The following is a 283,437-nucleotide window of genomic DNA, read 5'->3' as shown; positions in this document are numbered from 1 at the left end:
ACAAAAATAGTATCAGCAGCGACACCTCTTTTACGGGGGCGGAAACTTATTCACATACCCAATATTTTCTTTCGCCGAACGCGACTTCTGCTCCTTTGCGGGTTTAAGCCCAGTGCCATTCTCGTGGTGCTATTTGGTGATTTTCTAAGCGTGCGACCCATCCATCGCCACTTTCTGCGTTTGATTTGCCATGGGCTTTTTATTCGATGATCTCCACAGCGCGCGGTTGTTGATGATGTTCGGCCAGAATATTCTACAGATGATGCGGAGGCATTTGTTGATGAAGGATTGTAGCCTCTGTGTGATGGTGTTGGAGACCAGCGATGTTTCCCTTCCAAATACAGTCTTCACAAATGAGCTGAATATTTTCAGTGTAGTGCGCCGGGAGATTTGCGAACTTTCCCATACCATATGCGTTCGCTCGAACACCGCCCTTGTTTTGCTTAGCCTACAGTTGACATCTTCATCTGCTCCGCCATCTGTTGTGATGATGCAGTCGTTTTGCGTTATTGAGGTTAACTCGCATAGCCTTGGCCTTGGCGATGTTGACCTACTGTCCGACTGTGCGTGCCAGCGCGACTAGTCCGATGGCCTTCGCGTGCATATCAGTGAGTTTGTGAGAGAGGAGGTAGATGCCATCGGCGAGGTACAGATCCTCAAGATGTCTGGTGAAACTCCATACGATGCTTCCTTTGTGCAGGGTAAATTCGCTCTTAACGCTGCCTAGGACAATGGCGAAAAGAAGGGGCGACAGGGGACAAACTTGCCTTACGTTGCCCTTGTGGAGCACTGCCAGTTCGTAGTTCTCGTAAAGGGCTATGATGAGGCAGATTATCTTAGCGAGAACGTCCTTTCTACTTAACGCCAGCCACATTGGGAATCGATTGATTGTATCGGATGCTTTCTTGAAGTCGACAAATTGCATGTAAAGTGAGGAGCGCCACTCAACTTCTACTATGATGCGAAGAGTTTTGGCCTTCTTCGCCCGGGGCTTCGTTGGCTTCACCTTCTTGATTGCATCCTTCTTCTCCACTAGACTAGGGCAGGGTGTTGTTATTTTGCTGCTGGTTGTTGTGCTGCCCTTTTCGAAGCTAGATGCGCTGCTAGGAGCGATGTTACTAATTGCTTCAAAGTGTTTTTTTTTTCATCTACGGATTTGGTCAACATTGAAGGTCAGTAAAGCACCATTCAACGCTCTGCTTGGTTGGTTACTCCTACTCTGCTGGCTGGTTAGGCAGCCAACTATGCTGTACAGCTGTCTCATATTGTTTGCTCCTGTTGCCGCTTCGGCATCGCTAGCAAGATCTTCAATGAACTTTCACTTATTGTTTCTGGCCGATTTTTTTACTTGCTTCGCCGCCTATCTGCACATATATCCATTTAGTATATTTATATACATGCCTCCATTTCCAATAGGAACTGTCAATCGGTATATATATTTTCGTTCTGGCACCGAAAACCTCGACTCAGGACTATCTTCTGACATCTTCGAGTCGTCTTTGAAAATTTTATATATTTAGGCCTCTTTTGTACGCCTTTCATGCGCTTTAAGATATTTAATAGAGTTGAGAGTCAGTGATTTTTCGTGTTGCACCAACCTTAGTTCTCTGCATAAACACATATGCACTCCTCCTCTGATCATCACTATTTCATATTTAGCTAAGTTGAAGAAGCAGGTACTTAAGTCCTTGTGAGCGTATTCTGAGTACATCCGAATGGAACCTTTTTCTCTTTTTCCTCCAATACAAGGCTCTACACTAATTCTTCATCACATCTCACACATGGGTTGGTGTATAACATAACAGCGAGTACAACTTTAGTGAGTATAAAAATACAATTCTGACGAAAATGTAGGATGTGTGTACATTTATTTCCCCCGTTTCCCCCTCGTTTGCTTTCTCATGAGTATTTGTGTACTTGACATTCACCTCAATTTGAAACATGCACTTTGCTTTGTAACCCCATAAGTAAACTTGCTTTCGTTGTGAGTTTCAAAAAATTGTGACTAAAAATAAGTAGTTGTGTGTGTGTTCAGGTATACCTTTAGGAGGAACATCTTCGCGCAAATGTACATCTACCAGCTATTCTCACACAAACATAAAAGCACTTAAGAGAGGGCCAATGTGAGTGAATTTTTGTGACGACGACAATTATTTCACTTAAGCGAACAGCTAAAGGAAATGACAGAACACAAACAACTATTTAGAATGACTAACTAAAAATGTGCACAAAATGGTAGTATGTAGAGTTGTATATACATATATATGTACTTATGAATACGTGTACTATGATATTTGGAAAACTTCCCAAAAGGAAAAATCTCAACTAGTGAGACACTACCACTTACAAAGTACTATTTTAGCGGATTTGGACTAATTTGATTGTTCTTTGAATTGCTTTGATTTCTAAATGTGAAAAAGTTTTAAAGAGGTTGTCCATGCTTACTAAGAGCTCTCTAAGTTAAAGATTTTATCTACATTAGACAAAAGTTTTTTAAGTCTACTCCTGCATCGAACTGCATGTGGAAAGGATTTCGACACCATAAAAAAAAAGTTGTTTGATCCTTTTGAAACCAGTCGCGCTGGTTTTTTTAATATAAACCAAACGGCGACAGATCAAAAGAAAAATCTTTATAATCCTGGGAGTCCGATAAAAGTCAGCTTAGTGAGCTCATTTTAGCCACCAGATTATAGATATACTTATTCGTCCATTCTAGATTGGTTTTAAAAGTTTCAAAAGGAACACCGATCATTCGATAGATATTTTAAAGAAAGACTATGTAAAATCGAGCTACGACGACTCATTGATCAAAATAATAATTCAAAAACATTTAGCATAGTAAAAAACAAGAAAAAGTAAAAAAGAGTCAAAGTCAAAGCAATTGTCCAAGAACAATGATTTATTTTATATTTAATTTTTCCAAAGCCACCTTGATTGGAATATTCTTTCAGAAATATAGATTGTGCTGTTTTTTAGCGAATTAAAGTATAACCTGAAAGATGCTGATCGAATAAAGCCTAAGTATACCCAGACTAATAAATAGTAACTGTAAAATATGAGGAGGAGACAGTCAAGCTGCATTGAAAGCCTGAATAGTAGGCCGGGTCAATTTGTGGGTCGAACTTTTTAGTTTCTTTTCTCATGTAAAGGCCAAAAATGGTGATATTTTGAAATGATTGTATGGGGAATCCCCCCAGGGGAGTTCCTGGGGGTGTGCCACCGGCATGGGTGGATCGGCCGTCCGAAGTTAGTGGGGGTCGGTCATACATTTGGACTCGATTGGAGCACTCCAAATGGATCAAAGTGGGATTTTTCGTTCGACCCAAATTGGGGGACATCAGAATTCGTTTTAGAGGTATGGTTCCTTCGGCAAAGTTTCTTATTTTGATCTCTAGAATACGATTTTCACAGAGCAATGAGCGATTTTTAAATCGACCCGCCCTACTGAACAGTGTTGCAAAACACAACAAAGTTAGTCTTATTTGGGTGCCTGGACATTGTGGTATTACAGGGAACGAGTTAGCTGATAAATTGGCAAATGAAGGCTCTGCAAATATGCCACTAGGCATGCTTTCGAGGAGTCAATTCCGCATCGATTCAACTATTGATTGTCGACTTCATGAGGTCTACCCACAGAGGTCGTTGGTCTGAGTTAAACTCATGCAGAGTAGTCAAGTGCTTTGTGAAAGAACCAAATAGGAAAACAGCGACCTTTCTCCTAAAACTCAGCAGGAAGGACCTGAGAGTACTGGTGGATATAATCACAGGGCACAACGTCTGTGGTCAGCATAAGGCTACCATGGGGGTCGTAGGCAGCCCGATATGCCTATCCTGTCTTGAGAATGATGACACTGCCGAAGATTTTCTCTGTAACTGTCCTGGATTTTCGAGAATTATACTTAGGATATTAGGTTGCGATATACTGACTATAGATAAAGTTCATACTCTTCCTCTTCCGGATCTCTTACAATTCATCAATGAATCCTAAGCATTTTAATCTGGTTCTAGCTAATGCAGAGCAGGAAATTAGAAGGTGTTCTAGCGGACGTATTTATCTGCACTCTGTGTACACATGATTTTCGCTGTTTCGCAAGTGGCTAAATTATTCCTATCTATCCATATTTTCATGTCCGCAGCGATGTCTTTGTACTATATACCGTATTTAAAGGTTTATTTTGGAGTTGCTTGATGTCTGCTCTGGAAAAGCTCCTCATAAAAAACCATCTACCTTTCGGGGGCGACATAAAACTGTAAAAAAAATAACCGATTATCGACGACCTTTACCTTTCGTCCTATAGTGAAGTGCGCTTATAGTTGAATTCGACAAACCAGTAAAAAAGGTTGGCTTCCGGTAGTACTTCGTCATGATCATCAAACTTTTTTTGCATGTTAAAAAGAACCGCTGATACTTCAATTTAGAAAAACGGTATAATAAAACTTTCAAAATTGAACAAATCTCCAAATTATTAATTTTTTCTCATAATATTTTCAATTTACTTCTTCTTATACTCAAGCCTACAAATAAATCGAATTTCAAGAAAATGTACGTCAATGTCCAAAGTACTGGGATCACTCGGCTGGAGACTCTCGTTTTAATAATTGTCAAGTATTAATTATAAATTAATTTACTTAAGTATGTTTGCATGTGCATATGCATAATAATCTCTTTATAAATGTAGTACATAAATATATCTGCAAGTTTTATTGAACACATATTTATAAATATGTATGTGTACGGTAGAAAAATGTATGAAAAGCTGCCTGCACATTTTGTTGTTGCGCTGTGATTTTTCAAAGCCTCATCCAAACATCCTTGGCTACTAAAGCTTTTACTAAACCAAAGTGAAAATGTTTTGGCAGCGATTCATTGAAAATTGTTTAATTCAATTATCTCCGCAAAAAGAATAATTTGGAACAGGATATTATTGGGCGTAACAACTTTGCAGCATTGGACTGCGACTATTACGAAATAAGAGGTAAAAATGAAGTAGACTTTGGAGTTTGCAATGGAGTAGATAAGTTATTTCTGCAAAAAGAAATTGGGAATAATAAATAAATTGGTTTGGAAGTGTAGAGAAAACATTGTAAACAAATTTTAAATGCATCCATTTTTAAAAGACTCGACGAATAGGTAGGAGTAACAAATGTGGCCCTGAAAGAAAGAAAAAACAGCAGAAAAATTGCTAAACTATTAAAGTGTCCATTATTTTAATAATATTTATAAAATGCCATACATACTCGTATGTGCTTGCAACTCCCAGACGAGAAGGCTTATGCGTTCATTCGGGTTCTCAATGACTGTGGATTCTCAGTGGGACTTCAATAGATTTTTAGCATTCTCGAAATAATAAGCATTTTTTTATTAAAAAAAATGTGTTTCACAACTTGAGAAAATGCTCGTTCTCACCTTTATCTCAAATGTGTTGCTCCAGTTGGTTGCAGCTGCCGAATAAGAAACGTCATATTATAATTGGTAGAATAGTGTATTAGTATAGAACCTACAACATAAAATGCATCAAATAAATCATTGGCAAACAGCTTCTACTATATATTCTAATTCTGAAGCACTGTTCGCAAAATTGGAAATTTTATCCCTACGAATATCATTGGGACTCCTAGCCTCGCTCTGAAGTTTTACGTTGATCATATTAAGGTTTTGCCTGAGAAGACTCCTAGTGCAATTTTTCGAAGAATAATTTTCTAGAACCTTTTAATCCTCTTTATGTGGAAGCTAATGGATTTAAATGTTCTGTTTTCGTAGAGGAAAAAGAAATTATTTTCTCGGTAGATGTCTGTAGTGATCAACGTTTCGTAAAGTATCGATCAAACAATTTAAAGTTTATGCTCGTTGTCAAGGGGACATTCCACACTAAAAAAATCGATTGCTGTTTTTTGTTTGTTCCATTCCGTTGCGAGTTAAAGGGTGTTAACAGTGAAAGTCAACAATGAGAAAATTCGGTACATTTTACAGATTTTTTTTGATAAAGGCGAAAATGCAAGCCAAGCCGCTGAAATTGTGAATGGTGTTTATGGTACCGGTAATATATAACTAATAACGAACAATTTTGGTTTTGTCGATTCCGTTCAACTATTTTTGATGCTAAAAACATGTCGATAATGCCGAAAATGTCGATAAAATCACAGAAATAGTCGCAGTTGACCGCCATGTTAGTAGTCATAGCATCGCCCAGGAGTTAGAGATCGATCGTAAAAGAGGTTTAAGCCATTCGCACTAAAATTTTACTCAAAAATGATCATTTTGCCTAACCAAATGTTTCCTGTAAATGTTTCCTGTAAACTTTAAACTACGGTCACCGTAGCTGACTAAGTTAGTGCGTGACTACCATTTGGTAGTGCCCTAGTTCCACATCATGGACATGAAATAACAAATGATGGAAAGAGTTTTTTTTTCATAATGGTGGCCACCCCTCAGCAGCCAATGGCACAACTCTTTTTACATTTCTGCCAAAAAAATCTTCTTATAAAAAACTCTTTGCCGTTCGGTGGTGGCTTAAAGTTTTAGTTCACACTATTATTATGCAGTCGACCACACATTTATGTTCTCCCAACAACCCAAATAAAAAAAGGAAAATAAAACGTAAGCATTTTTTTATAAAGAAGTTATGTTTAATATTTTTCCGACTAACATTTGAGAAAACCAGAGAAATAGAAATATCAGTGTTTGATATCAGAAATATATCGTCATCATTTGCTTCATAGTCTTTGGCAGACCATAGCTTCCGCAGCTACATTCGCCCATTTAATTCGATCCTTAGTTAGTTCCTTCCAATTGGCAACGCTCATTGTTTTTGAATCATTTGCGACAGAATCCAGTCACCTTTTCCACCATCTTCATCTGTTTCTTTTTTCCACCGGTGTTCTGTGATACGGTATGCTAGTAGCTCTATTTTTTGGCATTCTGCTTATATGCCCCAGCCATCTTATTCGTTGCTTCTTTATGTATCTTACTACATTTTCACTTTCTATAAGTACATATCTTGAGCTCTTCGTTATATCTTACTCGATACGCGCCATCTTCCATGCAGAATGGACCATATATAATATTTTTCTGAGTATTTTTCTTTCTTAAGTTAATATTGGGGCTATGTCTGTTACTTTAAAGATCCATATCTCGTAATATATTAGTACATAAGGGTTGGCCTGCTTAGCGACTTATACATGCAAAGTTTCTTAACTCTTGTTAACAGTCGCAATTTAAAGAGTTTCATATGTAGGTAGAATGCTGTGTTCGCATAATATATTCAAATGGCCACAGATGTATTGGCATTGCTGCTAATGATTATGCCTAGGTATTTGAATTGGAATTGGAATTACTCTGCGTCGGATTCTTTGTAAGGTGCTTATACGTACAAAATACAAGCCGTCAAAATTTAATTTCTTTTATTTGAAGGAAAAGTTTTTAAATTTAAAATTGACTTATTAAATCGGGCTTACATATTTTAAAAATTTGTTTTAATTTATCCATTTCTTTTGAATTTCTAAGGCTCCACCCATTACGCTAAGATAATTTTCGTACCGAAATTTTTTTTTTAATTTTCAGGTTTCCTGAACTTAGAATTTTGAATATTTAATCAAATCAGCACTAATTTCAACCCGCCGTAGCTTAATGGGTTAGTGCGTGACTACCATTCGGAATTCAGAGAGAACGTAAGTGCGAATCTCGGTGAAACACCAAAACGAAGAAAAAGTTTTTTCCAATAGCCCCGCGGCAGACAATGGCAAGCCTCCGAGTGTATTTCTGCCATCAAAAAAAACTTTTATATTGAAATTCGTTGTAGTTTAGACGTTACAGTCCTTTAAAACGAGACCGGTTTGGAGTACGACGCCCAGGTATAACCGCGTTAACCGTGTTTTTCTCGAAACTACTTTTTTCCGAGTTGGCGTTGGTAATTTCTCAAAAAGTACTGAACTGATTTATTTGAATTTTTAAAATGTTAATGAGTAGACTTGTGGCTCTCGCGGGTAGCAGAATTATAATTTTATAATAAATTTTTTTTTTTTTTTTAAGAGCGATAACGTGAAAAAAATTCTTTTTTTTTTTGTTTTTCCAATAAACAGATAAAATATCTAGAAAAAGATGTTTTTTTTTATTTTTGTAAATCTGCTACCCACCATAGCGACATATCTCCTGATGAATAATCGACTGAATTTTTGTTTCTGTGTTGTGTCAGGGGAAGCGATTTTTTTTTATTGTCATTGAATTTTGTTGTTTTTGTTTTTGTAAATAAAGAATTGATCTAATGAATAAAAATTATTTTCAATTGATACCGATAGTTTTTCTTCAATTTTCAACGCCTTCAATTTACATGTCTCTAGACCAAAAAGGTGCCTTAAATTTTTTAATGTTAAAAATTTTTGAGTCCTTAAAAAATCACAACTTGAAGTTTTTCTATGCCCTATTTCTGTAGCAAATTGTGGCTTCAGTATATGCATTCAAACATTGGCATGCATTGCGCTCAATATATTTTTCCTTACTATATATAGGGTCTTTCAAGTCTGATTTTATTTTTAATTCAAATTAAATACATATCGTGTCTGCAAATGGTTTATCTATTTATTAGCAGTAGAGAGTCTACGAATGATAAATGATACTTTTGCTGAAATTTTGGCTGACGTTTAGGTATAATTCGGGCTCTATCTTGGCATCAGGCAGCAGTAACAAGACGGGAATGTAAATGCTTGAAAATAACATACTTTTGTTTGCTTTCGTACTTTCTCAAATGGAAATGGGCTATGTATGAGTAGATGATGCTTTCACCAGAATCTCCCGATTTTACTCATAGTGACTTTCAATTATTTTTATGTGATTCTCGACAAAAATCAGTTCGATTCTTCATAAATTTTAAATTTACCACTTAACATTTAGCATCTTGACAGCTGTCAGAACAGAACATTGCTAAAAAAGAAACGCGCTCTTGAAAGACCTTGTACAATAACATTTCTTTTGATGGATTTGTGCGATACACAGTCACATATGACATACTTTTATTGCAAATCGTTAGCGCATTGAGAACATTACTTAAAACACAGCTATACATTCTGTGTAAAAAGTCTTAGGAAATTTAACTGATTTACGTGTGCGGTAGGTAATGGTTTCGATTTTTATATACCATCAATTGGTATATTTTATTTTAGTTATTTATTTATGTAAAGTATAAGTAATTATAAATAATTATACTAGCATCTGGGGCTATCGGTTAGTAGTTGTTATACTCTCAGAGAGATATGAGATGAGTAAAAAAAATATATATGGGAGTTTCAATAAAAATATAGCATAATTTCTGTAGAGTGCTATTGCACTACCAGAAATTTCATCTTATAAGAGTGTACGCTAACATCTTTTGTAAACTGCGAGACTCTCATTCAATCAGTTTGAAGTCAATATTAAATACTGGTTTGTGGGTTAAAATTTATTCTCTAAAGCACGTGCCACCTGTTTTGTGGTACAACTACCATTTTTTTGTCCTTGTTCACACCACTCGGGAGCATAGGGCCTCGACAAGACTCAGTCTTGCGTTGGCTTCGTTAATCTATCATATTTGATTTCTATGTGTCACATTTTTCACGCAGAAGGATCTCTCAGATGGTTGAGGACTTCGCTAAATTTGGTGTGCCTGCGCTATTTCCGCGATTGCCCGCCTCCCCTTGCTGGCGTCACTGTTGCAATGTGGAACTGTGTCTTTTGCTTGTTTTAGCAGCCGCAATGCAAGTAATGCGCTGACTTTTGTGCGGGAGTAAGGATTGGGACACCCTATTGTCCCATTAGCCTTCATTTTAATAATAATTTAAAGCAGACGATTTTCTGTAAGAACGTAAAATCGCCTATATTTCACCTATCTACAAATAGGGATTCAGTAATCCGGTAGAAGATTACAGACCCATTGTCAAGCTTGCAATAATTCCGAAACATTTGGATACACATTAGTAAATAATTCCACTATGCAAGTTTAAAATGTAGGCAAAGATTTCGATTGGTAAACTTGCTTAATGAGGCTCTTCTAAATTCAATGGCGTTGCCCGTTTCATTATATTGGCTTCAGGTTGCGATATAATAGTAATTTCTCTTTGAACCTGAGAGCTCATTTAGAAACAACCTTAAATTATAAATTTCGAAATGGAAAACCATTAAATCTTAATGTATGTACAAATATATAATATACATAAGGGCGGGTTGATTTAAAAATCGCTCATTGCTCTGTGAAAATCGTATTCTAGGGATCAAAATAAGAAACTTTGCCGAAGGAACCATACCTCTAAAACGAATTCTGATGTCCCCCAATTTGGGTCGAACGAAAAATCCCACTTTGACCCATTTGGAGTGCTCCAATCGAGTCCAAATGTATGACCGACACCAACTAACTTTGGACGGCCGATCCACCCATGCCAGTGGCACGTCCCCTGGAGCTCCCCTGGGGGGTTTCCCATACAATCATTTCAAAATATCACCATTTTTGGCCTTTACATAAGAAAAGAAACTAAAAAGTTCGACCCAAATTGGGGGACATCAGAATTCGTTTAAGAGATATGGTTCCTTCGGCAAAGTTTCTTATTTTGATCCCTAGAATATGATTTCCATAGAGCAATGGGCGATTTTTTTTTTGCCTCCCCACAAAAGACACTAAAAGTTCGACCCAAATTGGGGGACATCAGAATTCGTTTTAGAGGTATGGTTCCTTCGGCAAAGTTTCTTATTTTGATCCCTAGAATATGATTTTCACAGAGCAATGGGCGATTTTTTGCCTCCCCACAAATCGACCCGGCCTAATATACATATATAGAAATATATAAATGGTGCTTAGAAGTATTAGACGCATACCACAAATAGAGGATTCTACAGTTTTAACCCGGATACGAACGGCAGATGAGTTTTTATGGGCTGCTTTTTCGTGGCAGAAATACACTCGGAGGTTTTCCTTTTTCTGCCGCTATTACAAGAAACCGGGGGTTCGAACTTGTGCACTTCCTAATGGTAGTCACGTACCAATCCATTCGGCTACGGTGGCCTTCGATGCGATACAAAATCAATTTCAAATGCATTTGAAGTGTTTCTAATTCTTTTTTCTAATATGTTTTCCATTTTTTATGTTAATTTTTTGTTTAGCAAAATAACTAACGTTTTAACTCTTTGGTAGATAACTCATTCAGTTTTGAATCCATTAAAACCAAAATCGGACCACTTTAACATGTGATGTGACATTGTTTCTTAATGAGCTATCAGCGGTCCGAAAGGAAATACCGTTGTTTTACAAACCAGGGCCAATGTGGCAAAACGGAACGCGCTACTGAATTTAGAAGACTTAATGGAGTGAGATCAACTACCACAACTTTTACCCAAGGTTGAAAATCTGGGCACAGTGTTATTAGTATCTGCATTTAACAGCTATTTAGTTATGTAGCAACATGGCTTTCAACCAGGAAAATCTACAGGTACCAAGCTCTGTCAGTATTTACTATACGCCGACTATCTAAAACTATATCCTATAAGATGCTTCGAATATTACGCAAACTTGCAAAGTTCACCAATAGGTACAATTTAATTATGTAACAGGACGGACATTGGCTTCAACCGCATTGAGTTAGTCTGAGGCTTGACCGTTTATTTCGGCACTAGGTTAAGCTTTGAATGCCATTAAAGTCTTGGACAATAAGTGAAAAAGACAAAAACAAGTTCCAAGTATTCGAGATAAAAATTTTGAGACAAATCTTCGGTACAGTCAAAGACAATGGCGACTGGCGTACGAGTATAAGATGGAACCATGAACTGAACCAACTTATAAGAGGACGACATGTTGTACGGTTCATCAAAGCTCAAAGACTAAGATGGCTAGGCCATACCATGAGAATGGTCGCACGAGAGCTCAATGGAAGGTATTTGACGCTAAAACATTTACAACGAAAGCAAGAGGCAGACCAAGATAAAGATGGACTGCCGAACTAGAAGACGACATGGGGAAACTCAAAGTCACCAATTAGAGGGAAACAATCAAGGATTGGGTCAAATGGAGACATTTTGTGCAGAGGGCCAAAGCTCAAACAGAGCTGTAGCGCCAAATGATGATGACGATGACCATTGGGGTGATACGTAATTTGTGCTACCAACTATGAAATCTAGAATGCCGATAAACAGCACTCGAGAAAATTCATAGAACAAGAATACCCCTTCTTGAACATATTAGTACTAGTACATTGCGATCGATTAGAGAAGGATCAGAGAAAACTTCGTACCATCGTACATTCTTCGTTGTAGGATTCTGAGCCTAGAATAAAGAGCAGACGTAAAATCCAAGGCTTTTCTTGCATTAAAGATATTATGAGCAGTTGATTTGATTCTCTAGTTATCCCTTTCACCTTTAGTGTGCCCACCAGGCCTTTAATAGGCAGTTCGGTTTTTCGTATAAAGTGTCGGCCGCGGTAGCTGAATGTGTTGGTGCGTGACTACCACTCGGAATTCGGAGTACATTGGTTTGACCTAATACCTTCGTAAAAAATAGTTGCCTTTCAAAGTCGGCTTTAAACTGTAGATCCCTCCATTTGTGAAACAACATCTAGACGCACGCCATAAATAGGAGGAGAGCTCGGCCAAAGAACCAAAAAGGAGTTTTCATCATTATTTCATATTGTATCAGCTCAACTATGTATATGTCGATTTATACAAAATGACAATTCTTCTTCTTGATTGGCGCGAAAATAGCTTAAGCGATTTTGACCGAGTTTTCGTGCTAACTAGCGTCTGTTGGACACATCAAGTCCTTCTCCATCTGGTATTTACAAGAAGGGCTGGTACTGCTTGGATACTTTCAGAGCCGGAGCGTTTTTATCTTTTTTTGCTTTACATAGGGATATTTTAATAGCTAGATTTAAGTTGATTGTTTATTTGTAGGCACTTTATTAATATTATACTACTAGGGATTATGAGGGTAAAGCCCGTTAGATCGAGCTAAAAAAATATATTTACTGTGACCAAAAACTATAATCGTCGCAAACTACTTAGAATTTCCGGCTCATAACTTCAATAATGATTTTTCTGAAAATGGTCCGTTCATAAATTTCATATCCCATGATAAAATGTAAACTTTAAGTAACATTTGGCATTGCGAGATTATAAAAATAATTCAAGGTACAATATTGAATTACAAAATTTGTATATTACTTTTTATAAACCATTTATTTATAGTTTTACTCAACTGACATTACATGGCTGTATTTTCCCCAACTGCCACGGCTTAAGGTATCACTTCCAGGTGATATTTTGTGTGGAAATGCGCCCAAAGAACCAAAATAGGAAGAGAAAATTAAGTTAAGCGCTTTCGTTTTTATATTGCACCCACTTTTGAAGGTGGCAAGTCAAACTTTGACGAATTTTTTCGTCTTTTATATGCCAATTCCGGTTACTTGTAGCACAGCATGTATATGTACATACGTGTGTATTGTATGTAAGTTGGTAAAAACAAAAAAAATCCATAAATTTATATGTCAGCATGCATGTGGGAATATATACTTACATACATGCAAGCATCCTTGTATACAATAATTACGTTTATTAATCAGAGAAATCAGCAATTCAACCTTTTCAACTATATCCATTCATATCCTCTACCGACGTCCTCTAAACACCCATCCTGCTAGGGCATGATTTTCATTTAACATATTGTATTAAAGTTTTGCTCTTATTGCTTCTATGCTTTTGTAGTAGCGATTCTAATAGCCTACTGGTGTACAAATCCTGCTGGAAAACCCAAACTAGTAAACCTCATTTCTGATGAAGTAGTATAACTATTGCGCCAAATTGGAACTAGCTCGTTAGAAACTAGATCGTCATTAGTACAAAGATGACTTCACTATATTTTATTTAATATTTGTAACAAACTTTTAAGTGTATTACAAACCAGTTACGTACAGTGAGGCACGATATTGATATCTTTTCAGCTCGAAATTTAACGAATACTGAATAATTATTAAAAAATTAAAGGGCACGAAGTGGTTAAAAAAACATAAAATGCCACCTTCAACGTCAGATGACTTCTTTTTGGAGTTTTTTCATGGCAATTTATTTTTGATAGAAACAAAATTTGGTCGTATTTTGGTGTACTTGGCGAATTTCTTGAAACGAAAATAATTCATACAAAAATTTTAATTTGTTGGTCAAAAATAATACCGTAATGTTGTTTCAACTATCGTATGCACCAGACTTGCCCCCTTGCAATGTTTTCTTGTTCCCAAATTATAGAATATCTGTGAAAACAAGTAGATTTGCCACAATTGGGGAGATATAGTCCGCATCGTTGAAAGGAGTCATTCTACATATAACCAAGCGGGATTTAGTCAGAGGTGGTTGAAGGATTAGACAAAGCGTTGACACACATATATTATGTCTGAGGGGATCTACTTTGAAGGAAACAAAACAGATATTGATGAATAAATGAACACTTCTCGGGAAAAATAAAAAGTCACTATAGTTTTTTGAGTATAAGATTTGGGAATTTTAATATTAATAATTTGTGCTCTAACTACGCATCCAAAAAATCCTTCCTCCATTGAGGCATATTTGGTTAAAAATATTCACATAATTCTGCGAACACCGAGTTCCAGGCACTTTTATCCCACGATAGATGCGCAGGTCTAAAGGCCGAATTTTAAAATATTAATACTAATAGACGGTTATCCCGTAGCCTTTTAAACGGAGAACCATAGAATATAAATTTGTGGCAGAGAATATTCTTAAAGAGGAGTGTCCTTCGAAGGACATCTGCATTTCATCAGGCAGCTAGACAATCTTATGTGCACTGCAGTCTCAAAATATAATATTTAAACTCGTTGATGAATGCTGCAATGAAGCATTGAATGCATGCAGGCTGATGCACCTGCATGCACGAACCGAGGAATTGGCTGCCCATTGCGATAATCACTTCCATGATGGTAGTCTTCCGAGCCTTTCATCAGGCTTTACCTTCAACTGTGCGCACGCATTTATTCAAAGGAATTGCAATTTGACCTGGATCATGTCTACAAATCTGGTGGTTAAAATTAGGGAAGGTTGTTATCGACCCCCCGTGTCTACCTTACGAGTAGTTGCTGAAAAGCGAGTTCTTAGTAGTTTTCACGGTGAGAAGTGATACTAATCCCGCAGCTCATCTATTCTTCTCTCCTCTACTCATCGTTTCATTAGCATCTAACGCATCTCAAATATCACTCAAGTAGCAGTACTTAAAAAAACGAATATGTATCAACAGTTTCCGGCTTTGTCGGACTAATCGAAATTTCCCGGAATATTTTCCATATTTACCTCAATGGTTTCGGTGCACTCGAAATGTCCTCAATAAACACTGCATCGAAATCATGGAACAGAACTTTCTGGTGCGGGCTCGCCAAAGGCAAATAGAGGCAGTTATCACGATCTGTAAAGACACTAGATGGAGAGTTCAGGACAAGGTCAAGTCAAGGGCGCTCTTAAGCTCCGGTAGAGAGGCTTTAGGAGCTCCCACTGTATACATACATATCATTCAATGCAAGCTCCGTTATCATTTCCAGAAACTCGATATGAAACAAAAAGCTCGTGGAAGTACTTAAATTCATTAGATACCTTAAAGTATAGGCTCGTGGTTAGGCACAATACTACGCAATACGAACTTCAGAGGTCGCAGTACACTATGTACCAATAAAAACTAACTAACTACCGTTTTATAGCACCATCTTTACTTCATCTTTAATCGCTGTGTTTACGAAATGACCCTTGCGATAGAAAGTATAATAATTTAAATGGTTTGCCTGTACATCGCAAAAAAAGTTAGAAAAATAGTCACAATCGAACCGGCGATCTGTCTCAATACTTCGTGCAAGTAAAAATGCAGTTCCTTGTAACTGGTTGGGCAGTCAGTGAATAACCTAACGTCAACCATATCAACAAGAAGATGTTTGCGGATACTCCTATTGATAATCAGCATAGTATTAGTATGTTTTTGGCAGCCAGAAGCTGAAGGATAAGCTGAAGGAGCTCTATATGTTGACTGTAAATAAGCAGTGAACTTGAAAGTAGGGAGAATAATGGGAAACACGTGTACTAACTATCTACACCAATATCACGAAAATGGAGCAAAGCAGTAAACTGAGCCCAACTCTACCAAAAGGGTCCACCTATTCGGCAGTTTCCGACTGCTGATACAAAGAAACATCGAAGGAAGAAGAGGAATTGGAAGGAACAAATGTCTTGACTTGAAAAAATCATACAGTGGACAGGTCGCAAGATAATTATCAAACTAACATAGGCATCGAGAAACATTCACATATTTTATGACATATATGTCCTGACCATATGGCTAAGATCTCAATAATGTTTGTATGCAATCGGGAACATTCAACATAGACACGCAGTCCAAAAATAAGAAGAAGTATAGCTTCTCTCAAACGGAGATTTTTTTTTTGTGGAAGAGACAATCTGATGTCTACTACAGCTGGCATGTAAAGGAGCGCAAATTCATTGTCAAATGTGTGACATAGTTTGTCGCCAAGAGCTTTCGTTCACATCGCGCCATAATGCGCACTAAAGCAAGATCCTTTAACATTTCGTTCAATTACGCCCATGTTACAATGGAAGATAATGCCGTTGCAATCAAAGATTCCTTCTATGAGTTTATGGACAAAGAAGAAATTTTTTTTTTCCACAGTCGGAAAATTCAGCCTGCACTATGAAATATCTGCTAATGGACTGAGGCTGATTGAGTTCGACAAAGTTTGAAATATGAGAGTGTGCAGCACCAGATTCCAACAGGAAAGAATTAATCAAGCTACTTGCTTCTCTATCGATCGAAAAAAGTGAAACCAAATTGATCATGTCGCGTTGGATGAGAGTTGCGGCTCCAGTGTTTTAGATGCACAAGCCATCCGAAGACCCAGCATCCACTTGGATCAGTATCTTGTTGCAACTAAGATAAACATACGCCTCTGTGCAGGAAAAAACGTACGGCAGCCAGAAGATTCGCCACTCGACTCTCAAACTTGCTCTCAGAGAGTATTGTTTCGCAAGACGTCGGAGCCGCTGGTTGTTTATTTGCAATACTATGCCTGAGTCACCAAAAAGCTTATAAAGCTCATTGTTCAGAGAGCTTCTGCAGCATACAATAAAAATAACACGCTAGAATTTTCTGTTACCTTACTCTTAGGGGACAAGAATTAACTAAATATAATTTGTCGAATTTCAGACATTTTCAGAAAAGGTGTACAGAACGAACTAGACGAATTCAGCACTAGTTTCGGTTTACTATTTATATAAAAAAGTAATCCACTCTCTCTATAATCGTGGCGTAAATTTCGCCATTTGCTCGCATGGAAAAAAGTTGAACCGTAAATTAACTCAGAACTATAGAATTTTCTCCACCGGGTCAGCATGCGTTATGGATTTGCTTTTCATACTTTGAACGGACTCTTTTTGTTCGCTGCTATTTTTGAATTTATTTATAAATGTTTTGTTGTGTTTTACATACAATGCATTCTGCATGCACGCATACATACATAACTAATAAACGAGCATATTTGTTTCTACGTAAGTGTGTATGTGCAACTTTCGTTTTTAACTTAAGCCTTCTAGTGTTGGCAGCAAAAGTTAGATGCTGTTGAGTTGTGCCTCACCGATTGTGACTGACTGACTATACAACAGCCAAGCCAACAGTAATGCACAAAAGGGCAAAGAGGCTTTTTTCTGCCTTCACACAAGGAGCAAGCAACATCAATAAGGTTGAAAGCCCATAGACAGGCAGTCAGGCAGTTAGGCAGGCAGTCAGACAGCGCTTTTTGTTGCAATGCCACAAAAAGCGATTCCACAAACAAACACATTAAACGAGACAATGTGCGATTTTTTTCCTTCTATGCGCCTAGCAAACGCAGTTGAACGAGAAGAGTCGTTGCCGTGCATTTGCCGGGCCAACATGGCGTATACGTGTTAATCAAATTTGAATTGTGCGATAATTAAAGTGAATTATTAGTAATAACCGTTTACGACTTTCTATGTGTGTGTGTGTTTGCTTTGGGTTACTTTGAAATCCGTTTTGTTGTTTGTTTTTTCTATTACTCTGAGTGCGAAAATTTCTTAAAGCTAATTTTGTGAATTTTTCGAATACGATATTTGTGATGAATTGAATATTCACGATGGATGGCAGTGTATTTTAGCTGATACTTTCGCTTTCACTACACCAATAATTAGCGACATCTTAGCGAACAATAAAGTGCAAAAGTAAGAGTTGTAAGCTGTGGAAGGAAAAATATCCATATATGTAAATATAACTAACAAACTATGCCTAATATTTCTGGCCAAAATAAAAGCATCGTTCTCTCTTTATTGTCAATTGTGGCAGAACAAATGTGTACAAATAAATTGAATATAAAAATTATTAACTAGCAAATTATTTCTAAAACATTTTCTGTATTAAATTGCTGACTATTTCTCTAAATGCAGACCACAATATGTGCACGGAGGCGTAAACGCTTCTGGAAAAAAAATTGACAAGTTGTCGCATATTTCTTTCTATGCTTTATTTAATTTCTCATGACATTATTGTTGCTAATGTATATTAAACGACAATCGTTGAAACGACTTTAAGTGCGTTCAATCGCATTGAACCATAAGCAAAATGTCAGCGTGACACAGTGTCTTTGTCATGAAAATGTGCCTGTTGGCCTGACAGATATCGTATCTTGGTTTGTATGAGTGCATATGCGAGTTTGTGCCAGTATGCATGCCTATGCATAGGCTTATTAAGTACTTAAGCGCCTTGATGTGCAACGAGCCGCATACGTGACCTTTTTGCCGTGAGCCATTATGCTACATAATGGGCTTGAATCAACTTAAGTGTGTTATATGCCAACGAATTTGATTGATTTTAATTGTTTTTGCTCTTTTAAATTTTTTAAAAAGGGTACTTTATATGAGTATATTGATCATGCGGACAGTGTAGTCGAGAGTAAGTGGCGGTGTAAGAATAGGAATTATTGATTCAAAAAAGAAAAGAAAAGTTTTTAATACCAGTCAATACAGATTTTTTCTAGCATTTGGGGAGAGATCAAAAATTACAAAAAAAAAGCTCAGCATATGTAAGCTTTTTGGAATTACCGGCGCTGAATTATTTTCACCTGCAGAAAATCATCTGCAATGGAATTGGCGCGTTTCTAGGTAGTGAGTTCTCCGTCTATTTTCTATATAAGCAACCATTTTTCAATAGTTAAAAACTAGCCTATTACCCAACAGTGATAAGTACGATAAATTACATGTATGTGTATTCCGGTGACCGCCGTAGCCGAATGTGTCGGTGCGTGACTACCATTCGGAAATCAGAGAGAACGTAGGTTCGAATCTCGGTCAAGCACCAAAATTAAGAAAAAACGTTTTTTCTAATACCGGTCGCCCCTCGGAAGGCACTGGCAAACTTCCGAGTGTATTTCTGCCATGAAAAAAGCTCCTCATAAAAATATCTGCCGTTCGGAGTCGGCTTGAAACTGTAGGCCTCTCCATTTGTGTAACAACATCAAGACGCACACCACAAATAGGAGGAGGAGCTCGGCCAAACACACAAAAAAGGGTGTACGCGCCAATTATAAAAAGCGTTTTCCTATAACTGGTGTTAGCCGAAAGTGTTGAAGAAAACCCAGGTTTGTCCATTCCTCGTTATTCTTTGGAATTAGGCATACCACAAACGTCATTACACCGTATTTTGCATAAGGATTTGGGTCTTAAGGCTTATAAAGTCCAGTTAATACAAAAACTCAAGCCGGCCGATCATCAACAACGACGTGTCTTTGCTGATTGGGTCGTTGAAATGCATGAAAATGATCCGGAATTCCATCGAAAATTCATCTTGAGTAATGAGGCCCATTTCCAACTCGGTAGCTTCGTCAACAAGCAAAATTGTTGGATCTTGGGCTCAGAAAATCCTAGAGTTATTGTTGAAAAGCCTCTCAATCCTCAATGGGTGACTGTTTGGAGCGGTTTATGGTCCGGCGGAGTCATTGGACCTTACTTTTTCGAAAATGAGGCTGGAGCAACAGTTATGGTAAATGGATTGCGCTATCGGGAGATGATTAACGATGGCCGGAATTGGATGGTATTGATCTGGACAACGATTATTTTCAACAAGACGGCGCTACATGCCACATAAGCAACGAAACCATTGATCTTTTTCGGGAATAACACCTCTTATTGGAAAACCCTTTATATATATATATATCTGTATTCAAAAGAAGAAAAATTGTGTTCTACGTCGCATTGCTTTAATTTTTTTACCGTTTTTTTTTTTGTTAAAATAAACTTTTTTTGTTGTAAATACATTTAACATTTTTTAATTTTTTTTAATTGTTTTATTAATTTTTTTTTTACTATTTTTTATTTATTTAGTGATTTCTCGTATTTGAAGTTAAGCTATATTATTTATTTATATTCTCCGTCTAAATCTGAAAGCTAGTTTCACTTATGCAAAGTCGATTTGCTGAGTTATTATGAGAATGCCGGGAAGGCTTATGCGCTTTATTGAGCCCACTAGATGACGCTAAAGTTGAGGTAACTTTAAAGTCGTATTGATGGTCTAACATAACAGTCATTTTCACACAATATGGTGTGCTATATATATCATATATATATAATATATAAAGAGTGATCAATTTAGAGGCATCGGATTATAGATTGAAATAAAAATATGAAAATTCGAATTGAACTAAGGATGACGTTAATTTTAGCGTCGTCTTGTTGGAACAAAATGTTGTCGAGATCACGGGCTTCAATTTCAGGCTTTAAAAAGTCGTTTATCATGGCACAATTGGCATTCACTGTTACTTTGGTGCCATCCTCGTCTTTGAAGAAATATGAGCCGATGATTCCCCTAGCCCATAAGTTGCACCAAACAAGTGTTTTCAACGGATGTAATAGCTGGTCTTGAATGGCTTCGAGTTACTTTTCAGCCCAAATACGGCAATTTAGCTTATTGGCGTAGTCATTCCCGGTGATCTAGAATTTTCCAAAATTCTATTCTTTTTGATATTTCGAAAGTATGGTAGGTAGGTAAGTGAAATGGTTGAAGTGTCAGTCTGGTACTCCTCAAGTAGCACTAAAGTGCCGTTTTGATACCATTATGAGACCTCAAACAGGCAGATGTCTACATCCAGCCAGAGCTGTTGATGTAATGGAGAAGATTGATGGGATTTAGGTTGACGCACAGCCCCAGGCTGTCAAAGAAAGGAGCACCCAGCGACCTTAATCGTCTAGCTGTCAAACGCGGACCTTTACAGAAAAATCGTTCAACAGTCTCCTTCTCTGAAAGGTCCACACAGCTTCTGCAATGAGAGTTAAATGGTAACCCTAGCTTTTCCGCGTGTGTGCCCCTCGTCCAGTGACCGGTAAACACAGCTACAATTCCTTTCTGAGTCCTTCGTATATCGTATTGGGGCCAAAGGGTTTTCGAGATAGCACATGAAGATAATATATAATAATAATTTGTGCAGTTCCTCTTTAACAACTGTCAGGGGGATGCTTCAAAAGTATGGGCTGGAAGGATATTCCCAGTATTTTATTATATAGTATTTCTATTCTACAGCCGTTTTTATCCAATCTCAAAACTTTAAACTCAATTATCTCAAAACTAATTTTTTCGGCCTGGGGTTTTCAAAAACAAAAAAAAACTATTCAACCGAATCGTCTGAAATTTTAATATGTTATTGACAACATCAATGACTATCGCCCGTACTAGAATCATATTATTATTTCAATTACTCCGTATTGTTTTGATTCGAAAACTGAAAAAATCGATTTTTAGCGTTGTAAATTTTTTTTTTATTCTAGTACGGGACTTAGCTACAGTCATTCTAAAGGGTGGTTAAATTTCAAGTGCCGATGTTGAATATGAACCACACCTAAACGTCAATGACACCGTTGGACTTCTTTCTTTGGGGTTATTGGAAAGAAAAGGTGTACGTCGATAAGCCAGCAACAATTCAAGAGCTAAAGGATGAGATAATTCGGCACATTAACGGCATAGAACCTCAATTATGCCTCAGCGTCATCGAAAATTTGGACCATCGGATGGAGGTGTGCCGCCGAGGCCGCGGCGGCCATTTGGCCAATACTTTGTTCCATGCATAATTGAGCTATATCAAAATTATCACAATAAAGAGAAATGACAATAATTTTCTAAACAAACTCTATTTTATTCAAAATCAATACCGGCCCTTGAAACTGAACCACCATTTTCTTATACTCGTACATATGCACCTTCATATTTTTGATTTCGTTTTTTATTGCTTACCATTTTCTTAATGCATATTAACACTTAATTCAAGTTTGTGTTCAAAATTAGCGACCACATAAATTACGTGAATATTTTATTGCAAACTTCGAGGATTATCTTATTTACCTTTTTAAACTTTTTGACTCTCGCCATGCAACTTTCAAACCAAAGTCAAATTGATCTGCATATGAAAAACAACGGTGGTTTCCCGACAAGCCGACTTAATTCAATAAACAAGCCGCTTAGCCACCTAAGACTTGTTAAAGCTATACCTTTATATACTCATGCACATACATACATATGCAAGTTGAATGTAAGCAAATCCACTTACAATCACGTTCACGGAGCGCGAGCGCATTGGCATGCAAATGCAATTTCTCGGTTACAACTGCTGGTCACATTATCGCTTTGAAATGTTAGGAAGTGTCATTGGAAATTTGATAATATTGAAAAGCAAAAATAAAGGTGAAGTTAAAAAATTTGAGCTAAAATGATACCAATTACCGGTAAAATATACGTATATGAAAACATACGTGCATGCATACATATGGATGTAATGCAAGCGCCGGCAAATGCGGTAAAATATGATTGTATGCTTTTTTGTAAATTTGGTTTTTATACATTTTTTTACTAATAATAAGTTGAGTGAATGTGCAGCTTTGGACATTTACACTTAATACTTATATATGTCTATCTATGAATATATATATGAGTGTGTGTATGTACGGATATATGTACATATGTATATACTTTTGTTATGCGTTCAACATCCAAGCAAGCCATTCCATTTGCTGTTGCGCTAAAAAGTCACTAGACACCAGGCTTTGGTCACCGCACAACAGCAGCAAAAACGGCACGCAACTTACCAAAAACCATCAGACAGGTTGCCGTCATCAACAGCTCAGTAGACTGAAACGTCCAGCGGCGTATGCAAACATGCGTAAATATGTATTGCAATATATTTACTGCAGGAAAATCCACTCGTAACGAATACTGGTACGCTTTTAGTGGATTTATTATCCAATTTTGTTTTGGAATATATTTGTTTTACTAAATACAAAGAAAAAAACATTTTTAGTAATGAAATTTTCATTTTGACCTTTACGCGCTTGTCTGTTCGTATACTGTAGCTGTCTGGTTCACAAGTGTCAAATATGATTGACGTACGACGCCATTTCTTCGAGATAGAGTGACTAATTCTACGCCATCTTGTATACATTCAAGTGATCGAAATATTTTGGATATTAACGAAATATTTTTTTTTGAAAATTCGTTTAATAGCTGACTAGTAAGACCTAAACCGAAAAAATTTTGAAGAAGTTTAATACTTTTGGGATTTATTTAATGTTGAAAATTATGTTATAGTAGTTTTTTAAGTGAAATATCTTCATTTTTAAAAAAATTGATTGTATATTTTTTTAATTTAAATTAAATTAATTGCATAATTTTTTCTTCGATTTTCACTTTAAAACAGCTGCTAAATATTTATTTTTTATATTTTTATTTTCTGAGCTTACAGTCGGTTTGACAATAAAACAAAGTAAAGTATTTATCGATATTTCGATCCCGATTAGAAATCATCTTCAGAAACTTTTGGCTGTACCTGGTTTTTAAATTTTTTAGGATAAAATATACTTAAAAAAATATTTCAGAAAAAAATTGTAAATTTATTCCAAACTTGTTTGTAAAAATTTGTTTTTGGTCTGATGAGTTTTATATCGCGACGTTCTAGCAAGAGTCAATAGTACTCCCAGACATACCTTTTCCAATAAGATCGGAGAAAATGTTCGAGCTGGTACTAAGCTTGAAAGATCAGAACCAATTTTTTCATAGCTGAATATATCCTCTTTGATTTGATATCCATATTAATATCAAAAACATCAGACCTAGTTTGTGGTTCTACCGGAACCGATTACAAGGTTAACTTTTACATAGATAGTCAGGCAGCCTTAAAGCAATTACATCGTTTAGTATACCCTCCAAAATCTTTCGACAGAGCAGGTAGGCAGTAGAAAGGTTGGCAGCGAATTGTAAGCTACATTTCTATTGGTTTCCAGTCCATAAGAGCATTGAAGGCAACGACATTGTAGACAAAATAGCGAAAAACTTGGTATCTCTATATTCAGATTTTATCAACGAAATACCAAAGTTAATACGAATATTCTACAAGAAGCTAGACGAAAACATTATCCGAAAATTCAGGAAAATAAGGGACAGCTTGTCCACTCGCAGGAATGAGGGATCAGGTGCAAACATGACGATCACACTCGAACTCGACTTATACTATAACTAACACGAAGAGATTGTAGAACTATGATAGACGTGCTAACGGGACATAGCCCAGTAGCAGCGTATGCTTATATGTATAAAATATCTGGGGGTACCACATTTTGAAGGATTGAAAGATATCTCAGCAGTAGGTTGGAAATGGCCCTTTAAATTACCAATAGGAACAAGCAACATGCGGGTGGACTATTTCAAAACTCATAACTAATGCACTCCATCTGGTATCGCTATGGACCGAACCGGTCTGTGCGTGACAGCAAGTCAATCAGTATTAAGCAAAAAAATATGTATCAAAACTATTTTTGGAGTGAAACTTCTTAGGCGTCGATGGACGAGCGAGAATGGAGAGTAAAATTTCAAGGCCATGCAACGTTTTGGGCATTTTCGTTCCGCGAGAGAGAAAAAAGTTATAACGTAAAGGGAGGCTATTTTTCCTGAGTTTTTTCTTGTGGTTGCTAATTTCTAATGAGAAATAACACTGCCTACTTTTTGGCGCTTGTTTGTTGGTGCAAACTTGTAGGAAATATATTTTTGGTGCCTACTTTTTGGCGTTATATTTCCTTTGTGCCTACTGTTTGTGGCGTTTTTTGGTTCTAATTTTGTTGGCGTTTTTTGTAGGTGGCTACTTTTTGGCGCTTATTTCCGTTTCCTGGCTAGTGCTTGTGCCTACTATAAAGTGATATCCATTCCGGCGTCAGAATTAGTGGTAATTGTGCCTTGCGGCAATTTGTGCCGTTGCAGCGGTCCTGAAATCGCTGTGTTTGCGCACTCGGGGTAGTGCGCGTTGCTGCCACGCTTTGTGGCCGGCGTTTACCTACACCGGTCGACCCTTCTCCGTTTTTTGTAAATTTTGTCTATTTGTATTCTCTGCAAATGTTGTGAATTTATTATTATCTCTCTCTCTCATTCTCTCTCGGGTCTCTCCCTCTTTCTTTGTCTGCCTTGAAAGTTTCACTTCTGTTATGTGTACTACGCTACACGCACCTTTTTTTTAAGTCACTCCTTGGTAGTTTTAAAGCCCTTAAAAAAATTAAATTGGTGAGCAAATGAAAAGCTTAGTACATAGCATTACTATATAAAATCTATGGTTCCAATGTAAATGAAATTTTTCCTGAATTGACAAAAAAATATTTTTATCGCGTTTTATTATACTTCAGTTTATAAGTTTAATATATATATATTTTTTTCTTTTTCACTCCTCTCGGTAGCATAGGGTCTCGACAAGACGCTTCCATTGTATACGGTTCTGTGCTGTTGTTTTTGCACCGTCCCGTGAGATATCAGCATCTGCTAGTTCGCGCACCATCGACCTTCTCCAAATATTTTTTGGTGTGTTCCCTTGCGAGTTCCAGTGAAGTGCCATTCTCGTGATGGTATCTGGCGGTTTTCTCAATGTGTGACCTATTTATCGCCACTTTCTGCGTTTTGATTTGCAAGTTTGATAGGAAGTTTAATATGTCAAGGGGGATTTTTTCATGCGATGAATGAGCTGCGCTTTAATATTCCAGCCGATTAACTATTCCCAATTTCAAATTAACTTTTCGTTTTCTAAACTACCTGACAAAGACAAAATTGCTGGCGCCAAAATTACTAATTTCAAGGCCGGTAGTGATGGTGGCAAAACACAGCTGCTCTTTATTTAGCACGACTTACTTTACGCTAAAAAAACTTCAAAATTGAAATAACTTTTAAGTATATCGGCTTGAGGCTTTAGCAAGTTTTTTAGAAGCTCGCGATAAAAAGAGCTTTTATTTTTGAGGTTATTTAAAAAATGGGACATATAAATTAAATGTAATGAATTTAAAACCTTACAAAGAGTAAGTTAAGTTTACTAAGCTTGAAAAAACACATAACCTGCCAGATGAATACCAACCAGCTATTTACAACATCAAAAATTATAGTAATCACAGAGCGCCACAATCGAGAGAATTCTTTGCTTATTGGGTTTAACAGTACTATACTTTGACAGACAGCGCTACTATCGATTTGATTGCCAAAGTGGCTAGAAGTTAGAGAAATCGTATCACTTTTCAACCAGACATTTATTTCACAAGTTCAGGTATTTCCTACAGGGATTATAGTTATGTTTGTATGTACATATTTTTCATATATAACTGGGTGGTATATACAAAACCGGCAATAGAAAAATATTAAAGCAACGATAACACAATTAACACAACAACAGTACCATTAATAAAAACAATAAGCCGGCAAATAACAGAATGGGCATTGCGTTGCATGCAACGAAGTGTGGCATTCAAGTTTGGCAGCTTTGAATGCAGTTTTTTAGGGGTTGTTGACTATAAAAAATGGCACTGTGTCCACGGAGAAAAATTTCATAGTGGTCTCGAAATTTAAAAAATTATCTAAAAAAAATTGTGTAACGGTAATACGAATAGGCATGCGGATATTATCGCCAAAATATAAATTTTCCATTCGCTTTTATAAAAAATGTTAAGTTAACCGCTGCCCTATCCTAAAATCTAAAATCAAAATCTACTCTGCAAAGAAACAAGTTTTTCGAATGCGGGACTGCGTTATAGGGAGGCCTAATAAATTTATTTTTTACGATGCCTGGAATGTTTGTTTTTTTATTTTAATAAAAACAAATCAACGGAATGGCTAGAATCATAATTACTTACAACTAAAATAGTAAATTATATGTTTGTATATATGCATTTATATCCAGAAGTGCTTTGTTTTACTAAAACGACATGAGGTGCTCTATCTTTTTTGGCTTGACTTGGCTACCTGTCATTATAGCAAATCGGCAGTTGAGTGATATGAGAAGAACAGCAGAGTATTGGTGCCCACATTCGTAAATACTCATAACTGCCCGTAGCTCAGATACATGGAATTATATAGGGCTCTGGTAAAAAGCATCAGGAAGGGCAAAAGATAATTTGCCGATATCATTAATAATTTTTATAGAATAGATTTTATGTTATTTCATTTATTTCAAAATAGTAGTAGGAATGTTCCATATTTCCGTGAGCTTTTTTATTTCCGACTTTGTTGCCATTTGGTAATTTTATTGCATTTGGTGTGTATTTTAAGTGTGACAAAAGGTTTTGAAAAAATTTAATTATTTTGCCAGTTATAGCTAATTATATTCTTGAATATATTTTTTCCATGATATTTTTTTATCCTAAAAAAATTTTGTTAACAATAGAATGAAGGCAGTGAATTCGAGTTTAATGAGGTATTTTTTTCAAAATTGGCTAAACTTAATTACAAAAAATAGTACCATTATTTTTGTTGTTGATGTTTTACCACAAGTGAATATTCAAAATATTCCTAAACTGAAAAAAAATTCTACATAAATGTGTTTTTTATTGTCTCGAGAAATAAATTTTTGATTTTCTGGCTGCATGGCTGCCATAGACGATATTATTAACAAGTGGACGAGAGAGGGCTAATCTTCTTATTTCCAAACACTTTAGATTGATCAAAAACAAACCAAAGGAATTGGTTCAACAAAGTTCGATGAACGTAGAGCGTATTTAAGAAAAATTGTTTGGGCCTGTTCAATTCTGGTTAAGTAGATTTTATGACTTGGTACTCAAATGACAGTAGCGCATTTCAAATTCGATTGAACGAGAGACGTATATAATAATTTATGAGTGTAAGTGAATTTGAAACTATTTAGTCTCACAAACCCTAATACCAAGGTATATGACTGTTAAATGAAAAGTTACTCGAAAAAGTAACGCCAAGATCTTTAATTTAAGGGGACAGATACCTGTAATCGGCCATATATGTGGAAACAAGAGTGATGTATGCAATTACAGGTCTATATCGAAACTCTCTAAATAAACTTAATCTACTCTACAAACATCGTTTTGTTACGGAGCGTTCCATCAGTTTTAGTGTGAATACTGTATCTCAGCGTTTTCTTCTTTAAGTCGACTGTATCTACACAGATTTCTTCAAAGCATTCGATAAAGTCTCTCATAAGTTCTTCTTCTTCTTAATTGGCGCGATAATCGCTTACGCGATTTTGGCCGAGTTTAACAAAGTGCGCCAGTCGTTTCTTTCTCGTGCTAACCGGCGCCAATTGGGCACACCAAGTGAAGCCAAGTCCTTCTCCACCTGATCTCTAAATGCAGCTACTACCACCAGCTGGTACCGCATCGAATACTTTCAGAACCGGAGCGTTTGTATCCATTCGGACAACATGAACCAGCCAACGTACCCGCTGGATCTTTATTCGCTGCGCTATGTCTATGTCGTCGTAAAGCTCATACAGCTCATCGTTCTATCGCTTGCGATATTCGCCGTTACCAACGTGCAAACAGGCCCGACGAGAGGGGGGGGGGGGGGGGGGATCGGGTACTTTTTCCCCCGGGCCCGGCTAAAGTAGTATCCTGTCAGTAGTGTCATCTGAATCCTTCCGTGCAATGTTCGGCGGCCCTTAGGGCGGTATTCTAGGTCCGCTCCTGTTCGTTAATGGCATTAACTTTTGTTTTTCATATGCTCAGTTTCTGTTGTACGCTAATGATTTGAAAATTTACTCGTTAATTACGGAGTAAGTCCGCAGATGAATCTTCAAGCTGAAACTGAAAATCTTTATTCGTGGTTCGCTAGATCTCTTCTCTGCTTAAATATTAAAAAATGCTTTCATGCCACTTACACAAAATAGCGTTTTATTTATGAAACTTCCCATAGTATTGCTAGCCAGTTCTGGAGACCGTTGATCAAATATAACTCCTCGGTGTTATTTTTGATACAAAATGAACACTCATTAATCACATTAACTTTATCATTGTAAATTGTACGCGATGCTTGCTTTAATTCGACGGAATCGCTCGGAGTTCTCGGACCAATACATATTAAAATTGCATGCATTTTACATACATTTCCATTTTTTACCGCAGAATAAAATTTAAAATTTGTATAATAATATTTCAAAATTTTCTACCATGTACATACCACGCTCCATGTTTTTGGCATGTTTGCTGCCCGCTAAGTGAATGTAATGAAATAATAAAATAATGAAAACAAAAAACGTTTTGAATGGCATTGCGCTGCAGAAAATGAAAGCACTTTGCGATGGCGCGTTTCTCATTTTGGTCAAACTGTTCGAGCAGATAATTGTGTCTATACTGCATCTACATAAATAAATGCATTTATAAAAGCATGCATAGTCTACGAGTATACATATACGTGTACATGCATATGGATATGCGCCATGCATTCCGTTTGCCATTCAATTTCAATTAATTTCCCTGAAGCTTTCAAACAGCTATTAAACAAAAATTAATAGGATACTTCCTTCCTACTGCAATTAACAATGCGAAAGCCATCAGCGCCAATGGTGGCAGTCAAAAAACGAAAAGTCATCAAAGCCACCAAAGCCATCATAACGCCGTCATAGCTCAAAATGCTGCCACAATGATTATCAAACACAGTCAACATCCAAACGGTTTGACGTCGTTGGTCGATGTCAATGCTTCAGCGCGAATGTTTTGGGCTTTTGAAATTGCACTGTTTGTATTTCTTCACTTTTTTATTTGATTTTTTTTCTTGTTTTTTTTTTTGGTTTTGTAGAGTGCTTTGCATTTTAACGTGTCCGAGTGAAGTGTGATGGCCAAGAGGTCAGTCGTCTGTTAAAAAAAAATTTTAAAGCAACTGTGTTTGGGGGTATTTATGCATAATTGTTATGGGCATATTTTTAACTACGCCGTTTAGCTACCAAATAATTACTGTCTTTTGTTGAAAATATTTGCTTTTTGATTTGTTTTGTTCGGTACTGTTAATACTTGGCTTTGAAAGTATATAGCAGTTATGCTTACTTTTGTTTTGCTGTATTTCTATTGCCAAGGAAGGAAATGAGCATTTATGATGCGCGATTTCCGTACATTCTTTTCATAAACGAGCTGTATGATTTTCATAAACGAGTTGTATGCAATATAGCAGAGTGGTTGTAAGTTTGTTTGAATTCGTTTCATGCAGGTTTAGATGTGAGATGAATGATGAAATAGTATCATATTATCTGAGATGCTGATACTTCCTCGCTAACTAATAGGATCTAAAATTGCTCTTTTATGAGCTATACACTTTTTTATATCGCAGATTTCTCTCATAAAAGAGGCGCTCTTTTGTACTCCTAAATGGGCGATTTTTATTATAAGTGAGCAAGCTGGAAGATATCTAAAAAATGACTGCAGAAATACTATATATCCCAAACTATGAATTTGGTGCGTTTTCTGTCTCATTTCCAGTGAATTTCTGATCGCTTTTGGAGTCATGTTGGATCCTTGTAGAAGCTTTTTTTGACTCATATTAGAGCATGTTTTAAATCTTTTTGATGGTTATTGGAGTCCTTTTGGAATCATATTGGAGCATTTTTTGGTACTTTTTTCATGTTTTTTTAAACACTTTTTTATTTCAATATCTCAAATTTATTTTACTATATTCAGCCCTATCATAGAATCCGTTGTAGAAACCTTCGAATACGAATGTCTACTACAAATACGAAAAAACTGTAATCGTGGGTTCCATGTGAACACGAAAAAAGTGGCGCCAAACTCAAATGTCAAATTTATATATTTCGACAACAGCTCACTTCATTGTTAACAAGACAATTTAGCAAATAATGTTTAAGTTTTTTGTCAACTTAGCTAAATTTTTAAATTAAAATGTATTCGTTGACACGTGTGGTTGTGTTAATGGAGAAGGAAAGTGAGAGAAGCTAGCGGAGTCTGAGTGAAAAATATTGAAAGATGCAAGCAACCTTCTCGCTATAGACGAACCAGTGTAAGTGGTTGCCTTTTTGTTAAAGAAACAGTTTACTTAAATACGGTTTAAAACAGTTTTATCAAAATTTACCGGTTAAATAAAGTTGCATTTACATACGTTTTGAGTTTTATTGAAGGCAGCGCAAGCTCAGCGAGGTCGTGGTCCGAAATTCCAGTTCTCCGACTATCCTCTGTTTTACGGTTTCTTGCGGAAGGAGGCTATCAGCACGGAGTTGGCAAAGATTTCTACGTGGGAATGGGCAGTCGCCATTTAGCTACGCACTAAAAGACATATTGGCGTCACTACAAACACGATTATGTCCTCGGTGGATAAATCTCGACATTAGTGCGAATGAAAAACGGCAAAGCAAGATGGAATTCTATCAAAAATATCGATTTCCTGGCATCATTTTATGTGTGGCGCACAGGGCTGATTATCTTTCCTATCGGAAGATTTGTAACTTTTGCACTTGGCGTCGTACGTCAATCGTATTTGACACTTGTGAATTAGGCAGCTGCAATAGACAAACAGGCAAGCAATGGAGCGCGTAAAAGCCAAAATAAAGATTTACATAACTCAAAGTAATATTATTTTGGTGTTTAGTAAAAAAGTTATTCAAAAACAAAATTGGATGATTAATTAATATTATAATACAAACACATAATATACTATTTGCATATTTATGAAAAAGTGCATAAAATCGAAATTAATATACATTTAGTTCTATAGAAAACTAGAACAAATTTGTTTAAGGGGTAAGGGGTAGGGCGAGGCCCGAAAAAATTATGATTTTTAATAATTTTTTTTGTTAATCAATTACTTTATTTTACAAAATTAAAAACATAGCATTATTACATCATGTTTCCACTTGACTTGAGCAAAATTTCAAAAAAAAAATTTTATAATTGTAAAAGTTAATCGTAATTATTGAAAAAAAATTCTTCGATCAGGCACGAGTTTTTTATGTTTTTCAAAAGCAGTATATATTTTCTTGAAAACTACTAAACGGTTTTGAAGTTACAGTGATCACCAGTTCAAAAAATATAGTTTTGAGAAAAACGCATTTAAAGTTTTGCTACCGATTTATATAGAGTTATACGAATTTTTTAATTACACTGCGCCATCTATTCCTCGGCCATATAATAGTTCTTCAGCCGCCATAGCAGCTTCCAGAATATCGATTTGCTGTTGCCTACGTAACATTCTACCTTCTCGAGTGTTATCGTTAGCGCGCTTATCTGCCACTTTCATACGTGAAGCATCCTGCTACTTGCTCTTAAACGCTTCGGAGCGCCCGAGAGCCTTTTGTTAATTGTTGAATAACTCGAAAAATATTTTTCGGATTCACTTCAAATTTTCACACAATATTTTCAAGATAATGAGAAAAACAACCAATTTTTTGAAAATGCTGACTAGCCCTAACCCCTTAAAAAAACTTCATGTTAGGAAAATAAGACTATTTAGCACACAATTGTGTGAACGGCTTACGGATTGACTTTGAACTATTATTATAAACTTCGCTGAGCCAAATGGTGCTGCAACATCTTTTTAAGTGCAGTTAGAGGAATACTCAATACTCTCGACGTTCTCAATAATTAGGTATTCATGAATAGACTGTTAGACGTGCTCATGGTGGGTGATTTTTCACAAATAATTGTTAATTGTATTTTGAAAATAAGTGAAACCTGAAAGAATCTAAATTTGTACATGACTTTCACGTCAACTAGACAACTTCCAGGCGCATCTTTTGAAAACCCTTTAGTTTCGGTTAGTGTATGGTCTCATCTATGATTGTTTTGAAATGGATTTGAATTGGAATTGAACAGCTCAAAATTTTGAATTTTTTACATAATTTGGATGAATACTAAATATACTAAACAAAATGGAAAATCTACATTTCTGACAGGCTTTAACCTTTGAAAATGTTTATATAAATATAATCATTTAAAAAGTCTGGCTGGACCCTTATGCATTTACACGCATTTTTATGGAAATATGTGACAAATGCGCCACATTTATAATTAATTTTTAAGTATCGCGGGTAAATATTTTTAATTTCTTATCTTTTCCATTGGTTTTGTCACGCATTGTTTTGTATGTTTTGTTCTTTATTTTGACTCATTTCGAAGAAGGTTGAAGAGAAAAAAGTTGATTACAATGAAATATTTGGTATAATATGAAATGGTATTTATATATATGGATTCGGTGGAAGGCAAGAAAAACATTTATAAGAGATTTTTGAGTGCTGCTGATATACTGGATTCTTGCACAGAAACGAGTCTTTCGACGAAGCTTTTTGCCTCCTCGTAGACAAAGACGACAATCTCTCTTCGCTGTGAGTGCATCGGCTCCGGTTGGCTGGTTGACGACAATATTCCCAGGGTTAGTAATTGGTTTGTTGAAAAATGATTCCATAGCCAAACGAGTAGTGAATTGAGAAACAGCTGGATTATTCATACGGTTTTCGATGTTTGCAAGGAAATTGCACAATTTTATATTTTAACAGCTATACATTTTAAAATTGATTAGTGAAACCGGACAAAGGTATATATGGTAGAAAGTAAACTGAAAAAAAATTATAATTTTGGGAATATTTTAATGTTGAAAGGGAAAGTTGTTTTTCAATGTTACAGAAGTGAAATATTTTCGGTGTTTTTTACATTTAAAACATTATTTTTTTTTTAATTTTTAAGGAAAGAATATATTTTTTATTTCTAAGGAAATATATATTTAATTTTTAAGGAAACATATATTTTTAATTTTTAATGATACAAAAAATATGTATTTTTAATTTTTAAAGAAAAATATATTGGAAAATATATAATATGAAAACTGTATTTTATATATAAGGAAAAATATATTTTAATACAAAAATTTTAAATAAAAAATATATTTTATTAATAATAACATATTTTAACCCATTCGATCCCATTGTACTCGCTTGAGTACAGAAAAAGCATCTTTTTCGAAACGACGTCAAAAGCCAACGCTTACAAATTTTTAAATGTACTCGCCACTTTATAATACAGAGAAATGTCGAAAAGGAATACACATGTTTCTCCTTCTTTTTTTTGAGTCCCGTTATCCGTTATTCACTTGTCTTTGCGTGCACCTTTGCTATTTTTCTTCTTTTCATGGTTTAGTTTGCAATAAGCTCTCTGTTTGACAAAATCTAAGTTATCACGGAAAAAGTTCAGTGTTGTAATTTGTATACTTTATACCAAAAAAATGAAAAAAGTTGTGGAAAAGTGCATTTCGGTAGGTTTAAATTCTAGTGTACTCGCATGGGTACAGTGGGAACATTCATATATATTTTGTGTGCATATTTCATGTAGATTTGGTAATGGATGTAAAAAAATTTTACGGAAAGAGGTTTCATAACCTTTCTGCGGTCACCGACTATATTGAATCAAGCGACCGTAGTCACTTCGACTTCGCTATTATACCGCCAAATACCCACTGTGACACAGATGAGGAGGACATTGAAGAGGATAATATATTGCGTGATGATATTCCAACCTTGGAATCGTATTTTTCGATTCTTCTTTACGTCATATGACCTTCTTAGAATTTTGAAAGAACAAGGATTTAAGGCTACTGGGACTGTTCGTGAACGGCGGACCAAAAAATGTCCTCTGAAAACGAACAAAGAACTACAAAAGAAGCAACGGGGAGAGTTTGATTTTAGGTAAGTTTATCATAATGATTTATTTGAATAGTTGTTTTGTATCAAATTTTGTAGGTTTTCTGACTCAGGAATACTTTTTGTGACGTGGAGTGACAATAGCGTTGTGACAGTGGGAACAAACTTTGATAGAATTGAACCTTTACATACCGTCAAACGATGGTCAAGACAAGAGAGGCGCAAGGTGAATGCCCATCAGCCGAAGTTGATAGCGGAATTCAACTCAGGAATGGGAGGAGTTGACCTCCACGACCAACCTTTGAATACTTACAATATAAAGTTTAGAGGAAAGAAATGGTGGTGGCCTCTTTTCACTACAATGATAAGCTCGTGCGTAGTAAACGCATGGAAGCTTTATAAAATGGCAAGTAAGAGTCAATGCGACTTGTTGCAATACCAACGTGAAATTGTGCGATTTTATTTACGCAATTATAATATCCGGGACATATCTTCAAAACGATCGACAACGGCATCAATAGCTGGTTCCTCATATAACCATTTTCCCAAAAGGATATCGAATCAGCTGAGGTGCAGGGTGTGTCACCAAAGAATTCGATGGATTTGCGAGTTATGCAATGTAGCCCTTTGCGTAGAGAGAGAATGTTTCAAAAGCTTCCATACTGTTAACCGAACTAATAACCAAGGAAGTCTTTGAAAGTGTCTTTTTATTTAATACTCCATATTTTCATATACAGGCAATGTATATACATATTATCCCATTGTACTCGATTGGGTACAGCCCAAAAAATGCATTTCTTTGATTTTTTTTCGTGTTTTTTTTTTTTAAGGCGCTTAATTACACTATTTCAATGAACGTTTTATAAACGCATTTAAAAAAACATTGTTTTATATAAGCTTGGGATTTAATGGGTTAATAAGAAAATATATTTTTAAGAAAAATAAATTTTTATGAAAAATAAATTTTTATGAAAAATATATTTTTATGAAAAATACATTTTTATGAAAAATACATTTTTACGAAAAAATATTTTAATTTAAAATTTTTGTATTACAAATATTTTGAATATATAAATTGCTTTTGATTTTAGGACAAATTTTTTTTTTATTTATTTTTTTTTTTTTAATAAAATTTTTCCAAACATTTTTTGCTGTAATTTTTGAAAAATGCTCCCTTTCAGACAAGGTTTATAAGTTTTCATAACTTTTCGAGTTATATGCAAATAAGTGCAGCAAAACAATGAAAACTACTCTGCATCTGTATATATTGTACATAGCGACGTTTCAATCGACTTGCACACGGGCATAATGTACAAGTGCGCTAGTGATAGTGCTTCGCTGGAGCTATATTTAGCATCATAAATCTTGAAAGCTGCATGTAAATGTTTCAAAGGATTAACTAAACTAGAGAATGTTGTTAGATATACACTTGACTATTACAGAAATGTTTAATTGATGTTTATTGGCGCTATTTATATTAGCTTTTTCCCCATTACGCGATATTTGGTAACAGCTCCTGTTACTTCAAAGATTTATGATGTGAATGCAAGTAATACCATAGATAAGTTTACTTCCTCAAGTACTTAAGTCAATAAGAAACAACATTTATGATTTAAAGCCATTTCGTATTTGTGGTCCGTTTTCAGTTGTCAAATTTGTATACACATTTATGAGTTTACCTCTGTGCACTTGTATATGAATCAGTGCTTGCAGTGTGGCATGAAATACATACATGTGTCGTACTACATATCCGTTACATTTCTTCTTTGCCAATTTATTAACACGTCTTTCACTTTTCGCGGTTGCACACAACTACTTTCCCTTTCTTTATTTACAAAACAATTACTTATCAACAGTAAGATGACTGAGTACATTCATTCACTCATATGTAAAGGCATATGTACTCTAAATTGTTTTTTTTACAATACTGCTCTTCTATTTAAGAAAATGAACTTTTGTTGTGCTCTTTTAATCATATCACTTTACAATTTGTATAAATGAAAAAAGCAATAACAGAAAGAGGTATCGTAAATAATACTTAAAATGGGTGTGCCGAAGTGGCCCAACAAGTTTTTGCACGGTGAATGTACATAGAGAACTGATCAGTGAGCGGAAGCAGTGGTACACCCAAGGTTGTCATGCTAAGAAAGAAGAAGAAGTAGAGAACTAATTACGGTAGTATTATTGAGGTTATACATAGAGACTTTAATGATCGCATAATCCGTAGGAAATGGAAAAATGCGGAATGGGAAAAAATTTAGAAAATTTTTAGCGGTAGTTTGCATCTTTTTTTTGCTCCTCCTTGATACAGAAGCCTACAAGAACATATCTTGAAGTTAGGTGCTCACAATGAATGGAGCCCGTGTTCGGCTGTCCCACCGAAAAACTAAAGCACTTGATACTAATTTTGAGGAAAATTCTTCTCCCTTCTACATGATTTTTCAAAAGAAACACCTAACATTTCGTGGAACATTTCCTTCACAATTGCTATGAATTTGACTACGTAATAAAATAACCAACTATTTTTGGCGTGCGCTTTGATGTTGTTTCACAAATGGAGAGCCCTACAGTTTTGAGCCGACTCGGAGTGGCAGATATTTTTTATGAGGAGTTTTTTCATGGCAGAAATACACTCGGAGGTTTGCCATTGCCTGCCGTGGGGCGACCGCTATTAGAAAAAACGTGTTCTGTTATTTGATGTTCATGCACGGTGTTTCGTACCTAAGCACTCCCGAATGGTAATCATTCACCAATCCATTCGGTTACGGCGGCCGCGTAATAGATATAAATAAAAGAATGGGCAAACTGGGATTAATTAATTGATAAAAAGAATGTAAAAGAAGGCATATAATTAAAATAAAAATTTGTAACAGACTTTTTAGTGCCTTTTTTAGCCCACATAATTGTTTAAGTTGACTGGAAAAGGCATACAACCCGCTGCAAAACGATAGCATCACAACATTTCGACCAGTTTTGACTACTTTTCTTTTCTGTTTTTTGAATTTTCATCTTCATATTATACTAACTCCTACAAATTAACCAATTATTAGAAAAATTTACTATAACGCCCAAAGTATTTGTACTTTTTAGCATGGAATCGCATATAACAAACCGTTGAAAGCATATTTTGCGAAACTGTTCTGCAGTTATACCAAAATACTAATAGACATTTCAAGAGGCGTGCGGATCATTAAAAAAATTGTTATGTAATTAATAAAAAGTTTTTTTGCGTGAAAATATATATTACTTATCTTAATAATTACACTGTCAGGTCATATGGAGACACCCTTTATGCATTCCCAGTATTTTAATATTTCCTTTTTATAATATTATATACGAATGAGATGCCATAAAGTGTTATTCACCTCTGATATTATATTGCATATTAACATAATAGTACATACACGTATACATGCACACATACATACATATATACTCGTACGTAGTGTCAATATTAATTGCTATGTACGAGCATATTAATAGTAGGAAGGAACAATAAAAAATAAAAATCTAAATATCACCACGTGACTGAGTTGATATCGGATGTAAGAATTTGGAATAACAGAAAAAGCCTTATTATTATTATTATTATTGACATGTTCAGGTATTACAATACATATAGGTATATGTACTAAGAACTTAGTCTATCTACAAAAGATTTCCACATATTCCGATTGATGGCTAGGAATTTTAATTCATTGAATGACTTTTTGGATTCCTGGTTAACGCATCTACGCCAAGTCATTTTGGGACGCCCTCTGTTTCTAGTGCCTTGCGGGTTCCATTGTAAGGCTGAGTAGACTATTTCCTCGGGTTGTTTTCGGAGGGTGTGCCCGATCCATTTGTACTTTCTGTGCATTATTTCCTTTTCAATAGGTTTTTGGTTCGTCAGTTGCCACAGGCGAGAGTTAGATATAGTACGTGGCCACCAGGTACCGATAATGCGTCGCAAGCATCTGTTTACGAATGCCTGTAGTTTTCTCGTTGAGTCTTGTTTCATGTGCCACGTTTCGCTACCATACAGTAACACAGATTTTACGCAAGCATTAAATATACCGATTTTAGTGTCTCTTTTAAGCGCTTTGTTAGACCACACTCGTGACATCCCCGCAAACGTGTTCGTCGCTATGGATACGCTGAATGTCAGCCGTTGTACCACCATCGGGGGTTAGGATGCTACCTAGATACTCAAATTTGTTTACATCGTCAACTTGTCCTCCGTCTATTTTAAACTCTGTGTTGTTGATTACGTTAATTCTCATAGACTTGGTCTTCTTTATATTAACTTGTAAGCCAAGTTTTAAGCAGTCGTTTGTTGTGTTGGAGAGTCTTGTTTGTAATTCGTTATAAGAGTTACTAATTAGAACGACGTCGTCCGCATATGATAGGTCGCCAAGCTTTTGAGTCATCTTCCAGTTTATACCACAGAAAAAGCCTTGCTGCTCTTAAAATTGGTTGCGTCTCGCTAGATAAAGGTTTTTTCCCAGTTTTCATCAACCGAATTTCGAGTAGTATGCATTAATTCATTGAGATACAATATACCAAAATAAAAATATATTGTAAAAATCATAGTTAGATAAAATTAGTTCAAGTCGAATAAAATAACATTATCCGCGAGTGGATAAACACGTGATAGTTAATTTCTAAATTGACTTGCATAATTCATGAATATACGCAATTATGGGCATGGTGTTGCTTCTAACTTTAAGAGCTTCGAGGCATGATTGGCTGTAACTGATGATTTGGAGTGAGCGAGTCGATAGATAAGATAGATTAGAATGTGGTGATTTTAGTGCGTCATTGATGGTTGTTGCTTGAGCCTGGAAAACTGTGCCAACATTATGCAATTTCAACAAATGCTGTTCTCAGCCACCGTCAAACTTGTTAATAACGAACGCGGCCTCGGCGTTCCGGTGGATAAAAGATAAAAAATAATTACTGTATCACCATCAATGTGTAAGAAAGTGGGAAGATATTTTTTTTGAAGGGAATATGCTATTAAAACAATCGTTGCCTACTTAGCTGAATACACAAACTTATATATACAATGGCGGTGAAAATAATAGCAGCCTATTGCAAAGTTTTGACTATTTTGTTTTTATATTTTTTTTCTTTTTTTATAACAATATAAATCGTACTTCACCGCTTAATTATTCAATTTTCTTTTGGAATAACTTTTTTACTAAATGAAACATTTATGATTTTGAGTGATCGAAATCTTTATTTTGACCCTTTTGCCTGTTTGTAGACTGCAGCTGTCCAGTTCAAAAGCGTTAATTATACATCTCTCGATAGGGTGAATCATTCTACGCCAGCGAAAACCATATAACTCAAAGTTTTAATCTTTGTAAAAAAATGTTACATATATGAACAAATACCTACATACAGGCCTATATAAGTAATAACATAAACAGAAACTTCACATAATTCCCCTGAAATAAAATTCTCAATACACCGTACCTTCATATAGTACCTGATGCCTGATGCAAGAAGCTCAATTCGATATTTTGAAATTTTACCTTGACCATATTTTCCCTTTTTGGTATATTTCTGGTGTTTAACTTGAATATGGATGGAACATAAGGAATTTTGTGGCAAATATTTTTGTCGTACATTTTAACCCACTAAGCCTTTTTATCCTTTCTATGTTTTACACTTTCTCCCAAAAGAAACAAGAAAGTGCGATCTACTGAGTAGTAAGAGAGTTAATGTGTTCCACAAAAATATTCCCCATTGTTTTTTCTATAGACCTGCTGAACATACTAAATGCCTTAAATGTAAGTATCTCACAGTTTTCTATGTCTATTTATTATAAGAATGTTTAAAAGGGTGAAAACATTGTCCACCCCTTAAATAAAATTCCTACCTAAAATTTCAAATCGCCAATAGATGTATACTTTTTTCTGCCTTATGAACTTCTCTGCCTTCTCTGCTTCCTCTAATGAAATCCATTACCGCAACCTTGTTATCTATACTAATATTATAAAGAGGAAAACTTTGTTTGTTTGTTTGTTTGTTTGTTTGTTTGTTTGTAACGAATAGGCTCAAAAACTACTGGACCGATTTTAAAAATTCTTTCACCATTCGAAAACTACATTATCCACGAGTAACATGGATTACATTTTATTTTGGAAAAAAATAGGGTTCTGTAAGATATTTGGATTTTTCGGACACAAACTGAAAAAAATCTTATATATAAAATAAAGTCAACTTTTTGTGTGTGTTCGCTAACCGGCCGTGTCTGCACCGAATTAAACCAAACTTACACACATTGTTAAGAAGGTATTGAAGATGGTTTCCGTATAGTTTGGATACCTATTGGTAGATAGGGTCTCGAGATATAGGTCAAAACGTGGACCCGGGTAACCTTCGGATGTGTATGTACAATATGGGTATCAAATTGAAGCTGTTGGTGAATGCTTTAGCACAGAGTATTTTTCATGCCGCTCCGTGACTAGGGTCTCGAGATAGAGACCAAAACGTGGAGCCTAGAATGTGTTTGTACAATATGGATATCAAATTGAAGCTGTTGGTGAATGCCTTAGTACAGAGTATTTTTCATGCCACTACGTGACTGGGGTCTCGAGATATAGGTCAAAACGTGGACCCGGGTAACCTTTGGTTGTGTATGTACAATATGGGTATCAAATGAAAGCTGTTGATAAGTGCTTTAATACGGGGTAATTTTCATACCTATTGATGACTAGGGTCTGGAAATATATGCCAAAACGTGGACCCGCCGTGTCTTTGCACCGAATTAAACCAAACTTACACACATTGTTAAGGAGGTATTGAAGATGGTTTCCGTATAATTTGGATACCTATTGGTAGATAGGGTCTCGAGATATAGGTCAAAACGTGGACCCGGGTAACCTTCGGATGTGTATGTACAATATGGGTATCAAATGGAAGCTGTTGGTGAATGCTTTAGTTCAGAGTATTTCCATCCGTTCCGTGACTAGGGTCTCGAGATAGAGACCAAAACGTGGACCCTAGAATGTGTTTGTACAATATGGATATCAAATAAGTGTTTGATACGGGGTAATTTTCATACCTATTGATGACTAGGGTCTTGAAATATATGCCAAAACGTGGACCCGCCGTGTCTTTGAACCGAATTAAACCAAACTTATGCACATTGTTAAGTAAGTATTGAAAATGGGTTTCGCAAAGTTTGGGTGTAATGCGGAGCAGTGGCAACGGGTACATCGTTCTTTTGAGCCAGCCATAATGTCGCTTACTTTTTTAACGCTTGGGGCGGAACTGAACTGTCAAATTGACAGTGTGAGTTACAATGTGTCAATATTTCTTTCTGATTTGGATGCCATAAGGAAAAAACGTAAGTGCAACATGTAAAAATTGTTTGTGAATTTTTTTTGTAGTGGATTTTGGAACAGTGAATAATTTCTTACGAAATTTGAGAATTTAATGTGAAATCCGAATGAAATTATGTGTTCGTGGAAAAAACAATTTTTTTCGTTTTTTTTTTTTTTGAAAAATATAAATGGATAATGGTTAAAAAAGCTCCAATGCTTAATAAAACATATAAATTGAAACGAAAAATTCATGGATGATCAGGAAAAAAGACGATTGTTTATTCATATGCGTTGATTTGAAATTTAAAAACAATCTTCTTTTTTCCTGATTTTCAATTTATATTTTATATTTACTCAAAAACAAATAGAAAAACAAAAAATATTGTTTATGCCAAAGCGCTTGTATAAAGAATAAAGAAATAAATAATATGAAAACCATATATTTTCTGTTCTAAACCATATCTATTCTATTTTAGTGTGCCCAGCGAAGGGGGCCGGGTTTGCTAGTTATTATTATTTTTAATCGATATTCAGTGTGACTATTAGCGCCCTCAAAATTTTTCTCGCAATAATTCGAGAGTGAAAACACGTAAAAGAAAAATTAAGTTAACCTTCATTTTAAATTATTACCACAGAAAAAGTATAGGGATATATTGAAGATTCCATTGGTAAGTAAACTATTTACTATCCCCTTAAAACTAATTTGAATTACTACGACATCAACGTAAGTCTGTATGCATAAAATGTCAACAGTGGCGAAAGCGTTGCGAAACTGCTCTTTTGCACAAAAACGCGATGTAGGTGCATGCAATAGGCAGGAAGTGCAAGGTGAACCGTTAGTCGGCACAGCATGCAACATACAGCGCTGCTGTATTTGCAACCTTGTCATGCGGCAAGTTAAGCCAGTTATACGACAATTGAACGGAAGCTAGCGACCAGAGATTAACTTACGCACATAACTTGAATTCGTTGGGGGGAAAAAATATCACCCAAGTCGGCAGAGTTTGTATTTTTTTATACGCAACTACGCAAATGTGAATGAGTAAATCAACATTTGTTATGCTCTACTATGGCAAGGAGTTCAGTAGCGTATTTCCTGTAATTTACGTAAAAGTTTCAGTATGCACAGATTTCAAGGTATGTCGAAAGAGAGCTTACGTTGGTCACTTTGCACTATTAGTAACATTTTTATTGATTATTGGAAATAGTTAACCGTAGTTAATAATCAATGACTAATCACTAAATTAAGAAAATTATGTAGAAAAGTGCGATATTTTTTATTTTTGTACTTTCAAACGTGTATTAACAAGGTGGCAAATTTAATCACCCTATTGGAAGATTTATAATTTTTGCAAATGGCGTCGTGCGTCATTTGACCCTTGCAAGCTAGACAGCTGCAGTATACAAACAGATAAGCAATGGAACGCAAAAAAGTCAATATAAAACTTTTCATCACTCAAAATATTTCATTAGTAAAAAAGTTATTAAAAGAAAAAATTAAACTATTAATTTTGCGCACATGTATGTACAGTGAAACCTCGATACAACGGAAATTTTGGAAAAAAATCTTTATATGTATATTTTCGTTTTTTATATACATACTTTCGTCCTTTTGCCAAAGGGTATTATACTTTTTTTCTAGTTTTAATTTCTCGATCAAACAATAAAAATACGTTGTTTTGGTTTTTCATTGATGAATTTTTGTTTTTTTTTTTTTCAATTGGCCCAGTTGTCATTTTGAATCAAGCAGTCGGTCGATGCTTCTATGATACATACTTATGGCAAATCTTCAAATATACGAGGGCTACTATTTATATTTCTGGCTTAACGAAAAATGAATATTAGTGTTTGAAAATGACATTATTGATTTTCGAAATATTTTCCATAATAATCAAATCATTTTTGCATTCATTTGAGTAAATTTTTGATACACTTTGACCAGTCACGTTTCCAGGATTTTTTTTTAATTATGTGAGAACCACCACAAATTTTTTACCACAAGTTGATCATGCAAAATCTTACTGATCTCATCTTACAGATACCTAAGAATGCCTAATCAGTTCGAGTACTGCACCCACATTTTCTGGTAGACCAATTGATTTTCGACAACGATCACTCCCAGTTGTTGTACCAGTTTTTTACAGTGGTAAAGGATGCCTGGTCTGCTTATAATGCTTTTAGTTCATCGATGCATTCTTGTTTTATTAATCCATTTCGCGAATTGTGAAAAATAATCGTACGAAAATATTCAAGCTTTTATTCTATTTTGTTTTTCTTTGGCGAAAATCAAGTAAATACTTGTAGACACAATAAACAATTTGAATATGGCTCACACATCAAAACGTTCCGAGTGCGTTTATGGTAGAATATGTCAAACTTTCTAATGGAAATATCAAATAGCGCCTGACAAAATTGAATAACTAGCAACCCTTGTATAAGTGGTGCAGAATGCTTGACCTCAAAAAACTCTTGTGGCTTTGATTGCTCTTTTGTCGGACAATGTGCACGTAACGAACTACACTTCGTTATGGAAAAGCTTTCGGTAACGGAACTTTTACCATCAGTATATTTCGAAGGTTTTCATGTTCAAAATATCTTCATACACCTATGGAGATTTTTCGTATGGCAAATTTTGCAACAAGGAGATTTACCCAGTGGACTTAGTAAGAATTGTTTTACATTGAGTTTTTCGTTCTACCAAAACTTTATGAAATCCAGTTTTCTATAAAATTTAATCTATTAAAAGTTTTTGAGGACTTCGCTTATATAGTCTATAGTCAGTTGGGGAAATTCAAGATGGTGAATACAAATTGGAGAACCAAAAAAATATCAAAATGAAAGTAAGGAAAAATTTAGACAAATCAACGTGGCCCAATAGACCCTGTGTTTACCACAAGAGTAGCCCAATGTATTGCAGAGTTCTGACTAGTTATTTTTGTTAGTTTTTCTTTTAGAAAAATAAAGCTCATACTACAACAAAAATCATATAATTCAAAGTTAAAATTTGGTACAAAGTCTTAAAAAAATCAACGAAATTGCATCAAAATTTAAAACTTTTTAGTCAAATCTTTAGAAAACTCCTGGGTATGCAGTTTTTTAGCGCACTTAATTTTAATATAGAAAGTGAAAGTTTGATGTCGCTCAAAAAACGCCTTGATTTTTATTTTTATTATTTTTGCGTTTTTGTTTCGCATACCACGTTGAGAATTTTCAACATCGTAAGTAGAAGAAAAAAAATGTTTTTAAATTAAAAATCAACACAATTTTTCGCGACCTAAACATTGCACTTTATTATACTTTTTATAATTGAATGAGCGATAAAACCACATACTCAACATTTTTTTTTAATTCTGACTAAATGTTAACAAGTTTCAAGACAATATTTTGAAATTAGTTAAATTTCTGTAAATTTAGTACTTAGAACTTTAATTTAAAAAGTCTTTGTTATGAAGTGAACAATGAATTTTTTTACAAATTTATAAATAATTAACCAACAAAATTTCGCATAAACCTTTTTTCGAATATTTTGAAAAAAACTAAGTGGCTTAACTAACCTTTGGGCACTCGGGTCTGGCCAGGCGAATTTGAGCGTGAATTTAATATATTTTTATTATAGTTATATTTTTATTAATTTTCTACCGATTTATGGATATAACAGTTTTGCAAGTAAGAAGGTGGGCTCAAAAACGTGATGTAAGACGAAATTATTTAACAATTTTATCGAACATATTGGTTCTTGCACACATCGAAAATCGTATTAATAATCCAGCTTTTTATTTCTCAATTCACTACTCGTTTGGCTACGGAATCATTTATCAACAAACCAATTACTAGCCAACAGGAGAAGAGAGATTGTCGGCTTTGTCTACAAGGAAGCAAAAAGCTTCGCCGAAAGACTGTATGCAAGACTGCAGTATGCAGTATGTCAGCATCCCTCAAAAATCTCGTATACTTGTTTTACTTGCCTTCCACCGAATCCATAAATAAGTGCCATTTCATATTTTACCATAAATTTTATTGTAATCAACTGTTTTTTCTTCAACCTTCTTCAAAATGAGTCCAAATAAAGAACAAAACAAAAAAATCCTTTTTTCCACAAATCAAAATATTTTCAGCTATTATTTTTGCTTCCATAGGTGGCTCAATGCTTGCTAAAATCAATGAAAAAGGTAACAAACTAAAAATATATTCCTGCAATACTTCAAATAAATTATAAATGTGACACATTTGCCACATATTCCCATTCAAATACATGCAAATACTTAGGTGTCTGGCCAGACCAGAGTACCCAGCCGAAGGTTTCAAAAAAGATGTACAACGGAGGGTTAATTATGTAAGCTCAAGTATAAATCTAATAAGTGACGTCTAGAGGTCTGTAGTGACTAATTTCCAGACGGTAGCTTTTTGATGTAATTTTTGGTGTTTGTCATCTGTTATTTGACATTTGTCTAGATGTCAATGGTGGATATTTAAGACCAACACATCGCAAAATTCGTGATTGTTTTTAGTGGAAATAATTGTCCGAATGAGTTGACAATTCAAAGATTGGTAAAAAAACTTCAAAAAAGTGGTTCTGCTGAAAATAGAAAAAGCAGTAGCAGAACAAAAACTGGGCGTTTTGTTGAGAATATTGCTGCTGTAGCGCAAAGTATTGATGGGCAACCTTCTCGACGTTGACATTTAAATATCATTTTTCACGTATAATTGTTAAGAGTCGTATATCTATAATATAAAAATAAGTCGGGTTTTCCTTCCTGACGCTATAACTCCATAACGCACTGACCGATTTCCATGGTTTTGCATTCGTTAGAAAGGTCTCGGCCCCCGGGAGGTTTACAACATGTACTCTGCGCAGTTAATTTCATGTGACATTTATTATGCGCACGTTCTTTCAAACGCTAACTGTTCACTGTGAAATTGTGAAATTAAGGTTAAAGTTAATCGTTTCTTAACAGTTCAATTGGAAACCATCAAATCAATCACGCGTATTGTGCAAATTTTTGATCAACTTCAACAGCAGGCATTTGTCCTTAGGGTGGTAAGTTGAACTGTGTAAATTATGTGGATCGTGCATTTGAGGTTAAATTCACCAGTCTGTTCGTAGTCCAAAATGTTGATGCAATGCAAGCTTATTGTTTGGGATGAGTGCACAGTGGCACATAAGAAATCACTTGAAGCACTTAACTTCACACTGAAGAATCTTCGGCGATATAACAACATCTTTAGTGGCTTGATGATATTTTTGGCAGGCGATTTCAGGCAGATGTTGCCAGTAATTCCCCGTGGAACGCCTGCAAATGAATTGAATGCTTGTCTGAAGGCACAACCTTTGTGGAATAACGTAAAAACATTATCGCTAACCACTAATATGAGAGTTCAACATCAAAATTCTCAAAGTGCTGCACAATTTTCCAAACAATTGTTAGCTGTTGGAAATGGAAAAGTCCCAGTTGCTGGATTAATTACTCTTACCAACGACTTTTGCCGATTTGTAGACTCTCAGCTGTTATTGAAAATGTTTTCCCAAACATTAGTGAGAATTATCAGAATTATGATTGGTTAAGTCAACGAGCAATTCTCGCCGCAAAGAATAATGATGTACAGGGATTGAATTTCACTATGCAATCAAAAATCGATGGCGATTTGGTAACATACAAATCCTTTGATACCATAACAAATCCCGATGATGTAGTAAATTATCCAACGGAGTTTTTGAACTCTCTGGAGTTACCTGGATTTCCCCCACATAATTTGCAATCAAAGTTGGTTCATTATGATATTTCGTAATTTGAATCCACTGCGACTTTGCAACGGTAATCGAGTTGCGATGAAACGACTTATGCCGAACTCTATTGAGGCAACCATTATTAACGGAAAGTACGCAGGTGAAAATGTATGTATTCGTCGAATACCAATGATTCCGACTGATCTTCCGTTTGACTTCAAACGATTGCAATTTCCGGTTCGCCTTGTGTTTGCAATGACAATTAACAAGTCGCAAGGCCAATCGCTTAGTGTTTGCGGGATAAATTTAGAAAATCATGCGCTTTCACATGAGCAGCTAAACGTTGCGTGTTCACGAATTGGGAAATCATCCGCTTTGTTTGTGTTAACGTCAGACCAAAGAACAAAAAATGTGGTTTACCACTTCAATGAAACGGATAATTTGCGGACACGTATAACGCTTCGATTCAGTATTTACTTTGGATTCACTTTCATTTTTTACTTAGAGAAGTTTACTAAATTACACTTCATTTTTGTAATCGAAATGAATTCATTACTGTTGTGAAATGAAATACAATTTTTCCTTTTCATATATAAAACAATAAAAAAAAAATAATTTTTCTTCATCTTTTCATCCCCAAACGGCCTCCGTTTCGCCGGGTTTGCTAGTTGAATAATAATAGTGAATCCTGAACGAATCTCAATTTGTACATGTTTCAGTTTAAAACAACATCCAGGCGCATCTTTTGAAATGCCCTTTATTCATAATGAATTAAAAGCTTCAAATCTATTCTCGCTGAATAAATGTATTTGTTATTGAAAAGAGTTGTCATTTCAATGGTTGGCAGGAAGGCTAGACAACAAATTTAAAAAATTTTAAAATGAATATCAACGTCTCAAACAATGTGATTTAATTTTTTTTTAATTTTTAGTAGCCGGCAAAATGTGTGTTTAGAAGCAATGAACCAATGATTTTAGAAATCCCCACATCTATCAGCACTGCTCATGAAACATCAAGCCAACGGTGAGCAATGGCAAAACCCCATGTATCATTATTGTTGCTAACACTGTTCTGTATTGCATTAATTTTTGTTATTTTATTTATTTATTATTCGCCCTTACGCGTTTGTATCATAACCACCGCACTGTAGTAAAGTAAATAGCGCAGCTTATAAAAAATTTCATTCACTTCCTTATCCGATTAATGTGCGAGTAGGTGGGTGTGTCCGATAAGTAGCTATGCCATTAATGAGCTTCACTTTCATACGATTAACGCAAAGCCGCAAAGGCATAAGTAGCAATAGACTCTGAATCAGTTTATATTAATTAATAAACTATATCATTTAGTACAATAAATTAAATCATTTTCGATGGAAAAGGAAAAAGTGCAATTTGCTAAAAATAAAGGTAAAGTAAATAATTTGATAATTGCCGTACTGCTTCCCACAAGATTTTTTTTTACACTTAAAATGCATTTGCAATGTAAAATGAAAACAAAAGACTTAAGGCATAAGTGGCTGGAGCAATGCCTTAGTAATGATCGTTGGCTGAATAAACTTGGAATTAAAACAATTTACTATGAGCTCCATTTAGCGAATATTTGACGCCAACACGCATGCGTGCACTCAAGACAGTTTTTAATGCGTACAAAAAATCTATAAGTGTCTTATGATTTGTGTTCAGGTACCACCAGCTGGTTTGTTATTCCTATGCATGCAAGTATGTGAGTACATGCATGATTCATTTTCGAGATTTTGTTGAACTCTTTCAGTTTACGGTTGTCAAAAAAATTACTTTGAATATTAAATTGGAGCCGGTTTTACCGTTCGCAATCTTCAATCGCATATTAATGAACATTTCTAAATAAAGTATTCAGATATTCACATGAATATCATAATGAATTGAATGCATATTCCCTTCAATTAATCACATACGATTAATCAAAAATTTATGAAAAAAGTGCAGAAATACGAGGGAGACATTCGCACTGCACTGAACTCGATAAAGTTACAATTCGGAATTTAAGAATAATTGTATTTCCCAAATATCGAATTAACCAGGGAGTTAACCGTTTACGGCTTTTATAATACAAATTTTGAAAGAAAGTAATGTTTTATCTTTTACTTTATATGAAAAAAAATGTATGTTAATATTGGACTTTTATTTTTTTGAGTCGTTTAAAATGTCATTTAAATGAAATTAATTCCGTGTTTTTAATTCAACTCAGGTCCAAAGACTCGCATTTGTTCTTCTAACGGGTGAAATATCAACGAAGCTATCAAAGACTAAACCTTCTTCAAACTACGCCACCAGCAGTGCGAAAATACAATTGGACACTTAAAAGAAGTGACCGAAGAGTGGCTACACTTGCTTTTGGGGTGGTGGATTAAACACTACCGCCTCCAATTGCTACCTCAAACTTTACAATCCTCCAACGTTCCTACCCTCAAGAGAAGAGTGATGTCTGGAAAAAAGCCGGGCGGCGATGCATATTCAGAGCATTTTCTCTAGTTTTCGGCTCCCCAATTATTGTAGTATTTTTAAGCTGATGGCAATAATTAAGACCATGGCATTGGTACAGTGCGATGCGATATCTCCAGATGTTATCTACATTTTAACTGATAGCCCTGCGGCGATAAAATTCCTCATAAAGCAGGTAGGTAGTCATCAATTTCGCGCATTTCTAAACGAGGTGACTCACTTCGTCTAAATTTAACATGGATTCTGGATATTGTAACATCAAGGGGAATTGTAATGGTCGATGAACTAGTAAGACCCGGCATCAAAAATCCTAACGAGCATATAGACAATGGTATATCCATATCCATATCAGCCGCCGTAGCCGAATAGGTTGGTGCGTGACTACCATTTGGAGTTCACAGAGAGAACGTAGGTTCGAATCTCGGTGAAAGACCAAAATTAAGAAACAAGTTTTTTCTAATAGCGGTCGCCCCTCGGCAGTCAATGGCAAACCTCCGAGTGTACTGCCATGAAAAAGCTCCTCATAAAAAATATCTGCTGTTCGGAGTCGGTTTGAAACTGTAGGTCCCTCCATTTGTGGAACAACATCAAGACGCACACCACAAATAGCAGGACGAGTTCGGCCAAACACCCAAAAAGGGTGTATGCGTTAGTTATATCCTTGCAACACACTTCCTTTTGAGAAATTTGTAATAATAACGAACGAAAAATGGAAGCAACCACCAAAATCGTACGACAATTGTGACCGACTCTCAATGCTAAACGCACTGAATCCTAGCATGCAGACACTTGGCCTCTGTAAAAATATGCCGTGCTACTATTCTGCTATATCCAGATGAGGACTATAAACTTTTGGTAGGCCATTCTTTTGTGAGTTGGAAGATCTCGCATTGGATATCCGGGAGTTTTTGAGCAATTTACATTACTTTTAGAGAGGCCAGCACAAGTTCCTCAATGAGCTATGGGCCAGAGTGGGTACCATGTGATGGACAACCGCTACAAACTAAGCTAACCTAATTCAGCTTTCGTCACTTAAAAAAACTTTACATTAGAACAGGTTAACAAAAAATGAAATGGTCTGGATGTTATTTATTTTCTTTTGTGTTGAAAAAGCAGCTCGCATTTTATCTAGAAGTATTTACATTGACAGTAAAGATTTTGGATGGTTGGTTGATTTATGCGGTGATTCGTCCAGAATCCAACCAGCGCTTCCGTACCATTTTGTTGCCACATCCTCGTTACCAACTTGTTTAACTCTTTTTTACAGCATGCATATATATCCAGTCTGTGCGGTTCAGGAACCTTATTAGGTTGTAGACCTTTAAGCCAGACAGTTGTTCGAGGCTCTGGAAAATGTTGTCCTTCCAGAGGGCAGCGCATTCACAGAGGAAATGGAACATTACTTCCTTTTTCTATGGTTGTTTACAACTGTGACGTTTAAGCTTCTTGTTCTCCAGTTGTGACTGCCGTTAGTCTCCAGGCGTCCCGTCGGTTCATGTTTATCATGAACTCCGTTCCCCGGAGTGGTCTCTTGAGTTTTGGGAATAGCCAGAAGTGACACGGAGCCAAATCAGGCGAATACGGTGGTTGCGGAGCGATATGCGTGGAATTTTTGGCGAAAAGGTCACGAAGAACGAGTGCAGTGTGAGACGGTGCATTATCGTGATGCAAAAACCAAGAGTTGTTGGCCCATAATTCTGGTCTTTTTAGACGAATTGCTTCACGTAAACGACGCATAACGCTCAAATAATACTCCTTATTAACAGTTTGGCCAGGTGGAAGGAATTCATAGTGCACCACACAACGAAAATCGAAAAAAACTGTCATCATGGCCTTTATTTTTGAACGACTTTGACGTGCTCTTTTCGGTCTGGCCTCGCCTTTAGCACGATATTCGCTTGATTGGTCGGTTGTTTCAGGGTCGTAAGCATAAATCCAAGTCTCATCTCCCGTAATGATGCATTTGAGCTTGTCCTTATAGTCTGAAAGCATTGTTTCACACACATTAACGTGACGACTTTTTTCCAAGAAATTGAGAGTTTTCGGTACCAAACGAGATTTGACTTTTCGAAGGCCCAAATGGTCTTTCAAAATGGTTTTCACAGATCCTTCTGATATTCCGATCATATTAGTAAGGTCTTTAACAGCCAACCGACGATTTTTGAGCACTCACTCCTTCACTTGATTGACGTGTTGGTCATCTGTTGACGTCGATGGTCGTCCGGAGCGCTCCAAGTCATCAACACGTTCTCGACCCTCTTTGAAGTGTCTTTGTACCATATAAATATTTTTCTGCGACATGGTCGAATCACCAAATGCCTTCTGCAACATGCTAAACGCTCCCGCAGCCGAAATTTCATTCCGCAAACAAAATTTGATGTCACTTCTCTGCTCAATCAAATCAGACATTGTAAAAATCGAAAAATGCACTCTTGGTCGTTTGGTAAACACAAGCGTAAATACATATATTACTGACATTCAATGATATTCGCATGAAAGTTGGCCCAGATGTTATTAACAGTGAAAAAAATACTTAGAGCGAAATTTTAATCCCGCGAAGTTTGACAAATAAATTTACCTTACTTTTTGCCCACAGTATTATATCTAGTCATGAATAATCGCGGTTCCTTTTTTCTAACATAAACTGTAGATAGATTTTTTTAAAAAATCGTATATATTTAGTATTAAAACAGTAGTTAAACGATTGTTTGCTTGCGGTCCACAACGTGGCACTACAGGTGACCCTCGATTCTTTATTCCTTTCGTTTGTTGTAACCGCCTCGGTAATCGGTGAACTTGTTCCACCAATACAAATTTCAGTCACCAGCAACTCCTGTCTTAATTCCTAAGTAATCATACCTTTAACGCAACGCAGCAGTTAATGTATGCATGAATGTAGGAAATGTACAGTATAAATAAAAAGTATACCAAAATGTTTTGATGCTCTTATTTAATTAGCCATGTCAATAATTAAATGGTAATAAAAAATGTAAATTACGACAATCTCGCATGCGACATCTCCACAATGAAAAATAGTAGGCCAAGTTCAAAATGAGCGCGTGCAAAATGCAATGAAAAAGGTTCGATTGCGTCGATAAACTTAAAGTATCAAAAAATTGAATTATTTATTTATTTTTCATACAAAATGCAACGAAAACTATTCGACAGCGGTGATGGACTTAAAAATCGAATAAATAATAAAATTTATTTTTCATAAAAATTACAGCGAAAAATATTCGATAGCGGTGATAGACTTAAAAAATCAGGAAAAAATAAAAATTTTATTTTGAGCTCAACAGTATCAATAAAGAAATATATCAATAAAAGGGATTTAAAATCACCTTGAATTCTGCCAACTTTATCGGCTCTTATTTTTGTATATACTTTAGAGTCGTATTAGTGGGTCTACAAGGATTATTTTTTAACGGAACCGCTCAGCAGATTTAAATTTTGATGCTTAAAAAGCTTACTTCGATGGAACTAGAAGAACGGCAATTTTGTATTTTATTGCTACTGAGAGGCAAAAAATGTAATTTACGAACACATGCATACACGAGGTCTGTTCAAAAAGTATCGCGAATTTTGAATTTTCGTCGGTTACGTATATTCGAATTTCGATTTTTTTGTGGCGATATGTTGGTACTCATATCTCTCACTCATGCCGACGAGTTCGGCCATTTGAATGTTCAGTTAATTGTTGACAGCTGGTTTGCTTGCACGTGTTTCGGCTCGTCTTCGATTTTTACCTATTCAAAAAGATGGATCAAAGAACCTGTATCAAATTTTGTGTCAAAAACGAAATTAAGTGCGCGGATGCATTCTGAATGTTGACTGTGTCATACGGAGAAGCAACTTTAGACCAAAGCAACGTTTATCGGTGGTACAAAATGTTCTCAGAAGGCCGAGAAGATGTGAATGACGACAAGCGTGCCGGCGTGCCGGACGCCCGAGCACTTCAACAACAGAGGAAAAAATTGATGAAGTGAAGAAAATGTTATTGGCCAATCGTCGAATCACCGTTAGAGAAGTTGCTGAGAACATATCGATTGGCTCGTGCCGTTCGATTTTTTCAATGATTTGGGCATGAGACGGGTCGCCGCAAAATTCGTACCAAAACTGCTCAATTTTGACCAAAAGCAGCATCGCATGAACTTTGCTAATGAGATGTTGGACTCTGTCCGCGACGACCCAAATTTGCTCCAGAGGGTCATAACTGGTGACGAATCGTAGGTTTATGGTTATGACGTAAAGGCCAAAGCTCAATCGTCTCAATGGAAGCTGCCGCACGAACCAAGATCGAAAAAAGCGCGCCAAGCTCGGTCGAATGTAAAAGTTATGCTTACCGTTTTCTTCGATTTCAGGGCGTTGTGCATCATGAGTTCTTACCACAAGGTAAAACGGTCAATAAGGAATATTACCTGCAAGTTATGCGCAATTTCCGCCAAGCAGTCCGCCACAAACGCCCGGTTTTGTGGAAGAACAAAAATTGGCTCTTGCATCACGATAACGCCCCTGCTCACACATCGGTGCTTGTGCGCGACTTGTTGGCCAAAAACAACACACTAATGATGCCACAGCCACCGTATTCCCAAATCTGGCCCCCTGTGACTTTTTCTTGTTCCCGAAACTGAAGAGGCCCACGAAAGGACAACGATACGCTACGATTGACGAGATAAAGACGGCATCATAGGAGGAGCTGAACAAGATAAAAAAAATGATTTTTTAATGAGTGCATAATATCTCATGGGGACTACTTTGAAGGGGACGAAATAGATATTAATGAATAAATAAATAATTAAAAAAAAAAACACAAAATACGCGATTCTTTTCGAGCACACCTCGTATGTATGATTATAAAATACGTGATTATTTATTTTGTTTATTGAATCTATTGAGTGAAAAAACAATATTTTCTTCATAAAAAGATGAGAATTCATGTCGCATTCTCCATACATTCCACACATATTTCTGTTCGCTGTGCATCACCAAGGTGAGCTTATTTAGATACGGAGTAATATGTGTATGGTTGTTAGTCCTTGTTGTGATTACGATCAAATTAAACTCGCTTGCACTCGCTTGTGTAGGTAGGTAGGTAGGTAAGATGGCAAGAGTACCCCAGGTACACTACAAGTAGCACTTACGTACCGTTTTGATACCATAATGTGGACCACTACCTGTGATAGGATTTAGGGAGGAGATAAAACAGTCTACAGCCATCCAGTGCTGTTGATGTAGCGGAGGAGAGAAAAGGGATCTAGGCTGGAGAATTTCATCAAGTCATCCCCAAAGGGGACGCTGAGGAATCTCAAGCGCCTAGCCGCCAGAGCCGGACATTTGCAGAGAAAGTGTTCCACAGTCTCTTTCTCTGCAGGATCCCCACAGCTTCTGCAATGGGGGTTGTACGGAATTCCAAGCTTCTCCGCATGAGTGCCGATCACCCAGTGACCCGTGATCACCGCAATGAGTTTGGAAATTGAATGGCGGGGGGTTCCCATCACCTTAATCGATCTGTTTATATCGTATTGAGGCCGCAGTGCTTTTGAAATGGCACACGATGAGACAGACCTCCATCCTAGAAAGAAGTTGTGTAGTTTCCCTTTAACGACGGCCAAGGGGATACCGATGTCTGAGAAGGGGGCAGCTGGATCCGGTTCTGCCGCCCCCTTCCTGGCAAGCTCATCGGCAATTTCATTTCACTCGCTTGTGTAACGAAGGTATAAAAAAAAAACTGCAGAGCCCACGCAGATTATTTTTATGCAGCGTATACGTAAAATGTACGTACTTTATGATTCCATGTTTTTTTTTTTTTTTGGGACAGACTAGCAAGTACAGCACTCAGCCAACATAAGTCCATTGTACTGCACTCGGGTTTTTTTTTAATTTTCTTTAAATCTGCCCGACCTCCGAAGATCTCTGAGTAGATCTTGTGGTACCAAGAAGGTTCGTCGCTTTTTAACACATCAGTGCCAAAGACCTTAAGCCTGATTCGAGCGAAGACCGGGCAGACGCACAGAAAGTGGTCCGGTCTCATCCTCCCCTTCACATGCTTGGTAGAGTGCACGATCTGAGATGTCTACCTTTTCCATGTCCTTTGCCCATAGAAAGTGGCCCGTCACCAGTCCAACCAGCTGCTTACAGTGCCTTCTGCTTAACGACAGGAGGAGCTGCAACAGCCGGTTGGACATGACAGATAACATCAGTTGCAGTCCATTTGCAGCCTCTCTCAGCCTGCCCATATTAGCATCAGTATATTATGCCTACCGTTCAGCCAGTCTATAGTTCAGCCTGGATTTACAGGACTTAACTACCCTTGAAGTGGTTGGAGGGCTTTCTAAGGTCACGAGCGCACCTTTGCTGTCGTTGCAGACACATACATATATATCTGCCTCTACACCTGTTTTCCATAACAAAGTTCATTGCTTGAACAGCATATACCTCCGTTTGAAACACAGATGCGTACATTCCAAGAGCAAAGCGTAGTTTTGCAAGAAGGCTGTCAGTGCCTTGGATGTTTTTATTTCAATGCGTGACTTCCAAAGCAGTTTACTATCGAGGATTACTCCAAGATATTTGATTTCTTTCGATAGCTGCATTATGATTCCTCTTGGCTTAGGCAGAATGAGTCCTTCAAGCATTATTCTTCGGGTAAAGAGGACGATACCAGCTTTGGTAGGGTTTGCCACTAGCCCATTAGCACAGCACAAAGTGTCAATCATTTCCAGAGTTTTCTTTGCTTTTCTACAGATGTTCATAAGCGGAGGGCCTGTTAACAAACAGACAACGTCATCCGGATATGCTTGCGCGTAGACTCCAGCATCATTTAAGATGATGAGTAGAGGATCTATCACCATCGTCATGATTGTAGGTTGGGTTAAATGGCTGCACATGAAAGAGGCCAATTGGACAAGGAATAAAATTCTCAATTGTGGTACCACACAGAGGAAAACAGAGTGGGAAGATTAGAACAGAGGGCAAAAAGGAAGAGGGAGCTCCAGATTTGACCTGACTGACGACTAATAACAATTGCGTTCACCTCTTCAAGTTACTGATGAAATTCACCTGGTGCGTGATATTTAAACCTGCTATATCCGCGTGTGTAGCAAAAACGTGAAAACCAAGATGTCTTAGACCTAGCACGGCGAGAGCAGAGTAGTACTGTCCATTCCAAAACCGAATAACTGTGATGATTTGATAGTATGTGAGTATGTCGAGTATTTTTGGAATAAAATAAAGAATATATTTTAGAGATAAAAATAGATAAAATTATAATGGGGGACTTTAGCGATACCATTATATGTTTTTGAACCCAGCTTTAGTATACTAGGTTAAGATAAAGGGTGAAATATCCCACGTGACACCTTAAGCGTTTCCACAGAAGTTCGTGTTAAAGAGCTAAACACTAAATTCTAAGATTTTACTTACAAACCTCGTTAACAAATAACAGTGGCTCAAAGGAGGGATGACGACCGAGCGATTACTGAATTTTGAATTAGTTGCTTCTTGCTACTCCTTGAATTCATCTGGCGAAGCACATGCTCTCAGAAGGTTCTTGCGACATTACCAGTTCGTATAACTTAACTTTACCCCAATGTAAGTTATAAAAAAAGTATTTTTTAGTCTATGAGCACATCTTCTCTTTATTGGTTCAACAGTTGAACCAACTAAAGTTGCAATTCTTAACCTCAGCTAGCAGCGGAATATTGCCACTTGCACTCATTATGTGGGGATCCCAATCTTCTCATATTGCGGGGAAACCACCGCACATGTACCTTGTATAGTAGCAAACTCATCCGCTTAGCATGTTCTTGTGACCAGATGCCCAGATGATCCTAATGACAAAAAATTTGGATGCGATCGAACAGAAGTCAAGCATTCCCAGACTAGTTTAGAGCTGTAATTGTTGCTTGACTCTCGAAATAAATACCATATTTACTTTTTAGTAACTAAAATTATAAGCAACGCAAAGAGATCCATATTTATTAAAATCCATTAATTGGGCAAACTTTTTTAGCGAGAAAGGCATTTGCACAGTGTTGTATCCGTTCTCTAGCTCCAATACTGTCTCTGTGACCTCATCCTATACAGCACGAAGGAGTCACACTACAAAGAATCTCATCATGGCTGTGCAGGATATTAAGAGAGCTTTACGCAGTGAACAAAAACTCAACACAGTGATCGATAATAAAATAATTTTCTGAAGAAAGGAATTATGCGACCTAAAATAGCTTTCGTGTCAGTATTTTTTGTATCCTGGTATCTCAGATACGATAAGCCTCCTTGATAGCTCCTAGGAATTGTAATATACAAACCCATTTTGCTCGATACATCGTTGCTATTTTGTTCCACTCTCTCTCTCTCTCTCTCTCCATCTCTTCCCCTTTCTCTCTAATAGGAACACTGTCCCTTATGGGCAAAAAACTTAGCCAGTCGATTTTCACAAGTCTCTTTTTAGGCAAATTTTTCACGAACAAGATCATTTCACATACACAGAAAGAGGCAGGAATTATTTAGTGCTTAGTTTGTTTAGTAACCAAGCCTTATTCAAATAGTTTTGAAGGGTGTTGTATGCATTGCTTATGACGATTTCTACTATTTTATGTACATTTTTGACAACTGGCCTCCACGTGCTGTGCATTTTTCACATTAGAATTACTATAAATGAATACACAAAGCCGATATTGTGCATGATTGGCCGTTTCAGTGCCCGAACGATTTGTACGATTCGCATCTCCTGGTTTCCTTTACAGCTACCTGGTTTAGATTTCCGTCTTGCTGGTGTCCAAACAGTCCCAAACAAGCCCAGAAGGCACATGTGAGTTTTGCCCGAGTGGTGAATAAAAAATATTAATTTTGTTAGGTTTTTTCAATAAATAACCCCAAAAAAGGTTAAACGTCCATCTTTTTCCGGCTTCGTTTTTCTTTTGAATTGTTTTAATTAAAAAAGACAATTACCTAGCCATGAAACTTGTGAACTTTTGCAAATTTTACAATTCGCACTATTTTAATATTTTACGGAAATATTCTGCTAGATGTTTGTTACCAAAAAACAAAAAAAAAAAAACGCGAAAAATGCTGACTCCACTCAATTTTGAAATACTAAACCTAGGTGGGTATGAATATGACCGCCTTTGTTCACAAACTATCACGATTTGTTTCTATTTCTAATATTTTTCTGTATTTATTTTATACCTTTGAAACTTCTTTCGCAAACCTCAAGGTCAAACCGCAATGAATGATAAAGCAAAATAAACAAATTGAATACATCAACCCACATCCATGGCGACGGCAATTGAGTATAAGTTTAGGTTGTTTTGGAATTTCAAACGCTTTGTATAATTTTCGCACGCTTTTAGCGTTAAAGTAGGTAAATTTGAGGTACATCCACACACACTTGCAAAGCTATACATCCTATAGAAACACTCATTCATATGCATAAAGCTAAAGTTGTTTAAGATTTTATTATTCATAACATAAACGAATTAAGCTTGCTGAAATTAATAAGAAGCTATAAAACATTTTTGTAATGATTTTTTGTCTGGCCGGCATTTTGCTTTATTTTCCTTTTTTGTTTTGTTACAATAAAATTTTAGTGTCGCTGCTAACTGGCACGCAAACATGAATACGCGTACATTGAAGCGGTTAAAAATACCTGCATCCAGAATGCGTTATAAAAAGATGACATACTAATATTTTTATTTAAAAACCTGAACTGTGACCGTGACCACCATTCACGTGGCGCCATGTGACAGTGAAGATACGTGGCAAAACTTATTTTGTTCTGTTAAATTATCGGTTAAAATATTAAAAGCGGAGCACAACTGCATTGCATTCATTTAAAATATTCACTACTCAAATATAGTGTCAGCGAAAAGGTAATACTATGAGGTGAGTTTGACTGTCAAGGAAGAGCGAGATACCACCAACTGTTTGTTGTTGTTGTTGTTGTTGAGGTGGTTGAACACTTTCTTAGCTGAAATGCTCCTAATTAGTGACCAGCACCGTTTTAATACCACTATCTCGTGAAATGATGATGAAGTGTTTTTTTTTTTTTTTTTTTTTTTTTTTTTTTTTTTTTTTTTTTTTTTTTTTTGTTTCCAAGTCAGATCCATTTAGTGAGGTCCAAGAATAGGAGCAAATCCTTTATCTCGATGACTGAGATCTCCTTAATTTGCTGTAGGAAAGGCTTACCGAAGGATCGGAGTCGTGCCCTGGCTAGTCTCGGACATTCACATAAATAGTGACAGCTTCTACAGATAGGATTGAAGGGTAGATTGAGTCTAGCTGCATGATCCCCTACTTTCCAATGTCCTGTAAGGGTTGCAGTAATCCGTGAAATGTTTGGCCGAGAGCATCCTAATAGGTCATTTGTCCTTTGGATTTTATACGACGGCCATGTGTTTTTTGTTGTGATACATGTAGGTATTTGCTTCCATCTTCTTTCGGCTAAAGCTTGATAGTGTGAAGCAATAGATGCTTTTAGTGTGTTCAGTGGGGTGGAAACTGCCACCGCCTCTGCTATTTCTAGTGTTGAGCCCTTTCTTGCTAGCTCATCCGCTATCTCATTGCCTCGTATGTTCCTATGACCAGGAACCCATATCAGGGTAATTTCAAGCCAATGGCTGAGCAGTTTCAGCTCCTCTCTACACTGTAGGACCAGTTTGGATGAAATGTAGTTGGAGTCTAAGGCCTTAATAGCTGCTTGACTGTCTGAGAAGATAGCTACTTTTGCACCAACTACCTTGTAGAGTTCTATGGATTTGCATGCTTCTCTGATCGCTAAAAGTTCTGCCTGGAACACGGTGGCATAATCAGGAAGACGAATTGATTGAGATAGGTTGAGTGGCTCCGAATAGAAGCCAGCTCCCACACCACAGTTCATCTTAGAACCATCGGTATAGATTTCGATTTCGTGTCTTCCAATCACCTCTCCTTTGCTCCACTCGGCTCTCGGTGGGAAGCGTACCGTAAAGCCTTTCTTGAAGTTTAGGTCGGGGACTGTGTAGTCTGATCTGTTTTTGAGCAGCGGGGGTCCCTGTAGGAGGATCTTGCTGTGACCGTACGGCCTTGTTGTCCAGCTTCCTATGTCTCTGAGTCTCACCGCGCTGTAAGTAGCTATTGTTTTAATGTGTAAATCTAATGGCAATAGATGTGTTAGTACATTGAGCGCTTCAGTAGGACTGGTGCTAAGCGCCCCTGTAGTTAGAATACACGCTGTTCTTTGTATCTTGTTCAGCTTAGTTTTGTTGTATTTCCTTTCTGTTGCAGGCCACCAAACTAGTGCCGCATATGTTAGTATTGGCCTTACAATGGCTGTGTAGGACCAGTTGGATAATTTTGGTTGGAGACCCCATTTTTTCCCCAACATTCTCTTACATGTGTAAAGTGCTATGTTCGCTTTCTTTACCCTGTACTCTACGTTGGACTTCCAGCTGAGTTTGGGGTCCAGGATAACCCCTAGGTATTTGGCCTGTTTGGTTAGCGTGAGGCTGACGCCGTTTAGTTTTGGGAGATTAAAGTTTGGCACCTTGGTTTTCTTGGTGAATAGCATCAGTTCAGTTTTTCTCGGGTTTACGCTTAAACCACAGTCCGTGGCCCAATTGCTGAGTAATACCAGAGCTCCTTCCATAATCTCACTGATTGTGGTTGGAAACATTCCTGAAACCATAAGCACTATGTCGTCCGCGTACGCCACCACTTTAATTCCCTTTTGGTTAAATTTGGTGAGGATGTTGTTGGCGACTAGTAACCACAGTAGAGGGGATAAGACTCCTCCCTGAGGGGTTCCCCTGTTGACAGAGCGTTTTATCGTGCTGCTGCCTACCTCACCGATGATTATTCTAGTTTTGAGCATGTTCTCTATCCATTCGTTGAGACCTTTGTCTATGCCTAACATGTTAAGAGCCTCAATTATGGATCTTGTGGTGACATTGTTGAAGGCCCCCTCTATGTCGAGAAAAGCGACTAGTGAGTATTGCTTGTATTCTATGCTCCTCTCAATCGCACTTACAACCTCGTGAAGAGCTGTCTCTGTGGATTTTCCTTTGAGATAGGCATGTTGAGATGGTGAGATCGTTGAGTTTGTAATCTTTTCCCTGAGATATACATCCAACAGTCGCTCGAGAGTTTCGAGGATGAAGGAGGATAGGCTGATGGGTCTGAAATCTTTCGCTGTATCATGACCGCGTCTACCAGCTTTAGGGATAAATATCACTTTTACCCTCCTCCAGCTCTTTGGTATGTGCCCTAGCATAAGGCTTTTCCTGAAAAAGACCTCCAGCCAAGGAATCGTCGTTTCTCGAGTGTTCCACAGCATGGTTGGGAATATCCCATCTGGACCGGCTGCCTTATATGGTTCAAAGTTTTTTATCGCCCATAGTATTCTATCTTGGGATACGATGTGGTTGATTATAATGGGTGATAGTTTGGATGTTTGAACACTGTCAGTATTGTTCTCAATATATTCTGTGTTGCCTGGGAAATGTGTGTTTACCAGATGTTCTAGTGTGTCAGCTGATGATTTTGTCCACTCTCCGTTGTCTTTCTTCAAGAAGGAAGGGCAGGAGTGTTCCTTGGATAGAAGCTTGCCTAGTCTGGCCGTATCTTTGGTCGATTCTATGGAACTACAAAAATCTCTCCAAGCCTCTGTCCGAGCCTCTTTGATTGCTTTCTTGTATTCCCTAAGGCAGTCTTTGTAGGGTTTGAAGTATTTGTGTTTGTAGCAGATATTGAAGATTTCTCTTGTCATTTTCCTGAGTTTACTTAGATCTTCATTCCACCAGGTAGGATAGGTTGTTTTGCCATATCTGGCGGGACATGAGGCTTCAAGTCCTTTCGTCAGGGAAGTTTCGAAAGCTCTTACTTTCTCATCTAGGTCTTCCCTTGTCGTTATGGTTCTATTTAAGTTTTGAAGTTTAGACTGGGTCACTCTACGGAATGTATGCCAGTTTGTTCTTCTGGGATTTCTATATGGGAGGGGTTTCTCAAGCTTAAGATTAATATCGAAGAGGATCCAGCTGTGGTCCACCAACTGTTTAGTGTGAAACCTTTTCTTTCGAACGCAGTAGCTCTCGTTTCTGTAAATAAATTAGCATAGCGATAGCCTTTGTTCACATAGAAGTTATCTATTTTGTTCTTTGACTAGAAAGATGTTAAGTGTAGTAGTGCAGCAACGAATTGATGTTAAATTGCATATAAAATTTGCAAAAACGATTACTGGAAATTATAATTTACTATTAATTACTCGGCATGAGCTGCTCTGCCGTTAAGATAAAGTAATGCCCTCTTCAACAGATGAAAACGTTGACAGAGGTAGGTTGATATTTGAAATGGGTGAAGTCAATCAGGCGTCCACCTTCCATATAACAGTGATTTTTAAAAAGCAAAACAGAAAAATTAAAAAAATAAGAAATATTGTAAATAAATAAAAGGAAACAATAAAAATTTTGTTTCCCCTTATTCACTCCACTCGGGGGCATAGGGCCTCGACAAGACTCAGTCTTGCATTGCGGTTTCGTTAATCTAATTTCTCGGTAGGTGATTAGCCTGCCGCTACCAGTCCTAAGTAGTGGGAATGCCCACCTGTCGTTGCTTAGGAACAACGCCTTCTTACTGCTTGAAGCGCCATCGGTGTGTAAAATTCTTATGGCAGTAGGATCACACAGATGGTTGAGGACTTCGCTAAATTTTGGTGTGTCTGCGCTATTACCGCGATTACCCGCTTCCTCTTGCTGGCGCCACTGATGCAATGTGTAAATGTGTCTTTTTCTTTATTTTTTTGCTTGTTTTAGCAGCCAAAATGCAAGAAATGTTCTGACGATGCGGGAGTAAGGATTGGAAGGATAAGGTTGTTGGGGTTGAGGAATTAACTTTTTTTTTTTAGAAACTAGGAAAGTAGGTAAGTTTGGAAAAGTGCGAGAACCGTGCTTTACGTGGGATTCCAACCCCCAACCTCTGGGATGGCAGGCTAGTGCACTTACGCTAGACTACCGAGGCCGCTAAACAATAAAAAATTATGAAGCATAAGCAAAAGCTTACGAAAGAAAAATGAAGCAGAATTCCTTGGTGCAAAAGAAATAAGTTCAATTTAAATATGAACAAGTATTTATCTGCCTCTCATTCTAAGTCTTCTTGTTCTCTTTTCTACCACATTGGTGATTCTCAATTATCCAATTCAAGTGGAATTATTAATCTCTGTGTGGTATTGGACTCTAGACCCTCTTTTCAAAGAGAGAAAGAAAATAATTACACCAGTTCAAAGTCATATTCCATTCTTACTTTCATTCAGCGTTTTTGTTCAGACTTTTTTGATCCATGCACTCTCAAGCTGTTAAGATAACGCAATATGCACAGAAATTGTGCTACATAATTTCTCGCAACCAACTAACACCTAAATGATTACGTAAGCTTGCGACTAAGTCAGTTGCCGGTGTCCCATCGACAAACAATACCACACGCGCATCCGTCTTCAACACTGATATTGCATTACCGCTGCCATGAGAAGGTCCAACAACAACTCCAACAAAGTAAAGTAACTTCGTAGGTTAAATAGTGTAAGATTATTAATTATGAGTCAGTTCTAAGTTAATAATGTGAATAAACGCACGGCAACGAGGCGTCAAAATTTTTTTGTAAGATTTTTCATTTAGCATGAAATATTATTATACCTCTTTTGTGAGTTTGAAGCTCATTATTTGGAACCATAATATACATCGCACACTTGAACGTGTCCAGAAAGTTTTTGCCCTGTTATGCTTTGCGTTCTTAGCATTTTGCTGATCCAATTTCATCCTATGAAAGTCGGTGCTTGCTCATTAACCTAAAATCACTAGATAGTAAAAGGGATATTCTCGATTTGATAATAGTACGGGTTGACTCCCATTATTACTTGAGAAAATTAATTTCAATATTCCTCAGCAAAGCTAGCAAAATAATGATATTTTCTGGTTAGGGATGGTTATAACTAATTATGCTTCCATTGCTCTGATTTTTAGAATCTTGAGGGAATTTAATTCACTTTCAAATCATATTGCCCTAATTTTTTCTTGTATGAAGTATTGCTTCAAAAAGTTACTAAATCAATTGTTTCCAGTAACATAGATTCGATTATCGTGGACATCATGTTAACTTTCGCCTGGGTTTGTTTTTGCTTCATTTCCTTTAAATTTTCGTGAAATGTAAGATTGTTATATGAGAAAAAAATGTCTTCTATTTACATAGTTAACCATTTTCTTTCCACCCATTTTCTTTCCACCACTTTCTTGAAAAAATTATCATTTGCGCTTAGTGAGCACAGACAGCACTTATGAAAACAATAATTTTAGGGCTTATATAGGTATTAAGTAATACTTCAGAGAAACATTCAATATTAAAGTTTCAGTTACATATGTAGATATGCAAATGTTAATGGATTGTGTAAATATAGTTGCCCATACAATAAAAAATCTGCACATTACAAACCTATTAATGCAAGGTTAATGAATGTTCGCAAAAAAAGTGGAGCAAAATTAATAACGCTAATAATAGTAAATAGCATAAAAATGGCTGAGTGTCTTACTCACAAATGTATAAGATCAGACGGCCCCCGTAGCCGAATGGGATGGTGCGTGACTACTAGGGCGGGTCGATATAAAAATCGCTCATTGCTCTGTGGAAATAGTATTCTAGGGATCAAAATAAGAAACTTTGCCGAAGGAACCATACCTCTAAAACGAATTCTGATGTCCCCCAATTTGGGTCGAACTTTTTAGTTTCTTTTCTATAACTCACTTAAATTAATTTTTTCATTTACATATGTTCTGACTAAATAAATTTCTTAAGAGAAAAAATAGATATTATTATAAATAAATAATAAATATTATTATAAATAAATAAAAATAAAGAAAAAACATAGCCATTTGGCTGATTTTTTCATGTAAACGCCAAAAATGGTGATATTTTGAAATTGCGGGACATCAGAATTCATTTTAGAGGTATGGTTCCTTCGGCAAAGTTTCTTATTTTGATCCCTAGAATATGAGTTTCACAGAGCAATGGGCGATTTTTTTGCCTCCCCACAAATCGACCCGGCCTAGTGACTACCATTCCGAAGTGCGTAGGCTCGAATATCCGTGCATGAAATAGCAAAGAGATATAAAAAGTTTTTTTGTAATAGCGACAGGCAATGACAAACATTCGAGTGTGTTTCTGCCTGGAAAAAGCTGGAAAAAGCTATATTTTCATATTAGATAGCCACATTTGGTATAACACGAAAAACAGTTACTATTTTTTCCAGCAAATATACTTGCCCTAACTTTTATTAATTCATAGCCCTAGGATTTCTTCTCTAATAAACCCCGTTGTACTATAAACACATCACTATTCGTTTTATACGAATACACTTCATACTTTAACAAAAACCATATAAGGCAGTGTTTTATACCTTGTACAAAATTAAAAAAAAAATTGTCAACATTTCATTAAAACTCACAACTCTTAAATACAAATTCTTAGAATTTTTTCCAATGATGCAGTTTTTTAGCCCATTGAAATTTAGAATTTGACAAAATACCATTGATTTTGACAATTTTCTCCTGACATGACTTATCTTTTCTTCTTTAATGCTCTTTAATCCACAACGTTTATATGACCATATCTCGAAAACCACATGACAGAAAAAACTATGTGGATTTTCTGACTCAGGGGCAAATTTTACTTAGGAAACTATCTATATAATATGTATATTGATAGGCGTAAACTCCTCGCATTGTAGAGTTTGCAAGATACAAGAGCATATTTTTCAATTTTATTCGTATATAATCTTTTAAATACTAATTGTAACTGGTCAAAAATCTTTGATGTAGTTAGGTTTCAAGCCCCATACCCCGAATTAAGAATAAAATGTTTGTTCGGAGAAAAGGTATACAACGAATAAAAAAATATATTACTTTACGGTGCAGAAACTAATCGCAAGCTGCCCGAATGTGACTTGCAGGTACTTTGGCTCTCTCGCGGACAATGGCTTTTTTCAGCACCTCGATAATGGTGAATCCTTTAGTTCAGACCTTGCTCTTCAAAATGGCCCAAAGAGAATAATCCATGGGATTGGCGTCTGGGGAATTTTAGAGTTATTGTGTGAACGTTATAAAGTTCGGCACGTCGTTTTTTAGCCATTATTGGTTCACTCGAGCTTTTTGAGATGGGGCCGAGTCCTGTTCAAACGTCCATGGTCTACCACCGAACTGCTTGTCTGTCCACGGCTTCAAAGCAACCTCCAGAATACTTTCTCAACAATATTTTGCATTTACCTTAACGCCAGGCTCCATGAAAACGATTGGAGAGCACCCATCTGCGGTTACAGCGGTCCAAACCATTACCTGTGGCGGGGATGACCCAAATTCTCGTATGAACGGTCGGCCAAATAAACCCTATCGTTTTGTGAGTTTAAGAATTGCTCAATTTGAAAATTTTTCTCTTCAGAAAACACAATTTTCGGAAATTTACCGGTGTGAAATCATGCGCCTTTTGAATCTTGTAAGGCTTGGCTTTGAAATTATTTTTCAGTATGCGGCAGTGGCACTTCGTCGGGGATTTCAAGTCGCTTCTTCACTTTTTGAAGCATTCCATTATTTATTTTAAGGTGCTCGAGCTTGCGATTTTCCAGCCAAATATAATGCAATCTCACTATAACGTTCGAAATCCATTACTCATTTTCTGTTTTCGCGTTCACTCTCTGCAAAATGCTTCCTCGGCAAATGCTTCCAATACTTCGGACTATCATTTAGCCAACTAACAGATAGCTGATGCCCAGGTAATACGAATTGGAAATATAGGGTGTTTTTTAGCTGCATGAGAACTATCGATATCGATAACTATGGTTTGACAGCTGAGAATTGGCTAACTGTGATGAAATTTCTATTTAGCGTTTGCCAGCTCATCATGTATCGTTTAACGCCCGAAAAACGCTTCCAAATTGTGGAAATTTACTTAAAAAAAAAAGAAAAAAAAAATCTGTTCGTGAAGTTAATAGAGCACTGGCGAATCATCGGTTCTTATTTCATTCGAAATAAGAAAGGAACATACTAACTGAATTTTGGCTTCCAAAAATGAATCAGCTAAACATCGACCACATTTTGTTCCAACAAGACAACTTGCATACAGCGCGCTTAGCAATCGATTTATGGCAATAGGAGTAGTACGAGCAGTAGTATTTATTGAAAATAAAAGTAAAATATACAAAATTTTGATAATTATTTATTCTAGTATTAAGAAAAAAAATATATACTTATTTATAATAATTTAACGACAATAGCATGAGTCGATTTATTTTTCGTGCAAAACAATTATCCTGTTTTCAGTCTTTAAAACCAGTTAAACTCTTTTATTAAGGGCTTAAAGACTAAAGACGTCCAGCAGTCCCAAAAATATGCTTAAAGAAAAACTGTTTTTTGAAGGGATAACAATACAAATAAATATAAAAAAAGTTCATACTTCTTGTTAGTACTTGCTAGTACTTAAACTTTATAAACAAATATTTTCATTTTTCTTTACAAAAATTTGTATATAAAAAATCATGTGACTCAAAGTACAATGAGAAAAAATTGCTCCACGGTCTGCATCAAAAAATATAAAAAATTGTATGAGTTATCATGCAGATCGTGCCGGAAAAAGTAGTTTCGAGAAAAACGAGTTTAAAGTTTGAGGTACAAGAGCGCGCGGACCGCTCTCTACCTAGTTAAGGGGCTGTAGAAGTTATAATATTGGGAGTTTTCGCATGAAGATTTCTATACTATACTTTCGAAATATTGAAAAAAATTGATTTTTTTGAAAATTCTGTACGTAGTACAGGGTTACACCCCTTAAGTAATCTCTATATATATGGGCATATTTAATGAAACGCAGATATTTATTCCAATAGTAATTTTTTGCATTGGACATCCCAATCAGTTGTAAATCCTTTAAGATAAATTTTCCGAAAAAGACTTTTCTCTATTCTCTTAATATTGAGCAGCGCGCCAGGAAATGTGCTATGTATGCTAGATCGCCTAAATTACACATTGGGCAAGTTTTATTGCCTGTGTCAAATCTGTTGTTATTTAAAATTGCCATGTCACCCCTAGCCCATATTATCCACATGTCAAAGTTTTATATATACCTATGAAATGAGACTTTTTTTTCAATTTCAAACGTTTATTAACAAAAAAAAAAAATCTAATCTTCAAAATAATAGCCATCGCCAGCGACACATTTTTCCTATCTCTCAGGCAATTTGTGGATACCGCGCCAAAAAAATTGGCCGTTTTTGGCCGCAAACCAATCATCGAGCCATTTTTTAGCTTCCTCGTGAGAATTGAAGCGCTGCTCGGAAAGTGCGTGGCCCATCGATGCAAACAAATGATAATCGGAAGGCGCCAAGTCTGGTGAGTAAGTCGCATGCATCAGCGGTTCCCAATCGTACATCTCCACCAATTCCCGGGTCGCTCTTGTTCGATGTGGCGGTGCGTTGTCACATTGTCAGTTCATGCGGCACCTATCTTCCGAATTTTAAAATCATGTCATTGTCTTTCAAAATTTTTGGAAATGGTTTTTTGGGTCACTCCCAACTGCTCTGCCATCATTTCTTGCGTTTGACCATCATCTTCATCCAACAATGCTTGCAATTCGGCGTCCTCAAACTTTTTCGGTGGCCGGCCATGGTCATCGTTCTCCACGCTAAAATCACCACTTCGGAATTTTTCAAACCAGCTGAAGCACTGTGCTCTACTTAGAGCATGACCATCAAAAGGTTCTATAAGCATTTGATGAGCTTGAGAAGCGTTTTTCTTCAATTGATAACAGAAAATCAACGATGTCCGCAAATCGTAGTTTGAAGACACGAAATTCGACATTTTTAAGAGCGACAAAAATACATTGTTGCATGAAACGTAACAAACAATAAACCATAGATAACTAGATGTGAAACTTATTCATTTTGAGAGAGAGCGCGCCCATGAGAACGTTTCAAAACTTGGCAGCACTCACACATTATGGGATTTTGAACAGCTGATAGGCGAAATGGCAGACTGCCAGAAGAAACGCGCCAAAAATAACAGACGAAAACAGTTCATTTTTGCTTAATGGAGAAATGACGTGTTGAAATGTTTATAATTATTTGTCTTAAAATTAATTCAATTGAAATGTAATAATTTGAATTTAAGTGAGTTTGTAGAATCCAAAGCTCGTTATATCCTTTTCGACTTCTACTTTTAATTAGTTTTATGTACATAATATAATTTTATTGAAAACTGTGTGTTGGTTTATGTAAATTTGTATATACGTAAATATTATATTTTACAAAAAATTAAAGGTAATCTGCTTTAACTTATTCTGTTCGTTGTTTGAGAATTTTTTTTTTTTGTTACCCAATTTCTGTGTTAATTAAAAAATCGCAATAAGTCATGTTTTTAATTATAACTTATGTTTTTCGCGTTCATTACTTTATTATTATTAAATTACTTTTGTATTTCAGTTTTGAATAATTTCATTTACATATAAATTTTTTGCTTATTTATGTACATATTTCATACGGATTGTGCTTATTTTTAGTATTGTATATGTAGGTGTTTACGAGTGATATAAGGCTATTGGGCAACCACACACTAAATACTAACCTCAATGGTGGTGTGGAAACTAAAAATTCCAGACCTTTGGTTCAAAAATACCCAATTTATGTTTCTACCGGTGTGGCAATATTGGAAAATGTTATAAAAAATGCACATTTTTCAGCGCTCTCACGAGAAAAAGAGTTTCACATCTAGTCATCTATGCAATAAACTGAATATTGTTGACAGATGACAGGCGAAAAAAACAAGGCATATCTGAAGGTTTAAAAATACTCTTAGCGACATCTATGGACTAATAGCTGAAAGTTTCATTTCATAGGTATATACCGGTAAACCAAACCTTTTGACGAGTCTAATTCCTTATATATCCTACTTATAAATAAGGCCTCTTGTATGTACACATCCGCCCTTGCCTGGTTGTGGTTTGTTTAAAGCAATTTAGCTTCTTCCATCCAGTTTTCTGATTGTACGGTATCCATTTACCAGATGATATCGTTTTTACTAAATAAGTTTTTTAAATCTCTAATCCAGAAGACTTCTTTCTTTATAACAATTTTGGACACTTAATGTGGCAGTCGATTTTCTGAGTGCATAAACAAAATTTTGTGCATATACTTAAGGAAAAGTTCTAAAGTGAACAAATGATTTTCTTGCATGACGCTTTCCGAAAACAAAAATTTATTGCAATATTCAAGCCAGCATTGATACAATACGGCCAAATTTATTGAAAAATGTAGTCAAAAATTGAACTGATCGGATCGAACATATAACTCTTAGCCACGGCTAAAAAAACACCCGATATATGAATACACCTTCATGCAAATGCCAGCGAAAAGTTTTACCCCACGAAGCGCAGAAAACTCAAATCTAATATTAAGCATACCGATTAAACACCCTTTTAAATTCCAATTACTTTATAAATATCGATCAAATAGTTTACAACCTCATCAGTGTAAAAAAGCTAAATACGTATCCACTAATACATACATACATATACGTACAATTAGACTTACCACGCATACAAAGTGTACATACATATGTTTGACTATAATTAGGCGTCACGCTGTTCATTAGTCACAATTACCGCGGTAAATTTTTTAATTTTTCAAGTGCAAGTTCGCATATGACTCTCAATTACATCATTCAAACCTTTATTTTTAGCAATGTAGCTATGGTATATTTCGGAAAGTGGACGTCAAGCTGGCCATTTTTGATTTAATTCTCAGTTTTTATATGCGAATCATTTTGTCTTTTTGCATCGCAATAATAATATTTTAACGAGATCTAGCTTTGATGCTTAGATAAATCGCCTTTTATGAAAATTATTCACTTTGTATTTGTCCTTCAATCCCACCGCCCTCTTATTTCCACCTACTTAATAAAATTTAAGATTTCTGGGGTAGGACGATGAAGAGTCGGTGAGGTGGTGTTGTTGCAATGCAAGCTTTGCTATACAATTTGCCGCAAAACGTTAAAGCCACAGTTTCACAATATTCTATACTTGAAGTGCATAGTGCCATAATGACAGCCTTAACCTTTGAATTCCATCCAATAAATACTCAGAAAAACTTAAATAGAATTTCGAGCACTTAAAGTTATTATTTAGTAATACTTAGGGTTACCCCGCGACCAAAGTGCTGTTGGACAATATGTATGTATTTTTTATATTGTATATATTGGTGATATATGTATGTATACATATGTAATTATTTACAGTACCGCGTAAAATATAAGAATTTCTCTCTGCTGAGCCGAAGATGGTAATCGGTTCTCAGATATACAATACTAAAACAAGCTTCTAACATACACCTATACATTAGACCGGAGTGAAATACGTAAATTTTTTCAAATCATATCGTAATAGCAGGGAAAAGTTGCTACATATCAATACAAATTCAGGAAAAAAAAGAAATTTCAAATCGGTTAATATCTTCCGTTCGCGCATTGCATTTAAAATTTACAAATTTTATAATAAATTGAACAAATATTCGAAAAATTGTAAGAGGTGGAAATGATGTTAGATAAAGTTCATTTTTTGTAGACTATTACAACATCAGGTATAGTTTGAAAAGAAAAACGTCTACCGCTCTATCAAAGCCCCTACAGCCCCTGAAAAGAAGTGGAAAATGTCATTTTTTGTATAAATTTACGTAATAGCGGGTGGTTAGTTTCTCTATTTTAATTTTTGTATAAGACTTCTTGAGTATATAAGTAGAATAAACTATTCCCCTCTTAGCGCGCCCACTGACCACACTATCTTAAAGAAGTTTTGTACAGCTCTTGGCCCGCCCTTTTTGGACGACTCAGAACTCACCGCGTGAAGGTGAATGTACGACGAGTTCCACCCACTCCCTTCCCAACCAACCAATCAAAGATGAAAAATTATTTATTCGGGAGTGGCAAAGTCTGCTTTAGTGTCAAATTGAGGCATAACTGTACGAAAAGTGAGTGCTGCTCTTATAAACCCATCACGTCTCTCGTTCCCATACACTTTTGAGGACGCTTGAGTTACTAGTTTTACGCAACGCTCCACAGCTTGCGTATGGCATGGAATATTTGTTAAATCTATGGTTAATTTAGGTTTTTCTTTATCAGAAATTAATTGCAAGATATCTTCAGAAGAAAGGCTGTCTAAAATTGGAGGACAGGTAAGTTTCATTTCAGACCAATTAATTAACTCAAAATATTCATTTGCTCCAAAGTTCAGTTTAGGAACCAAAAAGTTTCTAATATTTTTGTCTTTTGAAGGGATTTCTTTTGCAAAGAAATGTATAATCGTAGGAACCTGTTTGCAATTGTCAACCACCGAGAGTGTGATATTGGTCCCGGATCTCGATTTGCTAGATCTGGGGAGCAAAAACCAGCATCAATAGCAATGGCAATGTCATGTAAGTATTTCTGATCTTTACTTAAGCTTATTGCGTCAAGCGTTCGTGGAAGAGAGCATTCGATCCTCTGAAAAGCAACGATGGACAAAGATTCACATTTAGCCAGCTGTTTGCCAAGAAGCCCACTGAAAGACTGAGGACCTGTTGTTTTACCATCAAGTATTTCAACTAGATGCCTCAGTGGTAATTCATTAAAATGGAGGAGACAGATAGCCCATTGTACTGGTATTTTTAAACGCGTTTCAATGAATTTTATTGCACCATTCTTCCACCCAGTATTTGTTGACGTACCATCACATCCAATCACTACAACATTAGATTTATTTATACCATTTTCTTCAAAATAATTTACAATGCTGTATGCTGTGTCCTTTCCACTTTTTGAAGTAGGTACTAAATGACAAAGGTACTTTGAGCCTGGTTCTGCTATTACTGAAATGCGCTCTTCTTTTTTTATAGATTGATAACGTTTGTTTCCTTTTTCAACTAAAACTAAAGTGTCATCCATCCTGCCATCAAAATACACACACATCGGATCGTTTAATTGCTCTATTTCATTCCCCGATTCGATAAGTTTTAGTCTACATTTTTCTTTTTCTCTTCTCATTTTGCTTCGATCAACAACAAAAGAAGTATCTTTGTCCGTTATAAGACCAACGTCTTTAAATGCACTAGACACAATAGCTGCTGCTGCTCTATCAGATACTCCAAAACGATCACTTGTTAAGGCCGTTGCTGGAAGTGATAAGCGCATCCGTGCATTTTTTGAACTTGCTGACTGAGAGGAAATAGAGCGTGGGGTCTGAAAATCGGGATCATTCTTATCATTGTCAACTTCAGGAGTTATCTCTGTTTCAGAATCAATACTACTACAAGAAGGTCCAGGTAAGTTGGTCTGACTTAAGTGACGAGCTTTTCTCTGCAATTTTAATGTAAGCTTTTGAGTTTCTTTGGTATCTACTGTCCCAATCTTTCCTTGTCCGAGATATCTTTGAGCATATAGAAATTTGATTTCTAATGGCGGTATCTTTTTATCTTTAGGGCATGTGCAGTTGATAGTTACCGGCCTGGGACAAATACACTTGTCAAAGCTTCTTTGATAAAAGCAATTGAGTGTCATCTCGCACATGCAGGACGAAATGTCAAATAATGTACTTGAAGATTGTTCAATAAAATCATTGTACTTCTTTTGTTTCTCAGGTGTGTCTTTGTCCCTTGAATAAGATTTACGAAGAGTGTAGTATCGATCATGTAGATGTTTAATCTTTTGTACAACTCTTGTGTGGGAAACTATTGGAATCGAAGCCTTGGAATAAAGGGACTCAGCCTGATGAGCTACAGTATCTGCTACAACTGTGAAGCTTAACTTCTGACCAGAACTGGCAGCAGAAGATTCTACTGACATTTTGTACCTCACTTCTTGCCAACATTGTATAATGTCGGTATTAGTGGGAAGGACCGATGACAGCAGTGGTTTAGGTGCACCAAAAAATGGGCAGTGTATGTCCTTACGAGTAAGAGACATGAATAAAATGTTTCAAGAGATTTAATGTTAAGTAATTGTGTAAACTATGTAATTCAAAAGAACATCGAATAGAATTTTTTTTTACCAAACAGCGCTGTTCGACAAGAGTGAAAGCAGAACTGGTAATGACCAGAGAGTACTAGCTCTTCCGTGCACTTCGTTTATCGGTATGCCAGAATCAAAAGCAAAATGAAAAGAAAGACGATGGAATACAAGTAACCAAGTGGAAGACGATCTAAAGCACAGACGTGTTGTAGTAGCCGTAAGCCGCTTTCACGCAAGCCTCATTTGGCATAGGCTTCCTTAGTAGATTTCGTGTAAAATTGGTAAAAGTTAATCGCTCAGAACCACAGAAATGGATAGATTAGTAAATTAAAAATCTACTACTCAATGCTGAAAGTGCTATGTATAAAAAGGGAGCTCGATCTTTAATCATTTACAACTTCTACAAGTTTTCGTAAATCAGCTAGATTTGGGATAAAATTTGTAAATTTTAAATGCAATGCGCGAACGGAAGATATTAACCGATTTGAAATTTCTTTTTTTTCCTAAATTTGTATTGATATGTAGCAACTTTTCCCTGCTATTACGATATGATTTGAAAAAAATTACGTATTTCACTCCGGTCTACTATACATACATGTCATGGTCATTTTCGCCTTCAAACTTAAGGATGGGTCTTGCTGTTTTTCCACAAATAGAGGACCATACAGTCATCTGCCTTTTTGGGATTAGCTTTTTCATGGCAGACATTTACGCGGAGATCTTCCCAATAGTCTAGTCATTCAATATACACTAAAAAAGTAAATTTCAGGTAGTATAATAAATATTTTTAATTATTCTTAGCTTATTCTTAGTTATATACAATAATATAAAATGATATATATTTAATAAAATATTTATCATCGTTAGATTCTTAAAATTGAAAGGCAAATAATTTCTATATTAATTATTTTTAAATCATTAGTTGAGACGAGTTGTAGGCCGTGGCAGCTAGTACTGGTTCTGGTATTAGTTTTAGTTTTATATATTAGTTCTAATAAATTAATAAATAAAACTGGTTGATTTTTTTTATTTTCATATTTTATTTTATAAGGCAATTCCAAGACCTTTTTGTTAAAAAATAGGTGGCAATGCCATTCAAAAGATAAATTCCAATTGAAACGTGCTCAATCAAAATTTGCGTGATTCCCTCAACATAAGACTTAATTCATCTATTCTGTTTTTTACCATTTGTGTCATAAGAGTTAGGTGGCAACGCCATAAAAAATTTAAATTAATGTATTTCAAGTTTTATTCAATATTTTTAAATTCAGAACAAAAATATAAATTTACAATATTTAATATTTAAAAAGATAGTAAAATTAGATTATCAACATAAGAAACAATTAAATTGCTAAAAATATTTATATACAAGTTACAATTGAATTTTAACGAAATTAATAATTGTGAAAATAAAATAATAAGTATTTGCAGGGTTTATTTTGATTTCTAACATAGAAAGTATTTTCTAATTGCATTTGAAATACTCGTTTGGGCCTAGAAGAGTCCAAATACGAGAAAGTTGCGAGATAATTATGGTCAGCCTACGTTCCAATGAGTGGCGCATTGGCTCTATTTTTATAATGTCCTACTAAAGCCAACGCGAAAAATCTTGCAACGGCAAAAATTTCTGCAAGGAAAATTAAACTGTATTCTTTCTAGAAGGACCGGGCAGTCAATTTTGCCATTAAAGAGATCAAAGATAAAAATAATGCTGCCTGAAAAGTACCTCTGAGAAATTGAGTGAATGTAATGCGAAACGCGCAAAAAATTTTTGAACCCTCTCCACTCCATTTATATGGACTGCATGATAAGGTCTCTAAATAAAAGGTACCAGGAAAATAAATTATTCAACTGTAGGACCGCTGAAGCACTAGAATTTCGAATTTCAGCATACTCTTTTAGATCATCAGCATGGAGAAGAAAATTAGCAAAAGCAAAACACGAACAAATATCATTAATAAACAAAACAAATAACAAAGGTCTTAAATTAGTACCCTGAAGTACACCAGAGGTGGTGATGAATTGTTTCGAAAAAACTCCATCGATAACTACAGTACTGCACCTCTTTATTAAATAGGATCGAAAACAATCAAGGAAAGTTGAATGAAAACCGAGACATGCCAATTTAGTTACTAAAATCGTACGGGAGATTTTATCAAAGGCTTTAGAAAAATCCGTGTACATATACCGCGTCAGTTTGGAAACCATTCTGGAAGCCTGCGTGGCAATCTTCAGAAACAACGGATATGTTAGATAACGTAGATCTTGATGGTTTTGTAGCCATGCAGTCTAGGACTAATTAGATGTTTAACGCTAAAATATAACTTGTCTTTGACAACACATTCAAAAAGTTTAGATACAGCAGATAATTTGGAAATTGACCTGTAATTTGCAATATCGCTTTTATTATCTTTTGAAAATTGGAGTGTCTGATGGCAGCAGCTTCCAATCATCGATAAATATTCCTTCCGTCAAGGATTTGTTAAAAATTATTTTAGAAGTTGCACCAAAGAGCGACATTTTTTAAATAAAGTTACTTCGGCTCACTTCTTCTATCAGATGATGATGACATTGAGGGATTGTTAAAGATTAAAAATTCTTTTCATTCGGATGTAGACGGTATCCGAATGAGATGAATTTTTAATCTTTAACAATCCCTCAATGTCATCATCATCTGATAGAAGAAGTGAGCCGAAGTCAACTGAAGAAGACAATTTCTTCAAGAAATTATGGTGAATGGCTGCCAAATGTTCATCAGACACGAAATTAGATGAAAAAAAATCGGCAAATAAATCCGCAGCATCACTGACAGAGCAGGCAGTTACGACCTTATAAAAACAGTATTAGAAATACAAGAGGCCTTATTAAACGATTTAATATATCGCCAAAAATTCTTCGAATTACTTTTTATATTAAGCTCAAATTTGTGAATGTATTATTTATACAAAGACTTATTTAAAGGACGAAACTAAAAAAATAATAAAAGAGGGTTTCTTTAGTTATCTTGAACTTCTTGAAAAACTTATTTCTCAAATTTTATGATGTTTGAGTTCTGTCGTGCACCAAGCAATCTTATAATATATATATATTATATATATATATGTGTATGTATATTTTCTTCAACCAAAGTATTTTTGTATAAAATTTATGAATTGCCAAAAAACAAATAAAAAATAGATGGCAGCACCTGAATTTGTGTATTCAGATTCAAGTTAAATTTGTCACAAGTTTGTACTTTTGCAATAAAATTCAGGTGGCAACGTCATAGAAAATTAAATATATACTTTTTTATACATATCTTCTCATCAACACTCTACCACTAATACTTCCAGAGGCATACAATATACCTAGTTTTTTATTTTCATCCGAATTAATCCCTTTATTTGTTCGACTGTAATTTGGGTTTAAATTGATTTCATTGAAAATGGTTTTAGTGGGTGCATATATGTATTATTATTAGTTTTTTTAAACAATGAGATAATTTTGTACACAGCCAAGAAAAAAAATTAAATTTTCTTGTATATGAAACTAGAGCGCGGGGAATAGTTTTGGTAAGTTACGGTAAAGGTCTTCGATAAGACACTAGAATGGCGAAGAAGGGAGAAAGAACCAATAGGAGAGACTATCATTGACCAAATCTCAACTAAATTATTTCCGGGCAAAAATTCTAACAAGAGATGGAAAACTATTAAGTAAACGTTGTACAGTTTCTATGCTACAGAGGAAGCTGAAGAGCTTTACAAGGTCAAACAATGTCTATTCATCCCAAGAGTTCATTGCAGGCTGAGCAGTCATCTGCACAGTATTGGAATTTGGTACACTGACTCCTGTCGTTTCTGCCACTAATCCCCGATGATCCCAGCATAGTTCTTCTTGAATGTGGCGCTATGGCACGGAGAAGGTTGAGACATCTCGGCCAGAAGCGGCCAGAAGAAAGGGATATAAGCTCAGACCAACCCAGCTCTATCTTATGTTTAATAAAGGAATTGGGCTTGGATGAGGTAGTATCATAAGTAGAGAGCTCAAACGACCATAAGATCGAAGTGCAAACCTCAAATTTTATTCATTCATTCACAGGATGTCTGGCATGCAGAAAATCCTACTGCCTGAGTTGTTTCAACCCTGCTCTCTCAAAGTAAGCCGAGAGTACACCTCTGCTATTTTTTTTGATTGTACCAATGAAGCATAATACAATTAAAAAACATGCATCTAACTTTTGGTCGGTCATCATAAGCTTTTTGAATATGTGGGGAAATTCAAATCAAAAAGATTTATTTAGTTATAAATATCAACTATTATAAGAATAAAAAATTACGTTGTTATTATTTATTTTTTCACAAATATCGTAAGATTTTGTTCACTTCAATTTTATTTTTGATTAACTTTTTTACTTATTAAAAAAAATGATTTTGATTTATGGAAATCTTTATTTTGACCTTTACACGCTCCACTACTTATCTGCGTGTATACTGCAGCCGTCTAGTTCACAAGTGTCGTATAAGAGTGAAGTACGTCGTTTGCAAAAATTATAAATCTTCCTGTATTTATTTTTAGTTTTAAAGTTTTATCAAAATCTTAACTATAGGTATCCATAATCACCATTATTAGTATTAATCGACGCGGTGATAAGTTCGTGCCATATGGCACAAATGTACTTCATGGCAATGTCCTGGCCTTGTGAACCCAATATGAAAAATTTCTTAGTTGTATGATGGCAGTCAACCTGCCAAAGTTCGATTTCGAGTTTTCGAAGGAAGTGGAACTTATCCTCAAAGAAGCTTGAACTTCTTTATTTTTTAAATATATGCAAATTAAATGCACGCTTTGAATTGTTGTAAAGTATTAGAAAAAGTGGCCACGCTAGTTGCTAATATCCTCCCCAAAAAGTAAAGAAATATATAGGTATTCAACTTGACTGCAGGCTGTCTTTCTGCGTGCAGATACGGCATGTGGCTACCAAAGCAGCAAAGATCACGGGAATGCTAAGTATTTTTCGAATAATGGAAAACATCGGTGGGCCAACACAGAGCAGAAAAGGCAAATTATGGCGGCCATAAACTCAATTCTCCCGCATGGCAGCGAAGTATGGGGAATTGCGCGGGGAAAACTGCACAACGAACAACGGCAATCAGAGTTGCTTCAGCTTTCTGCACTGTTTCTGGCGCTGCAGTTTTTGTGAACAGCGGGAAGATACCCATCGACCTCATGGCTCGAAAAAACATGTCATCAGAGATGCCAAACGATGCTGTGGTGGCAAAATCGATGGGACACAGAGAAAAAATACTCAGTTCCTCTCGAGCCACGGATACTTCCAGAGATACCAATACCACATGGGCAAGGTAAGCGATCCCAAATGCATATACTGCGAAGAGCCAAGCCATGACGCTGAACACGCATTTTTTAGTTGTGACAGATGGCTCACGGAAAGTGATGCTCTGAAGAAACAGAAGCGAACAACAGAATCAGCAAAACGCTCAAACGCGAGGACAATAAGAACGTGGTAAAGAAATACATCGAGAACATACTACGAAAAAAAAGATTGACATCGACACAGTGCAACAAAGCGAAGCATGAAAGCTGGCTACAAATATGGTGGACTCAGATGTGGGTGAATAGAATAGGTCCTTTATCGATGCCGTTCTTGGCACTCCCGAAGCAATATATGATAGAAAGCAGTCCCGGGAAGGGTGTCTCTCCCAAAGGGGTTGTTTTAGCTGTAAGTTCGAAGGTGTTTTGAACCGTACTCTACACACCAAAAAAAAAAACATCCTCTATTAAAGATGAAAGATATTTGTTTTCATTAGATATCCATATTTTGATATTTGATCTAAATTTAAATTAAAAAATATAAAAAGCATGACAACCTTAAACGGATTATGGCAGCGATAAAGTCTATCTACGCAAACTTAAAGTGAAACTTTACCTACAAATGAAATTTCATCTGAAAACTTTATTTATTCGGAAAAAAAATTCCTCGCTTTAAGTAAAAAAGTTACTTTTAATTTAAATAGTGTTTAAATTGTAGTAAATTCCAAATATGTACTAGCTGAATTTCATAAGCGCATGATTAATTCAAATATATGAATCGATTAAAGCAAAGATCGAAGCTTATCTTTAGTTCCAGAAAAATAAGTTGCTCAGGTTATTCTCAATACTGTGACTCACATATGAGTATTTAATCATGTAATATATTATTCTAAACACACACACAAGCTTACACATTTACATAGAAGCACATATTTGTTACTATGTATATAAACATATTTGCTTTATTAATTCGCTCTTAATTTGACTTTGTCTTCGGGGGCAAGTACTAGAATGTCAAGAACCTGCTCACACCTGAAGGCAGTCCACTTCGCTACCAACTTACATAAGTATGCACGTACGTATGTGTGTATTTTATGTAGAAGCTTGTGTGGACTGGTACACTTGAATAGCGATTTGACAGCAGAGTTGGCTGCTTGACACTTTTCTAAGCCAGTTTCTTTCGTTTGCAATTAATTTGTTTGTCGCTTGGAAATTGCTTTAACTCGTTCTTGCGCCGCTGACACAAATAGCTGAGATTTCTTGAAATATCTTTTGTGGTTGCATTTGTGGTGTCTAATGTTTTTGTTGTAATTATATTTGCGCCATTGTTTGCCGTTGTTAGCGATTTCTGATCGGCAAGAATTTAATATTAAATTTTCATTAACTGGCAGTAACAAAAAAAAATTTGGCTAGCCAAGAGAATGGATGACACATATAAAAATTGTGCAAACAAAAAATTGGCTACAATTTCCAGCAAATTAAACACTAATTATATGTTTTTTGGGATTTGTGAATATTTTATATATAATAGAATAGATGGGCTAATTTTGTTTATAATTGAAATAAGAGAGAAATATTTATTACTTATGATTGAAGTTAATGAAGAGTATGAGCCATTTTTTTTGTTAAAGTAGCATCTATTATTTTCCGCAATTACATAAATAAGTTTAAAATGTAATCATAAGTAATATTTCTAATTTATTAGCTGTTATTTATAATGTACAAGTCGAATAGAAGTTTGACCGACAAGATTCAAACTTAGAGTTCGGTTACAAAAATAAAAAAATTAAATATTGCTAAATAGGCGCATCCTTTTTGCAATGTAGTTTGTGCAATTTCTTAGTTTTATGAGAAATTGAGAAATCGCACGTCATTTTTTTGTGGTTGCTGAATCAGAACTCATTGTCCGTTTACAACGAAATCCTTATTACCTACTTATTGATATTTTTATTTACGAGTATTTATTTAATTTTGATTATTTTTGCGTTCTCACATGAATATCTGAGGACTATGAATAAGTTCGTGCGGTTTTTTTCGAAATTTGAAACTTTATTGACGTAAAATGGTTACAAATTTAATATTCAAAGTATTGTCCATCGCTTACTACTACTTTTTCCCATCTTTCTGGCAATTCACGGATTCCCTTTGTGAAAAATTCGGTCGGTTTTGCCGCAATCCACGAATCGATCCATTTTTTGACTTCATCGTAATTACGGAAGTGCTGGTCAGCCAGGCCATGTTGCATCGATCGGAAGAGATAGTAATCGGATGGCGCAAGGTCTGGACTATACGGCGGGTGGGGTAGGACATCCCATTTGAGCGTTTCTAAGTATGTTTTGACCACTTGTGCAACATGTGGCCGAGCATTGTCATGTTGCAAAATAACTTTGTCGTGTCTATCGGCGTATTGCGGCCGTTTTTCTCGCAGTGCTCGGCTCAAACGCATCAATTGTCGTCGGTAGACATCCCCCGTAATCGTTTCATTCGGTTTCAGTAGCTCATAATTCACAACACCCAGCTGGTCCCACCAGATACACAGCATAACCTTCAGGCCATGAATATTCTGCGCCGACGTCGATGTTGAAGCATGGCCAGGGTATCCATACATTGCCCGACGTTTTGGATTGTCGTAATGGACCCACTTTTCATCGCCAGTCACAATTCGATGCAAAAAACCCTTTCTTTTGTGCCGTTGAAGCAGTTGTTCGCATGCCATAAAACGGCGTTCAACGTCTCTTGGCTTCAATTCATACGGCACCCAATGGCCTACCTTTCGGATCATTCCCATGGCTTTTAAACGTTTGGAAATGGTTGATTGATCAACTCCCAAAGTTTTTGCAACCTCTTCTTGCGTTTGAGCCGGATCTTGATCGAGCAATTCCTCCAATTCGGTATCCATGAACTTTGGCGGCGCACCCTCGCGTTCTTCGTCTTCCAAGCCAAAATCACCACTTTTAAAGCGTGCAAACCACTTCTGGCACGTTCGCTCAGCTAGAGCATGCTCACCATAAACTTCCACCAAGATACGATGACTTTCGGCTGCTTTTTTCTTCATATTAAAATAATGAAGAAGAATTCCCCGCAAAAACACATTATTTGGCACGAAATTCGACATTTTCAAGTGTGGTAAAAATATTGTTGTTTACGCTTCAAATAAAAAACTTATACTGACGTTTGTGCCTTACGACAGTAGCTCTCCAATGAATGTTTGGAAATGTGGATCGATGGAATAATAATCAAGTTACGCCATCTGTTGTAAACCCGCACGAACTTATTCATAGTCCTAGTAATTGGCGCGTACACCCTTTCTGGGTGTTTGGCCTATATGTGGTGTGCGTATTGGCAGATGATTTTTTATCAGATCTTTTTTCATGTTGGAGTTATTCTCGGAGGTTTTTCTTAGTCCACCGAGTGGAAACCTCTAATAAAAAAAAAATATTTTCTAAAGGGTGGTTAAGTTGCAAGGGCCGGTATTGATTTTAAATAAAATACAATGTTTTAAAGAAACTATGTCAGTTTTCTTTATTATGATAATATTGGTATGGCTCAATTACGTATAGAACAAAATATCGGCCAAAGAACCGCCGCGGCCTCGGGCGGAACACATCCATCCTTTTGTTCCAAATTTTCGATGACGCGGAGGCATAATTGAGGTTCAATGCCGTTAATGTGCCGAATTATCTCATCCTTTAGCTCTTGAATTGTTGCTGGCTTATCGACGTACACCTTTTCTTTCAAATAACCTCAAAGAAAGAAGTCCAACGGTATCGAATGACATGATTTTGGCGGCCAATTGACATCGCCGTGGCATGACATTATTCGGCCATCAAATTTTTCGCGCACAAGAGCCGTTGTTTCGTTAGCTGTGTAACAAGTGGCACCGTCCTCTTGAAACCACATATCGTCCACATCCATATATTCCAATTCGGGTCATTAAAAGTTCGTTATCATCTCACGATAGTAACTGTATCTGCCTGACCGGCCTAATTTTGGAAAATGATGCCGCCGGCCCATAAGCCGCACCAAACAGTCACTCTTTGTGGGTGCATTGGTTTTTTGGCAATCACTCTTGGATTATCATTCACCCAAATGCAGCAATTCTGCTTATTGACGAATCCACTGAGGTGAAAATGTGCCTCATCACTGAAGATGAAGTGCGCGATATGCATTTTGATTTGAACGCCCGTTTTCATAATAAGCTTGAATAACTTTAACGCGCTGCTGTATTATATATCTTTCTATAGTTCAAATTGAGTTTGTCTAGAATTGAAAAATGTCAAATGAAATGCAGAAAAGAACTTAAAGTTTAGGTGTGGTTTACATTCAACATCGGCCCTTAAAATTTAACCACCCTTTATAATTTACCATTCGGAATTCACAAAGAGGTCGGTGAAAGCAAACTTAATAAAAACATTTTGCTAATAGCGGTCGCCCCTCGGCAGGCAATGGTAAACCTCCGAGTGTATTTCTGCCATGAAAAAGCTCCTCATAAAAATATCTGCCGTTCGGAGTCGGCTTGAAACTGTAGGTCCCTCGATTTTTGGAACATCATCAAGACGCACACCACAAAGAGGAGGAGGAGCTCGGCCAAACACCTAACAGAAGTGTACGTAGAAGTGCCAATTATTTATTTATTTTTTTTTTATAAGTTTTGGTATTTGTGCCCACCAACTGGATGGTAGACACGCATTAACCCATTCGGCTACTGCGGCCCCTAGTAAATTAACCATAGAAAAAAATGAGTTAAAAACGAAAAATCTAGTCCCGAGATCCTGAAATCCTAACCCCGGTGGCATGTGTAAATACCACAGATGTCTTGAGATTTGGAATGCTGAACCGTGGTATTAAATTTTCTACATCTAGCATGCTTCAATATCGGGTCGAGAATTATTTTGAAAAACTTTAAAATTTCATCTCGTCTAAAAAATTGGATTTCACGTAAATATTTTGGGCTGATAGTTCTCAACATTTGTTCAACCTCTACACAGGCAGTGAATGTCGTATCAGCATAAAGCAAGTCAAACTCAGAAAAAGTTGTAGCACAGCAAACAAAATGTAACTAGATTTTTCGAAAAAACTACGTGTCATGCAACCCCTTGCGAAGAGTGGGTAGGCCACATACCACCTAGAGACACTCAACAGAAGCTGAAATGAACTCTCTTGGTCGTAAATCGAATGAACTGCTATATATTGGTCAAAATCGTGCCCCTTGGCGAAGAGGAGTAGTTGACGGGCTAAGCTCCAATAGGAGTTAAAGAAAAAAATAATGAATAAATAATAATAAAAACATATGATACATTAAAATCTTGGGGGCAGTGGCTTCCTAGGATAAATATTTTTTCACTAATGCGATCATTTGTCATCAGTGCTATCCCATTGCACGAAAAAAAATAAATAACAGTCAGATCAAATATCTGTGGTTGAAAGGTGGCGACTTTTAAGTGAATGCCAGCCTGCCAGAATTTAAAACAGTGCCTCAAAATTTAAACACAAATTTTGCTTCAAACAAGTCTGAACAACAAAGAGAAACAAAATAGCAAAGTATTAAAATTCTGTTTACGAAATTATGACCTAATGTTGCTCAAAAGCGTTCACTGGGATATTTCTGGTAACCTCTTTTACTGTACTGTTGCCCAATCCGAAATATAAGCAATTTGACATGGTGGTGAAAGTGATGAACCTCGCTTCCTATAAACTGGTTTTCTTTATTGATAGTCAGTCACACCTAAATCAGTATCGACTAATTAGTACTGGGTTCAAGAGTGTCAAAGATATTTACTATCTCTACGAAAACACAGTACAACACACTAATCTGTACTGGGTGCCAAAGCATAGTGTGTTCCGAGAAATGAGGTAGCAGAAGAGTGTGCAATGAAAAGAGTATGATAGAGGTTTTAGGGGATCGAACGCAAGCGTATAACCCATCTAGATTTTCTGTATTCACAAGTAGAGGAGATGGCTGGAATAGTTACACTAAGAGCAGGGGACTAATCTATCGATGATTGAAGTACACATACTTTATTCGAAATGCACAGATTCAGTATTATTTGAATCGCTCAGTGCACACATCGATTAACTCCATAAAACGAAAAGTTGAGAAACGCGATAGTGTAATGTATATTATTTTTTAAAATTACTCTGGTAATATGAATTTTAATGTATAATGTGGAATGCATAATTGCAGATATAACTTTCGTTTAACGGTATATAAAATTAATAAGACAGAATAGCCAACAAACAATCGTCAGTAATGTTACAGTTTTTATGTGACTGATGAAGTTAATCGATTTGGCAACTGAAAAAAGTAATAAAGTTAAATTTAGTCTTTTCATTTTTAAGTTTTTATTACAGAAAAAGTTAGTTATTATAAATATTTATTTTCCATAAAAATGAATGTTGGAAGTTCAGTTATAAAATAATTTTAGTAATTAATTTATAGCTTCTTTATGTTAGCGGCATTATTCTTTGGGATGATTCAGCAATATTATAGATAATGTATCCTTCATCAACTGTATGCGAGGATTCGTCATTTCGATTTGTTCACAAGTTCTTATAGCAATCGTGTTTAATAGGAGGAATGAATTTTAGCAGGTCCAGAATGTAGTAAAGGCTGATTTATATTTTTCAAACTTTGCAGTCTACCCACTAGAGATTTTCTTATATTAATGGCTTGAAATTCTGTATCTTCGTTATAGTCACATTTGAATTGTATGAAATAGGGTTTGGACCTTTCTAACTTTATCCAGCGTATTTTAAGCCAATTTACTGGAAGCCCTGTGACGGTTACTGTTCTGTTAATGATAGACTATTCTAAATGTTCTGTTGACAAAAAATCTTGGTGAGTCATTTGGATTACATGAAACGGCGCTTTTCTTTTCCATGTTTTGACTATATGGTATCAATCATCTGGTGAAAAAATGTTTTGATTTTTTTCGCACATGGTTCAATAATGGCAAAATCTGAGTGTCAATTGATTCAGCTTTGATTTCCGTAGTTTGAACAAGTTTCAATGAACTTAAGACGGTTTTAATATTTCTGTTTTGACCGGTACACGAATCAGAATATGTTACTATTTTTCCGAGGTTTGCAGCGTAAGTCTTAAGTACTGAAACGATTTATATTAGATGCTTTCCATTTCAATTCAACCGGGCTATTCGGGACATGTTCTTCGATTTCGCCCGAAAAATTTTTCTTCAAGATTTTTCGGCAATTTTGTTTTTCACCTCAAAATCATTTTTTTTTTTAATTATGGGTAAGACTCCGTCAGAAAATATGAGATTTGCAAGTGGTCTTTCGATTTCTTTGAAACTTTGGGAAATATTAGTTCTAGGTAAGATACATTCGATCCTAAAAGGATTTTGAAAAATTTTCAAACTTGAGTCATCTACGCCATGTTGAAAATCGGGACCGTGTTTTTTTCAAAAATCAATATTTCTTGAACCGTTGGATGGATTTCAATGCAATTTACAGACAATATAGAAACAAATAAGTAGTTTAAATTAGTATTATGTTAAAAAAAAAAATTTCGAAATTTTGACCAAAAAAAAGTCAAAAAAATTTTTTGAATCAATTTTTAGTTGATTTGGCCAGTTTTTTAGATTTTCTGTTATACACGTAACGATTCCTTATGATTTAACCTTTATTTTGAAAAAAAAAAATTGTATGGTGTCTATAATAGTTCTCGAGATATTGCGATTTTAGTGGAAGCGCGCACGCACGGTTCGCGTACGCACGCACGGTTCGCGCTGCGTTATGTGTTCCTGTATGAAGTGACTGGAGCAGACTGCTGCAGGTCTGTGCGCGTTTTTCTACTCCCGCGCTGCGTAACCGCGAACTTCACGGTAAAAAAATTTCAACTACTTTTTTGCAATTGTTTCTACATGAAGTCGCTCGTGCAAGTAATGACGATCATTTTGAACCCAGAATCATTAAAATCGGTTCATTTTTGAAAAAGTTATGAGCATTTAAAAAAAAAATTCTTATATAATTAAAAAAAATTGATTTTTAGGCGAAAAACAAAATTGCCGATAAATCTTAAAAAAAAAATTTTCGGGCAAACAAAAAAAATACGTGTCTTATTATTTTGACCAGAGAGCAACATATTTGAGTTACATCGAAATCGAAGAACATGTCCCGAATAACCCGGTTGAATTGAAATGGAAAGCATCATTAGAGCATGGAGTTAATCGAAATGGCTTCTGAAATGAATTACCTATTATTCAGTTGCCAAAAAAATTTGGCATTTAACAGTGCTAATATTTATTATTCAGGAAAGTTATTACAAATATTAAAAGTTATCACTATACCAAGGGCTTTGACACTTAAATTTAAAATTTTTCAAAAAGTGGAGTTAATCGATGTGTGCATTGAGCGGCTCATATATGCTTCAAGTTTCTGGTGAAACACTTCTTTGAACAGAATGGAGCTGAGAAAATCTTTAATGGACATCATAATGCCTCTCTTCTGTCGTCGAGGCCACTGTTTTTACAACCAACCCGTTTAACCTAACCCAACCTAAGCTATGCATTGAACGCGAATTTGCGCTAATTATAATTTCTTTCTAACTAATTTAATAATTTCGTATTTATTTCTATTAGCCATAAAAATGTAATTATGCTATTCTTTTGCATTTTATTATTATGTTTTTGCCAGCAAAGCCATTAATTTCACTATCAACAACAGCAACCTTGACTTTCTTTTTACAATTGCAACTGAAATTACAAGCGTAAATATGTTTATGGCTCGTATAAATATATTTGCACTGCAAACAGAAGCCAAATTTAAAGCTCCGGAAGAAATCAGTGGCGCATAAGAGATATTTCTTTATTTTCTTTATTGTTGTTACAATTGAAGTTAAGACAACTTTTCATTAAATTTCCTCTTCAACATTTTTGTGAGTTTTTTTAACTTTTCATGTACGTAGTAGAGTGTGCTTCACAGTTCGTGGTTTTTGTGTATACGTACAGACAAGTACGTACTCGTATGTGAGCATATACAAAATTGTTGACAGCACTTTTCTGGCCAAACTTCAATTTGAAAGTTTTTTGTTTCTGCATAGTTCGTTCGGTTAAAAGGTTTGTAGAAAGTCGTTTTGCAAATCGGCCAACGTTTTTGTTGGTTGCGTTTTTTGCAATGAAATTTTCCAAATCAACGTAAAATTTTCTTTATATATTCGAACGAATGCTGTGTGTGTGTGTTTACTAAGCAAATATTAACTGGCTAACAATCAAATAGCAGCAATCAACATTCAAACCCCAAAAATAAAATTATAATTGTCATGAAAAATTCAGTTATTTCATTATTGACTGCCATTGATTGGCTTTTGTTAGCGCCGTTTTATGTCAACAAGCATTGAAAATTTAAAATATAAAAAAAATACTTTACAAATATTCGTTATTGTTGCGGATGTAATCGAATTCCAAATAAATTATTCAAGTAAATTTGTTTCTAAGATGTTTTTAATGACTTACTAGTGATTGAGCTGAAATTTTAATAAGACTGCATAAAATTAATTAGTTGTAAGGACTTGCATATTTGACTACTATAAAGAGTTACTGATTTCCCTAATTTACTGTTTTTTGTCAACGATAGTTTTTGAGTTTTGGGGTCAAGAAAGAGGAATTGTAATTTACAGTTAAATCTTTGGTGATTATACAGCCTGCGAGAAAATTATAATACCACAACATTTTAATCAGTTTTGAGTACTTACTTTGTTTCTAAATCATTCATTATTAATTTTTCACGCATTATTTTTTTTCATTCATTATTGATTTTTCACGAACTCTAATTTTTTAGTTACTACAATTTTTTAATCATTAATTTAATTTTTTAATCATTAATTAATTTTTCACTCATTACATATTTCTCACTCAATTGAGACTTTCGATTCATTACTAATTTTTCACTCATTTCTACCTTTTCACTCAATGTTCATTTCTCACTGATTACAATTTTTCAACTAATTTCTAATTGTTCACTTATTGCAGATTTTTTGTTTATTGCCAATTTTTCCTTTATGATTCTTTCATTCCTTGCTAATTTTGCAACCCTTAATAATTAATTTTCCACTCACTACTAAATTTTTACTCACTACCAACTATTTTTTCATTCATTACTAATTTCGCACTATTTATTAAATTGTTACTACTCTCCACTCTTTACAAATTTTCCACTCACTACTAATTTTTTTATTTATTATTAATTTTCCCTCGTTACTTTTGGTTCATTCGTTATTAATTTGCCACATATTATTACATTTTTATTCAATAATTATTTTTCACTCACCATTATTATTTCACTCAAAAAAATGCTCCACTCATTACTAAGTTTTTACTCATTCAACATTTTTCACTAGTTGGTAATGGTAATGGTTGTAGGGGTTAGGCTAAGGCCTTTACGCACTGCGCCCAGATTGATCTTTTGTGCGCCCCTAATTACTTTATTACAGGGTGAACGATATGAACTTTTTTGTGTGAAATTAGTTTTTATTGATTTCAAAGACAAAATTGTTCTAAAATGATTACAATTTTAACATATATTCACTTTAGCTCGATATGACCACCTTTTTGCTTGACTATAGCCTTCAAACGGTAAAAAAATGAGTTGCATGCTGCACAAATGTGTTCTTGAAGTATAATATTTTGTCCCATTCTCGTAAAATCGCTTTTTTCAGCGCATCCATACTGGCATATTTTTTAGTCCTCACCTTGCTCTCCAAATTGGACCAGATGGAATAGTCCATCGGATTTGCGTCTGGCGAATTCGAAAGCCATTGTGGACGAAATGAAGTGTGGAACATGATTTTTTAACCATTATTGGTTCACACGAGCTCTATGAGACGGTGCCGAGTCCTGTTGGAACGACCATGGTATACGACCGAAATGTTTGCATGACTACGGCTCTAAAGCAGCTTCTAAAACATTTTCCCGATAATAAGTCGCATTCACTTTGACACCAGGCTCGATAAAAACGATTGGAGAGCGTTCATCAGTGGTCACTGCGGCCCAAACCATTACTTGCGATGGGGAATTGCTTCGAGTGGCCATACAGGTACGTAGGCTCAAATTCTCGTATGAGCGTTCGGTCAAGTAAACATGATCGTTTTGAGTGTTTATGAACTGCTCAATTGGGAAATTTTTTTGATCAGAAAACACAATGTTAGGAAATTCTCCACGTTCGAGCAAGCGCAACAACTCCTTTACTCTTTCGCAATGAACTTGTTTTTGCTGGGGTGAAAGATCGTGTGCTTTTTGGAACTTGTAAGCCTTGACCTTGAGCTCATTTTTCAATATGCGTCGAATACTGTGTTGCGATATTTTCAGTTCTTTGGCCATTTTTCTTCCACTTCGACGTGAATTTCGTTCAAGTCGAGCCTTCACTTTCCGAACCATTTCTGACGTTGTTGCAGATTTTTTTGGTCCACCTCCATAGCGTTTTGCAATGCCAGTATCATTGTAACGTTTTATAGTGCGATACACAAACATTTTATTCACTTTGAGGTGACTGAGCTCACGAACAATGGCTGGTTGTGATTTTCCAGGCAAATATAACGCAATCACACTATTACGATTGAATTCCATCACAGAAAAAAAATGCAACAAAACTGAGACGCAAATGCTTTTGATGGCTTATAAACAATATATTGAACTGTCATTAGAACAATTTTGACGTGGATGTCATAAGCTGTTTTACAGATACAAGCAGTGTGAAGTTGGTAACACGTCATATCGTTCACCCTGTAAATATTTAGTATACCGAGGAATCGAATCAGCTCCTTAGGAGGGAGAAATTGTAGGTCTGCCTCCTCCAGTAGGTACGAGGAAGACCCACAGACTCCTCTTCCCCACAGCAGAACCTGCATAATCTTGCACAAGATAATCCTATTGCGCTAAAGTGTTTATTATTTTACTTATACTTTTTATCTAAAGTTAGAGCAGATTTTGCTCTGTTGGTATTGAAGTTCAAAAACTTTTTAGTGTGATTAAGGCCGCTTGAGCCGTTTTAGTATTCCTTGATTTTAGTTTGGATCCATTTTTTATTATTTTTTTTAAGCCGAAAAGTGAGGTTGGTCCTCATGTCCCGGTACCCAAATCAGTGAGACCTGATTATGAGTGGCCAGTTTGTTGAGTGCAATGTATTCTATTAGGAATTTTGACTTGACTGTGAAGCTATTCAAGGCTTTGAGAACCGAAAGTATTTTAATTTTTACTTTCTCGAACCCTCTTTTGGATATGATTTCCATTGTTTCCATTATGGCAAAGAGCTCCGCATGGAAAATCGTGATATCTGTACTCAGTGTTAGAGATTTGTGTGCTCTAGGCTGCACTATTCCTGCTCCTACTCCTTGGAGCGTTTTGGCACCATCTCTGTATCATTTTTGTGAGTCATGTTTGGTTAGTCTTTCACTCTTCCCTAAAAGGGTTGATAACCTTGTATCTCTTAATAAAATTGAGTACGGGTTCCGTGTATGTAGTCATTCGCCTGGGTTATGCATGCTACATGTTGAACCCTGTTCAAGATATTGAGGGGTTCAGTAAGATCTCTTGGTTTAAGTTTTTCTTTCATATGAAAAGGGAGTGCTTGCATAGTAGCTTCCTCTTGTATTGCTAAATTTAGCGGTGGTAAATTTAAAAGCAGCAGGTAGATTATACCAGCAATTGGGGTAGTTCTCACGGCCCCTGTTATGCTTAGGCCTGCCAGCCTTTGTAGTTTACACAGTTTTGATATTGCAGCAATTTGATTTGTTTTAACCCACCATACCAAAGCCCCATATAGTACGATAGGTCTTACCATTTGGGTGCAGATCCAGAAGGTCATTTTAGGGTTCAGATCGCAGGATTTATCCAAGAGTTGTTTTGTTCTCTAAAGGTTTTTCCATGCCTTTTTTTATTACTGAGTTGAGGTGGGCCACCTAAGGGAGTTTTTTATCCAAGATAGTTCCTAGTAGTTTAACCTCTTAAAGGCACCGCTATTCTAATTACTCCAAGGATGGGTATATTTAGAACCCTATTCCTGGTAAATGGAATAATAGTAGTTTTGGAAGGTTTGATGGATAGTCACTCCCTTCTGCACCACTCCCAGGTTATATATAAGGCATCCTGCATTAAGTCCTTTATGATCCTTTCGTGGTTGTCTTTAATTATCACAGAAATGTCATCTGCATACCCTATTATTTTATACCCTCTATTGTTAAGGGCTTGTACTAAATCGTTTGCCAGGATAAACCAGAGCAACGGCGATAGTACCCACCTTGAGGACATCCTTTCGCGTCTGTAACTCTTAGGGTAACTTGCCCCATATTGCTTACCCATTTAACAATTGCTGGATCGACTCCCCTATTGGAGAGAGCCAGTTCTATTGCTTGAAAGTTCACGTTATCAAATGCACCCTCAATATCCACAAAAGCACAGAGGGCTATTTCCTTCAAGTCGAGGGCCTTTTCTATATCGCTAACAATTGTGTGTAGTGCTGTAACTGTGGATTTCCCTTGCAAATTGTAGTTTATGGATTAGGGTTATCGAAATAACCTCCTCTCTTAGGTAACAGTCCAGTCCAGTAGCTTTTCGATGGTTTCGAACATGAAATACGTAAGACTGATTGGCCTATAGGATTTGGGAGATTCAGGAAGCTTATTACCCCCCTTTGGTAGAAATTATACCTTGACCTCCCGCCAAATCTTAGGGGCATAACCCACACTAAGACTTGATTTGAATATTTGTACCAGAAGTTGAATTAATTTCACAGTGCCCCAGGGAGAGCAGGGCTGGAAAAATTCCATCTAGTCCGGGTGATTTGTAGGGTTTGAACGATTTGATTGTCCACTCCTTTCGTAGTTTACTATTCTGTAGATAGTAGAATTTTTTGCCGAGAACAGAGTGTGCGCTGGCACTCCTTCATCAGTGGCACAGGTTGCGTTTATCCTACAGTCAGGAAAGTGAATTCTGAGAAGAAGCTCTAGTGTTCCATCGAAACTGCTTGTAGAAGTCCCATCCGGTGTCTTTAGTGTACCAATTGGATTTGTCACTTCTTTGGCAGTGATTTTTCTATTTTTGCCGCGGCTGGTTTAGTTCCCCACTGAACTTTCTCCATGAGTTCCTTTTTGATTTCCTCAGTTCCTTGTTGTACAATGTTAGGGCTTTCCTATATTCATCCCATGCTTGATATTTTTTTTGCATCGTTGAATTTTAGTCTTGCTAGTTGACGCGAACTGGCAAGTTCTTTGTTCTACCAAGCAACTCTATTGAGGTTTTTATCTTGAGTGGACTGCTTTCATGATATGAGGATATGATGGAGTCAGTCAGGTTTACAACTGATGAATGTTGATTTTATAGGTGCTTTTGGTTAGTTTGGATTTTTTTCACTAGTTTCTAATTTTCCACTCATTACTAACTTTTTACTCATTATTAATTTTCCAAACATTAGTATTTTTTCACATCATTACTAATTTTTAGTTCATTACTGTTTTTATTCGTTGCTTCTAATTTCATTACGATTAAAAGGATTAATTAATTAAACACATTTTTTTGACGAGTAACTTTTTCTGAGCAAATGAGTGATAATTTTTTTCAAGTCGCAATCATTAAATAATTATAAAATATTATTATTATTAAAACTTGCAGACGATTGAAATAATAAGCATAGCTCTAAAACACATATTTTTCTTGCTCATTAAGGGGGGCCTCTTTTCAGTCGGCTTCAAAAAATCGATTTTTTTTTACTGCAATCGATAGATATATTATAGGAGAATATTCCCTCAAAATTGTATAGCGGAATTCAAAGTGATTTCGGAGTTACAGGCCTGTGTACCGTTCCTCGTGTGAGTATACTCTCTACCTTCTGAGAACTTTGAAACACGTTTTCTCAAAACCATGTTTTTGAAAATGGCGCGTAAGATTTAAAAAAAAAAACGACGAAAGATATCGTTTCAAACCGATAATCTACATAAAGATAATTAAAATACGCAACTAATTTACTAACAAAATACAAAAAAATTAATTTTTCAATGTTATTTAACACCTCTTTTTGAAAAAATAGCAGAGAATATAGCGAAAAAAAGCACTTTTTTTCAATAATTAATTGTGTGTTCATTTTTTCATATTTTATACAAGAGTAGTCTATTATATGCTGGAAAGCCTTCTGAATAAAACAATATTTTTCTTTTGTATTTCAGGTGAAAACTACGACCGCAATCTTACACGCCGTTTTACTAGCGCGCAACGAGAAGCTATGCGAGATCCCTCATATGTGCGCCATTTTGTTTTTTATTTATGTTAAAAAATTGTTTATTACTCTTCAATCATGCTTTCAAATAGAGGCAAAAGATTATTCCTGTGTGTAGCTTTTTTCGCCTCGAAAAAAAATTGAGAAAAAGCACCTTTTTTTGAAGAAACTGATAAGAGGCCCCCCTTAACTGGCATGATTTGCATAGAATTAAAATGGGGCAATGCATAACTCAAAATCGTATTTTTGGTTCTATATGATTAAAATAGGGGATATTATACTTTTGATTCAACTTTAATAAATTTTACCTATTGCATATTATAATTCTTCAGCATGACCTTCATTTTCTTCTTCAACAACGCGTGGAAATAAAATTCAGAATTCCATATTTTTTGTAGAATTGGTCGTCCGTAGATTTAATGAGAAGCTTTTTATGGCAGAAAAACACATTTTTAATGCCCACTAATCCTGTACGAAATGAATTAGTAGTCCCTCAAAAATGCTTAATGTCATCAACTGCCTCATAAATACGTTTTTGTCATAAATGAACTGTCAAATGAAATCATTCAAAGGAAACTAATGTGGCGTATTTGACCGCATTGGAAGAAAATAGTAAACTATGAGCGGCTACCGTCGACCCAAACGTTTGATGCTGATGTTTATCAGTCAATCGATCGACGGAATCGGCAGCTTTAATAAAGCTACCTAATTATGACAATGAACATTTTTGAATGTTGTTTAAGTTTACAGCGGTTTACTCTTTTCTGGCTTGAAATACTATTAGCTACTCATTAAAAAACAAATGGCCTTCCATTAAAGCTGTCATGCATTTTAGGCATTTGATGAGGCATTTTAAGTAAAGGCATTTATTTATGCCTTACAGTCAAACCTACTAGACACTCTGAGATATCTTACTATCAATTTGCATTGCAGCTAAACTAGTTTGTATACCATATTTTTCCAATGCAACCAACTGGTATTTCTACCTTATGATGCCTTACGATAAGACTACTGACAATCTAACAGCAACATCGTTTATTTTAAATAACTAATAAGCATCAGTTTTATACCAGTTATGCGCATGAATCAGAATTTTATCTCTTCATGAACCAGTTCATAGTTGAGTAAAAAAAAAGCATATCAATCACTTCATCAATTACGCCCATGTACCAGAATCGTACTATTTAGAGAATTAGTAAGTTCCTACATCAGCAATTTAACAGCTCACGCACTATTTCATAATAGAGAAAAAAGTCAGTTAATTCATTCCACAATGTTAACATTAGTCCAATCCTTCTTTTGTGCATCCTGATTGCTTGAAACATTCTTATTTATAGTAACAGGAGAATTTTGTTTTGAATATATCTCCAGTTGGTGATTTCGCAGCTGGTACATTTCGAACTACTCTCGAGCTCGTATATCATATACCAGTTCATGAACTAAAATGCATGCTAAGTGGTTGGCTTTTGACGGCAGGGTGTATGAAATGCTGTCAGTTCAGTCAAGGTGTATCATATACCCTCTATTCCAAGAAAAAAGGGTATATATAAATAAAAGTAACTGATGGCACAATATTTTGAAAATGTTTGGTATACCGTGAAACAGGTAGTCTTTGATGTGCTCGGGAAATTAGTTTCTAACAAAGAGCTGCGATTGCCCTTTACCTCATCTATAAAATGCTTCAGAAGGTAAATCATATGGCTTATGATTATAGTTTAATCCGTATGCAAATTTATGATTGATATATCGCACAGAGAAATGCTTACAGACGATTGACATCAAGGTCGCTCACAGAGTGAAACCATCAAAAAAGTTTATGAGCTCATTAGTTATAATATAAAAACTAGGTAGGTAGGTGGGGTGGTTGTCATAAAGACACACTTAGACCTTTCGCAGGTCCATTGTGATACCACTGGAGCTTATCCTTACTCTACGTGTTCCTTTTCAAACCATCCGGTTGCTTTAATAAACGAGCAGAGCTTCGTTAGTTTTAGATGGGCTATGTCCGCTACATCGGTTAGAAATGCTGTATCAAGAGTGCGCAGCCTTCTCATAGCTAGGCCTTCACACTCACATAAAAGGTGTCTGACTGTTTCCTCTTCTTCTGTATTAAGACAGCTCCTACAGAAATCGAAGTACGGGAGTCCTAACCTTATAGCGTGGCTGCCTATTAAAAAATGACCAGTTATGTCTATAAGTAATTTACAAGTGGCTATGGGCATGGGTATCAGCGCCTTATCCGGTTCGAGATCGAGCGTGGTACCGGTTCGTGCAAGTTCATCCGCCTTACAGTTTTCTGCAATATTCCTGTGGCCTGGCACCCAGATAAGGTGCACCTTGTAGCACTTAGATACGTCATTTAGTGGTTTAAAACATTCTAGAACTGTTTTTGACGAGTGTGTTTTTGATTCAAGCGCTTTTATTGGCGCTTGACTGTCCGAGTAAATGAAGACTTCATTTGTGGATAATACTCTCGTTTTTATTTCTGTAAGTCCCTCTTTTATGGCAGTGACTTCCGCCTGAAATACACTGCAATGGTCAGGTAAACGAAATGATTGGCATACTCCGAGTTTATCGGAGTAGACCCCTCCACCTAGTTTGTTGACCAGTTTTGAGCCATCTGTGTAGATGTTTAAATCATTTTTCTTAAGAATAAGCCCGTTATCTCATTCATTTTTCGAAGGAAATACTGTGACAAAGGATTTATTAAAATTGATGTCCTTGGTCTTACAGAAATCCGTTGTGCTGGGAAATGCAGGGGAATTGTTCTAAAATTGAAGAGTGTCCTCTTTGGTTCGTTCTGAGTAGGCCGATTTCTCTTAGTCTGAGAGTTGCTTTGGCAGCTGTTTGCTTACCGAATTGCTCTATTGGTAAAATATTAAGCATAATATTTAGTGCGTGTGGGTGTGGTTCTAAGGGCCCCGCAGATGCAAAGACTGGCCATTCTTTGTACGTGTACCATGGTTCTTTTAATGTACAATTTATCTAAAGACTAATCGTTTGTGAAAATATTTGAAACAATCATTCATTCATTTATTTGTGCATTTTGAAGACACATTGTTTTAGGTATGAATATCGGGTCACTTTTACAGGACAATGCACCGTCTCTCAATTGAGAGTGGTGAGTTAATTTCCGACAAAAATGCAATTTATTTCGTTGCACCCTTCACTATATTGTCCTTGCTGGAACTTCTTCAACTATTATCTGTTCCCGAAACTGTATTTTGCTTTGAAAATGTCACGAATTGAGCCAATCAAACCGCTATGACCATCATAAAAAACCCTTTTAAGTACAGCATGGGTAGTCCTTTGATAATTTGGAAAAGCAGGCTCAATTGTATATCGAAGCAGAACAAATATGTATATCCTTACATCATATAAAAGTAAGTTCCAATACATAAGTTTGCGGGAAAATAAAGTAATTATTTCCTCGTTAGATGGGTGTAGTGATCGATATCTGCTAAAAGTATCGATCAAACAATTTCAAGTTTATGCGTTGACAAAATGGCATTTCACACTAAAAAAACAAGTTTGCGGTTTTTCGTTTGCTCTATTCAGTTCTGAGTTACAGGGTGTTAACAATGAAAGTCAACAAAGCAAAAATTCGGTATATTTCAGAGTTTCTCTTTGATATAGGCGAAAATGCAACCCAGGCCACTGAAATTGAGAATGGTGTTTGTGGTGCTGATACTGGAACAGCTAATTACTTTGCAAATTTCGTTCAAACATTTTTGATGTTAAAGAAAATGCCTAAAATGCCGAGAATGTCGGTAAAGTCATAGAAATAATCGAAGTTGACCGGTATGTAGCATCGCTTAGAAGCTAAAGATCGGCCATAAAACAATTTAATGCATTTGTGCAAAAATTTTACGCAAAAGTAATGAATTTCTTTTTTCCCCCAAACTAATATGGATGTATGTTTGCCAAGAACTGTGCGAAGAATACTCCGATTTGCAGAAATTTTTTTTATTTCTCACTTAATCTCTTCTGAAAGGTTTTTTCTACCATAAATTAGATAAAAACTTATAAAAAGGGCTTGTCTGTAAAACAAAAAGTGTTAAAAATTCACAAAAATAACTTTCCAAGTGCAACAAATTTAAAATGGCTCACCCAATTGGAGTATTGGTTTTTTCTATGAAGCTCTGAAGTGCTTACTATCTGTCTGTATAAATCAAATTTAAAAATAATTTCTTACTGTTATTAAAATTTTGAAAATATACCAAAGAATTTTATAAAAAATGTTTGAAGCCCAGTTATTTGTAAAATTCATATTTACATAGAATACTTATAGAATGAATAGAAAGTAAAAAACAAATATTTAATTCTAGAAATTGTGTTCCGATTTAATTCAGAACCTGAATCGGGTACTTAAAAAATGTTTCCTCGAAAATAATATTTACAGTAAGAAATTGAGTCACTATCACTACTTAGTCCGTTTTAGATAAGTGGGAAGACACCTACCAATATAGTGTGATTTTCAACAAATGTCTCTCAATAAAATATAATTTTGCAATAATTGGCGAGGAATAGAGTAAATCCGAAAAAATGGATCTGATGATTTTTAGTAGGAGACATAAGCCACTACAATGCCTTTGAAGCTGAACTGAAATTAATAAAAAATAATAAAAGCATGTCACAGTGTGATGAGATTCTTCGAGATGATATCTACCTTTTCAATGACAGCCAGATGGCGATAAAATCCCCCACAAAGTAGCCGACAACTTCTAAAGTAGCTATAAAATGCCACACAGGACTTAAAGAGGTGGCTGAGTCATTTTACTTGAACTAGCCAGACTTGGCGCGAAGTTGACTGATGAGTATACAGATAATGGCATAGGCTTACCCTTACAGACTTGTAAGTTACTTATATTTCCGGAAATTGTAGAGTAGCGGATGAAAGAATGCTTAATGAACTCACCTGCAGTCGCCTGACAATTATGGTCAACTCTCAATGCTAAACGCACAGAATCTCTGCTAAGCCAAAATAAGCATAGTTTAACTCACTGATTTCCGCTATAATGGGGCTCTGCCTAGTAAGCAGACACGCTCAGAGGATTGAAGTGCAGACACATAACTTCAGCAAAAGCTGTCTAAATGAGGAAGAGATGATCACACCTTCTGTGCTGCTGTGTGTCCTGCTCTATCCAGACGATTTACCATTTTAGGTACACAATTTTTTAATGAATTGGATGTTCTCAATACTGTGGGAATCCGAGATCTTGGAAAATTTTCTTGAAAATTACACGCTGATTTTAGGAGCGATAAGGACAAGTTCACGGAGAACATTTCCTTAAGAAAGACTACTGTCTGGTCAAATACTCATTTTTTATAAATATTTTTTAGAATTTGTTTTTTTAAGTGAAACTTCTAAGGCGTCGATGGGCGAGCGAGAATGGAGAGTAAAATTTCAAGGCCATGCAACGTTTTGGGCATTTTCGTTCCGCGACAGAAAAAAAAGTTATAACGTAGAGGAAAAGAGGGAGAGAGCTATACCTTATATATATCTTAGATACATTTTAGGCTATTTTTCCTGAGTTTTTTCTTGTGGTTGCTAATATCTAATGAGAAATAACACTGCCTTCTTTATGACGCTTGTTTGTTGGTGCGAACTTGTAGGAAATATATTTTTGGTGCCTACTTTTTGGCGTTATATTTCCTGGATGCCTACTGTTTGGGGCGTTTTTTGGTCCCAATTTTTTTGGCGTTTTTTTTTTTGGTGCGCGTTGTTGCCACGGTTTGTGTCCGACGTTCACCTACACCGGTCTCCGTTTTTTGTAAATTTTGTCTATTTGTATTCTCTGCAATTGTTGTGAATTTATTTAGATGTATATTCTTTCTCTCTCTCTCTCTCATTCTGTCTCGGGTCTCTCTTTCTGTTATGTGTACTACGCTACACGCACCCTTTTCTTTTAAGAAAATAAAATGCGATCGTTTTGATTTTATAGTATTTTATTATTGACATCAAATAGAATTCAAAAACAATTTTTTTTTTACTTATTTTTTTTTATAGTAGTGTGGCACCAAAGTAAGCTTCTTCAAAACAGATAGGTGTCTTGTCAACAGGATTTTTGGCTATTCAGGGCATCTGAAACGAAAAAGTTAAACTGACTATTATTCTGTAGGCTTGTCATTCTGACAGGTGCTACAATGGAGGAGGAGCTCGCCCAAACACCCAAAAAGAATGTACGCGCCAATTAAATATATAATATTAAAAACAAGGTTGTTTTTCGGGTGAAAATCAGACTGTAGTATGGAAAGTTAGGGGGGTGAAAATAAACGACTCTCTGCTCTGTGCATAGCAGGGTCAACTTCAGATCCGCTTTATAGAAAATTTTACTTACATTATCAGTCATACGGCGCCTGTTCACGAGTGGGAAGTTGATACAACAAGGCGTTAGAAAAAATGCTTTGCCCTAACGACGGAGTAGTGCAAAGCGTATTTGCTAGTTGATTAATAAAAAATATTTGTCACAAAATACGCCAGAAAAGTCGGGCGAGACTCTACTGCCCAACAGAGGGTTAATAAAGTGTGCTAGACTTGCATGAAAAACCAAATGGGTTAAATTATAAGAGAAAAGTAAACAAATTTATATGTTATTTGCACAAATAAGATTACCAAATGCCAGTATGAGGCGCAGGAGGTTGGCCTCTGGAGGTAATCTCTCAATGGATATGGTAGTATTTTCGTGCATTTAACACCGTATTTCTCCGAACTTCGACAGATCTCTCTATTCGCCTATTCCAAATAGGCAAGATTGGATCGAGGGGAAAATCTGCATCGAAGCTTGCACCTCTGTCTTCACTGATGGTTCCAAGATGGAATCGGAAGTCAGAGCAGGGGTTTTCTCTAAATCAGCCAATTTATCTATCTCCTTTAAACTGCCGAACCTTGCTAGTGTTTTTCAAGCAGAAGTCTCTGCGATCATGCAGGTATGCAAAATGCTTAGGGAACGCGGGCTGGCTGTAGATATCTGCCTGTAGGAGATCTTATAATGGTACCAAAACGGCGCTTTAGTGCTACTTGAGGAGTGCCAGACTGGCACTTTAACCATTTCCCCCACCTACCTACCAATCTGGCACACTTTTCTAATATATTTTGGTTATTTATATTTATAAAAGTTAGGTTTTCTTTGAATAGCGGCTGTTAAAATAAAATAAAACTGAAAATGTAAATTGGAAAAAAAAACACTTGCATGCAAAACTGACATAAAACTGACATTTGCCGTTGAAATTTTTCCGCATCAGCGCCATTTTAGGAGTAATGGAATTGCTGCAGCTGCGCATATTTGAATTTTTAGCAAATTGTACTTTTTTGAATTTGAAAAAAAATCCAATGTGCACACATTTCCATTATTTACTTCATTCATTCGAAGAGTTACGCACTTGCTTATGAAAAAAGCAATTATTTATTATTTAATAAAGCAATAATATGTGCCTATATGTGCAATAGTAGAAAATAAAACCAACAAAATAGAAAAAAACAAAAATCAGTCAACAAAACATGCAGTTAATTACCTGCCGCTGGTGACGATAATGGCGCTACTACCATTTGTTGCTGTAAAATAATGTAATTGCATGCTGTGATGCCAGAAACTGATTGACAATCACTTTGCGCCATGCAACGTTACTCCTTTCCTCCATTACTAAATGTATGTATGTATGTATGTATGTATGTATGTATGTATGCATATTGCATGTGTTGAATGCTCTGGTGCTCTTGTTTGGAAATTTCGCTGTACATTGACGCGTGTTGGGAAAGCTCACTCAAAACAACGAAATATTTACGCTTAATACAGATTTATGCACAAACAATATTAAAAGCACTAAAAAACAATGAAATAAATGACAAATAAATAAAGCAGGAGCAAAGAAGAAGAGGAAGTAAATGGGACAAATACGAATGAGCTAAAACAGCAGAGGGGCCGCGACAGCGACAGCGGCAGCGGCAGCAAAAATGCGCTCAAACCAGTTGTGCACGAAAGTAAAAGTAAAACAGAATGAGCATATTGTTGTATTTGTCTGCAGTAAAGATTACAAATAGGTGCAGCTTTTGCATTCTCGCATACCTACTTTGATGTAGTAGATGTATGAGGAGGATACCCAACGAGCGCTGAAAATTGGCTTCACCAAACTTTGAGATATTTTTGAATTCTCAAGTTGATAGCTAATGACGTTTTCTAGCTGATGCGTAAAATTTTTATTTATTTATATATTTATTCGGTGTATGATATTACAGTGCACAAATATAGGTAGTACAGAAGGCAAAATATATTTTTTTACAGTCAACCGAAAAGTCCTTACTGCCAACAATAGCTACCCATTAATTAAAAAAATTCTATATTAACCCGGCGTTCGTCGCTACTGTGTAAAAAGTACCCCAGAGGCCATAAAATCACTTCTAAATTTTTTCTACAAAATATCATGACCTGCCGCTTCAAGTAACTTTCTGCATGGAAACAAAGGACGAATATTTAATTAATTATAAACCTATATATTATGTGGTAATTTTTACCCGGTTGCCTAGGTTTTTGATTTGAGCTGAGTATTCCCATATAAAACATTGAGTCTAAGGTGTGTCTAAGGTGTCAAAAAGTGTCTAAGGTTTCGAGTTGGAATATCGAATTTCTTGTCAAACAAAACTATTTAACCGAATCGTCTGAAGTTTTAATATATTGTTCGCAACAATATATAGCCCGTATTAGAATCATATTATAATTTCAATTATTTCGTATTTTTTTCATTAAAAATCTGAAAAAACACGATTTTTAGAGTATCAAATTTTGTCAAATTTATTTAGTTTCTTATTCTAGTCCGGGGCATAGCTACAGTCATACTGATTAATAATTTTTCTCGTTTTTGTATTTAAGATAAATAGAGGAGCCAAAATGAACAACACCGTCCAGGTCCAATTTTTCGGGAGGGTCAACTTCAGCAACATTTTTAAAATTATTAAAATTAAAAAAAAACAAAATTTTTAATTTTTGTATTTAAAAGAAGATAAATAAAAAGCCTAAAAAATTTTAAATATCGTTTTTCATTTTATTTATTGTGCATTTTTAATTACTTTATACTCTATTTTTGTAGGTATCTGGTAAATCATGCTCGTTAGTTATTATACTTTTTGTTGTAATAAGTTTGTGAGAAGCTTGCGTTAATAGACTAAATAATAAATAAAGAAATATACAAAATTTCTTTGTTGTTTTCAACATTTTCTTCTTCGAAATCAGCATACTTTTGCATTCACTTGAACCAATTTTCAGAGCACTTTAACCACTCAGAATTGGATACCTTCAAACCTTTAAATGCTTCAACAGCTTCTTCAGGCGATGAAAACGTTGACCTAGCATTTTATTTTTGATCTGCGGAACAAAAAGAAATCATTCGGTATCAAAGCAAAGCTGTAGGCTGAATAACCCATTAATTCGATTTTTTGAGTGCTCAAAAAACTCTCTGAAGTGAGGTGAAATGTGAAAGCTCGCATTGCCTTGGTGAATTATGATTCGTTAGCGTCATAATTTTCCGAAAACTTCTAACAAATAATACTTATTTACCACTCAGAATTGACTGTTTTCTCTAGTGGCACAATTGCGACATAGCCGGTCAGATTTTCTGAAAAAATAGGCGACGATTTGTATTTAGGTGCTTCTTCGATGATTTGCGTATAACTCTCGATTACTGTTTCCGGCTTATATGAATAGATCCAAGATTACCTCTTACGAAGTCATAGACGTATTTTGAGCCACCGTTTTTAAATTTCTTCAAAATTGCTTTACACCAATCGGCACAAGTACTTTTATGGGCAATTGCTGAACTATGCGGTCTCCAACATACAACGAGAACAAATCTTCTTGACGACCAAAATTGCATGCATTTATGCTCAAAGATGTCTACATCTCGCAGTATGCCACACGACGATCTTATGTGAAGTAGCACGGATATATATTGGTTCGAAAATGTTAATTTCTGAATTTGAAAAAAGAGAATTTATGTATCACCTCCTTAAGTGGCAATAAAATTGAAACTATGATAGAATAGTTGATGTTCATTTATTTTTAGATTTGGACGAAATTGTTGAAAAACATTCATTACGAAAACATAAATTTACTAACCGAAAAACATTGATCCGCGTGAGAAAATTTTTCCAGTACACTTCTTCACCGTGGGTGTCATAAGCAACTTAATTTTTATCTGAAAGAAGTGGACTACTTATTTTAAATTTCAATAAATTATCTGCAGAGCGACGAAGACGTTTTTGAAAAAAGCATACATTTTTACTTAAAATTTATTTATTTTGACAAAAAAGTTACTCAAATAAATTAAAAGAAAAATGTTCGATTAATCAATGGAAAAATCCTACGTCAATCTATGCATTCTGTTTCGAACCCAGGCACTATCGAATGGTAGTCACGTATCAACCCATTTGGTTACGGTCGCCGCCGCGAGACATATAGAGTAAAATTTCACAGGAAATATTATATAATTGTGCTTATTTAAACCCATTATATGTACTTAATATGGTGAAAGGCAGAAGTGCATTTATACAAGTGCATTTATACAACTAAAAAAATTAATACGAATAGTGGCTAAGCTAAGAATTAGCACAGAGCACAAAACGAAGTTTATGGTCCGATCCAGGTCCGGTTTAAGATATGATGACCTGCTGATCGCAGACTATGCATCCGAGAGTGTACAAGAATTTACCTAGTACCTTGGTACCAAAATATCAGCAAACAAGGATACACCATTCACAATAAATGATAGAATTTTAGCAGCAAACCAGTTTTACTTTTCTAATTTGAAGCTGCTTAAGTCTAAATTATTATCTCGCGACCAAGAGTTAAGAATAGAAAACCGTGAACCGCGCCGTGTTTGCCTATGAACTGTGGACGCTAAAAACTACTGACATTAATCCGCTAATGGTATTTTAACCCTCGAGAACACGCGCTATGAGCATTTTGCTCAAGCAATTTTTCATTTCGCGAAATTTTTATGTTCTATGTATTTCTGGCACTAATTGTGGTGAGTACCTTCGCTAGTAGTTGTGCTTCGTACATTGAGGAGCATTTCTTTCGATTAGTGCACGATCGGACGTGTAGGTAGACGGTTGATTTTTGAGAGCGGCATTTTGCTCATTGCGCGAGAAACAATGTAAGTATTTCTTGATTTATCTTTTTTGTTGAAAATCTCGGGTTGTGAAAAGGGTTGCTGCCCCAATTTTGAATAGTGACAGAGACATTACCATGGATAATTATTTTACTTCAATACCTTTAGCAGATGAACTATACAAACAATATAGAAACGACCATTGTGGGTACAATAAGAAAAAATAAAAAGGAAATTCCACCTCAATGTATTTCAGCAAAAGGAAGGTCGCAACCACATACAATGACTGCATTTGCCGAAAACAAGGTTCTTGTCTCTTACGTTCCAGTGTAAAAAACGAATAAAATTGTACTTATGCTATCATCACTTCATGCCGATGGCCAAGCTAATGATGAAACATCTGAGAACAAACCCGAAGTAATAACCTTTTACAACCAGACGAAAGGGGTGTAGACACTGTTGATCAAACGAAAGGCACATATTCAGTTTCCAGGATAACCTGCAGGTGGCCAATGCGCCTCTTTTTCACGCTTATTGACATTACTGGCATAATTACACATTACAAATCAAATACAGGCAATTTAACCCAGAGGAGGGCGTTTCTAAAGGAAATTGCCATGGAGCTAATAAAGCCACATATTTCTAATCGGCAGGCCATAAAAACTTTACCTGTGATTTAAGAAATACTATGGATCGCATTGTACCAGCAAAAGAACCTGAAAGCCAACACCTACGACCTGACTTTTGCGAGCTTTGCCCCAGGAGTAAAAACAGACGTTCGAAAAAAGGCTGCACTTTATGTAGAAAATTACTTTGCACGGAATACGTTATGTATATGTGCCCATCTTGCTTCGAAAGCAACGATTTTTGTCTTTTATTTATTTATTTTGTTACAAGGAGGTTTTTTTCTTAATATACTAAAGTATGAATGTAAAATTGTTGGTTATGTCTTGATTGAATGAATTTATATAATTTTACAGTATGAATTTCTTAAAGAAACACATAATTGCAAAAAAATGACTTGGTATTATAACTATGTTAAAAATGAAATGTTTAAAAATCGTAATCCATTAAAAAGTTACATTCTTACATGAAGTGAGCAAAATGCTCATGCGCGAGAATCCGTGCTATCTTACGAGGCGCGTGTTCTCGAGGGATTAGGAAAAATATTGCGAAAGACACATGGATCAGTAAGACCGCAAGACGATACCTATCGAATTAGATATAATCATGAGTTGGAACTATTAGCAAAAGACGCAAGTGTGTTAAAATTTATAAAATCTTAGAGGATAAGCTGGCTCGGATACATGTTTAGAATGTCCAAGAAGAGAAAAACCCAAAAGGCAGTTAAATTATGCTCTGTTGGAGGCCGAAGAAGCGGACGCCCCATAGAGAGATGGCTCGAAGACGTTGATTTTTAAAAGCTAAACGAGCGTCGGTGGAAGGAGATAGCCTTACATAGACTGTGAATGAAACAATGGTTCACGAAGGACCATGATGCTAAGAAGAAGAGGATTAAAACGTTACAGGAAATTATTCTTCGAAAAATTTTACTAAGGGTCTTCTCAGGCAACATCTGCATATCACCAACGTAAAATTCGCTTAAGATGCTAGCGATCTTAATGGTATTCGAATTGGAAACAATTTTCAATATGAACGACAGTTCTTCAGAATAATAATATGCAAGTGACTTGTCAATGGTTTATCTGATATATTTTTTCTATTGTAGATACTTTACCTTTACACTATTCTATCGACTTAAATATGGCGTTCTTATCCTGATGCTGCAACCAACCAACTGGAGAAGTACATTTGAGATAAAGTTGATAGCGAATTTTTTCTCAAATTAGAAATGCTACAAATCTCTGTTCGAGGTATTACTCAGAATGCACACTACCGATCTTTATGTCAATGTTTCGGCCTTTGAGCATACTAAGGATACAAAATTAACCACCGAGAATTAAAGTTAGAGTTCCGAATGAAAGAGCGAAAATATCCTTACCTGCTCAACTTAACCTCAATTTGATCTCAAGCCCCAAAGTTTATTGGGCATATTACGTACACATATGAACGCACAAATTCAGACACCCACACATGAGCAGGCACAAGATACAACTAAAATGCAAAAACATAAAAAAAACACATAAAGCAGGCATCACTCCAAAATCCCTCTGCCTGCCGGATCAGAAATATTTTTCATCGCATATCCACACATCTACGCAGGCGCGTAACTAAGCCGTACGCACATCTGTATGCGTGTATGCAATATTTCGTAAATTTTAAAAATGAAAATGAAATTTGTAAGAAATGCAAGCGAAAAGTAAAAAAAAAAAAACTGATTTATGCCGCGACTGTCAAATGATCGGAGCGTGAGTGTAAGTGTGTGCATGCGCGCGTGGTTGTCGTACGTAAAATCAAAAAAACCAAAGTAAAACAAAGAAACAGCCAAATACTGCGAAAAAGAAAACATAAAATACAACCTAGATTTTTAAGTCACTTTTGTGCGCCGCGTTTTTAACTGCTTGCTTGCTTGGCATATCCGGCAATCTTTGTTTTATGGAAAACAATTCAACCTTAACCGGTTAATAAAATTTTTATCTTAATTTAAAATTTTCGGTTATTCATAAAATTTCTTGTTCTTTTTTGGCAACAAAATTTATGTTTGCTAAATTTTGCTTTGCTTATTTTATTTCTGCGTTTTTTGCCTCAATTCATAGCGTGCCATTTTTGAAGTGCACTGGCTTCTTGTGCTCAATTCAATTCAAATAAAATACAATACTTTTAAATGATTTCGCACTTTTTACCTGCTAATACCATAAAATGTAGCTATGACATCATTATTCTATAAAAAAATTTATTTGCGAATTAATTGCAATTTTAACGCCTTCTTCCGATTCAAAATTGTTGGGCGCTTACAAATCACTCAATAAAAATCGAAAGAGTTGAAATAATTTTTTATTTTTTTATTTAGAAACTTCTACTTTTGCATTGCTTCCATCTACTTTTTGTTCTATTGCTTAGCTTTGACTTTTTATTTTTTTCTACTCCTTTTGAATATGAAGTCAGTTCTCTTGTCCTAAGCGTTCAATGCTGCACGGAATAATAATAAAATTATGGGCTATTCTGCAATGCGCGTTTGTGCTTTGCATATTAAAATATGTTTTGCAAAAGGTGGTTATGCGAATAAATTAAAAGTAACAATAGCTGCAGACTCGTAAATGATTAAAATAAAATCATCCAACAAATGTGGGAAAAACTTGTTGAGGCATCTGGATTTAAAAATAGTGGAAAAGACAGAGCTGCATTTTAGCGGGTTGCCCGAAACGTGGCCGAACATTGGTCACAATGGAAAAATAATTAATAACTCGTCTATTCCGGACCATATTCCCTTCAGTTTTATGTGTATTTATTGATAGCCTATTCCTGCAGGTTTGAGTTTTACAATAAAAATTTCTTTTGTAAGTGAAGAAAAATGAAAAATCGGCAGGTTATTATTTTTATCTACAAACAATGAATTTCGTACACAAAAAATTGTAGTACCAAATGAATCGCCGAAAGAATTATACCTCTCTGGAAAATTCGTATTTCGGTTTCTTTAATGAGCAGATTTTTTATGGCAGAAATAAAAACGGAGGTTTGTTATTCTCTTATTTATTCGAGCGATGGCCGACATTGGAAAAACAAGATGCCTGGGCCACAGACTTGATATAAGGGGAGCAGTAAACGGCCATATTTTCCCTGATTTTTATTAAAATTATTTAAAATGAAAAAGTCAATATATTTTTTTTCAAAATTCGCATACAGTTTATTTATACGTTAATATAAATTTTTTTTATTTTAATCATTTAGAATGGCGGATGTACACTCAATTCTTCCAGGAAGGTCGCAACGGGGCTTCTCAATCGGCGGGCATTGTAGCATCGGTGTAAGTGACCTGAAGACAAAAGACCAAAAATTTCTTTTGTTTATTAATGCCATAATTTCTATATGAATTTAAAAAAAATTGGAAAAAAAATTCGCGGAATAAAATACTTCGGAAAAAAAATTTGTTTGGGGCGAATTTTCCTACTATAATACTTTTGCTTCGAAAAAATTATTTCTTCGAAAACTTGAAACACATAGAAAGTAACATCATAAAAAATATGTGTGCAAAATTTCAGGGAGATCAGCCAATAACTTTTTGAGTTATCGTGTACGTCAATTCCTATTTGTGGTGTGCGTCTTGATGTTGTTCCACAAATGGAGGGACCTACAGTTTCAAGCCGACTCCGAACGGCAGATATTTTTATAAGGAACTTTTTCATGGCAGAAATACACTCGGAGGTTTGCCATTGCCTGCCGAGGGGCGACCGCTATTAGAAAAATGTTTTTCTTAATTTTGGTGTTTCACCGAGATTCGAACCTACGTTCTCCCTGCGAATTCTGAATGGTAATCATGCACCAACCCATTCGGCTACGGCGGCCGCGAAAAATATTGTTTTGAGAAAAACGCGTCTAAAGTCGACAACGTAACTATACCTTTCCCAGCGCTCGAACGGAAAGAATAGAGTCGTCACGGTTGACGATCTATAATATAAGAAATACTTAAATTTACGTTCTAAAATTTTTTTGGCATATTCTTAAAGGATTACATTAATATTTTATGAACAAGAAAACATTTTTTTTTCGAAATTTTACAGGTCCCTGTACCCTTGAAGTGCGAGTACTTCGGAATTCTCAGGCTGTTCGACTTTATAATCGCCCCAAACTAATCCATGTACGTCTACTCTAAGTTCAAATTATGTCCCCGCAAAAGAAGGAACAACAGCCTACAAAATCTGGAAATAAGGTTTACGGAACTTGCTAAGAAATAGCTCGAAGTTGCACGAAAAAATTGGTGAAGGAGTCTTTTATTTCATTTCAGTTTCATTTCATTTTCATTTCTATTCATTACTTGGGCAGTTATTGTGCTTAGCGTGACGCTATTTTTGTTATTTTCAAACCAATGGTTCAAAAAGAATTTTGTGTATTAATGTTACACGGCTTCCTGATAGGAAAAAATACCTTTCAAGCGAAACAATGGCTTGACAAGTGTTATGAGACTTCACTCCATCAGAAATAGCAATAAAACTATGGTTTGCTGACTTCGAACGTGGTCGTAGAGACACCGATAATGCACAACACAGGGGTTGTCCAAATGAGGCGGTAACACCAGAAAAGATAAAAAAAAATCACAAAATCGTTTTGAATGATGGAAAAGTCGAGTTGCGTGAGTTATCTAACATCGTAAAGATACCAAAAGAACGTCTGGGCTTTATATTGCATGAGCAAAGAAAGAAAGTTCTGTTCAAAGTGGGGTTCGCGTTTGTTCACTGCGTTTGCTCAATCAAAACAATGGCAAAACTACATGGATTGAGCTTCGAATTGCTCATTTGATTACTGACTTGGCTCACAGGGACTACTAGCTGTTCGCAGACCTAAAAAAATGTTCGTCGGTAGCAAATTTCGCTCGAATTAAGAGGTTATCACTGAAACTGAGGCCTATTTTGAGGCAAAAAATAAGTCGTTCTACAAAAGTGGTATTGAAATGTCAGAGCGGCGCTGGATTGATTACGTTGTTCTTGATGGAAATGACATTGATGATTAAAGCTAATTTTGAACATAAAAAACGTGTTTTCTTTGATCTGGGATTTTTCAGTTCAGTTAAGTTAAAGCTTACAGATCACTGCAGATCTTCAAAGTGAAGATAATTGCTTTCAAATATTTAGTCAAGGTGTCACTAATGTAACAACCTTTTAAGAGATAAATATTTATTGTGATAGTCAAGCGGTAATAAAGGATCTATGCTCGGTGATGATGCACTCGAAATTGTTCGGGAAACGCCCGAACATTTTATTTAATAAATTTTGAATAAAATTTGCCGACAAATGCATGATCTTAATCAGTTCCTGCGAAAATGGGCTTTAAGAAAATAATATAGCAACTTAAGCGATTTAAGACCTACCGATTAGGTTTTAAGACCTAATGACCAGATCGATACAAAAAAACTGAAAAAGTATCAAAACACAAGGAGACGCAAAATTAATCACCCTATCATAAAATTTATAACTTTTCCAAATGGCAATTTTTATTTTATTTTATGAAATAAACAGCTGCAAGTATACAAACAGAGCAGAAATGGAGCATAAATAAAAAATAAAATAAAAATTTTCATGACTTAAAGAAAATGTTTTTTTTTTCATTTAATAAAAAAGTTATTTAAAAACTAATTTGGATGTGCCTTTTGTCGCACATTTTATATTTTGAGGTTCAAAGAAGTTCATATATTTTTTAATCTCGTACAAATAAGTGAAAGAAGCGGAAAGTAGTAGACTTTAATACATTTTTATTTCAAAATGGAAAATCAAGTAAATTAGTACGACTTTTTGCTGCAGAGACTATAAAAAAAAACGTGCAAAGATATCCATATCTACTAAAAGGCTAAAGTCAATGCTGACTTTTTGCTACAAAAAGAGATTTCTCTGGCTACATTTCATACGCTTCGTAATAAATTATTCATCCTCAAAATGCTGGCCTTATTTGGCCCCTAGGTTAGGGGAGGTTAAATGGCTGGCCTAGCTTAGGGCACACTTGGACAGATATTGAAAATTCGTCCATTGTGATACCATACATGGGAGAGGAGAAAGGAGAAGGGAAGGATGAAAGAAGAAGGAGCCTTGGGATTAGAGACGATGATGACCATGCATTTTACGACGACGCCGACGGTGGCTGATTGCGTTCGTAGTTAGCCGCAACAAGCTACTGATGAACTTCATCAAATTTATGATATTTAGACCCGCTATATCCGCAGGCGTAGCGAAAAAATGAGAACCCAGATGTCTAAATGTTTGCCAGAAGAGAGTAGGGCAGCTGAGAAGAAGGTGTCGAGATGATTCCACCTCGTCCTCCAGACAGGTTCTGCAGATCGGACTTGAGGCAATCCCAAGTCTCACAGCTTGAAAACCTAACGGACAATGTCCGGTAAGGATACCCACCAAATTCGAGAGTTGGGATTTTGGTAGCCTTAGGAGTTCCCTCGAGCGTCCCCGATCTACCCGTGGCCAGAAGGTTCCCGCGACCTTGCACGTTTGCACACTAGCCGAGCGCTCGCTGAGTTGACTCGAGGCCCATCTTTCCAGGAGCAGACCATAGGTTCTCTAAGGCAACCCCAATTCTCTCATTTCGCGACGATCCCGTCTCCAAAGTTCCCTGTCTAGCCAGCTCATCAGCCCAGCAGTTCCCTCAATGCCGCTGTGACCGGTTACCCAAATGAGCCTGATGTCGAAGTATTCGGATGCAATCGAGAGAGAAGCCAGACATTCCCCGACCAATCTCGAACGCACAAACAACGAGCCCAAGGCCCTAATTGCCGCTTGGCTATCGGAGTAAATATGTACTTCCTTAACGTAATTACTGAGGTAAGCAACCAGTCCACCGCTTCCTTAATTGCGGATACTTCCGCTTGGAAAACACTACAGTGGTCCGGAAGCCCAAATTTAAGTTTGATGGGAGGTTCCTTACAGAATACTCCCCCACCAACCCATCCGTCCAATTTCGAGCCATCCGTATTTGGTCCCGAATGGACTTAAAAAAGACATTCCATCCTTAAAAGGTATCTACTACCGACTAAGCTTGCTAAACTAGGTCGCCGTAAAAATTGACTTGCAGTACTGAATGGAGATTGGATAGAAAATATGCTTCGATTTGGCTCAAAAAATCACGTTGAATTGCTTGAGAAATAGAAATTACTTTCATTAATAGCCTTTTCTAAAACCGTTTAAGTAAGGCAATCATTACGGAAATCATTAAAGTAACTAAATTCACAAGTAAAATAGCGCAAAATTCAAATTGGAGACCCACAAGTTCCATCAACCACAACATAGAAAACTTAAATTATGCCAGGAAGTGGAGAACTATCAGTAAAAGAAAGAAAGAAAAAAACGAATCACTTATTCTTTGCAAATTCCATGTAAATTATGCATTATTACCAGGTATTTTACGGAAACATATACACTCACCTATAGCTGACATGTCTATGTATGTATGTATGAACATCTAAGCGTATATATTGAAAATAGTGTAGAATACTTAGAGCGATTTCTGGTCATTGGGGCGCAAATACGTGGTGTAGCCTTTAGATACCAAGATCTGCCATAGAAGAAGTGTATCTCACTGCTAAATTTTTTTTGTACGAAACAGTGTTGGCAGACTTGTTTTATTAGTTCATTCAGATCGCGTGAAGTTTGTGAAGTTTTCTCGGAATGTGCTGGAATTGAGTGCAACCTTCTTCCTTTTAATGCATATTCCACTTTAGGTAGATCCGGCGTATAAAGCGGATGATCTTTTATAACACTGAATTGCTGTAGTGTTCTGGCTAAAAACCTTGGTAGACAATGCGGCGTGAACAGCGCATTATCTGGGTTCAGAAATCATACGTTGTCCTTCCGCAATTCGATACATTTTTTTTTTATTCACTCATTGAGTTTGGGAGGAATGTGAAGGTAACAGCTTTCCATAGTATTTGCACCTCGATTTTCTATAGATTTACCCTTGAATTTCGAAAAAATAGCCATCTTTGCTTTGAATTTTGATTTGCTCTTTCAAGGCTTTTTTGATTTTTGGAGAATTTGGGCACTTGCAGTGCATGCATGGCTTGGCGCTTCGTTAAGGGATCATAAGTAAACCAAACAAAAAAACTCATACGTCACTAAAGGAATATGCTGCTCAATAACTTGTGGAAATTTTCAACGGCAATATGATTTCGGAGTAAGAGGTTGGTTGCCTAGACTCCCTATTCTCCTGGTGTGGCTGTCACCTTTGGTAAAGCTTGTGAGAGCATTTGCAAGAGACAACCGTTCCCTACGAATAAGTGCTTTTTGAGTCATCGGCGAAATAGCAATTCAACATCATCAATTTCAATGGCATTTAAAGTGTCAATACAAACATTTTTACAAGCTTCTGATAATTCCAAGTATTTTAAAATTTTTCTATTGACACAAAAAAACACACACGCCTATATCAATATTGATTTATTCACAGAGGAGCGATTCCATGTCAAGCGACCCAAGTATTTTAGATGATATCGTAAATTTTTCTGAGAACTGGTACTTTTGTAGGCTTGAGTATAATAAAAACTAAACTGGAAAATTTTGAAATAAATTCTATAAGTTTGAGATTTATTAAATATTGAAAATTTTGGCATAGAGTTCTTCAATGTTGCCTTTTATCAAATTTATAAATTATTATTTTTTAGCTGTTAAGATAAAAAAATATTTAAAACAAGTTTTTTAAAACTTATTTAAAAGAAAGTCGTTTTATAAAAAACAAAAATATTAATTTTGTTCACAATTTTTGGAAAATATTTGTTTTTTAGTTATTTATGAAACAAAATCTCCTATTTTTATTTTATTTTCCATTTCGGTATAGATATTTTTTTGTTTATGAAATTTTTGTAAATAATTACATTTTACCTATTAAGGATAAAAAATAGTTAAACAAATTTTTTTTAATTAATTCAAAGAATAATAATTTTATCCTTCACATTTGTTGAAAATATGTTTTGTTTTGTTTTTTATGAAAAAAACTCCAACACATGGTATAAGGATTTTTAAAAAGAAATATCTTCGGTTCTTTAAGGGGGTATTCTAGTGTAGAGGCATGAATTTGATGTGGGTTTTTGGGTGATATAAATAAAAATATATATATTTTTACCACCCATTTTTTAATAAGATATTTATTAATGTTTTAAATATACATAAAAAAATTAAAAATCTCAAAAAATTAAAAACTGAAAAAGTTATAAGTTGTTGAAGTGGGGGGTTAACAAAAAATGGTGCGACACCTATCACGATTGCAACCGTTCTAATAATCTGAAACAAAAAAATAAAAAATTGTATTAATCTTGATGAATGCTTCTATCGTACTTACTACAAAAAAGTCGAAAAAAATTGTTTTTGCCAAATTACGGCTGCCCGAAAAAATGATAAATATTACTTTTTGTTACTTTTCACATTTTTTTTAAATATTAAAAATTGTATTTTGTTTATAATAATAGTAAGTACGACAGATATATATATTGAGAAGGCTCACACACTGAAGGTAAGCAATTACGCCCTGTGGCGTTCGAGCCGAGCCACTTTAGAAGTCGTGACACTAAAATAGCTATATCTCTGGAAATAATTAAAATTTTAACATATTCTTTTAAGGAGATTCTCTTGAAAGGTTAAGATTTGAGAATATCAAAAACAAAACTATTTTTTCGAATTTCTACACTAGAATACCCCCTTAAGATATTTTTATAAATTATTATTTTTTAGTTTTTTGGGGAAAAAGCTGCTTAAAGAAATCCCAAAGAAGTGGATATTCCACAATGAATCTTTCTAGAATTGCTAAGCAATGTCTCAGTTAATGATTTAAAAAAATGATAAAAAAGCTGATTTACATGAAGAACACAAAAAAATGTTTTTCTAAACATATTTATCTGAAAGTACTTAAAATTTTCGGATTTTTTTAAGTATAATTTGTTCTAAATAATAAGAGAATATATAAAAATGTTAAATAGAACAGAAAAAATTTCAGTTAAAAAAATTCAATAACAAAATTTTCAACATTGAATAAATACCAAATTATTATTTTTTTTCAAATTTTTTAATTTTAGAAAAAAAAATATTTTTAAAGTATTTTTTGTCCTAAAAAGAAGAATTTCTAAATTTTATTAAAGAAAACGTAGGAGAACTCAATATAAAAAATTTCAACATTAAATTAATCTAAAATTATTAACTTTTATGAAACTTTTGAGCTTACTTATAATGAGATTTTTTGATTTATAGTTTCAAAATTCTCAACAAATTCTTATTATAAGAAAGAGTCAAAAATTTCATAACAAACTAATAATTTTGAGATTAATTTAATGTTGAAAATTTTGAGCCTACAAATGCTAATTTTCAGAAAAATCTACTACAATTACGGAAGTACTGGGATTCCTTCACATGGAAACGCTTTAAAGCAACATCGATTTAAATCCCGAAACGAGAGGCACTTAGCTCGAAAGAGACGGCTTCACGATAAACAGCTATTCGACCTTTATCGTTTGGCACATGCGTACTTCTTCCAACTATAATAGCAAAAGCATTATTTCCTTAAAAGCCTACCTCGTACTTCGCATATGGCACGATAAGTACTTTGAAGACAAGCGCAAAAAAGGCAGCATGCAACGTTACAGTCATTTGCCATAGTTAGTGCCAGCGTCACCATCTCCACAACCGTCACCATCAAAGGCATCGCGTCAGCCGCATACAAATCACCAGTTCCATGGCCGACACAATACAACAGTTGAGTGGGTTGTAGTTATTGTTCTTCGCCTTGGTATTACTTGGCAGCGATGGTTTTTGAGCGATGGCGGTGGCGGCAAAGGCGCGTATTCTTGTGCATATTTTAATATTCTTTTCCAGCGCTTCAGTGACTATTACTGCCTCTACCTACAATGGAACCTCACATATTCGAATATGCAGGTATGTGTGTGTGTATGTAATAGAAAAATAAGTTATGCCCCCTTCTGTTTTTGAACTATGCGTGCATTACTGCTATCAGTTTTGGATTTTTCAGTTTTCAATAGTAGCGATTTTTTTTTATTTCTTACGTCTGAGTGCAACTTTGTTAGTTTTTTACTTTTGTTTTAATCACAAGCATCACTCACTCAGCAGAGTTTCTGTATTGTGACACGTATTGTACACGAAGATATTGGTAAGGTGAATACAGGGTGTTTCGATAAGTAGTTTTGAACGCAATTAAAAATGCTTTCACATGAAAAAAATATCTGGGTGATGATAGTTACAAATATTTTATGTAAATTGTACCAAACAGTTTACGGACTAATTTTCCATTCTAAGCGTGTCCATTTGATCCGATAATAGAACAAATGATTTCATGATAATTTGGGGTACGAGCTTACGGTCACTAAGAGAGGTTTTTATAACAAAGAATTATGGTAGTATAGCGATAGTTCCCATCCACATTTTTTTTCTCTGCGGCATTAGCTATTTTCTTTGCTACTCTATTCTACGAATGCCAGAAAAGAACGACGTTAGTCACACTAGAAATATTCAATGAATACCCTGTAAACATGCTTAGGTGCATGACGCATGTGGATAAATATGCATTTCCATAGTTAGTGTTTCTGTTGCATGGTGAAGCAACTGGTATGTGCGTGGGTGCATGTGCAGATGAATGCTTAGAAATTCAAAATTTCTTACAATTGTGTAAAGTTTCTGCTTCCTCAGGTTATAATTAATTAATATTCACAAATTAACACTTATGAATTATAAAGGGTTTTTCAAAATTGACGCCTAGATGTCAGTGGTGAATAATTCCTAGACGGTACCTTTTTCATGTCACTGACATCTGCCAAGTGGAAATAATTGGACTATTAGACCATTGAGTCGACAATTACAAAGGTTGGTGAAAAAATTTCAAGAAACTGGTTCTGTCGAGGATAGAAAAAAAACTGGCAGACCAAAGACTAGATGTTCTGTCTTTCAACGCCGATATCGCAACGTTCTTAACAATTCGGCATTCGTGAATTGAGTGCTTGGTGGATTTTAACCGTAGACGTGTTAATGCTGGCCATTTAAATGAAATCATTTTTCACATATATTTGTTAAGAGCCATACTTTGAATAAGAATAATGAAACCTGAAATAGTATTACTTTTGAAATGTTTTATTTTAAAACAACATCTAGACGCGTCTTTTGAAAGCTTATTTTAGCATGACACAAGCGGAGCTAATACAATAATCGAAAGGAGTTGGAGCGGGAAACAGATTGGAGTTTTCAGTGACAGTCAGGGTGCACTGAAAGCCCTGGAGAACGCGAAGCAAACCTCAAAGATTGTTCAAGAATATAAAAAGAAGCTTAATTCTGTCGCAAGACAAAACAAGCTTGTACTTATATGAGGTTCAGGACACTCCGGTGTTCAACGGAACGAAATTGCCGATAAATTGGCCAACCGTGGATCAGCGGTTCCCCCACAAGGGCCGAAGCCAATAGTCGGAATCAGCGATTGAATTGGATCAGCGATGAATTGGATTAGTGATTATGTAGGCAATCTACATAAAGAGCGATGGTTCAGTCTGCAGAACTGCCAAGGGTGTTTGTGACAAGTCCGAACAGAAAACTGTCAAACTTTATACTAAAACTTGGAAAGTTCGGTTGATGGTCGATATTATTACAGAACACAACGCATGGGATCAGCGTATGACCACAATTGGAATCATTGAGGACCCAATGTGCCTGTCGTGCTTGGAGGAGGTGTATAGCTCTGAGCACTTTCTCTGGGAGTGTCCCGCCTTTGCTAGAGTACGGCTACGAATGTTGGGTTCCGATGCCGTGTGTTAATGAGTAATAGTAAGTAAGTTCTCTAAAACTGGAGGATATTTACAGATTTGCCAACGAGTCTGGAAAATTCTCACAAGACTAACTATCTCTATCTCTGTCTGTATTTTTTCTTATCTCGCTCTCTACCTACCTCTTTCCAGAGCTCTAAATACAATGAGCTTTTTAGCCTGAGTGTTTTAGGAGCCACCAAATCTCCTGATGCTCCTTGGCTCGAACTTTTCGAATTTCAATTTCAATTTTAATACATTTTTTGTGAACTATTACGTGAATTCAGTTCCTCTTCTCTGGATCTAAGGAACCTGTTTTCTTATTAAATCTCTGGAGTAAAACATTTTAAATTTGGGGAAAGTTGTTATATAAGCTGACGCAAAATTAATCACCCATTTAGAAATTTTTTAATCTCTGCAAATGGTGTTGCAAGTCAATCATATTTGACACTTTTGAATCAGACAGCTGAAGTATATAAACAGATAAACAATTGAGCGCATAAATGTCAAAATAAATATTTCCATCAGCCAAAACAATTTATTTATTTAATGGAACACTTATTCCACCTTGTAATAGCTCTTAAGCCGAATCGGGTTTTTCTTCAACTTTTAAATAAGAAAAATACGAAATGATTGAAATAATAATATGATTCTAATACGGGCGATAGCCATTGCTGTTGAGAACAACGTAATAAAATTTCAGACGATTCGGCTGAAAAGTCTTCTTTTTTTTTTGACAACACCAGGCCGAAAAAAGTAGTTTTGAGATAATTCAGTTTAAAGTTTTGAGCGGAGATAATGCGAACATTGGTGCCGCCGTGTGACAAATCTGACTCTACCTGCTAAAACGGCTATAGAATCGAAAATACTGAGAATATCCTTCGAAAAATTTGACAATATATTCTTAAAAGCCTATACTTTCGAAATATTAAAAACAAAAAAATCGATTTTTTGAAAATTCTAGACCACCCTTAATAAGTATTTATTTATTTTTTATTTATTTATTTGGGTTAGTACACCGACATACCTATACCCTCACAGTATCAAATAGAGCAACTAAAATTAAACCGGCATGTATACTTAATGCTTATTCATACAAGCATAAAGCAATTCTGTAAATATCGTCTGATTCATTCAACATATGAGCCGTTTTTTTTTTAAAGTGGTGTAAGTGTATTTTATTTTACATGGAGATATTTAAGGTTTTACATTTGAATATTTTGAAAAATATGGATATTTGTTATTACATTGGTTTTGAATATTTTCATTTTTAAATTGATTTAAATTTTTAATTTAATAAATTTTAATGTAATTAACAAGCATTTATACTTTTAATGACTTCCAAAGAATTTACCCCACTTTCAAAGTCAACAGAAAATAAAAAACTTACATTTACGAAATATTAACTATGGGGTTTCAATGGAAATAAACCAGTTTTTTATGAAGTTCTTTTTTTTAATATTTCGACAATAAAAATGATTAAAATAATAAAATTTATTAAAAAATTTACTATCTAACCAAAATTGTTAATTCTCTCTCTGTTAATATCTCTAAATTTTCCGAATATGATGGGTGTGGAATGATGATAGAAACGTACTGTATTATATCTCCACAGTTTTGTGGCCGCAACCATGATAGATATAAATTTATTGATTTAAAATCCTCATTCTCACTAAACGAAGTTTTATAGAACATTTTATATGGTTTGCTTCTTAAAAACATGAATTTTTCTGCTGTTTTAAAATTCGACCACGGAGATTATGTGTTGGCATAGAATTATGAAAAAACCAACTTTTTAGTGCCAGCGAGTTAATGAATTCTTGGGAGTTCCGTATGATAAATCCGAGTTTAGAGGTAGCTAAATTTGCATTATGTAAATAATGTAACTTTAATTTATTACCCTTTTTTCGTATTTAAATAAAAGTATTTTTGAGGTATCTAAAATGTAATACTAATAATAGTTTATTCTTTTTTTTCATGCCGTATTTTTGACCAATATTTTTTTTTTGTTTTTATAGTTTCGCAAATATTTAAGGGTCAAATAAAATTTTTAGTTTATTTCCTCCGTGCCATTTATGCAAGCATTTGAAATATCTCGCATCTCGTACGATCAATCATTTGTAGAAAAACAATTAAAATATTTTTTCCATAAATACTATAAATACCTATATTGCCATACTAACTAATTATTGCAATTGCCATTACATTTTGTACCAATAATGAGGTAGGTTAATTAAATGAGCCGCACCGTTAATTTGCTAAGAAAAGGAAAAAAAAAAACAATAAAAAATATATATCTGCATGTTACATATTATTGGCAAACAAAAGACTTAAGCGCAAAACTTGACGCATGTTTAGCGCATTCATTAATCGAAACTGTAAAATAAGTGAATTTCGCAATATTTTCATGCACACATTGGCTGTCATTGAAACGGAATCGGTTGCGGGTATTTCACACACATGTGAGACATTGCATAGCCCATAGTCACGCAGCCAATCAGCCAGTCAGTCAGTCATTCAATCTGTCTGCATAGATGAACGCTTCATTTGGCAGCGACACCAACAGCGAATGGCTTTACTTATGTATATTTGTTACGGCTACTATTCCCCACTCTAATCACGAGCAATGCGTGAACGTTCACTGAATATGTATGTATTTTATTACGAATATTTCTTTTTATTATTATTCAGTATGTAGGCGAATGCAAGTGATTGTACGTACGCTCACTTATCGGGCATGCTGCACCAATAGTTCGCTTGCTATGAGTAATATACGTAATATTTTATTTGGCTCAGCAACTCTCGCTCTCAAGTTAATTTTGCGTTTGCCGTGGTTAGTTGATGCTAAAAGTCGAACGAAATGCTTACTCAGCTGCTCTGCAGGGTTGCGCGGAGTTCCAACATACTAGAGAAAATTCACCACATTGAATGTTGAATGAGAGCACAACGTACTTAGTTTAATATTGAATGAATATACAAGAGCGTAGAGCATAGACTTAATAAGCCACTCACTTTATTGTTGGTTAGTAACTACGTTGAGCGCATTGTGCTTGTTATAGTTTTTACTGCTGCTTTTTTGTATTGTATTATTTCGCGTTAATGCTCTAACGAGTAAGGAGTGATAGGCACAAAATTCAGTGACAATCGCTGCCAAGTCCACAATCGATGGCCAACGAAGTTAGTACCATTGGTAAAGCATGCTGTAACTGGTATGCGACTGCATAGTGAGAGGAATACTACGTGTCTAAAATGTAGTGCAAAAGTAAAATTAAAACACGAAACTAATAATATTTTTTTACCTGTTAATTTTTTGTTTTTGTTTGCATTTGAGAGCGCAAAAGCAGAGATGATCACTTGTTTGCACAAGGGCAACAATTGATATTCACCACAGCAGCAACTCCACAATATTCAATAAGCAAATCAACGATTTCATTTCAGCAGCAGCAAAAGCAACAACAAAACAATTGAAACAACTTGGAATGGGATTTATTGGAAACGATTGTGGAGCCGCATACGGCAAATACAAACACACACATACACATATGTGAGAATCTCAACTCATCTGTTGATGACTGCGCGGTCAACTCTTTAAGCTGCTCGAATTTATTATTTTTGCCATTGTTGTTTTTGCCTTTACATGAACTGACTAACTGGTTTTACCAACCAACATTGGGGACTATCGTCTTGGCCCGTCTAGCAGCGGTTTCAGTACGAGTTCGTGTTTTGGTTGGAATGGGTGAAAACGCCCAGCGCAACGGATAGAGTGACGGGTAAATAATTAAATGGTATTTGAACTGAATGCCGGTAGGCAGAGTGCTTTGAAAACTGTAGTGCTTAGATTGTGGAAATATATAAATGTATATACATATGTGAAAAATTAGTGAAAAGACACAAATAATAAAAGTAAAATTAAAAACAGCAACCAAAAAACAAATAAAGCAAATCAAAAATCAAATGAATAAAAAAAATTGAGACCATCAAAATAGGGTGCAGTGATTTATAAATCATATAATTGAATATCTGCGCTTAAATTTTTTGGCTTACATATCCATTTTGCAAAGGCAACGACTTGAAGTGCTGATAACAATAAATTTTTCATAAATAATAATTTTTTTTGTTATTTTTATAAGAAGTGTTTCCATAAATAATAAAATAGCTCAAGTTTTAACTCCAAAACTTAACATATAAAAAATAAAAATAAAAATAAAATCTGCTCATATATGAAAGTATTTCCACCACTGCAGCGGTGAAAAAAAGTTTATCTTATAATCGTTTTTCCATTCGCTAATCTATTGAAAAGATTTGAATTGGAAATATATAAAAAATGCCATTACTTCATATTGTGTCTACCAAAGTGCCAGTAAAAAACAAAATACAAATTAAAAAAAACCAAACCAACCAGCAAACTAATCAACCACAGCTCGCGCTGCCGAACTTTCATAGCCTTAAACGAGTTGTGGCGGAACAAGTTCTTATACGCGCCTGTTTGCTTGTCTGCTTTGTGTTGCTCTGCACGGGCCAGGCTACAGGTTACCACCACTGCCAACTCATTTACATGGCGGCTATATGAAATGTAGCAAAAACAACAACAGCAACCATAGACAAAAGAGCCACATCAAGTTTTAGGTTGAAATCAAATAAGAAATAAGAATCTTAACATTCAAAGAAACAAGTTAAAAGGCCAAAAAAGTGAAAAGTTACCAACAAATGCAAACTGGAAATAATAAAGAAAAAAATAAAAATTAAAAATAAAAAAATTGTGCAGCAAAAAGTATGGCTAGAAATTACAAAACTATATGGTTATAAGAAAAATGACATCAGTTTGCGGAAGGTGTCAATTGAATTGGCAGGGTTTATTGACAACGAAATCAAACGAAAAATCTGTATAAAAAATATCAATTTTTTAAAATAAATTTACAAAATGCCAATGCTTGCAGAAGTGCTAGTTTACTAATGAGAAGAATTAAATTTTCCACAAAAATTCTATTATTGCCTTCGGTACTAGTTATGCCTCGATTGATGACTGCATAAGTTTTATTTATATTGAAAATATTTTTTAATGAGCAAATTAAACTGAAATGAAATTTGGGCGTCTACTTTATGACTAAACTTTTTCTAGTTATTTACGAGGGTGGTGCAATAAATAAAATTGGAACACGGACTTCCCGATTTGGTAAACAAATAATTCTTTGAAGTAGTCTCCTTTTAGTACGCTGCACTTAGTTCAATATTTTTATGATTTCTTACTTGAAAAAAGTAGTCAAGTCAATGAAAACCAAAAATTGTCATATGGGGCTAAATTTGGATAATATGCTGGATGAAGAAAGCTCTTGATGTCCTAATTCATGCTATTTTCCGATTTCGACTGCTAATTTATGTTCTTCTGGTAGAAGGCAGCTTTTATTATTGTCAAGCGTAGTCATTTTTACTTCAATGCAATCTAATTTGTAATCTAATTTAAGTAATTCCGTGATTTTTGCAACAAATTTTTGTTATCCTGGTAAAAAAAACTTTATCTTTGCCAGATATGGAAAGTTTTGCCCTAAATTGGTCTCGTATTGCTCTAAAATCTATCTATGCAAATAAACTCTTTATTATCTTCCAAAGCAAACGAGGTAAAATACATCCTTCGGTTCTCAAAAAACTGTCGTCATGTCCTGGCAGATCCTTCTTGATCTTCATTGACTTTGATTACTCAGGAAAAGTCTATTGTTTCAAGAGATCTTGGTAGTCACATGAAGAATCCATCTTTTTCCCCGGTACAAAACCGGCGCTATATTTCTTTACTGTTTGCAGTTGCCAATAATTTTTCTTCTTTTACAGCATTACAACGCGGGGGGCGTCAAAGCTTCTTGCACCATGTTTCTCCAAAGCGGTTGGTCTTGAGGTTTTGCTTTGTAGTTGCGTATTCCTTGAGATCGTATTCCACTGCGTCTATCCATCGGTTTCCGTGGTCTATTCGTCTATATTTTGGTTTTTAAGCCCATTAGCTTTCGCGGCAGTAGGCATTACGTGTAAAATCACCTAGCCATCGTATGCGCTGCGCCTTAATAAAACGCACAGTTGTCTCATTTGAGTGAGGTCGTTTAGTTCGTAGTTGTACCGGATTCTATAGGTACCATTTCAAGCATAACTATAGAGTTCTCTAATAAAGGAAGCTAAAACACAAAAAATAGAATAATAAAATAAAGCAAATTGTGTGTGAGTTATTAAACAAATTTTCCAGTCCTTGCAATGAGAGTCAATGAATTCCTGGAAGGCAGGCTTTGCAAATCAAACAAAAATTTTTGCCGGAATTAAACTAAATTTTTCAAACAAAATAGTTTTCCAAACTGCATAAGGAGTAGTATCCAGTGGTATACCATAGATGTTTAGCCTGGAATCTGGTGAAGGGATTCCAACTCCAAATATTATTTTTGCGGTAGCTATTTGAGCAGCGGCTGATCTTGCATTATTATGCATTAATTAAAGAGATGATTTGCGGAATAATCTCAGATTTTATCCTTGCTTAAATTTTTGTATCAATAAATAATAAAATAGGCAATATACATCAACTGTAACTCATGTACACCCTTTTCATGAATCAGACTCAAAAGTGAACTTTAGTTCGCTATTATTCACCTCTCGTTGAGAGCGCGATCGGTGATTGGTTTTTGATAAGTTCAAAGTTTGTTTGAACCTTAGCAAAGTAATTGCATACATTTTGCTGCAGAGCAGGTATAAGAGTCAAATATACTCCTTATATTTTGCTTGGCTGTTACGAAGTGGTCCCTCTTCGCAACACAAACTAAAAATATGCAAACGACCAATTTTACACAAGCTCTTAGAAAATGGTCTTGTTGATTTGCTCCCATCAAAGGTAAAACCGGGAAGTAAAATTTTAAGCCAATACCATATAATAGGATTATATTGGGTATTACAGGGGCTATGAAAATATGTCCCACGGATGCATTGGGTGTGCTCCTGAACATACCACCGCTTCCAATTCTAATTGAAAGGGAAGCTCGCTCGAGTGCCTTAAGATTAAAAGGTATATCTGAACTTAAAAGTGGGGATATGAAAGGACATTTAAAGATCTTGGAAGACTTCCTACATAGTCCCATTCTTCATAGGGATGATATACTATCACCCAAACCAATACTCTTCAGGAACTTCCAAGTTATAATCAATGAACGAACAGACTGGAGAACTAACTCTATCGCTTTCAAACCTGGCTCCCAGCTATGGTTTACTGATGGGTCCAAATTGGAAAATGGTAGAACAGGGGCAGGAATCAATGGGCCCAAATTCAAAAAATCGATTCCGATGGGATCCTACCCAACAATATTCCAGGCAGAAATACATACCATATGAAATATCAACAACTATCACCTCTAAATTGGGACATGAAGGACATGAGGAAAATGAAATGGCTGATGACCTTGCAAAACAAGGAGCAAATATGCAACTTACTGGTCCTGAGCCTTTCTGTGGACTGACAAAAGGCCATATTAATGAATTCCTTAGGAAATGGGAAGAAAGAAAACTTGCCGCACACTGGCTAAACTGTGCCGGTCAGCGTCAAGCCAAACTATTCCTAAGTCCCAACAAAGGAATATCTGACAAACTTCTCTCACTAAACAGAGTAGATCTGCGTCTTTTAACAGGATACCTTACAGGTCACTGCAGCCTGAGGTACCATCTAAATAATATTGGTCTATCCGAGACCAATGTCTGCCGCTTTTGCGAAATGGACATAGAAAGCTCAGAACATGTGCTTTGTGAATGGCCTGCGTTGGGCAGACAGAGACTTCACCACCTTGGTGGTATCGTAGTATCTCCATGCAATCTTTGGAGCAACAAACTCAAAATTGTGCTAAAATTTTTAAAAAGCCTAAAACTCTAGGGGTACAAAATAGGCCTTTCACAATAGATCAGCTCTGGTCGCAGTGCGTAATGGCCTTCTAATAATAATAATATAATAGGATCTTAAAATTTCCAGCATTATTAACTATTGTACAAATATTTCATAATCCCGTCATCATCATCATCAACTCCTAGAGTTCCAAATTGGAGCAGTGGACTACTGACGGTCCCCTATTTCTAACTGCTTCAAACAATATGACTCTTTAAATAGTATTTATTTTTGTAAGTATTTTTTCGAACTTGATAGCACGTGAATAATATTAGCTTTTAAAAGAAGTGTTAAGTTTTATTTATAACATTTGATTAACACGCAAACATAAATAACTATAACACAAAAACTTATGCCCCAATTTTCTAAGTTTCTTACTTACTTTCAATAAAATTTTTTATGTAAATGTAGTTCGTTCTGGTTCCATATAAACTTCATTTTCAAATTTTGTGAAAGCTTAGAAAAAATATAAAAAAAAAATCAGAAAAATTTCGAATTTTTGAAAAACTCTCTAGTACGCAGAATTATAGCCCATTAAATTTTATTCTAATAAAGTACAAATTTAATGCAGCTCAAAAATCTCATGCACCGATCCCGGTATATGATTAGTCGAGCTGTAATTCGCTTCAGAGCACAAATCACATATCAGGATTTTAATGCATTCTTTGAGCTTATGGTCCGGTTCGTCGCATCTAATACAGATACCCTGACTCCTTCTGTCGGGCCTTTTACAATTTCATGTTAGGTGCCCTGGGTCAAAGCACTTCAAGCAACGCTTGATACTTATGCTGCAGTTAACCCAGCCATTAAGCGTGACTTATTGAGGATAATGTCTGCTTTCTTCAGTGTTAAAATCATGTAAGCACGAACTTGTTCTCTGCTGTTTGGTGCTGACAAGTTTACGCCTATCCCTTTCGTGATTAGAGTGAAGTTTGTCTTTAGAGCCTCTACCACTTCCTCCAATTCATTCAAAGTTCGATGAACACAGGTAAAAGCCAACTCAATGGAATAAAGTAATTTTATCGAAATTTTTAATAACTATTATAATAATCTTCCCAATCAGCTTTAACCCCTTTCTGCATAAATTTGTCTCTTAATGAAGATATACAACTTTTTCTTTTGTTATAAACTCTATTAGTATAAAGACTGTTAGGAAAAGAGAAAATTAAAAAAAAAAGTATTTAAAGTAGGTATTAAAGTTGCTTCAAATTTTGACTATGCCTATATTTAGAATTTTTGTGCATTTAGTATTGCAAATTTATGCAATAAGTACAAATATTTGTCACAAATCGCTAATGTATAACTGCAATATCTGTTTCAAGCCATTGATACAGCTGATATAAAAAATAGTATATCCAAATTCAATTTTCGCGTTAAGAAATATAGTGCCGAATAAAAGTTATAAAGAGCAATTAATCAATTTTTTGACAGACAAAGCTGCTGAATAAATTATACGCAATAAAGGTATGCTGCGATTCACAAATAATTTTATTTTTTTTCTACTGAAAATGTAAGATAATTATGAAGCAGTGGGATTGGTCTTAGATGAACCTACAGAAAATATTTAGCACTATAATATTTTTGCAACTTAGAATGAAGCTAGATTCCATCAAATGCTGAGAGTCAATGGGAATAAATTTCATATTTTGAATAGTTCATGTAGTTGTTTATTGTTGGGGCTCATCAGCGATATGGGCTGGATATGAAATTTTAATATAAAGGGTGGTTAAATTTCAAGGGCCGATGTTGAATGTGAACCACACCTAAACGTCAACGGCACCGTTGGACTTCTTTCTTTGGGGTTATTGGAAAGAAAAGGTGAACGTCGATAAGTCAGCAACAATTCAAGAGCTAAAAGATGAGATAATTTGGCACATTGACGGTATAGAACCTCAATTATGCCTCAGCGTCATCGAAAATTTGGACCATCGGATGGAGGTGTGCCATTTGGCCAATATTTTGTTTCATACGTAATTGAGTCATACTTATGTTACCACAATAAAGAGAAATGACAATAATCTCCTAAAAAAAATTGTATTTTATTCAAAATCAACACCGGCCCTTAAAACTTAGCCACCCTTTAGAAGAATTGCTAGAGAAGCAATGGACGGAAAAGGGCAATAACTAAGGCTAATGAAATTAGAATTGAACATGAAAGGTCTTAAGCAAAAAAATGATGAATTGCTAAGGGGATTACTAAAGAGTTAGCTGGCGTGATAGTGTCGAAAAGATTATTAAACTTAGGACTTAGGAAACGGCTTTCATTCAGTGCAGCTATTTACTATAGGTGTAAGTTCGAATCTCCGTGCATGAAAGAGCATAGAAAAAGTGTTTTCTGATAGCGGTCGCCCCGCGGCAGGCTATGGTAAGCTTCCGAGTGTATTTCTGTCATGAAAAAGCTCCTCATAAAAAATATCTGCCATTCGGAGTCGGCTGAAAAATTTTGATCCCCCCATTTGTGCAACAACATCAAGACGGTCAATTCAAATAGGAGGAGGCGCTCGGCTAAACACCCAACAAAAGTGTACGTGCCATTATTATTTTTAATTACTATGAGCCCCTTTTACCGTTTTGAAATATTCTGCTTGGAGTTAAATTTTTAGTTTGTTCAATAGACACAAGTTAAAGGGAGATAAATTATCTAAATGCGGCACTTGTGAAATGTATGTCTAGAGTTTCTTGCAGAATATTGACTAACTATGAATGCACAGTGAGAGGGAATGGAAGAACTAAGAGTTTTCTCATCATAAATCTGAACTATCTTGCAAATAGCTGCGAGCACCAATTATTCATCAGTTGTTATTTTTTGTAGATCAAATCTTTTTGGGTTTCTTACAACTGTTTGTATGTGTTTCGATTTCATTTGCATTGGTTTATACCAATTATTTTTCCGACCTTTTGGTATAAGACACAACCCAAAAATGAAAGGCAACTTGTTTTATCAATAGATTCGGATGTTATATAAGGAGGTGAAAAATTAATCATCCAATTTTAATTTTGAATAATTTTTAACTAAATAAAAAAATGATTTTTAATGATGGAAATCTTTATATTGACCTCTATGGCCTCCCGTGCTTGTCGGCTTGTATACTGTAGCTGTCTAGATCATAAGTGGTTGATATAATTTTACATATAACTCTATTTGGAAATCTTCCGATAGGCTGATTAATTTTGCGCCACCTTATAAAAATCGCCACTTTCACTTTTAGTTATCCTTAAAACGCAATCATAAGTATGAGGAGAATAAAAAGAACGGCAAGAAATTTAATTTTAAAATTAACAAAGATTGAAATATTCCGAATTGGTGTATAGGCGAAGCTCAAATTTTAATTCCACAATTTGGATTTGACCTTCCACACCTTTGCTTTCGTCTTTTTTCTTCAGAAATGTATATTCCGAATCTGAGTGATTAAGGTTAGTTTTCTTTAAATGCAGCTAAAAGCGAGACTTATACAAAGAAACTCTACGCAGAAATACTTTGATTAAAACATGAAAAATATGTAAACGTAATGTAAATGTAAAAAAATATGTAAAAATATGAAAAATTTAAACAACTGGGCAAGCAAACATGCAAATTATAATTTATATCAATTTTTTTTTTATGATTATTTCCCACATTAATCATCTGTCTTACTGACAACAAGTACATTTTTTAACAATTAGTTAGGAAGATTTTTATAACAAATTAAAAGCATATTTTTCTACGTTCCACTAAAAATACATTTTTTTGTTGTTGATAACTGAAATTTTCAACTAAAGGTTTTTTAATATTTTTTACCCAAACCGGCATAATTAGGGGAACCTTATCTATACTTATACCGAATCCACTGCCAACTAAATACATACAATTTTTAAATTAAATATGAGAATATGGGCTTTTGGGATCGAATTTGTACATAAGTAAGTTTAAGATGAGTGATCAAAATGTGGCAAGAATTTCTCGGCAAGCCATTGAGATAAAAAACTGAATGAGGAATATGCTCCAAATAATGATGAACTGAATAAGGAATATGCTTCAAATAATGAGGCAAAGATACTTAGGTCATTATTAAAATGTTAGAATTGTGAAAATAAATTTAATTCGAAAATCTTTAATTGCAAATTTAAGGTAATATATGTACGTCACTTCTCTCAATCGCGACTGAAATATCACATTTTTGATTCTCAGATTCTTTGCAGTGAGTATCAAATACTTGTGCGGGTGTAAAAGTTGATTTGGAAGATTATACAATTTTGCCGCTATAGGCGTGTTTATTACTATCACTGGAATGAGACCGACCGCTATTTCTCGTCCGCAACGTCGTTTTCACTCTCTCCATTTTTCACACCCACAAAACAATACTTGCGTATGAATATAAAACCAAATTTTAATTAAATATATTTGAATAAATCTCAAATATCAGACAATTTAAAGTATTATCAATTAGCGTATATTACAAAAGCGCTTTGACTGCTGCAACTACTTTGATATTTTAATGATGACCTTATTAACACTTTTTTGATGAATTCGTAGATTCGATTAAAGTCATGTTAGATGAAAATCGTAAGCGAAAATCAAAAAAAAAATCGAGATTAATAATCACAAAAACTTAATAGCAAAATTAACAAAAACAACAACAACAAGCAAATTACCAGATCGAAATCATCCAAAAAGAATTTTTAAGAATGCAACACTAAATTCGCAAAAACCTAATTAAAAAGAAACACAAACAAAAACACAAATACAAACAACATAAAAACCAACGATAGCATCGAAATCATCCAAAATTAATCTCAAAAAATATCACATTAAATTCAAGAAAGAAAAACGAGCTCTGACCAGTTCCCATCATGCAGCGCAACTCTTGTATGAGTGCAATGCAGAAAAAAATTCTCGCACTTTGCCATTTGATATGTCCTACCAAAGACCGGTTTCCAACTTTGCTAACTTTTCTAGCAAACTTTCGTATATCGTATTTTGTTTTTTTGCACTTCGGTTTTGGTACTCTTTTTTGCACTAACTCTGCTTGTATTTGTTATTTTACGTGACTTTGGCAGCAAACCTACACAAAATTCTAAGTTCTCATCTCATAATTCTCCACTATGGTCAATTTGCGCGGTTCGTATATGGATACATGAATGCACTCTCTAGTATTTGTCTTCCGTAGTTATCCAATAGCTGCATTGTTGTGGGTTGCTATACGAACACATGCTATAATTGTTACTGCTTTTTACAGTTTTTTTTATTGTAATTATTATCATCGTATTAACCTCCTTTTAGGTGGATATAGCACGCATAATTACATGCTGGATAAACATAGCGGTTGTTGTTATTACTCAATTAATGTAGAGAGGAGTAGAAGTGTGTGACTCTATTTGCAAATGTAAATTAGCTTAATATCATAATACAGCTTATAAAGCAATAAAGTTCTTAGCAGTGTGCGGATTGTCAATATCTGTTATTAACGAGTGGAATATCAATATGCACTTAGCACTTAAATTGAAAATGATGGCAAACGTAAAGCTGAGGTTATTGTAGAGCAAAAGACTTAAGCGAGCAACTTGATTGTGGACACTGGTGGCCTATGGTGAATAAAGGAGTATGATCTATGAATAAGTAAATATCTATCTTTTTATTTTTACAGTTAATTTTAGCAGAAAAAATGTGATTGCGAAATTCGATAACTCTTTATATTCTTGTAAAAATCATGTCAAACGACTATCGCAAAATATACTAAAGTGACCTTAATTGCGCGCTCCAAAAAGTGAAAAACAACGACTGGTGTTTAATAAGCAATACCACGTGAAGTGAAAAAAAAAAACAAAAACCAATGTTCCCAGTCAATTTGTGGTCGAGTAAGCGACGCTGAAAATCGTTAAGTTATACACACAAATATATTCGTATATTCAAATGAATATTCGTGAAACTGCCACTTTGATGAGAGGCAAAAAAACACAAACAAATCATACGAAATAACCAGCTGGCGAAACAGGGAAGTGCAATTGAAAAATTTTACAGCCAACATAACAAGAAAACAACACAAAAAAAAATTTCTTCATACGAATTAAATTGGCGCACACAAAGTTTCAGCGCGAGAAAAAAAATAAACAAATTGCATAAAAAATTATACCAAAAAAAAATAAGCAAAAACTAATAATAATAACAAATAAGTCGAAGGAAAAGCAAAAAATTCCGCAATGTACGCGCAATACGGCAAACGAAGAAAATGCGCGACTATGCCAGCAACGACAACAACAACAAGGAAAACATTAAACTATGCGCGTCTATTTCTCATCGCCGTATTTTGTGGATTACTTTTGTTCGGCGCACAAACGGCCAAAGCTCAGGAGGTGCAGAGTAATGATGCAAATCTACACATAGTTGCAACAACTACGGCTAGCAGTGATGCTGCGCCTACTATGCCTGCTACAGTTGTAGTAACAACAGTACCCGGCGATGCAGCAACAACAACAACATCAGCAACGTTACCAATAATAACAATAGCAAATGCTGAGCATGCCATGAATGCAACGTTACAAACGGTCGAAGAAGCTGGCATCACAATGGCTACAAATGCAGTGGAGGAGTCTACCGGTGCTGTGTTCAGTGTTGATAGTTCAATGACTTCAACGTCGTCTGCTCCTGCTGTTCCAATAACAACCGAAGCAGCAGCAGCGGGCACAGCATTGCCAGACGATGCACATTTGCTAACTACCACAGAGACGTCAGCCGCGACGGCGTCACCAGCAGCAGCAGTGATGGCCAACGAGGAAGGCAGCAATGCTGTGCACAAATTGGATGTTATTGGTAAGTTACCGCATACATTAGAATAATAACATATGCATTCTTTATTTTCTTCCTCTTCTTAATTTTTTTCATATAATTGATGTAGAAAATTGTACTGTAATTTGGAGAAAATGATAATAAATTACAAGGTATTAGACAATTGGGCTGTTGCCAGGAACATATGGAAATAAAGTTGAGCACAGAATTTTAGAAAAATTATCGTACTAAGGTACCTAAAAATATTAACAAAGGCTCTATGAACGATAGAAACAAAAAAAACTCTTTTAAAATTTGAGATAATTTTTTTTTATAGAAGTTACTTGTTTTAACTTTGCGCTCTAAGAAAATAACTATTTTCTTATGAATTTATTTAAGTAAAAGAGCAGATGCTGCATAGAAAAAAATTAATAGAATTTTAATTACTGAACTATGGTAACTCTAACGCATGCATTTTGCAATCATTTCCATATTTTCAATGTTAATGTTGAGACATTTAACTACTGCAAAGTGGTTTGAGAATCTCATGTTGGCAAACATTAATTGCCTTTGAGAAGGCAAAGCCCATGTTCTAACAAGCACCTTATGGACAACTCAAAACATTTGAGTAGTTTGAGCTTAATTGGAAACCAGTTTATCATAGGAAAATTCCAATTATTAAATGCCAATTCAGATTATCCAGTCAACGTGAAAAGAAAGTATGTACCATTTATGCCTGGATTTTGACTCTTTATTTATTAACTCTAATTAATAATGTGTTTATAAAAATATAGTTCATGCAACAACAAAAACCATATAGAGCAAAGTTTTCAACTTTGTATAAAATTTATAAATATTCGTTGAATTTGCATTAAAACTTACAGATGATTACTCAGAATTTTTAGAAAAATTTCGAGTATGCAGTTTTATAAATAATTGAATTTTGATATAAAAAAGTGAAGGTTTTAAGTGGTTAAAAAATCGAGTTGCTTTTTGACAATTTTTTTTTTTTGCTGAGGGTGTTGGCACAAAAAGTAATAATAGGTGTTAGGTGGAGAAAATGCACAAAACAAACTCAAAAATATGTGTTACTTCTGACCTACTTAAAACTTCCACTTTACAAAAATGATTTTTGACAATTTTTTCTACTGACAGGGTTGGGTGTTTTCTTCCATACAAAAGAAAAGTTAAGTGGAGAAAAGGCACAAGACAAAAATATTATCAAAAATCGGTGTGATTTCTGATCTACTAATGAGCTATAAAATTGCATGCTCGAATTTTCTACATTTTCAAATTCTGAGTAAAAGTTTGAATATTTGATGGAAATTGATTTTTGAACAAATTTTTGCAAAGCTTGAAACTTTGCTTTATATAATTGAAATTAATTTTGCTTATAATTAAAATTGCTTTATAATTGAAATTAAAAAGTACGGAAATAAATAGTCGAAAAATGTCAATAAGTGGTGTACACTTTCTATTGACGTTGACTGCGCTGTGAAACACTGTGAAGTCTGTTTAGTGAGAAGTGCTAAGCATCTGTTCGATGAAAAAACGAAACTTCATGAAAATGAGATGATAAAACAACCTAACAACGAATTTTCAATGGAAATATGTTTTTACAATAATTTTTTTTTTGTTTTTGTTTCTTTAAAAATTACACTCATTTCATGTTAAAGCCAAAGTCCACAAAGGAAAGACTGAGTTGGAATGAGTGGAGTGAAGTCGTTGTTGTCGACTTATGTAGAGTGCGAGTGGAAGCGTTCGGTAACCAGCTGAATAACGCAATTACAATTGATGTCCCCAGAACAGTTCTGTCTATAAAATTACGAAAGTGTTATTAATTGGGGAAAAACTTATATTCATTTCATTTACCAACTCCCACAAAGACCTTTGAGTAGCCTTTTGTTATAATGCTGCGAGGAGTAATAGCTGTTGTCTCCTAAAACTTTGAACTATTAGCAATTTGTACTTTTTTTTTTTTGTCTTCAAAAAAGGCTGGCCGGAATCGACACTTGATTGCGTTGACTAAGAAAGTCTAATATAACTCGCATAGGCAAATAAAATGCGTTCTGAAGTTAAGTTTTTCTATGATAGATTTTCCTCACACTGAATTTTTCAGAAGCAAAATCAAAACACTTTCCGGCGTCAAATATTATTGAGCGTAGCCTCATTCTCACTAAAACATTCCATAACTAGTGTGTTGACTCGAATTCAGCCAATATATGTAGATTACATCAAATTGCGACTCACAATTAGTAGCAATTCTCTTAGAAGGCAATGCAAATTTAAAATGGCCTTACCTTAAATTACAACTATTTATTTATTTATTGAATTAAATTTATAATAAGTTGTAAAATTTTGGACTACTGGCTGCTAAAACTACAACTAACAACTCTAGCGAGTTTGGTTATTGAAGAATGCCTCCGAAAACTAAGTAACAGTCGACGATATGGAGCCGAGAAGGTTCTAGTTCAATCATTCCATATCTAATCATCCAATCAGTCCCATAACCACTTACGCTGAAAAGAGTTGTATCACCTTAATCAATTTCCGTTCATAATTTTTATCTCTTTTTGTTAGTCTCCTAGCAGTCAAAGATATGGCGGATATATTTTATTATATTACACAAAATTGTGATCAGAGTAGGTGAATGTTTCATAGTAACTATTTTTCGTAGTATATGAATGTCATTAGCACGTGAGTGTTAGCGTAGCAGTAATGCACGTCAGTGGTTAAAGGTTAAGCCCAGGCAGCAGAAATCAGAAAGCAGAATTCATTAGTAATGATGTACATTTTTTTTCGCCACAGACCCAGTTTTAACTATTATAATATTTTTAATAAAATTTTTCTAAAAACCGGTGACTGTATTTTTACGAGCCTTTGCTTGAACTAATTTCTATTAAAGCTTTTGAAAAATAGGTTAGGTTTAACAAATGCATATAGTCACAATATTCAAATGAATATAAATAAAATTAATAAAATTTTAAAGAATTTTATTAATATTATAATTTTTTAAAATGTGAAATATTATTTCAAAACAATCAGGAATTCTTCTTCTTCTTCAGTTTTGCAAGCAAACGCAATGGTGTTTTATCTAAAGAAGTTCTTCCACGTGTTGGGTATTCAGGAATATTTACATTTTTTTTAATTTCTTCTGCAATGTCCGAGTGAAATGAATATTTCTTAGATTTTCGAATGTACTTTGCTTTACGAAATAAGCAACAATACATTTTAATAGCTGCAGATAACAAGTCGACGTGCGTTGTATGACTATCCAGTGCAAGAGGTTAACAGTTTTCATTAATTTCTTTTGCTTTCAATTTTCATAAATTTTATATAAACATATAAAGCATGCAAGAAACATCTTATAAATTAAAGTTTAAAACTTTATAAAAATAATATTAGGCGCGCAACTAAGTTATCGCTGTTTTTTGATGAAAATACAACTTTATTCTGAAAAAATGGTTACAAGTGAGTCACTAAAAGTATTGCCCATCGCTGGCTATTACTTTTTTCCATCTTTCTGGTAGATCTCGTATACCGGTAAAACTGTTCGTCTTTTCAAGCCATTTTTTGATGTCTTCATATGAATGGAACTGCTGGTCAGCTAGACCATGTGCCATCGATCGAAACAGGTGATAATAGGGCGGCGCAATATCTAAAGAATATGGCGAGTGGGGTATTATTTCCCATTTCAGTGCTTCCAAGTAGGTTTTAACGGGTTTGGCAACGTGAGGCCGAGCCTTGTCATGCTGTAGAATCACTTTTTCATGCCTCTCCACGTATTGCGGCCGCTTCTCGCACAGGGCTCGGCTCAATCGCATCAATTGAAGTCGTTACCGATGATGGAACCCAGTGATGATTTCGCTTGGTTTTAACAATTCATAATAAATACCACCAACTTGGTCCCACCAAATACATAGCATAACTTTCGCAGCGTGAATATGCGGCCGAGGTGATGACGTAGAAGCATGACCGGGTAGTCCCCATAACTTTATTTTCTTTGGATTGCTATAATGAATCCATTTTTCATCACCTGTAACGATGTGATGAATAAAACTCTTCCTTTTTTGCCGCTGGAGCAGTGGTTTACAAGCGAAAAAATGACGTTCAACATCCCTTGGTTTTAACTCATAAGGAACCCAAGTCCCCTGCTTCTAAATCATTCTCAAAGCATGCAATCGCTTGGAAATGGATTGGCGGTTAACTCCTATTACTGAAGCAACCTCTTCTAGCGTTTGACAGGGATCCTCACTGAGCAATGCCTCCAATTCAGCGTATTCGAAGGTTTTGGCCTTGCTTCACGCGGACGGTGGTCACCATTAAAATCACCGTCTTTGAAGCAACGGAACCAATCTTGGCACGTTGGTTCACTTAAAGCAGCATCTCCATAAACTTTTTGTCAACACTTCCCGCAAATTACGATTATTCGGTACAAAATCAGACATTTTCACAAAACCAAAAGTCTGTGATACCAAAACCAAATCACTAATGTTTCGAAGCAGTTTGTTTACCATATGTCGAAGCTTGGCTTATGACGTTTGGGTTATGTTAGAATTGACTAGCACACACTGCTGGCGGCATCTATTGACAAACAGCGGGAACTTAGTTGCGCACCTAATAAATATTCGAAATATTTGTATTAAAACTAAAATTAAAATTTGTGTACTAAAGTTTATAGCCCACTAATTTTAGTACATATAGTGCAAGTTTGAAATAGCTAAAACTACGCGTTGAATTTTAATTTGAATAATTTTTTTTCTTGGAGGTATTTTTCCATTTTCTATATACGAATATAACGAGTGCAAGACAGTTCGAAGTTTTGGTAAAAAATTTTTAGATTTAAATTTAAAATTTTTCAGAATTTCCTATTAAGTTTGAAACGCTGTTGTATAGAATATTTGTTGTTGTATAATGAACGATATTTTTATAAAAAATTTATGAAAAATAAGTGGTCCAAATGGTGTTGTGACTTATTGATTTTTCGTGGACTGTATATTCAAAAAAATAAAAATATAGCAAAACTAAATTCTGACGCTCCAATTGTAAATATCGTTGACGCATTTACGAGTCGTTTCATTCCTTTCGCTGCAAATATCAACTTCAAAAATTCATATGGTTGGAGAAATTATATTAAACTTCTCACAAATATTTGGCTGATGAATGTTAGAACATTTTCTCACTTTTTTCTATCTTTTCAAACAATTTGATGGGACTCCCCTCAAGTTATAATCAGCACTAAATATAGAAATAATCAGCTGCATAACATTTTTCCTACTCTTTCATTATCCCGCATTAACTCAATATTCCAAATTCTCAACTGTGTTAAATTATACTGCAACACCTTCTAATAATACAAAAACGAAAAAAAATCTCTCAATAGTTCGCTTCCTCTATTATCGGCGCGTTCGCATCTCAAGTCTTTTGTTTGGCGCAAAAGCGCTTTGAAATTTATAACACGCATCATTGAACGGATGTGCCTTCCTACACCAATACTTATGCAACTACTTACACTTGCATATAGCGGCAGATAAAATCTCGAGTCATTCGAAGAATTTGAATAGAATAATTTTGAAAAACAGAAACACCCAGAAAAATTAATTACATAACAAGCTTATGTATTGGGAATGAAATAATTTACAGAAAATAGTTTGAAAAGAAGACATTGATGGTAATCTTGATCTTAAAATATTCATTTGATGAGTTGATGTATGTTTGCTGACCTCTTGCATGAGGCCAACCGCAACCTTCTTGCTTGATTGATTTTTCGTGTAAGCAAATTATGCTAAAAAAATTAGATGTTCGGTTGAAATTGATTGACTTTAATTGTGCCTGTCGCTGAATTTGAAGACGTACACAAGTGTGTTGGCGTTAATTGGTTTGATTGCTTTTGAACTAGGCTGCGTTAATGAGTGGATTTTATGTAGGGATTGCAGTTTGATGAAGGCTGAATTGAATGGAAATTCTAGGTGAAATTAAGGTACTTTAAATGGATGAACATCTTGATTGATGGAAATGCTGCAAGTCAATTTTTGTTTAAAAGTATGCGCGCAACCAATTTGTGCAAGTTATTTGATTTAATCGAAGAACCATTCTTTTAATTAAGGCACTATTTTTCAAAATGACTTTGAAAGGTGCAATGACTGTTAGAAGATTTTAAATATTAAACGCATATATGTTTACAGTGCTTTAAAAAACTATAGCACAGAGATTTTTTGACAAGTTTTGACAATTTATTTTTTTCTTATATCATTTTAATAATTGTTTCAATATATAGCTCATTCTCCTAGATCTAATCAAAATATATTGTAACACATCTATGTTTCAGACTTTGTATAGAATTTATTAAACATAATCTTTAGAAAGATTTCAGGTATGCAATTTTATAGTCAATTAATTTTTAATAATTTTTTTTTAGTTATTTACTTAATTTTTTTTATTAAAATATAGTTCATTAGGGCTAATTTTCCTAAATCTAATAAAAATATAATAAATGTAAGGTAGATACCTATGAGACTGAAATGAGACTTTTTTTCAATTTCAAACGTTTATTAACAAAAAATGGTTACAAATTTAATCTCCAAAATAATAGCCATTGCTAGCGACACATTTTTCCCATCCCTCAGGCAATATGTGGATGCCGCGCCAAAAAAATTGTCCGTATTTGGCCGCAAACCAATCATCGAGCCATTTTTTGGCTTCTTCGTGAGAATTGAAGCGCTTCTCGGAAAGTACGTGGCCCATCGATGCAAACAAATGATATTCGGAAGGCGTCAAGTCTGGTGAGTAAGCCGCATGCATTAGCGGTTCCTAATCGTGCGTCTCCACCAATTCCCGGGTCGCTCTTGTTCGATGTGGCGGTGCATTGTCACATTGTCAGTTCATGCGGCACCCATCTTTCGACCTTTAAAATCATGCCCATGTCTTCCAAACCTTTGGCAATGGTTTTTTTGGGTCACTCCCAACTGCTCTGCCATCATTTCTTGCGTTTGACCATCATCTTCATCCAACAATGCCTGCAATTCGGTGTCCTCAAACTTTTTCGGTGGCCGGCCATGGTCCTCGTTCTCCACGCTAAAATCACCACTTCGGAATTTTTCAAACCACCTGAAGCACTATGCTCTACTTAGAGCATGTCCATCATAAGCTTCTATAAGCATTTGATGAGCTTGAGAAGCCTTTTTCTTCAATTGATAACAGAAAATCAACGATGTCCGCAAATCGTAGTTTGAAGGCACGAAAATCGACATTTTTAAGAGCGACAAAAATGCATTGTTGTATGAAACGTAACAAACAACGAACTGAATATTGTTGACAGATGACAGACGAAAAAAACAATACATTTGGGAAGGTTTGAAAATACTCCTATCGACATCTATGGACTAATAGCTATAGGTATAGTAAAAATGTAATAAAACTAAATTTCAGACTTGTATAGAATTAAAGAGTTATCTAATTTTTTTAATAAAATTTTAACTTTATTAATCAGAACTTTTGGAAAAAATGTAGGTATAAAATTTTATAGTCAATTAAGTTTTAGTAAAAAAAGTAAAAAAGACTTTCAAGTAGCTTAAACAGCTCGCTGAGTTTTCCAGAATTTTTTTTGCGGCGGTGTATCAAACAAAGTTCGACTTCTTATTGTACGGAGAAATACACAGGACTGCAAAATAAATTGTGAAAAATCAACGCAATTTTTGAGCAGCCTGAAATTTAAACTTTATTATATTAAAATTCAATAAACTATAATATAAAACTGCATTCCGAAATTATTTTTGTTTCAACTTCCAAATCTTAATGAGAATTAAAAAATTTTTTTTTTAATTAACAGAAATTTCCAAACTGGTTTTTAAATGGTTTTTCCTGTAGAATGAGCTATAATTTTATACAAAATAAAATTAAAATTAAAAAGGACACAAATAAACTACCAAAAATTTTCATCCAGTCTCTATAAAGTGTTAAAGTTATTTGATGCACTGTATATGATTCTGCTTAAAATTTTAATTGAACCTGGTTCTTCTACTACAGCCGATAATCCCTTCACCTATTATGCACTATTTTGAAGCGCCACTTAATTAACTCAGCGTTCATTGACCACAGAAAATTGTCTAAGCACTTAGTTAAAAATCTTGAAGCTTAACTTGGCTGCGCAATTGAAAATGAGTGAGGTAAAAAGGAAAACCCAATTCAAATTACAAACTCCTATCTTTCTTCTTGTATGTTTGATAAAGTTCTTTCTCTTATATTAAAGTGAACTTTTACTATTCACATCGCGTTCGCGGTGTTTTTATTTTTTTGGTTTTTTTTTTCGTTCTTTATAGCTTCAATAATTCAACTGCCAATCCATTACAGAGCATTAGTGTGTTGCATATAGCAACAACAAAGTTTTTTATGTATTAACAACCATTTAATTGCTTGAGTCTCGACACGGAGGTCAGCTAGAACTTGGTAATTATGGTTGGTTATATATATATTTTTTACCTTATAGTGGAAGCTTTAACTCTGTCTAGGTTACGACATGAATTTGTATTGTGGCTGAGTTCGTAGTTCACTTTTGTGGCTTTTTTGTGCTTTGAGCTGAACTAATTGGTCATTAGTTTCTATTTAATTGCTGGAAAATTCACGCATGTGCAGTTCACATTTCGTATTTTAGTAATTACATTTGGAAATCAGCACTGCAAGAATTCTTAGCGAATTTGAAATAAAGTATCAGTGGTAAGTCTGTAAAGACTTTTGAACTTAAAAATTGCATTAATATGCGCTTATCAGCTCAGAAAAAGTTGTTTTTCCCAAGTGGTACTGTTTATTCTGTTATAAGTTGTTTTCAAGAGTTTTCAGATTTCAACTTCAAGTGACAAAATATTGTAGAAAACACTAGACTAGCATTAAATATATTTATTTAGAAATTTAACAGATAAAATAAATTTCACTGTTACAATGAATATTTTCTGGAGGTATAGAATTATTTGATAAACCAATTATTTTTATGAAAAGCTCCACCTCTGCAGTTAGTCGATGCAGTACCTGCTGGTGGCAGCAGAGACCAACCAACAAAGAGAAAAGCCTCCGACGCGTAGGAAATATAAAGAGGAAAAGAACTTGACTTCACTTGGTGCATTCAACTGCGTCAGTTAGCACGAGGAAGAAGCGAGTAGCGCTGCTAAATTCTTATTACGCCAATCGAAAAAAGAGTTCCCAAATATAGATCGATATGATACAAAATATCATAAAACCAGCTGCATTTGAGGTATAAATGAAATCCTTTTTGAAAACCTCATGCATACTAGTATGTGTAGAGTATAAGATCCTCCAAATTTTCGTAACGAGATCCAGTTCTGAATGATCCAGCTTGATCTATGAATTTTGTGGAAATACCTAAATTATGTTGACTTTGAGAGCCTCGGCCAATTGCGGTTTTCAGTCATAGAACTGCTACTTCAAAGAACTCTACAATGTAATCTGCGATAAGTTGTAAGATCTTGATAGCCAAATTATTGCTCCTCCACAAGAGAAAATCATACCCACAAATTGTTCACAAAAAAGTTGCATCAATTGTACGTGCTGCTAATCGTGTTATTTGTCACTAGTGATTCAATGATAACAACAGATTAGATAGACACCGCCTCAGCTTGTGACACGCCTATATAGAAAACCTCTTTAAAATGCAACTTGTTATTGAAGTGAAATTTTGAAAGTGATTTTGTCGAAATATGGTCTTAGAGATGACACATTCTACAAGGTAGGAGTGACCACCCAGTCCAAATGTGTCATGACTGTTTCTTATGTCAATAAAGTGTTAACAAACTAATTCACCTCAATATTTATATATTCACAAGGAATTCTGGTAAGTTTTCATCAGACCACCATTTGAAATTTACGAAATGTCGAAATCACTTCTACCCCGCTTAATACACCTTGGTTTTAGAGGTTGGGTAAGATGGTTGTCCCTATGAAGACCAACTTGGATGAGTATACTAAATTTCTTCCATTGTGCTTCCATTATTAGATCAAAAGGAAGAAAGAAATGATAGGGATTATGAAGAAGAAGACTGAACGATGGCGGCTGGTCACGTTTGTGTTAACCGCTTCATAATGCGGATGAAACTCATCAGGTGTATTATTTCTAAACCTGTGAGAATCTCACAACTTAGAGCGAAAGCGGGTTGTCAAGAAGAATGGATACGTATTGAAGAGGAGGCAATGGTTCAATCCGGACTGTTATACCAATATGATGATGGATATGAAAACTTCCGGACATCTAATCTGCGGATTTAGGTGTAGCTAAAAAATGAGTGGGGGGCAGCTTAGGAGAAGACGCTGAAGTTATTCCACCTCATTTTCCAGAAAGCTGTTGCAGATAGGACTAAAAACGATACGCAGTCTCCCCGTGTGTATACCTACAGGATGATGTCTGATAAGGACACCCACTAAATTAGAGATCGACGACTTTGTTAGCCTTAAAAGCTGCTCCACGAGCTGCTCCAATCTGCCTGTTGATCGCAATTTTGTACGTTCGTGCACTAACTTAGCCCAGCAGCTGACTAGAGATTTTAGAGGGAACTCCAATTCTTACTTTTCGCGAGGAAATCAACAATAGTAACCCAGTAGCCTTAATTCGAGCTTGATTTTAGCAGAGTACACCTCCACCAACCTTTCCATCCAATTTCGACCCATCCGAAAAAAATTTACAGGTCAAGCATCCAAATGCCATACCTCGGTTACTCTTCTCTTGGGGGAATATGGATGGAAAATGTCCCGCTCGAACCCACCGTGGCTGAATATTGATCACTACCCAAGGGGATGAACTCAAAGTTTCTAAGGGTACAAGGGTGTTTGTAACTCAATTATATTATAACTTATGGATTTTAGAGAAGCGGAGAGAAATAATCAATAGGAAAGTGTCACGACAATAGCCAACATTTTAAATAAGAACTAAAATTAAGTTCAAAATTGGAAGAGAATTGAAGAAAACAACTTTCTGCCTTAAAATTTGTGGAGTATTACTCGTGAAAGACAGGCCATTAAGCTTTTATTTACTTCAACTACATAGAACTTCTTCTAAATATGTAAAACAAGAATTACACCTTGAATAAAATGCTTTGAATTAATTAGATAATTGGAATTTTCTGATTTCATCGATATTACTTTTAACTGTTATGGATTCCGATGACTTTGAGAAACACAAAAGAAAGAAAAAACCAATGGTTAGTAATAAAAAAAATATTGATTAATGGCAAAATATATACTTTAAGCAACGAAACACATCCGTGTGCAATCAGTTAAGCTCAGTGCTTAAAGTTTAAATATATAAGTACCTACATTAGGCCGGGTCGATTTGTGGGGAGGCAAAAAAATCGCCCATTGCTCTGTGAAAATCATATTCTAGGGATCAAAATAAGAAACTTTGCCGAAGGAATCATACCTCTAAAACGAATTCTGATGTCCCCCAATTTGGGTCGAACTTTTTAGTTTCTTTTCTCATGTAAAGGCCAAAATGGTGATATTTTGAAATGATGGTATGGGGAACCCCCCAGGGGAGTTCCAGGGGATGTGCCGCTGGCATGGGTGGATCGGCCGTCCAAAGTTAATGGGGGGTCGGTCATACATTTGGACTCAATTGGAGCGCTCTAACTGGGTCAAAGTGGGATTTTTCGTTCGACCCAAATTGGGGGACATCAGAATTCGTTTTAGAGGTATGGTTCCTTCGGCAAAGTTTCTTATTTTGATCGCTAGAATACGATTTTCACAGAGCAATGAGCGATTTTTAAATCGACCCGCCCTAACCTACATACATGCTTACATATTAAAGCAGTATGCATTCATGGCAAAGTTATAATTCATCTATGAAGGTGTCTGCAATGAAGCGATTGAGTACGACTAATTATGCACATATAAAGATAGAGTTATTTACATATCCATTTCTATACATATATGCACATATGTAAATGCTTAGCTATGTCTTAAAATGATGCAATCTTCTTTTGCGTTTGCTTTTAAACTTTATTGGCTACTGAATGCGCATCTAAACCATATCGATATCACCTTCGATTCATGCAATGCAACTCTCTAAAGGCGATGCAAATTATATTGAAGCTATTTGGAATGCAAAATATAACATTTATTTAATTGTGGTTCGGCACTTTGCGCCCGAAGCCGGTGCGATAACAACTAATAATAATAATAATAATAATAAGAAAAAATAGCTTAAGTTGAAAATGATGGTTTCAATTGAAGTTTTTTATAATTTGTATACCAACTAATTTCAGAAACAATCGTTAACTCTTATTATTGTTAATAATGTTATTGAAAAGCCAAAATAATAATTAAAATATAATTAAAGACCAAACCGAGAGCGCCGACACTTCGGCTAATACGAAAATTGCAATTGGCATATTTTGAGTCTTAGAAAACTTAAGTGGTTTTATTGAAATAAATACTATGAACTGCGTCTTCATAAGTAAAAATTTGATACGATATTCATACTTGTGTACGTGCATACATATTAGAGCTTTAATGATTTGAATGCATTTTTTTAACTTTAACTTTACGAAAGTAAGCGAAAACTACTCGACATGACGAGTGTTCTCAATATAAACAATTCAAGGGTAAAGGCATATTAGCTAAAGAACTGAATTATTACTATTTTTCGCCGATGCTGTTTTTGACCAAACGAATGCCAAATTTATAACACTTTAAGGATCAAATATATTTTTATCGATTTATAATTTTAAGTAACCATTTAATTATACTACAACATATATATATTAGGAGGTTGAATTAGTTTTAAAGGTGACACACAGATGGCGCTATTTATCACTTTATCGCGTTGGCAATACTGAATATATATTCATGGCAAAGCCTCATCCCTAGGCTTTTTTTATCAGTATCTGTCATTTCGCTGAAGTATAAACAACGCAGTGTTTTCGTGCTCCGAGTATGTCAACTTTCGTGTCGTCGAAACGCAATTTGCGGGAAGCTTTGCTTTTCTACTTCAATTTGAAAAAAAAATACAGCCCAAGCCCGTGAATTGCTGCAGGAGGCCTACCCAGACCATACTCCGTCGATTTTAACATGTGAGTACTGGTTTCGACGATTCAAAAGTGGTGATTTTCACACCGAAGACAAGGAGCGTCTTGGCCAGCCCAAAAAGTTCGAGGACGCGGAATTGGGGGAATTGGTAAACGAGGACTCCTGCCAAACCCAAGAAGAGCTTGCTGAATCATTGGGCGTTGATAAATCAACCGTTTGCAAGCGTCTAAAAGCGATGGGAATGATCCAAAAGCAAGGACATTGGGTCCCGTACGAGTTGAAGCTGCGCGACGTCGAACGGCGATTTTTTACGTGCGAATTGCTGATCGAGCGACAAAATTGGAAGGGTTTTTTGCATCGGGTGGTGACTGGCGACGAAAAATGGATCCACTACGATAACCCAAAACGCAAAAAATCATGGGGTTTGCCCGGCCACGCATCAACGTCGACGGCCAAGCAGAATATTCACGGCAAGAAAATCATGCTCTGCATTTGGTGGGATCAGGTCGGCGTCGTATATTTTGAGCTGCTCCAACCGGGCGAAACAATCACGGGGGATCGTTACCGACTGCAATTGATGCGTTTAAGCCGGGCATTGAAAGAAAAACGGACGGAAACGGTAAAAAGGCACGACAAGGTTATTTTGCAACATGACAACGCTCGGCCGCATGTTGCTCAACCTGTCAAAAAATACCTTGGAACGCTTGGCTGGGAAGTGTTACCCCACCCGCCGTATAGTCCAGACATAGCTCCCTCCGATTATCATTTGTTCCGGCATATGAGTCTCGATTTGGCGGACCAGCGGTTCTCCTCGTAAAGGCTACCAAATTTTGGGTTGAGTCATGGATAGCCAAGCAGCGGCCAGAATTTTGGAGAAACGGCATCCGGAAACTGCCCGAAAGATGGGCAAAAGTTGTAGCTAGCGATGGCCAATACTTCGAATAAAATATTTTGTACCGTTTTTTCACAATAAAGCCCCAAATCTTCGAAAAAAACCTTTAAAACTAATTCAACCTCCCAATATATATTTATATGATACTTTAATTAACCATTTGACTACATTATATCATATAATAATTTTATTAATTGCCTATTTATTTCATATATTATGTTTATTTCGTTTATTATCAACTTATTTTGATATCCTGCACTTTATTGACTAATCAATAATTTTATCGATTTTTAAAATTATTTATTAATTCATTTTTATTTTATTAAAATTTCCGATTTTCTAGGCTGCTATGAATTTGTATCAACCTGCACAGATCTCTTATTTTCGATATTTGTAATCGATTATTATCTTAAATATCGATATTTAATCGCAATTAATCGAATTTTTACCTTTTTATTATTTTTGTTAGTGGATTTTTGCATTATTGCTTCTGGAACTTGTGACGCTTTACCATATTCTACAATTTTCGATTCTTACTCGATAATCAATTGATATTCACTCCTTTATCGATGTTTCGATTATTACTGTCTTGCGTTTCAACGATTCTGTTGATTAATTATTAATTTTGTTAATGTTTGAAACTCTTTCGATTCATTTTTATTATTATCGAATTTATCCAGCTCTCCGATTATCTAAGCGATTATCAATTTTCATTGATTTCATATTTTTAAATCAAATCGATTAATCGTTTATTCACTTTATTGGTTTACTAAGTTAATTTCTGTTTTTCTAATAATTCCATTTCTTTAATCAGCTACAAATTTTTAGCTTTTGATATGTCTGTCATTGGTTTATTTTATTTTCATCGATTTTTGTCGATATTTATCATAGATTGATTATAATTTCTTTATTGACGCATCAACTTGCTTATCAACTTATTTGTATTAGCAGCGTTTTATTTTCTCATTTTCGATTTTTTAATCGACAATCAATTCGTTTCAGAATTTCAGTTTTATTATCGATTTCTCGATTATGATCTACTTATTTAAATTAATATTTGTTCTTGTAATAATATCACTTCCTTAATCGACTACACATTTTTAACATTTTGATATGTCTATTATAAATTTATTTTATTACCATCGATTTCCTTTGTCGATTATCGATTTGTATTATGAATGATTTTTTTGTTGATTGTCGATTGTTATCATCAATTGATTAAAAAAAAATTTATTGACTTATCAACTTTCAATCAATCAATGTTTTTCGATTTTTCAATTTTATTATCGATTTCTCTATTCCGATCGACTATTCTAGATTTCTATCCGCTTATTATGTATCAATTTGACTTCTATATATTAACTATTTTTTATTGTATGAAATTTGTGTCTCGATTTACCATTTTCAATACCGGTTTTTGTATTATTATCGTCCTTCGGTTTTATTTTAGATTTTTCAACCGTTTGTTAAGTTTGATCAATTTTTGTTTTAAATATTAACGATTTTTAATCGATGAACTTTTTGACTCGATGATTTCAATTATTGATTTTTTATATTATTTTCGATTTATGTTTTTATTTTACATTTTTTAATCGATTATCAGCTTGCTTATATTTATTCTTATCATCAACTTTTTTATAAGCTATTTTTAATCTCTGCTTCTTTGGCATCGGCTTATGTTTTACCATCGATTTTTTCAATTCTAATATTTTTTCGTTACCTCTTTATAATCGCTTATGAATTTCTATTAGCTAGTTTTTATAACAAATTTTTTAGGATATGAACGTTTTGCAGTTCATTGCTATTATCGATTAGTTTTCATAACATCTGATCGATTTTTTTAACCAATTACTCATAATCATTACTATTAATGATTTTTGTTGTTATCGATTTTGTTTACTATCGATTTTTATTCAATTACACAGAATCACTACTATTATCGATTTTTTATGATCGATTTCTTAAGCAGTTGAACTGAGTGAGAATAATTTCGCTGCAATAGCAACCAACAGTAAGGTAACTAACCTTCATAATCTCATCCTCCATTTCGTGGTCTGAGATAATTTAAATTAAAAAACCTTTAATTAACCTCTCATTTTGAAAGTAATGAAAATGTTTAGATTTTAATTCAAAAAGTTTTCTTTAGTTTAACATTGGCGTTGCGCCTACCAAACGATATCTCTTTATTTCCTTTTGTCACATTTGATTGGTTTTTTTATGGCAGACAGTACCTAAGAACATTGCTGGACTAAAACTGTCTTATTTAAGTATATAAAAAATGATTTATAGCATCATTTCCAATGACCTGCATTTATACCCAGCCAAGTACCGTCACTTCAGCAACGTTCCCAAAAAGTTTGTTGGCAATTTTTTCACGCTGTTGAGGAAACAAAAATTCTATTGTATTTCTAACAAATATGCAAATATTCTCAAGGCAAATATTAGTTTGTTTGGTATACAAACACATAAATTTGGAGTGGAATGTGTAAAAAAGTTTCTTAACACGTAAGCTTAAAGATTCATACAACTTGTCCCATGCCCACCGTAACACATCTCTTCAACGCCCTGATGTCTAAAATGTTGCTAATACGAAACCTCAATTCTCCTCTAATTCGACTTAAGCTACTTCTGCATACAGATAAATGTAAATGTATCGTATCGCTTTGCTTTGTTATGCTCTGTCTATTGTGTGTGCGCTACTTTTTAGCTCTTCGAACTACTTTTTAACTTTTCGAGCTTCTTTTTCATTTTATGCAATCAAATTCAAGTGAATGGTGAAGAGCTGGATTTTTTGAGTATGCGTGTGTTTTCATACATGTTCATTAATATGTATGCGCATTAGACCGGAGTGAAATACGTAAATTTTTTCAAATCATATCGTAATAGCAGGGAAAAGTTGCTACATATCAATACAAATTCAGGAAAAAAAAGAAATTTCAAATCGGTTAATATCTTCCGTTCGCGCATTAGATAAAGTTCATTTTTTGTAGACTATTACAACATCAGGCATAGTTTGAAAAGAAAAACGTCTACCGCTCTATCAAAGCCCCTACAGCCCCTGAAAAGAAGTGGAAAATGTCATTTTTTGTATAAATTTACGTAATTGCGGGTGGTTAGTTTCTCTATTTTAATTTTTGTATAAGTCTTCTTGAGTATATGGTAGAATAAATTATTCCCCTCTTAGCGCGCCCACTAACCACACTATCTTAAAGAAGTTTTGTACAGCTCTTGGCCCGCCCTTTTTGGACGACTCAGAACTCACCGCGTGAAGGTGACTGTACTACGAGTTCCACCCACTCCCTTCCCAACCAACCAACCAAAGATGAAAAATTATTTATTCGGGAGTGGCAAAGTCTGCTTTAGTGTCAAATTGAGGCATAACTGTACGAGAAGTGAGTGCTGCTCTTATAAACCCATCACGTCTCTCGTTCCCATACACTTTTGAGGACGCTTGAGTTACTAGTTTTACGCAACGCTCCACAGTTTGCGTATGGCATGGAATATTTGTTAAATCTATGGTTAATTTAGGTTTTTCTTTATCAGAAATTAATTGCAAGATATCTTCAGAAGAAAGGCTGTCTAAAATTGGGGGGCAGGTAAGTTTCATTTCCGACCAATTAATTAACTCAAAATGTTCATTTGCTTCAAAGTTCAGTTTAGGAACCAAAAAGTTTCTAATATTTTTGTCTTTTGAAGGGATTTCTTTTATTTTCAGAACTCGCCTCAATCCAAGATCGCGGACATGCTCTCTGTCATCTACCACCATCGAGAGAAGAATGTTTTCTGGATGGGCAAAAAAGGAATTTGTTTGAATAACCTTATGAACTACTGCCTGGACTTCTGAAGATAAGATTCTACATTTTTTAATACATTCTAAAATATGTTTAGGTCCGTCAACTATTGACGAATTTGTTTTGATTTCGAACCATAGAGGTGCGTATACAGTCAAAATGTATTTTACAATTTGAATGAGATTTTTAGATGGCTCCTGCAAAGAAATGTATAATCGTAGGAACCTGTTTGCAATTGTCAACCAACGAGAGTGTGATATTGGTCCCGGATCTCGATTTGCTAGATCTGGGGAGCAAAAACCAGCATCAATAGCAATGGCAATGTCATGTAAGTATTTCTGATCTTTACTTAAGCTTATTGCGTCAAGCGTTCGTGGAAGAGAGCATTCGATCCTCTGAAAAGCAACGATGGACATTTAGCCAGCTGTTTGCCAAGAAGCCCACTGAAAGACTGAGGACCTGTTGTTTCATCATCAAGTATTTCAACTAGATGCCTCAGAGGTAATTCATTAAAATGGAGGAGACAGATAGCCCATTGTACTGGTCTTTTGAAACGCGTTTCAATGAATTTTATTGCACCATTCTTCCACCCAGTATTTGTTGACGTACCATCACATCCAATCACTACAACATTAGATTGATTTATACCATTTTCTTCAAAATAATTTACAATGCTGTATGCTGTGTCCTTTCCACTTTTTGAAGTAGGTACTAAATGACAAAGGTACTTTGAGCCTGGTTCTGCTATTACTGAAATGTGCTCTTCTTTTTTATAGATTGATAACGTTTGTTTCCTTTTTCAACTATTTCTATTGCATTCCCCGCTTCGATAAGTTTTAGTCTACATTTTTCTTTTTCTCTTCTCATTTTGCTTCGATCAACAACAAAAGAAGTATCTTTGTCCGTTATAAGACCAACGTCTTTAAATGCACTAGACACAATAGCTGCTGCTGCTCTATCAGATACTCCAAAACGATCACTTGTTAATGCCGTTGCTGGAAGTGATAAGCGCATCTGTGCATTTTTTGAACTTGCTGACTGAGAGGAAATAGAGCGTGGGGTCTGAAAATCGGGATCATTCTTATCATTGTCAACTTCAGGAGTTATCTCTGTTTCAGAATCAATACTACTACAAGAAGGTCCAGGTAAGTTGGTCTGACTTAAGTGACGAGCTTTTCTCTGCAATTTTAATGTAAGCTTTTGAGTTTCTTTGGTATCTACTGTCCCAATCTTTCCTTGTCCGAGATATCTTTGAGCATATAGAAATTTGATTTCTAATGGCGGTATCTTTCTATCTTTAGGGCATGTGCAGTTGATAGTTACCGGCCTGGGACAAATACACTTGTCAAAGCTTCTTTGACAAAAGCAATTGAGTGTCATCTCGCACTTGCAGGACGAAATGTCAAATAATGGACTTGAAGATTGTTCAATAAAATCATTGTACTTCTTTTGTTTCTCAGGTGTGTCTTTGTCCCTTGAATAAGATTTACGAAGAGTGTAGTATCGATCATGTAGATGTTTAATCTTTTGTACAACTCTTGTGTGGGAAACTATTGGAATCGAAGCCTTGGAATAAAGGGACTCAGTCTGATGAGCTACAGTATCTGCTACAACTGTGAAGCTTAACTTCTGACCAGAACTGGCAGCAGAAGATTCTAATGACATTTTGTACCTCACTTCTTGCCAACATTGTATAATGTCGGTATTAGTGGGAAGGACCGATGACAGCAGTGGTTTAGGTGCACCAAAAAATGGGCAGTGTATGTCCTTACGAGTAAGAGACATGAATAAAATGTTTCAAGAGATTTAATGTTAAGTAATTGTGTAAACTATGTAATTCAAAAGAACATCGAATAGAATTTTTTTTACCAAACAGCGCTGTTCGACAAGAGTGAAAGCAGAACTGGTAATGACCAGAGAGTACTAGCTCTTGCGTGCACTTCGTTTATCGGTATGCCAGAATCAAAAGCAAAATGAAAAGAAAGACGATGGAATACAAGTAACCATATGGAAGACGATCTAAAGCACAGACGTGTTGTAGTAGCCGTAAGCCGCTTTCACGCAAGCCTCATTTGGCATAGGCTTCCTTAGTAGATTTGGTGTAAAATTGGTAAAAGTTAATCGCTCAGAACCACAGAAATGGATAGATTAGTAAATTAAAAATCTACTACTCAATGCTGAAAGTGCTATGTATAAAAAGGGAGCTCGATCTTTAATCATTTACAACTTCTACAAGTTTTCGTAAATCAGCTAGATTTGGGATAAAATTTGTAAATTTTAAATGCAATGCGCGAACGGAAGATATTAACCGATTTGAAATTTCTTTTTTTTCCTAAATTTGTATTGATATGTAGCAACTTTTCCCTGCTATTACGATATGATTTGAAAAAATTTACGTATTTCACTCCGGTCTAATGCGCATATCTTATCGACAGTTAATTTTTTGCATAACATTTAAACAAATAATTGTGGCGCTATGCTAATTTTTGTTCATGCCAAGTGAATAAACCCAAAAAAATGCATGTCGACTTCGAGATGGACAGCAATGTTTTGGCGTACTGAAAAGCTAAAACTACATACTTTTTGTGATTTTGAATTTGCTCAGGGATTTTTTTAGGGTGAGTGCTTGTTTGTTTTTACTAGTATATAAGTGCATATGTGAACAAAAACATTTTACAAATGTTAACTTGTTTTTGTTGTTGTAACGGCACAAAACATGCCACATTCGTTTCTAGGCAATGCAGTACATGACCAGATATAAAATCGGGTCGTTCCGATAACGTAGAACCAACTCGACGAGGAACAACGCTTTGTACTTTGATGTACGACTATATGCCAGTACACAGTTAGTAAATGTAAGGCTTCTAATATTTATACAATTTTTTAGAGCCTTTAATATCCATTTAGTTTCTGCGAAATACTCCACATTTTTCATGCTCACTTAGATAATCTTTATTAGAATTATCAAAAAAAAATATTAGTTGACTGCTATGCAGGTTGATCAAAAATAGAAAAAAAGCAATAGAAGATATTTCTTTCTTTTTCTTGTCTTGATATTTGGTTCACTGATGCCATTTTTTAGCCTTTCCCATCGAAATTAGTCGTCACAAAAGTTATTTATGGATAGCTCGAAGTTGAACGGAAGGGTTGGTGGAGGAGTATTTTGCAAGGAGTTCCCTCTCAGACTGAACTTCCGATTACCGGACCTCTGTAGTGTTCTTTAAGCGGAAGAAGCCGCATTCAAGAAAACAATGGATGAATTGCTTACTTTTATAACTACTGTAGGTGCGTTAGAAATTAGTCGGATTTTTCCCATTACCGGTCACAGTGGAAGAGCGGGAAATTGCTGGGCTGATGAGTCAACTGCACAGGAGAGAGAGGATTGGGGTTCACTTGAGAACATGTGGTCAGCAACTGTAAAGATGGGACAGGAGCTCTTGGTTAGTATGCAAAATGTATAAAGTTGTGAGATCCTTCTGTTATTATTTGCTAGAGCGCCGGCCGGGGGTGCAACGTTCTCCGTTCGGAGAGGAAGGGAACTTCTAAGGCTAACAAAACCGCAACTCTCAAATTTGGTGGGTATCCTTACCGGATATTACCCGTCAGGTATCCATGCGGTGAGTATGGAGATTGCTTCAAATCCTTTATGTGGAAGTTGTCCGGAGGATGAGGTGGTATCAACTCAGCAGCTTCTCCTCAGCTGACCTGCTCTCACCGGGCTAAGGTTCAGACATCTTGAAATCTGCGGATATACCAGGTTTGGATATCACAAACCTGACGAATTTCATCAGTAGCTTGAAGCGGTTAGCGCAATTGTAATAAGACACTATTGTAACCGTCATCCTTGTCTAATCGAAAGCCCCCTCTGTACGGTATCACAATGGACAAATCTGATTGTTTGTCCACGTGCGCTCTTGCATGAGCAGACATTAATGCTATAAATCCTGTCCGAAGTCGATTATGAAGTTGGTCGCGGTTCACGGTTTTCTTTAAGCAGCCTACTTGACATCACAAGTACCTTTGGAGAAGGTGAAACATTAATAGGGGATGGTCTAATATGGCATGAAGCTCACTACTTTAGACACCTTTTGTGGCTAGTTCCGATGCCACAACTCTGGTATACCAGGCATAAACCATTGAAGACGCAGTTGGGCGTACTTCTCAGAAAACAGTTAACACTTCGCTCTTCCTAATGATTGGAAAACTGAAATCCTGATTTTCTGGTATCATCAAAAAAAAAAAAATATATATATATAATTGGCGCGTACACCCTTTTTGTGTGTTTGGCCGAGCTCCTCCTCCTATTTGTGTTTTCCTTTAATTTTGGTGTTTTCACCGAGATTCGAACCTACGTTCTCTCTGTGAATTCCGAATGGTAGTCACGCACCAACCCATTCGGCTACGGCGGCCGCCAAAAAATATATAATAGATACTTATAATAAAACAAATCAGGTCTTCCGAGAAGATTATGACTGAAAACATTTTTTTTTAATTCTTATTAAGAAAGTGTTGATGAATGTAGATTTTTGTAGATTTTTTTATAATTTGCATGAAGTTTGAAACTTGGAATTATATGGATTCTAAATAAAAATTAAAATTTGGAAAAAAAATTTCATAAAAAAGATATACAAATTAAATAAGATACACAAAACTTCTCTATTAGTCGCTGTGTAGTAGTAATGAAATAAACTGTATATAAGTGAAGGCAATTCTGCTACATATATATTAAAAAATGGCACTCGCTTTGAACAGCCGAAATTGCAAACGACTTCGTCTTCTTAATTGGCACTATAACTGCTTGCGCCAGTTTGGTCGATCTTAACGACTTCAGTTATACTAAATAATTAGTGACCAGACAGCAATCAATGTTTCTGCAGCTAATATGCAGTAAAGTTTACTATTTCGCCATGCATTGTTTTAGACTTGCCTATTTTATTATCGAAATTCCGGTCCGCTCCTAAAAGTGTGACATAAATTTCATCACGAGGTTGATCTTCATCGTCACTCGATTATTTTGTCTGGCGCTAATAACCCAACTACTTCAGATAAAATGGAGACTACATTCAAGACGCTTTTGTCGAGGTAGCACCACACATATTGAACCGAGTCATCACAACTTCAAGCACTCTTACTTTACTAAAATTTCTGTTCCTATTGTCCTGACCTGGTCATCCTATATAATTTATAAAATAAAAATAAAATTCTGACATTTTTCAAATTATCGGCTTTCTTTTCTCGTTGGGTATAATATTATTATTTGTGATGTATAACCGAGTAGAGAACTGTCGGAAACACGAAAGTGACATTATGACAGCTGGTAAACAACACTATGAATTTGGTTGAATATTTGGCATAGCCATTTCTATAAGTAAATATGTACAAACTTACATATACTTACTATGTATATATATGTGAGCACATGTGCAAGGTGGCGCAAAATTAATCACCTTACCAGAAGATTTGTGATATTTGTAAATGGCGTCGTATGTCAATTATATTTGACACTTGTGAACTAGACAGCTGCAGTATGTAAACGTAAAAAGTAAAGACTTCCAAAACTCAAAATATTTTTTTTTTTTCATTTAGTAAAAAAGTTATTCAAAACCAAAAATGATAATTTATTTTGCTTCAGCTTGTATAAGTCAAAAAATGTTGAAATTTTCTATAAACTAAGAATAACTAAGAAACTCAAATGCCTTTAATTTTTTTTTTTTCAAATATCGTCTATGATGTTTAAAACTATGAGTTCGAAACAGATACAGATACCAGCGCTTTGGAAAATTAAATTAAAAAAAAAGAAAAAAATGTATCACCAAAACAAAATTAACACTTGGCCTATAAACTACGAGTATTTAAAGCATAGATTCTTACTAAATTAAAAAAATGCAAGCATCAACTCCAACTATTCTTGCCCTGACGTGCTGTCTAATTTATTTATTTAAGGGGGGAGCCTGGTTTATGAGGTCTAAAAATTGCAAATCACAAAGAGATTTTTTTTTTAAGAAAAAAATTTATTTAGCACTGCAAAGTTTTTTCCATCTTTTCATGAATATTTAAAAAGTATAAACAATTTTTGTACTGGTTAAAATAAGTTGAAAGAAATGTTTAAAATAGAAACTAGTAGAGCGCTGCAGCGCTGGAGTTTCCAACTGGCGTACAAGATACAGCTCGTAATTATTATCTAAAGCAAAAAATTCAAATGGATTTCTAATTATCATGATTTTTTATTCTAGATGAACTAGGAAAACTGAGAGAAATTCCAAAATTTTGGAGGTTTTAAAGAAAAAAATGCCTTTCTATAATATAAAAAAAAATTTACTTCAACTTGGTATAAAAATCTTGAAAATTTTTTTTTTATCTATTTCGTTAGTTCAAATAGAAGAGAATTTAATACTGAAGGGAAGAAGCTATGATTCATTTCAAAAGGTTCATTAGTTTTTTTCATTCATGTACGCCAATTCAAAGAAATCATAAAAATGAAAAGTCGAGAACAGAAGATAAAGTTTGTAAAGGGTGTTTTTTTAGAGGTTAGGTTTTCAAGATGAAATAAAACGTATATAATTTAATGTTATGGCCAAGAATTTAGCTTTATTATAAAGATAAGGGTTTGCCATTATGTTTTAAAAATGATTTCGGGCAAGTGGCTGGCTCGAATAAATTCCAGCCGAGAGGCCCAATTTTCGACCACTTTTTGCAGCAATTGGGGCCGTATGTCAGCAATAACGCGCCGAATATTCTCTTCCAAGACATCAATCGTCTCGGGCTTATCTGCGCAGACAAGCGACTTCACATAGCCCCACAAGAAATAGTCCAACGGTGTTATATCGCACGATCTTGGAGGCCACGCCACAGGTCCACGGCGCGAGATAATGCGCTCACCAAAAGTTTCCTTCAATAAATCGATTGTTGTGTTGGCTGTATGGCATGTAGCGCCGTCTTGTTGGAACCAAAGGTCGTCCACATCAACATCGTCCAATTCAGGGACGAAAAAGTTATTAATCATGGCTCTATAGCGCTCTCCATTGACTGTAACATTATGGCCGGCTTCATTTTTAAAGAAATATGGACCAATGATTCTTTTTGCCCATAGAGTACACCAAATAGTGACTTTTTGAGGATGTAACGGCGTCTCAGCAATGGCTTGTGGATTATGTTCAACCCAAATGCGACATTTTTGCTTATTGACATACCCATTCAACCAAAAGTGAGCTTCATCGCTGAACAAAATTTTCTTCGATGCGTCGCGCGAACCGAGCCATTATTTTCGTAATAAATTTGCACGATTTGCAAACGTTGTTCAAGTGTAAGTCTATTCATTATGAAATGGCAAACCAAACTGAGCATAAATCAAGTGACAGCTGTCAAAAAGACCATCTACAAAAAAAGTAGTGCCAACTTGAAAACCTTACCTCTAAAAAAACACCCTTTACTATAGCTGTCTGGTCACAGCGTAACTACCTAACGCTCGCCTACCTTTGGCTTTGTATGTACGGAAATATTGAGAATTATTTATTTTATTTTATTTAATATATGGAAAATAACAATAAATTATTATTTTACAATAAAAAAGGAGCACTAGCTGCCAGGGCTTACGGCTCTGTAACTTTGTGTGAATATTCTGAAATATATTAGGAATCGCTTAAAACGAAAAAAAAAATTGTTTTTTTTTGCCCTTATAAACCAGGCTCCCCCCTTAAAGCTTCAGAAATAATTAAAAATGTTTTTGTTTTTGTTTTTTGTAGTTCTCTACATTCACCTTGGCTCTCGATTTGTATGCTCTTTTTTAGGCGGAGCAATGACGCTCATAAACAATTGTATAAAATATCGAACGACAAAATTATTCAAATGGCCGCCGCGTAAATGCAAGGTGCAAGCTTACAAGTTAAAATTGCTTTGCTTAGAAATTCATATTTTTCAAATAATTATGCGTATCCACTTGTCTTACTCAAGAACTAGTTTTTCTACAATGTGATAAAAAAGAAGTTAAAAATACATAAAGCTTGTCCGCAGAGTTCAAAGTTTTTCACAAAACGAGTGAACGGCTTACTAATAAAACCAAAAGTTTACCACTTTTCGTTTTTTTCTCGCTTTCAAAGACAAATACTTCGAGTAAAACCATATTTGTTTGTGTGTGATTGCGCCTGTGAAATAGTTTCTATGAGACCTTGATTTAGTTTTTGACCTTTGCAGCCATTCATTGCTTTTGGCTCATTTTACTTTCATTTACTTGTATATTCTCGCTTTTTTACTTTTATTTAGTGAACTACGTTCAAAAAGTGTCTATGCTAAATATAACAATAAAATTAAAAATAACTAAATAAAATTATAATATTAAGTTTACGCACGGTTCACTTGTTACATCTAACTTGAAGTGATCACTGCTCTAGAAAGCGTCTCACAATTATATAGTGTATTAAATAATTACAGCACTAACACTAATTGACAAGCATTGACACTTTATTTGTTTTTTATTTAAATGTAATTTGTTTTATGAAAATGTAGTTCATTCTAAATTTCCTTTCAGACTTTGTTCAATTAAAAAAAAATTCAACTAATTTACATTAAGGCTTCAAAAAAAGGTGTTATTTCTCAATTTTTTTTCGAGGCGAAAAAAGCGACACATAGGAATAATCTTTTTTATTTATTTGAAGGCATGATTGTAGAGTAATAAACAATTTTTTAACATAAATAAAAAAACAAAATGGCGGACACATGAGGGATCTCGTACAGCTTTTCGTTGCGTGCTAGTAAAACAGCGTGTAAGATTGCGGTCGTAGTTTTCACCTGAAACACAAAAGTGAAATATTGTCTTATTCAGAAGGCTTTCCCGTATATAATAGACTACTCTTGTATAAAAATATGAAAAAATGAACACAAAATAATTTTATTGAAAAAAAGTGCTTTTTTTCGCTATTTTTTTCAAAAAAGGTGTTAAATAACATTAAAAAATGAATTTGTTTTGTATTTTGTTAGTTAATTAGTTACGCATTTTAATTATCTTTATATAGATTATCGGTAACTTTCGTCGTTTTTTTTTAATCTGACACGGTTTTGAGAAAACGTAGGGTTACCGGGAAAGTCGCCTTACTTAATTAAGGCAATTATGATTTAGGCCAATTTTGATTAATTTGATTATAATACTGGAGGTCATGATGTTCAAAACATAACAATTTTTGGGATATTCGGTTTTAAGGATTATTTAGGGTCAAGGGTTTTCAAGTTAATTCAAGGGTTCGAATTTATTTTCTGTTTTTAGTTAAAGAGTATGCCAATTAATAACAATAATCAATAAAATTCTAACCAAGTACGTAAAGTATTCAAAATTATATATAAAAAATACAAAACTTTTTATGAACCCTAATATCACAAAAATATCAGTGTAGCGAGCACAATAAATACTTCTTAGAAAATCACTGTATTAAATTCTCCACTTATTATATGGAAAAGAGAAGAAAAGCAAATTAACCACATTTCAAACTCACTTCAGGCTTACCACTTGGGCACTAGTGTACTTTACTGCATGACAGAAATTAATTTTTAACTCAAACAAAGTGAAAAAAAGCTTTAATGCATAATTTCATAAGAAATCACAGATTTAACTCAGCTTATAATGGAATATTTTCAGATTACCTTACATATGTATGTACATGCTTACATAAGTTCAGATTTAACGGTAAATATATATATATACAAAAAAATGTATTAAATGACTAGCAAATAATTATATTATTAATCATTTCAAAGGTATTCTTAAGCCTAACCCAATTTGTTCAATGCCTATCCCCAAGTAAGTCGACAAGGTCGTGCATGTTTGAATAACTTGAAATCGACAACAATGTAAAAAATGCGTTTGCAAAAATTAAGCACTTCCTTGAAATAAAAGTTGTGCAATGAAATTACATTTAAAAACATTTGGCTGTGTGAATGTATGTAGGCTTTTTTATTGCTTTTGTTTGTTGGCTGGTACTCCCCACGCCTTGCCAGCACATTAACGATAAATTCGCGTGAGTCACTAAAAAGACGTGCCGTATGTACACAAGAAATAAAATTAATTTAAAATCACTGCAAGTTTTTTAGAATAAGCGTATTTCGTGATTACTTTTCGAACTTTTAATTTTAAAAAATTTTATAAGCAGATTTCGGTGTAGGTAGACTCGTATGTGCTTATACAGCGCGCGAGAAATGAAAGCACATCAGCATCTGATTCGCTTTTGACTATTCTGTTTTTTTGTTTTTTGAATACTCAATATGCAATATTTTTTTATAAAAGTATTTCGCGTTATATAAGGAAAACCATATATTACTAAATTTCCAATTTTTTATAAAAAATGAAAAAAGTTCCACAAACTTTCCATGACAATTCCCATCACAGTTTTTAATGAAAATACCCACAAATTTGTGTGGTATGCAGTTTTATAGCTAATTAAATTCTAGTGTCATAAAAAGTAAGTACGAAGTTACTGAAAATTCCCGCTGATTTTTATAACTTTTCCTCTTCACGGTGTTGTGCATTTTCTTTACATAACGAATGCATGACATTTTTTTTGTGTGAAGAAAATGCGCTATGACTATATTCATGAAAAACAAAAATTATAAAAAATAAGCGGAATTTTTTAACAACCTCACACTTGCATTTTCTTAGATTGAAATTAAAGGAACTATAAAACTGCGTACCAAAAATGTTTCTATACATTCTAATAAAAATCCTGATATTGTTAGGAAATTTTCCTAATTTTTTACAACATTTTAAAGTGGGATTTTTATAGTTTTTATTCTCTCGTAATGCTACACTTTTATTCAAAAATAATGCGCGTTTAAAAAAGTAAAATAAAATGAAATAAAATAAAACCAAATAGAATTAAGGACTTCCCAGTACCTGAGGGGGTTAAATCCCCAGCAGGAATGATCGCAGCATGGAAGGCAAAAACAATACACGGTGCCCATCCCCATGATCTCGAAATGGAATGGATAGACGCACAATAATCCAATTAATGGTTGAAAAGAGCAAAACTATTTTCTGAAACAGAAAGTTTCGCAATCGCTATCCAGGACCGCGTTACTCCAACAAGAAATTTCCGAAGGTCGATACATGGCGAGGCAATAGAAGATAGGTGTCGAAGGTGAGGCATTTATGGTGAAACAATCGACCATGTAATTGCTGAATGTAGCCTGCTTTTCCCTCGTGAATATGTCATGAGACATAGCAAAATAGCAAAGATCCTGCACCAACAACTTACAATGAAACACGGTCTCTTACAAGAAGAAGTCTTGTATTTTAAATATGAACCCAAGGGCAATATTGGAAAATGAAAATTTTAAACTGTACTGGGCAGATTTAAATCCATAGATCAAACAGCAGCTGCCAGCAAACCTGACATTATCTTGTTCGATAAGACAAATAAAACAATCGAAGTAATTGATATAGCGGTACCTCTTAATCGTAACATCCAAAGCACATAGGTACTCCACCAAAATATCAAAGCATGCTGCTTTGGCCATAGAACTAAAACGGATGTACAAAGCGAGGAAAGTGAATATAATTCCAATAATTATATCGTCCACTGGATTACTGCCTAAGCATCTAATCTAAAATTTGAAGAAGTATGACTGCCAACACCTTTTAGAAGACATGCAGAAGTCGACCATACTGGACATATGTGGAATAGCTCGAAAATTTTTAAATATTTAAGCAAGAGCAATCGCATGGGCATAGAACTTGGACTACGCTCTACTAGAGCACAATTCCTTGACAATTTGCAGGATGTTTAATCTCCGGCAGTGACCTAGATGGATTAAGCTCAAAGAAAAAAAAAAAAACAATAAAATAAAATAAAATAAAAAAAAAATAAAAAAAAATAAAAAAAATTAAAAAAATAAAATAAAATAAAGTAAAATAAAATAAAATAAAGTTGAGTTGCTATCGTTTTGTCGCGGGCTGTAAATACACTAGCACAAATAAGCAAGCAAAGGTCGTTTGTTTTTCACACATGAATAGCTCTGCTGGTATGTTAGTATGTCGTAAGATCGAAAAAACTGAACGATAATTATAATTTGCTGATGTTATCTAATGATTTAATTTTGACGTCTAAATCAATTAAAATTTCTCATTTTTGCAATAATTATTATGTCTTGTGCGAAAAACTTTAAACACCATTAAATTTTGTGTTCAAAAGCTTGAGGGATGACAATAAAGTGAAAACAGTTATATTAAATATTTTTCCCAACAAGCGTTTTAAACTTTCGCTGGCGTTAGTCAGCTACTCTTAGTAGTTAGGTTAAACGACAAATACTCGTATGCAAATCTGAGGCTTGCTTTCGCATCATGAATAAAAATAGAGATAAGCATGATACATTATTTAAATTTCTTTTTGCAAAAGATAATTATTCTTATTAAAAACAATTAATATTAATTACTACGCTTTAAAAATAATTTCGTTGCCCAATAGTGGTTACTCAACACGAGCAAACGCTAATAATTACGAAAGAGAATATCTCCCAGATCAACTTTGCCAAAGACAGTGCAGTAAGTTGGGTTTTTTTCCCCACGGGTGGGTAAAGTTGTAACATTCAGACCGATAGTGCAATTGGTTTATCGAAAATTGCATGTACAAAACCACTTCAAATAAAATTTCTTTTACACTAGAAATTAACGAGGATTCTCAGAAAAGCTCTAATAGGAAGTCATTAAAAGAACTAATTAGAGGTTTAAAATGTTCCACAAAAAAATAAAATTTTATGGTCGGTTGCCGAATATGAAAAACTCGTACGGATTAAAATAAGTGCACAAAACAGCTTATTTCAAGTTAATGCATCATATACACATTTGAAATAAAGGGTAATTCAAAAGAGGAGCCTAGATATTGTTATTAAATAAAACATATAAAAATTTTGATTCTTTCAGGTTTTATTATTTTTGTCCTAAAAATAAAATAACAATTACAGCAAATGTCAAAAATGGCATGATTTCACTACCCACCATGAGCCCGTCTACAGGTAAAATCCGCCAGGCACTCGATTCATGGATGTCTTATTATTGGGAATGTCGAGGTATCGAGTTGAAGGTTGTTCAGCAACACTTTGGGCGTACAGCAGAAATATTCTCAACAGAACGTTTGAGGTCTGTCAATCTTTTTTCTATCCTTGACAGATCCAGTTTCTTGAAACTTTTGAATTACCGACTCATTCGGACAATTATTCCCATCAAAAAAATCACAAATTTTGCGATGTGTTGTTCCGAAAAATCGACAATTTTCTAGGAATTATGCACTACTGACATCTTGCCGTCACTTTTGAAAGACCCTTTAGATGCTATAGCTTCAGATGGCCGATTATCAAGCAATGCGAGTAGCACGATAGTCACTCAAAACACATTTAATGCCTAACTGCTCAAATGTTTGCTAGAAATTTTCGAGCTTTTGAACAATTTGAACAGCTAAACAAAAATTAAATTTTTTTTTGTCAAAAACTTGACTTGTAAAACTTAAAAAAATACTAGCAAATAAGTCAAAATAATAAAAAGTTTGCACTCTAAATATACACTCGAGTTCATGCTCGAAAACTTGCGAGTGCATCAAACAGATGGGCGGGTACTCGTTTCTCAGTTTCGCGGGCTGTTCGAAAATGTGCGAACAAAATCTAAAGCTCTAATAGATGCATTGCGAGCAGTTACACTTGCATGAGCGTTAGGGCGGACCGTCTAGATAGGAATGCAATTTTTAACTCTCCTGTGGTGGATTGTTGGATTCTGTTATTACTACAACAAATTTCTCATGAGAATATTTCGTGACTCTTCAGGGATCTAAAATATTGCATGATGGCTTCTAACTCCACAAAATTTGGAATGCGTTTACTTACTTTTACTTGGACACCAAGTGATAAAATCTACCTAAAAAGAATTGGACGGGTCCAAAAATGTTTCTTAAATACGCTCTACGGTTATTGAATTCTGTTGAACCAATTCCAACATATCAATCGTGTTTGCTTTTCACCAACTTCAAGTCTTTCATAGTAAGAAGGTCAGTCCTTTTGCTTTAATTTTCTTATAGGGTCATCAATGGTAGTATTGGCTGCTCAAGAATTAATTTCAATATACCACAGTGTAATTTTCGAAGCTCTTTACTCTTCTATGGTGCCAAATATAGAACGGAGAATTCGCGTAATGCTCCACCTGCTCGAGCCTTAAGTTAATTTAAGCAATCTTGGGTTTTATCCAATTAAATTGTTCAGCCCTAAAATGTGTTTTTTTAACTGCTAACTATTTTTTAGGCATTTAAATCACGTTCAATAGTCATTCTACTTTTCGTTGTAATTAGTCTGCAAGAAGGCACAAGCATCTTATTAATGAAGAATATCATTATCCTGGACATGCAGAGGTGAAGACACATGCGTAACAGCTAGGGTACTATGGGCGCAAATTAGTAAGAAAAAGACAAGCAAGGATATCTCGATGGATTGTATAACCTATTTGGCAGGCATTCCAAAGAGAGAATGAGACTGAAAATATTGTAGAAGTTGCAGAGATGAGGAAGAAATAGTTCAGCACTTCCTGTGCAATTATCCAGGCTTAGCTGAAATCAGAGCAGGTTTTCTAGGTAAATATTTTTTAAATTTTCTTACAGAACTGTCATAAGAGCCACAAAATGGGTCCACGAAGAAAAATAAATGAAGTTGCCGTGTAGCATGGTGATATCACAACGACCCTTTAAGGTCTAAGTGAGTGGGTCGTACACACCAACTACCACCATAAAACAACCTAACTTAGTTTAGAAAAAGCTTGTTGTCATAGACTAAATAATGATATTAAAAATAATAAAATAGATATATTTTCTACTCTTGGCCTGAGTAATTATAATAAATAATATATGGCAAGGTTCGTAGACAGGATTGCTGCCATAAACGGGTACTACAAAAAAATTGCCATGAGAGATTAAGAAACTGCCAGTTATTATCATTAACCATTACCTACCTGTACATATTTGCACTTTTCGTTAAACTTCACAACACTCCCGGGTGCCTAAATTTGAATGTAACGATAACCATTCATTTTAATTTCTAATGAGATGAAATTAGATTCCTACATTTCAGCTAAAATGGTACAAGATTGTACTTATATATGACATATTCAGAAGAGAATTTTGAGGATAGCCTTTCAGACAGGAAAGTACTTAAGAAGAGACCTTGGACTCAATTTTTCCCACACCAAGTCAAAGAGGACTACAATTACCAGATTCAAGCGATTCTGAAGATGAAATTTTTGTTGAAAATTTTGTTTGGCCAGAAACTGATATGCCAAGAAATCAACAGGATTTTCAAGGTACTCCAGGGATGAAAATAATTATAGAAAATGTAACATCGCTCTTTATTGGTGATGATATTTTATCTACTATATGCGAAGAAGCAAATAAATATTACGCCGAAAGAGATTCCAGGAAATACTGTCTTTATTCATTTCTCGAATAATGCCAATATAAGATCAAATTCAAATCGCTTGGTAAACATTCAAAACATTATCAACTACTACATTAGAAATACATATAACCTTCATAGAATCTACACCAAGAAATTCATAGGGTGTTCGAAAAAAGTATCTATGTAAAATTACCAAGTTCCCCGCTACCGCCGAAACAAATCATTTCACCTCTCCCCTCTCATATGATTTTTTGTTCCTATCGCACCACGTACAGGGTTCTATGAAAAGCGTGCATCCTGTTTTTGATTCTTTCGAATTTAACCCGGCACCAGAGAATCTTTTTTTGCAAACATTAGCGGTAGGTAATTTGTTAATATACAGGGTAATTAAAAGGTATTGTAGCCAAATATAAAATAATGTGAACTTCTAAGAGTATTAATTTTTTTTTTTTTTATTCAATATGAACTTCCTCAACTTAAACTCTCTTCCTCTAATGAACCGCCAATCATTTTATGTCATCTTTGTAATGATTTTCCGAAAGAAAAATAGCGTGCAGCTGGAATGATTTCTTTATTAGCAGAATAAATTTTCAAATTTTCCATGAAGGAATTTTTTGAAGCTTCTGAAGAGAAAGTAGCTAAATCTGGTTAATACATTTTAATAATTTATTCTGGATATATAAGTTATATCCAAAATACTGGTGCGAACAAGTCCATAATGCATATATATAATAAAATTGGCGCGTACACCATTTTTGGGTCTTTGGCCGAGCTCCTCCTCCAATTTGTGGCGTGCTTCTTGGTGTTGTTCCACAAATGGAGGGACCTACAGTTTCAAGCCGACTCCGAACGGCAGATATTTTTTATGAGGAGCTTTTCCTGGCAGAATTACACTCAGAGGTTTGCCAATGCCTGCCTATTAGAAAAACTCTTTCATGATTTCGGTATTTCACCGAGATTCGAACCTATATTCTCTCTGAATTCCGAATGATAGTCACGCACCAACGATTTGCATTACCTTGAAAAAAAATTATTTTTTTCCTCTGCAAGCCAGATCTCTTCAACAATTTTTTTCTTTCAGCTCATCCAAAAGCGCAAATAACATTCCGAGTTGAGTTTTGTACTATTCTCAAGATGACAAAACAATTCCTTGCAAACTAGAAAACTTATGTTTTTAACATTTTTTTTTCAGATCATTCTGACTTTATTTCGGAGCTGAATAAACAGCTTCAAACCACTATAAACGTTTCAGTTGGTGATGTTAGGTCCAAGTCTCATAACACCAAAAGCCATCGTTATGCAATTGGGAATGAAGAAGCAGGGTACTTTGACACTATCGCCATTTTTTTATGCATTTCTTTCGCTGATTGTAAAACTCATTAAAATAGGAAAAATACTAGCATTTATTGAAAAAGTTGAGCTCAGAGAAGTACTTTGAATTCAATGAATTTTCAGGTCGCAGTGCTAAATTACCTTTTAATAATAATAAGAATACCATAATTAGAATTTCATAGATTTTGTCTTATAAATAAGTATCAACATTTACTTTACCCATAGTAGTATGATTAGTCACTTAAGTGATGATTTTTAATATTTTGTAAAGACGTTTTGAAGATTAGTTTTCGCTTAATTTTTGGATATATTTTTTATATATTTCTACATTTCAATCACTAATGAAGCAAATATGTGTTGTAATATCTTACAATATCATTGACGCCAAATACAATTTCTTTACAGATTTGTTTTTTTTTTTGTTTTTTGTGTTTGCAAATCAGCTGAGTAATTACATTGATTGCTTTGACTAGCTGCCGCGCATGTAGATAGTAGTAATGGGTAAACGACAATTTGTGTGTTTTGCAATGTAGTAATTAAATTCAGTATTTACAGCTTTATCACCCACTAATTGAAAAGCTGTATCAGCTAGTTTAGCCGCCTGCGGTAAATGTATGTCGCTGCTTATGTACAAGTAATATATGACATGATTGGTCGACTTGCAGCAAGTGTCAAATGGCACTTAATATTCCATTCCTTCGTCGTAATAAATTCTTATTTTTATTTTACACTTTTTCTTCCAATATGCAAAATTCTTATTAATTTGAAAAATTTTCTTTATGAAGTTTACGAGAATTATGCGTGCATTAAATTGGCGATTTTAGGTATATAATTTGCTAATGGACTTTAATTACTTTTTATACATACAGTCAAACCTCGATATAACAAACCTTGATAGAACGAAAAATTCAATGCAGCAAACGTATTTGCTGAAGATGACTTTGGCTTTTCTGCCAAACTCGTGCAAAATAAATGCTTGATTTTTTTTATATAGAGAATAAGACGCGCACCTTCAATATAAAAAAATTCTAAAAATCCACGGTATTTACAGTCACTTGAGACTTGCACTTTGTTTTACCAAAATTTAATGAGCTATAAAACTATCCAGAAAAATTGCAGAAATTCGTGTAAAAAAGTTGATCATTTTAAGGAACGTTGTAAAATTTTCCAAAACTCTGAAAAACCTTTAAAAAATTCTGTGGAAAGTTCAAAGCTTTGCGTTATATGGGGTTTATTGTATTATGAACTACATTAAAAAAAAATTGTGATTTTAATTTTGCAATGAGATTTTGTATTAGAAGAAGTCGTATGCGTACGTATTAGTAGTGGTCAAGGAAAACAGATATAACGAAGCATTTGGCCGACACCTGCAACTGCGTTTTATTGAAGCTCCACTGTATTTGGGTCAAAAGAGTATTTATTTCTTGCTTAAAGTGGTAGATAAATGTTTTTCTGATTTATATTTTTCTCTTCAGGTTATCAAATAACTTTCCTTGGTACTCAGGGCCACATTATTCCGGAATACTACGATGACTTGAGTAGAATGTTTGAGTAGAATATTTGCTATAGTAGAATATTTCCAATGTTGATTGCGCGTTTGCGCGATTGCGTTAGTATCAAATTTTTGTAACCTAACTTTGGTTGTTGAAGGCACCCATTGAATCATCATCTTTTAACAGAGAAAATATGAATTATAAGCGCTTCCTTCTGTTATTATGTGGGCTCCCGCTAAGCTGCAACTACAGCCGTGTGTAGTTCTGTGTAACGCTCCTGCAATAGATTCTGATTTTAATTCCAGCACGGACATAAAACTTTAAAAATTAAAGATTTTGATGCAGTTTCTTATTTATATGCATTGACAAATCAGTGAATTTGAATCTTCATCATTTCGATACATACATTTGCTCTATTCCTGAAATGTTTTAAGAGTAAATTACATTCTGCGAAACAGTGCTGCAGGTCTTCTTCGGCCAATTCCTTCAGAATGCAAGCCAACTTCCCTTTCGCAACCCAATATAGATTTTACCTTAGGATAAAGATAACACCCGTCCATGATATGATCCAGCGAGTAAAGCGACATACATTCCAGTTATTGCCAAGAAATCTCTTGATAGATTATGCCAACGCTATGACCTGGTAGAGAACCTAAGTAAATTCTTCGATATCTCAGAACGTTTTTCCCTACTCCTTTCTTAAGTTCTACAGAAAAGTGAATGTAGTAATGCTGACTAATAATTTGATCTTGAGAGACCCAGTAAAAGTGCGATTTTTCCAACTAACATCCAAATTGTATAACAACTCGTAGCTCTATTGCTACACATAACACACCTTCGGAGAAAGAAAGAAGAAACGAAAATAGCTCCCATCCAATTCGTGGCTAAGACTATACTGATGTCTTTACAAAACGAAAGGTACTGCATTAGAAAGCGAAGTATTAAGACTAAACAACTGACGATCGCTCGCGTGATCGCAAGCATACTTTTTCTATAGAAAAAATAGTAGTCCCATTTAACAGCCACAACTCGTAGTTAGGGGGAATTCAGAATTCAAACTATATTAGGTTATTCAGATCGTAGTAGGTTTACGGATCGATAAGAAAAACACAACTTTATTCTTTCAAATGCACTTTATCATTCAGTATGGTCACCTTGAATATCAATACAACGAGATTCCAATTTATGAATTCAATCCCTGAAGTGAGAATCTGGAATGGCTGCAAAATACGCTTTCACAGCTATTATGACCCCATCAATTGATGAAAAATGCTTTCCACGCATGTATTTTTTTAGGTCTTGAAACAGATGAAAGTCCCTAGAAGCAAAATCTGGAGAATACGGTGGATGCTCCAACAATTCGAACTTTGATTCATTGATTTTAGCAATTGTCAAAATGCTCTTGTAACACGGCGACGCAAAAGATTTTATTTCTTTTACAAATTTGATTTTTCTTCACGAATTGTTTCCTTCATCTGGTCTAAAAGGTTATAATAATATTCAGAATTTATTGTTTTACCAGTTTGCAAGTAATCCACAAACAAAATTCTTATCGCATCTCAAAAAACTGATGTCAACATCTTCTTAGCCGATTTCTGGGCGCGAACTCATTTTGGAGCCAAACAACCAGGTTCACGCCACACTTTAGCCTCTTGTTTTGATTTGGGATTACGGTGATAGATCCAAGTCTCATCCATAGTTGTGACTAGATGCACAAAATCCAGCTTATCCTTTCGAAAACGCTCTAAATGTTGCTGAGAAAGTCGCATTCGAATGTGATTTCGCCCCATTGTCTTTCTCTGTCACCTTTCTGAAACCCAATACTTTAGTCAAAGAATTGTTTGAATTACCAAATGAGATGCCTAAATCTCTCTTATCTAATAAATCTCTTTCAGTCACCTGATTGATTTTCCAATACAATATCCTGTATTTTTTCTACGTTTCCAAGTGTTGTTGCTGAATTTGGACGTCCTTGACGTGAATTGTCTTGTACGATTACGTTTAAACTTTTAACATTCGTTCATAAATTTCATTTGCTTTTAAACCTTCCAAAAATAAAAATTCATTCACCGCACAATGCTTGATTTTTTCCATTGTAGAAAGTACTGTCGGTACTAAATGGCTTTGATGACTTGTAATCAAAGGATGAAATGACAGATTGAAATAAAACTTCACTTACGTTAATATGAAGAGTGTACCTACATAACAAAAAAAAATGTTTGCTAGTAGCAATGCCCTTTCTTAACGAACCGCAAAACTTGTTGAACAGCCTAGTACATATTGTAATTACTTATGCATATATGTATATATGTATGTATGATTGTATAAATACAATTTATTGTTAGATATGTGTAAACCAAAAATACGTTTTCTGAAACATTTGCGTCTCATACCCACTCTGGTCTGCACCACCCCAAAATATTGTTATTTAAATGGTCAGCTACATGGTAATGCACTTATAGACATACCTACGTCCTTGTGTGTTGTATACACATACATATGTACAAACATATTTTTACAAGTATTTTTGATTACTATTTTACTTTAGATTTTTATGAACTTTTAATTTGTGTTAACTATGGACAGGCACTTTTACAGTTGATGAGTTTTAGTTTTTAGCTCATTTTCTATCTGCGTGTGAGCGATCTATTTTTATTTTAGTGTTTTTTTTTTTTGTATTGTATGTTAATTTTTTTATAAACATATATATATTTTCTTTTCATTTTATCTATTACAAATTGCTACACTCTGTAACATTTCACGCTTGACTGCTGTTGGTCGCCCAAATACGGGTGTGATCCGTCTTGAGTCGATGTTGAAATAAGCAAATTTACTTATGATTTTATTTTACATTTGTGCTTGCGCAAAACTTTAAAATTAACAAAATAATAAATAAGTAGTTGTTGTTAATGAGAGTTGGGACGATGAAAAGCTGGCGATGAAGTCAATAGACAATGCATAGAAGTGCTGAACAAATTTAACAGCCAGTTCGGCGAGAACAACTTGCTTTGGCGGAACGATTAAAATTAGTGTCAGCCCAATTTACGAAATCATTAAGTGCTTAAATAACTATGGGGAACTTAAAAGATTAGCTGAAAGTTTTGGTCAACGCTCAGAAGACTTTCGGCTTCCTAATGAAACTCCGCCTGTACTGCTGAACCGCTTAAGTAAAGGTTTTTTTGTATATTAAAAATATATTTCGTTTTAAAAATATGCTCAGCAGAGATGTTAATCTCCGATAGTTCACATTCGGAAAGGTCTACTTCTACTTCTTCAAAAAATGTTAGTTGAATGACAATTAGAGAAGTCCTACCTACCCAAAAATGGATGCCATGAGATTTCGAAGCGTATTTCTTAGTCTTACTAGAACTTCAACTTATGCTAGGCCTTCATAAAAGTGGTGGACCTTTTTTTGTTTATTTTTTGTTACAAATTTGATCATAGTCCTGTGAGCATGCAAAGGCAAAAAAATGTTTTTTTTGTACGTATTTGCACCTGCACACCCATTTCTCCCGTTATCGCTGCAAAATATTGCAATGAAAGAAAAATTTCAGATAACCGGTCGCATTTGTTTCATGTATTTGTGTAACTTCTTAAATTTATGTCAGCGAAAATTTTCCTTGACACAAATTGATGTCATCAATTACGCTTCTGGTTAGATGCTACACGTTGCTTCATGCCGCCCCATATCATTTGCTCAACCACTTGCCTTCGACCATCCGCACCGCCTTGCCACATTCCATTTCGTATACAATCGGACTAACTTTAAACGACTTTAGCTTTCAGCTACAGTAGAGTGTGAAATGTTATAGTCACTACCAACATAGCGACTTTGACTTATCAATGACCGCGAAAACAACTGGTTTCTTTGTGTGTTTGCTTGCCATTTATTATTGATTTTCCTTCACTTCGCTGCCGCTGCTTGAATGGTAATTGCATTTCCAGTTGTTTGCCCAATAGAAAATGTCATAAATTACTAGTTTGGTATTCTGACAGCTGCAAAAATTACATATGTGTATGTGTGCGTGTGGGTAGCTACTCGTATAATTGTAAGTAAGTACACTGGGGGCAGGAATGAAGTAGAGAAACTGCCGAAGATATTTATTTTTTCTTCTTTAATTTTGGCATTTTTTCTCACACACACCTGATCAGAGCAGCCGGTTTATACGTGCTTCATGTTTTTTTTTTCTTTTTTTGTTATTTTGCTTAGATTAAATCAAGCGGCAGGCATGAGAGAGAAAGTTGTACGTTTAATGAGCGTTAACGGCTTAAGTAAATGTGGAGCTGAGTTACTTAGCCTTCAAATTAGTGTTTTCCAACTTAGTTTCTGAAGCGGTGGAAGTACAAGAATTAAGGCCAAATTGAACTGGTTTAGCTTCTTAATTTATTTGTACGTTCTTTGAAGGTTTTTAAAACGCCTTCTTTAACGCCCCTTTGCCACTAATTTTTCTTTTTCCCTTGAGCTGCATTGGGCATTTAATTTTTTATTTTTATTTATGATTAATTCTTTGATATGTCTGAACTTTAGCTACAAAATGTAGTTAATAAATTTTCATCTGAGCTTCCTTATAGATCTCATCAGGCAATGTCAGGAAAAAAAATTTCAAAAATCAACGCGAACTTCAAACTAAATATATTATAAAAAAATGTATTTATTGTTTATTAGTACTTAAACTTTATAAAAAAATTTATTTTAATTTTTCTTTACAAAAATTGGTATATAAAAAATTACGTGACCCAAAGTGCCCAAAGTTTTACATTTTAATGCAAATGTTTCGAATTTTCCTAAATTTTTTTAAAAATTGATTAGATTAAACAATATTTTTATAAAAAAATTAATGAAGATTTGAAAAAAAATATATAATATATATTCAAACTGGCACGAACTATTCAAATGCACGCTACTGGAGAAAGTGAATGCGGATGAATAAAAGTTATCAGTGTAATTGGTACCAGGCCCTGACAGCTAAAAGTTTCTACTTTTAAAAGTTTCGAATTTATGAGTTTTCGCTAAACATTTCCTATATTTCACATTACTAAAACAAATTTCCATTTACTTGTGCTGATTTCTTCTGATAAGACTTCCCTTGAAATTTTCCGAGAAATATATTAGTTTTCTAGAGCAATTTAAGCCTCTAGTAACTTTACAAATGTACTTTCTTTTTGTGGCAAAATACCGCAAAATGGGTCAAAACGACTCTACAGTGAGTTTGCTTCTTATTCCTCTGCTTAGCATTACAGTTCATGGTGGCCCATTGCTTCACTCACATACTTGCGCCCTCTCTCTCTCTCTATCTAAGGCTACCTCCTTCCACCGCCGCGCGTTTAGCTTTTCATGGTCAACTTTCACGTCTTCGAGCCATCTCTTTCTGAGGCGTCCCCTTCTTCGGCCTGCAACAGGCCTCTCGAGTTGTTCTCTCTTCGGGCATTCTAAATACGTGACCGCGCCATCTCGCCACAGTTTCGTTCTTTGCTAATAGTTCCAGCTCATGATTATATCTAACTCCATAGGTACTGTCTTACAGTCTTACAGGCCCATATATTTTTCTTTCAAATGCTATTAGCGAATTAATGTCAGTAGTTTTTAGCGTCTATAGTTCCCAACCATAGGTAAGCACGGGGTCGATCAAGATTTTGTATATCCTTAACATTTGGTCACCAGATAATAATTTAGACTTAAGCAGCTTAAAATTAGAAAAGTAAAACTTATTTGTTGCTCAAACTCCATCATTTATTGTCAATGATGAAGCTTTATTGGCTGATGTTTTGACACCCAGATAAGTAAATTCAGTGAAGTAGCTAATGGCTTAAAATATTCTACAAAAATGGTGCGCGTGAAATTCAACTTTATTTGTCTAAGCTAGGTATTTTGCTCAGATAAGTAGAAGGAGGCGCAAAATTAATTAACCTATCTGAAGATTTGGTATAAATGGTATAAATGGTGTCGTACGTCAATCAAATTTGACACTTGTGAATTGGACAACTGCAGTATATAAACAGACAAGCAGTCGAGCGATTAAAGGTTAAAATAAATACCACATAAATCACCACTCAAAATCATTTTCTGTTTAGTAAAAAAGTTACTCTAAAACGAAATTGGATAATTAATATTGCGCCACCTTGTATTTTCACCGAAAATTGCTCAGGTAATATACATAATTAAAATTTAATTAATCTTTGTAAAACACATTGACCTGAGAATTTAACCCTAGTACTCTCATCTTAAATTGGCTTCATTCCACACTCAGACACAGACCCCAAATTGTGGTACAGAATAAGCAATTGATTTAACAGACACCTTCAAAACAATATGCGCGCCGTCGACTGTCAGTATTGACCCAGCCCTATTAGAAAACCCTTTAAATAATTGTGTCCCTGGAAAGGACAAAGCGCAGCGTAAAGTTACTTCCTTTACTGGTATATCCACCGATCTGTCAGCGCAATATTCGCCTATATCACCACTACACTGGCACATACAAAGTGAATTGGTCATGACCGTCACTGCCGCATTATCGCCTTCCTAGCTGTCATTGAAGATATTTGCATAACTCATTTCGAAGGTGAACTAAAATTTTTATTGCAATGCTTAATTACATTTTTAATTATTTTCTATACATTATTTTTATTACAAACTATTACATTTTTATTTGCAATTAATTGTTTGCCATTTACACAAATGAAAGTTTAACTTTTGCAAAAATGAGGTCTCGGCTATCTGTCAATAACTGTAAATTTTCCAATTCATTAGAGCCACTTTATTGCCAATTACAAGCAAAATCAAAAACAAAAAAAAAAAAAACCAGGTGCACGAACTGTCAGTGCATAAAGGCTTAACTTTCTTAAGTGAAAAAAACACTGGAAAACAATATTAAAAAAAAAAACTTTGATTTAAAAAGTCAGCAGCGCACACGCAAAAGTACGTTGGCTTATCGCGTTATTACGATGAGTTGCACATATCCTACGAACGCAGCGCAGCTGGACATGCATATTTTATATATGTATGCATCTATATGTTTATTTTGTATCAATCACCGCCTGCATTTCGGCATGTATGTATTAGAAAAAAGTACAATAACAAAACACATAAGAGAGCCAAAGTATTTGCAATTTGGCGCGCACGCAGCCAAACTCTCAAGGCAATAAAGCCTATGCTGAGCAAAACAAGCGTAACAATACTCAAAAAAAAAAAACACAAAACTGCAGCTACAGCAACAAATAAATTAATATAAAACACGAATAAGAAAAACAAGGCAGTAATAACAATACGAACATACTGTGTGGCAATCATGCTGCAACACTCAATGTGTTACACCGCCTATCATGCAGCTGCGTCATGCTGTCGTTGTCGTTGTTGCTATTGTTATTGCTCTTATTGCATGTTGCTGCGGTAATATGCGCCGCTGATGTAACAAACATAATGCATATCTAATAAATAATACAAATGAATGTTCATTCAAAGTAATCATTCACAAGGCGTTTTTACTTGATTTTTGAATAAATTTGATTTCAAATTCGTATCTAATACTCGCATTTGCAAAGGCAGCATTTTATGTATATAAATTGTTAATACTATTTTTAATACTTTTGGTTTTTGACTACATTCATCTTACGACCAACAATTCATGTGTTGTTGTTGTGTACTAATTTTTGCTAGTCTATTTCTTAAGTCGTTGAATTTTACTATTTGCCCGATGTGTATAGTAAATGCGGTGGCATACTTAACCAATAAATCGTGTTTGATAATACAAAAGAAAAACTTGACTTTGAAAATGCAAATTTTAATTAATAACACTGTGCAGCACAAAAAACACACAACTGGATCCTGACAACATCTTAAACTATAGGGAACCAAATTGATGCCTGTCAACTTTTTAAATTTTATGTCTGGATATTTTTCGCCACTTCTCTGGCTACTCGCTGTTAATGAGTTACTAAAGAAATTTGAAGGTACGGCATCGAAACTAATAGTAGCATATGCAGATGACATAGCCATAGTAGTGACAGGCAAATACCTAAATAAACTGGTCCTCAAAGTGACATAATGAATAATAAACTCGCAGCAGTGCACCAATGCAAAACACAGGCAGGTCTAGGGATAAATGCTGATAAAGCAGATATGATACTTTTTACTAGAAAGTACATACAAGATCCCCTATTGGTAACCCTCGAAGCTAAACGACGTGAAACTAACTCTTAAAAACCACACAAAGTACCTTGGAGTAATTATGGATAGTAAACTATCATGCAAGCACAATATATTAGAGAGGAAGAAAAAGTCCAGCAACGCACTATACGCATGCAAAAAGATGATGGGAGTTACATAGGGTCTATCTCCTGCTATAATGTATTGGTGCTACTCAGCTATAGTAAAGCGGTGCACTGCGCTAAGAATACCGACATATAAAAAGCCAATGGAAAGTATTCAACGTCTAGGTACACTCTGCACAACAGGTGCATTGAGAACTACTCCAACGGCAGCGCTTGAAAGAATACTCAACTTGTCACCGATTGATATTGCGACGGAAGGCCTAGTAGCTAAATCCGCCGTAAGACTCAGCGCGACAGGCGAATTTACCTGTAAAACATTCGGACATAGCTCAATAGGCATTAGTTATAGGTCCAAACGGACTATATGACTCCGAAATGCAATTGGATGAAGAAATTCCGAACAACAATAAGAGAAGAGGTATGGAAAAAAGGAATGAAACCTAACCCAACTACTCTTAATATATTTACTGATCGCTCGAAAATGTTAGACGGATCTACTGTGCAGAGCTAGACATCAGGCAGCCATTTAAGCTTCCTGACCACTGAAGTATTTTTCAAGCAGAAGTCTTTGCTGAAGGTAAGGCTGCGGAAAAAGTATTCGCAAAGACATCAAGCAACTCCAAAATACATATATAAGTTGACAGCCAAGCTGCGATAAAAGCAATAAACTCATATGAAATTTCATCTAAAAATGTTCTAAGAAGCAGGAAAACCATCTGGTACCACTTTTGTATTTTCCTTATTCACTTCACTCGGGAGCATAGGGCCTCGACAAGACTCTGTCTTGCGTTGGCTTCGTTAATCTATTTTGCTTTCTGGCAGGGTAAGGTCTACTACTTTTGTATAAGCAATGTTTTTCCCCCATTTTAATAAGAATTTTGACCAAAAATGTAAGAAAAATATAATCCCAAATAATTTTGTTTTACAAGTATATTTTATACTCAAAAATATAAAAACAAGTTTATAAACATGGTAAAAGTAACCGTAGATTTTTGACAAAAACAATGCACCTTTTTGCCAGAAAGCCCCTTCAGATTCTTTTATAAGAATTAAAAAAAAATCAAAATATAATATTTTGTCAAATAAGTTTTCTTTATAAGTAAGTTTTTTAGTAAAAATTTTTGGTAATTTTTGAAAAAAAAAATCTCTAAGATTTTTCAATTAGAGTTTGAAGCAAAAAAATATACGTTTTTCTCAATTTTGTTTTTAAGTCTTTTGCACCAAAAAATTTATCATCGTTTTTATAAAGAACCTTAGATTAAGAAAAAGCAATGTTTTTTGCTTAATTTTGAAAAGCGAGCCCAGATGTTTTTAATAAGAATTAAAAAAACTATATATACTTTTTTCAAATACTTTTTTCTATAAGTATATTTTATACTAAAAATGTAAACAAAAAAGTTTTAAAAACTATCAAAGAATAGAAGATTAAAAAATATATATTTCGTAACTTTTGCAAAGTGACCTCAGAATTTTTAGTAATAATTTTGAATGCAATAATATACTTTCTTGTGCTTTGAGGGTTGTGCTAGGGCTATCTTTCCGAGCAGGCAAGATTGGAAAGAGGGGAGAGTTGTTGCGGATATAGATGCCTCTGTTTTCACTGACGGATCCAAAATGGAATCTGGAGTGGGAGCGGGGGTCTACTCCAAATCAGCCAGCATTTCGGTCTCCTATAAACTGCCGGAGACAAGCAGCGTCTTTCAAGCAGAGGTCTTCGCGATCCTGCAGGCATGCAAAATGCTTCGGGATCGCTGCTGGGAGGGAGACATTAAAATTTTTTCCGATAGCCAAGCTGCAATCAAGGCACTGTCGTCGCCGTATTGCAGCTCTCTTCTCGTGAACTCCTGTAAGGAGGAACTTAAACGTCTCGAACGTGCAGGAAACATTTCCCTCATCTGGGTTCCTGGGCACAGGAATATAGAGGGAAATGAAATTGCCGATGAGCTTGCCAGGAAGGGGGCGGCAGAACCAAATCCAGCTGCCCTCTTCTCAGACATCGGCATCCCCTTGGCCGTCGTTAAAGGGAAACTACACAACTTCTTTCTAAGAAAGGCGCAAGACAGATGGAGGTCTGTCTCATCGTGTGCCATTTCAAAAGCACTATGGCCTCAATATGACATAAACAGAACGCTTAAGGTGATGGGAACTCCCCGCCATTCAATTTCCAAACTCATTGCGGTGATCACTGGCCACTGGGTGATCGGCACTCACGCGGAGAAGCTTGGAATTCCGTACAACCCCCATTGCAGAAGCTGTGGGGATCCTGCAGAGAAAGAGACTGTGGAGCACTTTCTCTGCAGATGTCCGGCCTTGGCGGCTAGGCGTTTGAGATTCCTCAGCATCCCCTTTGGGGATGACTTGATGAAATTCTCCAGCCTAGATCCCTTTTCTCTCCTCCGCTACATCAACAGCACTGGATGGCTGTAGACGGGCTTATCTCCTACCTTAATCCTTTCACAGGTAGTGGTCCACTTTATGGTATCAAAACGGCACGTAAGTGCTACTTGTAGTGTACCTGGGGTACTCTTGCCATCTTACCTACCTACCTACCTAATATACTTTCTTCTGAAATAACTCTTTTAGAAGCTTATTTTGACCTAAAAAGTTTATAAAAATGTTAAAGAGAATCTTAGGTTTAAACATTTTGTTTTCGATTGCTCATATTTGAAGAGGCCTCATTAGATAAGAATTTTTAGCCAAAAAATTTTATTATTTTTCTAATGACTTTTTTTCATATCTTGCCCAAAAAGCTTTAAAACAAAAATTTAATTAAAATTTAAAATTGGTAAAGAGAATGATAAAATGATAACAAGATTTTCGTAAATTTAAAAACTTGCCCCAGATTTTTAAATACGAATACGAATACAAAAACATACTTTTTTCTCAAATCATTTTTTCCAAGCTTTATTTGTGCTGAAAATTAGAAAAAAAAAAATTGTAAAATTAATAAAGAAAACCCGACTCTAGCTTTTTGGGAAAATATTATTATAATAAAATATAAATGTTTTTGAAATAATTTATTTAGAAGTATATTTTATTAAAAAAATTAATAAAAACAAATTATAAAAATGGTAAAAATAATCTTAAATATTTACTTCATTATTTGTAAATACTTTATATCTTCATTTTGGATTTTCAATTAATCTCCAAACTGTAAAATTTTTTCACCTTCTTACTTTTAGAAGAATTAACGCCAATGCCCAAACTATATTATTTCAATCACTTTGCATGAAACTGGCTAATTGTATAACTAATTAATTGCAGCAATATAATTTAAAGAGTTGCTTCTGGCAAAAATTACACTACTGAAGTTGCCCGTATATATTTATGCACCTTATTGCATTTATTTAACGCAAACTTGTGCTTAGTTAAAAATTATTTTCGGGATGCTGGTGTAGTAATTTCGTTATTTTGGGACGAGCGCATTCAGCTTTCCACCCTTTTGCTGAAGGTGCTGAAGACATTGAACTCCGACAAATGGTTGCTTGCAAAATATGCGCCGATTTACCGCACTTAGTAAATTTGCCAGTTTCATGTATTATTTATTTTACGTGTATGTACTTATATATGGCCAAATTCCCAACAAATGGTGTAAACGCCAATTATATATGTATATGTGTTATTTCCTAGCTGCTATAAACCCATTTATCTACTTCTTCAAATATTGTTTTCGGTTTATTTTTTGCTGCTTTGAAGATATCTCCTTTTTCTGCTCCTCTTATACTTTTAAAGTTTTGTGCAATTAGCGAATAATACAAACACAATTGGCCAACTAATCTGCGTAAAAGGGTTACCATCTTTTTGGTAAAACCAATTAATTGAGACGGCTTTTAGTTGTCCCCCACACTCACTCAATTATTTCATTGTGCCTTAGAGGCAACCTGGAATTCTCGTGAAACCAAAACTGAATGAAGCAAATAAAATGCAAATACTCCACTAAAATCATAATTGTTTGAACTCATCATCGAATTTTATATGCAAAAGAGTAATGCAGTCATACATATATATAAGTTGGAGCAATTGAAAAGCACCTTCATGGCATTTGCACTTGAAACTTTACTCAATTAAAGCCATTCAAGTAATGAGTTTGAGTATATGAGTATGTATATAAATGCTAAAAAAATTAAAAAAAAACTCACATACTTTTAATTACTGAATTAAAGCTAAAATTTTCCACCAATATCTAGAAAAGCTCAAAAATATTTATAACTCGTTTGTGCGCCAAATGCAAGCAAATGGACGAACGTTGCTAACCAAATGCACTTGAAAACAACTGAACACTAAATGCAGCTATTATCAGCTCAAAAACGAATGTGTAAGTATTTTGACGTTAGCACAAAAATCAGCCAGCACATCGTGTATTGCATGTTTTCTGAATGTTAAGCTAAATACTATGGAAAGGTCAATTTGCTAGTTCGAATGGAATGCAGCGAATAAATAACAAAGAAAACAAGAAATAAAATATAATAAAACCTAAAGTTGTAAAACAGATAACAAATAGAAAAATCAAGCCAAAACAACAGACAAAAAAAAACCAAAAGAAACAAAACATTATAGCTGCACGAACAACAAATACGTGGTGCAGCAAAAGCCAGTAGAAGCATAAATTAGTGTCAGGCGAATTGATGATTATGATGTTGATGGTAATGACTTGGATGTATGATAAGCAAAGAGCATTTATAAAAGAGTTACATGTGGCAAGATGAAAAAAGAAAGAAAGAAACAACAAGTAGCTACCAAATGCAGCAACGTACCTAGAAACGCAAGTACATCAACATTTGTAAGCTGACAGCCAAAGATCTATTGCCAACACGAGAACATATAGCGGCTATCGGCATTTTGAATTAATGAGCTGGAAAAAGAAGAAAGAGTTAAAGCATGACCGGAGAGACCAAGCATATAGTTAGTAGGAAAATGCTTATCGCAAGCATAAAATCGTTATATGTGTATGTATATGTTTGCATATAGAGCCGGGTATATGCCACCTATTCGCAGTGTTTGCAGTGAGGTGACTGCCAAGTTTGTGTCTTAAGTCGTTTGTTCTGTTCACCTCGACTTTATATTTCAATTAAAATTTATGTATATAACGGCTGAATTTAATTTAATTAATTTGGATTCGTGCCATTTATGCAGCGTTGTGAAAGTTTAGTGTATTTACGTAAGTGTTAGCGACATCAACGTGCAAATAAGTGGCTAAAAGTAGGTGGAGACATGGAAAAATGGGTATTTTTGATGATTTGTCAGCGAAAATACCTAATGCATTATAAAGGGTGGTTAAGTTTTAAGATCCGGTGTTGATTTTGAATAAAATACAATTTTTTTAGGAAACTATTGTGCCCTCGGCGGCAAACCTCCATCCGATGGTCCAAATTTCCGATGACGCTGAGGCATAATTGAGGTTCTATGCCGTTAATGTGCCAAATTATCTCATCACTTAGGTGAAAATGTACCTCATCACTGAAGATGATTTTCTTCGAAAATTGGTCATTCACTGTTGCCATTTCCTGCCACCATTCTGACCATTGACGACGCTTGAAATGGTCAAGAGGCTGTAGTTCTTGAGTCAATTGCACCTTGTAAGCGTGTAAGTGCAAGTCTTTATACATCATGTTCATCAACGACGAGCGTGAGTGGTGCATGTGGGGCACGACGACAAGTTGAGGTGGACGGCTCTTCAACCACACTATTGCGAACAGCAGCAATATTTTCTGCAGTACGAGCTGTACGAGCATGCACTGGTGTTTTCACATCTCCTACAGACCCGGTTTGCTCAAACTTTTGCACAATTTTTCCGATTGTACGCACATTTGGACGATTAGATTGACCGAAAAAATCACGAAGTGGGCGATATGCATTTTGATTTGAACACCCGTTTTCATAATAAGCCTGAATAACTTTAACGCGTTGTTCGATTATGTATCTTTCCATGGTTCCAATTCAGTTAGACTGAAATTGAAAAATGTTAAATCGAATGCAGAAAAAAGTTTAAGGTTTAGGTGTGGTTTACATTAAACATCGGCGCTTAAAATTTAACCACCCTTTGTAATGATTCAATTGAAATTCAGAAATGCTCAAGACTACAAATTTTCGAAAACATTTGTGCGGAAAAATGGGTATATTTGGTAATTTGTTAATTTAGATAGTTTGTCAGTTTTGGTCACATTTTTCAACAAAATTCTTATGTACGAGTACTAGTACTTTAAGCTTTCAATAAGCGGCACATATGTATTTCATTCTTCAATTCACGGATCACCGACTTTGAAAATATACGAGTACACTTTTGCTTTCATCTTTTTTTTTTTGCTCACACTTAAGCCACTATTTTCCATTTCCAAGTACTGTTCGTTGGCATTTACTTTTTTCCATATTTAGGCTGTTTATCTTGCTAAGTTTGTCTAAAATTCATTAATTGCGTTCGAAATCTTGTTTAAGAGGTTAGTAAAAAATTAAAAGAAATTCGATTTTCTAAAAAGTGCAAATTCTTATAGATAGTAAACAATTGTAGGGCTGTTGGCGAAAGCGTCACTTTGGCAACGAGTACAGTTCGAAAAAACGAAACAACGTAAGGATCTGAAACACTCAGAACCTATATTGAGGCAATATCTAAAATTTGCTATACATTGTAAATATATTCTTATGCTGTTCTCTTTATCAGTATTCACCAATTACAGGCTACTAATACACGTATTTTAAAAAATTTGAAGTGAACACAAGTGCAAATTACTTGGGCATTGAAACAGATGCAGCACCATTTCTTCATGTGCTATTTTGAAAACCCTTTGGTTCTAGAACAATAGAAGGAGGACTCCACGCCATTCAATTTCCAAACTCGTAGCTATGATTACCAATAATTTGACGATTGGCACACACGCAAAAAAGCTAGGTTTACCATTTTACCCCCACTGTAGAAGGTGTGGGAACCTTTCAGAGAAGGAGACTGTTAAGCACTTTTCCTGTAAGTGTCCGGGCTAGACCATTAAGGTCACTGGGTGCTCCTTTCTTCGACAGCCTGGGGAAGTGTGCCAACCTAAATGCCACCAATCTTCTCCCTTATATAAGCAGTTCTGATTGGATGTATATATCTTCCTGTTGGAGGTCTCATAATGGTATCAAAACGACGCTTTAGTGAAACATAAGGAGGGCCAGAGTGGTACTTCACCCATTTCACCTACCTACCTGCAAAAGGTCCAACTTGCAATACTATATTAATTCAAACCTTTTCAAACTTCAACTTAAAAAACTAAGAACCAGAACGGGATTTATACTAACCAATCCCGATATTTTCGGTACTCATTTCGAGGTCACGAAATTTTCTCAGTTATAAATATATTGAGCTATGATAGCTGGGTGTCTTAAACAAAAGTATTACTAATTATGAGCTGCTTAAGGGGTCCCTCAGCTAGCCTCACGCCCACTTCCTGAGCAACTAAATTGTCTAGATTTTAATTTAGATTTTTGAATATTCGTGAGCCCACACATGCAAGTTTACTATTCTTCCTTCAGTTTGGATTAAAGATCTTTAGAACTGCTAGAAGTTATTGGGAGAGTGAATGCGGCTGTTGCGGAACTACTATACATACGTACATATACATTTCGCGTTTTGGCCAAACGATATATATGTATATAATTGGCGCGTACACCCTTTTTGGGTCTTTGGCCGAGTTCCTCCTCCTATTTATGGTGTGCGTCTTGATGTTGTTCCACAAATGGAAATGGCTAAACGATAACTATTCATAAATACAGAGCGAGATAGCCCATCGCCATATTGTAAAATTATTAAAAATGTGGTCTATATTGCGAATATGCTTACGTCTCATAGAAGAAAAATATTATATTATTATTATATAAAATATACTTAAACGATTTTCGCTCGGTAAGTCGGTTTTTTTTAGAGGCTATTAAAGATATGCATTTAATTTTGCGTCACCATTAGAAATTTTCTACATACATTTCCTAAGGCGAAATCCTATTTTAAAGAAAGTGTGTGCCTTTGGAGCGATGAGATGTTACAAAATCTTATAAGAAATAATGACACAAAATATTACAAATATGTCAGTAATGACGACGTATAGGAGATCGAGTTAAATTGGAAACCAATCTTTAAAAAAATCTTTCTAAAAAGTCCACAAAATTCAACAAATTTCCGAATTCACTTAATAGAAATTCCACATTTGTTAGAAAAAATATAATCCGCACTTGGTCATGGCAATTTATGACTTTTACGCACACATGCGTATATCGTCTTACAAAATTATGTCATTTTTGCTGACTTTTATTTATTATTGCCTCCAAAAGTCATTCACATCGAACATAAGAATATAATAATACGCTAGCCAAGCAATGCGCTCATAACTAAGCCTCGCTAAGACTTGGGCTGCCACTTTCCAACTCCCACACATCTGTTGGAGTAAACTGTAAACACAAATAACGCAATGCCCTCAAAGCTTGTTACCACAAATTGTCCACGGAATGCTAACGAATTAACGGTCCGAAGGCGAATTTGGTCATAGGGGTACCGTTACGCAAGTATTTCAAAATAATCACGAAATTCCAAAAAATGTGCAAATACGGCAAATAAAATGGGAAAATAAATTTATGAAAAAATCCAACTATAACTACAAACTATCATAAAAGCAATGCCGACATTGAGCACACAGCTGAGCAAGTGAGTCATTACGAAAAAATTGTAGGCATGTGTCTGAGTGTGTAAGTGTGTTGTAAATGTGAATGTGGCTGAATGAGTGACCGGCGTAAAGCAGGCGACAAGCTGTGCACGCGTGTTGATTACCTCATTAATAATTGTTATTATAGGTGCAAATTACTTATTGTATGCTAGGGATGTCAATATTAGCTGTAATTGTTGATTTCGAGATTTCAAGGTATGCACACTGTTATACCGAAATCAAGGGGTTAAATAAGCCAAATGTTTTTTACGAGAAGTGGATGCATTTCATTATATATTTATCTGTATTTATACTAATATATAACCACATGTATTCTGAAATCCGTTTTCTTCTGTGGGCAAAGCTTAAGTACATTTGTACAAATTTTTGGAAAATTCAGTTATGGTTTCTGGATGAATTTTTCATTGTCTTAGCAAAAAAAAAAAAACAGTTGTTAATGATTCTTATAAAAGGAACTCCAGGAGTTCTAAAACCTTATAAAGTCTAACATACGTACATACACAGCAGCGCTGCTCAAATGCAAATCACGAAGAAGAGCGCTCTGCTGCTGTTACTGCAAACGGATTACAGCACAAGGCAGGAGTTATGTTATGCGTGTAGACATACTTGTATAAGTGCTAATGTTAATATTAGTGTTGACTCTCATGTTAAATAACTAATATGTACAGATCATAGAGAAATACTCGTAATGTATGGAATTATGATATGTCGTTTATGTCCCCATAAGCCAATATTTGTATACAACAACTTACATTGCTGTTAGCATTAAAACACTGCTGCTGTGTTTATTTTGATTTTTAGTTTTTTAATAACCGTACGGATTAATTAAGTATGCAAATTATGATTGGGAATATTCTAATTAAGAATTGATTTAAGAAAAGCGTTGGCGGTTTTTTTTTCATTTCAAAAGGCATTGGAATTATCTTATAATATAAAGTAGGTGGATCTGAAGTTTCATTTTATGGATACATTTACCGAAAAGAGCAATTATGACTACGAATGATCGACTCAACTAAAATAAACCACATAATTCTGGAAAAAATAAATGGAGATGAGTTGACATATATTTCGGTAGCTGAATCAATTGTTATCCAACCGTTTTTTAAATATCCAAAAACAAAAAAAAATATATAAATGAACTTTCAACTAAAAAATATTATAAAAACGGTAAAAAGAACCATTTTTTGCTAACTTTGTAAACCGCCCTCTGATATTTCAATACAAACTTTCAACACAACAATACACTTTTTTCTACAATATTTTTTTAGAAGATGGTTTTGTTTTAATTCTTACTTTAAAAAATGGTAAAAACAAACTTTAGATTAAAAAACAATTTTTGTTCATTTTTAGAACAGATATTTTTGTACGAATTTTGAACAAAAACGTAATTTTTTTAAATACTTTGTTTTTAGAAACAAAAAATTGGAAAATATAAGAAGAATATAAAAATGCTCAAAAACCCCTAGATTTTTAATTAAAAATTCTTTTGCTCCTTTTTTAAAAACACCCCTAAAATATTTTTAATAGGTATTTTGAAAAAAAAAAAAAATGTTTCTTAAATACTTTTTTCTCGAAACGAACCGAAAACTGAAAGAAAAACAAAAATTTATTTGGTAACCTTTGCAAATCACCCTCAGTTTTTTCATAAGAATTTTGAACACAATAATATATTTTTTCTCAAATAACTTTTTGTTAGTGAATGATGAACAGAATCTTAGGTCAAACACATTTCTTCGATTGCTAATTTTTGAAAAACGCACTCTTCAGATTTTTATATTAGAAAATTATTTTGGCAAAAAATAGAATAGTCTATCAAATAATTTTTATTTTGAAGTATATTTTGTCCTAAAAACTTTAAAACATTAAATTTAAATTTAAATTTAGTAAAGAAAAACGTAGAATATTAAAAAAAATTAAATCGATTTTTAGATATTTTAAAAGAAAATAAAATTTCAACTAAACAGATAAATTGTTTCCTTTCCCATTTCAAAAATTTATTGTTTGTCATTATTTGTATTATAATATAAAATAAACTTTACTGAAAATCAATAATAGTACAGGATTGCCCATATTCGACGGACTCGTCGGATTTCGATGACTCTTTGGGCCCATTCTAATCGATGATGCTTGTCCGCAGGCAACAATCTTTGCGTCAATTGAATCTTATACGGGAATAAATGCAAATCAATGCGGATAATTCGTTGTAAAGTGGTCCGAGCAATGCCCAACTGCTGAGAACGGCGATTTTGGGATGTCCTTGGCGACGCCTTGGTCGGTTTTGATTTGGCCTCTTTGGATTAGGAAGAGCATCGCCAGTCGAAAACCCTTCGTACGTTTAATGGTGTTCTTAGAAGGCGCACTTTTCACATTATTTAATTTTTCATACGCACGTTGAGTTTTCACAATTGACTTCTTTTGTTGAATGTAAATTTCAACAATTTGGGAGCGCTCGCGTGGCGTGTACTGCTCCATGGTAGAAATCTGCTTGGACTGACGCTTCCAACGTGGTATGTCATTAAGCGATCTGACGGCTCTGTCAAAAGATAAAGGGTTGCCAGATGGGTCCGTCGAATATTGGCAGTCCTGTACATATTAGTGTACACTAGTTTTTTATATGTCAAAAATGGGACATTTTTTTAAATACATATGTAGATTAATTTGAACTTTTCGCAATAAAATTTTAATTCTAGTACTTCTCGCACTTCAACTTCAGAAAAAATATTCAAAACCATATCGGGACTCACACAAACTTTTCGGTACTTATTTCGGGACTCCGAAATTTTTATATCATAAAAATAGATATGTAGTTCTATGTTAGCTGCGTGTCCAATAAATTTCTAATTACCATTCGCTTTGGGCGGTCCCTGCCTTAGCCACATATTCACTTCCTGACCAACTAAATTGCCTAGATTTTGCGTAGTGTGTTCGTGTTTGAATATTCGTGAGCCCACACATGCAATAGCTTCTCGTGTTTTTTGTGGCATATGTAAACACACGTATATGAATATACAGGCATACATACATTTTGTTTAGCGCATCCGCAAAGTGTTCGGCTCATCACAAATTATGATTTCTCATTGTTGTTATTTGATGTAGCGCTTCCGGTTAATCGATGAAAATAAAGGGAGAAAGGTGTATAATCCTCAAAAGTATGTATGTGTGCACATTTATACATATGTATGCAAACAGAAATTAACATTTTTCGAACTTTTTTTTTAATCCAAGTAAATGCGCGTATGTAAATGTAAACATTGTTGACCGTTGTCGCCGTCAATAAAACACGCTTCGACACATCCGTCTCAGCGCGGTTTTTCTTTTTATTTTTCTTTTTCAATTTTTTTCCACTTTATTTTTAAGCAACTGAAGCCAACATATTTCCATTTCTTTCATTACTACTTTCATACACTCCTCTACTCTCCAGCACCCTTTAAGTCATCGCTTTTCTGCTTGTCTTTTGCCTTAATCCTGATTTGAGCTCTACGTTGAGTTGAGTGAAGTAGGAAACGTGCGAGGCTTAAATAAATAGTAGTGCTAAAATTAAAATACTAAATACTACTTTGTATATGTGTATGTATGTATGCATGTAGTTGTGCAAAGTCTTTCATTGCTTCTTATTTTTCGTCTTTTTTAATTGCGGCTTAAGTGCCTTCCTCGCCAAAAGGCCAGCGCAGAGAGGCGAACGCATACAAATGCATAGGGACATTTACTCAAATACGTATAAGAAGACACGTTTTTTATAAGAGTAAATAAAATCAGAAATTACCATCGCTTGCTCGTAATAATTTTCTGGGAAATAACGCTCATTCAGAAATATAAAAATAACCCATTACTACGAGGTCAATTGAAAAGTTTTTGCAGTGAGTCATTTGAGGTTTTTACATTTGAGTAGATGAGTCCGTTATCTGTGAAAAAATTAAATTTAAGCTACAGATACTACAGACTTGAAATAGTTCCTGAATATAAGCACAGAAGGCTTTGTCCCCTTTAAGGCAAATTTTTGTTTGGATCTTTTAAAAGATAATCTGGTTTAGAATAAATATCAAATAGAACCGTAAAGATATTTTGAAAGAAAAAAACATACTTACACATTCAATTACGAAGATCTTCAAAAGTACATATATACAAAAATATATATACCGAGCTTTTATCGATGATTCTAGCCATGGTAAAGTAAAGCTTGAGCTACTGTCAGCGGACCGATCAGTGTTAACCCTAAAGAATCTGATGTTGGAAAAGAATTGACATATAATATTAGAAATTACTCTTCTTCAGACGGCTGCCTGATGTTTCTGAAGCTATTTAGGTGTCTGGAGCTTACTAAATACTTCCGGGCTTAACTTCCATAAATGTCGTTACGCTGCTTACGTAATATAAGAGCAGTCGCAATGTAAGAGCACGTACATATGCTAGCGCTTTTCAAGAGTAGTATTTTTCACAGGGAATCGCACTATGAATCTTAGTATAGTCTCAGCTATGAATAAGAAAATATGAAAAAAATCTGAAAGATGTGTTTTTCAAAAATTACAAAAAAATGTATTTTCCTTAAGAATTTCTAATAAAAAGCAAAGTAAAATTTTCCTAAACATTTTTCTTTTTAAGTATATTTTATCTTAAAAACATTAAAAACAAAATATAAATAAAAATATTCAAAAGTACCGAAGGTATTTCACTTCAAGAAACACCATACCATAATTTGAACCATTGAATAAATTTTAAAATTATACAATTTTGTTTTAAATTTTTCATTACTACATCCAAGATTACAAATAAACCAATTTTGACGTGATAACGTCTTATAATTCGATGTAGCCGGCTGCGCGCACCAAAAAATGCGTCGTTATCTTGCTCCTGCGTCGTTACCTTGCTTGAACTGCAAGCGAGAGCGCGGAATGAACGACAAAGTGGCACAATCGGCCCCCGCGTTCGGCAACGTTCGACATCTGGCTCTCCTACTTAAGTGAGCATATATATATGTATAGTATATGCGCATTTGTATATAAATTCACATATTTGTATTTGCATATGCCTTCTTCCTGTGTGCATGTTAATGAACCGTTTCTCTGTTGAGAATAAGACGATGATAGAAAACGTAGGAAATGTAAGGGAGTGTTTCGAGTGTAAGTGTTGTTGACTTATTAACATCTGATGCACAATCAAAATTGAACATATCTTTCATGAATTTGATAAGTGTTTCGTCATTTTTCACGAGTGTGTAAATGTAACTTGATCAATTCCATTGCGATTCCATTTACCTCCTTCTCTATATCCATACAAAATATCTATCAAACAAATAAAATTTAAATTTTTTTTTTGAAAAATGCAACCATTCCATCAGTATTTTCTTATAACGTTGTCACGTTAAACTATCGTCAGTAAGCCGACTTTACAGGCAACCTCTTTTTTTTAGAAAAAATTTCGAAAATGTCCAAAATACTTGGCTAACTTTACATAGAGCCACTCTAATGACAAATATTGAATTAATTGTGAAAATATAGAGAAGTGAATTTAGTAAATAATAATTTATTTATTTGTTCACATATTCATTTTGCAAAAAACCATCACCTAAACCGAAATGATGCATAAAATATATTATGAACCATCAATCGGAACTAGTAGATGGACTATGAATTGCCACAACTACTTATCCTTTATATTGTGGCAGGTTAAGCTCTCTCTTATTCATCATATACGCCTACATACAAAACTGAGTACAAATATCAAACATGCCTCACACGATGTTAATCACCTTTTCATGTATCTCTTCAAACCAACCCAATTAACATTTTTCCCCTTTCGGTGCGATATCGTCGTAACAGCTCAGTTCATGAACCTACTGTTAGATGATTACATCACTTAATGGCAAAATAACCTTTAAAAGGCTTAATCGGCTACTAAAACAATAACAACAAGTGTGTATAGGAACAACAATAACAACCACGATAGTTTATTGGATAAGCTTTTAAGGTCTGCAGTTGATTTAGTTTTATATAAATAATTGGATATGAAAAAATTATAAGCAAGATGTGCATCTCAACTTTCTTTCAGAATTGACGTTGAAAGTAGTGAATTTGATAACTTGAAAGCGCGATTCGAAAGAGTTTTTGCGCAGATCATGCTGGGTCTACTGGTGACAGTTTTTTTGTTATTCTGAGAATGTAATTCAAAGCTGTTAACTTTAAAAGAAGACACTTGAATGCAGGACTTAGGATCCCTTTGATGCCACTTTTGAACAAAGTTTACCACAATTGGGGATGAAATAGCTTGTTTTTCACCAACAGAACGCATGGAGGCACGATATAATGGCAAAATTGCATGAAAATTGTTTCCAAGTACGAGTAAGTAGCTGAGTGATAAGGGATAGGGATGGGATTGAATGGCGAGTTCATCATAATGAAGAGTTTGAGACTCAACTGATAATATATTTTAAGAAATTAATCAAGTTTTTCGAACAATTTGTCGAATACTCAAAATTTCTTTTATATAGAAGAAAACATCCAACACTTTCAGTAAAAAAAATGCTAAAAATCAAAGCAATATTTGAGTAACTTAAAATTTATATTTTGTCATATAAAAATTCAATGAACTAGAAAACTGCATACAAAGTCTTTTTGTTTTTAAAATAAAAAGTGCGAAATTTGATGAAAATTTATTGATTTAGATGCAAATTTGTTAATTTCTTTTTTAATTTTCGTAAAGTGTAAAACTTGAATTTATATGATTAATAAAAAAAATATTAAAATTAAATAGAAAACAAATAAATTGTCAATTTTTGTCAATAAGTCACTGAGCTATAGTTATTTAAGGCAGTGTATTCAAGTAACGACAGTTCAGCAAAATTTATCATGAAAGATTTATGTTGATAATTAATTTGATATCCGGATATAAACCTTACTTCCATAGAGCTTTGTAGTTCAAATTCATTGACACAACTTTACTTTTACTCCCAATCGTTTGATCCACAAAAGTGACTTTCATTTGCTGTCCATAAAAACCTAAACTAAATAAAAAATTATAAATTAAATATAAACCCAACTCAGTATATATTTAAATTAAATTTCATGCTGCTCTCCAAACAGGAACAACGATATCGCGTAAATTTAACTATAAATAATTTATCTCAGACAATAAATAAAACCATAAAATTAACAGCATTTATGTAGGCAATAGTCTAAAGCCGAGCAGCAATAAAACCAGATCCGACTACATTTAAAAACGTTTGTTAAATTGAAAGTGAATTGAAATCAGCTAATACTCATAAAGGTAGTCAAGCAATGATAATAAATATTAGTTGGGGTAGTAATAAATAATAGGAAATGATTTTTTTTTTTTTTTTTTGTATTTTTTAATTTTCGAAAAGTGTTTAATAAGTGAATAGATTGATATCGAAGCACTTTCTTTTCTAACTAATTTATATTAACTCTTTAATATCTACGGCCTCGGTAGTCTAGCATGGGTGCACTAGCCTGCCATCCCAGAGGTTGTAGGTTCGAGTTCCACGTAAAGCACGATCCTCGCACTTTTCCAAACTTACTTACTTTCCTAGTTTCTATAAAAACAAAATAAAAAAAATTAGTTCCTCGACCCCAACAACCTTACCCTTCCAATTCTTACTCCCACTCAAAAAGTCAGCGCATTACTTGCATTGTGGCTGCTAAAACAAGCAAAAAAACAAAGAAAAAGACATAGTTACAAACTGCATCAGTGGCGCCAGCGAGAGAAAGCGGGCCATCGCGGTAATAGCGCAGACACACCAAATTTAGCGAAGTCCTCAACCATCTGTATGATCCTTCTGCCAGAAAAATGCGGCACACAGTTGGCGCTTCAAGCAGTAAGAAGGCGTTGTTCCTAGGCAACGACAGGTGGGCATTCCCACTACTTAGGACTGATAGCGGCAGGCTAATTACCTACCTTATTAATTTCTGAGTCGTGCGAAATGCCCTCACTTGGATATGCCGGGGTCAATTTTGGATAGGTAGAAGTTTAGTCTGCTATCCAGAACGTAATTGTGCCAAAGTTACGCGGGCTTAACTGAAACTTTTCACCTGCAATAGGAGGTGGTTGGACTCCGATGACAGCATTCAGAGGCCGAGAGTTCAGGAAGATGATAGGTGTCTTCCAATGAATGTCATTTAGTGTCTGTCTAAGTACTGTCCGGTCCAGCAGTTGTAGGTTCTTTTTGTCCTGGATCTCGTCAGAATAGTTGAAGAGAGGCCTCTTGCTGTGCTTGAGAAGCAGCTCAGGTTTTAGCAGATCTCTACAAGGGTAAAACCTTCGATAGAACCCATTCAGAAACTGTTTGCTAAGCATTTTATTGTGCTCCTTGACGGCAAGCATTAGTGCCTTATTGCGTAGGTGATTTTGGGGGAACATCAAGAAACCTCCCGTGACTGTTCCGATTTCAGTATTTTAGATCTTAACTCCACTAACCAACTGCTTTTCAAAGTTAATCTCTTACCAATAAGAATTCATAATAGTTTTTAGCAATTTTCGATAATATTTTGGAAAATTAACAAAAATAATATTTTCAGCATTAATAAACTCATTTGATTTTTGTATTGAGTAATTTCAATGTCATACTATTCTTTAAAGTGAGTAATAATGCTAAGTCTGCCCTCAAGAGTCATCATGAATTGCACGGTAATCTTCCTTGTACATTTCAGTTGCGAATTTCAATACTTTAACAACCACTTTGCACAGCTATTGTATTTTTTTTTTGTGGCTACCTTTTATGCTATTCACTTTATTCTACTTGTATGTGAAACTTATTTATTCTATACTACAGCGCCACCACCACCGCCCATTTGCTTGCATGTATGGGTGCTTAAGGTTTCATGTCACAATTGGCAGTTGTTTTTAAATTTTTTTTTTTTTTGTTTCTCTGCGCCTCAATAGAAGTTGCACTTTTATGGTGGCATCAACAGCAATCGTCACACTCTAGCATGAAAATTAAAAAATAAAAATATTACTTGGAGCTACACCAGCGTAATAGTGAAAAAAGTAGGCGTCCACAGACTGCCACCACAATAAGACGCCGTACCAAGCGTCCGCACTGCCAATGAGCCACTTAGTCGCATTGGGGTTATTGACATGAACCTTGAGTTCTGTGTGTCTACAAAGAAAGGGTGTTCTTTTGGTTATTTTTCTTATTACTGCTTTTTTTTTCTTTGTACTTTTTCTGCTTTTCTGCTCGTACCATTTTTGTTTATCGCTAAGTGGCGCAGCTATTCTTGCTTTCGCCATTCATTGCTTCTTCTGTGTGCTGGATGGTTCTATATATTTGTACGTAAATATGTACAGAATATATTACTCACGTTAACAGTTGTCTATGGTGTTGGCAGTAATGGCGCGCATGCCATCGTCCACTAATTGGGGAAATTTCATTCAATTAGAATGCCATTCCATGCGGTTAAGTGGATGTTGGTGATTTGACTGCGAGTTGTTCTGCAGACAGTTGTAACAATTTGTAAACTATTATTTTTTCTTTTTTAAAATTTTCTTACACCTTTAAGTGTTGTCACACATTCGGGTATACAAAAATGCCATTTACTGTTCTGTCTATAGCAAAAATATGAGAATATCAGAAAAAAGCGTTGAAATGGTTGAGCAACAAAAGACTTTAGCAGCGAACTTGTAGTTTGCTTTTATATTCATTTATGATTTTCGGCTTTGTTGACTTCTTTCTTTCTTACTGTGCCATAAAATTCATTTCTTATCTCCGATTTCCCAGCGCAATGAGGTAATCGTGTGACTGAGTTTTGTTTGGCATAAACTGCGGTATAGGAAAACATCACAAAGAGGTTCGTTGCTGAAGTCTTTTATAACATACCCCCCGAATCTTTTTTTTTTTTGAATTTTTTTGTGGTGGCAATTAATTTTGTTGCTAAATTTTTCAAATTAGTTACTTTTTAATAATGTAAAGGTATTGGCTATGGATGTTTATTTTGCGTCGCAGTGATTTTTTATTTATTTATTTATTTAATATATTTATTTATTTATTTATTTAAGTCTATGAATTACAATCCTTACAGACTATGATACAAAAGTTGCTTAGATTACGCTACAAATATATTATATGTATTTAAAAACTATACTAGCTACTAACTAACTATAATATAGAATTCAAAAGATTTAAAAGTGCTGTTCTTGAAAGCGAGAAATCAAGAAGAACATCATTATGAACGGCATTTAATTCCCGTAAAGCACGAGTAATGGGAGCATTGCTGGCAAGTCCTCTACCTAAACTTTGAGTGCAACGGGCAATATTGATTGAGTGCTTCGAAAATTTGCGGCTATCCACAGTTTCATTCATTTCAGAATAGGAAAAAGCAAATTGCATGCGCTAGCATTTTTTTTGTTTGTTCGTTTTGTCTCTCGTTAGGTTATGCTATAAGTCGGGAGTCCGGCAATAAGTAACACGCACATATTAAAGCTAAGAAGACATCTAAGGAACTATCGAAATTATGCTAATGCAATTGGGTTGCCATACTTCCTACATTTTTATGTCCAAATTATTTTTTAAAATAATTGACTGAATATTTTTCACAAAAAATGGTAAAAAATGATTAAACAACTAGTTTGTATGTACGAAATTTGCACGAAGAATATTTTTGTAATACATTTTAATTCATTAGCTCTCTGACGCAAATCGACTTAAGGGGTTATTGCGTGTAACCACAGATATTAGGATAAATTGTTATAGATTGGATTGCGTTTAGGGTAGCGCCCTAGTAACTTCTCGGGGAGCGTTGCATAACTTGCTTCGTTCTGTGTCGCGGAAGCTGATATAATCATTTGCACATCTCTATTACACAGTTTTTTTTTTCTCAAATAATTTGTTGTATCATGTTGAGAACAACAGTTGCCGAGAGTGGACGTGTTGAACTTGTGCTCTAAATGAATTATCTATTTTAACAATTTTAAAGTGTCAATTAAACCAAAAGTTACCGTGACTAGGTACCGGCGATCGGATACCAGTCTTAGACATCAGCAAAATCATTTGGAACAAATTGATAAGTAAACAAATAGATAAGTAAGCAAAACAAAAAACAAAAAAACAAAACAAAAAAAAAAAAAAAAAAAAAACTGAAACAATTGCGGCAGAGAGAGGAGAGCGGCCTCCAACTGTACTTGTTTATCATAATTAAATACTGTGCGGCGCGCCACCTATGCACTGCCATAGAAATCGTAACACCACCTGCATTATCGACGCCAGGGCTGCCATCTAAATAAAAATATAAAAAAATGAATTTGCAAAGAACACCTCCACCGGGCGGTGGAAATTCGTTAAAAAATCGAGCCACTATTAATACACCATCTATAGGAGGAAATCTATTAAAAAAACAAGAAAATATAGAGAAAGAAGAAATTAAAAATTTATCGAAACAACTACAAAATATGCAACAAATTTGTGCTGAACTAAAAAATGAGCTACAACAGCTAAAAACAGAAAACGCTAAACTAAAAGCTCAAACTGTAGTCACTAGTAAAACCAACAGTGCACAGCAAAATAAAACACCACCTCAATACGAAACCGATGAAGAAGAGCTAGATCGAGAGACGGACTGGATCTTAAAAAAGCGTCCATCTAAAAAACGAAAAGCTGTCAATTCACCTGAACAAATAGGCTCAAATTCAAATTTGAGTACAGTAATAGCCAACAATAAAACACCACAAGATGATAAAAAAGCCCCACGTCCGCCACCAATTATGGTAACAGCTGAATGTGAGTACCAAAAACTGTTCAGCATTGTAAAAAACGGGTCTAGCAATGCGTTCTCTATTAAACTTCTGAACAATAAGATCTATAAAATAAATACATTTGATCCAGATGATTATAGAAAGACTACAAAGTCGCTATCAACACAAAACATTTCTTGGTACACTTATGAAAATAAGCAAACAAGACCAATTAAAGTTATAGCAAAAAATCTTCATCATTCGTGCGATCCTACTGATATCATACAAGATCTTAAAAAACAAGGCCTAAAAATCACTAATGCAGTTAACAAGCTAAAATGGAAAACAAAGGAGCCACTAGATATGTTTCTACTCACATTCGAATCAATTGAAGATATTAAAAAGATATTTGAAATAAAAACAATCTTACATGCGGTTGTCAAAATTGAAGCGATTAAACAAACAACATTAATTCCTCAATGTAAGTCATGTCAGTCCTACGGACACACTCAAAATTATTGCGGCAAACAGCCACGCTGTGTCAAATGTGCGCAGAAGCACAAAACAATCGACTGCACAAAATCAAAGGAGCAGCTGCCAAAATGCTGCAACTGTGGAGAAGCACACCCTGCTAGCTACAGAGGCTGCATAGTAGCCAAAGAACTACAAAAAATTCGCGATAAAAAAATCGGACAGCGGAAAAATAACACTGAGACTGAAAGCCAAACTAAAGGAAGAGAGAAAAATAAAGATGAAGCTAGTACAAAATCAATATCGCATAAACCTATACCAATTCGAGCTGCAAGCAATCTACCAACCTATTCACAAGTGGCAAAAACTAACGAAAATGTCACTACACATGAAGAAAATATACTTTCAAAAATATTGCAAAAGCTAACAGAACAACAAGAATTTAACAAATCACTGGAGCAAAGGTTGCAAAATCTTGAATTTAAAATTTATCAGTCAATTACACATGCCTAACTTTTTAAAAATAATGTTATGGAACGCGAACGGTCTCCCAAAGCACCAGCATGAATTGGAAATGATTCTCAATTCAGAAAAAATCGACATTTGTTTAATTGCTGAGACGCATTTCACTAATCAAACTTTTTTCAAGATCAAAAACTTTGAAACTTACCACACTATTCACCCAAGCAACAGTGCACGAGGCGGAAGTGCCGTAATTATTAGAAGCAATATTAAACACTACGAACAAGAAAAAGTCAGCACCAATGAATTCCAAGCCACCACCATCACAATTAATGCTGGAGGTGATCTAGCATTGACAGCTGTTTATAGTCCTCCAAGGCACCAAATCAAATACGATCAATATGTCCATCTTATTGAGCGTCATAAAACAAAATTCATTATGGGCGGTGATTTTAATGCTAAACATATCCATTGGGGATCTAGGCTAACAACCACTAAAGGAAGGGAGCTCTTCAAAGCGCTTCAACAAACAAACTGTAACACTGCATCTTCATGGATGCCAACGTATTGGCCATCTGATCCACAAAAAAATCCGGACCTTATCGATTTCTTCATCACCAGAAAAGTCTCCAGTGCATATCTTAATATTGAAAATGGGCTAGACATGAGTTCAGATCACTCGCCAGTCTATCTAACTCTCAGCGAAACGGTAGTGTTACGTGATCCAGTTCTCAAATTAACTAGTCAATTTACCGACTGGGATTATTTCCGCAAAATGTTAGAAGAATCTGAAGACAATACGTTTCCAATGGAATCAACAACACAGATAGATGACGAAGTTTTAAAACTGACGAGAGAAATACAACACTCTGCTTGGTCGAGCACACCTCCTTTAATGAAAATTTCCGCTGGCCACAAATACACAAAAGATATAAAAGAAATGGTGCTAAAGAAGCGAAAAATGCGGCGTAGGTGGCATCAAACAAGATCACCTGTTGATAAAGCAGCTTTGAACAAAGCAGCGAAAGATCTCAGCCATAAAATTAAAGAATATAAAAATCAATCATTTACAAACTACGCACAGCAATTAAATAATAAAAGAGACACAAACTACTCACTATGGAAATGCACCAAAAAGCTTAAACAGCCAGCTAACCATAATCCACCAATCAAAAGAGACAATAATGGGTGGGCGAAAACCAACATAGAAAAAGCAAACTTATTTTCAGATTATCTAGCAAAAATCTTTACACCCAATAGCAACACATCACCAATGCTAAATAATGATGGCATAGCCAATGATGATTATGGCGATATAGTACCCATAACTGAAGATGAGATGTGCGCCGAGATACAAAAGCTGAAGTCGAAGAAATCTCCAGGGTTTGATTTAATAACTGCCGAAGTCCTCAAACAAGTTCCACGAAATATCATTACTAAGCTAACAAACATAATGAATGCTTGCTTTAAGCTGCAATACTTTCCAATCTATTGGAAAATAGCTGATGTCATCATGATTCTAAAACCAGGAAAGCCTCCAAACGATGTAGCATCATATCGACCAATTTCACTGTTGCCCATCTTATCAAAACTGTTGGAAAAATGTTTGATAAAGCGCCTGAGCAATATCATAGAAAACAAACAAATAATACCAACGCACCAATTTGGATTTCGCGCACGCCACTCAACTATTGACCAAATTCACAGAATTACGCGTATCATCGAGAACACATTTGAAGAAAAAAATGTGTGTTCGGCTGTATTTCTCGATGTCTCTAAAGCTTTCGATAAAGTATGTCATGCTGGCTTGCTGTGGAAAATAAAGAATGTACTGCCAAAAACATGTTTTAATATCTTAAAAACCTACCTGTCTGAGCGCTATTTTCGCGTCAGATACAAAGATGAGTTCTCTGAACTGAAAGAGATTAAAGCTGGTGTGCCGCAAGGAAGTGTGCTTGGTCCCCTTCTCTATCTACTTTTTACTCACGACCTGCCAAACAGCAGAAATTGCTTTACAGCAACATTTGCTGATGACACTGCAATACTAACCGTCGGAAAGACAGAAATAGAGTCTACTGCACAACTGCAGCTTGCTATCAATAAAATATACAATTGGACAGATAAATGGCACATTAAACTGAACGAAACTAAGTCTGTACACATCAACTTTACAAACAAAAAGACCAACTACCTGCCAATATACATAAACAGCATTAAAGTACCATACTCTAATACAGCAAAGTATCTAGGTATGACGCTCGATACGAAACTTAGGTGGAGTACGCACGTGAAAAAGAAAAGGGAAGAACTGGACCTAAAATTCCAAAATATGCATTGGCTAATGGGTAAGCAATCAGCGTTATCCGCACACAATAAAATACTACTTTACAAACAAGTTCTCAAACCTATCTGGACCTATGGGATTCAGCTATGGGGATGCACCAGCTATAGTAATACAGCGCATATACAAAGATTTCAGACTAAGGCACTCAAGCATGCAGTTTGCGCTCCATGGTATATTAGGACGCAAGACCTAGAACGTGACCTCAATATTGATTCGGTTACGGCAACCATAAAGAAATTTGCAAAGTCGCACGCAGAGCGACTAAGCAAGCATGTGAACAATGAAGCCTTGATTCTTAACGATAATACAAAATGGAAACGAAGGCTCAAACGTAAAAAACCTCTAGATTTAAACTAATAAATAAATAAAAATCAGTTAAAGTATGAATTGTATTTTGCTGAGGATTAACTCAAATTATTTGTTGTAACAAAACTCTACAAAAATTGCTCGTTAGTATATATACCTATGTATGTAATGTTATACTAGTTGCAATGAAAATACTAATAATAATAAAAAAAAAAAAAAAAAAAAATAATTTGTTTTTTTCTGAGCTTCGAAAAAAAGTGAATGAACTTGAACATGACTTCCGTTCGGTTGAACGTAGGTAAGCACCATGTTGCCGTGAAAGGAAATATCAAACGAGAGAAAAAGTTTTTTCTTCGTCCTTACGATAGACCAGGGTAAAGCTCCGCATATAATTTTGGCACGAAAAAGTTATTTATCAAGATTATCTGGTATTCGGAAGTATAAAACTATAGGCCCATCTATTTTGTAGAAAAACACTAATTATGCATTCTAAACTAGATTTTGGCTTAGGTTCAGAAATTTCTAAAAATTGTATAACTGCAGTATAAAAGTTAAAAAAAAAAATAAAAAAAAAAAAATTTTCAATTTTTTTGTGAAGTTAATTTAAAATCCTTTTTACTTTTTTTGTAAAGTTTGTGTTTAGAAATCGGTATTTAGTAGAATTAATTTTTGTATTATATTTCAAGACAAAATATATACAAATCGGTAAATAATTATAGTAATGGAACTTATAGATAAACTTTGACGATTTATTTCTTATTTCATTTTAATAATTTTTTATGAAACTATGCTACTACTACTTCATGTTCCTAAATACCTTGTGCAAATTAGAAAACAAATTCAGCTCAGAATCTTTAAAAAAAGATCCTAGAATGTAGTTTTATGGTCCATTTATAGTAATTTAATTTATTTCTCTTGTCTTGTGTATTTTTGTCCATTCAACGAATGCTCGACATTTTTCTTATATCGAAGAAAATACCCAACTTCTTTCTTCTTCTTCTTTCTTAGCATAACAACTTTTGCAACTTTGTAAGGTATTAAAATTTTAAATTGTGTCGAATACGATGATTGGGCTATATACTTTTCTCAAAATGTTCCTTTCGAATGTTGCTATTTGGTTCACATTATTCATTTTCATCGTCCATACTTCACAGCCGTATGTCAGAAATGGGCGTAGGACAGCGTAATACATATGTAATTTTTAGTCTCTACATGAGTTTGGACTTAATTAACTTTATATGTGCGAAGTATGCCCTGTTTGCTGCTTGTAGTCTATCTTGCACAGCAATTTCTGTGACATCTTTGGCGCTAAGCACCACTCCAAAATTTTTATATTTTCCTACAGTTTCGAAGCGCGTATTGCCAATAACAAGACCAGTTGGGTTGTTTTTTTATTTGGTTCACAGTGTCGTATTTATAACTAAATCATCGGCGGACGCACATATTAGCATATTGCTGTTGAACACGTATTTTTGTGAATCAAAACTAGGAACTACTCCATTGAGCACGAGGTTGAAAACCAAGCATGACAGGGCATCTCCTTGCTTAACTCCAGAGATCACTTCCAATGGATCAGACAGGTCGTTTTCAACAGCAACTTTGCTACTTGTGTTTTTCCGGGCACTCTATTTCTTATAAATTTGCATATCCTAAATTGTTCAAAAAGTTCTAATTAAAAAATTTCGAATTTTTATGAAAATATTTTTAATTTTTTTTTTTCAATATGCACAAAGCTTGTAGCTTGAATTTAAATGAGCTTTATACTGATTATAATTTTCAGCAAAATTTCATAATTTGTTCTTTGCTTACATTTAGAAAAATTAAAAACCTAAGAAAATTATTACAAATTATAAAGGGTGGGTAAGTTTTAAGGGCCGGTGATGATTTTGAATAAAATACAATTTTTTTCATTTCTCTTTATTATGATAACATTGGTATGGCTCAATTACTTATGAAACAAAATATTGGCCAAATGGCACAGCTCCATCCGATGGTCCAAATTTTCGATGACGCTGAGGTATAATTGAGATTCTATTCCGTTAATGTGCCGAATTATCTCATCTTTTAGCTCTTGAATTGTTGCTGGCTTATCGACGTACACCTTTTCTTTCAAATAACCCCAAAGAAAGAAGTTAATAAATATAAATATTTTATTTAAAAATATGGTTTCAAAAAATAATATTATCTAAAATTAAAAAAAAATATTTAGCTAAACACAAAAAATACCCTTTTAAGATTTCACTCATTTTAATCTTTACATATAACTGTTTTTTCAATTTTTTCAATACTTCACTAACTCTACTCAAGAACTATTAAATAATCCCTTCGTCTATTATTCCGCAATCAGTTGGCTACTTACGTAATAAATATTTGTCACACTTTAATTGCTTCTCAGTCAGCTTTTATTCTTTTTTGTTTTTGTTTTTTGTCCTAATGCTCAGTTAAATGTTTTCTATGTTTTTATATGCGCCATCATTCACGGATAACCCTCTAATTTATTTTCATGTATGCATCCACTTATAATTTATTGCTAACGTATGTGTGTACATGTGTGTGTGTATCTACCTTTCTTATTCTGCCGCTGGCACACTCGTATACCAACACATAAACACAATGCTATACCCAACGATTAGCCATTAGCCCCAAAGTAATAATCAAATTTCAGGTTCAAGAATGATTGCCAAAAATTGCTCACAGCATTCATAACCTAAAATCAAGTGGACGTATGTACATATTCATATACCAATATATAGACATATACATATGTATGAATGAGTACATGTCAGTTCAGCGCTGATCCAACGTATTAGCTGTGTATAAATATAGAGAAGAGATAATTTGCAGAGAAGTACAAGAGGCGCACATTAATCACCCAAAGACATATGGGCACAGACCTATGGCATTCTCTTCAAAACGATATTCTGAGTCAAGCACTTCTTTGCCTTGCTATGTGGCTCTTTTATTGGCGACCATTAGAAATGCTAAGCTTTCATTAAATTTGAAACTCAGGTCTTAGTTGATATTTTTGGTGGCGGTTATTTTTGAGTTTTGTCGGCAATCGCTGCTTTTGATATTTAAAAGCCGTTCTCAGAATTTGTCAAATTATTCAGGCGGCTTATCGAGATGTAACAAAAATATTGGAGGTTTAAGGTACAGTGAAACAATGAATCAGGTTTGGGGCTTAAGTAGGCTAAGTTGATGAAGGTAAGAAACTGTTTGTAATATTATAAAGGGAGGTGGTAGATAAGGTGATTAGGAATGTTTATGCTACAAGAACAACAACAAGTGCCAGGTATATACCTATGAAATACCCAAATGTCTTGCTTTTTTCGTCTGTCATCTGTCAACAATATTCAATCCATTGTTTGTTACGTTTCATACAACAATGCATTTTTGTCGCTCTTAAAAATGTCGAATATTTTTGCGGACATCGTGAAACCATTTGTGAAATGTTGCTCTCCCGGTTCAAAAGGAAGTCTTTTTTGCATCGAATCGTTACGGGTGATGAAAAATGGGTGTATTTCTCCAATCCCAACCGTAAACGATCGTATGATCCGCCCGGCCACAAGCCAAAAACAACGGCCAAACCAAATCGCTTCGGCCGCAAGGCCATGCTGTGTACGAGCTATAAAAACCAGGTGAAACAGTTGACGGTGACGCAACCAACGACAATTGGCCGATTTGAACAGCGCTATACACCGAAAACGCGCAGAATATGCCGATCGGCGTCACAAAGTAATTTTTCTTGATTACAATGCACCGTCACATCGAATTGGTGGACACGTACGATTGGGAACCGCTGGTGCATGCGGCTTACTCACCAGACTTGGCGCCTTCCGATTATGATTTTTTTGCGTCGATGGGCCACGCACTTTTCGAGCAGCGCTTCAATTCTAACAAAGTAGCCAAACATGGCTCGATGATTGGTTTGCGGCCAATACGGCCAATTTTTTTGGTGCGGCATCCACAAATTTCCTGAGAGATGGGAAAATATGTCGCTAGCGATGGCTTTTATTTTGAAGATTAAATATGTTACCATTTTTTCTTAATAAAGGTTTGAAATTAAAATTTACCCAACTAAAAGACAGCTTATGCCCGTGGATAAGCTGCGCGAGCGGTCTAAAGTTGGTTACACTTCGAGTGCTGGACCCTGTAAATACCTCATAATTTTAACGTTGCACGTAGATTGTCTGAAAACGGTTATGTAATCTGAGACTAAAGATAAATATTAAATGATCGACCGATAAGTTGTGACACTTGAAAACTTATAATTTACCTCCAGTGTTTTTTTATTTTATTTTATTAAAATTTGTATTATTTTTTCTGTCTGTAATCGAAACCCGCAATACAAGGAGCACTAAAAATTATTGAAACTAAAAAATGTTGTGCAACTGAAGGAAGAAGAATTTATAGTAAGTATTCATAATTGTATTCCTCTCTTCATATCTTTCCCTATTATCACAATGAACTAATTAATTTTTTTCGTCAAAATCTAAGTAGGTGCTTCCATGGGCAATCTTACCACTTAACAATCTAAAGAAAATATTTTTGGGCACTGTATGGGTCTTAGCATGCTAACACAGTGATTTTTCCCACTACTGTTGGGTGTAGACTAGTGAAATGAGCTGCAACTATATCCGACCAGAAATAGCCACTTTATCAGCATTCCTCTAAATGATAAAGCAATATTTGATGCTGTTACAATGATTGCGTCCTTCCTCAAATAAAGTACGTACCATTTTTTTTCGTCTAACAAATTTGCTCAAATAAAGTACCTACTTTTTTCTGGTCTAACAAATGAGCTATGAAGATTTATGCTATTTACTGTTATTTACAGTTTCAAAATCTTACTTCACGCATCACAATATGATTCATGAAAATTCAGTTATTTTTTGTATTAATGCCAAAACACTGCCCAGCAACTTTGAACTTTTTTAAACGCCTTAACCATTTAAAGTTTACGCCTTAATGTTCAAACATAACTAAAAATCAATCACGCGGTCTAGAAGTAGACTCAAAAAAAAAAAAAAAAAAAATTAACACAAATGTATGTACAGCTATAAGCTTGCGAGCAAGTAACGCTTCCTCATCATTAGCAACGCGTAATAAATATTTGCGCGCATTATCTTTTAGCACCAATTCTCATCATTACTCTGGGCTTAGAATGCTGCCTGCATTAAAGCTTCTTACACGAGCATACTCTTTTTTATAGCTGTTGCCGAATTTTTGTTGGTCTTTTACACTTCTTCGCAGATTCAAGCATTTCTAAGCTCATATATAGCCGTTAATCTTTTCCGCAAAATCGATTACCTTTTCGCATTAACAGAATAAATATTAGCTGTAAATTCACCAACAAAATAACATTTTTCCTAACATTTCATTTGATTGGCCGAGCATAGAATATTCGGACTGGGATTGACAACCTTTTTTACTTAAGCGTTTCTTTTCTTTTGTATTTTTTTTTTTTTTTTTGATTTTCTAAGAAACTATGAGTCATGCGGCGTTTCGCCGCTTGGACCGTTTCGCCGATTGTCATCTAAATGTAAGAATTTCATGTTTGTAGCTAACAGCTTTGCGGTGCTTTATTGTAGAGTGGAGTGTGTTGTGATCGTGAATGAAATGCGTATAAATATGTGCATAATAAGAGTGAAGAGTGATATCGATGGCTGTTGTAGCCGAGTGAGTATGTGTTGAACTACTCTTTAGTTGAGTCCTGGTTTAACGACAGCTATCGGTATGAAATAAAAAAATATAGAATATGTATTTTTTTAGAGTAGGAGATCGTCGACAGACAATGGAACACTGCCTAGTAAAAACTCTTCTCATAAAAACCACTTGGTGTTCGAAGTCGGCATGAAACGATAGGTTCATCTATTTGTAAAACAATATGAAGACACACACATTTTAATAACGCAATGAACGTGAAGCGAGCAATATATGTTAAAGGCTAATTTCATTAATGTGCATTGAAAAACTTGTGTACATTACATATTTTTCGTTTTGACTTACTATTTCAGACTTCTAAGTTAAATTCTGAGTTTTGGCTTATTAAGAGATTTATAATAGAACTAGCTTTAACCCGCGGCCCCACTCGCGTAGGAGTAGTTTTGAAGAACTTAGGATATGTATATAAAAGAATTACAAACAATAATTTCATAGAAAATAATTTTTTATTAATAATCATAATATTACAATACCCGGGATCCGTTGCTATGCATCGTTGAATAAAATCAAAACAACCAATCAGAAAAATATCAAGCAAAATTATTTTTATTAATTTTCTATCTCAACCCGTTTTTGAACTTTGCATTTTGGTCATATTTGAACAGCTTATGCGGATTATGAAGTCTAGAGTGTGCTATAAATAGTGGGAAATAGGAAAAGCTAAGATTTTTTAGATTAAATTTAAGCAAATATTCGATTATTAGTGACGAATGAGAGTGGTGGCGCGGCCTGGGGGCTGTGGGAAGGGAGTTCCATCATAAAAACATGCCTACTCGTATAACCTTCATTGGGTTAAAATATGAAAGTATTAAAATGTTTACGTCATTTGGTGTTGTCGTTTCGTAGTGATACGCGGACAACGTACAGACAAGACCAACAGAAAAGCGCTAGTAGAGTCAATATTCTTTCTATTGTAGTCAAGGTCGTTTTATTGACCGGTGGCACTGAGGTCGTAAGATTAAACCCTACCTCAGATGTATAATATTTGCTCATGAGTGATGACGCCATTAACGACTTAACGGTCAGAAACGGTTAGAACGATTAAAGGTGCACCGACATTTACATACTTCAGCATGTGACCTAAATAATATTAAAATTATATATTAGTTTTAAATAAAATAATAAAAATAAAAGTTTTTCTTAGGCAGATGACTTTGCGGTAAACAGAGGTATAAGTCACTAACAGTATTTTGGTAAAAAAATAAATCCAAAATCAGTCAAAAGCGATTTGAAAGCGCATATTTACATACTTTGATAATTGATAATTGCGCACCAACATTTTTACCAATTTTGACTCTTTTTCTATTCTTTTTAATTTTAATTATTTTTGTATGTGTCATTGCGGATGTCCTATCCTGTCTACCTGAAACACAGTGGGAACTGGTACGGCCCTTGTCCGGCATTGGAACACAGAGAAGGCATGGACATCGATCCAACGATTCTCTCCATGCCCCTTGACTCCATGCCATCAAGGGTCGTACTTGAAAAGAGATACAGTGTAGTGCTACCAGAGGCTCAGTTGTGGGGAGACTCAGAAAATGAGCCCGGCAAACACTGTTTTCGCATTTTTACGGATGGCTCCAAGACCGAGCATGGCTCCGGCTCTACGTGGAATCCAGCGGGACAAAACTGCACTTTGCTCTTGGAATGCATGCATCTGTGTTTCAAGCGGAGGTGTATGCAGTTCAAGAAGCGATGAACTTTGTTGTGGAAAAACGATGGAGAGGCAGATCTATATGTGCCTGCAGTGACAGCCAGGCTGCGCTTATGGCCTTAGACAGCCCTCAAACCACATCAGGGGTAGTGAAGTCCTGTAAATCCAGGCTGAACTATGTCGGCAGACATAATATCCTGATGCTAACATGGGTCCCGGGACACGTGGGTATCGCGGGTAACGAGACCTCTGACTCCTTAGCTAAGATGGGCTCTGAGGCCAACTTCTTTGGCCCAGAGCCCGCTTTGCCACTCCCCTCTGCGGCCATCACGGCCACGGTTAGCAAATGGGTAACTACTACCCACAAGCGAGCTTAGCAGGCTGAGAGAGGCTGCAGATGGACAAAACTGATGTTACCTGTCATGTCCGATCGATTGTGGCAAACCCTTCTGTCATTAAGCAGAGGGGAGTGCAGAAGGCTGGTTGTACTGATGACGGGCCACTTTCTGTGGGCAAAGCACATGGAAAGGTTGGGCATCTCAGACAGTGTACTCTGTCCAGCTTGTGAAGAGGAGGATGAGACGGCGGACCACTTCCTGTGTGTCTGCCCCGCCTTCGCTCGAATCAGGTTTGAAGTCTTTGGCACTGATGTGTTAAGAAGCGACCATCTTGGCTCCTTGGCACCACAAGATCTACTCAGATTTCTTCGGAGATCGGGTAGATTTAAAGAAAATTAAAAGGGAATCCAAGTGTAGTACAATGGACTCAATTAATGTCTGAGTGCTGCACTTGCTAGTTATCCCGACAAAAAAAAAAAAAAAATATGTGTCATTGCCTCAGCAAAACGTTTATATGTAAATGCTAGTTTCAGAAAGCTATAAAGGAGTTAAAACTCTAGCAGGAACTCTAGGAAAACTCTAGCATCTAGAATCTAATCTAGAAAGATTTTTGGTACACAATTTTATATATCACCTGACCTTAAGAAAAATTTAGTTTATAAAGATAAAATTTAAAAAATCAACCAGATTTTTCAGCAACTTCCAACTTGCGCTTTATTATACACAAATGTAATATGCTATAGTGCATAGTAAATTAAAAGTTTGTAAATTTTTAAAATTTTTGTATAGTATAAACCTTGAAACTTGGACTTATATAATTTTTTCTACACTGAGCTGTACTTTTTTTTTTAGGGAGGTTGAAATCAAAATGTCAGAAACATCTCAAAAGTGCCGTCACACCAATGGTATGTGGGGCACGCTCCCACTAATACTATAACAATCCTCCACCTCGGCTAATTGTACCCTGGGACCACAAAAGTATAACTTCTGGGTAGAGCCGCGTTTATATCCGAAGACACAACAGGTATCTGCATCCAGGTTCCTCTCCTGTAGGCATATGAAGGCTATACACCGTCGATAGTCCCAATTACTCACACTGTATTTATAGGTGGTTCCAAAGTAAAGGAGACATCGGAAAACTTGAAGTAGTGTTATCTTAACTCACTACCGTCTTGTCTTCTGTATGATACTGTATTGAGTGTTTCACTCAAACGTCTGTGCTTGTTGTCGTTTCGTCAGGAACTGTCCGCCTTTTCTGTTGCTGAAACGCTTTGCGTTTCCAATCAATATGGCGAAGTCGCTTCATAAACTTACCTGGGAACGTTTGCGCTGCCTCCCACGTATCGCTGGTTGCGCACATATCTCGTATGAGGGTGCTGGAGGACGGTTGATAGCCCAGGGCTTGCTCCAGGATAGCTCGTTCCTCTGTAAAGCGGTCGCAATAAAACATGACATGTTCTGCTTTTCGACAGTATTCCGGCAGTTTGGACAGAAAGGGCTGTCTGCCAGCTTAAAACGGTGCAGGTATTCTTGAAAACAGCCATGTCCGCTGAGGAACTGCGAAAGGTGATAGTCGGTGTCACCATATTTTCTTATTAAGCACTCATCAACACGTGGTATGAGTTTGTAGGTCCAACGTCCACTTTGTGACTCATCCCACCGCTGCTGGCACCTATTGTCAGCAGTCGCTCCGCTGCTTTTTCTCCTGGTGTGGGCCGCGCTCCTTGCTCCGCGTTATAGAGCCGAAACATTTCATCTGCCAAGAAGTTTAGAGGTATCTTTCTAGCTATTATGCAGATTGCATCATCAGACACAGTTCTAGTTATACTATATACGCAGGCTACACGCAGCGCGCCTTACCTGTATATCTAGGTGACTTTCCGTAGATTAGACTTTTTGGTCCCCGCCTAGATAAGTGCTGCATAAAGAATTATATATGTAGTCAGCAACCAATGACAGTAGTCGTCTGCGCTTTCCCTGGGGCCCTCCTATATTAGGAAGAAGTCGCGTCAGGGCACCATTGACAGAAGCCGCCTTGGAACTTGCATTTATTAAATGTTGCCTGAAACAAAGTCTTGTGTCGATCCAGACCCCAAGATGTTTGATCGCTTACTCTGAGCTGTACTTAAAAAAGTTATTGACATTCAGAAAAAAATATCCAAAACTCATCAGAATATCGATATGCTACCTTTTTGTGACGGAGTGTAAAAAACAAAAATATTGAAATGCTCAATGGCGCCAAATAAGGTAAAAAAGTCGGTATTTATGCTACTTTAATGTACTATTTTTTATTATAACCATATGATAGCATTCAAGTCACATGATTATGGAATTATTAACAAAAATTATATGAGATATTGTTTGAATTAAAAGTTTGAATATAAACAATGTATTTATTTCTTCACCTGCGAGGCAAAAGATTTAGTTAAATAACTAATAAGATTGTTTTTTTCAATATAATATGCATAATATGTGTGTGTTTATGTAAACGTGTTTGTATATTTTTACATTTTATATTAATTAAAATTTGTTTACAATCTTAGTACAATGTTTAGAAACCGGATTTATGGCTACCGGCATTTCTAGGCGCCAACAGCTAATTTTGCTTAGTTGCTTATCTCGCAATCACAGCATTAATTTTTTTACTATTTTCACTTAAGCTTCTGGCTTTTAATTTTGTTTTTTTTTTCACAAACACTCACACCAGCTCGAAAACATCTGTCACGTACAAAGTATCTTCGTATTTATGCTAGAAAGTTTCATGATTTTGTATGAATAATCATGCACTTATCAGCGATTAATAAAGCTACAATTTCATTAAATGTATTCAAGAAAATGAGAATAAAAATTAAATGTTTAAATGACAACAATCACTACCTGTTTTACCTATTCTCGCATTCCCATTTAAATTATTAAGTTTTTTATGGCGCTTTCTAAGAACTGTTGCTGTTGCTTTTTTGCTCTTTATGACCAATTTTATGCCAAAGTACTTGGCATTTATACATAAATATTTTATTATAACAATAAAAAAAGCGGTTTGTTGCTTTACTGTATTTAGTATTTTTTTTTTATTTCTAATACCACTCTTCGGCGGTGTTTTAACACTAGAACTACCGATATTAAATCTATACTTAGTTTTACCGACACCCGTCAAGTTGATTTTTGATCATGGCTTTCATTGTAACTTTTGGTTTAGTTCGCGTAAATTCAGTTTTCAGATTTTCTTCGCGCTTAGAAGCCATTTTTACGCATTTATGTTTAAAGCTAAGGTGTGGACGTTTTTTGCGAGGCTTACTTTTGTACACCTGATGGGTAGGGAAAGCCATTAATAAGATATTTGCTTCGCACGTTTACGACTAACCAAAACTTAATTCCAAATTTGTCCAGTTTATCGGGTCCATTTGACTTTTCTGTGATGTCCATTATTGCATAAATAATCCAGAAAATATTAAACATTTGTAAATGACTAAAGCCGTCATTTTTATGTGTGCTGGTGTAAACATACTGATTATGCAAGCTAAAACGGCTGAATGTAAATTGAATATGAATATGTAATTGTACCCATATTTCATTAAAAGCTCTAGAAAAATGCATAATTTATATCAAAATATTTAAGCATAAAATTTGAAAACCGTTAAAATGACGGTCTCGATAGTTCCAGTGTTAATGCATATGACTATGCCCCAGTCGGAAATCGTCAAGTATAGTCATGTCTTCAGGAATGCGTTACACACTTCACGATGCATCTATTTCATCACGCGATGTGCTAGAGGCTCATGTGTCCATTTATGCTAGTGATGTGAAATATCAAGTACTTTTCATAATCAGTTTTTTATGTAACCGTTCTAACTTCCAAACAAAGACCGTTGTGCCAGACCTTGTCGAATGCCTTTTCTATATCAAGATAAACTCCTTTTCAATCTGACAATTCACTTTATTTCTTAAAATGAGCTTAAAATGACTCCAAGGCCTTCAATGTGAAAAGAAAGCAAATAATAAGTTCAGCATTGAGGAAATATACTCACCTCACTGAGAGGAAATATACTCACCTTTTGAATACTGAAAGCCACCACTAAGCAGAGGTATAATGCTTATCCGAAGCTTAGCACTGAGTGTAGTGAACTCATATAGAGTAAAATTTTCAAAGCATTACCTAGTACTGAGTACTTTTGAGTACCCAGTTTTGATACTCTCAAGAGTGTATTGCTGATTTTTTAAAAGCCGAATACTTACTACTTTTAGTAACGATTATGTTCAATTCTATTTTACACATACCAGTGTAAAGCAGGAAGTTAAAGTTTTATCAAGTGGGCGTTCCCTTCGTCCGCTGATTGCTAATCTCGTTTTCCGTTACTCGTTCTCTTTCTCTTTCAACAATCTATTTGCCTCTCTTGATTGAGTGAGTTTATGCAATCCAGTATGCCTCCTGTCGCATGTGTCACAAAATACATCAGTTACCATTCTCGCATAAATCCAATATTTTTATTCAAAAAGTCACCAAAGCTTAACTTTATTGTGTACTTTTTTATATTAATGTCTACCTAAATACAAACAAAAAAAAATTGCAATTGCTTAGTCTTTCAAGAGCTTTTTACTTACTACTTATACTTTTTTCTCATGCACACAGACATGGCTTCTGTCTAGACCCCTTTTTGAAGGCGTTCTTCAAAATTTCAAAAATTATGGACTAAGCCAACTATAGGGTTTTTCAGTAAGAGCGCTTCAACTTTTGAACTTTTTTGAATAAAACACAAATGGTTTGACTTTTTTAACTAATTTTTTTTTATTATCGAATTTGAACATATACATTTAAATATAAAATTCGATTTCTTTTGCATGACCACCGCGTGCACGTTTTACGAAGTCCAATCGTTGAACCCAATTTTCGACCACTCTTTTGCATAAATCGGCCGAAATTCCAGCAATTTCGCGTTCAATATTGGCTCTGAGCTCACAAATCGTCGCCGGCTTGTTACTGTAGACCAATGACTTCACATAACCCCAAAACGGGACGGCTTGTTAAATGGACCGTAAAATGGCCGTAATGCTCTTAAAGTAGCAGCAGCAAAACCATTATTTTCATAAAAAATTTGCACGATTTGCAATCGTTGCTCAAGTGTGTAGCGTTCCATGATGAAATGTATACTAATGAAGTTGACAAATGACAAGCGAAAAATAAAAAATATTGCGTCGTTCGCCCTCCCTATCGGAAAAAAGTTGAAGCGCACCTATTGAACAACCCTATATTATGAAAATTATTATAAATTTTTCTGAAAATTGGATTATTTGTAGGCTAACATATATATAAGAAAACATTTTTTGGAAAAAATACAAGTTTTTTTAGTTTTTATAAAACCATTGTTTTGTTAAATTTGGTAAATTTGCTTATTTGTAGACTAAAACAGATATTAAAACAAAATTTCTTGGAAAAATATTTTCTTTTTAAAAACTTTTTTAAAATATAACAAAATATATATTTAAAATTTATTTAATTTTTCAGATTCTTTTAAAACCATTTTTTTTAAATAGCTATTTGTAGGCTGAAATATACTTGATTTTTTTCAAAACTTTTATAAAACCAAAATTCTTAATTTTAAAAAAATTTTGAAATTCGTAGTCTCAGCTTTTAACAAAAAATATTATATATGAGAAGACACCCTGTCAAATATAAGAAATTTTCCCCCAAAATTTTTGAAAATATTAAAAGGCATCCAATAAATTTCATATTAAGTAACTCCATATCAAAATTTTCAATATTGACTGAATTTCAAAAATAATTTTTTCCAAACTTTTAAGAAAATTAACTTTAAGAAAATTATTATTAAAATTCACCGAAGATATATCTCAAATTTTCAATATTGGCGGAATCTCAAAATGATAAATATTTTTCCAAGCTTTTAAGAAATTTTTCAGCAAAAAATTTCAAAAAAAAAATTTGGAAATTTTTATTTGTTTTTTATTATTATAAAATGCAGAAAAAATGTAAGTATTAAAACACCCTGAAGATTTTTCTCAAATTTTCAATATTGACTGAATTTCAAAACTATTATTTTTTCCAAACTTTCAAGACATTTTTCCCAAAAATTTTCAACAAAAAAAATTTTAAAAATTTCTATGTTGACTGAATCTCAAAATTATTATTTTTCTTCCAAACTTTTAAGAAATTTTTTCCCAAAACTTTCAACAAAAAAAAAAAATAAAAACAAAATTTTGGAAATGTTTTCCTTATTATTAAAAAAATGCAGAAAAAATTTTAAGTATTAAAACGCACCGAAGATATTTCTCCAATTTTCAATATTGACTGAATATCAAAATTATGAATTGTTTTCAAACTTTTTTCAGTTTCTTTCACTTCTTATTATACTCAAGCCTGCAAATAAACCAATTTTCAGGAAGACTTGAGTGTCTTGTCTAAAATAATTGAATCACTTCACATTTTTTTTTTTTTCATTTTTTTTTTTGCGGATAACCTCCTCATCCGCAAAAAAAAATGAAAAAAAATGCCTAATGCGTCATCAAAGCTTGCAACAATGGTATGTCTGGAGACTAAAAAAACTCCCCTTCGTTTGAAATCGTCGCATAGCTGGAAGCGCTTTCGCATTACTTCAGAGTGGCGTTCCATCTTTCTCATTACAAAGGTCTTTGGCTATGTGCCTTCGCCCAGGTCGCGTGATCTCCCTCGTTTCCTCGCTACTTAACATCTTGTCGAATACATCGTCAGTGGTTAGTGACCGACTGCATTCTCAAGCGTTCGACGTTCTTGATCCCAATGCATGCATTGGAAGAATGTATAGTATGTGTTCAGCATTATACCCGCATGTGCATGTGGGTTGTTCACTTCACCGAAGTTCCAGCTGTACCATGTAGCGACGTCTTTTAATAGCCCAGCCGTCCCTCTGCCGAGTGTTTTGTTAATCCAACGGTCTTGCCACAGCCTTAGCGTTTCATTCCTTATTTCGCGCGCTGCAGGTTTACTAAATCTTTCTTCAATCCCCTCTTTCTTTAATGCCCATAACTTTTTCCTCTCAAAAGCTGGTAAGTCTATCGGTATAGATCCGTTTATTAGTTGAACAGCTGACTTGACATAAAATCACTCTTTTCAGACCTTATCAAATATAACTGCGCTTATGCTCTTGTAGTTCAGAAATGCATCCATGCGTTTTACCGCTTCATAATTTATTTCACGCACTACGTCCTCAGAATATGAATTAAAATGATTAATAACCGAACAACCGAATTTTTGTTTTAGGAAAATATAAGTTAAAGTGCAGTAAAACGAAAAATTAAGAAATTTGATATATCTGGCGCACAGTTTAAACGTAGCGCAAACATCCCTCGCTGTCTTTGGGGTGCATGCTAGCCAGTCACTGATTTCCGATTAAGAGCTCTCAAGTGACTATAATTCTTTTTAAGGGGGGACCCTCATTTATCGGGTAAAAAAAATCGATTTTTTGGAAATATTTTTTATCTATTCTACAACTATTTAAGAATATACTTTCAAAATTTCAAGTCGATATCTGTATTTTTGAAGGAGTGACAAAATTTTTAAGAGGACGCGACGGGTGGCCTGATCGCCTGTATCCAAAACTTTAAACGCGTTTTTCTCGAAACATCATTTTTCGATTTTGTGTACACAATTGAGAACGCTGTATTGAACCAATCAGGCTTTACAATAGCTCATTTTAAAGATAATTAAATTGTTTTCAATGTGACATTAAGTGTTTTAAAAAAAAAAAAAATTTTCAGATTTTTTTGTAATTTTAAAGTCAATTTTTATGCATGAAAAATCACTTTTAACATAAAACTGGGTAAAAAATATCAATTTCGACATTTTTTTTTTAAATCAAAATGTCACATCGAAGGTATTATCCTAAAGTTTTAAAAAAAAATTTGGTTTTTTTATTTCAGAAAAAAATTCAGAGCGCTAGAATGTACACAGATAGAATGAGGTGCCATGGACGAGGTGTATATTTCCATACTTAAAATGTTTTTTTTCTTCTCCGAAAATTTTTGTAGACAGTCAAGACATTTATTAAAGTACTTTATGAATTACAAAACGTTTGAAGTTATTTTACCTGAGAAAAAAATTCCCAAAAATGATGCATTTTTCGACCGTCTAAATGAGGGTCCCCCCTTAAAGATCCATGATTAGATGCATATACCCTAAAAATCATACATGACGAAATTTCCGACTGGGCTCGCCACACTCAGTGTATGTGTTAAAGACACGTTTCAGACGTGTGTATTAGTTTTTTTGAACTCATGTGCACACATGTACTTATGCTTATGTACTTATATACACAGTATATATGCTCATGCATGCTGGCTTCGCACAAGTTTCTTGTAGTTGCTTTTTTTATGATTACTTTACATTTTACTTTTTATGATTAAACATTTTTTTAATTTGCTGGCGTGAAATTATAATAACAATTCAAAGTAATAAAAGGCTTGAAATATTATATTAAAGTGAGCAAAATTTTAGACCCGTTTTATATGCAATTTTAGCGCTATAGAAATTAATTAGTATTTGCAAACTATTATTATGTAAACAATTAGAGGTTAGTTACGCTTCGACAGCTTTGCGAAATGAGTGCAATTTATTGAAGAAAAATTGAACGTCATAGGTTACCACAGCAAGTGTTACAGTGCGTGGCATATTAGCAGGGGAGGATGATTTATATGAAGGGCTAATGGCATCAAAAATTGCGGTGATGTCTGAGTATGACGAGGAAAGGCTTTTATAGACTCAGATTTCTCTTCATAAGATACTTAATAGAGATATAAATTTTCGATTTTTTTTATTTCGCTGTTTTTTCCGGAAAATATGTTATAGATCATAATTTATGATCAACCAAAAAAATTTCAATTTCCTATTTACAGATCCCTCGTCAACAGAGACATCCCTTTCCGCAGCAGTCACAACGCTAGCAGCACAACATGATGACGCCGCTGCACCGAGCACCGCCACTACCAACAACAGCGCTCCTGCACCACCATCTGCATTGCCGGCAACCACAATAGAGCCGATCGTCACAACCGAACCGACAACTACACCTGCCAGCAGCGAGTTTAGCAGCGAACGACAAGCCAAAGAACATATTGAGCATGTGACACGGGTTGAAGAACATCAAAATATTACAACAAGCACAACTGGCGCAACACCCAGTGAGAATCAAGAAATAATAGTGCCACATGTATTAGTCGAGCATGCGCAGCAAATTATTGAGGAGGATAAGGCAGAGCACAATCATAATCCACCACATATGCACCTGACACCTTACGAAGCCGAGCACATACAACATATACATGGGCACCATGCTGATCATAATCATGAACATGCTCACGATCACACGCATAATGGCCACGACGACGTCACACACATCGATCATACGCACGAACACAATGATGAAGAGCATTCGACAGAGCATGTGATCTCGTCAACCTCAAATGATATTTTCGCTGAAAGCAAAGAACCGAGTAAGCCATTGGACAGCCCTTCTATTGGGGCGACTACAAATTCAGAGGGAGAGAATGATACGCATAGTGAGGAGAAGATTGTGCATACGCCCGCTGAAGTGTTGATTAACCAAATTTCACACGAATTTGAAGAGGAGGATAAGGATTTGAATAACTTTCGGCATCCGGCTACACTGATTACCGCCAGCAACAGCGACGAATCGATGATGGCCGCCATGATGGCTGCGGCAATGAAGGAAAACGAAAGTGATGCCACCGCTGTTGGAGGCGAGCCGATGGCGCGACATGAAGAGGATCCTTATCATACGCATATACTATCCGAGCAGCACGATCGCTTAGCAGAGCAGGAAGATTTCAAACTAATCGCAGAGGACTTAAGTAGTTCGACAGAAACGCCTGTGATATCTGGTGTAGAAATGACAACAAAGGCAAGCGAAGCAGAAAAGGAAGTTGAAAGTAATGGGAGCACTGAAAAGAGTGCACCAGTTGTTGTACCTGCGGCAGCAATGAACGCCACAAATGTGACAATTGAAGAGCGTGGACGTGCAATGAATATTGCCGACGAAGAGGATAGAGAGACAGCGTCAACCACGATAATAGCGCCAAGCGAGAGTAAAGAGCCGGTGGTGGTGCCAGTCGTTGCAATACAATCAGAACACGATCACGTACATATGCACGATCCTATGACTATTGAAACCACAACAGGGGCGGGAACAAAAACAAATGCAATCGAAAGCAATAACAACAATGAGGGCGCACCCAAGAGCCACGATGATGCATCTTCAACAGAATATCCACAGCATTTCTTCTATCATGGTGAGGGTCGCTCTGTGGGCGATAGCATTTCGGCAGAGAATGACGATGTACCATTGAACTATCATTACCATAACTTTGTGACCACAGAACGCGGCGGCAATGGCAATAACAAAAGTGTGGCTGAAAAGAGTGGCGCTTTGGTGGATTTAAGCGATATCAGCATGGATGAAGACGACCAAATGGATATGACACACAATACGCACGAACAACAACAACAGCAGCAGCACAAACAGCACGAAGAGCATGACAAGCATGAAGAGCACAACCGCAGCAATTATAGCGCCAATGAGGGGGAACAACAAAAAAATGAGCAACAGCTGAAGATTACTGAGGTGACAAAAGTCGCTGGTAGTGCGGCCGCTATGCAACAAGACTGCACTGGCAGTGATGACAGAATGTACAAGGTGAGTGTCTGTGTACTTAGCAGAAGTAGTAGAAGTCAATGAAAGTGGATTTAAGCTGTGAATGTGGAAAAAAAGATACATATATTGTGACATCATTTTTTAGATTACGCATTTCGCACTAAATTTATGCGTTACGTAAACAATAACAATGTTGAAATTTTTAGATTTTAAATTATTCAATAGAATTCATAAAAAATTTTCACGTACATATCAACTTTTTTGTGCACCGCGTACACTCAATACTAAAATTACACATTACGTATTTTTTTTCTTGCGTGTGCGTGTTTTTCTTTTTAATTATTTGCTATTCCATGGTCACCTCTACGTTTCAACACTTTGCTAATCAATACGCAAATCGACGCACTATTCGCTGAAGATATGATTATATGTGTACATTAGGGTGCGTCACTCTCTACACGAAGAAAAAAAATTAGTTCTATTTTTTTCAACGGAGGTTAAATTTTTATTATGCACTTCGTTAAATAACTATATTATTATTATTATTTATTAGTGAAATATAAAATATTGCACTAACAATTTTAACGCACTGGCTGCATAGGCCTTCGGTGTAAATAACTATAACACAGGGACTTCTGAATAATTTTTAACAGTTTATTTCTGCTTTAAATTTTTTTTAATTTTGCTATATAAATCAAGCTTCAAACTTTGTGCAAATATAATTTGTGCCAGAGTCATGAAATTTCATCTAAATTTGAAACTTTTTAATCATAGTTTTTAAAAAAATTTCGAGTACGCAGAATTATAGCCTATTGAATTTTAATCTGTCGATCTTGTGCAGTTTTTTCATATAAAGAATGCTCTAAATTTTTTTTGTATGGGAAAAAAACACTTAGCTGCAAAAATAAATTTCAAATATCAATGCGATTTTTGAGCGAGTTCTTTGCACTTTATTGCACCAAAATGCACACCCCAAAATTATCTAAAAATTCTGATTAAAAAATGTAAAAGGGCTACCCAAAAATTATCTAAAAACTCTGATTAAAAAATTTAAAACGTCTGTACCTCTGTATACCCAAAAATTATTAAAAGTTCTGTTTAAAAATTAAACATTTTTGTTCATAACTTTTTTGATTTATTTTTTTAATTTGTATAAACTTGGATTTATATGGTTTTTATTACACAATGAGCCATTATTGCATAAAAAAATATTGAAGTCTAAAAAAGAAACAAATCCATTGTCAAAACTTGTCAATAAGTCCTAGTGCTGTAGTTATTTAAAGTAGAATATTTTGAAACTTCCGCCAAAAAAAAATATTTTGAAGAAATTTTAAGATTTAGGTGAGCTGAACGAATTTCAAAGTACCTCCAAAAAATCAGTTAAACCAGTAAAACTAGTTTTAAAAATTTTGTTTTTCCAAAAAATTAGCTACGACAATAAAACAGTTTACGCTTAAAAGGTCTGCAAACAAATTTTTTATCTTCAAATTCATTTAAAAGTCATTCATAAAAATTTAAAAACTGATATTAAAATTGTTTGAGGCCTAAAGTCTCACTAGCACCAAACTGTACTGGCTAAATTCTTTCAGTCGAAGCTCTATAACTCCCTCATCTTATATATACATATATAAGGCGTTTTTCAATAGGTACGCTTCAACTTTTTTCCGATAGGGAGGGCGAACGACGCAATATTTTTTATTTTTCGCTTGTTATTTGTAAACTTCATTAGTATACATTTCATCATGGAACGCTACACACTTGAGCAACGATTGCAAATCGTGCAAATTTTTCATGAAAATAATCGTTCTGTTGCTGCTACTTTAAGAGCATTACGGCCATTTTACGGTCCATTTAACAAGTCACCCCGTTCGACAATCGACCGTCTAGTGAAAAAATTTGTATCTACGTTTTCGCTACATAATGTTCCGGTGCCAGTGAGAGCAAGAAGTGCACGAAGTGTTGAAAATATTGCTGCCGCCAGGGCTTCAGTTCAAAAATACGCAAATGTGTCGCTCACACGACGTTCTCAACAATTGGGCCTTTCTGTATCGTCATTATGGCAAATTTTGCGAAAAGATCTTGGCCTACATCCGTACAAGATCAAGCTGACACAAGAACTGAAGCCGTCTGACCATTTGAAGCGACGTCGATTCGTAAATTGGGCTGAAGATCAACTCGAAAATGATCCAGATTTTTTCCAAAAAATCATCTTCAGTGATGAAGCTCACTTTTGGCTCAATGGCTTTGTCAACAAGCAAAATATGCGTTACTGGGCAGAAAGCAATCCACACGTGATTCATGAGGCACCGTTGCATCACGAAAAAATCACTGTTTGGTGCGGTTTACATGCCGGCGGCGTAATTGGCCCATATTTTTTCGTTGACGAGAACGATCGCCACGTTACTGTGAATGGAAATCGATACCGCGACATGATAAACGATTATTTTTGGCCGCAATTGAATGGTATGGACTTAGACGACATGTGGTTTCAACAGGATTTGTTGAAGAGTAAGTTCGATGAGCGCATTATTTCCAGAAATGGACCGGTCGAATGGCCACCGTGCTCGTGTGATTTGACTATTTTCTTTGGGGTTATGTGAAGTCATTGGTCTACAGTAACAAGCCGGCGACGATTTGTGAGCTCAGAGCCAATATTGAACGCGAAATTGCTGGAATTTCGGCGGATTTATGCAAAAGAGTGGTCGAAAATTGGGTTCAACGATTGGACTTCGTAAAACGTGCACGCGGTGGTCATGCAAAAGAAATCGAATTTCATACTAAAATGTATATGTTCAAACTCGATAATAAAAAAAAAATAGTTAAAAAAGTCAAACCGTTTGTGTTTTATTCGAAAAAAAAAGTTGAAGCGCTCTTACTGAAAAACGCTTTATAATAATTGCCGCATACACACTTTTTAAGTATTTAGCCGAGCTCCTCCTGCTATTTGTGGTATGCGTCTTGATGAAGGGACCTTCAGTTTTAAGCCGACTCCGAACGACAGATATTTTTATGAGGAGTTTTTTCATGACAGAAATACACTCGGAGAGTGCCGAGAGGCGACCGCCATTAGAAAAAATGTTTTTCTTCATTATGTGTTTCACTGAGATTCGAACATACGTTCTCTCTGAATTCCGAATGATACTCACGCACCAACCCACTCCGCTACGGCGGCGGCTCATCTTAATATATACTAAATTTTATAATTCTGATGGAAAAACTGCAACTCTTTTGGATGAGGCACCCTAATGTACATATTTGTATGTATATAAACACAAGTATTTGACTTCAAAATTGCATGTAAACAACTTGCCATTTGGTAATCGACTCACGACTGCAAAAACCAGCTAGGTGGCGCTTCATTTTACACGATTTTTCACTTTCTTCACGTTCAGTAAAATTTATGTTCGGATTCATTTCAGCGATGTACTCTTGCAATAAATTGAGCACAAAATAAATTGCATAACACTCGAGTGCTGATATATAGAAAAGTTAAGCACCTGAAAAAATATAGGCTGCTTTTATTAAGTTATTTTCAAAATGCGTCAGTACCTACAGTGAACACAAGGACGCTCACTTTCTTAATTGTGGCAGCGTAGAGGTGATAGCTGGCTCTTTAAATCCGGCGCTCTATAAGTAGTGAAAGCAGCTCAGTTTTTGAAACGATTTTATTTTTATTTTGAATATAAAGTAAGTTGCGTTCAGCTTGAGCCTAAGCTTAGTAAATTGCAAACCACTACACACTGCCATGCCCGATGGGGTGCTATGCTCACCAGTCGTACCTACTGCAATAATGGAATATCTAAAGGATTCTCACGAAAAAATTGTATACTGTTTGCAAACAGATTTCCTTTGCCGTTGTATTAACTTGTAAATGAAAAAAAAAAAAACAAAAAAAAAGATAATTTTATTGATGCGAAAAATATAAATGATGGCATGAAACCCTACATAAAAATGTAAGCATCAGTGTTAAAGGTGTTTACTTGTAGTTGATAGATCCGATTGCGATGAAATTTTGTCAAGTTGTTGAGGGTATATGTGGAAAGGTGTACTATTTAGTTTGTTGGAATACGTTAAATGGCGTAGAGCTCGAGTTAATTATGGCAAGCATGCATATAGTCCAATTTAGTTCATACTCGGTGTATATAGAAGGTTGCCTAAAATTAATCATGTTTATGAAAAACTTTTTTACAAATTAAATGAAATTATTTTGGGTGATGGAAATCTTAATTTTAATCTTTACGCGCTCCATTACTTGCCTGTTTGTATAATTAGCAGTTGTCTAGTTCACAAGTATCAAATGCAATTGACTTTCAAAGCCATTTGCAAAAATTATTGTAAAAATCTGCCGTTGGAGTGATTATTTTTGCGGCATCTTGTATTAACTACCTAAAATCAAATTATTTAAGAAAAACCAGTCAAGCAAAGACAATCCGATAAAGACCCACCGCCCTAAGTGTCGAAAAATCGTATTTACGGTCCGATTTGATTCATATTCGAGATATGCTTTAGTTCTCTGCTGGATCCCCACAGCTTCTGCAATAGGGGTTGTACGGAATTCCAAGCTTCTCCGCATGAGTTCCGATCAGCCAGTGACCAATGAACACCGCAATTAGTTTGGAAATTGAATGGCGGGGGATTCCCATCACCTTAAGCGTTCTGTTTCTATCGTATTGAGGCCATAGTGCTTTTGAAATAGCACACGATGAGACAGACCTCCATCTTTTTTTAGAAAGAAATTCTGTAGTTTCCCTTTAACAACGGTTAAGGGGACACCGATGTCTGAGAAGGGGACAACTGAAACCGGTTCTGTCGACCCCTTCGTGGCAAGCTCATCGGCAATTTAATTTTCCTCTATATTGCTGTGCCCAGAAACCCAGATAAGGTATATGTTTCCTGCATGTTCAAGACGTTTGAGTTCCTCCTTACAGGGCCTTGATCGCCGCTTAACTATAGGAAAAAATATTTATGTGTTCTTCCCAACAGCGAGATCTAAGCATTTTGCATGGCTGCAGGATCGCGAAGAGCTCTGCTTGAAAAACGCTGTTCGTTTCCGGCAGTTTAAAGGAGACTGAAATATTGGCTGATTTAGAGAAAACCCCCGCTCCCATTCCAGATTCCTTCTTGGATCCGTCAGTAAAAATATAAGTTCCTATGTCCGTGCCTCCAACCATGGAGATCCATGGGGAGTAAGTGCAGAATGACGTTGAGGGCAGCCGTGGGACATGTTCTACAAGGTGTTCTTGATGGTGTTATTATTTCGAGAAATCGTCAGCTAATTAGAAATGCGATATTTTTACAATTTTTGATTACTTCTAATTTGTGTTGTTTTTTTGGTAAAAAAAAATAAAATAAATATAAAAAATATTCATTGTGCTTCACATTTTTTATGCATAAGAAAGCGATTTTGTGGATAAATTTTTTTGCATTTGAAATTTTTTCCCAAGTTGGACTCTAACATTTCTATTCTGCGTAGGCAATAAAAATTTTGTTACCAATAAAGAAATACGTTAACAACTTTATCACTCCTTTGGCATTCTTCTCACCATTCTTGCCTACAAATTTTGTGTCTAGCATATAAGGTGGCAACAGATAAAACACAGATGAAGTTTGCTTATATTTTGAAAATAAAAGGAAGCTGTTCATTTTTATACTTATTTTAACACTTATTTTTTATATTTCTAATACATCGTAATATATCATAGAGTCAAGTTCATTGATTTTAAAATGTTATATTTTTACTAATTGATGAAGAAATTAAAAAACCTCTGCGAAGAAGGCAATTAAGGTATCTTCGAGACAGCAGCGACCCTTTCAATTTATCCGAAAGAAGCATGCAAAGTGTTAATTGAGCAATTGCTACCAAAAGGCACACAACGAAGGCCTTCCCACCTTTGTCTAATCTGATGTCTTGATTTAATACCATTCTGCATTAAAAATTAAATAGTTTGTCTTTTAAATGCATAAATAAATATAACATTCAGTTAATATTACCAAGTCAGTTTCTGCTTCATTTTCTGGCACTTCACTTCACCTGTTCTGCTCACAAAGTAAGCTAGATTTGCCAACAAAAATAAAATAGTTCAAATATTCTTTGATATTTGTTTTATTCACTTCAAAGTAATATTCGTGGTTAACAATACCAATATTTCAATGCTCCTTCCAATTTTTAAAACACTTCTCATAGACTGATTTTGAAATCGCCTTTAGCTGCAAATTATCGTTTATCCGCGAAGTAGTCACTTAGGTCGTGCGCACAAAGGTCATACGGTCCATGGCCGGAAAATATGATGCTTACCGAATGATATTATCTGTGCTGTATTTGTTTTTGGTCAAATAGTCGCGTATATAACGAGATGAATGAACAGGAGGATTGTTGCGATAAAGAATTTAAGAGCTCTTTCTTAACAACTCTGGCCTTCTTCTAGAGGCATTCTCAAAATTTGTATTTTGGCTCGACTTTATCGTATTTTTTTTTTTTTTTGACTCTTTGGCTCTCAAATTTTTTTATTTTGGCTCGTCTTTATCGTATTTTTTTTTTTTGAGTTTTTGGCTCTTTTAAATTGCTGTGGAAGCACAATGTTGAGGAAAGGGTGAAAAAGACCAGTAATGCGCTATACGCATGTAAAAGAATGCTGAGCGTTACTTGGGGTCTATCACACTCCCTGATGCATTAGACCGACATTACTGTATGGGGCCTTAAAATGGTGGACCGCGACAAGAAAATTGACATTCTTATCTCCACTGGAAAGAACTCAGCGATTCCCTGCTCAGTGCATAACAGGAGCGATGAAAACCATTCCAACGACGGCGCTGGAAATGTTACTCAGCTTGCCACCTATTGACCTTATGGCGGATAATCTGGTAGCGAAATCCGCTGGAAGGTTAGTGGCTGCTGGAGTATTCACCTGTAGAACCTTCGGACACAGCTCAATAGGAAAGTGGAGTGCAGGTTGCACAGACTACATGACTCCATACTTCAATTGGGAGAGAAGGTTTTGCACTACAATTAAAGAGGAGGGATGACATAAAGCCTCGCCATAGGACTTTTCACATCTACACACGGCTCTAAAACTTTAGACGGAGTGGGAGCGTACTTCAGCTCTCGCGAAAAGACTGCAGAACTGTCATAGGTATGCTGACAGGTCATAATCTATTGGTGGCACATGCGTACAAGATCCTGGGAGCCCCACTGTTTGAGAGTCTGGAGGACGTCTCAAAAGCGGATCTTCCAGCTCTGCTTAGATTCGCTAGAAGCATTGACATCCTACATGATGTCCCCTTTCAGTATTCATAGAGGTCGGTCTCCATCTGGTATCGCTATGGACCAAAAGGGTGGCTTAATGCCTACCAGGCTAACCTAACCTTTTGGTTCTTCTGAAAACGGTCATTTCGACGATTGTGACGCAATTTGGAACGCTATTGTTTTTATTTCTCATTCATATCTCATTACCGAGAGTGAAGGCTTCTAAAACACAGTGCAACCAATTTTCACTTTTTTTGTCACAAATGAGGAAAATGTGCTCTATATTATTACTCAATGGTAATTAATATCTGTGTTTTTATAGTTTTTCGCCATCAAGTCAGAACTTTTTTAAAGACTATTATTTATTATTTTATCAAATTATAGGACATATGGATGCCGAATGAAGGAAGAAAGTCAAGAGAATTTAAAAATATTTTTTTAGTATATTAATATATATAAGTAAATATATTTGAATATTTGATAACAATCCTTACCAAAAAATGTGCAAAACAAATTTTTTTCCTACCTAACTGTGGGTCATTTGATAATTTTGAAATACAATTTTCTTAACGTTTTTGATGTTTTTATCATAAGCGATGCACAACTCGATTTAATGGATACTCTTCTGCTTGTATATATTTTTGACTTTGTCGAATCTCCGTTTAATACCGTAAGTATTTTCAACGCTTTCTCAGCTGACTCCTATTGCGCTAAAAAATTACACTGCGAAATACGGATAAAAACTAAAGAATAGCTTCTTTACGAAACGGTTTCGCCTATAGTAAGTGACAAATTTTGCTCTGGAGTGGCATATATACAACCACCAAATCTAGACAGGGGTTACTAAGCTACAGGCGCATTTCATTTCAATACGAAACTCCGGATGATTTTTTAGCACAAGTGCAAGACAATTAACGTGCGGCGGCTATTTGCTAGTATGTCATAAAATTTGCCGTTAAAATTAGCAACTTTCCTACCTCGAAAAGATAATTGCAATTGAAAAAGGCCCATAACTAAACGAGAGTTGCATATGGCAGATATGTACAAATAACTAGCAAAGAAAATATTTGAAATGGCACTTCGACAAAATTTACTGCCACGCCAGCGTAATGAGCTGTACCAAAGGTCCAAACCAAGGTTGAGTTGCTGCATTGCAATGTCAAATAAGAAACCTCAAAGAAAATTAGCCACGTAAGGCCAACACTCATGCAGCGCCGCGCCCATAGGCAGAGTATAAAGTAACTATTTAAGTATGCAAAAACAAACAAAAAAAAATCAAAAGATTTTACATTGCGCCATCAAAGCAAACAACACCAATAGCAACAACAATAGCAAACATCTCGAAAACACTTGCTAGATATTGACTTGCATACGACTTGTTATGTATGGCTATTGGAATGCGGTATGCAGTAGCATGCCACAGGCGGCATGTGGCATGTGCATGTCCACTACAACAACTACTTATTGGCATGACATGCGTCACGAAGCGACTGCACGCTTCACCGCCGCTGCTAAATGTACAAACAACATGACAATAAATGAAAATATTTGCAGACCATATTGAAAAGTGAAAGTAAAATTCGATTTTTATTTTGCGTTTTCTAGTTTCTCGTTACTCGTTTCTCAATTCTCGTTTTCATTTACACTTACAACAAACGAAAAAGCATCAATGAAAGCAAAATCAAATGCAAAGTTGAAGGCGGCCAAACAAGCGAACGACACACACGCATACATGCACAGAAGGGCATACATACACACATATACACGAGTATGTAAGCTTACACGTAACTACTTACGGCTGGCTGGGCATTTAAAAACCTGTGTTGACGGCAGACCGACCGCTATACAACGATTTTAATGAGTACCGGCCGGCAACAAATACAAATACTTTCGAGTGCATGCGTATGTGCATATGTGTATGTATGGCAGCCGCAGCCATTGTTGGTCAGTCGCTAATGATGGGCGCGGAAGGTGCTGAGTGCCATTTGGCCTGCAGCTCTATCATTGTGAATTGCAACTGTAGATATTTGTTACAATTAGAGCTGACGACAGCACAGGTGAACATCGAAAGTTTGATTGCATAAAAACTTTTACTGCACGGAGAGTAAAACACTTTTAGCAGTGAACGCTGTTTTTTTATAATTTTTTATTTTTTTTATTTTATACCAAAAATTAAAATATTTGTAATGCTGCAACATTTAGTTATATTATATCATGAAAAAATGGACTTTGATGACTTTTTTTTATAGGTTTGACATTTTTGGTAACTCTACCAAAAGCTTGAAACTGGAAAAAGGTGTAAACTGTATTTCTGTGTGCACTAAGGCACTAGGGCATTGCAACTTGGTTTACAAAGCGTTTATTTTTAATAGCATAACGAAGTGGACATACGTATAAAGGGTGGGATACTGGTTTAAAAATTGTATAACGAAATGTTTCAATATTTTTCAAATATATATTTTTTAAAGGGTATAACGAAATTTTTCAATATTTTTTAAGTACATTTTTTTAAATGGTATAACGAAATTTTTCAATATTTTTCAATGAATTTAGTTCGTCAGAAATTCCATCTTCCGATTATGCAACATATGTAGTAAGTGTATTGAACACAAACTTTTGAACCTTTTTTTAATTTAGTGGTAATATGTATGCATTAAGAAAATGCAACGGCGGCCGCCCTAGCCGAATGTGTTAGTGTGTGACTACCATTCGGGAGTGCGTAGGTTCGAATCTCCGTGCATGAAATAGCAAAATGATATAAAAAGTCGCCCCTCGGCAAGCAATGACAAACCTCCGAATGTATTTCTGCCATGAAAAAGACGCGCGCCACAAATAGGAGGAGGAGCTCGGCCAAGTGCCTAACTGAAGTTTACGCGCCAATTATTTATTTATTTTAGGTAGATGTTAGGAAAAAGATGAAATAAAATAAATAAAACAAAATTCTAGAATATAAGCAAAGTATATTCTTAAAGTGTCTAAGTTGCCATCTCCTGCCTCTGACGAGAAATTTAAATATTTTCGTCAAGCCTCTTTAAAAATTTCAATAAAATTTTTTTTGAGAAATAAAAGCTTATGCCAATTATGAAAGTTATCCGCTTCTTTTTCAATGCACTTATATAATGGATTTATTTGTCAATATAAAAAACGGATGAGTTAACTTGGAAGGCAAATGTAAAAACACTTTTTGAAAAAGCACTTTTATTTTTATTTCTCAAAGGATTTATTTAAGGATACGTAGAAGAAAATTTTGTTCACAAGAATTCTAGGAAACAAGCCAAAGTGTATTAAAACAATTTTAAAAAACGCCTAAACTTATTTAAAAAAAAAACGATTTCACAAAATATCAAACTAAAGAGTTTTCCAATAACAGGTGAATAACACCACTATTTCAGTAGATATCACTTTTGAAACTGTCATTTTTTGATATTTGTCAAGTAGAAACTACGCCATTAATAAAAGAGGAACGATGCACGCTTGAACAACGCATTGGAGTTATTAAAATTCACTATAAAAATGGTCAAAAATTTGGCAGAGACGGTTCGAAAAACTCAAACGTTTTTTAGTCATTGTGAAGCCCCTTGTCGGACCGTAATACCGATATTGGTGAAAAAATGCGAGCTGTTGGGACAAGTTAGTGATGTGAAGTATAAAACCCGTGCACGTCGCTCAAGAACAGCCGAAAATATTGCTGTTGTAGCCGAAAGTGTTGAAGAAAACCCAGGTTTGTCCATTCCTCGTCGTTCTTTGGAATGAGGCATTCCACAAACGTCATTACACCGTATTTTGCATAAAGATTTGGGTCTTAAGGCTTATAAAGTCCAGTTACACAAGAACTCAAGCCGGCCGATCATCAACAACGTCGTGTCTTTGCTGATTGGGTTTTTGAAGTGCATGAAAATTATCCGAACTTCCATCAAAAAATCATCTTGAGTGATGAGGCCCATTTCTAACTCGGTGGCTTCGTCAATAAGCAAAATTGTCGGACCTGGGGCTCAGAAAATCGAAGAGTTATTGTTGAAAAGCCTCTCTATCCTCAACGTGTGACTGTTTGGTGCGGTTTATGGTCCGGCCGAGTCATTGGACCTTACTTTTTCGAAAATGAAGCTGGATCAACAGTTACGGTGAATGGTTTGCGCTATCGAGAGATGATTAACTATTTTTATGGCCTGAATTGGATGGTATTGATCTGAACAACGTTTATTTTCAACAAGACGGCGCTACGTGCCACACAAGCCTCGAAACCATTGATCTTTTACGCGAATAACATCTCTTATTGGAAAACCCTGTATTTCTTTATTTTTTAATCCAAGGGAGTAATCAAAAGTGAAAGAAAACATACTTTTATTGAAGTTGGAGATTTCCCTATTTGACTTATGATATGTAAGTACAAGGTGGCGCAAAAGTAAAGACTCGTTCATATTCGTACGCCACTTCGAGAGACATCAGTTAAAAACCAACAAACAATGGAGCGCGTAAAGGTCAAAATAAAAATTGACCACCACTAAATTTTTCTTTTTTTTTATACAATATATTTAGTAAAAGTTGCAAAAACTGGATGATTAATTTAACGCCACCTTGTGTAAAAACATTTGCTCAAGAAATTAATTTTTAAATTTTTGGTTATATGATTTGGTTATATGATTTGGTCAATATGGCTTGCCTGGTAGTCTCCAGGCTATTGAAACTTTTTACAAAATGTTATCACCAGGCAAGTAACTAATTTGCAGATAATATTTTCGAAGGTTAATGAATGCTAATGGCCCTACTCGTTAAAGCGTTTCTTTACTTATTAAGTCATAATTATGTTATCCTATGCGATAAACATAAAAAACAAAAATGAAAAATAAAGATTTGGAAAAAGTCAAAAAAGAAAAGACAAATTCATAATTTTTGCAAGTGGTTTAAAATTCTTTTATGCTTTCAAATTATTTCATGAGTGATGCTATGGCTATTAACTTGTCAACTTTGATTATTTCTGTGATTATTTCGACATTTCCTTTAACATCAAAAATGCCTGAACGGAATTGACGAAACTAAAATTGCACGTAATTAGCTGTTATAGTAGCGGCATCATAAACATCATTCACAATTTCAGCGCCCTGGCTCGCATTTTTGGCTTTAGCAAAGAAAAATTGTAAAATGTGCCGAATTTTTATTATGTTGACCTCCATTGTTAACACCCTGTAACTCATAACTGAATGGGATAAACAAACGAAACGGCAAAAGTATTTTTTTAGTGTAAAATAGCATTTTGACAACAAGCATAAACTTTAAATTGTTTGATCGTTACTTTACGAGATATCCATCTACCGAGAAAATAATGTGTTTCTTTCGCCCAAACTAATATATTGGGTTAGCAACTAAGTAATTGCGGATTTTTCTTAGAAAATCAAAGACAATTTTTTCATGGAACTAAATAACTTTATTCTGAAATGTATTGCCCATTTTGATCAAATGACCTTTTGCAATCTTTCAGGCAGCATCATAATTCAATATTCATAAAACTTCTGTTTTTTATTAGCAAAAAACTGAATCAGTTACGATTTGACATTATTAAAATTTTTACCATTCAAGGAGTTTGAAAAGATCGAAACAAAAAGTAATAAGGTGGTGCAAGGTCAGGATGTGGTTGGGTGGATGTGGCAAAACATCCCAACCAAGCTGCAATAATTTTTGCCGGGTGGCCAAAGATGTGTGTGGCCTTGCATTGTCATGATGGCATATAATACCTTTTCGATTTGTCAATTCGGGACGCTTTTCTGCAACTGCATTGTTTAATTTCGTTAGTTGTTCAATGTAGACATCAAAATTGATCGTTCGGCTGGGTGGTAAGAGTTCAAAGTAGACAATTCCTTTGTAATCCCACCAAACTGTTAACAAAACCTTCTTTTGATGAATATCAGTTTTTGATGTGGTTTAAGTTGGTTCAACTGGCCTGCTCCGAGATCTTTTACGTTATCAGTCGTTTTAAAAATGGATCATTTTCATTACGTTTCTTTAGCAAATCGCAGCTGTTAATGCATTTCTTTCAGTTCGTGAGGAACCCATGTATCGAGTTTTTGAACATATCCAAGTTGTTTTAAGTGATTTTCAATGCATGTATGTGATACATGAAGCTTCTCTGCAATCCCATGTATTGTACTGGGACGATCCGAATCGATTATTGCTTTGATTAGGGCATCATCAACTTCAATTGGACGACCTGAACGTTTTTCATCTTTGAGGGAAAAATCACTGGAACGAAATTTGGCAAACCAATTTTGACACTGCCGTTCTTCTAAGGCTTCGTCACCATAAACAGCACATAACTTTTTATTAGCTATGACGAAAATGTTCCTTTTGATTTTCCATTTTTCAAAGAACGCCAAACAAAAACTACGCAACCGATCAAAAAACTTGTTTTTACTGATTGACAGCTGAATTATATATATAATTGGCGCGTACACCCTTCTTGGGTATTTGGCCGTGACCCTCCTCCTATTTGTGGTGTGCGTGTTGATGTTGTTCCACAAATGGAGCGACCTACAGTTTCAAACCGACTCCGAACGCCAGATATTTTTATGAGGAGCTTTTTCATGGCAGAATTCACTCGAAGGTTTGCCATTGCCTGCCGAGGGGCGACCGCTATTAGAAAAATGTTTTTATTAATTTTGCTTTCACCGAGATTCGAACCAACGTTCTCTTTGTGAATTCCGAATAGTAATCACGCAACAACCCATTCGCCTACTGCGGCCGCCATCGGCTGAATTGCCAGCTATCAAATAACAAAATGTGTTTTACATTTCAACTATGTCTGCAAAACTAAAAATTCAACTGAAGCCATCTATGAGTGAAATCCGCAATTACTTAGTTGCCAACCTATAATTGGTGCTTACACCCTTTATTTAGCGTTTTGACGAGCTCATCCTTCAATTTGTGGTGTGCATCTTCATGTGTTACCTCTGTTAGTGAGGTAGTGTGACGGGAATATGTCGAAATACGCAAAACTGCAGGCGTGCGTAGTCTATTAGACGAATGCTTAGTGATCCCGGGTTAACTAAAGTAATAATTTAGATGTTTAGTCACTTCTTCGCCTATCCGTGAGCCATGACACTTATCAACAAACTCCTTTTCTTCCCAAAATGCCAGTCACTTGCCAACATTACGGAAATAAGCTTTCAATGCAAATATTTATTTTGTTTTTAAGCAACTAAGTAAACGGGTAAATGGTCGATAAGTAAATTGACAAATACCAGTTTTCACTATGGCAAATGCGGAATCAGCCGCACGCAAACAACCTTCCAAAAAATGTGAGGAAAGTGGCTTGAAAAGCTAAAATCATCAATAAGTCTACCAAGATTTCCGCCAACATTAAAATTGGTTGAGCTGATTTCCTGCAAAACAAGCGAACGGGCATCGCTATGCAAAATCTAGTTTGCATGTGGAAGAGAGTGGCTTTAAAATGAGTTGCAAAACTCAAAGTGATTAAGGAAAATTTAAATATCACTAAAAGAGTTACACAAAAAAAGACATTACAGCAAATTTTCGAAATTAGCAATAAAAGTAAATTGAAGAAAAAAATTATAATAAAATAAGCACTTCAAGCGCCCCTAGTAGGTAGTTACCATGCAAAATGTCATGAAAGAGTGGTTGTGGCAAATGAATATAAAAACCACAAGCAATGCGCAAACAATTGTGAATTTGCACCTGAATGCAAATTGAAGTGAAAAATGCAAACCAAAAGCACAAGAAGAAAAAAAAAAAAACAAAAACAAAAGTAAACAAAAATGAGTTGCAGCAAAAAGGCACGCCATGTTGCATACCAACATATGCATACGTTTTTATTTGTTTGCATTGTTGTTGGCATAATTTGTTAGCTGGTTTATTTGGTTGTGCTGGCTGGTGGTGCTGCCGCTGCAATTTCGTAAAAGTCACTTGAAAAAAAGTGCAGCCGCCCTAATACGGTCGCGAGTGGGTAAGTCAACGCGAAGCAAACACTAAAATAATTCGCAGACATAAACATGCATTTTTTCGCATACATACACACATAAATGTATTGTCTGGCACAAACAAAACAGCTGCAGCAGGCGTAATTGCCACACAACGTTAAAGTGACTGTTGCTATACGTGCAGCTGAATAATGTTTGCTTGCATCGGCATTATCTGTCTGGCTGTTGCTCCACTTTGCTGCTGAATAATCTATAAAAAAAAAACATTTTTACTTTTGATGCACAATGACAAATACATACAAATAAACAGTCTAACAAAAGGCAAAGCAGTTTAGAAAATGTTTTGGAAAAGTTGACTTCAGCTTAAATATTTACAAACGAAAGGCAAATAATATCTCGGTATTTTACAAATCAATACAATAAAATGTATACATAGAAGCAAAATCAATCAGACGCAAGATTTATAATTTTTGCAAATGGCGACGATCGTCAATCATATTCGTACGTAACTTGTGACCTGGACAGCTGCAGTATGCAAATAGATGAGCAAATAAAAAATAGATAAGCGTCAAGGTCAAAGTTAAAGATTTCTACCACTCAAACTCTTTTTTTTTTATTAAGTTAAAAAGTTATTAAAAACAAGATTTAGCGATTAATTTTGTGCTACCTTGTATTTGAAATAATCAAACTAAATTTTATTAATTACGAAATATTAGAAATAAAAATATACTTTTTTGATTACATGGCTTTTTTAAACTAATTTCGAGCAATTTTCAAAATAATGAAATAATTAAGAAATATAGGTTAGGTTAGGTTAGCCTGGTTGGTACTAAGCCACGCATAGACCTTTTGGTCCCTAGCGATACCAGATGGAGACCGACCTCTATAAATACTGAAAATAGACATCATGTAGGATGTCAACGCTTTTAACGAATCTAAGTAGAGCTGGGAGATCCGCTTTTGAGACGTCCTCCAGACCCTCAAACAATGGGGCTCCCAGGCACTTTAAACGCGTTTTTAAGAATGCCGGACAAACGCACAGAAGGTGTTCTAAAGTCTCCGCAACATCCTCTCTGCATTTCCTGCATTTGTCCGTGTTAGCAATCCCTATCTTGTACGCTTGTGGAGCCAATAGATTATGGCCTGTCAGCATACCTATAATAGTTCTGCAGGCCTTTCGCGAGAGCGTAAGTACGAATTGAGTCAGTTTTTTATCGTTAGTTCTACACATAACTTTTGCTGTTTTCCATGTGGTCAAATTAGTCCACCTAGCTTCCACTAGTTTTTTTCGTCGTCGTCCATTTCGTTGTATATAGTATTTAGCGGTTTTGGTATGTCGTTCTCTTGATTATGTCGTTCTCGAAATATAAAATAATATACCTATATAATTGGCGCATACACCCTTTTGGAGTGTTTGGCCGAGCTCCTCCTCCTATTTGTGGTATGCGTCTTGATGTTGTTCCACAAATGGAGAGACCTACAGTTTCAAGCCTACTCCGAACGGCAGATATTTTTTATGAGGAGCCTTTTCATGGCAGAATTACACTCGGAGGTTTGCCATTGCTTGCCGAGAGGCGACCGCTATTAGAAAAAACTTTTTCTTTATTTTGGTGTTTCACCAAGATTCGAACCTATGTTCTCTCTGGTTCCAAATGGTAGTCAGGCACCAACCCATTCGGCCAGAGCGGCCGCCAAAATAATGCAATTAAAATATAATATTGATTTATATGTTTCCGGTTAATGTATGAGAAATATTTATATTTTAAAATTTAGGTTGGGGAATAAGTTCGTAGCATGTGTACCGAATATTTTTATTTAAACAAAAAATAATAATTATGTCAATAAGTGAATCTATTATATATTCGCCGTTGCTGTTTCCAACCTCTCCCCACCTCTCGATCAATTTGTTGATGCCGTTCCCTCAAAAATCGCTTGGTCTGATGTCAGTTTTTAAGAACCTCTTTGTTATCGAAGGTAACGCCCTTCATATGGTTTGACAGGGAGCGAAAAACGTGGTAATCGGTCAGTGCAAGTTCAGGAAAATACACCGGTTGCTGAAGGACCTCCCATGCGAGCATTTTCGTGAAGCAGTATGGTTTGACCATGTCGATCAGGACTTTTCAGTCGAATAGCCACATTCACGCGATGGGCAATATAGATCTGCTAGTTGACCGTGGTATTTTTTTCGAACACTTCCTAGTGCACCATGCCCTCCCAATCCCAACAAACACATAGCATGATCTTCTTTGGATAAAGATCCAGCTTGACTCCCAGCTTTGGCGTATCTTCTGAAGCTACCCACTCCTTTTTTTGCTTCATATTGATGCATAGTCACCATTTCTCATTTCCCGTAAGGATTCGGTACAGGATGGTGGGCGAATGCTGAGAAGCAATTTAAAGGCGACTTTCTTTGTTTTTTTCGTTGAGCTCATGACGCATCGAGGCTCCCAATTTTTCGGTAAATCCCATTTAATGAAGGTGATTGTGAATCGTTTTATGATTATGATTCCACCAATTCATGACTGGTTTGGCGGTCGTTCTCTTTCAAAAGTGATTTGAGAAGTTCTTCATCGAATTCAAATGGCCTACCGCTGAGGGGCATGTCATCGACGTCAAAGTCGGCGTTTTTGAACTTTGCAAACCATTTCCGTGCTTTAGACTTGCCAATGACACCTTCTCCATACACATCGCAAATGTCCCGGGCTGCTTCGGCAGCTTTTTGACCTCGATGAAAAACAAAGAATAACAGGAAGAACACCATCCAGTTGCGTTCGCATGTGCTCAACTACTCACTTAAATTTGTATCATCAACTTTGTGAGTTTTCAACTGAGTTCTGTTGTGTTTTTAAAGTGATTTTATTTGAAATGTTGATTTTTAAATGAAAGTAACTGCACTCGCTTGTAATCAGCTTGGATGACAGCAGAACATCTGCAAAGATTTGATACATACATTCCAAAAACGAAACTAGAACAATTTGCGTCACCTAAAAAGTGATTTAAATAAGCATTCACGCGCCCGTGAAGTGTAGTTATTCATTGAAAAATCCGCAAAATACTCGAAATTTTTTTTTTTACAAATATTTAGTTTCTTCATTAAGCAGGTGTCAGAGAGTTTTCTTTTGTATATTCTAAATAAAATTTTTATTTTAATTTCACAGTTTTTAGAATTTAAGTGTGAAAATCGAAAGTTATAATTGGTAATGCTAATATCAAAAAAACAAAAGAAAAAGCTGACCAGTATCTGTATTAAGTGCACGTCTGAATATTCCAGATTGAATAGAAAAAAAAACTTAAATAACAAACTCGTTTATTTCGTATCCGTTTAAGCTTTAAGTGTTATTCATGCATGGGTATTGAAACACCTTTTACGGTATTTCCTTATTAGCCAAACGCAAACAAAGCGAATAATGCTTGCAATCAACAACAACATACAAGTAAGTATACATATGCACGTATACACTCCTACCAACAAAACAAATTTCAGTTGCATGCATAATTGATTGGCACCCAGTAAGCGGATGACGTAGAGTCATTAAGTCAACCCACATAACGGCTTTAATATGTATGCCTATAGCAGCTTGAACTTTTGCTGCTGCTACTTCGTACTAAATTATCGTGTTAATCACGCAGTTGGAAATGCTGCTGAACCACTGTTGACATCGTCACATGTCGATGCTGATGCGATTGCGCAGCATTCATGTAATTTGTTGTTAATTGCAGCCAAAGCGCAATAAGAGTTGAATGCTAAAACGGCATTGTCAATTACTGAGGTTTGTTTCAGTGTTTTTTATTGTTCATGATGGACAGTTATTATTCTGGATAGTCAATGATGTATTGACATGAACATGAGTTTGTCTCCATCACCTCCGATTCATGCATACATCTATAGAGTGCGCATATCTTTATGAAAGTGCATATTGTTGGAAAGCGTCAAGGACGTTTGAAAGACATTGCAGTGAATTTGCAAGTAATAAATGCTAGTGGCTGAAGCTAATACTAAATATGTAAAATATGTATTTTCTTCCTGGTATTTCATTTCTTTAAAGACGTTTATGGTTAGTAAATGCTGAGTTGTTAATGTCTTCTTGTTTAAATACTAGTTTTATTTTATTTCATTTTTTTTATTTTCATTTAATTTAATTTTGTTTTATTTAGGAAAACCAATTTAATTTTACAAAAAACTATTTTATTTTATCTAACTTAATTTAATTTTAATTTATTTCACTTTTTTTAATTTTATTTTATTGTATTTTATTTAGGAATTCAATTCAATTTAATGAAAAAAATTTAATTAATTTCATCTTACTCAATTTTATTTTATTTTCTTGTACTTCATTTTATTTAAATTTTTGAACTTAATTTAATTTGGTACACTTTTTAATTTAATTAAATTTTTTTTCCATATGTCTTTTTTTACTTTAATTTTTCCTACAAAATTTTTTATTGCATTTTGTGTTACATTATTTTATTTATGAAATTTTTAATTTTATTTTTAATTCATTTTATTTTTCTTTGTTTTGCTCGATTTTATCTCGTTGTATTTAACCAAATTTATTATAATTACTCAGGTCAGTCCATAAGTTCGTGCGTATTTTACCCATAATTTCACTTTTGTACTATTTTTGCATACAAAAAATTATTCACGGAATATAAAGGAACTATTTATATTTTCTTTGATATATTGCGCATTCAACAAGTGATTTTAATCGCGGATAGAAGCACGTGTTGTTAAAAAATAAAATGGAATCTTCGAAAGCGTATAAGAGGCATATTTCGTATTTTTTTTATAAAAGTGGTGAAAATGCAACAACTGCTGCTGCAAAAATAAACACTGTTCACGGAGAGGATACCGTGAGTGTAAGGACTGCGCAATAGTGGTTTTCAAAATTCTGAAGTTGTAACTGCGACGTGGAGGAAGCCCCGCGCGCTGGTCGTCCTGAAGTCTTTAACTCCGACGCCTTGCTCGAACTCGTGGAAGCTGAGCCAAATTTGACAGTCGATATGATAGCTCAGAGGTTAAATTCATCGCATGGAACAGTTCACAGGCACCTGATTCAGTTGGGAAAGGTTTCAAAGTTGGAAAAATGGGTTCCGCATAGATTTTCCATCGCCAACCTTCAGCAGAGAATGAATGTGTGTTCTCAGCTGCTGCAACGGCTTGAAAATGAAAGTTTTTTGAACCGTATCGTTACTGGTGATGAAAAATTGGTCCTTTACAATAATCCTGTTCGCAAACGCCAATGGTTAGATAAAGATGAAACACCAGAACCGACCCCTAGAGATGGCCTTTACCCCGAGAAGGTTCTCATGTATATATGGTGGGATATGGCCGGTATTGTTTATTATGAACTTCTGGAACGAAACCAGACTATAACTGCTAATTATTATTCCCATCACCTATCAAACCTAAATGAGGCACTTAACAAAAATCGACCGTCTTTAGTGAATAGACGCAAGACCTCATACCGCAAGGCAAACATTAGGCAAGCTGAACGAGCTCGGATGGGAGCTACTGCCGCATCCACCATACTCTCCGGATATTGCACCTTGTGATTATCACCTTTTCCGTGGACTTCAATCCCATATGAGTAACAAGAACTACTCCTCAAAAGAAGCTATAAAAGGGATATCGAAGCGTATTTTGGCTCCAAGGACAAAACTGAGCTCAGAATTAAAAATTTACCCAAACGTTGGGAAGACATTGTAAATAATGAAGGAAAATATATTATTGATTAATAAATACTTTAAACATCTTTTTTATTAATTTTCAAACCACCTTTAAAAAATGCACGAACTTATGGACTGACCTGATAGTTTGATTCTTAACCGCCAACCTTACAGAAGTGGTACTTTTCGGAAAAGAGTTTCTAATAAAAGTTTATATGAAAAATGTAAAATATCACGCATAGACTTTTTCTAAATGAAATCGTCAGTAAGATTTGTTGATAAACTGACATTCATAGAAAATGAACTGATAAACCAATATCTGTCAAAGGCAAGGGAAATATCATTACCTCTAACAGAAAAACATTTATCACCAATATATTTAAAAATACTAAAAAATAATAATATGTTACATAAAAATAGTAAAGCAATATATTATCATAGGCGATAGAATACTTACAACTTCAACGATGAAAATTTAGTTTATAACATTGATCAATTTATAGCCAAATAAATTATAGAAGTTTAAACTCCTAGATAAATACAAATGTATGTTAGGATAATGCTAAATAATCTAATTTTATCATAACTTTGTAAACTCCTATGTTAAAATGATTTTGGGCAATAAATGAAATGAAATGAAATGATAGTTTGATTCTAATTCTTCAATTTAAATTCATTATATTTTATTTTTATTCATTTTTTTTTTTTTGTTTTGAGTTTGATTTCAGTTATTAATTTTATTCGTTTTAATTTTACTTTACTTTATTTTACAGGGTGGCTGATGAATTTTGCTACATTAAGAAACTCAAATAACTTTTTTTTTAGTGTAGGGAATTCATTTATTTTTTTTCAAGTTGAAGGTCATTAAATTTTATTAAATGTAGCTTAACTAGTTTTAAAAATAATTGAATTTAAATGCCCACCATGCTCGTTGACACAAGTGCGGCATCTTAGTAAAAAGTTGTTCATTGCTGCTTTGAGAGTTGCGACAGGAATAGCCGCAATTGTTGCCCGAATGGATTGTTTTACTTCATCCAAATTTGTTGGCTTTGTTTTATAAACTTCTTGTTTATATAAATCCCACAAGAAAAAGTCAGGTGCAGTAAGGTCAGGCGACCTGGGGGGCCAACGAAATTCGGAGTTTCTTGAAATCAGTTTATTGGGAAATTTTCGTCGAAACTCTGTCATAACAGTCTGTGCTATGTGAGACGTTGCCCCATCTTGTTGAAACCACACAGAGTTGAAAGGAATTCTCTTTCGGCGTAGTTCTGGATAGAAAAATTCTTTCAGCATTTTCAAATAACGGTATCCAGTAACCGTAACGGTGTGACCATTTTCTTCAAAAAAATAAGGCCCGACAATACAGCGTGAAGAAACCGCACACCACACTGACACGCGAAGAAGATGCAATTCCGTCTCGTGGAATATCTGTGGGTTAGAAGTACTCCATATTCGACAATTTTGTTTGTTCACATTGCCGTTTAAATCGAAATGGGCCTCATCAGACATGAAAAGGCAGTTTAACATGTTTTGGTCTTCTTTCACCATTTGCTGGATATTCTGGCAAAATTCCAAGCGAATCGGCAAGTCTGCTGCATTCAGTTTGTTAACCATTTGAATTTTGTAGGGAAATAAGTCTAAATCTTTGTGTATTATTGTTTGCAAAGACTGTCGGCTGACACCAAGTTGAGCAGATAAGCTTCTTGTTGAAACCCTTGGATTGCTTTGTATAGCTGCAGCTACAGCAGCGATCGTTTCCTCCGTCCGAACTGGTGGGTTTCGATGATAAGGCCTTCTTGCGACTGTTCCTTGCTCAGCAAAATTATTCACCAGTCTCATTATGGTCCATCTGCTCGGGGGATCGTCGCCAAACATCCGCTTGTACTCTCTCTGTACCAAAACTACGGACTCCAGTGCGTGATAGCGGCGGACTATCCAAATTCTTGTTTGCGTGTCCCAGTTATCCATTTTAATAAATTTTAAAGATCAATCTGCAAATTAAAACAAAAATGGAACAGATAACTTAAAAAGAAAAAAAGTTATTCAATTTTTTTTGGTAGCGGCTTTCATCAGCCACCCTGTATTTTAATAAATTCAGTTTAATTTATTTTATTTCAATTTAATGCAGGAATTAAAGGCAATTTAAGTACATTTTTTATATTCAATTGTTACTAAATGCATTTTATTTTATTTTATATTTCCTTTTAAGTCTTGTCTTCTCAATTTGGTTTTTTGTTTAATTTTATTTTACTTTGCTTCGTTTACAATAATATTCTTTCACTTTATTTAAATTAATTAATTTGAATAATAGTTTATATTAATTTGATTAATATTATTATCATTATTCCTTTTTTTATTTTAATTAATTAAATTTAGTAGTTAAATTATTGTAAATTTAATTTATTTCGCCGTGTGATTTTGTTTCTCATATAATTTAAGTTGATTATTTTGATTTGATATTTTATTTTATTTTAATTATTTTTTTCTTAAAATTCATTTTAATCCTTTTAATATCTTGTAGTACATTTTTTTATTTTTTTTTGTTTTGGTTTATTTAAGAAAGTAATTCAATTTAATATATATTCTCTTTATTTTATTTTGCTTCATCCAATTTTCTATTTTAATTTAATTTATTTTAATTATTTTACTTTTATTTATTTTGATTGTTTCAGTTTAGTATTTCCCTTTAATTGATTTTTTTATATTTAAATTTGTTTTATTCCAATTTAAATCATTTTCTTTTATTTTATTTTATTTTTTTTTATTTCATTTACTCCTATTTTGGTTCAATTTATTCTATTGTTTATTGTTTTATTGTTTTTTTTTTAATTTATTTTAGTTTGATTTAGTTTGTTTGTTTTATTATATTAAATTTTTTATATATAAAGTTTTTTCCCAAAAATGATAAGGTCGCGAATGAAATATATCGAAAAAAGTTTAATTTATTTAATTTTTTTTTCACTTTCTATTGCCTTTTTTTCGAACCAGAGTAATGGGATTATAATTAAATATAACCAGAAAGTAGAAACATACTTTTATACATTTCATTTATCAATGCAAGCGATTGAGAAAAAAAAGAATAATAGAGTTATAAGTAAAATATATCGTAAGCATGAATTATTTATTTTACCTATTTTCTCAATATTTTTATTAAATTTTTCACGCGCAAAAGAGCCAAGTTGCCGACTAAATAATACCAACACTTTATTGCGGAAGTTAGTAGTTGTAACAATTTTATGACGCTCTAGAAGTGCACATAATTTTAACAACCAGTAATTGCCAGTTCTGCTTTATAGCCATTAAAGAACCGTAACCTATTCTGTAGTTTGAGTTGTATAAAGATATAATAAATACAAGTACAATAGTTAATAAACTTTTTGCAAGGTAAAGCGTATGCAATATTCTGGAAAATTTTATATTAATTTTCTTTTTAATGTTTTTTTTATAACGCACTTAGGAAATTGTACTTATGTGCATACAAAATTTACTTGTACTTCACTAAATAGACAAGAAAAATAGATATCTTTTTGAAAACTCTTTTTATGGAAGGTATTACTTGAGCGGCTGTCATAGCCGAATGGTAGTGATCAGGCTCGAAATCTGCTGTGGGCAAAAAACACCAAAATTATACAAAATATTTTCTTTAAAACCACTTATTCACCACTCGGCAGCCATACACACCTTAGAGTTTATATCTGCCATGAAAAATCTGAACATAAAAAACCCATCTGATTATTTTACCTTTGACCAAATGGCTAGCCACTAAATAATATTTTAAGAGACATAAAGTGAGAAGATGAGCCATTCCGATACCATTCCGACATATGCGAGCGCGCTATGCAGTGAGGCTGCAGGTGGGCCCATATTGTAACATTCGAAAGCTTCATCAGCATTCAGTTCCTTCAATATTATGACGTACCAAGGCGCAAAGAAAGTATACACTATCATCCTTTAGAAATACTTAAACTCATTCGCCTTTCAAAACTTGATGATGATGATGTTATGAACAGTGTGCACACATTTTTGTCATGAAAAGTAATAGATAAAGGTAGATTAACATCATAGTATGAGAACTATCGATATCGATAACTATAGTTTGACAGCTGAAAATGGTCAACTGTATTGGCGTTTCTGTTCAGTAAAGTTTGGGAATCGTTGTTTCCCATTTTGACTGATTGGGCTCATTTGAAATTGGTCAAGAATGAGCATTTTTATCGAAGAATCGTGTTTAGTAATGAAACTCATTTCTGACTTAATGACTATGCCAATAAGCAAAATTGCCGTATATGGAGCGAAGACAATCCTGAAGCAGATAACAAGTCATCCTTACATACATTCTCTGTTTAGTGCGGCTTACACGCTGGCGGCATCATCGGTCCTTATTCTTTCGAAATGAGGAAGGAGTTGCTGTTACGGTGAATGGCCAGCGCTCACGAACCATGCTGATTGAATTTTTGTTTCCAAAAATTAAAATCGCCGACCGTTGTGGTATTTTTTTTTCTTTTTTTCTTCAGTAGCATCTGAGACTGTGCTCAGTACAAACTCAGAGACTAAGTAATGCCAACGAACTAGTGCAAAGCATAAAAAAATTTTGCAAAAAGTGGAACACAAAAAAATTGTTTTTAACAATTATATTTCCTTTTTATTTAATATTTAATGTTTGGATTCACCAATCAAAGGGAGACAGTTTATATTAAAATATGCGTTTTGCGCATGCATAGATTGTAGTATCTGTTAATGTGGCAAATATTCATTCCTTTGTTGCACGTTCCTGCACTTGTTGATACTGCCAACATAAGAAGTAATACTATATGTATATGTACATATATATACATAAAAATTAATTAGAAAAATGTTAAAAAGAACTCAAGATATGAAGAAGTTAAAAACTCCGTACCAAAATGTTCAACTATGAATGAATTGTAATCAGTGATGGTAAATGTAGGGAAAATTCCCTACATGTAGGGATTTTCGTCGAAAAATGTGGTTGTAGGGAAAAGAGGGACAGATTTTTTTTAAATTCTGTAAATGTAGGGAATTTTCAAGACGTACAAAAAAAAATTTTAAAATAGTGGGGTAAAATTAAAAAAGTGCATTTAAAATAAAAATCTGCGGTAAGATTTCATGCCAGACTTCTTTTCCTTATGGCAGCATACTTTTAAAAGAGTTAATATGGCAACATTGGCTGTTTTTTTCTTCGTTAACGCTAGCACGATTTTTTCTTTGCGCGAAAATTGTTAGTTGTCCCACGTTTTCTGGTGCTTTTCACTTTTGAAGTAAGTTTGCAATTATTTTAGTTTTAGCTCTTTTATATAATATTTAAAATGCATATATTTTACAGAAATGAGCTCCTCCTCTTCGACTGACTCTTCGGAGGAACACCATGAAAAACAATGCAAGTATCGGAAACAAAAGTTCAATAACAAGTGACTTGACGACGAAATTTTAGTGGCTAGTTTGAAGCTGTGGCTAACGATCCATTCAAATGCAAATGCACTGCGTGCAACAAAGTTTTGAGCTGTGGCAAGTCTGATTTACCGAAGCACGCCGAATCAAAAATGCACCAAAAAATATGAAGGCAATTAAAAAGACATCTAAAATAAAGCGAGTAAACCAAATGGTTCCAGAAATTTCGAAATAAGACTTAGCACGTTCTTCGCTGAGCATAATGTTGCGCTGCAAGTGGTGGACCATTTAATCGCACTCTTAAAAGAAATCGTGCCCGATTCTGAAATAATAAAAAACTGAACTCGGAAGAAAGAAGTGCACCAGCAAAATAAAAAATGAATTGGCAAAAGAGGAAAAAGACAATTTAGTTAAAAGAATTAAAAGTAAACAAATTTTGCATAATGATCGATGAGAGACATCGGACTCAATAAGCATATGTGTCTTATGGTGAGATTTTTCGACAAGGAAAACGAGCGGCTTGTATTCAAGCTAATTCCAATAAGAACTGATTGCACTGCAGAAGTTCTGTACGGAATTTTTAAAAAATCTTAAGCAAACAATTCAATTTTGACGTTGCAATTGCCTCATTATAGTGTAAACACAGGAGAAAAAAATGTAGGGAATTTCGTAGGGAAAATTTGTTGTAAGCGTAGGGAAAAGTAGGGAATTTTTTTGGGCTGTGTAGGGATTTTTCAAAAAACCATTTACCATCACTGATTGTAATTATAAATTTTTTTTTCATAATTTGTCAGCGTACTTCTTATAATACTCAAGCCGTATACTGTAGAAAAAATGTAAGATCATAACCAAAATACTTCAATCATTTGACGTGGATTCGCTTACCTAGTAACTAGTAGAGGTAATAAAACCTGTACGCCACTTATTTTTTTTCGATTCGTTAGTCGATCAATTCATTCTTTATTTACAAGCCCATTGAACTAAACAGTCAGTGAATTTTTTTATAATGGGAAAACTCGAATTCTTTGCTTTGAAAAGTTTATCAACTAATAGAAATTCATAAAAACTGGTGAAAAAATGCAAAAATCTACTCGATCAGTTTTCATTGAGCAAGAGTGCTATAAAATCAAAAAACCTAGAAGAAGGGCGAGATAATTTTTTTTTTTTTTTTTTGAAGATATAAACATAACTAAGCATGAAGTTCCTGGTACCATAGGCATTTGAGTGAGTGCCCCGTGATGGTAATAAGATTTTTGGATTAAGTGCATGGGAGTTAAGGGAGATTATACTGAATAAAAAACTAATTTCAATTGCAAATTCTCATTTTCTGACTTTTATTTATTTATTTTATTTTATTTTAATAAACTGCAGTATAAATTACCTTACAGACTAGAAAAAAATGCAAAGAAAAACAAGCCAAATTTGGCAATTAAAATATTGGCAATCAATATAAATACATTATTAAGCAGCTAAATTTAAATTTTTTAGAAATCCAGTTAAAGTAAAATCAAGCAGGCTGGAATTGGATAATGAATTATATTGTCAAATTGCCCGAGCAATAGTTGCATTATTCGCAAATTTAGTCTTAAAGATTCTCCCATAAAAAGGGTAAAAATTGCGAAGACTTCTTGGTGGAACATTAAAGCTTATCCGCTCGATTAGAATTGAACAGTTGACGTTGGTATTAACATCACTGAAAATAAACGAAAGTGCAAGAACTATTCTTCTCTTTTCTAAATACTCTAAATTAACTAGCTTTAGCCGAGAATTAGAGGATGGAGCAGGGGTCAAATCGTAGATAACGTAATGCCTGCTTAAAAAATATTTTCTGAACGCGCTCTATTCGATTTATCGAAAGTTGGTAAGTTGGTTAGTAAGACCTCCAAATGATAACAGGGAACTCTAAGTGAGAAGCAATGAACGGATCAGAAAATTCTGATGTTATGCTACGAATGAAGTCTGGAAACGAGTATGATTTTGATAGCATAAAATTAATGTGACAATTGAAGAAAAATTTCGTATCGAATGAAACTCCAAGATTCTTAAACTCTGTTACACGTTGTACTAAATTATTAGAAATAGTGTAGGATTTGTCAAAAATATATGCACGCCGCGAAAATCTAAACATTTTTTTTATTATTCAATGACAGACGCGATCTTATGCACCACCGATGAAGATTGTTCAAGTCGAGTTGAAACTTCTGAGCATCCACTAAGTCTTTAAGAGATGAGAAAGTTTTTAAATCAATCGCGAAGAGCAAGAAATACGAAGAGGAAAAACATTTGCCTATGTCATTGATAAAAATGGCAAAAATAAGTGTCTCTAAGATATTCCCTTAGAGGATACCTCAAGTAGCAACAAAGCGGTTCAATGAAATTCAATTAATTTTTATCAGGAACTGTCTAACTGTCAAATATGTTATGACTTAGCAATGAATGCTCAAAAGTGTAATTAAAGCCCAAGCAAGCTGAAACCCGTGCGACACTTTGTCAAATTGCTTAGAGAACTCAGTGTAAATGCAATCAACTTGGAGTCCGTTGGAAAACGAGGACATGCAGAATACACCAAAAACAACAAGATTAGTAGCTATAGAGCACTCAGTTACGAAACCATGTTGGTTTAGGTTAATTAAAGCCTTATCAGCAAAATAAATTTTGTCCTTTACAATACATTCAAGCAGTTGACAAATGCTTGATATCTTGGAAATCGGCCTATAATTGCGGCAATCATTTTTCTCTCCGCTTTTAAAAAAAAGGTGTGACGATTATAAGTTTAATTAAATTAGTTAAATTAATTAAAGAAAGTGCGCATTTTAAAAATAACCTCTAGAGAAATTGCCAAAGCTGGGCAAATCTTGAGCAAGATAGCGGAAAGACCGTCAGCATCTGCATGTGATGAAGGTTTGAGAGAAAGCATCCCCTTGAAAATGTCATCAGATGAGATGTGTAAATTGACAAAATTTGGAAATGAAGATATCGCGAATGAAAGGTCAGGGAACGCCTAATCAGCTGAGACATAGTTTTTCATTATTTGTTTTTGTAAATTTTACATTCATATTTTTTACCCCCTCAAGAGCTATATACTATTTAGCAGCTTTGCAAAGTTACGTTGACCGAAGCAACAAATTATATTAAAAAAAATTTTATGAAACGCATAGTGTCTTTCCTTGTTAACTGAATATACTCAAATGTTCTTTTGAAATCAAACTTGAATCCACGTAATTTTGTGAATTCAAGATGATTTCACACGCGAAAGTAAGGTATGTCGCTTCATTGCATCCGCAACGAAATGTGCATTCAAACCTTTTTTCTTAAATAAAACACTGTATGTGCAATAACTCTAAAATCATTTCATTGTTCCACGGCAAACATTAAAATGGCATCGGCTTTTGATTGCGCAGCCCGCTCATGTGATTCATTCTGGCCACTGTTATTAAATAATAATTTAATAGAAAGCAGCCGACTGTTTTGTCTCCAGAGCAGAGGCTTTAAGGCGCTTATGTATGTATGTATGTATGCATGTAAGGCACTTGATTGTATGTATGTATGCATTAATCGCCATTTGCACACACACATACACACATACACTTGTTTCCGTATTTGATTGCTCAATAATTTTACAATTTATAATGTGTGTATGTATGTATGCGTGTATTTAATTCCGCGTGTTTTTTCTTCTAATTTATATCCATAGCCGTTTAATCATTAACCATCTCTTGTTTTACGCCTGTTTTCTTTCCTTTTACAGAATGGCGAATCGATGAATCGCGGCTGTGATGAACGTTGTACGTGCAATCGCGGCGAATGGATTTGTGAACCTCGTTGCATGGGCAATACTTTCAAACTGGTTGGCGGTGCACCACATATGGATTTGGATGCGCAAGCTCACTGCCGTCAGATGGCTGTAGATGAGTGTTGTGCCACCATGGAATGTGGTCTATTGCCCACTATGAGCGTTCCAGGGTTAGACGCTGAAGGTGGACTTAATGGTAAGTGTGTGGAAATGTAGGGAAGAATTAATTATAGTGGCTTTATTTACATGAATACTAGACATGATAGGGAGAGGAAATATGAATAATTGTTATTAAATTATTAATTCAAGTATATTAAAAGCGCATATATTTTGGTACTTTATAACGCCTTCTTTATAGTTATAATTCGTGCGTAGGAGTCAGCACAGATTACTTAGTTGTATGTTGCCTGCTCTGTGACGTACGACACTTGAGTCACTTATTGAGCATGAATATGCAAGGTCGGAAGGCCATTCTGGCTGAATGTAGATAGGTAGCATTCGTGGAAGCTTCTATGGTTAAGAAAACCGATAGTAGTGGATACCCTAAAATGGGTATCCACCAACAGACAGCTACCATCAGCATAACTCTGTTGCGGTAGCTGTCTGTATGGTGGAATTATCTCACCACGTACTCTTCAACTGGCTTACTTTGCGGGGCTGAAAAACACGCGTTGACACCCAACGCAACTTTAAGCCACTTTTGCTATAGATTTCTAGAAGAGAATAATGTAGAGTCATTCTAGTATTTACTCCTTACATGCACTGTCTTCACGGACTTATATGATATATATTTTTTGTGGTGGGTGAGGTAGGGTTCAAAATGCCTTCGCACTTACAGCGACCGTCATCAACTACGTCGTGTGGTGTGGCCACTAAAAAGATCCCTCCTCTCCTTCTGGGGAGACACCCTTCCCTTTATTCTTTTGTTAATAAATAAATACAGTACAACTAAAAGGTACTTATGGCGCTCCATTCAAGAATTAAAGCATTTTTCAGACCTGTTCGCGATGTTATTCTAGTTCTTTTATCGTTTTAAAATAGCATGTGCTCTGGGGGTTTAGATCTGCAGACTGTGCTGCCCAATCTAACAGAAAAATGTTATGGAATTGAACTCTATCGAAGTCGAATTAGTGTCGCCAAAACAGCGCGTAGACGAAAGCAAAAGTACAGTTGCTAACACATTTATGTACTTTTAAATGTTCATGCAACTCTCGCAAATAAACATTTTGTGACATCATCAACAGCCATACAGTCTCAGATCATTACCCTAACCCAAGTTTAACAGCGGGTGCCACGCAATCTGGATGACATTCCTTGGCAGTTTGTCGTCTCACGAACATCACACCAGGCGTTCCAAATACCCGTCAGAAAGGAAAAAACCTTTTTTTATGATTTGTGCTATTTTCTCGAAGTCGAACTAGAATTGAGGATATATAGGGTTTTTCAGTAAGAGCGCTTCAACTTTTGACCTTTTTTGAATAAAACACAAACGGTTTGACTTTTTTAACTAATTTTTTTTTATTATCGAGTTTGAACATATACATTTAAGTATGAAATTCGATTTCTTTTGCATGACCACCGCGTGCACGTTTTACGAAGTCCAATCGTTGAACCCAATCTTCAACCACTCTTTTGCATAAATCGGCCGAAATTCCAGTAATTTCGCGTTCAATATTGGCTCTGAGCTCACAAATCGTCGCCGGCTTGTTACTGTAGACCAATGACTTCACATAACCCCAAAACGTGACGGCTTGTTAAATGGACCGTAAAATGGCCGTAATGCTCTTAAAGTAGCAGCAACAGAACGATTATTTTCGTAAAAAATGTGCACGATTTGCAATCGTTGCTCAAGTGTGTAGCGTTCCATGATAAAATGTATACTAACGAAGTTTACAAATGATAAGCGAAAATAAAAAATATTGCGTCATTCGCCCTCCCTATCGGAAAAAAGTTGAAGCGCACCTATTGAATAACCCATAATTATGAATCGAAATTCGATTAATCAGGTCACAAATCCTTCGACCAATCTTCTATCATAAAATGTTGGTATTCTAAACGCTTTCTAAGATTTGTTTTTAAGCTCGAGCTTTGCATCCTTTTAAACCTACTTTAAGAAGCCTTCTTCGAGCTGTTCGAGCACTAACGCATTTTCTAATTTCATCCGACTGGGCAACTGCAAGGGCAGAAGAGAATTTTTTACGATCCTTGAGAGACTCGCCTATAAGCTTTAGGTCTTCCCGTACGCTAGTGAGGTGTTTTCTTCCACTTTTCGTTTTATTATGGTCGGGTTTTGTCTCTGCAAATCGCTTAATTGCACATTTTATTGCGCACCGCGAACACCCCATCAAATTGGTAATCTCAACCTGAGACTTCCCTTTCTCACTTGAAACTTGAATTCTCACTCTTTTGTCGTAACAAAGATTGATTTTTTAGGCAGTTCGATAAAGAGAATTTATTTATATCCACTTGATAATTTTGCACTAAAGATTATTCACACATAAACTACAAAATATTTTAAGTACACCTTTAAAAATTCAACTTTTTAGACTTCACGCACCAAGCTTGCCATGGCTTTTACCATTATAGAATTTATTGTTGTAATAAAAAGTTGAACTACCAAATTCTAGAAATAAAGCTTAAATTCAGCATCAAAAATGTTTACAAGTGTTGACTAGTTTACACCATAGCGTCGTCAGGGCCTTGATCGCGGCTTGACTATCGGAGAAAATGTTAATATCTCCCTTGCTCCCACATTCTCTAAGCACTTTGCATGCCTGCAGGATCGCAAAGACTTCTGTCTGAAAAGCACTGGTAGTATTGAGCAGTTTTAAGGAAAAAGATGAACTGGGTGATTCAGAGAAAATCCCTGCTCTGCCTTCCGGTTCCATCTTGGAGCCATAAAAGAAGACAGAGGTACCAACTTCGCTGCAGATTTCCCCCCTCGTTAAAATTCTGCCTACTTGGAAAGTTTGCATTGGCACAACCTTCAAAATCCAGTTTGTGGATAGAGAGATACATATGCACGAAGTTCAGAGAAATACGATGTTAACTGCCCAAAAATGCTACTTGAGCCCAACCCCCTTTTAACTTTGATGAAAATAAACTGCAGCAGAATTTTTCTTCATAACTCATAACAGTTTATAATTTTGATTTTGATCGTGACAAGTAATCAGACAATACATTTCATTAAGGCAGATATTGAGAATAATTAAAAAGCAGCTTTAGGCATTCATTAAGGTGTCTGAAAGTGTTTTACTCAACCAAGATTAAAGGCGGGTTACTGACTTTGAATGGCCTTGTAAAAAGTTAAATAATATCGTTTTCGGGTTGTTTAAAAATAAATGTCTGTTATGTTGGGTTCTAATGAGGATAAGTAGAAGTTCAACTAGCCACAATAACCAGACCACAATTGTTCCATCATTATGAGAATCTGTCGAATCAACTCAATTTTTTTTTTGTCACAATTGGTCTCTGATTACGACATTTATGGAGCGAGAATTCATTTGGACGTTAGTTTTCTCTCGATAAATGTTGTTTTTGGTTACCGTTCCGTTACCGGTTAAGTTCAACCAGCTACAATAATGAGACCATAATTGTTCCAAAATTATGAGAATCTGTCGAAACAACTCAAGTTCTTTATTCACAATTGGTGATAATTGCACTCAGATTATGGCATTTACGTAGCGAGAATTCATTTGGACGTTAGTTTTCTCTCGATAAATGTTGTTTTTTGCTTACCGATGATCCGTTGGGTCAAGTAATTGGCATATGTATTGCTGAACGTTCTGCTTGAACTCAGAAGCTGACTATAGGGGCTTTAGGTGCCTATTAAGCGACTTAGCCTGCGTCAGTATTATTACGGGGGTCTAGATTGAAAGTCCATTGTGGTTATGAAAGATTAAGTTATAGAACATAATTTCTCTTAATATTGGTCGCACCACGGCAGGCATTGACAAACCTCTGAGTACAATTCTGTCATGGAAAAAGAACTTTGTATACCATAAAAACCCCATTCATAGTTTAGAGATGATATTAAGTTGTAGTTTCCTCAATTTGTAAGGCAACATAAAGTCGTGCATCAAAAATTTGAGGAGAGGAGAGGTCAAACACTTAATAAGGGATATGCGCGCCGATGCAAAATAATCATTACAAGCTTAAATCATTGCAACAAACCTCATTTACAACACCGTAAGACAGTAAAAGTTATCTTAGAAAAATTTGATGTGCACGCGAGGTTATAGATTTTATATATTGGGTATGGGAATAAGTTTCCGCCTTCATTGAAGAGGTGTCGCTCCTGATACTATTTTTTGATGGTCGCTATAGTAATATACTGGTAATTTGAAATTTAATTTGAAAGTGTATATGTGAGGTCTCGATCGCAGTAGTTCACATTCGTTTGAAGCATAAAGATCCTCTTTATCTGGCGTCAAAAATGTCTACGTTCGCCCCGAAAAAAGAGCACTTGCGGGAAGTTATTATTACCTTTTAAAGGAAAGTGCAGCAGAAACGTGTCGTATATTATTGATCAATATTTACGGTAATCCCGCTACATCAAATACGATTTGTAAAGAGTGGTTTCGACGCTTAAAAAAAGTGGCAATTTCGACGTGAGTGATAAAGATCGCGAAGAGGAACCGAAAAAATTCGAAGATACTCAACTACAACAATTATTGGATGAAGATGCATATCGAACCCTTGATGATGTGTCTAAAGAGTTGGATGTTGACAGATCAACAGTCGATAAACGTTTGCACGCGATGGGAATGGTCCAGAAAGCAGGTAACTGGGTAATTGGGTGCCACTTCAATTGAAGGAGAGAGAATATCGAGAGACGTTTGGTGACGTGTGAGATGCTTCTTGCTAAGTCGATCCAGAAATATTTAAAGGGATTGAATTGGAAAATCTTGCCGCCGTGTTCCTCAGACATTGCACCTTCGGGTTACCATCTGTTCCGATCAATGCAGTCAGCCCTTATTGGAGAGCGGTTCACTTCTTACGAGAGCATCGCAAACTGGCTAAATGAATGGATCAGATCAAAAGAACTCGAATTTTTCATCAGAGGAATCCGTATGCTGCCTGAAAGACGGAGTAAAGTTGTAGTTGGAGTAAAGTTGTAGCTTCTTATTGTAGTTGTGAAAATAATGAGTAACAGCTATTAATGAAAATATTTATTTTGCTTTCCGCTAGAAGAAATGTAATGCAATAATGTCCTTTGAAAAATGTACCCTTAAATATCCTTGAAATTCCTTAATGAGCTATTTTAAAAAAAATATACATACTTTTATATACATTATTTTGAATCAAATCCAATGAAATTTAACGAATTTTTTACCCAGCGTTAACTTATTATACATCTATGAAATCATTCAATAAAGTTTCTAATAACTGCAATAACCTTCTTGAACCAAGTCCAGTAACGATTGCATGCCCGAATCAAATGCTCCTTATTCATATAAATCATAACGGTGTTAAGAGGAAATTGTGTTATGGGGATACTTACTGATTTCACGCTCAACACCTTTACACATACAGGAGAATAAGGTCCGGGGAGTTCGGCAGCCATAAGTTCGGTGTTATGTTCGATAGTCATGGAAATTTTTAGCCATCCATCCGTCGACTTGTATGAAAGTCTTGCTGAAAGATGTATAGGCTATCATTGCGTACACTATCAATCCAGGGTTTCACTCCTGTCTCTAGAACCTCGATATATACAGTACAGCAGAATCCACTCGAAAGTATAGTTAAGAAGTGTGGTGGTATGGCATGTCCTTTGTTGTTCACAACACCTATAACACTGGTCGACAAAAAATGATTATTTTTCTGATTCAAGCATCGGACCCGGCCTATCTTATAGATTTTTCATCGCTGAATACGAATCTGACCTTAAAAAGTTTCCATCACGTCAAGATTTTGAAAAAAATTAGTTCAAAAAGTCAAAAAAACGTGTTTTTGACCATTTTGCGATGAAAAATCTATAAGATAGGCCGGGTCCGATGCTTGAATCATTTTCAGTGTCGACCTGTGTTATAAAACTTTATTACTACTGCCAAAAATTAGTCTAATATAACTATATAAATTCATCTTTCAATAGTTGTTCGTGAAGTAAAAAGTAATTTAGATCACCATATTGGTTTTGCCTTTTTAAATTATGATGTCATATTTGTCTTCAGCGCATCATAAAACCAAACATTGAAAGAAATTTTTAGCTGACCCAGCTAACCGTATAGCTGAATTGCGATTAGCTTAAAATTAAGGTGTAACAGTTAGAAATATGTGTCTTTGGTAGAAATATAGCTAATAGCTAGAAATATTTCTAACTGTAACAACTAAATTTCTAGACAAACGAAATTCTACATACAATTTTTGCCTTTCCTTTAATTCTAAGACAAGCTGCAAAATCAAATTTTTATTTGATTTTATTAAATTTTTATTTTCGCCATCTTGAATCCGACACTTTCAATTTTGAAATTACAACTTCCGAATCGTGCTAAGCAAACCCAATAACTAAAAACATGATAGGTAAAAGGTACAAGTCAGCGCACCACTATGATAAGGCTAACTAGCCTGCATGGCTGCACCTATGAAAATCGTGCGCGAGCAGATAAAAAAATTGTGCTACATCAAAATTTACAATTGATTCAGGGTATTTTCGATTTGGATCTTATAACTGAAGGTTCAGGCTTCAGTTTAAGGCTAGGTAGAAGCTTCCATCACCTCAGGTTCATCCACTACATTTGGTCAAAAATGGTCAAAAACACGTTTTTTTGACTTTTTGAACTAATTTTTTTCAAAATCTTGACGTGATGGAAACTTTTTAAGGTCAAATTCGTATTCAGCGATGAAAAATCTATAAGATAGGCCGGGTCCGATGCTTGAATCATTTTCAGTGTCGACCTGTGTAATCAGAACAGTAGCTGGACGCTTCGTGTACGTGACAAAAGGACCTCTGTAGGGTTGAAACGTAGCCATCTACCATTCTCAACATTTCTGCGGTTGGCCTTTTAGTTTCAGTCAAAGTTTTTTTCGCCGGAAAAAAAATTACATTTCAGGCGCGTGTCTAATTTTGATTAAAAGGGTTTTTATTAGAAGGCGCGCTGTTTCTCATGTCTACTCCGACTTCTGCGCATAACGTAGGATTTATACCGGAAGTTTTCATTGAAAACTCAATGTATAAGACATTCAGAAACATTAAACTCCCTCGCAAGGGCCGTCATAGATTTTGAAGGGTCAGCTTCAATGATCGCTTGCATTGGTTGAATAAATTTTGTAGACTGTACTGTATCTGTTTTTTTTTTTTTTTTGCGTTTTGGAACAGATTCTGCGTCGCCATCTGCTGCTTCCCATTCACTATAAACCTTATGAACGAATAAAAGAGTGCACTTTAGGAAAATTAGAGATTTCTAATCGGTGTGATTTGCACATAAAGCGACGATAAGTGCTTGTCTCTTGATTTCCTGAGTTAAGTTGTAATCCTCCATGTCTGATCTGAACAAAAGTAAAACAAAAATAATTGTTTCGGAAAGTTAGAGCCATATACTCGTATATGCATGCCCTTAACTACCGTATGCCCCCCATATATATTTCTCAACCTCGTTATTTTTGGTGTTTTATAAAAATGTTAAATACTTAGTAACTAGGATACCCTAAAAAATCTATATTTGTTCAGGCAAAAAGCAAAAAAAAAATTAATTATTATTTTAATAGCTGAATATATCTTCTTTCATTTGATGTCCATATTAATATCATGACCAAACTCCTTCTCAAATTTGTGACGTGCGTCTTTTGTTGTTGTTCCTACAGTTTCAAGCCGACTCCGAACGGCAGATATTTTTATGAAGAGCTTTTTCATGGCAGAAATATACTCGGAGGTTTGCCATTGCCTGCCGCTATTAAAAACAACTTTTTCTTTATTTTGGTGTTTCTCGTAAAGAGATTCGAGCCTACGTACTCGGAATGGTAGTCACACACCTACTCTTTCGGTAACGGCGGCCGGCGTAAACTAAAAATTTAGTTTTTTGAAATTTTGAAAGCCCTTTAAAATATTAAATTGATGAGAAATAAAAAACTAAGCGTGCAACATTTTTATATAAAATCTATAGTCCCACAAGCATTTAATTTTTTTCCTGATTAACAAAGAAAATTCATTGTTGCACGGTGTAATATTTTAAAATATTTAACTCATCTGAATTTTACTGAAATTAATTTCAATGTTGCTTTTTTATAGACTTCATTTCATGCATACATACATACATGCGTTCATATTACTAGGATAAATACATACCTAGTTTTCGCGAATTCAAAATGAACTGCTTCATCTGCTTTATGGATAAAGTTTTATAAGAATTGGCCTGCCAATTTTTTGCCAAGTAACTTACATTTCGCGTATCTAAACTCACCAGCCAAAGCGCTAAGTTGGCACAGCTTTGAAGGTCATACCATACATACACCTGTGTTCACAATAATAGCAGCGTGATTACAAAGCTTTGACTATTTACTTCTTTTTTATTTAATTTTAAAATTTCTGATTTTAATAATGAATAAAAAATAGTTTCTGCATACATAAAACAATCATAATTGTAAAATCATATAACTTAAAGCTTCAAACTTTATACTAAGTTTAGAAGAAATCAATAGACTTTCATCAAAGCTTCATAACTTTTTAATCAGAATTTTTAGAAAAATTCTAGGTATGCAGTTTTGTAGCCTATTCAATTTGGATATAATAGTGTGCAAGATAGAAGTGGTTCAAAATTATCTTGATTTTTAATCATTTTTTTCTTGAGTATATTATGCATTTTCGAAATTTTTCTATATGAAGAAAATTACCAGACCGTCAGCAAAACCATATTCTAAAATTAACGCGATTTTTAAGCCACTTCAAGCTTCCATTTTGTTATACTAAAATTAAAGAGCTATAAAACTGCATACTCGATTAAAGCAAGTTGTGATTAAAAAGTTAGAAATTTTGATGTAATATACATTTTTTTAATTTTTTTTAATTAACAAGAAATCAATACTTTGCAATATGTCGCACTTCCATTATTGTGAACACTGGTGTGAACGCATATACACATTTTATTTCTTTTATGAACTTCATTATATCATACATATTTATAATTTATTTCTCACAATTTGCTTAATCAAGCTTTGTTATTTGTTCTTCTCATTTCATTTGCTACAACATAAAAAACTAAAACCAAAAAATGTATACCCAAAACCACAAAAATGCAATAAATCCAACAATCGACCGCATTGAATGCATAATACTTTACTTGCCATCAACGAAAACAACAACAAACACATCTAACATTGCAATAAAAACAAATTCAAAACTACGTTCTACAAACGCTCTAAATTACCACGCGTAGCGTCCTCTCAAACACCACGACCCGACTGCCACCACAACGGCAGCGATTACAAATTCCGCGAACGTCTAGAAATCGGCTGTGAACAGATCTGTCACTGTGACGAGGGCGGTGTAATGAATTGCAAACCACGTTGTCCGGAGCGCAATCACACCCGTCTCGATAAGTGCGTTTATGTTAAGGATCCAAAGGACGTGTGCTGCCAGTTGGAATTGTGCGATGTTACGCTTGACGACCACGAGCAAAAACCATCACTTCCCACTGCGCAAAACTCAATTGGCGACGAGCAGTATGGTTCCGAAGAGGCACGCGACTTATCAGGTGGCCACGAACAGCCCGATTGCGAGTACAAAGGTCAGCATTATCGTGATGGTCAGCAATTCCATGATGGCTGCGAACAACTGTGCATTTGTACGCTGGAAGGTGTGCATTGCGCTAAGCTACAGTGTCCATCCACTTTTGGCTTGGATTTGTTGAATCCACATTGCTTGCGTTGGGAACCGGAGCCGGCTAGCTTTGAACCGAAGGCACCGAATTGTTGTCCGGAGAAGATGCGTTGCGTGGATAACGGCACCTGCGACTACTTGGGCCAAACATTTGATAATTGGACACCGATACCAACCAACCTTACCGGTGAGTAGCATTTCACGTACATACACACACATACATATACAATATATACCTACTCACAATGCAAACAATTCAAAACATTCAATTAACACTAACCACATATTTTTGTTTTTCTTTTTCATTTTACATTCACGCTACGCCTTTCTCATTGCGCTACGCTGCCGTATGACAGGTTGTGAACAGCATTGTTATTGTGAGAACGGTAAAGTAGAATGCCGGCCCGCCTGTCCACCTGTGCTGGCTTTACCGCCACCCGATTTGCCTTGCCATCCGTCACAGGCACGTGTTTTGCCTATACCCGATGATGAGTGCTGCAAACACTGGGCCTGCGCGCCACTTACACCCAAACTGAGTGGGAATGATGGTGATTTGCCACCACCAAATCACGCCTTTAACACTGGGGCAGGTCATGATACAAGCGGTAAATATAAAATAAAAAAACTGGATTACAAAATTTAGCTTTAATGAAAAGTTTTCCGTTGTACGAGGAAGCTTTGACAAAAGATGAATTGTGAAACATTGGGTTTCACTAAGGCACGTAATTTTATAGGTGGATAGGCAGTACGCATGAAATGTCATGGTCCTTAACACGAGATCGCAGTTAAAAGTGGTTTATTAATAAATTCAAAGGTTTCACAAGTAATGATTTAAGGATTAGAAAGTATTGAAGAGTACTTAAAAATAACTGATTGTGACCCATATAGGGAGCGTAACAGAATATATTAATCCTCAAATGTTGATTATGTCAATTTGACATAATTGACTAGAATATATATCGGGTGTTTTTTTAGCTGCATGAGAACTATCGATTTCTGTGCAGTAAGGTTTGGCAAATCATCATGAATCGTTTAAGCCAGAGCAGCGATACCGAAATGTGGAAATTTACCCTGTTCGCGACTTCGTCCATTTACGAGCAGTTTTTTACGCTGGCCTGGTCCTTTTTTCTTTCGAAATGAGGAAGAAGCTGCCGTTACGAGCGCTACCGGGCCATGCTGCCTGAATTTTTGTTTCGAAAAACTAATCAGCTAAGCAACGACGACATTTGGTTCCAACAAGATGCTGCAACTTGCCATACAGCGCGGTTGACAATCGATTTATTGCAATAATGAAGCCACCATTGACGCCATGCGGATTTATTGGCTGGGTCATGTCGGCTCTGAAAGTTTTTGAGAAAGAAACGACTGGCGCGCTTTGGTAAACTCTGCCAAAATCGGGTCGGCGGTTATCACGCCAATTAAGAAGAAGAAGTCGAAAATTGGACTGATCGAATGGACCATATAACTCGGTGCCGCAGTAAACATATGCCGGATATCATATTCAAAATGCCATGAAATTATCTACGAGATTATAATGACAAAAAGTTATTCCAATAATATTTTTGTATTATAATTTTAAGTTCTCAAGCTCTTAGAAAAACACCGGATATTTACTATTTTTATTGGCTGATTTTTGCTAAACGAGAATATCATATAATAAAGTTTTATTTTGCCGAAAGGTATCATTGTAAGGCTGTGCAACAAAAAAATTTGCACAATAGCAACTTTTGCGTGACAAAAAATTAACGACCCTTGAGGGATAACACCATTTTTAAAACCTTTGCCCATTTGTTTGAACTCGATAAAATCCGAAAAGAATTTAAAGCAACACTTACAAAGAAGTAGAGGAGTTTTCTGAGTGAGTGGAAGGCTTGTCTTCATGAAGTTCATGAAAAACTTAGTAAGCATTTACTTCCTCTAGTTCATATCTTTATACCTGGCTTGGGATATATAAATAATGGGAATACAGTAATACGTTTTTTTTCACAACTCTAATTTAGCTTCATTAATTACGGAAATAAATGAAGAGATACTAGTAGATTTAGCGTTACCTTTTTGTCGATATTTCGACCTCATCTTCTGGAGACAGTTTAAGTCGATTTAAATTAATTCCGAGATCTCTTCTCAAAGTTTTAACTATTTAAAAGATATTATTTCAAACTTTAGCGGGAAAAGCCTTGGAAACGTGCAACAATGACTTGAGAATTTTTAGAGAATATCAGACTAGAAAAATGCCAAGAGAAAAAATGACGCAAGACTTGATGTATAAAATACCATCAGCATCAGTGACTTTAATATTATCTCTATTTATAGTTTGTTTGTTTGAAAGTTTCTGCAGATCTTGAAACGTCTGCTTAGAATAAAACCTCCTAGATGTAAAGCAATGCTGCCCCATTCAAAAAACATGTTATGTATTTTTTCAATATTAATTGACTGTTACTCTTATACAAAGCTGGGACTAAAAAGACCCAACAATTTTTTATAATATTTAAATGCGGTAATCGGATTTATGGTGAAAAAATATCAATATTACGATCCCTGAAGAAGTTATTGGCCGACTTTATTCATACGCAGTGCAGTATTGTTGAAAAACATCGGCGTGTGCAATGAACTATTTCATTATCAATCAGCTGGATAATAGCGCTTCTTTCATTATTTCGGACAAATTTTACGCCGGTTTTCGGTAGTACCCTTTTTTAGCTCAAATTATAACGCTATATTTACCGAATTGTTGACGGTTAAGGATAGCTTTTTCATGTTTTTCCCCCCTTGAGGCTAGGTAGATTAGATGGCAAGAGTATCAAGGGTTCACTACAAATAGCACTAGAGTGCCGTTTAGATACCGTAATGTAGGTCACTACCTGCAAAAAATTTCAATACTTAAAGGAAGAAAAACAATCTACAGCCTTTCAGTACTGTTGAGTGAGTGTAGTGAAGGAGAGAAACGGGATCTATTTGAGATATTTTGGAAGATATTTAGCCTTTTATCACTTTAGTTCTTTTAAAAGCGCTTTCGCGAGAACTTAGATATGAATTAGAGGCTGTGTGCATAATTATACTTAACAACTTTTTTTCGCTAAGATTGTTGATTACTTTTATGTTATCAAGAGATTACTTTTTGTGTTCCAAGTATAGTGAACATAGTCGGAATTTTTTCTAAAAATTAAATAAGCCAATTGACTTGAGCATAAAAGAATTTAACTGAAAAAATTTTTAAAAGTGTTTAATAATTTTGAGACTTATTTAATGCTTGATATTTTCGATTCTTCTAATATTTCTGTAAATTTATGTTCACAAATCTACAGCGAATCAGTAAAAAGACCGAGTATCTGTTCATTAGAGCTTTAAAACTATCGAAAGTTGGGACCATAATGGTTTTCAATATTCAATGTATGAACTATCAATACTATCGAATAATAATAACAATTAATTATTTTGACTGTACATGCATATCGTCCCCTTTCTGTGTTAACCTCGTATCTACAAAATCATAATTTTCAGTAAATCGATAAAAATGTTTAGAGATACTTAAATCTCTATGGAAAGTTATAACCTATTTGATACGATACTTAAGTAAATACGAGGTTTTTGAATTCGAACATGTAAATACGAGAAAAATCGAAACGCTTTGAAAAAAATTATATGATATTATGAACATTGCACGTTTGGAGTGCAAAGGAGTGTTTCTCACTAAAAATCTCAATTTTGAAAAAAATGAATTTACGAGGTTAACACGGAAGGGGAACGATATATAATTACATGAAATGCACAGAATCTCTGCTTAGCCAAAAAAAAGCATAGCAGTGATTTCTGTTATTACGAGGTACTGATTTATTGGCAGACACACACGAAATTTGCAGTGATTACTTAATAAAGCAAAAATTGAAAAAATAAAAAGAACTTTAACAAAAATAAAAAAAAATACAAATAATAATGGTTTATTTTTTTAGTAAAAATGTTTTTTTCCAAAATTTTTAACAAAAACAAAAATAGTTTCAGCTAATAAAGCAAAATTGCCAAAAAATTTTGAGAGGGTAGTTTTCAAATATGACCAAATTAAATTTTTATTCAAATGTTTTAATAAACAAAATTATTTTTAACCAAAAATATTTACCAAAAAAATGTTTTTTTTGACAAAATTTATTTCTTTTTAACAAACAAATAAAAAATGTCCCCTAAAATTCCTAAAAAAAATGTTCCATCCGCTAAAATTGGAGATATTTGACTTGAAAAATTCTGTACCAAAATTTTCACCTAGAATAAATTTTGTTTCTATTTTTTCCTCCCAAAATTATTTACAAAAAAGTTTTTTTTATTTTTTTCCCAAAAATTGGTAACAAATATTTTTTCTTCAAACTTTTTTTCCAAAAACAAAAGTTTTTTTTTTAGTTTTTTCCCCAAAAATTTTTAACAAAAACAAAAATTGTTTCAGCTAATAAAACAAAAATTACCAAAAAAATTTGAGAGGGTAGTTTTCAAATATGAGAAAATCAAATTTTTACTCAAAATTTTAATAAAAAAAATTATTTTTAACAAAATTTTTTTTAACAAAATTTTTTTTAACAATTTTTTTTTTCAAAATTTCTAGAACAAATTTCCAAAAACATCTAAAACAAATTTTCCAAAAAGCTCTACAAAATTTTGTATCTTTAAAAATTACCAAAAAAAAAAATGTATGAACATCTTAAAAACAATTGAAGATATTTGCATTTAAAAACGCTGTACCAAAATTTTGACCTAGAAGAAATTCAAAAGAATAAAACTTTTTTCAAATTGGAAAATTTTTAACAAAAAGTTTTTTTTTTTATTTTTCCCCCAAAAAATTTTTAACAGAAAAAGTTTTCTGCATTTTTTTCCCCAAACATTTTTTAACAAATTATTTTTTTCCCGAAAATTTTTACCAAAAACAAAAATTCTTTAACAATTAAAAATTTTTAATAAAAAAATTTTTTTCCCTACAAATTAAAACAAAAAATTCTTTAATATTTAATTAAAATATAATATAATTAATAATAAATTAAAAAAAGCAAAAAAATTATAAACATTTTAAAAACAATCGAAGATATTTGGCTTTAAAAATTCCGTACCAAAATTTTCAGCTAGAAAAAATTTCATAACAAATTTAAAAAAAATTTTCCAGTTTACTTTTCATCATACTCAAGCATACAAATAGAGCGGTTTTCACAAAAAATTAAGTTCATTTCCAAATTACTTGGATTACTTGACTTTGAAAAGCTCTACCTTTTCTTCGTAGGAATATATTCGTGTTTGTGTTTGCATTACTACTAGATTAGTCACTTTGCTCACGTGAAATTTAAACAGATGAAAACCACTCAGAATGAATATAAAGTAAATGCTTTTGGTTTTCTAATATTAGCGACATATTTCTATATACTCGTATTATTATTATAGAATGACAATGAAATATTGCATGCGACTCTATCTTCTTTAATGCTCTATACTTGGCTTTTCCATAACTACATTTCTTATGCCTTATACAACTTGGTACTTCCCCTCATGACATCGCCACTTATTGCATTTTCGGCATATTTGTGTTAACAGGCCATAAAAACATCAGAATTTATTGTATCAGTACGCAAGTCTTATAAACTCATCAGAATTTTTTTATAAAAAAAATCATTTTTATCGGCAACTGAAGCAGTTCACTCGCATCAATGCGTTTTTATGATAGGCTTTGTATTGGTATTTATATTGTTCTTCAAATCATCCATTGTTATTTATTATTTGTTATTTATTAATTTCTAATTTTTTATTTGTGTTCTTTCTTTTATTTGTAACTTCTAATGCGCTTCATAATGTCTCGTGCACTCACATAAAATCGCAACTAAACACAATTTGTAAATCTAATACAAATCTAAAAAATTTTGATTAACGCCATAAATCGAATGCATAAAACCAACACGTCTTCTTGTAAATAAACAAAATGCCATTGTCACATAACGCCATAACAACAATCTGTCTATCTACTGCATTTCATCATTCCCAACAGCGTCATCCACCGAGGAACCGAATAGCACTGGAAGCAATTCAGCACACGTGTCCAGCGACAAAAATGATATTTACCCGAACAAATCACACGAGAAGCCTTCACGTCCTGGCGATGCTTTCTATCCCACAATCGACGGCAAGCCACCGAAGAGTGGCTCACCATTTGGTGATGCACGGCCGGAGAAACACGACAAACATGAAAAGTTCGTAAAGAAGCCAGTAATTGTGAAGCCACAACAGAATGAAGTCAAATATGATGTCCACGAGCCACAAGATGAACACGATACCGCGCCACCGGGCTTCATACCCATACACATTGGCGGCGGTCCTGGCGGTGCTGTTGTCAACTACAATCCACACTTACCACCAGCTGGTCATCCTGGCCCATACGGCTTTTACAACCCCGCTCAGCCACCGAAAGATCATTTCGACCCTTACAATCCGTACGAACCATACGACATTAGTCCCAATGGCATCGCACAGGGTAAACCGCCTGCGCCAACTAGTCAATCGGATTTGTTCAACATCCTGGGAGCTGGATCGCCGGCCGCACATCCACCAGGCATGGCAACAGCGGGCGGACCGCCTGGCCCACCGCCGGGTTTCAAAGGAGCACCCGGCAATTTACCACCTCACGTGCGTATCGAACACATCCTGCAACATTTGCAACACACGCCGGTACAGGGTGCCTACAATGGAGGCGCCTATGGTCATGGGAATGAGAGTGGTGTCAATGGATTACCACCACAACAACAACTACCACAACCGGGTCAATCGCCACTCCATCCGCACTATGTGCCGATAGTACATAGCGGTCTACCGCCACCACCGCCCCCGCATGGTATAGCGATTGTCGATGGTCAACCGGTGGCTTACGGTGGTTTCCCCGTGGTGCCTGGCCTTGGGCAACCGCCTCACCTGCCGCATGCACATGCGTCAAACGTGAATAGCAACAATAACAACAACAGTAATTTGCTGCAACACCAACCACTGCAGGAACAATCGGCAAGCAGTTCAACCACATCTTCGGCGACAACCAGCGCGGTGGGCTTAGCCGCTCAATCCACGGAACATGGCGTGCTTCCGGCCGTTGTGGCCACGGCTTCACAATCCAGTCAAACAGGTTGATTCATAACATAGCCATAGCAGTAGCACATATACACACACATAAGCAGAATTTCATTAACCTTAAACCTGAAATTTAGAATCAATTGGTTGCACTAACTCACCAAAGTTTTTGTTTTCATAAATTGAAAATTGGTTCTTTTCTCAATTAATTATGCATTCATATGTACGCAGGTCATTAAGTCATCGCACATCATCGCTTGAAAATCATAATTCCACTAACGATATTTTAAACTGACTCCTCTTTCTCTTCAAATCTTCAAACTAACAATTTTTAATTTTTGGCAAAGACTCGCTAACTAATTTTTATAAATCCGAAATTTAAATCAGGTCCAAATGGACAATGTAGTAAAATAAATAAGTTGCTTTACCACTACACGCAGAATTATAAAATAAGTAAATTACTGTATACCCATGCCACTCCTTTAAACAAAACTTTGTGAGGTTTGTTAAATTTATTTCAACTTAAACTATAATAAATATTTTACCACTTTACGCTACCCGAAAGAAAATATAATTTCCGTAACTCTTTCCCCTAGGCTTCAACAATTTGCAAAGCGACATTGAAGTACTCAACCTGGAAGCCATTGATCCGCGTACCATTCGCATCATTTTCACTGTACCGCCGACTTATGTTAATCTGCATGGTCGCGTAGAGTTGCGTTACACGAATGGCCCCGGCAACGACACTACCACGTGGGAGCAACAAATCTTTGCACCACCCGAAGATCTCATTGCCACCTCTCAGATGGAATTCGATCTGCCCGGTTTGGAGCCAAACTCTTTGTACAAGGTGAAGATTACACTTATATTGCGTGATCTGAATGCGCAGCCATCCAGTCCGATTCTCACTGTTAGCACTCCCGCGGATCGCACGATTACACCGCCACCACAAATCACTGACTATCGTCCAGACTTTAAAGATGTTTTCAAGAGTATTGAAGATCCAGAATTAAATGTTAGCGAGACAAATTCTACCTGGTTACAGCTGACGTGGAAGAAGATTGCCGATGAACAGTTGGAATATGTTGATGGTATACAGTTGCGTTACAAGGAGTTGACCGGCCAAATTTACTCATCCACACCGCTGGTGCATCGCACACTCACTAGTTATACCATTGAGAATTTGCAGCCAGATACTGGTTATGAAATTGGTCTTTTCTATATACCATTCCCTGGTCATGGTGGCGAACTCTTGGCGGGTCATATGATAAAGGTGCGCACAGCGCCGAAAGTGGATGTCTACAACTTTGATGTTATGGTTAATGTGACCAAGGTGAAATCGCAGAGTGTGGAAGTATCGTGGAGCGGAGTGCCATATCCGGAGGATAAATATGTGAATATTTATCGTGCTATCTATCAGAGCGATGCTGGCAAGGAAGATTCTAGTGTTTTCAAAGTGGCCAAACGCGATAGTACTACCGGTACATTGATTATGGACTTGAAACCAGGCACCAAGTATCATCTCTGGCTGGAGATGTATATGACTAATGGTAACATCAAAAAGAGTAATGTGGTTAACTTTATGACGAAGCCAGGTGGACCAGCGACGCCAGGAAAAACTGGTAAGTAAAGACAAATGTAAGACAGAGTTTGAGAAAAAAATAGTCGTAATCGTAAAACATCTTTCGTTTTGCAAGTTTTTAATGCTTTCGAAAGGATGCATGCATTCTTCAAGGATTTGGGTAAATAAAAAGTATAAGTAGAAATTTATATATTCGTGAATACCTACTGATAAAGAACAAGAAGAAACAGACTCAAAACTTGCAGTTGAGGTTGATGGCAAGCACTCACGTTTCATAAATATGCAACCTCCCATGTAATGTATGAGACTCAAAGCTCTTTATGGCAATTTTATATTATATTTAAATAGTGGCTCTTCACAAGAGTCTCGTGTACCTGTCGAGCTAAAACAAAACATACTCGTCGAGGTAGAAGCAAAGCTTTGGCACTGTTTTAGTAATGTCTCATGCGAATTTCGCAAACTTATCCGTCTTATGAGAAAGATGCTCATAGAGGTAGAGAGTACTACAATTAGGCAACTTTTGGAAACTCTTATCAGGAAATCCTTAAAATGTGATTGATACCAGCGACTGAAACTTCGGATGGTTCGAGCAGGGAACGTTTGCAGAACAGACAAAGAAGGAGGAGGAGGAGGCGAAATGAACACAGGAGATGCAACTCCGTTCCGTTCCGCTGCGTAAATGCTAAAAGCAGGTATAGTCCGGGCGCGGTCCGCGACGTAAACCTACCTAGCAAATTTCACCACGAAAAAAAAACAAAAAAAAATAGTAAAAGCTAAGAAATTGAAAATCAGTCTATGTCTCTGGTTTCAAGTCCAAATTTCCTTACTTACTAGTAAAAATGCGGGAGTTGGTCTTCTGAGGCCGACTTTGAAGTGTACGAGTATACCACTTTCTTCCTCTCCTCAGAATAAGCAAAAGGCGACTTAGGTCGTAAAAGCTTTTTGTGGAGCCAAACTTTTAGGTTTGTTTTTGTTGTTGCAAAATAACTTCCCAGAATAATGCTGCTAAAATGACAGACCTTGCTCAGATCTTAATTCGGGCAGTTGCGGTCACGTGGAACCGGCTGCTCTGGAAATAGCTAAATTTTTGCATCCTGCCCAGTGGCGACTCTTAAACTATTAGAACTATATAATTTTTATTTAATATATTGAAACAAAAATGTCCGAGAATAGAGAAAACGCCTTAATCCACTTAACACCATAAATTTACCCTACTTTCAAAAGTAATCAGAATCTCGGAAGATTCTAACTTTTACCTAAATGTCTCAAAATACACAAAAAAAGGGATATAAAATGGATTAAGCGCTTTTTCTCCTAAAATTAGCCATCACACATCGTGGCCACTATGCCACTTTCCAAGCCTATTGAGGAATTGCCTTGTCTGCGAAGCTAATTCCTCTTTAAAGCAGGCTTTTGTTGGCAGTGAAGAAGTGCTCAAAGCCCTTAAATTGTCGAGTACAAATGCTAACTAAAGTGAATATGTATTGAGTACCACGTCACGCTCATGTTTCAGTTATCGAAAGCGAAAATGATTTTTTTAGAAATAGTCTTACCTGAAGAAATGTTCTAGACTGAACTAAACTTCAGTGAACTAACCTAATTACTTCTGATTTTGTTACATTCGGAAGACGTAGAAAATGTGAAACAACTTGCATTCATAAAACAAGACGCAACAGAATATCAGCATAACTTTGGAGGTGGTCCAAGAGCAAATATCTGGAAGACAAATTCATATGTGACTCATTCTGAGAATAATAACAATAGTAAGAATTTTTCTAGGCGCTTCGAAGGTCAGCAAGCGACTTAATGCAATCAACGCGTGCTGTATTGTGGATTCCATCCCTCCAGTTCTTCAAATAACTTGCCTCAAATATATTAGAAAATAATATTTTTTGTGTGCTAGTCACTTTTCTTTACCTACCGTACAATTCGAAATTTTTACTGGATTTGCCAGCACAGCAAGTGGGAGCGGTATCGGTGCTTCCTAGACATCAAAGCAAGTCATTTTCGAATCTGTTTGACTAATTTCTAGTGATCTGCCTAATCTGGCCGGTGATATAGATAATGGAATGGGCGCGCTATGTTATCTTTCCCTCAACAAACTGCTCAGATTCATAAACAAATCAGCGAAGTTTGATGAGGGGTAATGAGTTCGCCACCACACCTGTCCCCCCCTATGCATATATATAAATCCTATATCCCCGTCTTAAGTGCAATGCGCAATATGACTGAGTGAAAAATTGGAAACAATTTCCGGCTTTCCGGCACAGTTTCATTCCATTCCAATTCTGACATACCCGAATTGAGATTATTCCATATTAAATAATTAGCGAGACGATGATCGCTATTTTTTTCATATAATATTAACTGATTGTTACCCTCATTTCGCCCTGATTATTATATATTTAGATATCTTGACCGTATTTACTTTTTATTGGAGTTCTTTTATTGCCGTCTTCATTTTCTATCGTACTACACATTTTCAGTTCTTAATATACTCGCACATTCAAGTTTTTATTAATTTTATTTTACTTTTTAACAATTTAGGAAAATTACTCACAGCCAGCGCTGGCGGTGACCAACCAGTTGGTGATTACTACGGACCTCTTGTCGTGGTCTCGGTAGTTGCTGCTTTGGCGATTATGTCCACAATTGTGCTGTTACTCATACTAACCAGAAGACGTGTGCATCAGACGGCGTCCATAACGCCACCACGCAAAAGTGATGCCGCTTATGATAATCCTTCGTATAAGGTGGAAATACAACAGGAGACAATGAGTGAGTAGTAAAATGCTTTTTTTATACAAATAGAATTTCAAGGGAAAAAATTTTAAATTTAAATATGAATATTAAAACCGAATTTAAAAAAAGAATTGTGAAACTAGATTTCTTAAAAAAAAATTCTTAAACAAAACAAACTCAAAATTTTGTTTAAAAAGAATTTCATACAAAATTTGATAAAAATTTTAATTGCAATGTAGAGAATTTTTGAACAAATTTTTATAAAATTTGTAATGTAATTTTTTTAAACACAATTTCGACATTTATTTTATGTAGAATTATATCAAAAAATTTTGTTTTTGATTTTGTTTAAGAAATTTTTTTATATTACTTCATATTTAAATTAATTTTTTTTTACTTGAAATTCAAATATAAAGCATACATTTTTAAACAAAATTTATAAAATTTTTGATGAAAGTTTTTTTTAAGTTTTGAAATTTTTTTTTAATATTTTTTTTAGAAATAGTTCTTTTATAAAATTTTAAGAATTATTTTTTTATTAAATTTCAATTAATTAATTAAGACTTTCTGTTTAATAATTTTTTTTTTAATTTTTTTAACACACTTTTTAATACAAAAATAATTTTTAATGAATAAATTTTAATTTTTGGTACAGGTATGATAAATTCTATGACAGGCCTTACCAATTAAATTAAAAAATATAAAATTTAAATTAGAAATGGTTTCATGAAGCTTTTGTTGAATAAAGTAATATAAATAAATAAAGTAAATATTATTAAAATTTTTATTAATAAACTTTTTGTTTTAAATATATATTTTATGACAAAAATTATAGATTCCAATGAAAAAATATTTAATAAAAAAATTAATAAAAAAGATAAAAAAATTAAAAAAGGTAAAATATTAATTTAATAAAAAACATAAAAAAATAAGAAAAAAAATTTATTTAAATAAAAAAAAAATTGAAAAAGAAACTTTATTAAAATAAAGAAGATAAAAGATATGTGCCACAAATGCTTTAGCAAATAAAAAAAGGTTTAAAGAAAACAAAAAAAAAAAAAACAAATTCATATAAATAAAGAAGATAAAAAAAATACCAACAATTTTTATCAATTAAAAAAATTGTTATCAATTAAAAATGAGTAGTACCTACGAAATGAAATATATACCTATGAAATGAGACTTTCACCAAAAAAATTGCCCGTCTTTGGCCGCAAACCAATCATCGAGCCATTTTTTGGCTTCTTCGTGAGAATTGAAGCGCTGCTCGGAAAGTGCGTGGCCCATCGATGCAAACAAATGATAATCGGAAGGCGCCAAGTCTGGTGAGTAAGCCGCATGCATCAGCGGTTCCCAATCGTACGTCTCCACCAATTCCCGGGTCGCCCATGTTCGATGTGGCGTGCATTGTCATCAAGAAAAATTACTTTGTGACGCCGATCGGCATATTCTGGGCGTTTTCGGTGCATAGCGCTGTTCAAATCGGCCAATTGTCGTTGGTAGCGTGCACCGTCAACTGTTTCACCTGGTTTTACTACGAGTAGCTCGTACCAAATCATACCACGCTGATCCCAGAAAACACACACCATTGCCTTGCGGCCGAAGCGATTTGGTTTGGCCGTTGTTTTTGGCTTGTGGCCGGGCGGACCATTCATCACCCATTTTTCATCACCCGTAACGATTCGATGCAAAAAAGACTTCCTTTTGAACCGGGAGAGCAGCATTTCACAAGTGGTTTCACGATGTCCGCAAGTCGTAGTTTGAAGGCACGAAATTCGACATTTTTAAGAGGGACAAAAATGCATTGTTGTATGAAATGTAACAAATAATGAACTGAATATTGTTGACAGATGACAGACGAAAAAAAAAAGACATTTGGGAAGGTTTAAAAATAATTCTAGCGACATCTGTGGGCCAATTCATTTCATAGGTATATGCCTGTAAAAAGTACATTTTTTATCAAATAAAAATTTTGATTTTATCAAATACATTTTTTTTATTTTATCAAATAAAGTTTTTTTTTTATTTTATCAAAAAAAAATTTTTTTTTATTATTAAATTTTTTTTTATATTTTTTTACTAATTTAATCTTTTTGGAAGCGTAATATGATGAATATTTTACATTCCTTAACCAAAAATATATAATCTTTCTTTTCTCTTACAGATCTGTAGCATTTCTAAGCTCAGAGGACGCGTGTGTTGCGTCCCCCCAACAGGTCTGGAAGCCTAAAACTACGAATCCTAGTTATGTTAGAAATTAGGAACAGTCTTATATTTTTTCAGTTATTTTTTTTTTCATTTAAGTTTTGCTTTTTTTTATTAATACACATTACTTTTGTAAATATTTTGTATTCAGCCGCACTGAAACCATATTTTTTTCGTCATATTTTGTCGTTAATGTCAATTAAATGACCTGTATGTAGAAGCAGTGACTCCTGCTGGCTCAACTTGATTGTGCGCGTTCTCTTCAAATTCGTATGTATGTAAGTGCCAACCAGTTAGAATATGCAGGAAAAACAAATATTTTCGTTTTGGCGTTCATTTGTCTAAATATAATAGAATTTGTAATTTTTTAAGAAAAGTTAATAGAAGTACTTAAAAGTGTAGTACTGGACGTAGAAAGTATAAAAGAAATATTTTCGATAATAGCCATTACTAAGCGGAACTTAAAAAGTAACTCAAATAGAAAAGGAAAAAGATTCTCTCATTACAAGAAAAAATGTATGTTATTGTAGGTCCTTAATTCCTGTTTTTTATAGTTTGTTTTTCCATAGTTTGTTTTTTCTTTTGCTCTTAAATTTTCTTTTCTTTTGAGGACTAAATGTATGTAAGAGCTTCTTTGTGTGTAAATAGTTAGTAAAAATAACAGATAACAGATTATTATGTAAGCAAAACGTTTCTAACGTAAGTTGAAATTATTTCTTTTGTAAATTTTTTGTTTGTTTTGTAGCACCAGAATTTCACTTGACTTTAATATGAATAAAATGTAGCGCACTATTTTTTATAAGCAACATTTATTGCCACTAATTTTCCAAACATTTCTTCATGAATTTCAAATTGCTAGTTCTTGTTTAAAAACTATAATTTTTTAAAGGGTGAACGAAACACAATATTATTTTTGAGTGAAAAAAAAATTTTTTTTTTTGATTTTATAAAATTATTTAAAACTCTGCAGCCAGCAAAACTGGCATTTGCCTTTAGCTTCACCGAAAAGGAAAAGTATTCTCATTATTTATGGACTACAATTTCCACTCAGCTCTCACTCACCTTGATTGAGGTTTCTGTACCTATCCCACGAATAATTCAAATGTCATAATTTTAAGGAGGAGTTAAATCGTTTTTGGATTATTCACATGACAACGACCTTTCGGTGTATCCCTCAGAACAAAGTCTTACGTAGTTCAATCGCAGCTTCGAAGAGGCAGATTCATGCAAGGAAGAAAGTCAACTGCTTAGCTTACGGATTGTCATTTGCCTTCAATTAGTGCGCCAATTTTACATTTTAAACGAGTAATTCCGGAAGTTTGAGGCGATATGCCAAGGCAATATATGGTTTAGAAAAAAAATTGTATTTATACATATTTCATAAATAAAAATTGTATTCAACTGCCAATAATTTTCATAAATCAGAACTATTTTTTAAACTAATCTCTAATAGTAATTTTAACTTTGATTCAATAAATTGAGAAGAAAATAATTTTCTTTAAACTTCATTTTACACTACAAACGTTTTGCTAGGCTTAAATTTATTTTCAAGAAATAATTTATATAAAAAAGCAAACGAATTCATTAATTATTCTTCTATGCAAATAAATCCCGTAATGGCGTTGTAAATTTTAGCTTTACTCATACATTAGTTATTATCGGAAATATTTAAGTTTAATACATATAAATGAAGAAAATAAGTGAAAACACAGTCCATATATTTATATTGTAGGTATATAAATGATCGGATGTAGCTAGTTTTTTTAACCCAGCATTGAGTGAGTCGCTCAAGAAAAACCAGTTGCAATAGCCAGTGACAATCCCAAAAATTAACTAAATATAAAATATAAACTAATAAAAAGCTTTTTCTCTCGAACAAAAAATTGTAGTATAAATACAAAACCCTATTAATAGAATTTAATACTAAAAAACTGCATATGAATCTTGTATCCGAATAAATTCTTGTGTATGTATGTACAGATATTTGCAAAGAAATTAAAAATTAAATAAAAAGTTAAGCATTACATTTGTAAAGAAAAAAATGTATGCAAAGAAAAAGCAGCGAAATTGAAGGTGTAAATTTAAGTTGATAAATAATATAAATCATGTAATAAGCGATGTATACTTTATTGAATAAATAAAGTCGATGAAATATTTCTATATATAACAATAAAAATAAATATGATTCTTATAATTTGAAACCGAAATACAAGCACACGTAAGTATGTATAATGAATATGTATGCAAAATTTAAGGCGTTAGGGGTAATCAGAGACCCGAAAAAGTGATGATTACGAACACTTTGCTTTATTTTACAAAAAATAAAAATATAGCATTAATGCATCATGTTTCGACTTGACTTTAGCAAACATTCAAAAAAATTGTGCCCGTAAATAATTAACTGAGCCCGTTTCCTTGCGGCTATCATCACAAGTCTTTGGACATTCATCTAAAATCAATCGGACAAGAGAAATTAGTTTTATTAACACTAGATTTACCAGCTATTTAAATTCACCTATTTCTACCAAAACCAGTCAAAATGGCTGGTGTATAATAAAAACTGCTTATTGTGACTTCCAATCTTTATAAACTCCTAAAGAAATACAAAAAAAGTTGAACATTATTAGTTGTAATAGGTAAATGAATTTATAGGCATCGTCAAATACCAAAATACTTAATTGTTTACAGTTTATCGATCACAGTTTCTACATAGGTAGATTTTTATGTAAAGCGTAAATTTTGCTTATTTACGTACCCGCTAAGATGGAAATGGGCCTCATCACTCATGATTATTTTTGATGAAAAATCATCTTCCTCTTGATGGTGATTAAGGATGGCTTGAGCGTATGTTAGACGCGATTGGCGGTCAGCAGCTAACAGCTGATGCTCCGTCTGGACTTTGTACGGAAACATCTTCAAATCTTGTACCAAAATTCGCTGTAAAGACCATCGACTGATACCCATTTGCGTGGCACGTCGTCTGGTCGATGTCGACGGCGCTTCCATGACATCCTCGGCTACAGCAGCAATATTCTCTGCAGAACGACTACTCCGGGGTCTGCCATGCCTGGCAGCATCTCGTGTTGTGCCAGTCTCTTTGAGGCGAGCGGCTAAACGTCGCAGTGTTTCACCAGTAGGCGTTGGACGGCGAGGAAATCTGCGACGAAATTCACGTTGTGCCAAAGTCACCGACCGATTATTGGTCAAATAAATAGTCAGCAATATTCCGCGTTCTGAAGCAGTATAGCGTAACATTGTTTATTAACGTGTATTTCGCATGTGTTTACTACACAAATGTCAAAACAGAACTGACATTAGGGGCCAATCGCAAAATTTATAGCATTTTCTGATAGGAGGAATACTTTAGCGCCACCTGTTATATTCCAAAATATGGTTGTAATAGGAACACAATAGCAACGGCTCAATGCCGATAACGAAACGAACGAAGCCACTTGGCGATATATTCCTCATGATTGCTTCGAAATCACACGTTTCTTCATAGAAACTTGCACCAGTCATTTTGACTGGTACTGGTATAAATGTCAATAGCAAAAAATGTCTTTGTTATTAATACATATAAAGTAACATTAAGTGCATAAAATGTATTATCCACTTATAGGTACTAAAGTCATAGCATCATTTCGGAAAGCAAATGTTATATATAGTAGGAATTTTGAATTGAAATTGCACAACCAGTCAAAATGACTGCTCTGGTAAATCTAGTATTAATAGATAATCATGTGCCTGATCGAAGCTTTTCCAAATTAACAATATGGCGGCCTCAGCAAATATTTTTCAGATTTTCGAGAAGAAAACCGACAATTAATTGTTTAAAAATAATCGAAATTTTTGAAAAAAAATCCTTTGATCAGGCACGAGTTTTTTATGTTTTTTAAAAGCAGTATAAATTTCATTGAAATCTATGAAGCGGTTTTTAAGTTGCAGTAATCACCAGTTCAAGAAACATAGTTTTGAGAAGAACGCATTTAAGGGAACAGATACCTGTAAACGGTCATATTTTCCTTGATTTTCATTAAAATTATTTAAAATGAAGAAGTTAATATATTTTTTCAAAATTGACATACAGTTTATGCATACATTAAAATAATATAATTTTTTTTATATATATATATTTTAATCATGTACACACGGATGTATACTCAATTGTTCCAGGAAGTGACCTGAATACAAAAAACCAACATTAACAACATTAATGTTCTAATTTCTATATGAATTAAAGAAAAGTGAAAAAAAAAAAAATCGCGGAATAAAATGTTAAAAAAAAAATGAATTTTGGAGTGAATTTTCCTACTATGTTTGCTTCGAAAAAATTATTTTTTCGAAAAATTTTCGAAAATTTGAAATAAATAGAAAGTAATATCATAAAAAAGATGTGTGCGAAATTTTAGGCAGATCGGTCAATAACTTTTCGAGTTATCGTGTACGCCAATTCGAAAAATATAGTTTTGAGAAAAACGCGTCTAAAGTTTGAATACAACGTAACTATACCTCTCCCAGCGCTCGAAATCAGAGGATAGAGTCGTCACGGTTGACGATTTATTATATAAGAAACACTTAAATTTACGTCTTAAAATTTTTTGACATATTCTTAAGGGATTATATTAACTTTTTAAGAAAAACAATTTTTTTTTTCGAAATTTTACAGATATCTATCTGTCCGCTACCTGTTCCGCAGAGCCCGAGCGCCTTTGTTAATTATTGAATAACTCGAAAAGTATTTCTCGGATTCACTTCAAATTTTCACACAATACTTTTAAGATAATGCAAAAAACAAAATCCAATTTTTTGAAAATTCAGTCTACCCCTAACCCCTTATTTAAAATAATCTTTGGTTATATCAGTCTTTGCGAACATACGGCCGAAAGGCACATGCGGATTTCCAGTTTTTCCAGTATGAGTTTTCATTCTAAATAATCTTATAATACAGTGATCGAATTTTCGTAATTTTCTGACACGTGTAATTATCGTAACTGTAAATTACTACACTAAATAAAAATGATTGATAGGTTTACACAATTTACTTGTATATCGATTTTTTGCATATTCTCGAGCGCTTAACCATTTTCAATGACTTAGTACTTTTTACCCAACACAAACTAAATTGCTGAGTTCCCAAATCCATGCTTAAACTAGTAATCATTAACAGTCTTAAAACACTTAATTTCTAATAGCCCAAAAGTCATCTCATACTAGACCAGCTTAGCCGTAGTGCGTTACTGCAATCTCAGAAAAAAGGAAATTCATTACAATAAAATTGCATCTATAGCAACTACGTTAGACCGTACCACATTACAAGAAAAAATTAAAATCAAAAAGTTCCCGGGATACCCCTGTGTCCAAATTATTTTTGCAAGGCAACTTCAAAAAAAAATATGGCCCAAAGAGAATAATCCATCCGTCTTATGAATTTCAGAGCCATTGTGTGGACGTTATGAAGTTCGGAACGTTGTTTTTTAGCCATTCTTGGTTCACTCGAGCTTTGTGACACGGTGTCAAGGCATGTTGAAACGTCCATGGTCTGCCACTGAAATGTGTATCCGCAAAATACTTTCCCGATAATATTTCGCATTTACCTTGACGCCAGGCTCGATGAAAACGATTGGAGATTGCCCATCTGAGGTTACAGCGGCCCAAACCATTACCTGTGGGGGGTGCTGCCGTCTGGTGACCAATCGATAACTCAAATTCTCATATGAACAGTCAGTCAAATAAACCCTATCGTTTTGGAAGTTTACGAATTGCTCTAGATGAAAAATTTTCTCGTCATAAAACACAATGTTCGGAAATTTACCTCTTTCGGCCAAGCGAAAAAAATCCTTCGCTCTCTCAAGTCTTTGACTTGTTGCTGCTTTGGTGTGAGATCATGCGCCTTTTGAATCTTGTAAGGCTTGACTTTGAAATCATTTTTCAGTATGCGATGGATGTTACGGTCAGATATTTTCAGTTCTTTCACCATTTGATCGACACTTTGTCGGGGATTTCGATCAAGTGCCTTCTTCACATTTTGAACCATTTCACGAGACGATGCAATCTTTTAATGACCACCTCTACGACGTTTCGCAATGCTACCAGTATCATTATACAGGTAATGAGTAATGGGGCGATAAACAAAAACTTTATTTACTTTAAGGTGCTCGAGCTCACAAACAATCGTTGGTTGTGATTTTCCAGCCAAATATAATGCAATCACAATCTTTTTTTGCGTTTACTCTCGCCAAAATGCTTTAGCCAACTAACAGACAGGTGATGCCCGTGCATCGGCTGCGCGAGCGGTCTGAAGTTGGTTACACTTCGAGTGTCGGACCCTGTAATTTAGCCGTTTTCGCTGAATCGACTGTATATGTACTGATTTTTCTAAAGCTTTCGATAAAGTATCGCATACAGCTTTATTAGATAAACTTCTATATCTGGGTTTTCACTCAGTTTCTCTAGGTTGGATGCGATCTTACTTATATAATAGGCATTGTAGAGTTTCCGTTGATGGTGTTTCATCTGCACATTTTTCGCCGTCTTCTGGTGTACCTCAAGGAGTATATTGGGCCCTTTGCTCTTTGTTTTATTTATCAATAATATAATATAAGTAGGCGTTTTTCTTTTGCCAACTTCCTTCTGTATGCCGATGATTTAAAAATATATTATATTATTTTACGCTCGGCAGATGTATTATATATTACATAAACTTCAAACTGATGTTAACCGTTTAGTTAATTGCTGTGGTATCTCTCGATTATCGCTTAATATTAAAAAATGTTATGAACTCACGTTTTCAAAAATAACTAATATTATTCCTACTTCTTATAACATCGGGGATGATATACTCCAATCTGTTGAAGAAAACAAAATTGTAGGGGCTGTTTTTGTGGCAAGTTTTACATTTTTTCATCATATATATCAACAATCTGGAAGATGAAGCTGAAACAGCAGCCAGAACCGATGATTATCTTGCGTTATTCAAGATCACAAAGAAAATGGTGAAGAAAAGTTTGAGCGTTGACCACCCCATCAAAGAGCTAAAGGGAAACCTCTTAATAACGGACGAAGATCAGCTAAGTCGTTGGAAAGAACATTTCTCAGACGTGCTTAAGAACATTTTAGACCCTACTTTAAATAGATAAATATTACATCTCCAGTAGAACAATAGAAATGAATGCTAGAATCAAAACTGCACCACCCGACATATCGGAAATTGCTGCTGCGATAAAACAACTTCCCAATAATAAGGCCGCGGGCATTAATGGCATATTCCAGCTGAGCTTTTTAAAGCCAATACATATTATGCTCTCTGCCGAAATATTGCTCCCACTTATAACATCTATCTGTCACAATGTAACCTATCCGCAAGAATGGAAAGAAGGAATTATTGTGAAACTGGCAAAAAAAGGTAAATTGAAAGACTGTAATAACTAAAGAGGCATCTGTGTTCTTCATGCTGTTGCAAAAATAATTGCGCACATCATACTTGAGCGATTAAATTTTCACCTTGAAGCATCGATTGGTTCCTGCCAAGCTGGATTTTGTAGCGGTTTTTTCTGTGCAGACCATATCAACACACTCCGTATTTTCATAGAACAATGCACCGAGTAGAAATCCAAACTCCACCTGCTGTTTACCGATTTTGAAAAAGCATTTGATAGCGCAAACAGGGAGTTTATCAGGGCTGCTTTGCAGAGGAGAGGAGTACCAGTTAAACTTGTAGCCTTTATCAAGGAAAGATATAGCCACGCTTGTTGCCACGTCCTCCATAAAGGCAAATTATCGAAACCCTTTCACGTGCTGGCTGGCGATCAGCGGGGTTGCATTCTGTCTCCAATCCTTTTCCTGCTGGTAAGACGTTCGTAATGCTTCTTTTGCTAACGAAAAACATCAAAGAGGTGTTCAGATCAACAACAACACACTTAAACTATTTAGCATACGTCGACAGTGCAGTCAATGCAGGAACAGTTACAAACAACGGGACTTAAAATCAACATAGGAGAGACAAAAGCATTTAACCTGAATAGCTCCCCATCAGATTCTTTAAAAATGGGTGCGCAGGCTTTTGAAAGCGTGGATAATTTCTGTTACTTAGGATGCATAATCGCCGCAGATGGAAGAAGTAAGTCTGACGCCAAAGCGGCGTTCGGCACTCTTGCACCACTCTGGCAAAATAATAACATAACTACGCACACCAAACTGCGAATTTTCAACGCATGCGTAAAGTCCGTCCTGCTATATAGCTATACAAAGTGGGAGGTCACCGGCATCTTTACGATCACAAGGCTTCTTCAAA

The 283,437-nt window shown here is 35.1% G+C and overlaps 2 protein-coding genes across 4 annotated transcripts; both read left to right on the top strand.

Moving 5' to 3' along the window:
• Positions 1-47,376: 47,376 nt before the first annotated feature.
• Positions 47,377-48,053, top strand: LOC129252084 (uncharacterized). Its single transcript, XM_054890903.1, has 2 exons — positions 47,377-47,687; positions 47,762-48,053. The coding sequence occupies exons 1-2, from the start codon at positions 47,377-47,379 to the stop codon at positions 48,051-48,053; spliced, it is 603 nt and encodes a 200-aa protein (XP_054746878.1).
• Positions 48,054-123,679: 75,626 nt separating this feature from the next.
• LOC129237686 (putative epidermal cell surface receptor) lies at positions 123,680-277,284 on the top strand. 3 transcript variants are annotated; one of them, XM_054872614.1, is made up of 12 exons: positions 123,680-123,707; positions 123,969-124,315; positions 134,049-135,211; positions 219,916-221,732; positions 251,683-251,923; positions 261,099-261,728; positions 261,898-262,146; positions 267,552-268,673; positions 269,215-270,240; positions 270,316-270,360; positions 272,748-272,978; positions 275,107-277,284. In XM_054872614.1, the coding sequence occupies exons 3-12, from the start codon at positions 134,602-134,604 to the stop codon at positions 275,112-275,114; spliced, it is 5,979 nt and encodes a 1,992-aa protein (XP_054728589.1). In that variant the 5' UTR covers positions 123,680-123,707; positions 123,969-124,315; positions 134,049-134,601; the 3' UTR covers positions 275,115-277,284. The 3 variants fall into 3 exon arrangements, with proteins under 3 accessions (XP_054728589.1, XP_054728670.1, XP_054728747.1); XM_054872695.1 differs by lacking the exon at positions 270,316-270,360 and having other exon boundaries at positions 123,681-123,707; positions 123,969-124,300; XM_054872772.1 differs by lacking the exons at positions 123,680-123,707; positions 267,552-268,673; positions 270,316-270,360 and having other exon boundaries at positions 123,969-124,300.
• Positions 277,285-283,437: the final 6,153 nt, after the last annotated feature.

This window comes from Anastrepha obliqua, chromosome 1 (assembly GCF_027943255.1).
Source record: "Anastrepha obliqua isolate idAnaObli1 chromosome 1, idAnaObli1_1.0, whole genome shotgun sequence".
Lineage (NCBI taxonomy): Eukaryota > Metazoa > Arthropoda > Insecta > Diptera > Tephritidae > Anastrepha > Anastrepha obliqua.
Note: the sequence above shows the minus strand (reverse complement) of the source record. Positions and strands in the feature narration are given on the sequence as shown.

Bases quoted from the DNA above. Each gene is read 5' to 3' on its own strand.
- LOC129252084 (XM_054890903.1), top strand. From the start codon at position 47,377: ATGTTGATGCAATGCAAGCTTATTGTTTGGGATGAGTGCACAGTGGCA. The intron at 47,688-47,761 runs GTTAGCTGTTGG...GCCGATTTGTAG, and splicing joins GCACAATTTTCCAAACAATT to ACTCTCAGCTGTTATTGAAA.
- LOC129237686 (XM_054872614.1), top strand. From the start codon at position 134,602: ATGTACGCGCAATACGGCAAACGAAGAAAATGCGCGACTATGCCAGCA. The intron at 251,924-261,098 runs GTAAGTGTGTGG...TACCACGCGTAG, and splicing joins CGCTGAAGGTGGACTTAATG to CGTCCTCTCAAACACCACGA. The intron at 270,241-270,315 runs GTAAGTAAAGAC...TCGTTTTGCAAG, and splicing joins AGCGACGCCAGGAAAAACTG to TTTTTAATGCTTTCGAAAGG.